The sequence below is a fragment of the Phocoena phocoena genome, chromosome 11 (assembly GCF_963924675.1).
Source record: "Phocoena phocoena chromosome 11, mPhoPho1.1, whole genome shotgun sequence".
In the NCBI taxonomy this organism is placed as follows: Eukaryota; Metazoa; Chordata; class Mammalia; order Artiodactyla; family Phocoenidae; genus Phocoena; species Phocoena phocoena.
In genome coordinates, this window is record NC_089229.1 from 85,107,114 (window position 1) to 85,379,718 (window position 272,605).

The window sequence follows — 272,605 nt, forward strand, 5'->3', positions numbered from 1 at the left end:
GTTTCCCGGGGCACTGGGGCGATTATTCGGCTTGAGCTTGCGTTGCTCAAGCGAGACATTCCCACGCAAGGATTCAGCCTGGCAGCCGTTTCCTCCGTGTGGAATGAGCCCTTCCTTTCCCCGGTCCGCTCAGGGGGAAAATGGTGAAACCCCCAAATCCGCTTCTTTATGTGGTTAATACAAGGGCGCATACAGAGCCTGGGGTAAAAAAAATTACAAGTGCAAGTGACCTTGCGTGTTTTAACGTTGGGAAACTCGACTCTGGGGATAACGGAATCGTAGATTGTGAAGTTTCGGCGTCTAATGAATTGGGGAGACGCACATTACTTGTAAAATCCGTGTCTCGCGCGCCCCAAGTTTGCCGCTCCGCGGCGGAAAGCTGGGCCGAACGGGGGTGGGGAGGGTCTCCAGTCCCAGGCGCGGCGTTCGCTCGGGGCTTCTTCCCAGTTTCCTGCCTCGGAGTCGCCGCGTCTGCCCCAGCCCAGAGCACTTTGTGCTGTTGAGAAACTCGATAGGAGGCAGCAGCTGATCTCCCACTACCCTAAAAATAATCCGCTCGGCGCCCGGCGTGCTTCGGCCCGGGAGGAAACGCTGCCTTCGGAGTAAGTGAGTCCGTGTCTTTTACATAAATAGCGTTTCAGAATTTTACAGAAAACTCTCAGCTGTCGATTTTGATCTAATCTTTCGGCAACCAGAAGGCTCCCGCGCACTCTCGCGGCGCTTCGCCTTCGCCGTCGCTATTTCTAGGATGAAGGGACCGGGCCCCAGCCGGAAAGAGAGGGCGTGGAGATCAGGTTTCCAGCTTTACTTAGAAAACTCTGGTCGGCTCCTGCTTAAACCAACTGGATGTAGTGAAAGAAGTTATTACATTTTTTTTTCCCCTCTCAGACATTTCCGTCTTGTTCATGAGGTAACTTTCCATCTGCTTTAATTTGTGTTCCTCTTTGATTTATAGGAGTTCTGCGTCCTGCTTTTAAATTTACACTTAAGACAGTGTAGGAAGCCGGTGTTCCGAAGGTAGTACAAGTGCGCCAGTAGGGGCTTGAAGCAGCGTCAAGCGATTGCCCAAGGTATTTATTTGTTGCTTTATTTGTCCAGTGTGGGATTTAAAAAAAAAAGAATCACTGGAGTGTCTGTGTAAGAAATCTTATCTGCTGAGTTGTTCCAACGTTTCCTTTGGTATGCAGTAGAACTTCGAGGGGTGCTTCAGCTCAAGCATTAAATCAGAAGTCGGGACTTTTTTGCTTGTGATTTTCTACTTGGATCTGTCATTCATACATAGATAGACAGACAGATGTCTTTCACTTCGTATTTTATGAACCATGGACTGAATAACTTCAAATAACTTAATTACATTTGTTTTTCTAAGTGATCTGATCCTGAGCATACCCTAGATGATGATAAAGCCTTGAGTAAGTTCTTTAAAATGTTGTGTTTGTGTCTCCCATCGTAATTTGGTTAATCTCTGAATAACTGAAGAATGAGTTATTTTGTGTGTGAGAATGCAAGCTTTTTATATTGCATTTAGCATGTTTTCTTCAGGTGTTTCCAGCATGTTAAATTCTCTGGGATTGCTGTTCCATCAGAACTGACACTGTCTGCTGGGTGAACAGAAAAGAGTGCTAGTTTTCACTTATTTACTTTATATTCATCAACTGAATCCAAATGTTATAAATCCTGAGGGTGTGGAACTTCACCCAATATATTTCAAGGCATAAGAATACTGAGGGTAGTATTCTTGCCGTGAAATCATAAGTTTGGTCATCAAGGAATATTTTTGTTTTACGTTTTCTACTCTACAGACCGTCCCTAGAATCGAAGTTTCACTTTTGGTGTTTGTCTTTAAAGTTCATTCAGTCAAATTCTCCAACCCTATCAGCTATCATAAACAGTTGAACATCTTTCTGTGGGTTTATGCTTGTGGGGAGAAAAATGTCATATCTTCCTATCTGGCCTCCTTCCCTCTCCCTCCCCCTGGATGCTGGGGCCTCTGTCAGTGTTGGCTGAACTAGACAGCTCCAGAAGGGGTGGGGCTGTAGGTGTCATGTGACAGCATTTATCCAGCAAGAGCAGCAATTTATACCCTTCCCAAAGCATTCCCAACTTAACTTGGGTTCTGGGAGGGAAACCCTGAATGACAATTGGAGATTTAAGAATTAGTTGAAAAATCCTGATTGAATAAAACGCCTCAGGTGAACACAAACAATGTCAACAGATCTGCAATAAGTTTGCTTTTTCCCTCTTTTTGTCCGTGTTGGGTTGTAGTAAGGGCTGGTTATTAGAATGTGCTGCATACAGGCTGGGTGTTGGGGAGGAGAAGGCTAAGGGGTATGGGGAAAAGGATAGAGGAAGAGGCAGAAGAGAAAGCAAAAGGAGGGATGCAGAGAGAGACAGTGAACAGGCTGGGAGCCAAGGGGAAAAGTGAGGTTAAGATGATGGTAGAAAAACATCATTCTAAAGTTTTTACTTTACCAGTATGAAGTATGCATTTTAGTGCCATTATGTCATTGTATATTTCCCTGTCTTTTGGATCATAACCTTTACATTATATCAAGAATGTTTGGGATACCTTTACATTATACCAAGAATGTTTGGGATTAATCTAGTCTGACTTATATAGCCTAAGACCACAGGGACTGTTTCTGTTATGTTCACTGCTGAACTCCTAGTGCCCAGTGCATGGTCAGCATCAAGAAGTATTTTTACACTTAATTAATTAATGGCCTAAAGTCCCAGACATCAAGTGCATGGCTAAAAATATTCTTTGACTTTTTCAAGTTGTTGTACTTTTCTGATGTTTTCTTTCTACAGTTACATATCCAAAGATTACTTAATTGGTAGGTTTCAGGATTGATTAAATACCAGGCAGGCCGTGCTTATCGTTAATGAAGTATATATATGTTTTGCAAATTCAGATTATATTTTAGCATTTGGCTCAGTGATCATGATGAAATATCAAGGTTTATAAATGTAGCCAATTGGAATACTATAACTTTTGATAAGATTATAAAACTAGCTGAAGTAAAAATTATTTTCCGGTTTGTTCTAGGAAACAGTTTATACATGTCTTTCAATTAAGAGAACTTAAAGTTTCCTTTTATCACTTCTATTAAGTAAAGGATGTAGTCTTAAAAATTCCATTACAAGCTATTATTTTTCAGTTCCTGTTTTCTTCATTTTTACCAGAAATACATCTAACATACAATTATAAACTCAGAGCTTCCTTTTTACTGCTAGTTTAAAAATCTCAAGTCCTTTTAAAAATTCCCTTATCTAGCTTAGAACCTTAACAGTTGGTAAGGATTTGGCAAGTATATAACTTCATCTTGAGTTTTTAAAAAAATATAACATTTTTTTGAAAAGATGAAAAAAGGTCTTGACTAGAGAACATAAGAAAAAAAGTGTTACCAGAAATAATATGAGAGGAATTCCATATGACCACTTACAGACTGTTAATACACAGACTTTCTAACTATTTGTTCTATTCATATGTTTTGTAAAATTTTTGTTTAAAATTTGATTTCTCCAATAGTTTGCCTACTGTTGCCAGTCTTTTCTGTATAACACAGTTTGTTTTTTTCTAGGAAAAAATATGATTCATGACCATTACTAAATCAATTATCAATGAAAGGGAAGAGAGAAAAGGTACTATTTTAGTTATCTAAACCTTTGCCAAGCTTGAATAACCTAACTCAGAATCCAAGGTGACATAATTATGGAAAAGAAACAAAGTCCAGTGAGGTTGAAAGCTTAAACTGCTGCTTATTTTAATATGAATAGATAAGAGATTGCTTTAAAAAAATAGGTTGGAAGCTATGTGATGGAGTGGGATGAACATAGTTTATAGTCAGACACGTGTCTGTGGATTCTGGCTACTCTACTGGTTGGCAAGTTATCGAACCTCTCTGAGCACCAATAGCATCCTCTGTAAAATATGAAGAGCTCCACAAACGTTTCTTCATTGTTCTGAGGGCTTAAATAATGTATGCAAAGTTCCCAGAATTTAGTAGGTGCTAAATAAATAGTAGACATTATAAAAGAAATTTTCCGAATGCTAAAAGTCTTGCTGGCATTTCACATTTCATGAAATAGACCCTCGCTCTTAGACCATGTTTCGGCACAGCAGTAAGAATTCATTGAAAATGTTGTAAGTCAGAGCTTGTCACTCCTCTGATCTCCACCCTCTCAGTGGCTCCATTTCATTCAGAGTAGAAGCCAGAATCCCAACAATGGCTAAGAAAACCGTGTGTCATCTTGACCTCTGCTTCTTCTCTAAGCTTGTCCACTTCTCCTCTAATGGAATAGAGCTTTCCAATAAAAAGGCATCCTTTGTTTCAAAACTTGAGTAGGGTGCATTTCATGTAAGAATAGGCTGTGACCCTTTGACCTGAGTAGTTTCATTAACTTGTCACTTGAATTATATTTAATTAGTCTTAAACACTTGATTTTTCTATTGTTCAGAAAAAGGCTGTGTGCTGGTTGCCTCCCAGTTGGTCTCTTTGTATTACTATTTCCTGCAATGGATGAAATGTTGCAGTAAATTGTGTCCAGCTGAAGTTGTTTGTGAACGCATTTTCAATGAATAACCATGGGAAAGGATTTGATATTACACCATTTTGACTTTTCAGTCAGTTTCATTTTTCCCCCTTTTTCTTGATAAACAACCATTTTTGGTTTTTGATTATTTATTTAGACAAACACTCCTTTGAGCTACCACTATTGGTAGATATCAATTATTATGTATTTTCCAAGTTAAAATGGAATATTTTAATCTGGATAAAAAACCTATTGAAAAGTGGATCTTATGGAAGGTATAAGGCCTTTATAAGTAAATCTTGAATAACTTTGGCATAGAGTTTTCTATTTCCTCAACTGCAAAGATAAAGGGGGTTAATTTTATGATATAACACCTCTTTAAGTCTATAATTTAATGAAGGAGAATTTCATAATAAGAGGCTTTTCCTCCTTTCTCTCCCTTTTAGAGTAAACTATATAAGAAGAAATGAGCCTTTCATTCTGTGGTAACAATATTTCTTCATATAATATCTATGATGGTGTGTTGCAAAATCCCTGTTTTGTGGATGCCCTCAACCTGGTCCCTCACGTCTTCCTGTTGTTTATCACTTTTCCAATATTGTTTATTGGTAAGTAACCTACTGTCCTACAGTTCATCACCTAGCGTTTATAAGAAGAGTCTTGTTAATGGCTGAGATTTGGTATAATGTTGATGTAATTTCTCCAGCACGAGAACTAGCATGTAAGTCTGTGGGAAAAGAACAAGCAAGTATTTCGTTTTCCAATTACTTATGTTTTTGGCATTTGATATTCTATAGATAAAGTAGAAGTCACATGCCTTCTTAGAAATGGACTTCAAGTAGCAGCAGTTTTTTAAAAAGAGGAAAAGAGAATTATATGAGATAGATCAAAAGTATTTGGTGAGTGCTTGCTTTGTGCTAGGTGAAGAGAATGAAAAATGGGTAAAACACAGTACTTGCCTGGAATATTCACAGGAATTTTCCAGTGAAACAAGTGTGTCAGAAAGTGAAGAGAAATGCCAACACCACCTTGTAAGCGCATTTACAGATACGGGAACAAATTATCCTGGGCATTTGCCTGCCAGAGCAACTAACTCTCTTTGGGGCTGGTGGGGACAATGCATAGAGTGACATGTTTGGGGACTTGAAAGATACAGAGCGTGCAAGTAAAAAATAGGGTGTGTTTCAGGTAGAAAGAGTACATGTGCAAACTATTTAGGAAGAAGGTAAAAATATAGTTTTCCCTATTATTTTGCAGTTTACATATATATATATATATATATCCACACAAAATACAATTATTTAGAGCAACTATGTATAATTTGTATAACTTTTCCAAAACAACCAAAATAGACCTTTTAAAATTATAAAATATTTTTCATATGTAAAAATGACAGAGGTTAATGTAATAAACATTTATTGACTTTCCCACACTCACTTTAAGGAATCTAAAAATATGAATACCATGTCCTGATCCTCTTACTCTTCCTGCATCCTATGTTCCTGTCCTTTCAAAAGAGGTAACCACTATTTTGAATTTGGTACTTAACATTCCCATGCATGATTTTGCTCATAAAAATAAATGAGAAAACAATCAAGACTGTTTTGTTAAGAAAGCAAGTATAGGGGCTTCCCTGATGGCACAGTGGTTGAGAGTTCGCCTGCCGATGCAGGGGATGCGGGTTCGTGCCCCGGTCCAGGAAGATCCCACATGCCGCAGAGCGGCTGGGCCCGTGAGCCATGGCCGCTGAGCCTGCGCGTCCAGAGCCTGTGCGCCGCAACGGGAGAAGCCACAACAGTGAGAGGCCCGCATACCGCAAAAAAGAAAAAAAAAAAAAAAAAGCAAGCAAGCGTAATTTAAGGATCCGCTTTAAAGAAATGTTTAAAAATAATTTGTAAGCTTTTATTTCTTCATTGAACAAGTCTTAATTGAGGGATTAGTATGTACCTATCATTCTAAAAGTGACCAAAGGATTTCTGTTATATGACATATATTATGCAGAGGCCAACATAACTCTTGGTACATAGTTATTCATGTCAAACAAATGCATAGACGTTAAATATATTGGGACCAGGACTTCTTGTTGTATGTGTGGTGGCATTTGTAGGACATTTAGAATGCCCTTTGGCCAAAAGTAGAACATTGTTTTTTATTGCAATTTTACAGTTACTAATTCCTTTTTGACATCCAGTTAACTTATTGAGAGCAATTATTATTACAGTCCTGTTTGCATCTCTAGCAGGGAACACAGAGGCTGGCAAAAGGGTATTTGAATCAAGTGGAATTGGAATTAACATTGTCAAAGGGAAATGGTGGAGAAAAATGCAGACTACTGATCCATAACATTGGCTCCTTGAGTTAGTGAGAAATCATAAATAAATCTCAAAGAAGTATCAGGTATAAGGAAAATGGCAATGTTGCAAAAAAAGACAGAGTTTGCCTGCAGGAATTTACAGCATAAATTCGAGTAGAATATGTGAAATGTAACTAATTTTCCAATAATGAACAACTAAGATATGAATCAGTATTCTTTTCAAAGAGTGCTTTAGGGGTCCCTTTTTTCCAGAAGTACAGAAATTTCTTCCTTCAGTACTTTTAGCGCACACCCCCATTCATTCTTGAAGTATGTGGGGTTTCTCTATATTCAAAAAATTGAGAAAATAACGGTGACAAAAGAGACAAGAGTGGGGTCCTTTCTTAGCACCTCATATATGAGTTGACATTACTCTGTGTTTTTGAGGGGAAACCATCAAAATTTTTACTAAAACGTAATCTGGTAACTAGTTCTTTTCTTCAGTGAGGAACTAAGGGTGAACCTATAATGTTCTTGAGCCTCCTTACAAGCTTGTCAATCAACAACACTTTAGCTTTCTTTGAGAAAATACCACTAGCACTGCTGAATAGTTGGGTCATAGGTTATCATTTTTCTTGCATGATATGCATATGATTAAGAGTTGACTCAACCAATGGGTCCTATATTTCATCACCAAGTATGGGTTTTTTTTTTCGGTCAGTCCTCCCACAGATCCCATCTTTTGAAAGATTTGAGACTCCAAATAGCTTTTATTAATATCATCATTAATTTATTTTTCTTTGGAGTGAATCAGAGACCTGTCAGTAAGAGTTTAATGAGCATGAGATAACCAGGTTGTCACCCAGAGTTTGTGTTATTCCTAAGCAAGGCAACAAATGTTAACATGTTAACCTAGGCAGTCTTGGAAAAATTAATTGAAGTTGTTCTTTTTTTTTTTTTACATAATGAAAATAGCCCAGGATTTCTATTGCTATCCTAGAAAGGAATAAGGTTTCAGGACCCCACTGCCACCCAGCATATCACAATGTAAATTATTTCCATGATTCTAATTAATCCTTTGTTTATCTCTTTACCTTTTTCAGGGTGGGGGAGTCAAAGCTCAAAAGTACAAATTCATCACAATACGTGGCTTCATTTTCCTGGACACAACCTGAGATGGATTCTTACGTTTGCCCTCCTATTTGTGCATGTGTGTGAAATAGCAGAAGGCATCGTTTCAGATTCGTAAGTGACTCCACTTAGTTAATGGGATTACGCAATCCTAGTGGGTACGTTGCTATGGATAGCAGTTAAGATTGTAACCTACCAAGTAAGCCTTAACTGTTTGGTTATAACTTATTAGGTGCCACAGCTGTCACCCATTTTATACGATCAACATGCATGTTGTCTGTATTTTTGTGGTGCTGCATCCTTTCTCTGATAATACAAGTTTGGATCTCTGGGGCTTGTGCTCATTGCTGTGCTTTCTGTTTCTTCGCTCCTTTGTCTACAAAGCCCTGGCAGAAAGTTCTCTCTTTTTAAACATTTTGACGTTTACCTTATCTTTCAAAATAGATATAAATAGCAAGAAGGATTGTCTATTTTAACATATAGCTCCAATGGTTATATATTTATGTATAAATATATATACCCAGTTCTCAGATATTTCAATTTACTTTGTAAAATAGCAAAGATAGATGAGGCAGGCATTAAAGGAGTCTGAGAACCAGTGAGGATACAGCTACAAATTGAGGCAAAGCACATAACTATTTCAAAATCAGGATTTGTCATGAAACCCCTATTTTTGAAGGAATTTTGTCACTCTTATAAAAGAAGAAGTTTGTATTAGGCAGTTAGAATGTAATGCATTCTATTGAACTTGAACATAATGTAGGAGAAATATTTTTATCACATAGTAACAGAAAATAAACTCAAGTAATAGGAAAATTTCGATTACAAAATTACACTAAATGGTATATCTTTCATTGAAGAATTGATATGAAAAGATCTTTAAAGTCTAAAACAGAAAGTTTTGAAAATCATTTTCCTCTTATCGAATAAGAACCTCTCCTGAGGTTTACGTTTTTCTGTCGCAGTTAACAAGGAATGAAACTTCAAGAGTTTTGTCATGGAGCCATCTATTTTGTAATGTTTTATGACAGTTCTTTGCATATATGTGCACATGTTAGTTTCTGATCGAAAGGAAAATCAGAGACCCTAAGATATGTCGCCTCTCCAAGCATTTAGAAGCTTATTGGCTGTTATTGAGAATTGCTTACAACTCTTTGGCATTTTTGTATTATATTTTATTAGCATATCCAATTCTAGTCTTCATTTTTTTATTCCCTTAACATATAGGCTAACTCTGCATGTTTTTATGTACTTGTATATAGTGGAAGTCCCATGTGTCCTAAAAGCTTGACATCGTGTGGGCAAGGATGAGACCTCCTTTCCAGCCTCATGGTTGATGTGTAGATTCAGTCAGAGACTTAGGACAGAGGCTGAGCTAACAATGAGGACATGTGCTAATGACGGAAACTTTTTTTATAGCCGTGGTGATATAAGAGACCCATGCTAAAAACAAGCAGAAATACACCTTTGATCTTGTGCTACCCTCTCCCATTCTTTTGCTGCAGACTCTTCTCCTTCCCCTTTTCATCCAGGACTCTCCAAAAGACATCTTCCAGTTACTTCTGAACCCAAAGATTTTGTTTGCTTTCTCTCACGCCTTGTCCTATTCTGGAAACTGCTTCTACAAGTATCCCAGAGAACATTAATGATGCCTTCATGGACATCTTTTCCTCTTTAACATACTTATTATATTTGACACCTCTGATCATGCCTTGTTTCCTTCTTTCTTTTCTTTTTTAACAAAATTTTAAGAACTGTTTTTTACCAAAAACATCACAAATGCCCATTATAATTAGTGAAACAATGCGCAGGCTTTCCTGATTGAATATTTGATTTTCCTTTTTAGTAATACAAATATTAAAGCCATTAATTTTTCTTTTGAAACATCTTGTTTTGCACTGGTTTTCCTAAGAAATATTCTCTTTTTTATTTCTATCTAAATAATTTGTGATTCTGGTGGAGATACTCTCCTAGGTCTGGGAATCATTTTCAGTTTGCTCTTTAATCTGATTTGATTGGTTTATTGTTAGAGCATGTAATTTATTAAATGAATACCTTCTGGGACATTAACATCTTCGTTATAGTCAAATATCCCATCATTTTATAAGTAATTAATGGGTATTAAGAAATAATATATATTCTTTATAGGAGACAACATTTTATTGAGTTTACTCATTGGATTGCTACAGTCCTGTGTGTTCATTATTTTTATATTATTTAATCCATCAAATTCAAAAAGTGTAAATTAAAATCTTCAGTATTATTGTGCTTTCATTTCTATCATTTTCTCTTTTTTTGAAATTGTTCTTTTGTTTTCTGTGCTGTATAGTTTTTGGTTTTCTCTCTAACTTTCTGACTAAAGATTTTCTGCTATAACGGGATATTTATGCTTCTACCAAAACACTTAAGTCTGCAAATTTTTCTCTAAAAATAATAGAGGTTAAAGGAAAGAATAGGGTTTTGGGACACTCAAAAACTATACTACATTGTAAGTAGAGCAGTTACAATGTGATAGAAATCTTAATAAAAATACTAGTATGGTCAAGAAACATATTAAATTCCTAATAAAGTAAATATAACCCTTACTGTAGCTTCTGCTATCTTTATTAATCCTTTATTGTTGCCTCCCTTACTGTTCGTTATTCTTTTTCTAACTTCTTGAATTGACGACTTAATTTATTTATTATAATAATTTCTTATTGAATATGTTTAAGATGATAATTTTCTTCTGGGTATGGTTTTGACCACATTTCATAGGCCTTGATGGGTAGTGTGCTCATTTTTAAATTTTCTAAATATTAAGTGGCCTTTTGATTCTTTCTTTGCTTCAATAATTAAAGAGTATTAGAAGCATTTCTTAATTTCTGTAACAATGAACTATTTATTTCCTACTTTTTCTCTTTGATTATTTGAACTGTTTCTGGGAGGAGGTGGGTGGTTTTTAAGCCAGCTCTTACGCTGTCATAGTACTATCACATTTTCATTACCCTCTTTGTATTAATAACTCCAAATGTCCCTGATTATGTTCCAGATCTCCACATACACTTGCCTTTTAGGCATCTTCTTTTGCGTGTTTATTAGACACCTTCACAATCCACACATTCCTCTCTCCAATGGGCTCTTCCTCTTAAAATCTTATCACCATCTGCCCAAGCACCCTGAGAATTGTTCTCTACATCTCCATCACCGTCACACTCATACCCTAACGCTAAGTCCTGTTCATTTTGACAGTCTTTTCCAAGTGAACATATGACGTTAAACATACATTTAAAGCTATTCATAATTTGCTATTCTACCAACATTAAATTACAGTTACTTTGGAGCATACGTGAAATGGTTTAAAGTAAGCCTGTAACATACCTGCAAAACACCTTCCTAACTCATACATGCAAATTACTTCTCCATGTAAAGGTCTCATCACTCTAACCTCTAAGTTACCCTACTCCAAAAGTGACTCTTCTAAGGCTTACTGTGGTCCAAAGAGAAGGGAGAAAAAGACTGTCAAAAGACTGTATTATCTCCTTCATGTTACTGCCGCCAAAGCTCAACTCAGGCTTTCATCATCTCTCACCTGGCCTCTCCCCATAGTTTACTAACTACTTTCCTTCTTCTGTGTCTCTCTCTTCACCTCAGACACACACAGTACCTACCAACTCCATCATCCACACTACTACCAGATTGATCTGTCTCTAAAACCCTAATCTTATTCTACCACTTTCCTGTTAAAGTATTTCTGTTTTCTGCAAGATTAGATTTTAGCTCCTTACCATGGCATACAATGCCTTTCATAATACATCTGATCTCAAACTTACTATTTAAAGAACATTAAACTACTTGGAATTTTACACATTCTGTTCCCTGTTTGTTAAGTGCTCTTCCACCGCTTTCCTGACTAGTGGCTTCCTTTTTATATTTCAATTCTCATTGTCAACTATACCTTTTCTGAAATGACCTTCCCAAATCTTCCTCTTTCCTTCACTCTTGAACTATTTACTTCCTTCTCTATACCGTTTGTGTACCAATATATTTCAATAATTTGAGAAAATGTAAATGTTTAACTGTATGGTGTTATTAATACAAATGGACTTGAGGGCTGTCTACCATGCACATCTGTCCTGGCATATTTCCAATCCACCTGAAGCTCTTTATTGCCCTCAGAATGAAGTCTTGTGTCCTTGCAGCCACACTGAATTGCTTGTAGTAGTACCCTTGGACGTATCTAGACCCTCTTCCTGGAACAATCTTGCTCTACTTCCTCTAGGGAGCAATTCCTCTTCTTAAGGTCTCAGTTTAGAAGTCACTCCTTTCTCAAGGCTTTCTCTGTCTCAGGCACTAGCTTTGCATGCATTCCCAGTCCCTTCACCTGTGTTATAATTCCCTATTTCCTATTGTGCTTCTCAATAGACTGTAGACTTTGTGACCACAGACACTATATCTTGTCTTGTTCACTGTTGCATCCCACAATCTAATAGTGTCTGGACCAGCAAACACATATGTGTTGAGTGAATTAATGAAAATGGAGAAGCCACTGAAGGCCATAAAGTTTGGGAAAACTATCAAAAGAATAAATGTACTTTAACATACAGTAGAGTTCATATTCAGCTGATTGTTTTTACTTGCTTCAGGTGTTAAATTATTTCAGCAGTTCTGCCCTTCAGTATAGGAATTGTTATACATTTGCTTTTGTTGTAAGCATTGTAACATCTTGTTTAGCTGTATTTACCCAACCCTCCATGTGAGGGTAAGTCTTTTCAGCAGAATTATGTCTCCCAATGTAATCTTCCTTGTATATTCTCGTAGCATTCTGTATATAAAATACCTCATTCTGTATTTTAAATATTGCTGAGAGAACGTTTTAATGAAAAAGTTGGAAACAAAATGTGACGCTGTCTGGAACCATCAGCTGTAGACACTGATACTGTCCCGCTCTCTGTAGACGGCGCGAGTCGCGACATCTCCACCTCTTCATGCCGGCCGTGATGGGATTTGTTGCCACTACAACATCAATAGTATATTATCATAATATTGAAACATCAAATTTTCCTAAATTACTTTTAGGTAAGTATGATCCAAGTGTTGTAATTGTTGTTTTTCCCCCAAGAGCTATTTGTTTTTCTTTTTCCTCATAATAAATGCTCTCAGCAAGGGTAGGGATTGGAAGGCATGAGAATTCTTCTTTAGTCTCCCATTAAATGTGGAGATGAAGTAAGTTGAGTTATTATAGTCTGTGAAAACTCTATCCCCTCAGGACATCTGATGAGCAAGTCACCCCAGCTAGTTCTGCGTGTTTCTGCCTCTGGAGGCCTGAGGCATTTTCCGAAGATCCAAGTCTTTCATGCATGCTGTGGGCATGTCATACTCTTCCTAGAATTGCTCTTGAGACATCGGGGGCCTCTCTGTAGCGGAGTGTGGTTCACTGCATGCTGAAAACTATACTCTCCTGAGAAGCAGCTGCCCCCAAAGCATAGCCCCTCACATCTACATCCTGCCTAACATTACTTTCTATAAGCCTCTCTTGCCTTCTTGTCCTGTGGAAATCAGAGGCTGTCTAAAGTTTTCCTAATTTTATTTTTTGCTTTATGCTGAAACAAAGAACTCATCCCAAATAGTTACATGTAATACTGTGATCCATCCTTGCATTCCTTGGTGTACACTTTCATATAGAAAGCTGAGGTGAAGTTACAGAACGTGGATTATGCATGGGCTGCAGGGGACTGTGTGTCCTCTAAAATGGTAGGCAGAGTTGTATGTTTTTGTGTGAGTAAATGTTTACAGTTTTCTAAGGTTCATGGATTTCGTTTGATTGTTATTTGATGAAAATGACATTGACTACTGAATATAGCAGTTAGGAAAAGGAATGATTAAACCACACAAATATTATTTTATTTGTTTATCCAGAGGACATTAAAATTTGAAATGAATAAGTGATACGTGCTGATTATTTAATTCTGTGTTGCGTCACATTATATGATTCAGCAAAGGTAATCAAATAAAAACAAGTTGTCAGGGTTCAATATTAATTTAAAAGGCTTGTCCAAGTCAGAATTATCTTAATAGAAAGCCGTTTGGTATAAAATTGTAGGCAGATATTATTACGGAAATCTTCTTACGTAGATGCCAAAAAAAGGCAACAGCAAAAATACAAATAACATTGGGAATTCAATACTCTTGACATTAAGTTTCTGAAAAACTGATGTGGATATAAGAGTTATAAGATGTAATTAGAAAGGAAATGTGCAACTTAATAATATTTTGAAGGAAATGCAGTCAGAATCCGGCTCTAAATTTTTATGTAGATACAAGACAGAGGGCACAATTTGATCATATTTCTGGAAGGACTTATAGGGTTAAAAGCTAGTCTCACTTTCTTCTTATTTTAGGAGAGAAATATTTGGACCTAGAAGAATCACACATGTTAAGAACCCAGAACTAGTAATTTTGTCCCAACATTATATTACGAACATCACCAAACATACAGAAAGTTGAAAGCATTAGATGAATACTTATTTTTCTACCACCTAGATTCTTCAGTATACATTTTTTTCTATTTATTTTATCAAATATCTACATCTTTCCACTCCCCTATTCATCCATCAATTAATTTTTTGATGCATTTTAAAGTAAGTCACAGGCATTGCTATTCATCACTCCCTGATTATTTCAGCATGCATATTATTAAAGTTAAATATTTGTTTGCAGTTCTTTTTGTGAGATAAAATTTACAAACCGAAGTACAGAAATCTTAATTTGTTAAATGCATACACCTGTATAACCCTATCATGATCTAGAACACTGTCATCATCCGTGAAAATTTTCTTGTGCCCCTTACTAATCAATCCTCATTTTCATCTCTGTAGAGGCACATCTAACCGATTTTTTTCTCACCGTGGATTAGAGTTGCCTGTTCTAGAACTTCACATAAATTGAATCATACAGTGTAAACTCTTCTGTGTAAGACTTCTTTCTCTCAGCATGATTTTTGGAGGGTCACCCATAATGTAATATCAATCAGTATTTTGTTCTTGTGATTGTTGGGTTGTATTCTACTGTATAAATATACCACAGTTTTTCCATTCTCTTGTCAGTAGACCCCTGGACTGTCTTCAGATTTTGGCTATCATGAAAAAAAGCTGCTATAAACATGCATGTACAAGTTTTTTGTGAATGTATGTTTTTATTTCTCTTGGGTAAATACCTAGGAATGAAATTGCTGGGTCATAGGGTAGGTACATAAATGTTTATATTTGTAAGAAACCACAAGATTTTTTTCTCAAAGTGGTTTATTTTACATGCTTACTAACAGTGTGTGGGAATTCCAGTTGTTTCACATCCGTTTGAAGATCTTGATTTTCTAATTTAGCCATGCTGGTGGGTGTGTACTAATAACACACTGTGGTTTTAATTTGCATTTCCCTGATGACTAATGATGTTGAACACTTTTGATGAGTTTATTGGCCATTTGTTATTTTTGTGAAGTGCATATTCATATCTCCTGCCCACTTTTTATTGGACTGCGTTTTTATTATTGAGTTGTAGGAGTAGTTTGTATATACTAGACACTAGTATGTCATCAGACACATGTTTTGAGAATATTTCCCTCCCAGTCTGTGGCTTGCAAACTCATTTACTTAACAGGGTCTTTTGATGAACAGATTTTAATTTTAATGTAGTATAATTTATTATTTTTTCGTGTATAGTTATTGCTCTCTGTGTCTTAAATCTTTGCCTTCCTTCAAAATATGTTTCCCTCATATTCTCCTGGGTTTTTAAAGAAGCTTTATACTTTCAGTTTTTATTTTTAGGACTGTGATCCATTTAAAATTGGTTGTGTGTATGGTATATGAGGTTGGTGTCAAGGTTCTTTTTTTCCAAATGTATAGCTGTGTTTGAGCACCATTTGTGGAATAGACTTTCCATTTCTCATTGGATTGCTTGGGGAACTTTGAAAAAATTAAAGCAAATGACTTTAAGTATGATCTATTTCTTGGCTCTGTATTTTCCGTTCCTTTGATACAGTCATGTATTTTTATGCCATCACTATTCTGTCTTGATTACTGTAGCTTTGGAGGTCTTGAAGTCATGTATTACGATCATACAGCTTGTTTTCTTTGTTTTTCTCCCAAGACTGTTTTGGATACTTTAGTTCTTTTTTATTACCATATACGGGTTAGAATCAGGTCGTCAGTTCCTACTTTAAAAAAAAATTCCTTGGGGGGCTTATGATAGGGATCGCCCTGAATGTACAGAACAATTTGGGGGAGAACTGACATCTTAAAAATGTTGAGTCTCACAATTCATTCTTTACTATTTTAGGTCTCCTTTCATTTCCTGTAGCAATATTTTATAGAGATGTAGAGATCTTTCATGTCTCGTTAAAATTATTATTAGCTTTTTTGTTTTACCACTGCTGTTATAAATGGAAGTGTATTTAAAATTTTATTTTCCAATTGTTTCTGCCAGTGTGTAAAGTACAACAGGTTTTTTATATTGACCTTATATCTTGCTACCTTGGAAATTCACTCATCACTTTTAATTATTGCTCTGTAAGTTTTTTGGGATTTTCTATATAAACAAACATACCATCTGAAAGTAGAAACAGTTATACTTGTTTCTTTTCACACTTTATGCTTTTTTTTTCTTTTTCTTGCTATATTGCACTACGTAGAACCTCCAGTAAGATGCAGAAGAGACATGGTGAGAGTGAAATCCTTATCTAGCTCCTGATGTTAGGGGAATATAATCTTTCATACTTAATTATAAAATTGATTATAGGCTTTTTCTTTTTTTTTTTTTTTTTTTTTTGCGGTACGCGGGCCTCTCACTGTTGTGGCCTCTCCCACTGCGGAGCACAGGCTCTGGAAGCGCAGGCTCAGCGGCCATGGCTCACAGGCCTAGCCGCTCCGCGGCATGTGGGATCTTCCCGGACCGGGGCACGAACCCATGTCCCCTGCATCGGCAGGTGGACTCTCAACCATTGCGCCACCAGGGAAGCCCTAGGCTTTTTATATAAGACCTTATCAAGTAAGTTTTTTTCTATGCAAAGCTTTGCTTTCTCAACGGTTTCTTTTTTTTAGTCATGATAAATGTTGAATTTTATTGAAAGACTTTTTTTCTGCATCACCTGTAGCGATTATATTTCTCTTGTTTCTGCTGATGTACACTGATTGGTTTTTCAAATGATAAAGTAACCGAGCATACTGGCCTAATCCATACATTGTCATGATTCGTTATCCATGCTACATATTGCTAGCGTTTGTTAGGGTTTTTTACATTTATTGTAAGGGATATTGGTCTGGGTTTTTTTTTTTTTCTCACAATAGCTTTGTCAGGCTTTTATATGCTAGGATACACAGATGAATTGGAAAATGTTCTCTATTTCTCTGTTTTATGAAGGACATTGTGTGAGATTAATTTCATTTCTTCCTTAAATGTTCAGTAGAATTCACCAGTGAAGTCATCTGGACCTGGAGTTTCAACTAAGGAGGGATTTTCAATTATGAATTTATTTCTTTATTATCGACTCTTCAGAGTATCTGTTTCTTCTTATGGCAGTCTTGGCAGTTATAGTTTTTGAGAAATTTTCCTTTGTTTTCTGAAATTACACAAGCTTATTTTTATTTTACTTTTTTTTTTAGATTCAAGGGAAGTTATCTTTATTTTCTTAACTTTTTATTTTATATTGGAGTAGAGTTGATTAACAATGTTGTGATAGTTGATAGTTCAGGTGTACAGCAAAGTGATTCAGTTATACATATACATGTATCTATTCTTTTTCAAGTTCTTTCCCATTTAGGTTGTTAGATAATATTGAGAAGAGTTCCCTGTGCTTTACGGGAGGCCCTTGTTGGTTATCCACCTTAAATATAGCAGTGTGTACATGTCAGTCCCAAACTCCCTAACTATTCCTCCCCCTCATCCTTCCCCCCTGGTGACCATAAGTTCATTCTCTAAGTCTATGAGTCTGTTTCTGTTTTGTAAATAAGTTCATTTTTATCTTTTCCTTTTAGATTCCACATATAGAGAAAATTTCTATTTCATCTAAGTTTTTGGATTTATTGTCATAAAAGTTGTTCAGGGTATTCCCTGATCATACTTTTTAAGTACATAGGATATGTAGGGATAAATTTTCTTTTATTCCTAATATTGGTAAATCTGTGTTGTTTTCCTGATCAGCCTAGCTGGGGACTTATGAGTTTTCTTGATCTTTTAAAAAAAATCAACCTTGTTGGATTTGTTCGTTTTCTCAGTTATTCATTTTCTATTTTATTGCCTTTTACAGTTACCTCTCATCTTTTTATTTTGTTCATTGTTATTTCCTTAGCTTTTAAGGTGGAAGCTTAGGTCATTGATTTTGGACCTAATTTTTTCTAAAATAAATATCTAAAGCCATAAAATTTCCTCTGAGTATTATTTTAGTTGCAATTCTTAATTTTTTAATCTGTAGTATTTTCCTTATAACTTAGTTGAAATGTTTTCTAATTTCCCTAGTGATTTCTTTTTGAACATGTGGTTAATTAGAAATGTATTTTTTTTTACATCTTTATTGGAGTATAATTGCTTTACAATAGTGTGTCAGTTTCTGCTTTATAACAAAGTGAATTGGCTATACATATACATATATCCCCATATCTCCTCCCTCTTGCATATTGTTTAATTTCCAAATATTTGGAGATGTCTAGATATCCTAGTGTGTGGAAAAATCCAAAGGTTACCTCCATTATCTCTGCCTGGTGTTCACACTCTGTATACTTTGAGTGTGAGTGGACCTGTGACTTGAGTGTGAGTGGACCTTGAGTATGAGTGGACCTGTGACTTGCTTCCAGCCAATAAGGTTTGGCAAAGATGTAGATACCAAATCTGTTGAGACTGTAGCCCTAGTCCACACCTGGATTGCAGCCTTGATTCACAGAAACTGTGAGATAATAAATGTGTGTTGTTTTAAATTTCTAAACCTATCATAATTTGCTAAACAGCAATAGAAAAGTCAATATGCTTATTGTTCTTGATTTTTAATTTAACTTCATCGTGATCAGAGAACATTCTTTATATGATTTCCATTATTTTCAATTTATTGCTTCTTGTTTTCTGAGTGAGTATATAGTGTGTACGAGTACCATGTGAATTTAACAATAATGTAGATTTTGAAGAGGTGGTGTATTTTTATAATATTAAATATCAATCTTATACATATAAAGTAGTTCAAGGTGGTTGATAATGTTCAGACTTTCTAAATCTTCATTAGGCATATGTGTATTTTTTATTGTCTTTATGAAAAATGATACAGTTATCATAATTAAAAGTTAAAATTTTTCTGATAATACTCTGTCTTGAAGTCTATTTTATCTGATACTAACATAACCACTCCCGGTTTCTAATGCTTCTTGTTTTCATTGTATAGCTTTTTCCACCCACTTATTTTCAATCTACTGTTTCTTTACATTAAGGTGAATCTCTTTAGATAGCGCATAATTTGGTCCACTTATTTGTTCTAAATCCATTCTGACAATCCCTGTATTTTAAGCTAAAAAAAAAGATATAAGTTTCTATGCCAATGTTCAGTTATTTCTCTCTAAGGAAGTTGTGATCACCCTTAAACTTTCTGGTTTTGATAAGTGTTGTCCAAGTGGGATTGTCTTATGTGTATTTTAGATTTCTTCTTGCTCATCTCATATTCATTTGTACTGAGCTTTATTCAAAGTTCAAAGTATACTGGATCCTCGATGACAGATTTCTAGGAAAGTCTGTGCTTTCATCTCATATTTCTGCAAAATGCTGGCTGTGGTTATGAGATGATATAGATCCCTACTTTTCTGACCTACTTGTGGTCTAGTTTGCTCTGTAGGATCAGTGTTCTTCTCTGTGTACTGTGGATGCCTGTGGTGTTTTAAACCATTTGGGTGAGAAGAGTCACTTACTTACCTGAATTCTGATCAGTAAAGCAGAAACCCTATTACATTGCTACCTAGATTCCATAATAATTCCAGGATAACACCCCTGGCAATTGCAACATACTTACTAATGGATAGGTTACACAGTTTGTTAACTCTTTATATAATCAGGGCTTCTTAAAAAAACAAGACCAAAATATAAAGTCAACTTTAAAGTCTATAGAATTAATTACACGTTGAGTTCTGAAGAGTATAGTCTGTCCTATTTACATGTCTTCTTATATCTGCACATCTATCCCACATAATCAGAGTGGAAGCACTAATATTTTAAAGTCATTATCATACTTGCGATTCAAAACTCCAAAAGTACACCAAAGCATGTCTGTTGTTTTGTTAACAAATAAAATTATCTGGAAATAGAATATCTTAAATTGTCTTTGTCAACACTGTATTTATATTGAAATTTCAGTGAAGCTTTAAAAAATAGCAGTGAAAGATTGTATCTTTTCTTTTTACTTTTTATTTTTTCAGCCTTATTCCTGTATTGGGTAATGGCCTTTATCACGAAAACCATAAAGTTGGTCAAATACTGGCAGTCTGGTTGGGGAGTATCAGACCTGCGTTTCTGCATCACAGGCATAATGGTCATTTTGAATGGACTCCTGATGGCTGTGGAGATCAATGTCATTCGCGTCAGAGTAGGTATCTAGTGATTTTTGTATAGTTACTGGAGTTCAAGACCTGAATATTGAAGATCATTGTCAGTTAAGAATTGGTATTTAAGAGGATAAACAGTGAAATATCATCTATGTGTATAAATATAAAATTGAACTAATTACTAAGTTTCAGACCATTAATGTTCCCAAAATCTCAATGTGACCCTGGAATCTATTTACTGTATTCATTCATAAATATAGATCAAGTGCCTATGATGTGCCAGACATTATGCTTAGTCTATATTATAGATGAAACTGTTTTCATCAGGTAGTTCCATCATCCATGATCGGTCCAAAGCAAACCTGGCTTAATCAAACTAGTGTATTCGTAGAGATTTTGAATGGAAAAGAAGATAACCTAATCCAGTTTGCTCATTTCATTGCTGAAGAAACTTCCGTAGGTATAACTCTAGCTTTATAGCCAAAGTAATATGGTCAAGTCTCATACCTGGTCTGTGATTACAAACCTATTGTACTTCCCGCCACATAACGCTGCCCGTTATATAGTGTGATATACTAGTGACTGAGTTTTCAATGTTCATTTTCCATCAGAGCACTCTGAATTTGCTGTGAATGACAAGATACATATTGCAATGGGCAGTGGAAACAGCGAACATTAGCCAGACCACAAATTAACAGAGTGACTCACAGTGGTGTTGATAACACATTTAAGCAATCTGCATGATGTAAAAATATTCATTTAGTTGAATCTACCACTAAGTATCATGAAATATCATGAAAGGATATCACGAAAAATTGATTTTTAGTGATAACTGTCTTTTAAAGTGGTAATTGATTTTTAGCATTGGCCCAAGTGTATTAAGTGTGAAATTCTGGAATTTAATTAGAATGTAGTCACAACGAAAGGGATTTTTTTTTCCTCAAAAGGATATTTCAGAAAGGGATGGAAAGAAGTATGAAAATACAAATTTTGGCCTCATGAAATGAAAATGTAGAAGAGGTTAAAATTTTATTTTTAATATGTGGTAAAAGAGTTAGGTTGTTATCCTGTGGAATTTTTCTTGCCACAGAGATATGTGTTCTTCATGAATCCTCAGAAAGTAAAGCCTCCTGAAGACCTCCAGGATCTGGGTGTGAGATTTCTTCAACCGTTTGTGAATTTACTGTCAAAAGCAACATACTGGTGGATGAACACGCTCATCATATCTGCTCATAAAAAGCCTATTGATCTGAAGGCAATTGGAAAATTACCAATAGCAATGAGGGCGGTAACAAATTATGTTTGTTTGAAAGATGCATATGAAGAACAAAAGGTAAGTTAGTATCTGTTTTTCATGTCCATGATTGTAGAGAATGGGCCTATTAATATAAAGGCAGTAAGCTTAAATAATACCTACAGTTAAGGAAGAGCAGATTTTCTCAATCTGTCTTTCCCAGTAGTTTTGAGTCATGTTAACTGGGCTGCTGAGAATATACCAGAAGAGCCTATGAAATATGGTGTGTTAGTTGCCCAGTCGCTACATGAGGAGGGACAGAGAGAACACTGTGTTTTCTCTTGGACCAAATAGAAAGTAAGAATTAAGTTCAATAATTGTGTATGTCTAATCCTTGCCACCATATATTAATAATTCATGGAATTTTTATTGTCTTTTTTCAGGTATCTTGTCAATAATTTTGTTATTTAAAGGGAAAGTATCCATGAATAACTTTTGAGAAACTAAAACCCTTAAATTAATTATTAATTAAAATTTGGATTCTGTATTTCAAAATTGGGGAACTAAATTAAATAAAGGGGCATCATCTACCTACTCCATGTGTCATCCTACATATCTGGCAAAATTGGTTTCTTCTTGTACTTTCTTTGGGTATTTATAATTGCTTTTAAAAATTTAAATATCAGAATCTTCGGATATTTTCAATTTGTCTTGTTATCATTCTGAGTAGTTCTGTGTGATAGCCACCGTGGAAGATGTATTTTATATTGCTATCACCTACAGATATTATTGTAATTAAAAATAGGAGTATTTACACCAACATTGGAAGGGAATTGGGTATGATGGATCAATTAAAGAGTTTTTGGCTGTTCTAAATCAAGATCAACAAAGCATTTATGGTAAATGATGAAAATGACCTCTGTTTTGTGTCAAAAATGTGTGTTATGAAATTAATATTGCAGGAAATGGTTACTACAAACGAACCTGAGTCATCTCTCTGGTTTCACCTCTGGGAAAAGTATTGCATAATTTTTTTTTTTTTTTTTTTTTTGCGGTACGCGGGCCTCTCACTGTTGTGGCCTCTCCCATTGCAGAGCACAGGCTCTGGATGCACAGGCTCAGCGGCCACGGCTCACGGGCCCAGCCCCTCTGACTGGGGCACAAACCCGTGTCTCCTGCATCGGCAGGCGGACTCTCAACCACTGTGCCACCAGGGAAGCCCTTCATAATATTTTAAAAACTTAATTTTCTAAAGCAAAGATGAACGCTATAGCCTAAGCATAGCTTAAATTTTCTGACTGCTCTTTATAATACAGAGTCACTTGAACTCATTGTGTTAATGTCTTTTATCAATAAACTTTAAAAAATAACTGAATTATTCATCTCACAGGGAGTTGAATATGAAACACGATTGAACTGTAATGCATTGAGTTAGCGTCTTTGCCACAATGAAGAAACTCTATCTACTTCCTCTCCAAGATGTAATTATAATTGTTTAGGTCTTAAAATCTTTTCAGCACATGATTATAGAAGTGTGAATCCATGAGTTGGCTTAAGCAAATATGCCATTCTTCATTCTGCATTTCTTTGAGGAATAACTAGGAAACACAAGTCTAATGTAACTTTTAAAAAATTATTGACCCCCATTTATGGAGATGGGAAATACCTGGAGAAGAAACAATTTGAAGTTGGATGATCTCTTTTGTTTAGCTTGTAACTTGATAGGTGAATCTCTTGTGATCTGGTGACTTCAGAAATCTTAACTAGACTGTCAATAACCTGGACCTTTGTATTTTACTATTTTCTTTTCCATACAGTGTTACTTGGTAATATTCATGACAAATTTATTCATTTTCTAAATCAAAGGGAATTAAAATTAGTTTGGTCTTAAGAATTTGGGGTCATCCTTTGAGAACTAAAAATAATCCAAAATGTTTGAAAAACTGGCCTGGTTACTCTTCATTCTCTCTATTTCATTAAAACACATTCAGTAGTTATTGTTTACAAAGGATGCAAGGATACCAGACTATATGTACCATATTGAAAGGGATTCAGTAACATTTATTTTTAATCTTTTAAAATATAAGAAATATTGGAAGAGATGTCCGTAGTTCCTAAGATTAATTGCTGCTCTATTATTTTATTATGGTTCATCAAGGTTTTTCTTTTCTTTCAGAAAAAAGTGGCCGATCATCCAAATCGGACTCCATCTATATGGCTAGCAATGTACACAGCTTTTGGGAGACCAATTCTACTTAGTAGCACATTTCGTTATCTTGCTGACTTACTGGGTTTTGCTGGACCTCTCTGTATTTCTGGAATAGTTCAACGTGTGAATGAAACCCAGAATGGGACAAATAACACAACAGGAGTAAGTTTGTGGTGCTTTTGAAAGGAAACATATTATTGGCAAATTTCTTTATAATTGTTACTTTTTTAAAATGCAGTTTTATGAGCCATTCAAACAGGCTTATTTACAGAGAATTGAATGCTTTTTAAAAGAAAGAAAACAATAATTTTCCTTGTAGAGAAAAACATGAGTGTATGTATTCAATGAATGGATGTGGCCAACAAAATTATTTCTCAGATTCAGAGACTATAAACATTTAATAAGCGTTTACTGTGTGCTGGAAACGATGCTCAGAAATTTCATATTGATTATTTTATTAGATCTTTGTAGCAATTCTGTAAAGAATTTTCATGCATGAGTACATGAGGGTGGCTGAGTCACTTGTTTAGAGGCCTATGACCAATGATATCGGCAATGTGATTTGTAGTATGTACTTTTATCTTTTCCTATATAGTAAAAGCCATCATCCTGTTTCACAATTATCAGGGCCAGTCACATTATACTTTTATTAGATATTATGTTACTATTGGGGACTATATAGTATAAATTATTTGCTGTTATAAATTTATATCTTATATTTCCTGTTCTTAAGAAAGTCTGCATCATGAACTTCCTACCTACCTTTCTTTCTAAAATAAGAGTTGATTTCCCTAGTTTCACATATAGAAACTCTAGTCCCGATGAATCAGTTTTCCTTTTCTATTCTCTCAATCTAATTTCCTGTCCTCTTTTCTTTACCTTTTTTTTTTGCGGTACGCGGGCCTCTCACTGTTGTGGCCTCTCCCGTTGCGGAGCACAGGTTCCGGACGCGCAGGCTCAGCGGCCATGGCTCACGGGCCCAGCCGCTCCGCGGCATGTGGGATCTTCCCGGAACGGGGCACGAACCCGTGTCCCCTGCATCGGCAGGCGGACTCTCAACCACTGCGCCACCAGGGAAGCCCTTATTTAACCTATTATAAATTGTACACATTTTCAAAGCCTGCAGTAAATGCTGCATCTTCGGTGAAACTTTTTCTGCTTGTCCTCGTTGGAATTTGACTCTCCTTGGTACCCTTCTAGCACGTTGTTCACTTTGCGTTGGCACTTACCATAAATGCTATTTATAATGAAGCAGGTTATTTATGGATATACTTACCTTTCTAGGTTGTGAGCTCTTTTAAACAGAGCAACTAAGAACAGTTCCCATTTGTGCCCACAATGCTTAGCCCAGTTCCTTGCATATATTAGTGCTCAATTGTAATAGAGGTGAACCAGATATTTTACCATTGAATACATGTTTGTGATGTTTTGTCCCTAGTAGCCTGATTTACATACAGATATCGGAATTCCACATAGAATTCCATCATCCCTCTCCCTTACACATATTAACCATGTATTTTTCTGAGAAGGAAGACACTTACACATTTGTATGTATCCCCAGGAAAGAAGAGGAAGGGGACCAGAAGTAGAATTTAACGGATCTAAACCATAAAAACTGAAGAGTGCCCAAATTGGCATGTGTTGATTTGAGTGTTGCTTTTCCCTTACTTCTAACAAACAAGTCACCATATGCTAGTTACAGACAAAAAGCAATCAATCTGTATATTCTTATGGTGACTTAAGTCATAATCTGACTAAAACAGTTTTTCATAAGTTGTGTTTTGTCACTGAAAGTGTCATGTGGGTGAAATAAATAGCCAAATTATGTATTTTATAATTTATTTCATTATATGAATTCAGATAGATGAAGATCAGAAAAAGTCAACTCTGTAGAATTATTTTAAATTAATAAGGCTATGGAAATTGTATTTTAGTTTCATTGGTCTTGGAAATTTTATTTTTGTCCCATTGGTCTTTCTGACCGACTATCAGCTTTGTAGCAGAACTTCTACTTCTAAATTACAGTCTAAACTAACTTCTATCTTGGTTTACTGTTTTCCAGTTAACTAAGGTAGACTATATCTTTGTAGAAAATGTATTCAACTTAAAAAATTTTTAATGTACCTTTTTTCCTACAAATGCCTTCAGGCATTTCCAGCCATCTTAATCATCAATTTGGGAATTTTTACATTGAACTGGTTTGTATTTGTATCTGTGGATATTATGAGGAAAACCCAAAATTGCCTTGCTGTGGCTCATTCCATTGCTGTACTATAGACATTGAATTTTTATATTTAACAACCATGTATTGTTTAATGCATGCAAGCCAGTATATGAACAGTTTTAATTTATATCTTTTCTTCTTTTGGGGTAAGACTTCAGAAACCCTCTCATCAAAGGAATTTCTTGAAAATGCCTATGTTCTAGCAGTTCTTCTGTTCTTGGCTCTTATTCTGCAAAGGACATTTTTGCAGGCTTCCTACTATGTAACCATAGAGACTGGCATTAATCTCCGTGGAGCCCTGCTGGTACGTACAAGCTTTGAATGATCTTGGCCTCTTGAAAATGCCACATACCATCCAGTGATAGGAATGGTAGAGGCTTCAGTTTAGTTTTTTCCTTCCATTTTCACTGTGATATTATGACATCAACACTTTTAGGATCTAATGAATAAAAAAGAACCACAGAGCTAATTAATAAACCCACTGAGAATTAAAAATAATACTTATAATAATATATTAAAATATTTTGAAATCTTGCATTTATTTATTTCTGTTACTATTTGTTCCAGAGATTATGTTTAAATTGAACATATGTTTAGATTATATCACAAGAAAAAATAAGTTTCTCTTTAGTTGAGGACTGAAAGTAACAATACTGAAATGAAAATAATGGTTGACTTAAGAAGATGGCATTATAGGGTTTTTCTCCTTTTTTTCAAAAATTTTTAAAAAGTTATTTTTTTCAGTGAAAATAAATAAGCATAATGTTGATTATTAAGTTTAGAGCTTCAAGTACATTTCTCTTTTTTTTTTTTTTCAGGCCATGATATACAATAAAATCCTGCGGCTTTCTACATCTAATTTATCCATGGGTGAGATGACCCTGGGTCAGATCAATAACTTGGTTGCCATTGAAACCAATCAACTCATGTGGTTCTTGTTCCTGTGTCCCAATCTATGGGCTATGCCTGTTCAGGTAGATCAATATAAGTAAGATTCTTATTTGCAGAGGAAATAAGAACAAGAAGATATGTTTTAAAATTTATTGCTTGTTTTTTCATTTGTAATGGAAATCCAAATCCAAGTGTATATCATTCACAGTGCTTGGCACAAAGATTTAGAATATGCTTTGTTTTATTTTATCAAAATATGTTTATACACAGATCAACTAGGTAGCTGCCTACATGGTGTAATTTTAAATGCATCAAAAATTCCAGGCTGCCTCTAAATGACTGCATCAGAGGTGACCTGAAGGGAATTTTCATTTTGATTGGAATTCCCAAAAAGCCTAATTGATTAGTCACTAAACTAATGTGCCATTGCCTCCAGAAGGTCACTAATAAGCTGTTATCATTGGCATATAGGCACGGTTAAAGGCTTTAACTGTATGGATACAATTCATTAGTTGACATCTTGAGCTGTGATAAACTGAGCTATGGGGAAATTGAAAAAAAAAAAAAACAACAAGAGAAGATAACAGGGTTAAAACCCGAGTTTTAAAAAGAGAAGAAGAAGGTGACAAACCGGAGAGGCTAGGCCTACATGGTTCAGTCTTCGGTTCGGGAAATAAATTTAAAAAGGGAAGTAAGGTAAGATGGGGCACCAACGTTAGCTCCTCCACGGTTTTAGTTAGACCTACCCTTTTTGTCGTTAAGTGACTTCTGGGGTCATTGAGGAGCTGACGAGCTCAGATCACTTAGTCCACAAACAAGTAACTTGTTCTCTTACATGATGATGCTGGTTCTTACTTTCTATCCCCCTTGCCTTGAAAAGCTAATACGGTTCCAAGAGAATATGGGATGTTAAATTTATGGCGGGTGACAACATTTTCTAGAAAAATTTTGTGTTCTTTTAAAAATTTGAAGCCTGTTTCAGGTTGAAAGCATCCTTGGGACCACTCTGCAACTTCATGCAGTAAGTTGGTTCAGCACCAGGTGCACACATCATGACACTAAAAATAAATGCCAGCTATTTAGCCCTTGCCAGATAAATCATAGTAAAACTCAGCTGTCACAGTTGAGCTGACTTCCAAATACACTTAATATAATAATTAAGGAACACTGTAATTTCACTAAAAAGTCCTTCCTTTCATGCAGCGGTCCCCACACCCCTATTCTTTTCCCCCTTGCCTTGTATTTTCCCTGCTAGATCATAATGGGCGTGATTCTGCTCTACAATTTGCTTGGGTCCAGCGCGTTGGTTGGTGCTGCTGTCATTGTGCTCCTGGCGCCAATTCAGTACTTCATTGCTACAAAGTTGGCAGAGGCTCAGAAGAGCACTCTTGTAAGTAACATCTTTTGGAAACTTTATTAGGAAAATCTAGTCATGCGGTTTTATTTTTAAAATATAGGAAATTACTACATACCACTCAGGATTATTTGGAAATCATTATATTCCATTTCAGTTCTTAGGCAGCAGATGGGACATTTCTGGGATGCTCAACAAGTTTTAAAAGTGGATTTGACATCTAAGACGGAACGATCTTAGACTGGAAATGCAAGAATCCCAATGCCTGATGTTTTCACGAGTCATGATGTGATGAGGCTTTGGATCTTCTTGTAGATCACTTACCTATACTTATGGGTACTAGAGAACCCACTTGTGGGTACTTTAGATTACACGTACATTGGATGTCAATTACTGACATGGGAGAAATGGATCGAGGAACAAATAAAGGGTCAGATTTGGTGCTTCTGAAATTAAATGTCCGTAGGGTTGAATCAGACCATGTGATGAGCTATGGAGTTACACTGAAGTGTTTCAGTGGCAGCTGCTCTGCCTATGTTCGTGGTCAACTTGGCAAGCAAGAAAAAGCTTCATTATTGACCCTTTCTGGCTTCAATTTGCCATGAAATCATTTTATTTGAGCAAGAATTGGCTTCTTTTAAAGAAATATTTGCAAATAATAAAATTGTTGACAGCATGTTTAGAAATAAAGTTTGATTAAATATGAGCAAGGCTGTCTGTAAATCAGGCGTGAAATGTAGGGATGCTGCCACTGGTGGACTGTTTCCCAAGTTGGTGTTTCTACCGTGACAAGCAAGTCTCATGTCACACAAGTGGTTTTTATCACTTGTTTTTCTGCCGCTTCTGATGAGGTTCCTTATTATTTCTGTCTGAGCCATCTACCCTCTTTACTCCAGGACACGAATACAGAAAGGTGTGGAAGAGGGACACAAAGAGGGGATATGACAAACCAACATCTGACTTTCATTTAGCCATTCATACTGATTCGTTCACTCACCAAAGCAGTCATTGATAGGCCCTTAAGACCCTCAAGAGACAAAAGGGTGAATAAAATCAGATCATTTGCTAATGCCATTTGCGGCAACATGGATACAACTAGAGATTATCATACTAAGTGAAGTAAGTCAGCGAGAGAAAGACAGATATCATATGATGTCACTTATATGTGGAATCTAAAAGATGACACAAATGAACCTATCTATGAAACAGAATCAGGGACATAGAGAACAGACTGACGGTTGCCACGGGGGAGGGGTTGGGGGAGGGATGGAGTGGGAGTTTGGGGTTAGCAGATGTAGCATTTATACATAGAATGGATAAACAACAAGGTCCTACTGTAGAGCACAGGGAGCTATATTCAATATCCTATGAGAAACCATAATGGAAAAGAATATAAGAAAAGAATGTGTATATGTATAGCTGAACCACTTTTCTGTACAGCAGTAATTAACACAACATTGTAAATCAACTATACTTCAAAAAAAGTCAGATCATTTGCTGCTTTTGCTTCCTTCTATCTGCCTTTTGCCACTCTGCAGATCCTTTAGAGAGTTCACAGGTGATATTGCACTTTCCTAGTAATTCTAATGTAATATTTGGGGGAAACTGAAACAGTTGACTAAAGAGAGGCTTTTGGATCTGCTACACATCTCTTTACAGTTAATCCAAGTGGTTAGCAATCAGTGCCTCTAATTTAGGCCTTACACAAGAGCTTATGAAGAAGGAGGTGGAGATTTCTTGAAGTTAAAAATAATAGGCTTGGTTTCAATAAGTGTCTTATGAAGACTCAATGTGAGCACACACAATACTGTACCCTCACATTCCCAAATCAGAAGCAAACTGACTTTTCTTATATTCATTGTTTCTCTTTTTCTAAGTATGAGTGATAGTTCTGAGGGGAGAGAGAAATGATTTGGATATCAGGAGGAGCCATTGGAAGCCTCTTTATCATTTCCCTACATGTCTGTGTGTGTTATCTGCCGATATTATTCAAGGAAATCATGTGAAACTTAAGAAACTGCTTTTATTTAAACCAAAGCAACAGAGGCATAAACAGTTTTTAGGTGGAAAGAAATTTGAGGCCGTCTCATTCAACTCTTCATTTTCACACTGGAGGCAGCAGTACAGAGAGTTTCATTGCTTCTCCCGGGAATCTCACAGCCATCATTAGACTCAGAGCCAGGCAGAAATCACGCTCTCCTCAATCCCTATCTAGCATGTGGCATTGCCTCTCTGATTCACTTGGATGCAGCTTGCATTGTTTTTTATTCCTTTCTTTTATAGGATTATTCCACTGAGAGACTGAAGAAAACAAATGAAATACTGAAAGGCATCAAACTTCTAAAGTTGTACGCCTGGGAGCACATCTTTTGCAAGAGTGTGGAAGAAACGAGAATGAAAGAACTATCCAGTCTCAAAACCTTTGCTCTTTATACATCACTCTCCAGTAAGTTGCTGTTGCTCTGAGGACCACCCAAAAACATGTGGTCTGTTCACGTTAACTTGCGATCATTGAGGCATTCTAGGCATCAGAGGAAGCCCATTTATTTTCTCCATTTGTGTGGTCCAATAGCCGCTAGCCACGCGAGGTTATTTAAATTTAAAGAGCAGAGTTAGGACAAGCTAAGAGTCAAGTAGACCTGAATTCAGTTCTTTACAAATGTGTGTCTTTGCCATGTTACTTGACATCCCAAATCCTTGGTTTCTTCATCTGTAAAATGGGGATGGTGATGATTCGTAGTACTGATCGTGGAAACCCTCTTATCAGTTACAGTTGGGATGCATCATGGGTTTTCAGTAAAAATTTATTTAAATTGATTTGACTGTAATACTGTTGATCTTCTCGTCCCCAGACATCCTTAAAAAATTATGTGAGGTTGTCTTCCCTGTCTCTTTGGGAGTTTATGTTGTTACGTTTCCTCGAAGATTGCATGTGAAATGCCAGTTTTGAAAATTGAGGAGAAAACAGTGTCAGCATTTCCAGTTGAAAGAAGCCAAACTGCATTCACATAAAATCCTCTTTTCCAATGCACTTTCAAGACTTTTTAAATACAAAGCATTTTCTCCACAACTCTAATTTTTAAAAAGCAATTACTACAAAAATATTGTTTTTTTCTCAAAGAGTGACACTGAATACTCTCAAGAATGAGTTCGTGTTAGTACAATTCTTCTGAACTTAGCCAAACTACTCTCACTAATATTTGATTTAGTTTGTGTGTCAGTTTTGCTCATTTCTATTGTTCCCCAGACCTTCAACAACTTAAAGTTTTGGAGGTTTATAGATTGTTTCCTTTGAATTCTAAAATACTTGAGTCCTTAGAGATTATAAACATTACATTTGTGAAATGGATTTAAGGAAAATATTTGGTTTATATAGCTCATTTATTCTAGCCCTAATGCTGGATACATTAGAAATGAAATGGGGAGATTTATCTTCCAGCTCCGCCCCACTAATATGGTGTCAAAACGCTAGAAGATGGAATGATCGATATTCACTTGCTTATATGATAGTACTCTAAGCTGCTGGCTCCTGCTATATATTTCTCTCTGCAGTGGACTGAAGTTCTCATGGCGAGGATGGATACAGCCAGAAATAGTGATGACAATAATGATAATAACAAAAATATATTGAGATACTCAGCCAATTATTGCCATAAGTAGCTTTACATATATCGTCCTATTTAATCCTCACAACAGCCCAATGATTTTGATTCTTTTTTTTTTGGCCACGCCACATGACTTGCAGGATCTTAGTTCCCTGGCCAGGACCAGGATCGAACTCAGGCCCCAGCATTGAAAGTGCAGCGTCCTAACCACTGCACCGTCAGGGAATTCCCCAAAGATTTTGATTCTGTTATTACCTTCACTTTGCAAATTAAAAGATGAAGGTGGAGAGAGCTTAAGTAACTTGAATTTCCCCCAAATCATCCAGCTACTAAATGGCAGAGGTGGGTTGTTAACTCACCTCAACCCAGTTATGTAAGATTTGGGTTGGTTTTTGAAAGTCAGAGACAAAAGAGAAGAGGACAGAGGCCATACTGAAAAGAAATCATGTTGGTGAAAATGCATCATCATGTTTTTCTGATTATAGGCAGCAGGAATTCTTGTATCAGTGGTGTGAGGTTTCGCTTACACCACTTCCAAGTTTTCCGATTTGGTTACGTATGGTGTTGGTGGTGGTGAAGAGCTTCCATTATCTGAGTTGAGTGGACCTGGCTCTAAATCTCAATTCTACCACTTCATAGCAGTATGGCTTTGACCAAGTTACTATTTCTATCCTCCAAGGCTCAATTTTTTCATGTGTGACAGTGGAAAATAACAATCTCTACCATGTAGGATTGTAGTAAGGATTAGAATAGATGAAGGAATGCTGCAAATGTTGATTGACTCGTTGATTGACTCTATTCCAGGCACTACATCAAGGGCTTCCTACTCATTCTTTTGTATAACGCACCTGGCAAGTGGGCTAGTGTTCAATAACCTCCCTCAGTTTCCTCCTCTAAAAATTGGTGTAATAAGAATAATACCTTTCTCACAGGTATATTGTGAGGGTCAAATGAGGCACTGGACGTGGCACTCTTCTGTCACTGTTAAAAATATTTTGTAAATAGTATTTGCAGAGTACCATAAGTTCAGACCAAAAAAAACGAAAGAAAGAAAGAAAGAAAGGCAAATGTCAACTGTATAACATAGTGGTTACTGTTGGGTCTTAGAGTGCGGGCTGACCTGAAATGAAATCCTGCCTCAGCAACTTGTCTGCTATACATCCTTGGTCGGCATTTGGTGGCGTCTTGGTTTCCTCATCAGGAAGTTGGGCAGTATTAAGCATACCTGGGGGAATTAAATAAGATAATGTATGTAATGTGTTTAGAAAAGCACCTGAAACATAAAAGCGCTCAATCTGTGGTATCGGAAAATATTGAAAAGCAAAGTTAAACAGGTTAAATACTAATAAAACTGAAGATCCAGCTCTATGATCAGTGTTCTTGCCACTGGAGATCATATCTGAGGGCAAAAGAGATTCTGTTAAATCATTTCCTAATCTCCACTGCCAAATGGTTATGTGCTGTTCATGGATTTCATTTTTTGGCGAAAGACAAGGATACGATTTTATTTTTTCTCTCTTCACTTTGATAGAGTTTTATATGGAGAAGTGGGAAGAACATGAAGCTTTTGACTAGAAAGGTCTGGGTTTTATCCAAGCTCTGTCATCTCCTAGTTCGGAATCTTGCCTGTTACTCATCTTTCCTAAGTTGTTTCCTCATTATTGCGCAGGGTAGTTGTAATCATTAAATAGGAGAAGGTACTCCCATCATACCTCAGTAATTGTGAGTTGTTGAGTAGTGGCAGAGTGAAGTGGTGGTGAGTACGATCTGAGGAGCCCAGCTGTGTGACCTCGGGCGTCTCATCCTCATCTTTATGATGAGGTAGGAAGGGTCCCTGATAACCTGCACTGGGTGCAGAGTGCCAAATAAATAGGTTTTAGTAAAATAGCAACTGCTCTCACTCTTCCTCATCAGGGGGAGATTACTTATTTAAAGATATTTAGAATGAGTTATAAATAATGGTGTGGAGGAAAAGAATGAAATACACTTAGAAAAAAAAGGTAATAATAGCCAGAGAAAGGTGAAGACAGAAACACGATTCTTCATCTGTACTGTTATGAGTCTCAGAGCCGTGTTTGGATTGCTGGTACCATACAAGAATTCAGATTTGGTAGCTAAGCCACCTCTGGACCTTCAGAAGCACAGGCTGAGTCTGTACACGGTGGTAAGGACAGTTCATGAGAGCGGATCATGAGAGCTGGTGATAGTTTTTAGATGGACTGTCTTCTGAGCATCAAGAAAACTAGATTATAGTTCTTGCTCTGCCATTGCCTGGCCCTGTTACCAACAATGCAGTTACCTTTTGGTCCTCCGTTCCTAAAACTCTATGGTTTATGACAAAATAACTACAAATCATCAACTTGGCTTTTTATTTTTCCTATTACTTCCAAATGCTAGTATTTTAGCCTAAATGTGAGTTTTTCTCATTTCAGTTCTGCGTATTATGTTTATCAAGTGATAGTGCAATATATTCCTGGAGAGATATTTAAACTAGCAGAGGGCCCAGGATATGGAGCTATTTTATTAAACAAAAGGTCTATAAGTGAAAATTAATATCACTGCTGGAAGGAGATTTTTCACGTGATGTCAAATTCTTTTTATCTGTGTAATATCCCAATTTTTATGTTTTTAAGTTAGTTTAGTGGACCAAACAAAATACAGACCGTGAATACTTTGAAGAATGCATATGTGTTAAATTCTAATAACTTTATCTAAATTTTGCTCTTTGTAACATTTCATAAAAAAAACATAATTTTTCACATTTTCTGGTTAAGTCTCGCCTATGGGAGTTCACAACTGTGAACCAGGAAATACCAACCGGGAAATGTTTGTGGACTCAAGACAAAAATGTTACTTAACGTACTTGGTCTTTCCTGTCTTCAAGGAAAGTTAGAGTAATAATTGATGATTAATTAAAGTTACTGAAATGTCTCACAGTTCACTGAAATTAATGTATTTGGTTTCTTTCCACAGTCTTCATGAACGCGGCAATCCCCATAGCAGCTGTTCTTGCTGTAAGCCACTTTTTCTTACCTTAAGAAATGGACTTAAGTCAGTGTTCAGAAATGACTTAGGAACAAGAATGGGTGGGTGGTAACATATATTACCTCACCTTCAGTTTTCTCTTTGCTGTCTCCATCGTGATAGTTCTAATCTGGGGTTTCTCATCCGTGGCACTGTGGACCTTTTTGGGCCCAATAATTAATTCTTTGTTGTGAGAACCTGTCCTCTGCATTAGGATGTCTAGCAGCATCCCTGGCTTCTTATTAGATGCCATTAGTACCATCAAAAATATCCCCAGACACTGCCAAATGTGTCCTGGGGAGCAAAATTAGCAGAGGTTGAAAACTTACGGTCCTAATCTCCATGACCTGGTTCCTGGACACTCTTACAAGATAGTGCTAGATCAACAACTGGAAAATCTTAAATGATTACATTATATTTCAAACAAAAAGGACAAACCCAGGAACTAGTATTATACTTAGAAATATTTGTAAATAAGTCTGCCTTGGACGCCATTGTTGGCGATTTTAGGAAAGATCTACAATAGGGACCCTAAAACGATGGAATGTTTCCTTTTTTCTCTCAGAAACTTTAGTATTGGTTGGAAAGAGCCTGAGTAGGTGTTAAGAACTCTGGATTCTCTCATGGTTATTCCCCCATCTCAGTAATCTGACAGAAGTTAATTTTCTAATCTGTCAATAGAATCTGTTTTGCCCTTTTCACAAGTTTACTGCTAGAATGAATGTAAACCATAAGTACTCTACCAATAGCAAGTGTTATTTTTCTTAGGGAGTGATCCGGATGAAGTAATTGTATTATATTTTTCAGAGTTGCAACGGACATATTGGCATAGTAGAATTTGTTAGGCTTGTAAAATTGAGCGCAAGTATTTGTGAACCTTTCTCTAGCTTTCTCTAAAATCCTTTCTTTGCACAGACATTTGTGACGCATGCGTATGCCAGCGGGAACAATCTCAAACCTGCGGAGGCCTTTGCTTCACTGTCTCTCTTCCATATCCTGGTCACCCCTCTCTTCCTGCTCTCCACTGTGGTCAGGTTTGCCGTCAAAGCCATCATCAGGTATGTGCTGGAGTGTCTGGAGTTCTTTGCTTGATTATAGAAATGCTATCTGTTCATGGTAGTGAGTTAGGAAAAGTATAAAAAGAACATCCAAATCACTGCCCAGAGATAACTTGTTAAAATTTTGGTATGCTACCTTTCAGTCTTTTATCTATTTCATATAAAAATAATTATTCTAAAATAAAAATTTTGAACTTTGGGGGGTTACTTTTCCCCTCATTAAGACCATAATACATTACGTTTATTGGCTACATGATATTCCATTGTTGGGAAGTATTCTAATTTACTTAATGGTTACCTCTTTCTTAGACATTCAGAATGTTTCTGTTTTCACCCATGTAACATAAATAATGGAAATTACATTTGAGAGAAGCATCTTTTATCTTTAAACTTTTCTCTGATTATTTTCTAAAGTCAGATTTCTAGAAGTGGTGATACTTGTTCTAATAGATGCATCTTCTTAATGCCCTTTATGAGTATGGCCATGTTGTTTTCCATTGAAGGAGGCGTAGGTCAAAATGTATACAGATTTTAAAGTTTTTTTTTTAATGAATATGGCCATAATATTTTCCAGCAAAGCTGGGCCAGTTTATGTTTTTACCGGCAGTGATGGAGAATGTTCATATCAATACATATTTTCTGTTTTAATTTTAGTTTAATTTGGCCAAAAAAAAAAAAAAATCCAGGCTCACAGTCTCTGAAAATGGAAAAAACTTTGCAAAACTGAGTGCAGTGTTTTGTTAACTTTAAGTATACTTCTATAGGTTACTAAGCAGTGTAGACTTTATCTCAGACTCACAATTTCCCATAAAAATAGACGTGGTCTGATAATGACCATTTCCTCACCATTTTTACTTGCATTATATAATAAATATGTTACCATGCTATATTATACTACCCTGTATATGCCATAGTGCCATAGCTATGTTTCAGTCTATATTATAAACAAGGTAGCCCTAAAGTGGTATTTTGCCTTTTGCTATAAGGTCTTATAAACCTCATAAAACCTCAGCATGTTTCATAAACGGTCATTATCATATTTATATCTGGCCTTTGAAAGAAATGCCAAGATGTTTCAATACAGAAGGAAAATTGGAAAGTCGAGGCCTTAAATATACTAAGCATAGTGTTGTCTTTAACAGCAATGTAGAGCATCTATTGTAAGGTCCTTGAAAATGAAATACTTTCCCAATGTCTATGTATTGTTAAGCAAACTTTTTTAATATTCAAGATACCAGAACCTCTAGTTTTGGGCAATAGTTTATATGGGCTTAACAAAGACTTAATACCAAATATCATTAAAATTCATATACCTTATCTAACTATAAACAAAGCTCTGATTTTTTACACTAATACCTTAACAAGATTTCCATCCTATTCTGTAAGATATGCTGTTAGTCACAGATTCTGGAGCTGTTAAGAGTTTAAAGCTCAGGCCCTCTGACCTCATCTGCCCGCACTGTCTTATTGTTCTGACTTCTGAAACACTTGTACGGATCACTGACTGATTTCTGTAGCACCACTTCCAAATTAGGCAGTGCTCTGGAAGGGAAGCGACTTCAAACAATAAAACTGATAAATGGCCAGAGTCTGCTATTTTGGTTCTTATTTTCATTTTCTCCACTTAATAGCTGTCCCTCTCACGGTTGCCTTTTTAATTGAATTTGACTTTGTGCTACAAGTCAAATAGAAAACAGTTGATAACTAATAATAGATCAGTCCTCTGAAATCAGGAGGTTACCAAGCACCGAAAAGACTTTTAAGAGTTGCTGTGAAAAAAAATTAATAAATCTAGGAGTGTGGGTTTTTCCCCAAGTCCATAGTATACAATCCTGCTGTAGTAAATCCTGGTAAAGCTGAGGGTGGATCGTAATCACTGTATATTTCTGCGTAGAACTCTCTCTTCTGTACATTCCAGGGAAAAGGCATTTGCCAGTTTGATAAAGACCAGTCTGTTTTCAGGGCTCAGCTCCAGATTTTCCCAAGCCATAGGCCAAATAGAATCAGCTTATAAAAACTTGCTTCTCTAAAATGAATTTCAGTGGTTGATTTGTGGGTCCTAGGGAGATGACCAGTCAACAGAGGAGGCCAGTCCTTTTTCCCACTGTGTGCCGGTTCTCGGAACCCAAATGAGCGTCTTTCCCAGTGTGGACTGGGCTTGGCATTTCCTTCTCTGCCTGGGAACCCGTGACCAGGCTTTAATGCCAGTTGGCCCACAGCGAGTTGAGCAGCCTGTTTATAATCGGAGACTTCGGTTAGCTGATTTTGAAACCTCCTCTTCAGGACTGTGGAAGTCATAAGTTCTTTGCTACGCTCTGAGGTGCATTCAGAAATTTGGTGGGTTAGAATAGGGTGCAGCAATACTCCACAACTCGTGTTACGTGTGCCTGTAAGAGATGCGTGAACTTCTCTGCTGGAGGAAGATTCCATGCCATGTAAAATTCGTTGCTTCGAGAAAATTCTATGCTTTCTTTTAAAAATGTTTAGCTTGTTAGACAGAATTGTCTTTTGTGGTGCTCACTGGGTGGGATCTTATGTATACGTAATAAAATGCAAGAAAGAGGCAGTTAAGATTCAGGTTATCTCCTAGTAACCCCAGCACCCCACATCATTTGAGTTTTCTGGACCTTTTATGGCGATGTGTTCGTCTACATTTGCAAAACGGAGGGAAGAAATGAAGAAAAGTAGGAAAGTCACTAGTTTCTAAAATATTCAAATATTTGAATTAGTGATTTTTTTCATGATGCTTGCTTTACTTGTCCTCTTTGCTTTATTTGTAAGAAAATAGTTTATGTGTTTTGCTTTTCTGGAGGAAAAGGTTAAGTCGCTATATTGTATCCTTTATAAATAATTTGAGTTTAGGTTTCTGGTACTTGATGTACAATGCAGTATCTATATCTAGAGATGTTATTTACCAAGGAAAAAAATGTGTAAAACTAATCCCTTGCTTTGGTGGAAGATAACTCTGTGTCCTTTCTCTCATTTACCTCCCAAAGGAAAGTACCCTTGGCTAGTCTACTGTGATTACCTTCAATCAAATAAATTGTTACTATATTTATCGTAGAACATGCTCGCAGGTTGACCTGGTCCACATTTACAAAACTTTCATGGTTTCCACAAGAAAACACATAACTGCCAGCAACAAAATCAGTTGTTTCCCCCAAACATAGCACCTGTCCAAGGTACTCAAGCTGTATATAAACACCCAAACTTGAAAAGTGAAAAAATATCATCGGTAACAAAACCTTAAATACTTTGATGAATTACCTAAACAAATGAGAAATTAGTAAAACACTAAACTTAAAGGTGATGGAGGCAGGATAGGGAATTGTTTGGTATCAAGTTTACCTGCTTTCAATACCTGCACAGCCATGGAATACTCACTGTTCAACCACAAGCATATTATTTGGTGCCTCTATGGCTCAGCTTCCTTACTTATCAGATGAGCATCATAATGGTTCCTGCTTATGGTGGTCGGGAGAATTAAATGAGATAATACATGAAAAATGCCCAGCACATTGCCTATATATTTTAGATATTTAACAAATCTCCATTTTACTAATTTAACACCATTTTATTGAACTCCGTTTCGTGCTTCAGGGATATATCTTTCTGTGGATCCACATTCATTTATTAAGCAGTTCAGGTACCTTGCTAGGCATTGGGGATGGCAAAGATGAAAGATGGAGTGAGGGCTTCCCGGTGGCGCAGTGGTTGAGAGTCCGCCTGCCGATGCAGGGGACACGGGTTCGTGTCCCGGTCCGGGAAGATCCCACGTGCTACGGAGCAACTAAGCCTGTGAGCCATGGCTGCTGAGCCTGCGCATCCGGAGCCTGTGCTCCGCAACGGGAGAGGCCACAACAGTGAGAGGCCCGCGTATCGCAAAAAAAAAAAAAAAAAAAAAAAAAAAGATGGAGTGAAATCCACAGGAGTCCACAGTCTAGTTGGAGAGACTGGGAAGGGAAGGTAATTACAACACGCATGTTATGCCGTGATAGAGCACTACACAGAATACCATGGGCCACATATGAGGCTCATTGAAGCTTATCAAGGGAGAAGGGAGACAGTCCGGTCAGTAAAGGTTTAAAGGCAGTGATAGCTCCTTCATGGGATCTTAAAGAACAGGTAGGACTTGGCCAGTTGAATAAAAAGGGAAAACACATTCTGTGTGAGGGAGTAATGTATGCAAGGGGAAGGGGTGAGCAGAGAGGTGAGAGATCTTGGTACCTTCTGGGGGCTAAAGGTAATTGCATGTAGTTGGAGAAAGGTCCTGATGAGGAAAGCACTGGGAGATGAAGCTGGAGAGTAAAATCCCAATCAGCCTGTAGATGATGCCAAGGATGCTGAAAGACGCAGGGTGGCCATTTGTTATTTTAAGGAGAGGACTGTTGTATAAGCGTATTTGCATTTTAAAAATATAACCCTGGCAGCATGGTAGAAATTACTTCACCCTTGGTCAGGATTCATGCATTTTCCATAGTTGTTTTGCCTCTGTGAGTTCTGAAAGGCCCTCATATGAAAAGGAAATGTTTTTTGTATTACCTATTCATTCACCAGACATTTCTTGAGGAATTGCTATGTTATATTTTTGGCGCTGGGCTAGATTCTGAAGATGAAAATTTTCACTTTTAAAGAGTTCAGAGTCTAGTGGGAGGGATACACAGTAACAAAACAAAAAAAAATAGTGCAAGGGACCCTAAGCCAGAGAGCCTGGAATAATGGGGATGGGGAGGGGAAATGGAGGGTGAGATTCAGAAAAGTGCTAGTGTTGGGTCCTCCGATGTTTATTGTAATTGGAGTTGCATGGTGGGATCTTATGAAGAGGAAAGAAGTTCTCCCCATGCTCCAGTCATGCTCAGGGACAATTGCTCCCTGATATTCAGCAAGAATGGGTCTCATTAATTTCAAAAAAGCTTCAGTAAGATTTGTGTGTGCTAGAAGGTGAAATGGAGAATTGAATCAACTGACCTTACTTGTTAAATGTCTGAATCATTGGTTTATTCCTTCTTTGATTGATTCAGCAAACATTCATTGAGTAACGTGTACCAGGAGCTGCTGGACTTAGTTACAAAGGCACACGAACTTGGCCCCATACTTGCCTTTGTGTGCAGAGACACAGTGTGAGGTTGTCTGAAAGGTATTCCTTTGATGGACAAAGTTGTGCTCCTTAAAGTCTAATCTCTTCTAAACCTTGGAACAGAATAACAACGTCTGTAGAAGTAAAGAAAGGATACTGCCATTTAAGATGAATAAAATGCCATTCCTAAGGCATTTCTAACACCGTCTTTCAGATCTATGTGATCAGGCTTTGCTGTCAAAGACTCAAAGACAGTACAAAACCCAGAGCTCTTCTTTCTTTTTTTGGTTCTGAAATTCTTTTAAAAATTGCAGTAAAATATACATAACATAAAACTTATCATTTAAATCACTTTAAGTGTACAGTTTAGTGGCATTAAGTCCATTCACAGTGTTGTGCAAACATCACCACAGTCCATCTCCAGAACTTTTTCAATTTCTCAAATTAAATTCTATACTCACTAAATGATAACTCCCCTTGTACCTACCTCTCCTCCCAGACCCTGGTGACCACCATTGACTTTCTGTCTGTATGAGTTTGACTATTCTATCTACCTCATATACGTGGAACTATGCAATTTTTGTTTTTTGTGTGCCTAGCTTATCTTATTTAGCATAATGTTTTCAAGGTTCAGCCATGTTGTCATAACTTGAATATATTTAAGTAAGTCAGGAATTCCAGAACCATGAAAAAAAGTATGGCAGATGCTCAAAAAATTAAACATAGAATTACCATATGATTCAGCAATTCTACTTTTGGGTGTATACCCAAAAGAATTGAAAGCAGGGACTTGAATAGATATTTGTACATTCAACTTCATAGCAGCATTACTCACAATAGCCAAAAAGTGAAACAACCCAAATGTCCCTCAATTGATGAATAAACAAAATGCAGCATATACATAAAATGGAGTATTATTCAGCCAAAGCTTTCCTTAAACAATCATTTTTTTTAGTGGAATCTAAAAAATACAACAAACTCATGAATATAATAAAAAAGAAACAGGCTCACAGATATAGAGAACAAGTGGTTCGCTTTAGTAGTTACCAGTGGGGAGAGGGAAGGGGGAAGGGGCAACATGGGGGTAGGGCATTAAGAGGTACAAATTATTATGTATAAAATAAGCTACAAAGATGTATTGTACAACATAGGGAATGTAGCCAGTGTTTTATAACTATTAATATAAAAGGGGTATAACCTTTAAAAACTGTGACTCACTATATTTACACCTGTAACATATAATATTGTATCAATTATACTTCAATTAAAAAATTACTTTTATGGATTAAGATATAAACACTACTATATATAAAATCGATAACCAACAAGGACCTACTGTATAGCACAGGGAACTATACTCAATATTTTTTAATAACCTATAAGGGAAAAGAATCTGTAAAGGAATATATATCTGTAGATAGATATATCTGAATCGCTGTGCTGTACACCTGAAACTAACATGATATTGTAAGTCAACTATACTTCAATTAAAAAAAAGAATGAAAAAATTATTTCTTTTAGTTTCCTGTAAATGAAATTTAGAAGTTAATAGTTAGACTGCCCTAGTGGATTTTATCTACCTTTATGTTTCCAAAGGAAGGAAGCGGTTTCTATGCCACGCAAGGCTAAAGAGCTTAAAGTTCATGGGCAACAGACGGAATTGAATTTACTTTTCTTCATTTTTTAGTCTGTCACAAAAACAAACTATGCAGACTTGTCTGGAGGCAATTAACTTGACCACAAGCTGAAATGAAAAATAAAAAAATCTTTTGTTTCAGATGTGTATTTTCTAGTTTCCTACTAACGGCAGTCTTTCCCCTGTATGTGATGCCGCAGGTGCCAGGCCAGTTTGCCCACTGTTAGCATCTGAGCATGCTAGAAGGAGCATTTCTTGTCTTTTCAACTTCACAGACTTTTCTGTAGTGTATCATTTTATTTATGGGAGGATGTTTTCAAATTGTGTTCTTCGATTCGTTTTACTCTTGATCCTATGACACTGGTTTGAGAAAATTAGAATGGGTGGGGTAAGGGGGCCAAGGGGTCTTGTGTCCAGCCTCTGGAGACCACAGTAAAGAATGTTTGTAAATTACTCTTCTAGAACAGGGCTTCTCCAACTGTACTGTGCTCATGAAGCATCTCTGGATCTTCTTAAAATGTAGATTTTGACTCAGGAGGTCTTGGGTGTGGCCTGAGATTCTAAGTTTCAAGTAAGCTCCCAGGTGATGTTGATGCCACTGATCTTGGCCAACGTTTTGCGTAGTAATATTCTAGAGGGCCCTCTCCTTGCCAGGTTGTGAAAATATGTCCAATATATAGAGTAGTGCTTTAGCAAAGTAGCATAGTATGCAGGGACCCATGATCCGTGTGTTATATGCTGTATGTTTTTACTTAACTGCCCTGTACCTTATTTCCCTTCATTTGTAAAATGAGAATAATGATACTTCCTTCGTTGGTGTTATTTTTTTTTAACCACCCTGTTTCAAGTCCCTCTCCGATTCTATTGTCTTTGACAAGAAATATAATTGCAAAAAAAAAAAAAAGTGCAAAGGAGAGTTGGTTGAATTTAGGGTGACCAGTTGGTTGTGGTTTTCCTGAGATTTTTCATTTTAAGGACTGAAAACCCCAGGTCCTGGGAGCCCATCAGTCCGCAGCATCCTAGCTGGATTCCCAGTTGGTCCTGAGAAATGACTCTCAGAGCTGGCTTGCTTACCATGGTAACAGTGGGGGAAAAGTTTGTTTATTTAGGTAGAACTTCATTGGTGGTGGTTTTATTTTTATCCCTTATTGTGTGCTTGCTTGTTTGCCTTTTGCAGTGTTCAAAAGCTGAATGAGTTTCTCTTGAGTGATGAGATTGGTGAGGACAGCTGGCTGACTGGGGAAGGTTCTCTTCCATTTGAATCCTGTAAGAAACACACTGGAGCCGTAAGTGCTTTTCTTTGTTACGGGAGCTGTGAATAAGGGACAGTCCTGAGGATGGATGATTGAAAGTGGGTGCAATTAGAAGAAATCGCACGCTTTGCTTTTAACCTATATGGAGAAAAAATTGCCATCTGCTTCTGCAAAAAACCTTACAAGTCTAAAATCAATTAAAAGAATGTAGAAGGCTCGTCTTTATAAGTCATCAAAGGATTATCCCAAGAGGGACACCTCATGTTCAATTCAAAAGGAAATAGAGAGGTTGTCTACCCCAAGCTTTATATAAAAATCATACAAAATAAGCTTCCAACTCTTGTACCATATGCTTATAATACCTTTAACTATGTTATACTTTTTGGTTTCAAAAGTGCTTTTTGGATACATTATGTCTTTTGACTCATTTAATATAGTACACTACATTACCTATTTTGTTTTCTAGATGCATATATTCATTTGCATGTTGTATGGTTTGAATAGAGTCACAAGATTTTAGTGGGAGAGCCAGAATTAAAACCTGAGTCTTTTAACTCCTGAACCAGTTTATTCATCCATTGCACAAATATTTACTCATATCTACATAAAGCCTGGAAACACAATGTTATTTTGTCATGTTTTACCTGGACTATAACGTGTGTTATATATTTGCCTGTATTTCCAGACTTACCAGCTACCCTGTGCTTTGTGCCAAGACCTGGCGATGTAGCTCTGAACAAGGCAGGCAAGATCTTTCTTGTCACAGAGTTTGCTTTCTTGAGGCAGGAGTCAGATGATAAACAAGTAAACAAGTGAGATCAATTCCCTGTGGGAAGAAAATTATAAAAAGAAGATATTAGAGAGTGACTGGGATCCTCTAAGCAGGGTGGTCATTTCCCAGGAGGCCCCTCTGAAGAGCTGGCATTTGAGCTGAGACCTGAATGAAGAGTAGGTACTTCTTCTGCAAAGACCTAGAAAAGGGGCCAGATCATTTCAGGCAGAGAACTGGCAGATGCAAAGACCCTGAGGTGGGAATTAATTTGGTGTGTTCAAGGAACAGAGGCTGAAGCCTAGTAAAGAAGGGAGTATAAGACGAGGTAAGAACAAGGATTGAGAGTCCCGTAAACCAGGGAAAGAGTTTGGAGGGTTTTAAAGAAGGGACTCATATAATTTCACGTATATTTTTAAAGGATCACTCTGGCTCCTGGGTAAAGAGTTGTCATTGGGGACAAGAGTAGAACAGATAGATCAGTGAAGAGGTCATTATAATAACATAGACAAATGATGATGGTTAGAGTTTGTTGTTGTTGCAGTTGCAGTGGACCTTGAGAAGAAGCTATCAGGTTCAGTGCACACTTTTTAGGCTGAGCTGATAAACACTGGATGATAGGTTGAATGGAGGGGATGAGGGAGAAAGAAGACTCAAGGATGAATCCTAGGTTATTGGTTCGACTACTGGGTAGACGGTGGAGCCAATAACTGAAATAGGGAAGCTGAGAAATGAGTAGGTTGCTGTTGAGGTGGAATCAAGAGGTATATTTTGCACATGATAATTTTGAGATATTTATTGGCATCTAAGAAGAGAAATCCCCCTTGGAGATGTAAATTTAAGAGCCACTGGCCATTAGATGATATTTAATGGGACTGGATTAAACCACTTTCTTGAAAGCCGTGTCTGAAAAATTCTGAAGAAAGTCTTTAAAATTAATATGTCTATTTCATAACAGTAAAGTAGAAAGAAGTTCTTCTAAAATAAGTTATAAGTTAATAATTAGTTATTCGTTTACTATTAGAGAAAAATGTTAATATATTTACCATTTATGTAACCAAACAAAAATGCATGTGCAGTCTCCTGACAGGAATTGGCTGAGGCTTGGAAAACCTTCACCAGGAAGTCAGTCTGCATTAAATTTTTATTCACATCGTGCTAAAAATAGTTAAGACAGGCACTTGGCTGTCTTTAGACTTGCTGATTTCTTCTGCTTTTCTGGAGTTATTTTTTTACTCTCTGTCGAGTTATTTTGTTGAGCAGGTGTGATTTTGTCTGAGTAGGAACCACCACCCATGCTTGTAGACGCTGCAGTAACAAAGCCTGAAAATGCTTGTGTGCTCTTGTGTGGACACAGACACCAAGACAGGAACACGTCATAGACTGTGTACACTTTGAGGCAGCAGGAAAGTCGAGCATTTGATTAGAACCTGCCTTGTCTCACTTTGGATGATAGGAGATTCCCAAAGAACTTGTTAGGTCATCTTTCAGAGATGTAGGGATGAACAGAGTGAGATGACCTCAGGAAAGGGAACAGAGGAGGTCAAGTTTGAGGGAGTGGAGTGCGGGAAATCTGAAGAGTGGTTTGTATGAGATGAGGGATAGGAGAAATATTGAACTGAGCAAAGGTTGGAAGGAAAAAAGAATCCCCTTCAGTTGCCTCCAGTATCTTCAGAGTTATTGAAACCAGACTGGACTTCTGATGTCTTTCGGGGCCATTCATCACTGCTGATGGGCCAAACCACAAATGACAAACTTTTAAAAATGAAGAGAAAAAAGCTGTGTGTTTGAAAAGAACACTAATGGAAACTCCTACTTGAGAGCGCTTAAGATGCTATGTATTCTGTAAAAGCTTAGAGTTAAGTGGTTTTGGCTGCAGAATCTCCACGGAGAATTAGTGACAGTCTAGAGCCAGAGTTTCTTCAAATTACATCTGTGAGACTCCGACTCAAATCTCTGTCAACACGTCTCCTCCTCCCAACCTCTCCTTAGTTTTGTGAAGAACATGAAGTCATTCCTTTTGGAACTCTGTGGGCGATACTACTATAGAAGTTATGACTCTAGAAGACAGAGAATATAGGTATAGATATAGACCTGTCTTGTTTGGGAAATATACTCAGCTTAAAGGATAGTGACTTTCTACATCTCTCATGTAAGGTTATCTGTGAGGACTGTGGGAAGAAAAACAAAACTGAAAACATCATGAGCACTCTTTCTCTCTCTCTTTTTAAAATTTAAAATGCATTCAGTAGTTTCTGTGCAACAGAACACTGATAGTCCTTCTCAGTGACTTTTTAATCTCCGTATTGAATGGTGTGTAGCTTAGCGATGCGCTATTTGGTAGTTTGATATTCTGTTGATACGCTGATGGATATAAATTGGAGGACGATATCTCATTCAGATTAAATTACTGATTATTCGAGGACATTCCTGATTCCCATAATAGAACTCAACAGATTTATCAAAAAGCTAAACCTGCCGTTCCAAGCCAAAGGGGAAAAAACAAAGTTTCACAATTCTAGAATCCTTTGCTTTTTATAGGTAATATAACAGTTTTAAAGTGTTTTACTATTTAGCTTTCATAATCTCTATAAGGTATTTAAGTAAGACAGATAATCATTTATGTCGAAATACTTGCTTACTAGATCTCTGGGACAAATTTTGAGCTTATATATTTTTCTAAATTAGAGGTTTACAGAACTGAATTTTCTACCTTCTCTTCAGTCATTTGTCTCTATGTGAAATTAAACTCAAAATTAGAGAATGACAAGTTTCTAGTTATGACCTAATTGGAGCTCATTTTAAGTATGTGAAGATTGCCTAGCTTTAGCTGGCATCCTCCGTTTTATGGAGACTTTCTTTAGTCCTTTGGCTCAGAGCAATGCTATAACATTTGAGAAAAACTAGATCATTCTACAGTGCTTATGGATCTCCTTATGAAATAATATACATATTATAGGCAAAAAAGTCCTAGATCTTTATGCTTTTTCTCATTCCACCATGGATCTTCGGGCGACATATAGCCCAGTCTGATTTATTTGAGTGTATCGGATTCAAAATCCTCATGATTCAGAGGGTGACCAAAAATGAACTGTTGGAACATTTACAAGCCCGACGGCCTAAGAATTAGATTCCAGTTTACCCTGAGTTAGCCTGCTTGCCTTTGGCCATGACACACAGCTTTTTACCGCCTGGGCCTGTTCATCCAGAAAGCTGGAGAAAGAATATCCAAAGGCTAGTTTGGTGCCCAGCACTTTAACTTCTATCGTTTGCAAGTATCACATCTTCATATTTTTATCTTTCTTAAAAAGTTTGTGAATTAGGTTTAAAATTATTGCGTAACGCTTTTTCATTATCATTTGCTTTTTTTGGCGGCAGGGGGACACCATAGAAATAATTAAAATATGACATTCACTTTACTCATTTCTTTTTCTTAGAGCTTAAGTGGAGAATTAGCAATGTGAGTTAATGTTCAGTAAAAACTCAGTTTTCTCCATAGACCTTCAACTTGTGTTCTTTTCCATGTGGAATGCAGCAGCCAAAAACTATAAACAGGAAGCAGCCTGGAAGGTATCACCTGGACAGCTACGAGCAGTCAACACGACGTCTGCGTCCCGTGGAGACCGAGGATATTGCAATAAAGGTTATTTTATTTCCTGAATTCTTACATGAATAGAAACACTGATGTTACTATTTTATGATGAAGTTCTGCAAAAGTGTCCTACATTGTGTCTTTAAAGTCTCTTTAGCATGGTCACTCATTCTCATAACATTTTCAAACATATTCTGATAAGTGTATAATTCTCAGTGCTGCCTTGCCTCCCAGCCACAGCTTTGCTCCAGCAGTTGTTTAAATAACTGGAGGATGAATCTTTCTTCTGAATCTGCATCAGAAGCTAGTATCCAACCTATTCCCACTTGTACTCTCATGTTTATCTACCAAGTAGATTAATTTCTAGAGAACGCCCATATTACAGGTCCAATTTTTAAGGAAGTAGATTAGATTGCAATTATCTACAACCAGGAAAGGCTTAGACCTGGGTTGTGTGCTTCCACCCAGCTTCCCAATACTGCCTTTGACTCATCTCAAACAGCCTTTTTTTTTTTCTTAACATCTTTATTGGAGTATAATTGCTTTACAATGCTGTGTTAGTTTCTGCTGTATAACAATCAGCTATATGTATACACATATAGCCATATCCCCTCCCTTTTGAATCTCCCTCCCCTGCTCCCTATCCCATACCTCTAGGTGATCAGAAAGCACTGAGCTGATCTTCCTGTGTCATGCAGCTGCTTCCCACTGGCTATCTATTTTATACCATTTGGTAGTGTATATATGTCAATGTTACTTTCTCACTTCGTCCCAGTTTACCCTTCACCCTCCCCGTGTCTTGAAGTCCATTCTCTACATCTGTGTCTTTATTCCTGTCCTGTCCATAGGTTCATCAGAACCATTTTTTTTTAGATTCCATATATATGTGTTAGCATACTTTTTAAAAATTTTATACAGCAGGTTCTTATTACTTATACATTTTATACATATTAGTGAACATATGTCAATCCCAATCTCCCCATTTATCACACCACCACCCCCTGCCATTTTCCCCCCTTGGTTTCCATACTTTTGTTCTCTACATCTGTGTCTCTATTTCTGCCCTGCGAACCGGTTCATCTGTACCATGTTTCTAGGTTCCACATATATGCGTTAATATATGATATTTGTTTTTTTGACTTACTTCACTCCATATGACAGTCTCTAGATCCATCCACGTCTCTACAAATGACCCAATTTCATTCCCTTGTATGGCTGAGTAATATTCCTTTGTATATATGTACCACAACTTCTTTATCCATTTGTCTGTCGATGGGCATTTAGGTTGCTTCCATGACCTGGCTATTGTAAATAGTGCTGCAATGAACACTGGAGTGCATGTGTCTTTTTGAATTATGGTTTTCTCTGGGTATACGCCCAGTATTGGGATGGCTGGGTCATATGCTAATTCTATTTTAGGTTTTTAAGGAACCTCCATACTGTTCTCCATAGTGGCTGTATCAATTTACATTCCCACCAACAGTGCAAGAGGGTTCCCTTATCTCCACAACCACTCCAGCATTTGTTGTTTGTAGATTTTCTGATGATGCCCATTCTAACTGGTGTGAGGTGATACCTCATTGTAGTTTTGATTTGCATTTCTCTAATAATTAGTGATGTTGAGCAGCTTTTCATGTGCTTCTTGGCCCTTTGTACGTCTTCTTTGAAGAAACGTTTATTTAGGTCTTCTACCCACTTTTTGATTGGGTTGTTTGTTTTTTTAATATTGAGCTGCATGAGCTGTTTATATATTTTGGAGATTAATCCTTTGTCTGTTTATGCGTTTGCAAATATTTTCTCCCATTCTGAGGGTTGTCTTTCCGTCTTGTTTTTAGTCTCCTTTGCTTTGCAAAAGCTTTGAAGTTTCGTTAGGTCCCATTTGTTTATTTTTGTTTTTATTTCCATTACTCTAGGAGGTGTATCTTGCTGTGATTTATAGCAAAGAGTGTTCTTCCTATGTTTTCCTCTAAGAGTTTTATAGTGTGTGGTCTTACATTTAGGTCTCTAACCCATTTTGTGTTTATTTTTGTGTATGGTGTTAGGGAGTGCTCTAATTTCATTCTTTTACATGTAGCTGTCCGGTTTTCCAGCACCACTTATTGAAGAGGCTGTCTTTTCTCCATTGTATATCCTTGCCTCCTTTCTCATAGATCAGTTGACCATAGGTGTGTGGGTTTATCTCTGAGCTTTCTATCCTGTTCCATTGATCCATATTTCTGTTTTTGTGCCAGTGCCATATTGTTTTCATTACTGTAGCTTTGTAGTATAGTCTGAAGTCAGGGAGTCTGATTCCTCCAGCTCCGATTTTTTCCCTCAAAACTGCTTTGGCTATTCAGGGTCTTTGGTGTCTCCATACAAATTTTAAAATATTTTGTTCTAGTTCGGTAAAAAATGCCGTTGGTAGTTTGATAGGGATTGCATTGAATTTGTAGATTGCTTTGGGTAGTATAGTCATTTTCACAATATTGATTCTTCCAATCCAAGAACATGGTATATCTCTCCATCTGTTGGTATCATCTTTAATTTCTTTCATCAGTATCTTATAGTTTTCTGCATACAGGTCTTTTGTCTCTCTAGGTAGGTTTATTCCTAGGTATTTTATTCTTTTTGTTGCAATGGTAAATGGGAGTGTTTCCTTAATTTCTCTTTCAGATTTTTCATCGTTAGTGTATAGGAATGCAAGAGATTTCTGTGCATTAATTTTGTATCCTGCAACTATACCAGATTCATTGATTAGCCCTAGTAGTTTTCTGGTGGCATCTTTAGGATTCTCTATGTATAGTATCATGTCATCTGCAAACAGTGATAGTTTTATTTCTTCTTTTCCAATTTGTATTCCTTTTATTTCTTTTTCTTCTCTGATTGCCGTGGCTAGGACTTCCAAAACTATGTTGAATAATAGTGGCGAGAGAGAGTGGACATCTTTGTCTTGTTCCTCATTGTAGAGGAAATGCTTTCAGTTTTTCACCATTGAAAATGATGTTTGCTGTGGGTTTGTCATATATGGCCTTTATTATGTTGAGGTAGGTTCCCTCTATGCCCACTTTCTGGAGAGTTTTTATCATAAATGGGTGTTGAATTTTGTCAAAAGCTTTTTCTGCATCTATTGAGATGCTCATATGGTTTTTCTTCTTCAATTTGTTAATGTGGTGTATCACATTGATTGATTTGCGTATATTGAAGAAACCTTGCATCCCTGGGATAAATCCCACTTGATCATGGTGTATGATCCTTTTAATGTGTTTTTGGACTCTGTTAGTATTTTGTTGAGGATATTTGCATCTATATTAATCAGTGATATTGGTCTTTAATTTTCTTTTTTTGTAGTACCTTTGTCTGCTTTTGGTATTAGGGTGTTGGTGGCCTCATAGAATGAGTTTGGGAGTGTTCCCCCTTCCTCAAGTTTTTGGAAGAGTTTGAGACGGATGGGTATTAGCTCTTCTCTAAATGTTTGATAGAACTCACCTGTGAAGCCATCTGCTCCTGGGCTTTTGTTTGTTGGAAGATTTTTAATCAGATTCAATCTCATTACTTGTGATTGGTCTGTTCATATTTTCTGTTTCTTCCTGGTTCAGTCTTTGAAGGTTATACCTTTCTAAGAATTTGTCCATTTCTTCCAGGTTGTCCATTTTATTGGCATAGGAGTATTGGCTTGTAGTAGTCTCTTAGGATGCTTTGTATTTCTGTGGTATCTGTTGTAACTTTTCCTTTTCTATTTCTAATTTTATTGATTTGAGTTCTCTTCCTCTTTTTCTTGATGAGTGTGGCTAATTGTTTATCAATTCTGTTTATCTCTCAAAGAACCACCTTTTTGTTTTATTGATCATTGCTATTGTTTTCTTTGTTTCTATTTCATTTATTTCTGCCCTGATCTTTATGATTTCTTTACTTCTACTAACTTTGGGTTTTGTTTGTTCTTCTTTCTCTAGTTCCTTAAGGTGTAAGGTTAGATTGTTTATTTGAGATTTTTCTTGTTTCTTGAGGTAGGCTTGTATTGCTATAAACTTCCCTCATAGAACTGCTTTTGCTGTATCCCATAGGTTTTGGATGGTTGTGTTTTCATTGTCATTTGTCTCTAGGTATTTTTTGATTTCCTCTTTGATTTCTTCAATGATCTCTTGGTTATTTAATAACGTATTGTTTAGCCTACATGTGTTTCTGTTTCTAACGTTTTTTTACCTGTAATTGATTTCTAATCTCATAGGGTTGTGGTCAGAAACGATGCTTGATATGATTTCAATTTTCTTTTCTTTCTTTTTTTTAATTTTTTTTTTTCATCAGGGAAATATAAATTTTATTTTTTATTTTTTTAACATCTTTATTGGGGTATAATTGCTTTACAATGGTGTGTTAGTTTCTGCTTTATAACAAAGTGAATCAGTTATACATATACGTATGTTCCCATATCTCTTCCCTCTTGCATCTCCCTCCCTCCCACCCTCCCTATCCCACCCCTCCAGGCGGTCACAAAGCACTGAGCTGATATCCCTGTGCTATGCGGCTGCTTCCCACTAGCTATCTACCTTACGTTTGGTAGTGTATATATGTCCATGCCTCTCTCTCACTTTGTCACAGATCACCCTTCCCCCTCCCCATATCCTCAAGTCCGTTCTCCAGTAAGTCTGTGTCTTTATTCCTGTCTTACCTCTAGGTTCTTCATGACATTTCTTTTTCTTAAATCCATATATATGTGTTAGCATACGGTATTTGTCTTTCTCTTTCTGACTTACTTCACTCTGTATGACAGACTCTAGGTCTATCCACCTCATTACAAATAGCTCAATTTCGTTTCTTTTTATGGCTGAGTAATATTTCATTGTGTATATGTGCCACATCTTCTTTATCCATTCATCCGATGATGGGCACTTAGGTTGTTTCCATCTCTGGGCTATTGTAAATAGAGCTGCAATGAACATTTTGGTACATGACTCTTTTTGAATTATGGTTTTCTCAGGGTATATGCCCAGTAGTGGGATTGCTGGGTCATATGGTAGTTCTATTTGTAGTTTTTTAAGGAACCTCCATACTGTTCTCCATAGTGGCTGTATCAATTTACACTCCCACCAACAGTGCGAGAGGGTTCCCTTTTCTCCACACCCTCTCCAGCATTTATTGTTTGTAGATTTTTTGATGATGGCCCTTCTGACTGGTGTGAGGTGATACCTCATTGTAGTTTTGATTTGCATTTCTCTAATGATTAGTGATGTTGAGCATCCTTTCATGTGTCTGTTGGCATTCTGTATATCTTCTTTGGAGAAATTTCTATTTAGATCTTCTGCCCTTTTTTGGCTTGCGTTGTCAAATAGCCTATTTTTTTAAAAAAGTTATATTATTGAAGTATAGTTGATTTAAAATGCTGTGTTAATTTCTGCTGTATAGCAAAGTGACTCAGTTATACACACACACATATATATATATATATATATATATATATATATATATACACATTCTTTTTCATATTCTTTTCCATTATGGTTTATCAGCAGATGTTGAATATAGTTCCCTGTTCTATACAGTAGGACCTTGTTTATCCATTCTATATATAATAGCTTGCATCTGCTAATCTGAAACTCCCAATCGATCCCTCCCCCACCCCTCTCCCCCTTGGCAATTACAAGTCTGTTCTCTATGTGTGTCAGTCTGTTTCTGTCTCATAGATAACTTCATTTGTGTCATATTTTAGATTCCGCATATGAGTGATATCATATGGTATTTGTCTTTCTCTTTCTGACTTACTTTACTTAGTATGATAATCTCTAGGTCCATCCATGTTCCTGCAAATGGTATTATTTCATTCTTCGTTTTATGGCTGAGTAGTATTTCATTGTATATATGTGCTATATCTTCTTTATCCATTCATCTGTCGATGGACATTTAGGTTGTTTCCATGTCTTGGCTGTTGTGAATCGTGCCACAGTGAACAGTGAGTGAAGGTATCTTTTCAGATTATAGTTCTGTCTGGATATATTCTGAGGAATGGGATTGCAGGATCATATGGCAACTCTAGTTTTAGCTTTTAGAGGAACCTCCCTACTGTTTTCCACAGTGACTGCACCAGTTAACATTCCCACCAATACTGTAGGAAGGTTCACTTTTCTCCACACCCTCTCCAACATTTGTTATTTGTAGACTTTTTAATGATGGCTATTCTGACTGGTGTGTGGTGATACCTCATAGCTTTGATTTGTATTTCTCTAATAATTAGTGATGTTGAGCATTGTTTCATGTGCCTGTTGGCCATTTGTATGTCTTTGGAGAAATGTCTATTTAGGTATTCCTGAGGAAATCAACAAAAAATACCTAGAAACAAATGACAATGAAAACACGATGACACCAAACCTATGGGATGCAGAAAAGCAGTTCTAAGAGGGAAGTTTATAGCAATACAATCCTAGCTCAAGAAACAAGAAAAACTCAAATAAACAACCTAACCTTACACCTAAAGCAATTAGGGAAAGGAGAACAAAAAGACCCCAAAGTTAGCAGAAGGAAAGAAATCATAAAGATCAGAGCAGAAATAAATGAAAAAGAAATGGAAGAAACAATAGCAAAGGTCAATAAAACTAAAAGCTTGTTCTTTGAGAAGGTAAACAAAATTGATAAACCATTAGACTCATCAAGAAAAAAAGGGAGAAGACTCAGATCAACAGAATTAGAAATGAAAAAGAAGTAACAACTGACACTGAAGAAATACACAGTATTGTGAGAGATTACTACAAGCAACTCTATGCCATTACAATGGACAACCTGGAAGAAATGGACAAATTCTTAGAAAAGCACAACCTTCTGAGACTGAACCAGGAAGAAATAGAAAATATAAACAGACCAATCACAAGCACTGAAATTGAAACTGTGATTAAAAATCTTCCAACAAACAAAAGCCCAGGACCAGATGGCTTCACAGGCAAATTCTATCAAACATTTAGAGAATAGCTAACACCTGTCCTTCTCAAACTCTTCCAAAATGTAGCAGAGGGAGGAACACTCCCAAATTCATTCTACGAGGCCACCATCACCTTGATACCAAAACCAGACAAAGATGTCACGAAAAAAAGAAAACTACAGAGCAATATCACTGATGAACATAGATGCAAAAATCCCCAGCAAAATACTAGCAAACAGAATCCAACAGCGCATTAAAAGGATCATGCACCATGATCAAGTGGGGTTTATTCCAGGAATGCAAGGATTCTTCAATATACGCAAATCAATCAGTGTGATAAACCACATTAACAAATTGAAGGATGAAAACCATATGATAATCTCAATAGATGCAGGAAAAGCTTTTGACAAAATTCAACACCCATTTATGACAAAAACTCTCCAGAAAGGCATAGAGGGAACTTTCCTCAACATAATAAAGGCCATATATGACAAACCCATAGCCAACATGGTTCTCATGGTGAAAAACTGAAACCATTTCCACTAAGATCAGGAAAAAGACTATGTTGCCCACTCTCACCACTATTATTCAACATAGTTTTGGAAGTTTTAGCCAAAAAAAAGAAATAAAAAAATCCAAATCGGAAAAGAAGTAAAACTGTCACTGTTTGCAGATGGCATGATACTATACATAGAGAATCCTAAAGATGCTACCAGAAAACTACTAGAGCTAATCAACAAATTTGGTAGAGTAGCAGGATACAAAATAAATGCACAGAAATCTCTTGCATTCCTATACACTAATGATGAACAATCTGAAAGAGAAATTAAGGAAACACTCCCATTTACCATTGCAACAAAAAGAATTAAATACTAGGAATAAACCTACCTAAGGAGACAAAAGACGTGTATGCAGAAAACTATATGACACTGATGAAAGAAGTTAAAGATCATATAAACAGATGGAGAGATATACTATGTTCTTGGATTGGAAGAATCAACATTGTGAAAATAACTATACCTACCCAAAGCAATCTACAGATTCAGTGCAATCCCTATCAAACTACCAATGGCATTTTTCACAGAACCAGAACAAAATTTTTCACAATTTGTATGGAAACACAAAAGACCCCGAATAGTCCAAGCAATCTTGAGAAAGAAAAACAAAGCTGGAGGAATCAGACTCTCTGACTTCAGACTATACTACAAAGTGACAGTAATCAAGACAGTATGGTACTGGCACAAAAACAGAAATAATAGATCAATGGAACAGGATAGAAAGCCCAGAGATAAACCCACGCACATTTGGTCACCTTATCTTTGACAGAGGAAGCAAGAGGATACGATGGAGAAAACATAGCCTCTTCAATAAGTGGTGCTGGGAAAACTGGGCAGCTACATGCAAAAGGATTGTTTGTTTTTTGTTACTGAAACTCAGCCGTTTGTACTGTTCCCAAGCATGAGTGCTTCATAGAACAGGCCACCACAGGAACACAGGCTGGGGACTGAGAGTTGGGATCAGCCCCAGGAAGGGATCAGGGTTATGCAGGAACCAGAACAGATGTCTGCAGCAGTCAAGGGCCTCTGGACATCAGAGCCAACGGAGTCCTGGAAATTAGCTGTTTAGAAGACTAGCCACATTGGCTGCTGGGGCTGTCCCACTCCCTGCCCTGTCCAGTCAGAGTGAGGGATGCTCAGTGAGTGGTACAGTAAAGCCAAGAACCACATTTAATTCTCCTGTCTCTCTCCTTATTGCCTGACACCATACCTGTCCCACAATAAACTTTTAGCAACTGGAGCAAATGCGTTACTGGATGGAATAAGCTAATGCTAGCCTTCCCTTTGCCATTAATTTGATGTGTGATTTGGGCAAATTTCTTCTCTGAGCCATGGTCTGCTCCTCTTGAGGTGGGGATGCCATTTTAGTATGGTTGTTTTGAGGATAAGGTATAACACCTGTGAATTTCAAAGAGCTGTAGTGACTCATTTTTAAATATTTAGTTAGTTATTTTTGGCTGCGTTGGGTCTTCGTTGCTGCGCACGGGCTTTCTCTAGTTGCAGTGAGCAGGGGCTACTTTCTGTTGCGGTGCACGGACTTCTCATTACGGTGGCTTTTCTTGTGGCGGAGCACAGGCTGTAGGCACGCAGCCTTCAGTAGTTGCAGCATGTGGGTTCAGTAATTATGGCTCTTGGGCTCTAGAGCCCAGGCTCAGTAGTTGTGGCTCGTGTGCTTATTAGTTGTTCTGCGGCATGTGGGATCTTCCCGGATCAGAGATCAAACCCATGCCCCCTGCATTGGCAGGTGGATTCTTAACCACTGTGCCTCCAGGCAAGTCCTGTAGTGATTCTTAATCTTGGCTGTACATTAGAATCACATATATATATATATATGTATATGTGTATGTGTGTGTGTATGTGTGTGCTATTTGTCTGGTTTTGTGTGTGTGTGTATATATATATATATATATATATATATATATATGTATATATATATATAAACCTGGGCATCATTTTTAAAAACATCTCTAGTAGTTCCCTAGACAATTATAATGTACAAGTAGGGTGTGAACTAAGCTATGAAAAAGTAAGTAATGAGAGACTAGAAAGGGTCCTCTATGCTGCCAATTCTCAAATATGCCCAGAAAATAACAATATATTAGTGACTAAAAAAATAGTGTTTTTTAATTGACATTTTCTATTCAGTGTAGTGGGAACCTAAAAATACATCTTTTCCGTGTGCTGTATTCAATTTATTTTCATTTTTCATGGAAAAAAGGGAGGTTATCATGATTTTTTTCCCCAGAATTGACCCTTCATGCACCAAAAAACCCACAAAAAAACAACAAACCCCTGCTCATCAATGGCCTGGAGTCTGCTATTCCACTGAATGGCCACTGCAGTTTCAAGTACCCCTTCAAGCTTGAATTCACTGTTTATTCATAGTGGAAATTCCCAAATTGGTTATTACTCGTTTGTATTTTTGAAATCTTTTTTATTGTGAAATACAACGTATCTACAGAAAAGTACATACAACATGTATGCACTGTTAAATGAAAAAGTAAATACCTGTGCAACCACTACCAAGCGAAGAACATCATCAGCTTCCTCTGAAGGTCCCCCCCGCACACACTTTAGCTGCACTCTCTCTCTCTCCCCCGAGATATAATCGCCACCGTGACTTTTGTGGTCTGGTCATCATTTCCTTGATCATCCTTCTATGTATGCCTCCCTAAAAATCTGCTTTAGTTTTTTTAAGTTTTGAATATGTGCATGTACGTGTATGTGTGTTACTTCTGCTCAACATTATGTGGCTATAATTCATCCATGTTGCTATGTGAAGCTCTAATTCATTCATTCTCATCACTGTGTATCATTTCATTGTATGAATATACCAGAATTTATTGATCTGTTTTACTTTTGATGGACTTTTGGTTATTTTTTTTTGAGGCTGTTGTGAACAATTGCTGAGTCATAGGGCTGTACATCCTCAACTTTTCTTCACAATGGCCAACTTTTCTCTAAAGTGGTTGTGCCATTTTACACTTCCATTAACAGTGATTGAGGGACTTCCCTAGTGGCGCAGTGGTTGAGAATCTGCCTGCCAGTGCAGGGGACGCGGGGTTCGATCCCTGGTCCCGGAAGATCCCACATGCCATGGAGCAGCTAAGCCTGCAAGCCACAACTACTGAGCCCACGTGCCAAAACTACTGAAGCCCGCTCGCCTAGAACCTGTGCTCCGCAACAAGAGAAGCCACCGCAATGAGAAGCCCATGCACCGCAATGAAGAGTAGCCCCCGCCCGCTGCAACTAGAGAAAGCCTGCGTGCAGCAACGAAGATCCCATGCAGCCAAAAATTTAAAAATAAATAAAATACATAAATGTATAAAAAAGAAAAATAGTGATTGAGAATTCCAGTTGGTCTCCCTCTTCACCAGGGCTTCCAATATTTTGCCAAAATGTGTGTTGTGTGTTGGGAGGAGGTGCAGTTGTATCTTGCTGTGGTTTTTATTTGTAATTTTCTGATTTCTAATGAGGTTGAGCACCTTTTTCTATATATATTGACCATTTGGGTTTGGAGCTCCTCTTGTGAATTGCCAGGTTATTTGTTCCCCGTGTTTAAAAAAATTCTGGGTACTACTTTGGCAGTTATGTATGTTACGGAATTCTTTTCCCACTTCATAGCTTGGCTTTTCACTCTCTTTATGGTATCAGAAATTCTTAATTTTAATGTAATCTAGCTTATAGAACTTTTCCTTTATGGCTAATGCTTTGCTTTTTGCCTCCTTTATGAAAACGTTTTTGGGGACTTTCCTGGTGATCCATTGGTTAAGACCTCACTTCCAATGTCGGGGGCATGCGTTTGATCCCTGGTTGGGGAGCTAAGACCCCACTTGCCACGTGGCATGGCCAAAAATTTAAAAAAAAAAAAAAGAAAGAAATCTTCTTTTACCAAAAGGTACAAAGATAATATTAGTTCTTAAAATCCCTGGAGCTACACCTTTCGCTTTTAGTACTTTAATTGACCTAAAATCTATTTTTTTTGGTTGGTATGAAGTAAGGTTGTGATTTGTAGGGAAATCAGTAATAAATAATTTTAGCTGTAAGTTTAGCAGTAGTAAATTTAGTGATAGTCATTTTACTGCATTTAGTAGTAAGTCGGTAAGGTCGGATTTAATTTTTTATATGATGTCGGGTTATCCAGGCACTGTGTATCAGTCACCGTACCTACTGACTTTTAGTGCCGTCTTGTCACATAGATTTCTTTCTTTATTTTTCTCTGATTTGTCTGTCCAGCATTCCACTGTTGTGATTATTATAGCTTTCTAATAAACACTGACATTTTTTAGGACAAGTTCTTACACCTTATTTTTTTTCTTCTAAAATAGCTATTCTTGGCCCTTTTGGAAGGAAAGAAGCTTAGGTGCTCTAGAGTGTGTATATCTTTTTGTACTTTTCCTTATACTTTCACTAGACATTTCCTTACTCCTTGCTTTAATGAGGTTTTTTTACAAACTATGTTTTACTCAGCATTTTTATTTATTTTTGGCAGGAGAGAATGGACAATGGTGTGTGGAAGGTCCTGCCTTTAGATTTTCAAAAAATTATTTCAATTGAGGTGAAATTCACACAGCATAAAATTAACCATTTTCAGGTCAACAATTCAGTGGCCTTTAGATTCCCAAAGTTTTACAACCATCCCATCTACTAGTCGCAAAATATTTTTATCACCCCAAAAGGAAACCCCGTACCCATTAAGCTGTCACTCCCCATTTCCCCCTTTCTCTTGCCCCTGCCAACACCAATCTGATTTCTGTCTCTACGGATTTACCTATGCTGGATATTTCATATGAATGGAATCATACAGTAGGTGGCTTTTTGCGTTGTCTCTTTCCTGCCTTTACATTTTAATTCATCCTTTCCCTTTATCCCTGATCCTTATACCTATATCCCCTCATCCTCCCAACATGACGGTGCCAGCAATAATATTCTCAATATATGCACTTAAATACGCTCATATACCTATGAAATATGTAGTATTGTCATGAACATTTATATTTTCAATTTCCTGAAATTGTTTGCTCCTTCTAGCTGCACCACTGCATTCTATAGTATGCATCCCTGCCTTTTACTTGTCCCCTAGTGATGGCTGCTGGGTTGGCCTCCATCCTTCCTCCATCACAAACCATGCTGTGATAACCATCTTTGTACCTATCCTTTTATGTACCTTTGTGGAGATTTATATATTAGCTGATTTTCCAAGGTCAAACAGCTAGTTTGGGAAGCCAGGATTTTAACCCTTATGGTGGAGAAGTGAGACGATTTTGTAAAAGGGAGGAAGGAATGGAAGGGCAAATAATCACAGCGGGAGGAATTCACTTTGACTCTCCTCCGTCCCTCTCAAGTGAGCTCTGTTCACTCTTACACTTCTGTGTAGGACCAAATCAGGAGGTGACACTGTATTCTTCTGGCTCTTCCCTGCTGGTTTCCAACCACATCTTTCCTCTCTCACACTTGTGAAGCTGTGGCGTGTTGTACCTTTCTCACGTCTGTGATCAGAGGACCTCATAATCACTCACCCACCTTCACTGAAGATTTAGGTGCCTGTTTCCAAGTCCAGCTTTCTACCTTAGTAAGTGCCACACCTGGATGTGATTTAAACTCCCAGGTTCACAGCCCATCTAGTATCCCAGCCCCCAAGCCCCTTAATCGACCACCCGTCCATTTCCACAAACTCACCTGCATTCACACTTGGCCACCTCTTAGACACACAGCCCCTCTGAGATCTTAGCCTCTGTTATACCAGCCAGTCACCGACATCACAGCCCTACCCTTCAGCTCCCTCAGGGCTTCACCTTCACTGGCATTGGCTTTTTTTCCCCCTGCATTATTTTTTATTTTATTTATTTTTTTATACAGCAGGTTCTTATTAGTTATCCATTTTATACATATTAGTGTATATATGTCAATCCCAATCTCCCAATTCATCACACCACCATTGGCTTTTAACCTCATTGCAACCTGCGGTAACTTGAGCCCCTTCTTTCTCCCAGCCCTTTCACATCCTTCTGTAGCCATTCAACCCCGTGCCTTCTGCGCTCCTGTACCCAGGGTGCTAAGTTCTGTGGAGAAAACAACTTAACGGTACAAGTTGGCATGGCCAGAGCTTCATTACCTCCACCCTCGGCTGACTCTCTGTGGTCCTTGGCAATCCTTTCCCATGCCTCCCTTCAGCATGATTCTCCATCACCTGCAGTAGCTCTTCATCTGTCACCAATCTCCTCCCACCTCGTTCTCTCTCTCCTTTGGCCACCTCCTGTTTCTACAGGTAACCTTCCCTTTCAATTCATTGAAAACGTAGAGGTTGTTGTGGAGGGCCTCTCAGTTCCCTGCTGACCCTCTCCCCAGCCCATCTGTATTTGCACCTCGTTTAGCCTGCTCTCCACTTTCTCTGAGAAAGAGGGATTCTCAGCCTTGAAGACTAGATTTTCTTTGAGCATCCTTTGTCACTTAGCCACTGTATCTTAAACCTCTGCCCCAGCCAGCTTTATTCTTTATTTCTCATAACATGCTGCATGGTTTTCTGATCCTGAACCTGTTCTCACTGTAACTCTTTACTCAGAAATACCTTTGCTGAAATTCAGCATATTTTCCAAAACTAGCTCAAAGGCCCTCCTTTTCCAAAATATTTTCTTTTTTTGACTCATCTCAGATGTAAATGATTTTCCTTATGAACTACTGTTGCACTTTCGTCTGTCTGCCCCTCTATTTGTTACTTACCTCATACTCTCTTGCCTTGGTTTACTACTCAATTGACTGTAAGCTTCTTTGTAGCCCACATCAGTCCTAACGCAGGACTTCACATTGACTGGGTGCTCAGCAGGTACTTTTAAAGTGATTAGTTATTAAGCCCTTCCAGGCCACCCTCCTTCCAGGACTAATTTCATGCATATCTATGTGATAGATATTATTAAATGCCATACATTTTCCACGCTAGAGAAAACTTACATGGAAAAACATAATCTAGCCTTTTCAGGTAAATTTTGCACTCTTTAGTTGTTCATTTTAAGGATATTTTTAGTTATAATTTAGATATTACCAATCTATTCTGCAAAATTCCTGAACAAAAATGTGCTTAGAAATTTCATCACTTGGGGTTTGGAAACAAAATATTAATTTATGAGCAAAGTGCAGCCTTACTTTAGTTTCCTCTAATTTTTCAGGCACTTTCTCTCCCCTCATCTGTCTCTGTTCACCCTTCCAACCCTTGGGTTCTGTTATACCTCTTTCATTTCCCATTTTTGTAACTGTTAAAACTATCAAGTTTTCTTGACACATCTTAAAACAATAGATTGCTTTGGATGACTCTAAGGTCTTTTTGTTTGTTTGCTGGTTGTTGAGGTTTATACCACCAAGCAATGTTGCCTCATTTTTGTGCTGTTTCTTCCTCCCCTTTACTTTTTCTTTTAAGATCAATGAAGAGTGATAAATCCACATAGTTCAGGAAACTTATTCATTACAAAACCTTCCTTCTTAGCTAGTGGAGTCATTTTGTTGGAACAATTTGTAGTTATTTCTGTTCTTTACTTTGCATCACAGGAGTCTGGGAATTGCAGCAGTGTGAAAATCATCAGTGTAGCAGTTACACTGGAAAATATTTGGGTGATTGAGTTTTAAGAATGTTCACATATAAATGATCCCAAATTTTCAGGGAAAATTGTTGGAATTTTTAGCGTTCTTCATAATACCGTTAATTCAAAGGCCCTCCTCTCACTTCCATTCTTTTTGTGTTTCATTGATACCTCTAAGCAGTTGTAACTCTAAGTTAGAATTTCAGCACTGTGTGTTCTACTGTGTTGAAAGTCTTACAGTGTTTTATAAAGAGATCTATTTTAATTGGAATAATTCTCTAACACCACATATTTACATAATTTAATTTCTGTATTCTTATTTTCTAGGTCACAAATGGGTACTTTTCATGGGGCAGTGGTTTAGCTACCTTATCTAATATAAATATTCGAATTCCAACAGGTAAGAATCATTTGTTACTCGGGTTTGTAATTGTTAACTATCACGACCATGGTTTTCCAACGTAACCGAGCCTAACAAAAGGAGAGAAAGACTTTTTCAAGACAAACATAACTAATATTTATTTGCACCATGAAGCTCATGAACCCCTGTATCACTGTGAGGATGACTGGGAATTATAAGACCTGCCTGCCTTACACTACAAAGTGTGGACCTTTGGACAAGTTATTTACCATCCAAATGAATTGCTTTCAGTTTATTTGCTGATTTGTGGCATTTAAATAATGGAGTAGTTCATTTCTCATTTTTTTGAAGAAAGAATTTAAAGAAAGGATGTATGAGAAAATAGTTTTCTATCCCTGAGGAAACCTGATGAAGTTTTCAAGATATTTAAGACATAAATACCCAATATTTTTATTTAAAATGTCTAGATAATTGAATAGAATTAGTTTTTTGACTTGACCTCATGGTCAGTAGTTGGGATTTTTCTGTTATACATGCACATCAAAGTATTTTAAGAACAGCCCCCAAATCATTTTAAGCCCAATTACCTATTTTAGTCAAAATTGCCTTTTTCTCCTGAATGAATTGAATAATAAAGGTAACAATAATCTAGATGATTTAGGCAAGTATTTCACAGCTTTTTTTTACTAGTGTCAGTTATTCTGAGAGTTTTAAAAATAATACATCAAGACCTATGGATTTTAATTTTTCTTCTATTTTCCAAAAAACTTAGTATCAGGGAAGGGAGCTGTTTAGAATACTTTATTGCTGGAGACCAAAACTGGCCCATTGATTGTGAAACATCAGCCTTTTCTAAATGCGTTTTGATTTTATTTTACTAAGTGAATTCCATCTCATCCTGTTATTATCCTTTGTTTCTTTTCTGTAGGTCAGTTAACCATGATTGTGGGCCAGGTGGGATGTGGGAAGTCCTCTCTTCTCCTTGCCATCCTCGGTGAGATGCAGACAGTGGAAGGAAAAGTTCACTGGAGCAAGTATGTGTATTTTTAATTAGTTTCTGTTGCTCTGTCATACATCTGATGATCTCCCAAGGGAAGAAATTAGAGCAATAGATTTCCGTGTTAGGAGTCTGAGGACCCCTCAGAAACAAGCCTAGCTTAAAAAAAGATCAAATTAGTGGAGACCTTAAATGTTGTAAATTAAAAATTATAAAGCAATTTATTACAGAGGTTTGTCAGAGAGAAACTTGTATGTTGCTTTTAAGTAAGATTGGGATTGTAAAGATAGATTTTGAAAGTTATATGGGTAACACTCAAAGAAATACAATGTAAAAATTCATCCCATAATCAAAGAAGTTATGGAAAACTTGCATTATTTATAAAGCATATGCGCATATGAGCTTTAGTGGTCCAGTGTTCAAAGAAGAAATATCGAATAATCTTTTCCAAACTCATCATAAGGGGCTGAGAAATCAGCCTTTTCTCTTCACATCCAACTTAAACTAGACACTAGAAGTGTCTAGTTAGGGACATGACTGGGTCAGACTAGCGTGTTGTGCAACCCCAAAGACACGGTGCTTCTTCTGTATATTTGAATGGCTGTTTTGGGTTCTTCAGAGCACATTGTAGTAATAGAGTGACTCAGAACCATAATATTATGTAATTGTGTAATAAAGAATGAATCATATTTCTTTAGTTTGATCTACCTGGTAGACCCCCCTCCCCCATTAGCAGTTTATGGAGAAATTGTTTCCAGTTTATCTAAGATATTGGATTATAGACTAGTGGTTCCCAACCAGGTGTGACTTTGTCCCTAGTGGACATTGGGCAATGTCTAGAGACATTTTGGATTGTCATTCTAGGGGAATTGGGCTGCTACCGATCTAGTTAGTGGAGGCCAGAAATGCTACTAGACATCCTACAACGCACAGGACCGCCTCCCCACAGCAAAGAATTATCTGGCTCCAAATGTCAGTTGTGCTGAGGAAACCTTGCCCTAGACCTACACATGTCCTTTAATAGCATTTAGTTCTTATCATTGTAAGTTCCATTGTGGCTTAACCTACTGTTTACATACACAGGCATCTCTTAAGAGTGAGTAAAAACTATTTACAGGCATTTTTAGAATAGACTCTATTTTAAACTCCAATTAAGAGACGGAGATGCTTGGATGTGAAATTTGAGCTGGAAACAGCAGAACTATAAATCCTATTTTTGGTATCCTTGGTGAAAGAAGGAGGCTGAGAAATGTTGAGGGTATAGTTTATTGCTGTTGGAGTGGTAGACATGAAACTGTTTAGTGCTTACCCAGTAGAGAGCTCAGTAATAGCTGTTCCCTGCAGTTTGCTTCATGATGGGTCCCTGTTGATCCCTAAAGTCAGATGCTAGGTGGTGTGTACCCTGCCACCATCACCTGCCATCTTGGATGGATGCAGGCCTTGAGAAGCAGGTTTTACTGGATTAATTTATATTATATGACATGTACGGCTATAATGAAGTTATTTGGGTTTTGTTTTTACCTTGTTTCACTAGCATTAAAACAGAGAGAAAGAATGAGAGAATGTGACAGAAAAAGCATGAGATTTTATTTTCCTATCTCTAGAATGTTCTTAAAATCTAGTCTTCTCTAGTATTACTTACGATTAGCTCCACTTGGGCCAAATTGACTCCCAATATTATCACTATTAATCATTATCATTTTGTTAGTGGATAAATAAATGATATGGGAATTAGGAAAGTATTTTACACAATCTACTTATTTATTGAGTTTCTAAGCAAGATACATATGTATATATGGGTACATATATATATATATCTTAAGCAAATTTATACCATTTATATCCTATCTAATTTCATAAAAGTTGTGAATTATTTTATATAACATACTATAATAAAGCCTGAAAAATAAAGATATCAAGAAGGAAAATAAGGTTTAAATAATAATCTGAGCAATTAATAGGTAGAAATCCATGCAATGGAGTCTTGCGTGTTTATAACACATGGGTCCCAAATTCCACTCTGAGCTTCATGAAAGCTAGTCAAAGAGGGAAACAAGAGATAAAAAACACACATATACTTAATAAAGTTTAAGGTTTTTTTTTAAAGAAATAAGAAAGAAATACCTCCCATGGATCCTAATATTAAAAAAGCTAAGAAAAGGTTATATCTTAAAGTCAGAGCCAATAGAATGAAGATGTGAGAAAGGATTTAAGAAAATTCTAAGTATTTATAGAATCACTATAATTTAAAAATCATCTCTTTATGAATACTTGCCTTAATAGACAATAATCCCATCTCTTCATGGCAGAAAGGACTGAAATTTTCTTCAAAAAATATTTGGGTGTGTCTGACACGCACACAAATTAAAAACTAACACCCTAAGAGATTAGATAAGCTAACAGAAGTTTTATTTTTCTTTATTTATGAGAACTACTTAATTTTTTTCCATGGTATCCTTAATATCTGATAAAACGTATTTTCAAATCAGGAATGTTCAGAGAATACTGACCCTTTTAAAAGAGTTATTTGCAATGACTTTTCATCCTGGAAAAAAAAATTGTGCCTAGTCCAATAAGGAAAGGCATATAAACGTTATTAGAGTAAAGCTAATTTAGAAATTACCAATATTGATAGGTTGATGGTGTGTAAATGCGAAGAAGTACTTTACCGCAGCAGACTGAATTGTTTGCCGAATTTTTAAAGCTCAACACAAAATAAAGCAAAGCAATAAACTAAATGTTATGGTAAAGCACCAAGTGCCTTGCTGTCGTTCTTTCATCACTGCACGTATCTCTGGTTACGTGAATTTTATTTTTAAATGTGTCCGCATAGATGGCAGGACCAAAGTCCTATAAAGTACTCTGTCCTGTTGCAGCAAGAAATATTTACTTTGGGCGGGAGAGAAGGCACTGTTGCTCATCCAGGATAGACCTACATGGGTAGAACTTGGTACACAAAGACATTTATACATAGATGCCTCCTTGGCAATTGCTACGTTTGACCTAGTCTGACATGCAGTAGCCCCAGAAGAGAAAGGAGAGAGAGATGAGGGAGGGACTGAAAAATTCTCCAAACTTGTCAGAATGCCAGGGTTCTTGCCCCTGCATCTGGGTGTGCTCTGTATTTGTTGAAAAGCAAATGTCCTGCCTGACTGAAGTTGTCCTTTCCTAATTGTCATGATAAATAATAATTCCTACTGACATCTTAGGAACTAGGACTAAATAAAACTCTTTACCTGATGGACCATTCCAATGAAGGAGTCCAGAATGTGTAATAATTGTAGTAATCATGTGAGACATAGCCATCATTTATCTTTGGTTTCCCTTTCTTTTTCTTCCACCTTGCCCATGCCATCAGCCATTCTGTCAGACCCCATCTGTCATGATGTTCTATTTGCTAATGTCTTGGTGCTAATTTGCTAATTGGCTTTATAACAGTGGCTGAGTTACTCTAGGACTGGCGAATTGAGGAGTTACTCCTTTTCATGTGATGTTGCCTGGCATGAAGGGGTGATAACATGAGTCAGCTTACCTGGATCAGACATGATATAGCATATTTGCGCCCACATCTAGCTCCCCTTCTTCCAAATATTGTTCCTGATTTAAGCTTGCAAAAGTCACTCTTTCCCATTCCGTAAGGTACCAACCATGAACTTGGAAGTTGCTAGAATACCAAGTTTAACTTTTACCCTTGAAGGAAAATACACACAAAACCCTGCATGTGGAAGTGAAATTGGATGCCATTGTCCAGAAGGGGATTTTCCATTTGACCTCCTCGCTTTCTCGCTTGCCTTCATCACTGTTCACTGCCACATCGAATGGTGGACGATGAGTCTACAGACGTGGAACTGGTGATTTTCATGTAATCAGATAAGATCTGATGTTAGAATTTGGAGCTAACTCTATTTATTTATTTAGGAAGAGAGAAAATAACCTTCCTCAGTTGAATTTGATTAAACATATCGTTAAGTGAAAAGTTTGGAGAGGTGGTCTCTAGAAGTTAAGGGCTACATTACTCATGGAAAATGAAAGAGAATGATTTTTTAATTTGTTCATGGGAAATGACTACCTACAAATGGATCTATATCTACCTTTTCTTTCTTCCTCTGAAACTAGTATATGTGATTTAACTTTTACTCTTAAAGGAAAATATATCTAAATCCTGCAAGGGGAGGACTTCAGAAGTGAAGATCCTCCATACGCTGTTTTGCCTTTTGCATGACGCTACTACATGAATTAACCCTTCTTTCTGATAGAAGTCTTTAATTTCTTGCCCTCCTCATTCCATGATCCTCCATTTTATTTTATTTTATTTTTAAAGATATTTTTGATGTGGACCATTTTTAAAGTCTTTATTGAATTTGTTACAGTATTGCTTCTGTTTTATGTTTTGGTGTTTTGGCCACAAGGCATGTGGGATCTTAGCTCCCCGACCAGGGATCGAACCCTCACCCACTGCATTGGAAGGTGAAGTCTTAACTACAGGACCACCAGGGAATTCCCATGATCCTCCATTTTTAAAAAAGGTCTTTCCTATCTCATAAACAACGGGAACATTTCTCCTTTTAAAAGAAGAATCTACCCACACTTAACCTCCTTGTTCCTGTCATGACTGCCTAAATGCTCAATTGTCATAATTTGTTCTCAATCATGCTTAACTTCTCCATAGCTTTTGAAACTGTTCACCACGGATGACTCCTTGAAACCAACTCCTTTCTTGGTTTCCATGATCCTTATTCATTTGTTTAAAATGTGTATTGGACACCTGTAGCCTGCATATCATTGTATTCATTGTTGGGGGTAGATAACTGAACAAGGGAAACCAGCCCCCTGTTCTCATGAAGCGTAGTATTCAGCAGGAAAGGCCATGAGGAAGTAGGAAAGTAGTTTCAAAATTATTTGGTTAAATTTTTTAAATATCAGGAAGAAAAAGTACAGGGTTTTATAAGAACAAATCATAGGTGACCTGAGTTGAGTTTGTGGGATCAACAAGGTTTTCTTAGGGGGGAGGCATACATGAATGATCCTTGAACTTACATTTTAAGAATAAGCCAAAATTAATGAGTTAAACCATAAGGAGCTGGAGATGGAAGGTGAGGAAGAATATACAGTCTACTGTAGGATCCCCTTCCTTTATTTATATCTTTGACTTCAGTTTTCTCTCTAAGTACTAATGACACACCAGTGTACATTTCTGGCCAAGAACCTTCTTCTGAAAACCTAATAGCTCCTCCAAAAAGTCTTACACAAGCTCCAAATTGAACACATCCAAACTGAGCTCATGTTTCTAAAACCTGCTTCTCCGCCTGTATCCTGGAAGGGTTGTGTTCTCACCCCCTGAAATCAGTTGGTAGGAGCCCAAGTCAGAGGTCAAGGATTCAACCTAGATTCTTATTTCTCTATCGCCTGCAAAATCCAACCAATCACTTTTCTTATGTCTGTTCTTCCATTTTTGTATCTATTTTAATTTTCCTGGTTCAGGTACTTAATCGCATTTGTGAACTACTCACTGTGAACTACTCACTCCCTCACCTTTCTTTACACTGTTGTGAGATTTACCTTTTGACACGAAAATCTAATTACTTTCTTCTTGCTTATAATTCTTTTCTTGACTGGCCAAAGCGTAGAAGAAATATTCTAGACACCTTTGCATAAAAGGGCCTTTCCCAATGTGGTCCCTATCTAACTTCTTAAATTCTTATCCTGCCATTCCACCCACCCTTTCCATTGTGTTCCAGTAACACTGGACTGCGGGTAGTTTTCAAATACACATACCTCCTCTGTAATGCCCTCTCCCAGGTTGGTGGCCTCACTCTTTTTTCCGGTGTCACCTCTGATGTTGTGTCTTTGACAAAATCTTCTCTAATTTCCCAGGTGGACTGAAATGTACCTTCTCTTCTGGTCCCTCTGCAGTTTGTTCAAATAAATAATGTGGGCTGGTCTCCTTCCTAGACTGAGACACCCTCAAGCCAAGCATGTTGTCTTTTGCTTTTCATCTACTTCACATCTAACCCAGACCTGGGCTCTTTCCATTTCTCTTTGTAGACACACAGGACTCGTCTCTCTCTCTCTCTCTCTCTCTCTCTCTCTTTCCATCTCCATCCCTATTATCTTTCTAATCTCAGCCCACAGCCCCTTTCAACTACCACTCTCTCACCTTCTTTTTGTAGATAAAAAGGCCTTTCCTGGGAATTCCCTGGTGGTCCAGTGGGTAAGACTCCATGCTCCCAATGCAGTGGGCCCAGGTTCGATCCCTGGTTGGGGAACTAATTCCCGCACGCATGCAGCAACTAAGGACCTGCATGCCCCAACTAAGACCTGGTGCAGCCAAAATAAATAAATACTTTAAATAAATTAATAAAAGTCTTTCGCCTTTCCCTCCAGTTCCTTTTATTCTCCTCTTGCCTCAGTCTACTGCAGTCTCATGTCTACCTCTGCCACTCCACTGAAACTATTCTTATCCAGTCCATCAGTGCCATCCTAGTTATTAAATTCACTGTGCACTTTAAAAAAATTATTTATTTTTTATTGGAGTATAATTGCTTTACAATGTTGTGTTAGTTTCTGCTGTACAACAAAGTGAATCAGCTATATGTACACCTATATCCCCTCCCTCTTGGACCTCCTTCCCAGCCCCCCCATCCCACCCATCTAGGTCGTCACAGAGCACCGAGCTGAGCTCCCTGTGCTATACAGCAGGTTCCCGCTAGCTATCTGTTTTACGCACGGTAGTGTATGTGTGTCATTCCTAGTCTCCCAATTCGTCCCACCCTCCCCTTCCCCCTTTGACCTCCTGTCCATTTGACGTTGTTGCCCATACCTTTCTTCTTCAAAAGGTTTCCTTGCTTAGTTTCCAGTGAAACTCACAGTCAAGTTTTCCTCTTAGAACTTTTGCCTGCTCCTCTCAATCCCTTCTGCAGATGTCTCTTCCTTGGCCATTTGTTAAATAGTGATGTTTTTCAAGGTTCTGTCTTCATCCCCTTCTTTTTTGCCTCTATATATACTTGCTGGGCCATCACATAGCTTCCCATGATTTTAGTTTCCTCTATCTGCTCCTGCTTCTTTGTCCACTTCGTTGTGATAAGCTAGCATTGTTGAAGTCATTTATTGGCTTTTCACTAGTAAAGGAAGGAATCCAAGGTCCTTGGGGTCTAAGGCATATATTATGAGGGAAAATCATCCCAAAGGCTTCATTTGTTTACCAGATCTCTCTCCTGAGCTTCAAATTCTGCTTTCTGGCCATGGTCATTCTGCCATCCCTTAGGTATCTCAAACTGAATGTGTCTGATTCTGAATTTTATATCTTCCCCCACCATATGCATTTCCTCGTCTGTGTCCCCTGTCTGTCGCTCCTTCCTCCCCTCCATCCCTTCCCATCTTGTCAATCACACGATCCTAGGTATCTTTGAACGTGTCCACTTCTCTTCATTCATACACCATCACCCAAAGTCAGGGCACTGCGTTCTCATCTCCAGTATCCGACAGCCTTCAAGGCTGTCTGTATTACCTCCCATCTTGCTCCCTCCAATTTATTTGTTACTTTCTGCAACTGGAGTGATATTTCTAAACTGAACGTGTTATCTCTTTCTTGTTTAAATCCTTTTAGTGTTTTCTATGGCCCTGTGGAAAAGTTCAAACTCTGTAAAACGGTTTATGAGCCCCTTCGCTATGGCTGTTCACCACTTGTTTTTAAAATTCATACTTTTCTTCTCTCACCATTGACACCCACATTTCAGAAATGGTAAATTTATATCAGCTCCTTGTATGACCAGGATACTTTAAGGTCATCCAATATGTATTTTATTTGGTCTGAAATATTCTTCACCTTTTCTCCATCTAGCCCACTCCTATCCCTCTGGTATCAACTCCTCTATTTACCCTGGTTTGCCAAAGGTGGATTGGGTGTCCTTCATCTGTGCTCTAATATCACCTTTTGCTTCACCTATCATGGTGTTTATTCCCTTGTCACACTCCCACCAAACAGAAAGCAACATGAAAGAAGGAATGACTTTTCTTTGTTTACTGTATCTCTAGTATTTTGGCACTAGGGGGTGATCAATAAATATTTTTCAATTGATATTAAATACATGTAGTTGGAGTTAATCAATAGTAATTGAAAAAAATTGGTGACTTCCAAATTCATATCTCCAGTTCGGGCTGACATTTTCAAGTGTCTGATGGGCATTTCCACCTGGATGGCCAATAGGAAAATTAATTCATTAATTTCTGCCATACACCTGCTCTTCCTCATCTGTTTTCTCTCTTCCTCAGATTAAATAAAACCATTGAGTTCATTTATTGGTTTTTTTACCACTAAAAAAAATAAAATAAAATCCAAACTTTTTGGCATCTAAAGCATATTGTGTGGAAAATATCACTTGGGAAATTGTGCATTTCATTATTTTTATGAGCAACTTAAATCAGAGAATAATCATTATTGAGAGGGAAGTTTCAGTCTAAGATTTTTCCATACCTCTATTTTTTCCATACCTCTATTTTTTTTTTTTTTTTTTTTTTGCGGTACGTGGGCCTCTCACTGTTGTGGCCTCTCCCGTTGCGGAGCACAGGCTCCGGACCGCGCAGGCTCAGCGGCCATGGCTCACGGGCCTAGTCACTCCGCGGCATGTGGGATCTTCCCGGACCGGGGCATGAACCCGTGTCCCCTGCATCGGCAGGCGGACTCTCAACCACTGCGCCACCAGGGAAGCCCTCCATAACCTCTATTAACCACCCCATGATGTCATCAGAAATGTGCAGTTGTGAAAATCTTATCATTAGAAACACTAAGCCAAAAATCACCAAGTAATGTACTTAGGTACATTTTCTCCACAAAAGCATATGATGCTTTCCAAAGTGAAATAGGACCTATTCTTGGAGTTCCTGTAGACTTTAATTATGTGTGTGGTTTTTGAATTCAGATTGATGGAGTTCAACTAAACTATTAAAATTTAGAATAATAAAGAAATAGGTCCTCGGGTGTTTTTTTCCCCAATGAAATAGATATAACTAAATTTAATTAGCCAAACACCTTGTTTTACATAAATAATATCAATCAGTAATTAATTATACCAAAATGTTACAGTGTGACCATGCATTGTGCATGTCTGTCTTTCCTACCAGTTCCTTAAGGGCCAGGCTGTGTCTAAACCCTTCAAGTTTAGAGAGCAAAAAGTATTTCTTGTTATGCCTTAGGGTAACTGATTAGGAATTTAGATAGATTAAATTCAAATATTAAAGGTAGGGAGCGCTTGGAAACGTCAAATTCTTGTATAAACTAGGAGACTGTTCTGCAAAGTTTACCTAAATCTACACAGGTAGTTGGAGCAGAGTTGGGGCTAGAACATGTCCATTGTATGAACCCAAATTATATATGAAAGAGAACAGCGCTGTCCTTCTTTTGGAAGCTTACTAAGTAATTATTTCCTCACTGATGAAGATGTAAAAGAAGACGGTCATTTTTCTGGTTTGTCTTTGGGACTAATATCAAAAACTATTTGGGAAATGTAGCTATTTTATATGTTCAATGTTTATCTTTTACCTGATATGTACACTCATTCATTCTATATTTCTATTTCATCATTAATGAACATTGTTTGCCACACGTGCAGTGTAAATGAATCTGAACCTTCTTTTGAAGCAACCAGAAGGTATTATTTCTGTTTTAATCTGCATAACTTCCTTCCTCAGACTTTACCTGATATTCCATCTCTTAGTCCTCGTCATTTTACTCATTCTGATAATGTACAAAGTCATTTATTAAAATGCGCTAGCCATATTTCCAGTAGCAGTAGTTCCCAACATTTGGAGGCTGCTAAAAGAATTAATTTGCCAAACAAAATGGCCCATTGTGTCAACTGTTACCTTCTCCGTGAGTCACATGGGTCTCAACTTTGGCTGAAACTCAAATGTTCTTAGCAAATTGGATTTGGGATTTCACAAGATAAAATTGCATAAGAATTAATATGTATATTGTTTATGAGTTAAAATGTGATGGGATCTGCTTCTAAGCTGGTGCTGGAGAGCCAAGTGCTTCATCCATTAAAAACAAAAAACAAAAAAAAACCTTAAAGGACCCGGGGCAGGGAGGGGGAAACAGACATGCCAGAGGTTGGGAACCACTGTTTTACCACACAGATGGTTTTCTAAGTGACTGCTAGCGTACTATATATTATCATGCCTTCTAAGCTCCTAAGACATAATGTTTCAGGATGATCACTGAGCATTTCTAACTACTTTTTTTCTTAACTTTATTCTCTTTTAACCTTAATTCCTTAATTAGTACTCACAGACCATAAACTAACTGTTGAAGTGTGAATTTTAAGCTGACCCCTTCCCTACCCCAATCTCATCATCTTCTGTATCTTCAACTCACATGCATTTTCCTAATTATTGCAAATTAAAATCTGATGTATAGACATCTGGTAGAATTTGCAAGCCAAAAAAATGGGGGACTGGGAGGAGGCTATCATTTTTTAAAAATAAACTATTTCAATATGTATTGAAATATGTAGTTTCGTTATTGAAATGGACTCCTCAAGATCACTCTTTGTTTTGAAATATTTCTATTATCTATTAATATTATCTATTATTTTAAAATATGTTCATGCAATTAAGCCACAAACACATACTATAATTATTACAGTATTAATTCACATCTTTTTAAAGATATTCATATAAAATTCAGAGTTATGTAAAATGCTTTTAATATAAAGTGAAATATCCGTGACTATTAGAGTTAATTGCTATTTATCTTTAAATTATTTTTAAAATTATAGTCATTTTAAAAAATAACATTTTAATTAATAGTTCATACCATAAAATACTTCTTTAGCATACCAAAATAAAATTTGCACCTTGTGTGTTGTTTTAATTAAGTTCTCATCCCTTTAATTTAGTGGAATATTTAACCATTAATTAATAAGGTTGATGGTGGTTAAAATGTTCTCTTTTAGAAGTTCCCCATTTCTGTCTTTGAGATATTTTATCAACTTTCATTTTTCTTTGTTATACTAAAATAAAGATTCAGCACAGCACCCTTGCTGTGTTTTGTTTTTCTTTTCCATTTTCCAGTAGGAACAGGTATTCTGTGGCTTACGCAGCTCAAAAGCCTTGGCTATTAAATGCTACAGTGGAAGAAAATATTACCTTTGGAAGTCCTTTCAACAAACAGAGGTAATTTTGAATGTATAAAATTTAGAACTCAAATGAGCAGCTATTTCTAATCCCTATCTTTGGTTCACGGTTTCTGGAGCCTTTTTGTTTTAAATTTTTATGGGATTATAGTTGATTTACAATGTTGTGTTAGTTTCAGGTGTACAGCAAAGTGAACCAGTTATACATATACATATATCCACTGTTTTTTAGATTCTTTTCCCACATAGGCCATTACAGAGTATTGAGTAGAGTTGCCTGTGCTATAGAGCAGGTTCTTATTGGTTATCTATTTTACATATAGTAGAGTGTATATGTCAATCCCAGTCTCCCAATTTATCCCCCCACCCTTATCCCCTGGTTCTGGAGTCTTTGTATCGGGACTTCCTTTCTTCTCTGTTTGCCCCTGCATCCGTCTTCATCACTTGGTCTATTAAGTCAACTCCTGTAAGAGAAGCCTCGTTGGAAGTTTCAGCCCATCCTATACAATTATTGAGAAGGATTTGTACACCAAAAATAAACAGCCAAAACCGAAGTGTGTGTGTATGTGTGGGGAGGAGGTGGGCATGGTGCTGAGGTTGTTGGTAAACAGAAGAAAAATCTCAGTAAGGAGCAGAAGAGTTAACCGTGGACAGAAGAAAAGGAATACGGGATCTGAGGGGTCTGGTTACTCGGAGCAGCCAGAATATGTCCTCTTTCAATCATCTTTTAAACACCTGCTCGAGTGTACAAAGGCAAGATCCTTTCCTTAAGCCACCTGCATGAGGGGCAGGGAGTGTCCTAAGACCCTGAGCTGGGTTCTGAAAGGTAAGGAAAATTAGGTCTGGGGAGAGGCATGAGGAAGGGGGAAGGGAGAGGAAAGTGTGGGAGGAAAAACTCAAATTACATGGGATTGTTTGGGGCCTGGGAACAAACCAAACAGAAAGGGATCTGTGTGTATTGATGGCAGCAAACTAGATTGTAAAGGAAGGCTGAGATGAGACAGTCAAATGCCTTAAAAGCCAGCCGGATATAAATCTGACATTCTCGGGAGGCACAGCAAGTGGTAGAAAGGGGACTAACAAAGTTAATGTGCTCTGGCAGCGTCATAAGAGATTTATGTGGGATGAATCTGTATTAGGAGCAAAAACGCATTTAGAAGTTTGATGGGATAATGACCCAGGCATGCTGTGTTTGTTGCCTGCACTTGGCAGTGACTGTAGAAATGGAAGAAGAAGAGATGGTTGACAGAAAAGCTTTCTAGAATAAGAATGGACAAAATAAGAGCAGGGGGAAGAAAAGGGAAGAATCAAGGATGACTTGAATATTTTAAGACCAGGTGATTGAGAAAATGAAACCATTGATATTTTCCCTAGCACTCCCAGTGCCCATGCTTCCCTGTATTTCCAGTCCGTCCAATTTCCAGATCCAGCCTTAGGTCAACTTGAGTACATCAGTCCTCATCTTCTTCCATTTTCTCCTCCCTTCAGCATCATGATTGTGGACACAGATTCCCCACCTGTAACCCATGCTTTAGCCCCAGTGAGCCTCCTCTTATCCCTCACATGCACTTGAACTTGTTCACTTTCGTGCAGTTCCTTAAGCCTCCCTTCCCTCATTTTCATTCCTAGCAAATTATAGCTCATCCTTCTGGATACACCTTACAACTCGCCCCCTCTCAAAGACGTCACTAATTTCTCAGAGCAGTCGGTCATGTCTTCCTGTGTATTCTAGGAGCACTTTACCCATCTATAATATTCAGCACCTACCCATCTATAATATTCAGTACCTAACAAGGTACATTTTTATTATATGTTTCTATGTCAATATTCTGCTCCATTTAATAGTTTTTTAAAAAAAATTTTAACCACTTTTTTCACTGAAGTATAATTTACAATGTTTTGTTAGTTTCAGGTATACAGCAAAGTGATTTAGTTGTACTTATTTATATCTATTCTTTTTCAGACTCTTTTCCATTATACGTCATTACAAGACATTGAATATAGTTCCCTCTGCTATACAGTAGATCCTTGTTAATAGTTTTATAAAAGTGGGAAAAAAATATCTATTTATCTTTGTATCTACAAGCCTAGTGTAGAGGCTAGTATATACTAAATTGTTCAATAAGTGTTTTATTTCAGCTTCCAAGACATTGGACCTGGGACTTAGTTTCTGGGCAGTATGTTAATAGTGATCTAAAAACTCAAAATATTTTCTCCCAAAGGTACAAAGCTGTCACAGATGCCTGTTCTCTTCAGCCGGATATTGACTTACTACCATTCGGAGACCAAACTGAAATTGGAGAGAGGGTAAGCTATGTGTAGTTTAATTAGACAATGGACACAAATCTAGAAAAGTCTTCGGGTTGTCTTTAACTTTTCATGGAGCATGAGAAAATCTGAGAGCTCTGGAATTATGTGTTTTCCTAGTGACAAGTTCTGGAAACAGGAGCACAGGAGTTCTTGATGCCACGTCTCTTAGGTATTTGTTGACTAACCAGCATACATGTCACATTTTGCTAGCTGCTTGAGAGTTCTCAAGGGAAGGGAAGCAGTCCCTGACTTTGATCAAATGTATTTTTACTTACTTGGAGTTTACTTTAAATTGGTTTGGAAACTGAGATTGCTTCCGACCACTTCTTCCACTCTTGCCAGCATCCATTTATTCCTGTTAAAGGGTTCTTTTTTCTTTGTGTAAACAGGTTTTACATTGGCATCATACTGTTCTATGACTAGCTGAAAAATATTTATACCTGTATGTAATCATTTATAACAACGTTGGCTAAAATTTTTGAGTCTTATAGGTGGCAAGTACTGGGCAAAAGGCTTTATGTGCATTATTTACTTTTACAGCAAATCTGTTATATGGGTGTTTTGTTATCAGTGTATTGCAGCCAAGAGGACCAAGGCTGACAAAGGTTAAGGAACTTGCCCAGAGTCATTGGTGCAGGTGGGATTGGTCCAACTCTGTAGTCTGTGTTATTCATGGCTGTTCTTTATTGTAACCTAGTGGAGTGCTTAAGACATGACCTGGACTTTTCTGAGTCTTCATTTCCACGTGGGGAATAATACCTACATGTTGAAATTGCTCTGACGAATAATAGAAATAAGGAATGGAAAGCCATTCACATCAGCCTGGTGCATACTAAATGCTCAATAAATACTAGTTTTTCAAATTTTTATAATCAGTACTTGATTATAAAAGCATATTGCTGTGTAGTTCTGTTGAAAAAACTTGTAATATCGAATTTAAGAGGCATATGTTAGTATACTACAGACACAATGCATGAAACTAGAAACAATTTGGGGATTACTTCATCTTCAGCACTCACCTTGGTTTATGGTTATTAATGCTTTGGTACAGCAGAGTTCTCTATCAGAGTGAAAAGAGGATTAATGTTATCAGTCAGAAGTTACCATAATATAATTCAAGTGTTGACCACTAGACAGCTTGCATTTTATCTTACTAATGTTATCACAGTTTAATTAATAAATTACCATTAATTTAAGATTCTTTTAGAGAAGTTTGTATTTTAAAGGGAATTTTTTTATCAACAGATCATCTACTAATTTAAAAGGTGGATGTTTATGGATATTTCTTCTCTAGGGCATCAACTTGAGTGGGGGTCAGAGGCAAAGAATCTGTGTGGCCCGAGCTCTCTATCAAAATACCAACATTGTCTTCTTGGTAAGAATATGGGCTTTTTGTTTCTTTCTATTTCACTTTTCCCTCTGGACAAATGAGTCCTTAAAGAGACAAGTAACTCAAGGAAAGATGGTTTAACTTGTGAAATTACAGAGAATTAAAGGGAGACAAATCCTCCGAGTACAAATCAAATCAACATCAAGATGAGAGTTGGGGGATCCAGAGGGACTGAGGTGCCCAAATCGTTACTTATATGAGTTTTTAAATCATGAGGATCATTAATGAAAGAGAATGGATGGTGCTGGATGAACTGGACAGGATCATAGGTCTTCTCATTTATATTTGCTAGCAAAAAAAGAGGGGCTGGAAAATACACTCTTGGTGGACATAGGGGTTAGTAAGTATGCAACTCAGGCTGTGGATAAGATATATCTGTGAAGCTTCCTGAGATTATTCTTAGAAATCTTGATACTAGCCTAGACCTACTGAATCATAATCTATAAAGGCAGAGTTTAGAATCTGTATCTTAAAAAAGTGCCATAGATGATTGTCTTGTATTTATATCCTGGGTTGATAACTTGCTTCTCCTATGGATCCACAAATAAAATTTGATGATTATGTTGATTATGAATTTGCTCTAGTTTGGTTTCTCCAGAAGGATGTAACCAAAATAACTTAGCTTACAAATAGTGTATATTAGAGACCAACAGCCTATGTAAATACATCCTTCCCCTGCTTTCTCTTTCTGTGCAGTTATTAACCATTTATAAACTTGGTTCTCCAACCTCCTTTAGAGTTTTCACTCCATCTAAAATCGAATATCTTCAAATTTTGTGGAGTTTTCCACTAAATTTGGATCCATTACTGGGGAGGGGAGTAGAATTTGGACATAGTGGTGGAAGTGCACTTCAGGTTAATGTCCCTAAGAATACCTGTCCCCCAAATGTTCCATAAAACACCACCATAAAAGCTATACCAGTATCTAGCAGTACCCTACATAATTATAAATCCTTTTCATAATGGGTGGACCCGCAACTAGAAATGACTTCTTGAACTTTGGGATGAAGTAATGATTGAACCACCTAAGGACCAAGTGACTTGGAAATCTGAAAGAGACAGAGGTTCTCTGAATGTAGTATTCTACTCCATTTCATTCCACTGCCTTCAATTTAATGACCCTTACTTCAGTTGTAGAATCATGAGATTCAAAGAAGTCATAGTGCTAACACTGTGGATTCCCGGCCATTCATTATGGAATTGCTTTTCGTATCATCTCTAACAGCTTCTCGATGACTCTCTCTGAAGACAGATTGCTTATCTTTGAGGCAGCCTTTCCTTGTTGGTCCGTGTATGGACCAATTTGCTATAACAAATCGCCATAATTGGTGGTTTACACAATACAAATTTATTATCCTGTAGTTCTGTAGGTTGGATATCCAACATGGGTCTCACACAGCTGAGATCAGAGTGTCTGCAGGGCTGTGTTCCCTTCTGGAGGCTACCGGGTAGAAAAGGCTTCCTTGCCCTTTCCAGCTTCTAGAAGTTGCCCACATTTCTTGGCTCCCAGCTGCCTCCCTTCATCTTCAAAGCCGGCATCTCTGACCATTTTTACTACTCACTTCTCCCTCTCTTCACATCTGGGGAAGTTCTCAGCTTTCAAGGATTCATGTAATTAGCTTAGACCCATCAGGATAATCTTCCCATCTCAAGGTCTTTAATCTAAATCATATAGACATACCTTGGAGATATTGCAGGTTTGGTTCCAGATCATCATAGTAAAGCGAGCATCGCAGTAAAGTGCGAGTCATGTGATTTTTTGGGTTTCCCAGTGCATACAAAAGTTATGTTTACTATACTGTAATCTCTTAAGCGTGCAATAGCATTATGTCTAAAAAAACAATGTACATACCTTAATTAAAAAATACATCATTGATAAAACATGCTACCCATCATCTGAGCCTTCAGTAAGTGATAATCTTCTTGCACTAGTAACATCAAAGATCCTTGATCATAGATCACTGTAATATAATAATAATGAAAAAGTTTGAAAGTATTGTGAGAATTACCGAAATGTGACACAAAGACATGAGGCAAGCAAATGCTGTTGGAGAAATAGCGCCGATAGACTTGCTAGACGCAGGGTTGCCACAACTCTTCAATTTGTAAAAATACGCAACTCTGTAAAGCACAATAAAGTGAAATGCAATCAAACGAGGTATGTGTGTATCTGCAAAGTCCCATTTGCTATTAAGGTAACATAGTCACAAGTTCTGGGAATTAGAACATGGACATCTTTGGGGACCATTATTCTGCCTGCTGCGGATAGCTTTCATTATTGGAAAGTTATTATGTGATTGAAATCTGTGTATTTTCCATTAATTGATTCCCATTCTGCTTCTGCAGCAGCAAATATATTTCTTTTATATAGCCATAGTTCAATATTTTAATATTATTGTCATTACTTGCCTTAATTTACTTTTTTCTAGGCTAAGCAAGCTTAATATTTTTAATTCTTTGACAATAATATAATTTTTATAACTTTTTTTTACCTTTTCTTTTTTTTTTTTTTTTTTTTTTTTTTTTTTTTTTTTTTATGCGTTACGCGGGCCTCTCACTGTTGTGGCCTCTCCCGTTGCGGAGGACAGGCTCCGGACGCGCAGGCTCAGCGGCCATGGCTCACGGGCCCAGCCGCTCCGCGGCATGTGGGATCTTCCCAGACCGGGGCACGAACCCGTGTCCCCTGCATCGGCAGGCGGACTCTCAACCACTGCGCCACCAGGGAAGCCCTACCTTTTCTTAATTCTGGATGTAATAGTGTTTGTCAGGGTCCCTCTGAAAAAGCGTGTTCTAGATGCACTCTGATCAACTCAGATAATCTTAAAACTAATAGATCTGGGCTTCCCTGGTGGCGCAGTGGTTGAGAGTCCGCCTGCCGATGCAGGGGACACGGGTTCGTGCCCCGGTCCGGGAAGATCCCACATGCCGCGAAGCTGCTGGGCCCGTGAGCCACGGCTGCTGAGCCTGCGCGTCCGGAGCCTGTGCTCCGCAACGGGAGAGGCCACAACAGTGAGAGGCCTGTGTACTGCAAAAAAAAAAAAAAAAAAAAAAACAACAAAACTTATAGATCTTATGATCTAAATATTATAGTTTCTTAATTGTAGCCTAAAATTGAATAACGTTTTAGCAGCAACAGAATACTGTTGATGTGTTTTAACAGTTTCCCCCAAATGAAAATATCTTACACTTCCATGGACAAAGCACTTTGAATCGCAGTATCACCTCATTTGATTCTTATGACTGTGCTGCTAGGGTAGATGGTGTCCTCATGAGAAGTGAGGAAACTTATACAGAGAAAGGTCAAGTGCCTTACTCAAGGACTAATGACTGGTGAGTGATACAGTCTGGGCTAGAACTCCATGTCTTTTGAGTACTGTTTTTCTGATCAGCTAAGATTTTCTGGTATTTTTAAAAAGTATTACTCTCAAGTTACTACTTGTGTTGTCTTTTTCTTTCCTTTCCCTCTCTCGCCCCCTCCCTCTCTCCTTCCTTCCATCCTTCTTCCTTTCCATCCATCAATGTTTAGTGAATGTCATCAATACCATCTTACGTGCTGGGTAAAGGAAACAAAGTTTTCTCCTTTGTTATTCCTATCTTTAAGGATCTTACTTGTACAAATAATTAGTTAAGGTTTTACATTTTGCTCTGATCTCTAGTTAACTTTTATCAAATTAGCCTTTACACTGTATCAAAGCCATGTGAAACATCTTGATTATATATCAAACATATTAGTTATTTTTAAAGCTTTGTAGCATCTATAAATGTTCTGTATCAGTGAATATATTTTTAAGAGGTTATTTCCAAAAATGTGTCCATAAAGAGTATACTACTAAAACATTCATTGAATACAGGAAAGACTATATTAGTGAGAACTGTATATATGTATATAAAAATAAATAATATATTACTGAAAATGAAGAATTGACCATTCACTGATTTGGCCATTTGTCAAATTGTCTTGCACTCTTTAAAGAAAGTATCTCCCCAGAATGTTAATACACAAACTGAATCGTGAGAAATGATCAGCAATCCATCAAATCTAGATTATTATTAAGTTATATAAAAGGTTACATTTTACTGCAACACCAAGATGCCACATAATGAAGCCATGGTGACACATAATGAAGCCATATACATGATAGCAATCATTAAGGGCTTTTTATGACCTAGTCATGATTCTAAATACTTTAGGTACATGAACTCACTTCATCCTCACAATAACCGTATTAGGTTTGACATTGTTATTATTAATGTTACCTTTACTTATGCAATGATAATGTTGAGGCTTTGGGGGATAGTTTACCCAAGGTCACACAGATAGTATAGTGAAGCAAAGATACAGACCCAGGTGATCTAATTCCATAGCCTGTGTCCTTAACCACTGCACTCTTCCTCGTTAAGAGATTCCTGGAAGTCACTAAATTCTCACTGTGGTGCTTTAAAGGGTTTAGCACAGCTAATCACCACAGCTTTATTTATAAGAAAATAATAATAAAATAACGCTTTAAAAATATTTTACAGAGACTTTTACAACATTATTTGATCTTTGCAGCAAACCTATGTGCTCTCTGACAGGTCTTTTTATTATCCCCATTTTACAGATGAAGTGACTGAGTTTGAAAAATTGCCCAGTGTCAGAGATCTACTCTGTTAACTACTTTCAAATATGCAATACAGTATTATTAACTATAGTCGAAGTGCTGTACATTCTATCCCGAGGACATGTTTATCTTACAACTGGAAGTTTGTACCTTTTGACCACTTTCACCCATTTTCCCCAACCCCGCACCCACCACCTCTGGCAAACACCAATTTGTTTTCTGAATTTATGAGTTCACTTTTTTTTTTTTGAATTCCACATATAAGTGAAAGAATATAGTATCTGTTTTTCTCTGTTTGACTTATTTTACTTGGCATAATGCCATCACAAATGGCAGAATTTCCTACCTTTTTATGGATCTGTAATATTTCATATTGTCTTTACCCATTCATCCACTGATGGACATTTAGGTTGTTTCCATATCTTGGCTATTGTACATAATGCTATAATGAACATGGAAGTTCTTAATGAACATTGAGATAATGATTTCATTTCCTTTAAATAAATACCCAGAAGTGGAATTGCTGGATCATATGGTAGTTCTATTTTTAAAAATTTGAGTAACCTCCATACTTTTATTCCATGGTGGCTACACCAATTTACATTTCCAACAGTGCACAAGAGTTCCCTTTTCTCCACATTCTCACCAACATTGGTTATTTCTTGTCTTTTTGATAATAGCCTATCTAACAGATGAGAGGTGATATCTCATAGTTTGATTTGTATTTCCCAGATAATTAATGATATTGAGCATCTTTTCATGTACTTGTCGGCCATTTGTATGTCTTCTTTGGAAAAATACCTACTCAGATCCTCTGACCATTTTTAAATTGGATTGTTGGGGTCTTTTTGCTATTGAGTTGTATGAGTTCTGTATATATTTTGGATATTAACCACTTATCATATATATGATTTGCAAATATTTTATCCCATTTCATAAGTTGCCTTTTCATTTCGTTGATGGTTTCCTTTACTGTACAAAAACTTTTTAGTTTGATGTAGTCTCACTTGTTTATTTTTGCATTTGTTCCTTTTGTTTTTGGTATCAGAATCTTACAAAAGCATTGCCAAGACCAATGTCAGGGAGCTTATCCACTATGTTTTCTCCTAGGAGTTTTATCGTTTCAGGTCTTATGTTCGTGTCTTTGATTCATTTTGAGCTGATTTTTATGTGTGGTGTAAGACAGTAGTCCAAGTTCATTTTTCTTACATGTGGCTGTCCAGTTTTCCCAGCACCATTTATCAAAGAGACTATCCTTCCCCCATTGTATATTCTTGGCCCCTTTGTTGTAAATTAATTGACCATATGTGCATGAGTTTATTTCTGGGCTCTCTGTGCTGTTCCATTGATCTATGTGTCTGTTTTTATGCCAATAAGATAATGTTTTGTTTATGATAGCTTTGTAATACAGTTTGAAATCACAAAGTATGACACCTCCAGCTTTGTTATTCTTTCTCAAGATTGCTTTGAATATTAGGAGTCTTTTGTGGTTCTATACAAAGTTTGGAATTGTTTGATTCATTTCTGTGAAAAATGTCATTGGAATTTTGATAGGGATTGCATTGAACCTCTAGATCATTTTCGGTAGTATGGACAGTTTAACAATATTAATTTTTCCAATCCATGAGCACAAGATATCTTTCCATTTATTTGTGTTTTCTTCAGTTTCTTTCATCAGTGTCTTAGAGTTTTCAGTGCACAGGTCTTTTACCTCCTTGGTTAAACTTATTCCTTAGACATTTTATTCTTAAGTTTATTAAGTTTATTCCTTAGACATTTTATTCTTTTTGATGCAATTACAAATGGGGTTGTTTTCCTAATTTCTCTTTCTGATAGTTTGTTATTAGTGTATAGAAATGCAACTGATTTTTCTATATTGATTTTGTATCCTGCAACTTTATTGACCTCGTTCATTAGTTCTGTTAGTTTTTTGGTGAAATCTTTAGGATCTTCTATAGAAAAATGTCATCTGCAAATAGAGATAGTTTTACTTCTTCCTTTCCCATTTGGATGTCTTTTATTTCTTTTTCTTGACTAATTGCTCTGGCTAGGACTTCCAGTACTATGTTGAATAAAAGTAGTGAGAGTTGGCATTGTTCTTGATCTTAGAGGGACAGTTTTCAGCATTTTACCATTAAGTATGATGTTAGCTGTGGGCTTGTCATATATGACCTTTATTATGTTGAGGTATGTTCCCTCAATACCTACTTCATTCAGAATTTTTATCATGATTGAATGTTGAACTTTGACAAATGCTTTTTCTGCATCTATTGAGTTTATCATATGATTTTTATCCTTCATTTTATTATTGTGGTGTATCACATTGATTTGCAAATGTTGAACCATCCTTGCATCCCTGGAATAAATCCAACTTGATCATGGTGTTTGAATATTTTACTGACTGTTGAATTCAGTTTGTTAATATTTTGTTGAGAATTTTTGCATCTATGTTCATCAGAGACATTGATCTGTAATTTTCTTTTCTTGTGATGTCTTTATGCTAGCTTTGTAAAATGAGTTTGGAAGTGTTCTTTCCTCTTCTGTTTTCTGGAAAAGTTTGAGAAGGATTGGTATTAATTCTTCTTTAAATGTTTGGTTGAATTCACCACTGAAGCCATCTGTTCCTGGACTTTTGTTTGTTGGGCAGTGTTTTTTGATTACTGATTCAATTCCCTTACCAGTAATTGGTCTGTTCAGATTTTCTAATTCTTCACGATTCAGTTTCTGTAGGTGTTTGTTTCTAGGAATTTATCCATGTCATTTAGGTGTCCAGTCTGTAGGTATATCATTTTTCATAGTAGTCTTATGATCCCTTGTATTTGTGTGATATGAATTATAACATTGCCTTTTTCATTTATAATTTTATTTGAATCCTCTCATTTTTTTCTTGGTGAACCTAGCTAAAGGTTTATCCATTTTGTTTATCTTTGCAAAAAATCAGCTCCTAGTTTCATTGATCTTTTCTGTTGTCTTGTTAGTCTGGATTTTATATATTTCCACTCTGATCTCTGTTATTTCCTTCCTTCTACTAACTTTGGGCTTAGTTTGTTCTTTTTTTCTAGTTTTTTGAGGTGTAAAGTTAAGTTGTTTGTTTGAGGTCTTTCTTTTTTCTTAATATAGGCATTTATTGCTATAAAATTCTTTTAGAACTGCTTTTGCTGCATCCCATAAGTTTTGATATGTTGTGTTTCATTCATCTCAAGATAGTTTTTGATTCCCTCTTTTGATTTCCTCTTTGGCCCATTAGTTGTTCAGGAGCATGTTGTTTCATCTCCACATATTTGTGAATTTTTCAGGGGTGGAGTTTATGGCGAGAGTGTGTCTCAGACTTTCCTACTTATTTTGACGTTTTTTCTCAGTTGCTTAATGTGTCAGAATCATTCAACTAGTTTCTGGATTTCTTTCAGAGGGAATTGCTCCATATGTAGCTGTATATTCGGTGTGTCCATGGTAGGAGAGAAATTCAGGAGCCTCCTATGTTGCCATCTTGGTCTAGAGTCTACACCTATTTTTATTATTTAAACTTTATTGATAAAGTTTATTGATAAACTCCAGTTATCATTTCATTCAATTGATAAACTCCAATTATGATTTCATTCTTTGTTTTGGTGTTTTGTTATATGTTGTCGAGTAATGTTGGTTTTTGAACTTGGCTATTCTATACGTAAGAATTCAAACTACTTCGAATACTGTTATTTACTTTTTAAATTAGTTTTTAAGTGAAAGAGAAAATAAAAACTTCATTTTTAATTTAGTACCTTTTTTTGTAATTTAAAGTTATTCAGAGTCTGTTTATTATAAATAGGATTTGTGAGATAATTTGTCTTTAGTTATTTGTATTTCTGCTTTCTGGAGGATTTAGTTACAAAGAGAATATAAAAATTTTTCATCATCTCTCCATTTTACTTGTTGTAGGATGATCCATTTTCTGCCTTGGACATTCACTTGAGTGATCACTTAATGCAGGAAGGGATTTTGAAATTTCTCCAAGATGACAAGAGGACACTTGTTCTTGTCACTCACAAATTACAATATCTAACACATGCTGACTGGGTAAGAGTTTAAAAGAAGTTTCATTAATTTTTATTTTACAGTTATATAAATGCTTTCTGAGATAAAGATAATTCTCTTGGCCAATTAAGGATTTTTGTCACAATTCGTCTAATATGTGCTTTCCTTAGATCATAGCCATGAAAGATGGAAGTGTTCTAAGAGAAGGAACTTTGAAAGACATTCAAACCAAAGATGTTGAGCTTTATGAACACTGGAAAACACTTATGAATCGGCAAGATCAAGAACTAGAAAAGGTAATTGCTCAGAGTTCAGAGAAGTTCAGAGTTGAGTTCAGAAGAGTCAGAAATACAGTGCATAATTACTAAAAAAACTTTTAGAGAAATATTACCATTTAATGTTTGATGATATAATAGTCCTCACCTGAAATCTGAAATAATTGTATATTTATATATCATTAATTGATAGACTACTTTGAAACTAAAAAATTCTAGTGATATCTTTCGGATGACGTGTTGTCAGCCTTTTAGAGGAATTTTATTTGAATTGGAGGCATATTACAATCATATGTGTGTTTAAAACTTAAACTACTTGCTCAAGCATGCTATTTCCTCCTTTTATCTTATATTTCCTTAGGTATGTCTTATTTTCCTCACCTGTAATATGAGAGTATTTTCATTCACCATTTACAAATGGAAGGTTGTGGGCAAAACAAAATCTGAGATGGTTTTGAAAGAAGGAAGAGCTATGAGCTGTGGGTATAGTGGTAAAGCATGTCTGGGATAGAGTTGGGGGGTGAAGGAAGGTAATCAGAAGGAAATAACAATAAAGCTTTATATTTGGATAGTTTTTAAAGTCCACAAAGCCTTTTTACATGATCTCTGTTAATTCTCACAAAATAAGCAAAAAATATCAGAAATTAGTAAAGAAAATATGATCTCACTCTTACAAATGAGAAAACTGAGGCTCAGAGAGGCTAAGTAATTTGCCTAAAGTTGTACAGTACATATAATAAGTGGTACCAGTTGAATTTGAACCCAGGTCTCTACCCAATGTAATTCCAGTATAATGTAAGTATAACATTGAATGAAATGATAACAGAGTTGGAAACCAGATTGAGTATGATAAAAGAAGAATTCATGGTTGAGAGGTGAATTATAAATTGAATTAGTAAATTTTCAAAATGTTTTCTCTTGAGTTGGGACTAGGAAGTGTCTAGAATTCAGTAGTCCTGGCTAGGAATGAGCATTATAAAATGAAAATGCTTATATCAGCAAATTTCTGAAAAAATCAAGAAATTAAAATGTATTATTTCATAAAGGAAAAAGTGATCTATGTTTCAATAGCAAAAGGAAGATTAAAAGTCAGACAAACCATGGGATTGCTCTGTCTTCTGGAGCTTTGCCAAAGATCTCAAAAGTAAACTACAAACTTCTCAAAATATGGAAGAAAAGATATATGTAAAAGTCTTTAAGTAGACTAGGAAAAATCACAGAACCTTCGAAATGAGGATATTCATCAAAATATGACAATGTACAATTGGCAAGAGCTCACTTAAGAATTATGTGGTGGAGTGCTTGATTGTAAACTTACTGGGATGGTTCCAAATGACATTTTTTCAGTGGTCTAGATGCCAGGGACAAAAGAAAATGATGTAAGCTTAAGGAGTGGACCATTTATGGTTTACTTTGGAAAGAAGATCTGGAAAAACACAGAGAGAGAGAGAGAGTACGCTCTTGGCTTGATTTTATAGTAATACTGATTATTGAGCAAGCCAGGAAGAAAGTCCATTACATTGTGTTTAGAAATGAAGTGATCACTCAAGGTAGCCTAACTCTGTAATTAAAGACACATCACAGGGTTATAAATCAGCTGAGGGAAATATGGAGCAAGTTAAGGTGTGGAAAGGGCAAATCCAGTTGGGGGTTAACCAGTGGCCAGTAGAAGCCAGCACGAACCATGCACCTGCCCAGAATCCTCACCTGGGACTGGAGGGAGGTTACTGCCACCCAGAGAAGGGCAGGCTCCTGAAATTCATCTGAAGCCAGGGAGAGTCACACGGTGAGGAATAAGACCGCAACACCTTGGGGAAGTTTTCATAGAAACAGCTTCTGAATATGTTCTGTGGCAGGATGGGGTGTTTGCCTAGGACACTGGTTCTCAACCAGGGTCACTTTTGTCTTCCTGGGGACATTTGGCAACATCTAGAGACATGTTTAGTTGTCACAGTTGTGGAGCAGGTGCTACTGGAATCTAGTGGGTAGAGGACAGGGATGCTGTTAAACGTTCTACAGTGCACAGGGCAGTCCCCATGACAAGGAATTTTCTGACCCAAAATGTCAGTAGGTTGAGAAAGGCTGGCTTAGAGCCAGAGCAGATCAAGCAAGTGGACAAGGGAGTGAAACTAAAGAGCTCACAAAACATCCCATCTCAGGGCTTTAGACAGATCTGTCAGTTTAAGGGTTAAGGGATAAGGGAGAAAAAATATGTTAAAAGGATAGAAATGGCAGCTATGAAAAGGAGAAGTTTATAACACTTTTAGCTGATTTAAACATTATTAAAAAGTCTATCTTGGATGGCATCACCCATTGTCTTCATAATGTTATTAAACAAAATAAAGTAGCATCTTTGGACATTTCTTCCCCCAGCCTCCAACCCCCACCTTGACCTGACCCTTCACAGGCATCCAGTAAATATTTATTGGATGAATGAAACTAAATTTGTATTTACTTAATCCAGATATCAACACAATTTAAAATATTTAACCTCAAATGAGCTTAATATGAGCATTTACTCATAAGAAAAATGACTAAAGATTAAAGTCCCCAAGATGTTAAATCTTTTGTTCACACAGATTGGCGAGTTGAACAAGAACCAGATCTTCTGTTTTTCCATGAACAGGTTTATTTCATTTCGTTACACTATACACAAAGGATTAGGTCCTTTTTACTTTGGGGTTTTATTTACTCTCATGTACAAGCGTTGGTTTTCATATCGTTAGGCACAATTAAAAGCTAATGTAAATGTGATGAATTGGGAGATTGGGATTGACATATGTACACTAATATGTATAAAATAGATAACTAATAAGAACCTGATGTATAATAAAATAAAATTCAGAAAGAAAGCTAATGTAAAATTGTCTCTGAAAAAATACTATTCAAGAGACACTTTCGCTTTTACTTTTTTTTTAATTCGAGAACTTGGAAGCGACAGAGCCTTCTAGAATAGCAAGTCTCTTAAATCACACATGTTATATGAGGCCAAACAAACAAAAACAAAACAGGACCACTCTCTAGAGACTGATCACCAAAGAATTATTGGTTTATCAGTGTCACAACTGTGATTTTTTTTTTTATGTCAGCATGTACAGGAAGCTCTCAAATTACCATAGATTCGAAAAGTCTGTGGCTCAGTTATTTGGAGCTCAGAATGCATTTCCCCACAGAAACAGGGAGATGGTTAGTTTCCCAGACTGTCCTGCAGAAGCTGATTTAACCCACAGTGTAACTGAACTGATGCTACTAGTCCAGTTACGAAGCCAAGGGGGCGGAGTGTTGGAAGCAGAGAACTGGAGAAAACAAAATGCTTTTCCCTTTCTCAGCACAAGACAAGTCAGGAGCAACGCTTAAAAATTTGCAAAGTTTGTTTTTGCCATTTTTCTCTTCTTTCTGCTTATCTTCCCTTCCCGGGGCTTTCTCCTAAACTGCTAGGCAGCTGAATACCCTCCTTTCCCATTTGCTTAAAAATTACCCACCTTCCGGGCTTCCCTGGTGGCGCAGTGGTTGAGAGTCCGCCTGCCGATGCAGGGGACGCGGGTTCGTGCCCCGGTCAGGGAAGATCCCACATGCCGCGGAGCGGCTGGGCCCGTGAGCCATGGCCGCTGAGCCTACGCTTCTGGAGCCTGTGCTCCGCAACAGGAGAGGCCCGTGTACCGCAAAATTACCCACCTTCCTTCAATCTCTATTGAAGTCCCTTTCTTTTGTGCCGTTCCCTTAGTGAGATGCTCAGTCAGAAATTCATCTCGATTTAATAATTCATAATATTAGTGAATGACTGATAGTGCTTTAACCAATCCAGAAACACATGCATTTTTCAAAGAAGATATTTGTTAACATAGATGACTTTAGTTAGAAAAATTACAGGAGTACGTGAAAGTGACATAAAAGAGCAATGGTGGATCCAGGCTTTAAGGCTAGGGGAGGTGTCCCCCTGCCCCTGGGGTCAGCTCCATCACGTTTTTACTACTTTTCCTGGCTTCTTACCGCCCTACACCTCTGAGCTCTGAGACATTTTCCACAAACCTCAGGCATTACTCCTATGACAGGAGTTGCCCATCCATCTGTAGCGTGAACAGAGCCCAAGACCCAGAAAGGTAACTAAGGATTGGTTCTTCGTACGTGTGGATCACTGATTGATAAGTAGAACTTGACTGTGGCTGTGAGTTCCCTGAATGATAGCACAGTGTTTTCTGTAGGATATGGAAGCTGACCAAACAACTTTAGAGAGGAAAACGCTCCGAAGAGCCATGTATTCAAGAGAGGCAAAAGCACAACTGGAGGATGAAGACGAAGGTAGACCTTTTTTTATGTCTGACACATTCAAACGGGTAATAGGATGTGAGGGTCGTGCTTTAGCAAATGATGTGTGAATATGTCAGTGAGGAATGACTAGCCACTTTGCAGCAGGTGGAAAGACCAAATCAAATACATAAAACTGAAATGGAAAGAGTAGGAGTGAAGGAAAGGTGTATGCAATCAACCAACAAGCATCTTGAGCGACTTCCCACAGTGTGTCTTAGTATTTCTGTGTTGTGCGTGAGAGAGAGCTGACAGGACAGCAGGTCTAGACCACTGTTCAGATAAATTGGAAAGGTGTAGTATAATAAAATGTCCTTTGGAAATAAACAATAAATGGGGAATATGGAGAAAATACTGCTTTGAAAGACTTATACCTGAGTCAGTAAGTTCTTACGGGGTTTTCACGATAACACAGCAATGAAGACTAAGAGGATGAGAAAGCTGTTTGTTATGTTTCAGTTTTCTGGATCTAGTAAGGTATAGCAGGGAGAAAAGGTTTATGGGAAATTTGAGGAATAAGCTGAAATAGTTACATGACTTCGACATTTGTTGCCAAGAAGTTTGTAAGATAAACCACACTTAGGTCCATAGAGTAAATGCACTATACTTCATTTTTCCAACATGGTTTTTGCTGAAGACCACATTTCTACAAGCCAATTAAGAAAGAGAAAATTATAATTTCAAACTGAAGGACACCAAAATATGTTATCTTTACTCATCATATGATAATTATTGTGTTTCAATAAATACTCATTGGGCTTCCCTGGTGGCGCAGTGGTTGAGAGTCCGCCTGCCAATGCAGGGGACACGGGTTCGTGCCCCGGTCCAGGAGGATCCCACATGCCACGGAGCGGCTGGGCCCGTGAGCCACGGCCGCTGAGCCTGCGCGTCCGGAGCCTGTGCTCCACAACGGGAGAGGCCACAACAGTGAGAGGCCCGTGTACCGAAAAAAAAAAAAAATAAATACTCATTAAGTAAATAAATAAATGAATGAATAAATGAATTTTGTACTCCAGTTTCTTAGATTTAAGAATTTTTTTAAACATGTTTATTGGAGTATAATTGCTTTACAATGTTGTGTTAGTTTCTGCTGTATAACAAAGTGAATCAGCTATATGTGTACATATATCCCCATATCCCCTCCCTCTTGCATCTCCCTCCCAACCTCCCTATCCATCTAGGTGGTCACAAAGCACTGAGCTGGTGGTCATAAAGCACTGAGCTGATCTCCCCATACGATGCAGCTGCTTCCCACTAGCTATCTATTTTATATTTGGTAGTGTATATATATTTCAGTGATACTCTGCCAATTCATCCCAGCTTACCATTCCCCCTCCCTGTGTCCTCAAGTCCATTCTCTAAGTCTGCCTAAAGAATGGTTCATCAGAACCATTTTTTCTTTCTTTTTTTTTAGATTCCATATATATGTGTTAGCATATGGTATTTGTTTTTCTCTTTCTGACTTAATTCACTCTGTATGACAGACTCTAGGTCCATCCACCTCACCACAAATAACCCAATTTCTTTTCCTTTTATGGCTGAGTAATATTCCATTGTATATTTGTGCCACATCTTCTTAATCTATTCATCTATCGATGGACACTTAGGTTGGTTCCATGTCCTGGCTATTGTAAATAGTGCTGTAATGAGTATTGTGGTACATGACTCTTTTTGAATTATGGTTTTCTCAGGGTATATGCCCAGTAGTGGGATTGCTGGGTCATATGGTAGTTCTATTTTTAGTTTTCTAAGCCCCTCCATACTGTTCTCCATAGTGGTTGTATTAATTTACATTCCCACCAACAGTGCAAGAGGGTTCCCTTTTCTCCACACCCTCTCCAGCATTTATTGTTTGTAGATTTTTTGATGATGGCCATTCTGACTGGTGTGAGGTGATACCTCATTGTAGTTTTGATTTGCATTTCTCTAATGATTAGTGATGTTGAGCATCCTTTCATGTGTTTGTTGGCAATCTGTATATCTTCTTTGGAGAAATGTCTATTTAGGTCTTCTGCCCATTTTTGGGTTGAGTTGTTTGTTTTTTTGATATTGAGCTGAGTGAGCTGCTTGTATATTTTGGAGATTAATCCTTTGTCAGTTGCTTCATTTACAAATACTTTCTCCCATTCTGACGGTTGTCTTTTCATCTTGTTTATGGTTTCCTTTGCTGTGCAAAAGGTTTTAAGTTTCCTTAGGTCCCATTTGTTTATTTTTGATTTTATTTGCATTTCTCTAGGAGCTGGGTCAAAAAGGATCTTGCTGTTTTATGTCAAAGAGTGTTCTGCCTATGTTTTCCTCTAAGAGTTTTATAGTGTCTGGCCTTACATTTAGGTCTTTAATCCATTTTGAGTTTATTTTTGTGTATGGTGTTAGGGAGTGTTCTAATTTCATTCTTTCACATGTAGCTGTCCAGTTTTCCCAGCACAACTTATTGAAGAGGCTGTCTCTTCTCCATTGTATATTCTTGCCTCCTTTATCAAAGATAAGGTGACCATATGTGTGTGGGTTTATCTCTGGGCATTCTGTCCTGTTCCACTGATCTATATTTCTGGTTTTTGGCAGTACCATACTGTCTTGATTACTGTAGCTTTGTAGTATAGTCTGAAGTCCAGGAGCATGATTCCTCCAGCTCCATTTTTCTTTCTCAAGATTGCTTTGGCTGCTCGGGGTCTTTTGTGTTTCCCTACAAGTTGTGAAGTTTTTTGTTCTAGTTCTCTGAAAAATTACATTGGTAGTTTGATAGAGATTGCATTGAATCTGTAGATTGCTTTAGGAAGTATAGTCATTTTCACAATGTTCATTCTTCCAATCGAAGAACATGGTATGTCTCTCTATCTGTTTGTATCATCTTTGATTTCTTTCATCAGTGTCATTGTTTTCTGCATACAGGTCTTTTGTCTCCCTAGGTAGTTTATTCCTAGGTATTTTATTCTTTCTGTTGCAGTCATAAATGGGAGTGTTTCCTTAATTTCTCTTTCAGATTTTTCATCATTAGTGTATAGAAATGCAAGAGATTTCTGTGCATTAATTTTGTATCCTGCCACTTTACCAAATTCATTGATTAGCTCTAGTAGTTTTATGGTAGCATCTTTAGGATTCTCTATGTATAGTATCATGTCATCTGCAAACAATGACAATTTTACTTCTTTTCCAATTTGGATTCCTTTTATTTCTTTTTCTTCTCTGATTGCTGTAGCTAAAACTTCCAACACTATGTTGAATAATAGTGGTGAGAGTGGACAACCTTGTCTTCTTCCTGATCTTAGTGTAAATGGTTTCAGTTTTTCACCATTGAGAACGATGTTGGCTGTGGGTTTGTCATATATGGCCTTTATTATGTTGACGTAAGTTTCCTCGATGTGTACTTTCTGGAGAGCTTTTACCATAGTTGGGTGTTGAATTTTGTCGAAAGCTTTTTCTGCATCTATTGAGATTATCATATGGTTTTTATCCTTCAGTTTGTTAATATGGTGTATCACATTGATTGATTTGCGTATATTGAAGAATCCTCGCTTTCCTGGGATAAACCACACTTGATCATGGTGTATGATCCTTTTAATATGCTATTGGATTCTGTTTGCTAGCATTTTGTTGAGGATTTTTGCATCTATGTTCACCAGTGATATTGGTCTGTAGTTTTCTTTATTTTGACATCTTTGTCTGGTTTTGGTATCAGGGTGATGGTGACCAGGTAGAATGAGTTTGGGAGTGTTCCTCCTTCTGCTATATTTTGGGAGAGTTTGAGAAGGATAGGTGTTAGCTCTTCTCTAAATGTTTGATAGAATTCGCCTGTGAAGCCATCTGGTCCTGAGCTTTTGTTTCTTGGAAGATTTTTAATCATAGTTTCAATTTCAGTGCTTGTGATTTGTCTGCTTATATTTTCTATTTCTTCCTGGTTCAGTCTCAGAAGGTTGTGCTTTTCTAAGAATTTGTCCATTTCTTCCAGGTTGTCCATTTTATTGGCATAGAGTTGCTTGTAGTAATCTCTCATGATTCTTTGTATTTCTGCAGTGTCAGTTGTTACTTCTCCTTTTTCATTTCTAATTCAGTTGATTTGAGTCTTCTCCCTTTTTTTCTTGATGAGTCTGGCTAGTGGTTTATCAAATTTGTTCATCTTCTCAAAGAACCTGCTTTTAGTTTTATTGATCTTTGCTATTGTTTCCTTCATTTCTTTTTCCTTTATTTCTGCTCTGATCTTTATGATTTCTTTCCTTCTGCTAACTTTGGGGATTTTTTGTTCTTCTTTCTCTGATTGCTTTAGGTGTAAGGTTAGGTTGTTCATTTGAGATATTTCTTGTTTCTTGAGGTAGGATGGTATTGCTATAAACTTCCCGTTTAGAACTGCTTTTGCTGCATTCCGAATGTTTGGGGTCGTAGTGTTTTGATTTCCTCTTTGACTTCTTCAGTGATCTCTTGGTTATTTAGTAGTGTATTGTTTAGCCTCCATTTGTTTGTATTTTTTACAGTTTTTTTCCTGTAATTGATATCTAGTCTCATAGCACTGTGGTCAGAAAAGATACTTGATACAATTTCGATTTTCTTAAGTTTACCAAGGCTTGATTTGTGACCCAAGGTATGATCTATCCTGGATAATGTTCCATGAGCACTTGAGAAGAAAGTGTATTCTGTTGTTGTTGGATGGAATATCCTATAAATATGTTATGTCCATCTTGTTTAATATCATTTAAAGCTTGTGTTTCCTTATTTACTTTCATTTTGGTTGATCTGTCCATTGGTGAAAGTGGGGTGTTAAAGTCCCCTACTATCATTGTGTTACTGTCGATTTCCCCTTTTATGGCTGTTAGCACTTGCCTTATGTATTGAGGTGCTCCTATCTTGGGTGCATAAATATTTACAATTGTTATATCTTCTTCTTGGATTGATCCCTTGATCATTATGTAGTGTCCTTCTTTGTCTCTTGTAATAGTCTTTATTTTAAAGTCTATTTTGTCTGATATGAGAATTGCTACTTCAGCCTTCTTTTGATTTCCATTTGCAGGGAATATCTTTTTCCATCCCCTCACTTTCAGTCTGTTGTGTCCCTAGGTCTGAAGTGGTTCTCTTGTAGGCAGCATATATATGGGTCTTGTTTTTGTATCCATTCAGCCAGTCTATGTCTTCTGGTTGGAGCATTTAATCCATTTACATTTAAGGTAGTTATCGATATGTATGTTCCTATTCACATTTTCTTAATTGTTTGGTGTTTGTTATTGTAGGTCTTTTCCTTCTCTCATGTTTCCTGCCTAGAGAAGTTCCTTTAGCATTTGTGGTAAAGCTGGTTTGATGGTGCTGAATTCTCTTAGCCTTTGCTTGTCTGTAAAGGTTTTAATTTTTCTGTCAAATCTGAATGAGATCCTTGCTGGGTAGAGTAATCTTGGTTGTAGGTTTTTCCCTTTCAACACTTTAAATATGTCCTGCCACTCCCTTCTGGCTTTCAGAGTTTCTGCTGAATGATCAGCTGTTAACCTTATGGGGATTCCCTTGTATGTTATTTTTCCCTTGCTGCTTTTTATATTTTTTCTTTGTGTTTAATTTTTGGTAGTTTGATTAATAGTTGTTGCCATGTTTCTCCTTAGATTTATCCTGTATGGGACTCTCTGCACTACCTGGACTTGACTGACTATTTCCTTTCCCATGTTAGGGAAGTTTTCAACTATAATCTCTTCAAATATTTTCTCAGACCCTTTCTTTTTCTCTTCTTCTTTTGGGACCCCTATAATTCGAATGTTGGTACATTTAATGTTGTCCCAGAGGTCTCTGAGACTGTCCTCAATTCTTTTCATCCTTTTTTCTTTATTCTGCTCTGTGATAGTTATTTCCACTATTTTATCTTCCAGGTCACTTATCAGTTATTCTGCTATTGATCCCTTCTAGAGAATTTCTAATTTCATTTATTGTGTTGTTCATCATTGTTTGTTTGCTCTTTAGTTCTTCTAGGTCCTTGTTAAATATTTCTTGTATTTTCTTCATTCTTTTTCCAAGATTTTGGATCATCTTTACTGTCATTACTCTGAATTTTTTGGGGGGTAGAGTACCTATTTCCTCTTCGTTTGTTTGGTCTGGTGGGTTTTAACCTTGTTCCTTCATCTGCTGCATATTTCTGGCTTCCCATTTTGCTTAACTTACTGTGTTTAGGGTTAACACAGGCTGCAGGTTTGTAGTTCCTGTTGTTTTTGGTGTCTGCCCCCAGTGGGTAATGTTGGTTCAGTGGTTTGTGTAGGCTTCCCGGTGGAGGGGACTGGTGCCTGTGTTCCGGTGGGTGGGTCTGGATCTTGTCTTTCTGGTGGTCAGGTCCACGTCTGGTGGTGTGTTTTGGGGTGTCTGTGGACTTGTTATGATTTTAGGCAGCCTCTCTGCTAATGGGTGGGGTTGTGTTCCTGTCTTGCTTAGTTGTTTGGCATGGGATGTCCAGCACTGGAGCTTGCTGGCCATTGGGTGGAGCTGGGTCTCAGCATTGAGACAGAGACCTCTTAGAGAGCTCTCGCTGATTGATATTACGTGGGGCCTAGAGGTCTCTGGTAGTCCAATGTTCTGATTTCGGCTCTCCTACCTCAGAGACTCAGGCCTGACATCAGGCCAGATCACAAAGACCCTGTCAACCACACAGCTCAGAAGAAAAGGGAGAAAAAAAGAAAGAAAAATATAAAACAATTAAAGTTTTAAAAAATTATTAAAATAAAAAAGTAATTTAAAAAAAGAAGACGGCAACCAAACCAATAAACAAATCCACCAATGATAATAAGCGCTAAAAACTATACTAAGATAAGCATAAAGATCAGTAACTAGTCAGTTGCAGACAGCAAACCCCAAGTCTACAGTTGCTGCAACATCCACCACCTCAATTTTGGGATGATTCGTTGTCTATTCAGGTGTTCCACAGATGCAGGTACATCAAGTTGATTGTGGAGATTTAATCCGCTGCTCCTGAGGCTGCTGGGAGAGATTTCCCTTTCTCTTCTTTGTTTGCACAGCTCCCAGGGTTCAGCTTTGGTTTTGGCCCCACCTCTGCATGTAGGTCACCCTCAGGCATCTGTTCCCCACCCAGACAGGACAGGGTTAAGCCGGTGGCTGATTAGGGAGCTCTGGCTCACTCAGGCCGGAGGGAGGGAAGGGTACAGTAGTTATAATTGGAATGCGGGGCCGAGCCAGCAGCGGCAGAGGCCAGCGTGACTTTGTAACAGCCTGAGGCGCACTGTGTGTTCTCCCAGGGAAGTTGTCCCTGGATCAAGGGACCCTGGCAGTGGCAGGCTGCACAGGCTTCCGGTGGGAGGGGTGTGTGGATAGTGACCTGTGCTTGCACACAGTATTCTTGGTGGCTGCAGCAGCAGCATTAGCATTTCATGCCCACCTCTGGTGTCCGAGCTGATAGCCGTGGCTCACGCCTGTCTCTGGAGCTCGTTTAGGCGGTGCTCTGAATCCCCTCTCCTTGTGCACCCCGAAACAATGGTCTCTTGACTCTTAGGCAGGTCCAGGCTTTTCCTAGGACTCCCTCCCGGCTAGCCGTGGTGCACTCGCCCCCTTCAGGCTGTGTTCATGCAGCCACCCCCAGTCCTCTCCCTGAGATCTGACCTCCACAGCCAGAGCCTCAGCTCCCAGCCCCCACCCGCCCTGGTGGGTGAGCAGACCAGCCTCTTGGGCTGGTGAGTGCCGGTCGGCACCGATCCTCTGTGTGGGAATCTCTCCGCTTTGCCCTCCGCACCCCTGTTGCTGCGCTCTCCTCCGTGGCTCCGAAGTTTCTACTCCCCACACCCTGTCTCCGCCAGTGAAAGGGTTCCTAGTATGTGGAAACCTTTCCTCCTTCTCAGTTCCCTCCCAGAGGTGCAGGTCCCATCCCTATTCTCTTGTCTCTGTTTTTTCTTTTGCCCTACCCAGGTACGTGGGGATTTTCTTGCCTTTCGGGAAGTCTGAGGTCTTCTGCCAGCGTTCAGTGGGTGTTCTGCAGGAGCTGTTCCACATGTAGATGTATTTCTGATGTATTTGTGAGGAGGAAGGTGATCTCCATGTCTTACTCCTCCGCCATCTTGAAGGTCTCCCCTAAGAAAGTTTTAGAAGAATGTTTGGGGACTTCTCTGGCGGTCAGGTGGTTAGGACTCAGCGCTTTCACTGCCATGGCCCTGGAATTCAATCCCTGGTCAGGGAGCTAAGATCCAGCAAGCCACATGCCATGGCCACAAAACCAAAAGCAAAAACAAACAAACAAACAAAAAGAATGTCTGGTGCTGTAAACAGACAGCCTCTAGAATTGCATTTACTCTCTCCAGTATTTCAGTAGTAAATATAGCATTTGAGAGGCTGACTCTGCCCTGGGCTTGCTGTGTTAATCCATTTCGTCAGGTATAAAATAAGATAATAATACTTTTCTTACAGAGTAGAAGGAAATAATTTATATCCAAGAGTCCAGTATGGTGCATATTACCTAGTAGATTGCTCCTCCTGGTGCTGTCAGTATGTCTGTTCAAGCCACCAGGAAGGGAAAAAAGAAAGTAGCTGCCCATATTTTTTTCTACTGCTAAACATTGGCCAGTTCATCATCTGGACAGATTAGGTTCTGGGGAAGTGAAGAAATGCTGTCTTAACTGGGCAGCTATAGGCAAGCTGAAATTTCAGTTAATATGGAAACAGAGAATAGATATTGAGGAAACACAGTCTGCAAGTGTCTACCCCTTTAATCATGCAAATTTTGAATCCTGTTCTCACACATTGGACCCATCCTTACCAAAGGGTAGACTATCTGAGACCTGTTCATTTTTTGTATCCAGCTTAAATATTAGGATCCTTGGTGATGCTCAGTCTTCCCATCATATCCACACTTAGATCTCTGTTGTCTGATAACCTATAAACCAAATTATCTATCGTTCCTACCCACAGCCTGATCACTATACGGTAGTGGAGTACATACAGGATGACTGCAGTGAAAACTGCCTTTGGGAAAAGAAAGAATGGGAAATCCACAACAGTCACTAGACCATACGAATGATCAAATTTTGCTGCTCAGGAAATACCAAAATTCCCTGTCCTTGTAATGGAGTATGTTCTTAAGATAACCATCTAGAAGTTTCCAGGTGGCTTAAAGAGCTGAGAGGACATCCCTGCACATTGTCCTCTGTCCCCTGGCTTTGCCTTCTGGAAGGTTTCTTTTTGCCCATGCTCCTCCATGACCACATTTAAAACTAGCCATAGAGATAATGGATTATTCCCTCTTGAGCTTTGCACAAATTTCAGAGACTGTCTCCTCCTGGTGCAGTTTTACAAATTCAGAAATGCAGAGTTCAAAAAATTATAAATATTTGCAGGCCTGTCATGTAGTGTTCTTGGCAACACCGTTCCTTCAATAACTTAGTGAACTTCTAGTCTATATTTCTAGTTAGTTTGATGTGTAATAAATCAGCAAATTAACTCATCCAGACATAGATTTTATGTTTATTTTTTCATTCACTCATTCTTTCATTTATTTATTCATTTTCACATATTTTTTAACTTATTTTTTATTGAGGTGACATTGGTTTATAACATTATGTAAGTTTCATGTGTACAACATTATATTTCTACTTCTGTAGACCCTACAGCATGCTCACCACCAAAACAGTTGATCCCCTTTACCCATTCCATCCCCCTCCCCCGCCCCTTTCTCTTCTGGTAACCACTACTCTGTTCTCTGTATCCATGTGTGTTTTTGTGTGGTTTGAGTTGTTCATTTATTTTGGTTTTTTTGGTTCTTTTTAAAATTATACATATGAGTGAAATTATACAGTATTTGTCTTTATCTGTCTGACTTGTTTCACTTAGCATAATACCCTCATCAAGATCCATCCATGTTGTCACATATGGCAACATTTCATCTTTTTCATGGCTGAGAATTATTGCATTGTATATATACACCACATCTTCTTTATCCATTCATCTGTTGATAGGCACTCATCTACTTTTTAAATGAAGTTTTTCCCTGCTAAAAGCATTTTCAATTTCTAAGACTAATATTTGTATTTCTATAAATTTGATGGAAGTTTGTGTGTAGAGGGTGGATAATACAAATTCTATCTTCCCATTGCCTGTCAGAAGATTTAAAAAGTGTTTTGTATGCAGAGGAAGAGGAGGAGGAAGATGAGGATGATAACATGTCCACTGTAATGAGGCTGAGGACTAAAATGCCATGGAAGACCTGTTGGCGGTACCTCACCTCTGGAGGATTCTTCTTGCTCTTCCTGATGATTTTCTCTAAGCTTTTGAAGCATTCCGTCATTGTAGCTATAGACTACTGGCTGGCCACATGGACCTCAGAGTACAGTATAAACAATACTGGAAAAGCTGATCAGGTACAGTGAAATGTTGAGATTAACGGTGATAGCCTTTTATCTAGTTAGATACAAATACTCTATACGTCACAGGAATTTTGTGGTGTTTTTTTGTTTTGTTTTTAACTTATTTTATTGAAGTGTAGTTGATTTACAATGTGTTCATTTCTGCTGTACAGCAAAGTGATTCCGTTGTATATATATATGTATATTCTTTTTCATTTTCTTTTCCATTATGGTTTATCACAGGATAATAAATATAGTTCCCTGTGCTATACAGTAGGACCTTGTTGTTTATCTATTCTCTATATAATAGTTTGCATCTGCTAATCCCCAAATCCCAATCCATACCTACCCCACCCTCCTCCTCCTTGGCAACCACAGGTCTGTTGTCTATGTCTGTCACAGGACTTTTGTAATGATTCAATAAGTTAATTAGAGCAGGACCTGAAATATATCATAAGAAGCATTTAAAGATAATGCTTGGATTTGGATTCAAGGGAGTTATACACATGGTATATGTGTTTATGCATAATATACACACTGGGCTTCTGTTGTTGTTCTGATGGTATTTGATTTTAACCAGTGAATTAGCTGGTCATTCTGAGATTAGGGATAGCAAGAATGAGCTTTGTGATGTAAAACGTCACGAATATTTCAAACCAGAAAACAGACTCTAAGCCTTCATCTGCCCTTAGGCAAACCTTAAAGGAAGGTGAAGGAGTCTCCAAGAACTACACTCCTTCCACTGTCTAAATTGATGCAAGATAATGAAGTTGATATTGCCAGACTTTGATGTTGGGTGTCAGTTGATAATTTCTTATGTGCTTTCTTGTGTTGGCTGCTTTTTAGACCTACTATGTGGCTGGATTTAGCATACTCTGTGGAGCAGGTATTTTCCTCTGCCTTGTTACATCTCTCACTGTGGAATGGATGGGTGTCACAGCTGCCAAAAATCTTCACCACAATCTCCTCAATAAGATCATTCTTGGACCAATAAGGTAAAAAAAGTAGTTATTTACTTTACTCCCACACAGAAAATCATAAAAACATGCATTTTTCAGTGGAAGTGAAATGTGAAATTTTAAAGAATTTATTCAGTCTTTCAACAGATCAGTAGGGATCTTCTCACGTTTATGACCCCAAAATGACTGTTAGCAGTGTTTAGGTTCCAGATAATTTAGTATTATACATTCCAATCTGTTCATTCCCTAGATTCTTTGATACCACACCACTGGGACTGATTCTCAATCGCTTTTCAGCTGATACAAATATCATTGATCAGGTGAGTGCCCGAGTTACTTCCAAGTTCAAAAATAAATTTCTCAGTGTAAGCTAAATAACATTTTAAGATAAATCATGATTCCTGTTAACAACAGAGGATTTCTAAAACTTCAGTGAAAGCCTGTTTGCATTCATATCGATATTACATATATGCATAAATGATTTCTGGAATAAAATCTTAAAGGAAAACCTTAATTCAAAGAAATTTATGCATGTGGAAGAGGATACTTAGAGAATCAGCATGAAATAAAGAGAAATAGCAAAGAATGAACATTAAAATTTTTTATGTAAAAAGAAGTGATTTTGATCAGTGTTGTATCTCCATTCGCGATGGAGGTGTTGTAAAGTTCTTAAAGCTTAGTATTAACACAGAGTGTCTCCCAGAAGTAAAGAATGGAATACCAAGCTGTCTTAGATGTCCTTTACTTTTGTTAGATTGGCTCTTGAATGAGAGAAACTTTAGATGGTGTGATATCTTAAGGAATATTTCAAGGTTGCCCAGTTTAGCCTTAGGTCCTTCGGCTCTAGAAGTTTGTCCTGAAGTTAAAGACCTCAAACTCCGAAATTGGATCACCTCATGAACCGACTCCTTAGGGTGACTGAACATAGACTTGGCAAATCCAGCCCTTTCCTTTTCTGATTTTCTAGAGTGGCCTTAAGAACACCTAAATTGCCATCAATTTAGTAAAAGAAGGGTGCATGCAGCTGACTAAAATGTATGCTGAAAAATTTTGATGTTTTCACAATATTGGTGTCAGGTCATGCTACACCTAAAACACTTCCTAAGAAACACATATTGGAAAAGAGACAGAACACTCCTTATTTGGAAGATGATGTTATTGCTACCTAGAGAGTCCAAAACAGTCAATACAATAGAGAACCAACTAGAAAGTTAAGCAGAATATCTACATAACACATACGATGTAAAAGTCAGTAACTTTCTCTACACCAATTAAAAATTATGTGAAAAATAAATTTCACTTATAATAACAACAAAAACTATGAAAAGAAAAATAAACATAATATGAAGAAAAGTGATCCAACAATCTGAAAATCATAAAAATCATATATATATATATATAAAATTTCCCTATCAGATACCTAAAAAATACTATAAAATCAAAACACTCTGATGGTCACAGAAAACAAGCAGATCAAAAGAACAAAGTGGAAAACTCAAAGACACCAGTATATCTTGAATCAGTAAGAAAAAGAATATTTTTTCAGTAAAGGGTGTTGGGACAATTAACTACCTATAAAATACAAAGCAAATTCCCATGTAATAAAGAGGGCCATCTAAAAACACAAAACTATAAAATAAAATGTAAGAGAGTAGTTTTAGAATTTTGGGTGGGAAAGGTCTTTATAAGTAAGACACAAAACTCAGAAAAAATAAGAGAAAAGGCCAACAGAAATGACTCTAAAATTTTAAACTTCTATTGAGCCAAAAGCATCAGAGACGTACTTAAAATGTAGTAGATTCATTGGGAGAAGAACTGGCGACCTATGTAAAGAAAGAGGATAAACATCCATGATACATAAAGGGCATCTAAAAATCGATAAGGAAGATAAACAATCCAATGAAAAATGTGCAAAGAATATGAGCAAGCAATTAAATTAATAGAGGAATAGCTAAATACGTTTTTTAATGCTATGCAGCTGTTAAAAAGAAATAGATTTGTGTATAGTGGCATGGAAAGGTTTACAATCCATCTTGTTCAGTGCAAATGGACAAATAAGGTTTAGAGTATAGTGCTATTTGTATAAAATCCCACAAGATAAATAGGTAGATAGGTAAATAACTGACCAAAGATAAGTAGATAGGTTGATGGATAAACAATGGGAAGTGAGTGAAGTTGAAGGAGAGATGAATTGCTTATAATGAAAATGTTTGTATACTACTTTTGGAACTAATTATATAACTATGTTAATATAAAATTCATGATTTGAGGGCTTCCCTGGTGGCACAGTGGTTAGGAATCCGCCTGCCAATGCAGGGGACACGGGTTTGAGCCCTGGTCCGGGTGGATCCCACATGCCGCGGAGCAACTAGGCCCGTGTGCCAAACTGCTGAGCCTGCGCCCTAGAGCCCGTGAGCCACAGCTACTGAGCCCGCGTGCCTGGAGCCTGTGCTCCGCAGCAAGAGAAGCCACTGCAAGCCCGCGCACCGCAACAAAGAGTGGCCCCCGCTCGCCGCAACAAGAGAGGGCCCGAGTGCGGCAGCGAAGACCCAATGCAGCCAAAAATAAATAAATAAAATAAATAAATTTATAAAAAATAAAAATAAATTAATGATTTGTTGCCTTATAACCAATGTTTTATTTTAGCTAAAACATTTTCCTTTCAAACCACCTTTTTAACAGCATATCCCTCCAACTTTGGAATCTCTAACTCGCTCAACACTGCTCTGCGTGTCTGCCATTGGCATGATTTCTTATGCTACCCCTGTGTTCCTGGTTGCACTTGTGCCTCTTGGGGTCGCCTTTTATTTTATCCAGAAATACTTCCGAGTGGCGTCTAAGTAAGTAAAATAATACACTATTCATCTTCAAAAGCCCATGTATTTGATTGTGATCCAGATTGGCTGTAACATTTTTCAAGATAAGGTATGGAATTTGGAAATGAAATCTAATTTAACTAGATGAAACCTATCCTGATACTATGTTTCATTTGAAGAGATATTTTGTTTCTGTAATTGGTTATCTAAGCCTTACATAGTTCTGGAATTATATTAACAAGTGGATTGAGCCCAATTTTTCATTCCATGGTCCTTTTTCTGAACATGGCATTGACAGAAAACTTATGAAATCAAATATAGTCCCAAAGGATAAGTGATTTAATATTGTTATATTCCACAAGGGGGGAGGAAAAAAAGTAAAATATTTTCAAATGAGTAAAATGCACTCCATAAAAGATTAGTAGAAGTAAAAAGAGGTTAAAGAGATAAATCAGAGTGATAACTATAAAAGTGGAGAATCTTGAATGTCTGGTAGGAGTGCTGTAACTTTAAGAGGTTGGAAATTTTTAGATTGGATCATTTAACACGCCCTTGAATATCCAGCCAAATAAATAAAAGATAGCCATGGATTGTAAATTCTTCTGTTAATATAAGATTTGTCATTTGCTGAGATGTTAAAAAATTAAGTGAAATATAGTACCAGTTGTTTTGAAATTTCCAATTTAACTTTGAAGTCCATGCTTTAAATAATACAGTACATTTTATATTATCGCAGTAATCACTTTATTTCAGCAAACACTTATCAAGCATTGTGTGTTGTAAATAACTGTGTAAGCCATGTGGCAGAGGAAGAGATCAACATGGCAAGGAACGATTCTCAAGAAACTTACAGTCTCTTGGGAAGATAAAAAATAAATAAGGTAACCCTTATATGTGGATCAAGTGCTGGAATAGGAAGGCAGGTATTGAGTTTATTCAGTAAAATGAAAAGATTTAATAGGACTTGAGTGCAGGGAAAATGAAAAAAATCAGGTAACAAGAAAAGGCAAGATTATTGTTGGGAACCTCTGGATATATCTGCAACATTTCTTAATTTAAAAATATATATATAGTTGTTTCTCCCTCAGGGCTATGAATTAGGATCCTTCAAATGTTATGTTAAATCAAATGCTATGTTAAATCTAGGGATGCGTTTTCATCCCTAGCTTCTTCCCTTTGCTTGTAGCAAGTTCAGACCAAAAGGAAGAGGCTAGCCATCAAATTCGCTCTTTCATTTCTTCTGGTATTATTGTTTCGTTTTGTTTTCTGGTATTATTGTTGATGCTGCTTGCTGGAGGGGCAGAAAAGTTCAGATACTTCATTTCTGCTGGCTGTTTCCAAATCTCACTTTGCTTTCTCACCACTGATATTCAACCATCATGGTTTACTTCAATCTCATACTCATTTGGGCCTGTTTTCACTCCTGGGCAATAAAAATTGAGTGCCAAAGCCAGGCACATATTCTTAGTTCATTACAAATTTGAATTGTGAATTCTGTTCATTATAAGTAAGCATAATCCGTTAACATTGATAGTTAAAATATGCAGGGGATGAATTATTTTTAAAGGAACATTGATAATGGATTATAAGCCATTCTTATTTGAAATTCTCTGAAAGTTCGCAAATAGGACCGCATGATACTAAATCTCACAGACAAAAAGACCCTTCTAGATATTGAGGTTCTGCAGGACTCACCCATGCTGGAAAGCTCAGGCAGTTTAACAGACTTTTTTTTTTTTTTTTTTTTTTTCCGGTACGCGGGCCTCTCACTGTTGTGGCCTCTCCTGTTGCGGAGCACAGGCTCCGGACGCGCAGGCCCAGCGGCTATGGCTCACAGGCCCAGCTGCTCCGCGGCATGTGGGATCTTCCCGGACCGGGGCACGAACCCGTGTCCCCTGCCTCAGCAGGCCAGGCGGACTCTCAACCACTGCGCCACCAGGGAAGCCCTAACAGACTATTTTGTAAACACCAAAGGGAATGAAGGTGGGGCACTAGCTACAGGACATGCCATGAAATTTTGAATATCTAAAATCAAAGACCTCATGTGTGGTTAGCTCTGTAAGTAAGCGTTTCCTGCTTACAAGAAAACATGATCAAGCTGTACCCTCACCTTTTTGGTTCCATAAAATACAGTCCTATAAGCAGAGTTTCCTCCTTCCTCATTTTTTCCCTTTCATGACAAACCTCAATGTAGTGACCACCTGTTACTTGTGTCAAATTTACAAATAGCCACTTTTCTGTTTAAAAATAGCAGACTCTTTACATTCCTTCATATTCATCCTCCTCCCCCCCTCTCTCTTTCCCTCCCCTCATTGCAGTTTCTGAAGTGAGTAAATCCATTTTAGAAACTTAAAAAAAAAAGACTTTGCGTTTGGTTGTGGGATGACCCAGGCAACCCAGAATGGCCTAAGATTATGTAACTAACAGTTGAAGATTACGTTAACAGTGTACTCAGTTCCCTTGACTCTGGAAGGTGAATGTTAGCACTGCTACTCTCATTCCCTCGACCCCAAAGACCCCGAGAAAGACAGAAAAAAGGCTGAAAAGAAAAAAACAGGCATGTTTTGAAATGTGTGATATAAATCTTAGCCTATTTTCTAGAAACGCTAGCTTATGTGATTTAAAAAGTTATCATGAGTGTGCATCTTTATGGAAAGCGTCCTACTCAGACATTTGTCCACCAGACATTCATTGAGTGCTTTATATACCTGTAAATATATATTTACACTCGGAGGACCAGTGAATACAAGTTCCATTTAGGCAGGGATTCAGTTTCATTGTGGCAGAAGCCAAACTCGTTACCTGTTTCTTCAAATATCTTTATTCTCTGTCCCCCATCCTGGTAAATAGTACTGTCGTTTTCCAAGGCTGCTGAGTAATTACCAAGTCATATTTGACTCTCCTCTCATGTTTCATTTTAGTTTATTTTTTAATTGAAGGATAGTTAATTTACAATGTTGTATTAGTTTTAGGTGTACAGCAAAGTGATTCAGTTATACACACACACATATATTTATATTCTTTTTCAGATTATTTTCCATTATAGATTATTACCAGATATTAAGTATAGTTCCCTGTGCTATACAGTAGGTTCTTGTTGTTTACCTACTTTATATATGGTAGTGTGTATATGTTAATCCCAAACTCCTAATTTATGTCTCCCCCCATCCCCTTTGGAAACCGTAAGTTTGTTTTCTATATCTGTGTGGCCCTCCTCTCTTATTCACTCTGCTACGAGTTGACTGTAGCAGTTTAGAAAGCTACTTCTAGTAGGCTATCTCACAATCTCCCCTTATTTTAAATTTCACCCACATCACAATAATTAAGAACTTAAAAAAAAATTTCTTACATAGACTATCTTTACTCACTGATTCTCTTCCATCCTTTACACTGTCTCCCAAGTTATGTTGCTTCAACCCAGCTCTGATCATTTTATTTCTAGTCCTCAGTGTTTTTTCCCAGACCATCCAGGATCTTCTACAGTCTAGCCCTGCCCATTGTTTTTCCAGCCTTTTCCCACTACAACACAAAGGATTCTGGCACCAGCCAGATTGAACTTGCCAGTTATTTAGTCTTCTGTGCTTGCTCTTGTTTGTTCCCTCAGCTGGAATGCATTTCTTCTTGTCTGTTTGGTTGAAGCCCTCCGCATGCTTACGATTTGGCCTAAATCTCCACCTGCTCAAAGAAAATATTCCCCATCTCCTACATATAAATTAATTGCTCATTCCTCTGTGTCCCCATAACAGTTTACTTTAGCTGTGATACAAAGCTGATATCTTTGTACAACACATAATATTCAGCCTGGACCCGTATTTATTATACATACTTATCTTTCCCTTCCTCTTTAGATTGTAAGCTGTTGAAGTTCTTGTTAATTGAGTGCTAGAGGAAAATAGTTGCGATGACAAATAATAACCTTAATTTAGAATGAATGCAGTAGTCTTCGAGTCTGAAGAAGTGTGAGGTTTATTTTTGCACTTGTCTCTGTCCTAGGGATCTCCAGGAACTTGATGATACTACCCAGCTCCCTCTGCTTTGCCACTTCTCAGAAACTGCTGAAGGCCTCACCACTATTCGGGCATTTAGGTGAGTAAACATGTTTTCCTTTTGTTGTTTAGGCAGTTACATCATCAACAAGTATTTACCTACATATAACTGATCATTGCTCCCATTTTTGAATGCCCACTGTGTGCGTGGCCATGTTCTAAACTAGTAGTAAGAAAAATGTGGCAGTAAATGATCACAGAGTTTAATCTTTTGAAATTTTAATAAGGATAAAGAAAGAATTAAGCATCATGTTGGAAGGATACTAGCTGTGGGATTTAGACCAGGCTTTTAAATTCCCTAGCCTCATCTCTGAAATGGGGAAATCAGTTTCGCTTCTTAGGCTTGTTGGACTAATTGATATAATGCATGTAAGGTACTAACCACAGTGGTTAGCAGAAAAACACCCAACATAGAAGTTAAAATAAATGTATTAATAATAAAAGAATTATTACACCAAAGTTATTTTAGGATTTAATCAGTTTTCTTGAATGTTGGTAAATAGAGTAATATCCCAAGCTTTTCACCAAGAGTGTCTGCTTAATACACAAAGAATTACCTGACCCTGTTTTCCCTGTTCAGGTAAAATCAGAAAAGAAGGTGGCATCATTGAATGTTTCATTTACTCTAGAAAATCAACATCTTGAAGTATTATATATTTCTGCAGTGCTAAATGCAAACATGTATTGATTTCTGTTTTTAAATTAATTAAATTTTTTATACAGCAGGTTATTAGTTATCCATTTTATACATATTAGTGTATGTATGTCAACCCCAATCTCCCAGTTCATCCCACCACCACCCCCCACCCTGCTTTCCCCCCTTGGTGTCCATACATTTGTTCTCTACATCTGTGTCTCTATTTCTGCCTTGCAAACCAGTTCATCTGTATCATTTTTCTAGATTCCACATATATGCGTTAATATACGATGTTTGTTTTTCTCTTTCTGACTTACTTCACTCTGTATGACGGTCTCTAGATCCATCCACATATCTACAAATGACCCAATTTCATTCTTTTTTATGTCTGAGTAGTATTCTATCGTATATATGTACCTCATCCCCTTTACCCATTCGTCTGTCGGTGGGCATTTAGGTTACTTCCATGACCTGGCCATTGTAAAAAGTGCTGCAGTGAACATTGGGGTGCGTGTGTCTTTTTGAATTATGGTTTTCTCTGGGTATATGCCCAGTAGTGGGATTGCTGGGTCGTATGGTAGTTCTATTTTTAGTTTTTTAAGGAAGCTCCATACTGTTCTCCATAGTGGCTGTATCAATTTACATTCCCACCAACAGTGCAAGAGGGTTCCCTTTTCTCCACACCCTCTCCAGCATTTGTTGTTTGTAGATTCCCTGATGATGCCCATTCTAACCGGTGTGAGAGGATACCTCATTGTAGTTTTGATTTGCATTTCTCTAATGATAAGTGATGTTGAGCATCTTTTCATGTGCCTCTTGGCCATCTGTATGTCTTCTTTAGAGAAATGTCTATATAGGTCTTCTGCCCATTTTTTGATTGGGTTGTTTGTTTTTTTAATATTGAGCTACATGAGTTGTTTATATATTTGCAGATTAATCCTTTGTCCATTGATTCATTCGCAAATATTTTCTCCTATTCTGAGGATTGTCTTTTTGTCTTGTTTATGGTTTCCTTTCCTGTGCAAAAGCTTTTAAGTTCCATTAGGTCCCATTTGTTTATTTTTGTTTTTTATTTCCATTACCCTAAGAGATGGGTCAAAAAAGATATTACTGTGATTTATGTCAGAGTGTTCTTCCTATGTTTTCCTCTAACGATTTTATAGTGTCTGGTCTTACATTTAGGTCCATAATCCATTTTGAGTTTATTTTTGTGTATAGTGTTAGGGAGAGTTCTAATTTCATTCTTCTACATGTAGCTGTCCAGTTTTCTCAGCACCACTTATTGAAGAGACTGTCTTTTCTCCATTGTATATCCTTGCCTCCTTCATCATAGATTAGTTGACCATAGGTGCATGGGTTTATCTCTGGGTTTTCTATCCTGTTCCATTGATCCATATTTCTGTTTTTGTGCCAGCACCATATTGTCTTGATTACTGTAGCTTTGTAGTATAGTCTGAAATCAGGCAGTCTGATTCCTCCAGCTCCATTTTTTTCCCTCAAGATAGCTTTGGCTCTTTAGGGTCTTTTGTGCCTCCATACAAATTTTAAGATTTTTTGTTCTAGTTCTGTAAAAAATGCCATTGGTAATTTGATAGGAATTGCATTGAATCTGTAGATTGCTTTGGGTAGTATAGTCATTTTCATCAAGAACATGGTGTATCTCTCCATCTGTTTGTGTCATCTTTGATTTCTTTCATCAGTGTCTTATAGTTTTCTGAGTACAGGTCTTTTACCTCCTTGGGTAGGTTTATTCCTAGGTATCTTATTCTTTTTATTGCAATGGCGAATGGGAATGCTTCCTTAATTTCTCTTTCTGATGTTTCGTTGATGGTGTATAAGAATGAAAGAGATTTCTGTGCATTAATATTGTATCCTGCAACTTTACCAATTTCATTGATTAGCTCTAGTAGTTTTATGGTAGCATCTTTAGGATTCTGTATGTACAGTATCATGTCATCTGCAAACAATGACAGCTTTACTTCTTCTTTTCCAATTTGGATTCCTTTTATTTCTTTTTCTTCTCTGATTGCCGTGGCTAGGACTTCCAAAACTATGTTGAATAATAGTGGCAAGAGTGGACATCTTTGTCTTATTCCTGATCTTAGAGGAAATGCTTTCAGTTTTTCACCATTGAGGATGATGTTTGCTGTGCGTTTGTGGTATATGGCCTTTATTATGTTGAGATAGTTTCCCTCTATGCCCACTTTCTGGAGAGTTTTTGTCATAAATGGGTGTTGAATTTTGTCGAAAGCTTTTTCTGCATCTATTGAAATGATCATATAGTTTTTCTTCTTCAGTTGTTAATATGGTGTATCACATTGACTGATTTGCATATATTGAAGAAACCTTGCATCCCTGGGATAGATCCCACTTGATCATGGTGTATGATCCTTTTAATGTGTTGTTGGATTCTGTTTGCTAGTATTTTGTTGAGGATTTTTGCATCTATATTCATCAGTGATATTGGTCTATAATTTTGTTTTTTTGTAGTATCTTTGTCTGGTTTTGGTATCTGGGTGATGGTGGCCTCATAGAAAGAGTTTGGGAGTGTTCATTCCTCTGCAATTTTTGGGAAGAGTTTGAGAAGGATGGGTGTTAGCTCTTCTCTAAATGTTTGATAGAATTCACCTGTGAAGCCATCTGGTCCTGGACTTGTTTGTTGGAAGATTTTTAATCACAGTTTCAATTTCATTTCATTACTTGTGATCGGTCTGTTCATATTTTCTATTTCTTCCTGGTTCAGTCTTGGAAGGTTATACCTTTCTAAGAATTTGTCCATTTCTTCCAGATTGTTCATTTTATTGGCATAGATAGAGTTACTTGTAGTAGTCTCTTATGATGCTTTGTATTTCTGCAGTGTCCATTGTAACTTCTCCTTTTTCTTTTGTAATTTTTTTTTTTTTTTTTTTTTGTGGTACGTGGGCTTCTCACTGTTGTGGTCTCTCCCATTGCGGAGCACAGGCTCCGGACACACAGGCTCAGTGGCCATGGCTCCCGGGCCTAGCTGCTCTGTGGCATGTGGGATCTTCCCAGGCTGCGGCACGAACCCGTGTCCCCTGCATCGGCAGGTGGACTCTCAACCACTGCGCCACCAGCGAAGCCCTTTTGTAATTTTTTTGATTTGAGTCCTCTCACTGTTTTTCTTGATTAGTCTGGCTAAAGGTTTATCAATTTTGTTTACCTTCTCAAAGAACCAGCTTTTTGTTTTATTGATCTTTGTTATTGTTTCCTTCATTTGTTTTTCATTTGTTTCTGGTCTCATCTTTATGATTTCTTTCCTTCTGATAAATTTGGGTTTTGTTTGTTCTTCTTTCTTTAATTCCTTTAGGTGTAAGCTTAGATTGTTTATTTGAGATTTTTCTTATTTCCTAAGGTAGGATTGTATTGCTATAAACTTCCCGCTTAGAACTGCTTTTGTTGCATCGCATAGGTTTTGGATCATCGTGTTTTCATTGTCATTTGTCTCTAGGTGTTTTTTGATTTTCTCTTTGATTTCTTCAGTGATCTCTTGGTCATTTAGTAGCACATTGTTTAGCCTCCATGTGTTTGTGTTTTTTACAGTTTTTTCCCCTGTAATTTATTTCTAATCTCATAGCGTTGTGGTTGGAAAAGATGCTTGATATGTTTTCAATTTTCTTAAATTTACCAAGGCTTAATTTGTGATCTACCCTGGAGTATGTTCCATGTGCACTTGAGAAGGAAGTGTAGTGTAATCTGCTGTTTTCGGATGGAATGTCCTGTAAATATCAGTTAAATCTATCTGGTCTGTTGTGTCATTTAAAGTTTGTGTTTCCTGATTAGTTTTCTGTCTGGATGATCTGTCCATTGGTGTAAATGAGGTGTTAAAGTCCCCCACTATTATTGTGTTACTCTCGATTTCCTCTTTTATAGCTGTTAACATTTACCTTATGTATTGAGGTGCTCCTCTGTTAGGTGCATATATATTTACAATTGTTATATCTTCTTCTTGGCTTGATCCCTTGATCATTATGTAGTGTCCTTTCTTGTCTCTTGTAACATTCTTTATTTTAAAGTTAATTTTATCTGATATGATTATTGCTATTCCAGCTTTCTTTTGATTTCCATTTGCATGGAATATCTTTTTCCATCCCCTCACTTTCAGTCTGTATGTGTCCCTAGGTCTAAAGTGGGTCTCTCGTAGACAGCATATAGATGGGTCTTGTTTTTGTATCCATTCAGCGAGCCTGTGTCTTTTGGTTGGAGCATTTAATCCATTCACATTTAAGGTAATTATCGATATGTATGCTCCTAGTACCATTTCCTTAATCGTTTTGTGTTTGTTTTTGTAGGTCCTTTTCTTCTCTTGTGTTTCCCACTTAGAGAATTTCCTTTAGCATTTGTGGTAGAGCTGGTTTGGTGGTGCTGAATTCTCTTAGCTTTTGCTTGTCTGTAAAGCTTTTGATTTCTCTGTTGAATCTGAATGAGATCCTTGCCAGAAAGAGTAATCTTGGTTGTAGGTTCTTCCCTTTCATCACTTTAAATATATCGTGCCACTCCCTTCTGGCTTGTAGAGTTTCTGCTGAGAAATCAGCTGTTAACCTTATGGGAGTTCCCTTGTATGTTATTTGTCATTTTTCCTTTGTTGCTTTTAATAATTTTTCTTTGTCTTTAATTTTTGTCAGTTTGATTACTGTGTGTCTCAGCGTGTTTCCCCTTGGCAGGAGTTTATCCTGCCTGGGACTCTCTGTGCTTCCTGAGCTTGAGTGGCTATTTCCTTTCCCATGTTATGGGAGTTTTCGACTATAATCTCTTCAAATATTTTCTTGGGTCCTTTCTCTCTCTCTTCTCCTTCTGGGACCTGTATAATGCAAATGTTGGTGCATTTAATGTTGTCCCAGAGGTCTCTTAGGCTCTCTTCATTTCTTTTCATTGTTTGTTCCACAGCAGTGAATTCCACCATTCTGTCTTCCGGGTCACTTATCCGTTCTTCTGCCTCAGTTATTCTGCTATTGATTCCTTCTAGTGTATTTTTCATTTCAGTTATTGTATTGTTCATCTCTGTTTGTTTCTTCTTTAATTCTTCTAGGTGTTTGTTCTTTAATTCTTCTAGGTGTTTGTTAAACATTTCTTGCATCTTCTCGATCTTTGCCTCCATTCTTTTCCGAGGTCCTGGATCACCTTCACTGTCATTATGCTGAATTCTTTTTCTGGAAGGTTGCCTATCTCCACTTCATTTAGTTGTTTCTCTGGGTTTTTATCTTGTTCCTTCATCTGGTACATAGTCCTCTGCCTTCTCATTTTGTCTATCTTTCTGTGAATGTGGTTTTCATTCCACAGGCTGCAGGATTGTAGTTCTTCTTGCTTCTACTGTCTGCCCTCTGGTGGATGAGACTATCTGAGAGGCTTGTGCAAGCTTCCTGATGGAAGGGACTGGTGGTGGGTAGAGCTGGGTGTTGCTCTGGTGGGCAGAGCTCAGTAAAACTTTAATCTGCTTGTCTGCTGATGGGTGGGGCTGAGTTTCCGCCCCTGTTCATTGTTTGGCCTGAGGCAACCCAGCAATGGAGGCTACAGGCTCTTTGGTGGGACTAATGGCGGACTCCGGGAGGGCTCATTCCAAGGAGTACTTCCCAGAGCTTCTGCTGCCGGTGTCCTTGTCCACATGGTGAGCCACAGCCTCCCCCGCATCTGCAGGAGACCCTCCAACACTAACTGGTAGGTCTGGTTCAGTCTTCTATGGGATCATCGCTCCTTCCTCTGGGTTCTGATGCACACCCTACTTTGTGTGTGCCCTCCAAGATTGGAGTCGCTGTTTCCCCCAGTCCTGTCAAAGTCCTGCAATCAAATCCTGCTAGCCTTCAAAGTCTGATTCTCTGGGAATTCTTCCTCCCGCTGGACCCCCAAGTTGGGAGGCCTGATGTGGGTCTAGAACCTTCACTCCAGTGGGTGGACTTCTGTGGTATAAGTGTTCTCCAGTTTGTGAGTCACCCACCCAGCAGTTACGGCACTTGATTTTATTGTGATTGCACCCCTCCTACTGTCTCATTGCAGCTTCTCCTTTGTCTTTGGATATGAGGTATCTCTTTCAGTGAGTTCCAGTGTCTTCCTGTCGATGGTTGTTGAGCAGTTAGTGGTGATCTGTATTGATTTCAATTAGAGATTTTTCTAACCTAAGAAATATTTGTATTACACATATGTATATATATATACATATAACTGAGTCAAAAAGTAGAATATAAAGATACAGCCACCATCTACAAGATGCATCACAGAATTTCTACATAAATCTACCTAGGTTTCATTGTGAAGCATTTATACTTTCCACAGTGGTGTGTTTTCCCATCAGAGTGTGCAGTGCCTCTTATTGGAGATGGTAAAACCATTTATTGACTTTGAATGTAGGTATTAAGATAAGATTTATGTTCTAATAGTAGCCAGCAATGCCCAGTGGTACTCATAAGTACACCATATTAAAAATTACATTTTTCACCAAACAAGTCCTTTCAAGTTAATTTATTTGAGTTTTGAACACATGCTAGCTGCTACTCTTGCTGTGGATATAGAAAGACTCCAAAGACATGGCCTTTTGTTTCTAACCGAGATAAATACCACAGAGAAAATGGATGGGATAACATGGCAGGTGGGGGATAATCATTGACTGGATTCAGGCAAGCTGGTAGGTGGAAGAGTTGATGGGTTCAACTGAAAACAGCCTCTATTTTCTTGGTGAAGAACAAGGTCAGGTCATTTTCCGAGAGTGCTGAGGACTGGAATCACATAAAGCATTTTGAAGGAAATGATGATTTAGCATGAAAGAGAAACTTGATCAAAAGTCAACCTTTAGGGCTTCCCTGGTGGCGCAGTGGTTGAGAGTCCGCCTGCCGATGCAGGGGACACGGGTTCGTGACCCGGCCCGGGAAGATCCCACATGCCGTGGAGCGGCTGGGCCCGTGAGCCATGGCCGCTGAGCCTGCGCGTCCGGAGCCTGTGCTCCGCAACGGGAGAGGCCCGCGTACCGCAAAAAAAAAAAAAAAAGTCAACGTTTAGTTTTTTCACTTACCTTCTTCACCAGACACATGAGCAGAATTTGGCTTGACTATTTCTAATTTTACATCAGGAAAATTCTAGAGAGCTGTAAGAAAGACAAACTGTTACATGACATCTAAGACGTGAATGATGATTGGAAGACACGAAAGACAACCCAACTTTTATGTAGCAGTACATGCATCAGAGTCATCCAGATTTAGATCTTCCACGGTTCATTTTTAAAGTAAACGTAACGTACCACCAACATCAGCGCTTTTAAACGAAAGGAAGTTTTACAATGTGGGGATAGTTTTGCTACCATGAAAAAAATTCTAGAATCTTCACATTTGGTAACCTGTGGTTAAGAATCAAACACATTCTCTTCCATCTATTTCTTCCTTTCTTTCAGGCTAGTCAGAGTCCCCAGAGTCCTCAACGCTTTGGAAAGTTCATATTTACTGATTAGGCTGCTTTCCTCCCCTGCGTTCAGGGTTCGCCGTGTGCTCACAGGCAGTCGTGAACTCCCTCAAGTAGTTTACCACCAAAGGATCACAGTTAAATTAGACTGAGATTTCAGTGACCTTTCCTGCTTTTTTTTTTGTGGTCTGACAGAATAAAGGTCTAAGAATGTTCAAAAGATGAGCTGGATGTGGATGAAAATATACAGACTGAGTGTGTCAAAGTTTCCATTAGGAAAACAGAAGGGTTCTTGCCAAATAGAAACACACAGAAAGAATGTTCGCTGCATTTCCACCCCTCCCCTTTCACTGCTGCTTCAGATTGTTGCCAGCTCCATTTACAAACTCTTTAAGAGTATATCTGCAACAATATCCCCAAACTAAAGGAAGAGTAAGGAGAGCCCCAGACAAAGCACTTTGTCACAGTGAAGTGTTTGATGTTCATCTCAAGTGGAGTCCGCAGGCTTTGGTCCAAACGCCCCCCACCCCCACCCCCAATCTCTCCATCACCACAGCCCTCTAGGGAGAAGGCCCTGTCTCCTCCAGCCCCTGAACATGTTGAGTTTTCTCACTTCTGTTCCTTTGCTCATGTTGTTTCTGATACCTCCAGTGCTTTGTCCCCCTTGTTCACCTGAAAAATTCAGCCCATTTCTTAAAACCTCACTCAGACCATCTTCCTAGTCCTTTGTGAAACTTACTTAATCCATCTTTCCCCACCCTCCACCCCATTCCCTACCATTCTGATCCTCTGATCAGTCCAAATCATCGCCTTCCTTTATGTTCACGTAGCATTTTGCGCATAGGGCCATTATGATTGGCTTCTGTGTTGTGCCTTCCTTACTTGTTCATACCATGCTTCCTTCCTTCACTAAACAATGGGCTCCTCTAGGGCAGAGGTCGTGTCTTATTCGGACATATATATTCTAATGTCTCACCTAGTGCTCGTGCTTGATGAATGTTTCTGACATTCTAACATGCAAATACAGAATTGGCTATATCTGTTTACAGTTGAAATCCACTATCTCCGTAAATCCTGTAACCCTATGAGTCATCCTACCTTAATTATTCACTCTGTCCATCTCTAAAAGGGTCATCACCAGGGTAGTCCTCTTTCTCCGTCTGCTCAGTCCCGCCCCAGTGCGTTGCTATTCAGCACAGGTCCTCCTGTGCATGGCATTTGGGTCAAGGCTACATAACTCAAAGTGAGGTCATTATTTGGCTCTGGTGGCTGTATCCTTTGATTAGTGTAGCTCAGATGTTGCTGTCTGACTCAATTATCTGATTTTTCTGGTTTGGCATATTGGAATGATCAGATTGATTGGATAAACATCAAGTATCTGCTTTATATTGGCCTGTATGGACGGCTTCACGGTCCAAGTGAACACCCCACCCTGGACTTCTTCATTTTTGACATAGTGATTGCTTATTATAAACTTTTGAAAATTGATTTGAAGATCTGGGGGGACTTGGAGCAGTCTCTTATCAAATAGGAATTACCACCGGGCTGTCAGATGAAATTTGGCTGCTTCTTGCAAACATAATACATAGACAGGAGGTCTGTGTAAGATAAGCCATGGCCACAGAAAATTGAACAAACCTTTGGCATTTCCTCCAGCCTTCAAACTAGTTATTTTGGTTCTCTGATCCAGCTTTCCATTGTTTCTGTTACCGAGGGAAAATAATTGAAAAATAAAAAGAGGCTATTTTTGCGATGTAGAAAAGATTTATCACCATGTAACGTGAGTTTCTTGGGGAAGTAGCTCACACGTTCGAATGGATGAGGTTTTTATTAGAAGTTTCCTTTATAACACAGGTTACACAGAATTTGATCTGATTATGTTAATTCCCTAGAATGAACTTAATTTGGCCAAGAATCAGTATCTAAACTGTGTGTGTCATAGACCCTTGTAAGCACCACACACCAAGAGTTTCTTTCATGTAATGACCATTCTTACAAATAGTTTGAAACTTTGGGATTATATGATATCTTGCTTAACAAGGACATCTGTCATTTGCAAGGACCCCCATCCTCCACTTCTTGCCACTTCATTTTCCTTCTTTGAGTCCCAGAAACACTGAGCAAAAAGAAAAATTTTTAAGTATATATTTGCCTGTTACAAATGCATATTTTCCTGTCTTCCCTGAGTCTCTTCTAGTACCTAACACCCAACTCCAACCATGCCATGTGGAAAAGTAAAACACATGCAATAAAAAGTAGGTGGAGTATGTTGCATCTCTGTACAACTTCTTCTGGTTTTTGTAGGGCACTTGCGACATAGACCATGCCTTGTTTTCACGGCTACCATCATTATGTGGAAATTTATGAAACAGTCTTTAATAGGACTTTGTCATTGGAAAGATTCCTTTCCATAGCAGGGGTTGAGAAAGGAAGGAAACACTGCACCACACCATCTCTCAGTAAGGGTGCAGGAGAGCAGTAGCAGCTGGCCTTTATTTGCAAGTAGGAGTCCATTTACTAGTCATTCCACCCCATCAGTTTGTCACCGTGTTGAGTAAATAGTGTAGTAGGAAGTGTGACTGTTTTTTATTATTTCTCCTGTTGTGTAGCTAACATCATAATATTTTTGTTTTCGGCAGGCATGAAACCAGATTTAAGCAGCGAATGCTGGAACTGACAGACACGAACAACATTGCCTACTTATTCCTCTCAGCTGCCAACAGATGGCTAGAGGTCAGAACGGTATGTTCATTGCATGATTTTGGAATGGAAACCACACAGAAAAGAGGCCTGATGCAAAGAGGAAGACAGTTGTAAAAATTAGGCTTCCACTGAGATTCAGCACTCGCTTTGCATTTTCTGAACTTTAAAATAGCTCAGGATTGTTTATGTTACGGGTGAAATTTGTCATAATGTTTTTAGCTAATGGCAAGACAAATAGCCCCAAATGCAAAAATTCATTTTGTGTTCATTAGTCGCTAGATTATATAAGTTAATGGAATAGCAAATATTTGTATAACTTCAGGTTTTTTTTTCAAAAGAGCACATCTGACAAGTGAACAGATGTACTCATTTACTCAACTGAGCTGGACCGACCTGGAAGAGGTGGCGACTTTCTCTCTTTTAAGCCCGTGGAAGATCATGTTAGCCCAAAATGTAAAACATTGTGATGAATCATCTGTTGCCTTCTCCTGCCCTCTATAAAGTAGAAGAATGGGCACAAGCTTTGACATCGTACAGACCTGGTCTAGCAAGTTAATGAATTTATCCAAGTCCCAGTTTGTCATTTGTAAAATAGGAGCAAGAATGTTCCCTCATGGGGGTGTTAGGATTAAAAATAATAATATAAATCCCCTGGCTCACTGATTGGCAAGTGCACTCAACAAATGTCTTTTGAATGGTTGGATGGATGGATGAAAAAATGAATTGAAACAGTACCTGCCCTGGTAAGTGGTTAATAAGCCAACCAGTTGGGGTATGAATGAAGTAGGAGACAGGTGAGACCCAAGCCCCACAGGGAAGAGGATGTTGTTTGCAGACTGGTCTGCATAATGAATAAGACACTTTGGTAGTAATGATGAGTTGACCGTCATCTTTTTTAAAAAAATAATTATCTCTCAGTTTGTGAAAAGGAAAAGGAGGTTTACTCATGCAGTTGTAAGAACCTCACTTCTGCTGATTCATCACCCCTACTACCATATGCACGCTTTCTTTCAAAACTCAATGGACCAGAGAGGGCAGATGGTAATGGGAATTTGACAAAGTTGAAATGAAGGAGCCCAGATTAAAATCTGAGTTGTTGACGGATGGATACAGATTGGTAGGGAATCTTGGATCCCCCTGTGAGCTGTAGTTGCCATGATTTCTCATGGTTTACAGAGATTCTCTACTACTATATTAGTTATTGTGTAGAAATTATCCAGCAACATAACACAATTATATGTCACAAATTTTAGGTAGGAAATTTCTTACGGGTTGCTGTGGGGATTGGGAGGGGGCAGGGCAGATTCTCCTGAATAATCTATAACTAGCATAAAGGCAGCTGAAGTGTTTAGGACTTAGAACCAAAATATTATTCCTAGATCTTACCCAGACCCTAATTCCTTGCTTTAAGCTTCTGTTTGTTTAAATCTGTTTTCTCCAAGGAAAAGAAATCATATCTGATAACAGAACTAATGATGAAATAGCTTCATCAAAGAATGTCCTAATATCACAGGGAGAAAATATCAGTAGTTACCTTTGTATTTGATTTTCCTGAAGTTGAAGATCAAGTATGATTTTTAGGGGCAAGTGTGTTTGCTTTGGACTTGAGGTGAGTGTCTGACCTGACTCCTGCTTCTACTCTTTAGCACTTCCTACTGTCAGGTTAATGGACAAATGTTTAACAAGAATCTTCAAGCAAACCATATGTTCTGCTCTCATAGCCAGAAGACAAGATATTAGAGCCTTCAGACTGCCAAGAAAGGGAAGGTCAGGAAAAATTCAGAGAGGAACAGCAGCCAGATTCAGAATGGGTTAGTTTAGCTTGACTCACACTCCGCTACTTAAACACGCCCCCCCCCATTAAAGGCAGCTGGACCTACTTGAATATAAAAGAATTCTAGTTCTACCTGCAGAAGTCTAAAAAAAAAATACTTATATGTGAAAAAGGAAGGGTGGAATCTGCCATTCATTCTGTTACCTTATAACACATTTGTCTTTGTGTCTTTTCTTTGTTTTCTGTGTATCATACTCTTTCCATGATTTGCTGTCTAGCCTTACCAGATCTCTCCCTTAAAAACCAACACAAAAACATTAAAGAATCCTTTGCTTCTATTTCTGATTAGTAAATATAAAATTTGGTAAGAAACTTGCTGATTTACTGCAACATTCCAGGCGTATCTGCTGATAGAAGTCAAGGTCCAAAGTCCTTTGTGGATGATTTGTCTCTTTCATCTATTGAATTTATGTATCGGTAAGTTTATGTGGGTATACACACAACACACACACACACAGACACACACACACACACACACATGCTTCTAGACAATCCCAGAGATCCAACGTAAAACAGATTTATTCTCTTTCTGTTCTTTGGGTATACCGAAAGTTTTTATTAGAATCAGAATGTTTAGAATATTAGAATATTTATTTGGATATAAATGCTATAATCTAAGAACATATGCCACAGTAGGGGTGTTGAATGAATAAAGTAAAATAAAATGAATAAAAATAATGAATAAAGAATTTAAAAATGAGTAATCTCCAATAAGGAAATAACCTTTCTCCCGATCATATACATGTAAATGACCTCATTACTACTATGCTTCTATGGATGTGTCTGCATCACTGGAGATACAATTTCCATTTGAAAGAAATGGATCTTGTGTCAAAAATATGAGAAATATGAACATTGAGAAACAGGACCTTGGAGACTGGGGTGTGAAATGTTCTCCGAACCCCACAGCTGGACATACTCTGCCTTGTAAGTCATTTACAAAAAATAAGTAATGAAAATTTCTATTTGGCCCAGTGACTCTGTCTGCATGGACCTTATCTACAGTATCAACACAGCCCCCTCCATTCCCTGTTCTCTGATATCTTACTCAGCAAATTAACAAAAATATCTGCTGTAGCAACTATTCTTGGAGCTCCCATAGCAGAAGCACAGTTAAACCGTACCAGGAGGGGGGCAGCATTGGGCATAACTCAGAAGACGCCAACAGAGTTCCTGATGCAGATCTGGGTATTTCACCAACCCTAATTCATGGACTCATGACCCAAGTGGAGAGAAAGAGGAGAAAACTTACCATAGTTTTCTGTGGCTGTTTTTCTCTTCCCTTTCTCTTCATTCTCAATTTTAGCTTTCCAGAACAATGCCACTGAATTCTGTGGACAATCTCCAGGAGAAGGAAGGGAAACTAGAGTAAAAGCACCATTTTTAAATTCAGGGAAATCCCTGAGCCCCATCCATTTTTTTTTTAATTATCTATTTATATATATATATATATATATATATATATATATATATATATATATATTTACATATGGCTCTTCTTTCTTTTCCTGGTCATGTTAGGTAAGTGTTAAGACAATTACAAGTTATTCCCTTTCTCTGGCTGAACAGTGTTCCCTATGGAAGATGTAGCCCTACCTACCATGTTCATTTCATAGTTATTCTGAATTGGGAAAAAAATAAAGTTCACAACACACTCCAATTAAAAAGGACAAGAATCTAAAAGAATAAAATAGTTTGGCTGGTAGAAAGTAGCCAGACTGTGACCACCCAGGTTACTTTGGCAGTGGAGGGCAGTGTTTCGCCTCTGGGTGCCAAGTGAAGTGGGCCACAGTCATGTGCAGTGTGTCACGACAGCCTAACCTTTGAATGCTGCTTACGTTCTTTTGTTCAGCACAGGGTTTTCTCTTCATCCCTCCGAACTAAACAATTCCAGTTCTTTGGCATCGGTGTTTCCATTTACGAAAATTGTGTAACTCTATCTAAAGGGTGTCTTTCCAAGGCTTTGTCTTGCTGTGTATGGTGAAAGGATAAAAGAAAAATCACATCAAGAAGCCAAAAAAAAGTCTTTAGAATCAACAGGCTAAAGTGAAAATAGTCTTCAGGGTGAGCTTGCATGAGAGTGTATTGTGTGAAACAGCACAGAGCTTTTTTGTATGTTCATAACTCCATTATAGACAGGTGTGCGTTGATCTTGTAATGTGAAGACCCAGGCACTCAGTGGAACCATAGACGTGGACTTCTGAGGGCTATGTGAAGGAGAAAGGTAGTGTTGTTGATAACTATTTACAAGGGTGTGGTATGGAAAATTAACAGTTTTTACTATAATCCCACATATAGATAGAGAAATTATTGAATCACTAGAAATCTGATAAGAGGCTTCTCTTTTGACATAGGAATCAAAGGCTTCCCTTCTGGAGGGGAGTGTTGAACTCACAAAGTCAATGGAAATTATAATTTATCACTATACTTATAAAAATGTCCTGCTGTTGGGCCCTCTCTGAGAGTGGTCATTCACGTATGTAGTAGCTTCTATTTCCTAAGTAGAATCTCTCATTCCATTGTATCGTTTTGACTGAAGGCGTTTTTCATTGAATTGGTTGGGTAGGATGTAGAAAGCCTTAGCAGAAGAATTTGTGCTTCTAGTAATCCCTCCTGTGTGTGAGTTATTCAGACTATCTGCTTCTCCTTTCTTAACTTACTGCCTTTAAGCCATTTTGTTATTCACATGTTTGCGATGGAAAGGAAAGAAGGTGTGGAAAGGTAGAGTCACTTTATCATTCATTAAACTTACTGTTTAATGGTAAAGGAAGTGGAAAACTGGAAGCTAACATAAGCTCTATCAATTTCTCACGTCTGTTACTCTTGTTGTATTTGAAAGAAAGTGATTGGAATTTAGTGGTTTTGCTATGAGATTTCTTGATAAACGTTATGCACAAAGGAGCTTCCTCTCTTATGCAGATTGAGGTAAAATTCTGATCAAATGCTTCCAAAAAATCTCCAGTTACTTTAAAAAAAAACGTTATTGAGCAGAAGTAGTAATCCTGAAGTGAGCTGAAAAGTATCTCATCGATATAACTAGAAGACAGCACGAATAGCACTTTTTTAAAAAAGAAAATGATGAAGAATATTTTTATGAGAAATAACCGTTTTAGATGCTAAACTGCAGACATTTTGGCTTTTAAGCTCTTGTATCTATTTGAACTTACTAGACTGTGGAATTGGGAAGTGGGTTCATCTCCTGAAAAACTTGCTCTAAAGGTGCTTCAAAAAGTTATGCATTGGACATATATACACTACCAAATGTAAAATAGATAGCAGTGGGAAGCAGCCGCATGGCACAGGGAGATCAGCTCGGGGCTTTGTGACCACCTAGGGGGTTGGGATAGGGAGGGTGGGAGGGAGATGCAAGAGGGAGGAGATATGGAGATATATGTATATGTATAGCTGATCCACTTTGTTATACAGCAGAAACTCGCACACCATTGTAAAGCAATTGTACTCCAATAAAGGTGCTACAAAACAAAAGAAAAAATAAGAAAAAAAATGAGACAAGGCAGGGAAAGCTGTTGGCACACTGCCTGCCATGTGACAAATGACCAATAAATGTTAGTTATTATTTTATTATTAACTAAAAAAAAAAAGAGAGAGAGAGAGGAATAAAGCAGGTGACTTTTATAACTTCTAGCCTTTTCATATTGTATCTTATTTACAGAGAGGAAAAGTGGCCCCAAAAGTCTGTCAATATAATATAAATGTAGCAGAACAAGGTGTAACAATCGTTAGGTCATGTGCATTCCAGGGATAGGAATAGGGTTTGGGGAGGCTGCCTGGCACGTTTATGTTGCACAAAGCTCTTCCTCCCACAGAGCCTTCTCTTAGCCCTATGCTGTTAAAGCCCTATGAGATTTGTATCATTAAGTACATGTTACACAAGTGGCTATTTAAGGTTACACAACCAGAAGAGAGAGTAGAGGGTATGTGGAATACTTATTGACCTCTTATGAATAAAAGCTCCTATGAATTAAAAAAAAAAAAAAGCTATGCCTTTTTGCTGAGGTGTCAAAAACATCTCTTTACATTATCTTTACATGTAAATGTTGGTATGTTCTATCTACTGGACTAAGAATTAAAATAATGTCTAATGATCATACTGAAAACCTTACAAGTAACAACCTAAGCGCCCATCATCGGATGAATGGATAAAGAAGATGTGGCACATATACACAATGGAATATTACTCAGCCTTAAAAAGAAATGAAATTGAGCTATTTGTAATGAGATGGATAGACCTAGAGTCTGTCATACAGAGTGAAGTAAGTCAGAAAGAAAAAGACAAATACCGTATGCTAACACATATATATGGAATTTAAGGAAAAAAAATGTCATGAAGAACCTAGGGGTAAGACAGGAATAAAGACGCAGACCTACTGGAGAACGGACTTGAGGATATGGGGAGGGGGAAGGGTGAGTTTTGACAGGGCGAGAGAGTCATGGACATATACACACTAACAAACGTAGTAAGGTAGATAGCTGGCGGGAAGCAGCCGCAAGGCACAGGGATATTAGCTCGGTGCTTTGTGACAGCCTGGAAGGGTGGGATGGGGAGAGTGGGAGGGAGGGAGACGCAAGAGGGAAGACATATGGGAACATATGTATATGTATAGCTGATTCACTTTGTTATAAAGCAGAAACTAACACACCATTGTAAAGCAATTATACCCCAATAAAGATGTTTAAAAAAAAAAAAAAAACCTTACAAGTAGTTTTGAAAACATTAGCTCAATGAGAGAGACACGGAAAATATATACTGGCTTTAACTTATCGATCTCTTCCCTCCCTTTTCTCTCTTCATTTGTTTTCACTTCTTTTGCTGGTTTCATTGCCAGGATGAGGCTAACCCACCTATTATCAGAATTACCATTTCAATTCAATAGAAAATAGTTTAAAGTATTATCTGATTCAATCTAACATTGAGTTCTATACAATGGTGGAATCCAGGGCCCAATATAGAATATAAAGATCCATAATAAATTAACTTAACAGGGAATGAGGTGGGAGGAAGAGAGATTGAGTGGGTAATGTTTTCCATTTCCTTTATAATATTTATATTAGGCCTACGTCTAATGTCCATTTATTGAGACTCTGATTAATCTGTTGTTTCGGTATGTCAGTTGCAGCGTTGTTCTATTCCAGTCCTATTCAGATTGCTCTTTGTAACACAGAACACAGCATTTTATAAGCTTTTCCTGTACAATTGAAATAGCAAAACAATTAATAATTATTGGGAACTGAATGATGAAGTTCTTGACTTAAGAGTACTTTTCACTTTAGAAAGGCAAAGAACTCCTAACACACATAGCACAGCTTTCTAAGATAGTCATATCACAGTTCTAAGCGGGGGATAAAAAAATCATAAAACTTTGTGCTGGGCTTCCCGCCTTGTCAAATATGCATCCTTGTAATATTTGTACATGTTCAACTCTTAAGTCTGGAAAAGGGATTGGTGGAGACTTAAATGGCTCATAGGAGTCCTTTAGAAAAAAACATCAGAAGCCTGGATTTAGAAGATATTTGGCTCATAGAAGAACTCAGTGAATGTTTTATGAAGGGGGTCAATGTATCCAGTCATGAATTCCATAAGGAATCTTTGGGCCTTTACAATGTACTTAGCATTACTGTATTCCTGTTGCTGGAAAATTTAGACAGACTCTTTTTTCACGGACTTAGATTCTAGTGAGAGTAAATGGGCTATGAACATGAGAACAAATAAGCAAATAAGATCATTTCAGATAGAGCGAAGTGTGAGGAGGAAAACAAAGCAAGACAATGCGCTAGAGAACAGCTCCAGGGCTGAGGGTGGGATCAGGAAGGGAAGGTCTCCAAAGAGGTGTATTTAAGAATTGACTCCTAAATGACGAGCAGTAGCCTGGTGTCTGAGACCTCTGGGAAACATTTCAGGCAGAGTCAGTGGCAGAAACAAAGTTGGTATGTTCCCAATGTTACTGACCCAGGTCCTTGGAATCTTTAATTAATAGAAATTGAGGGCTTCCCTGGTGGCGCAGTGGTTGAGAGTCCGCCTGCCGATGCAGGGGACACGGGTTCGTGCCCCGGTCCGGGAAGATCCCACATGCCACGGAGCTGCTGGGCCCGTGAGCCATGGCCACTGAGCCTGCGCGTCTGGAACCTGTGCTCCGCAACGGGAGAGGCCGCAACAGTGAGAGGCCCGCGTACCACAAAAAAAAAAAAAAAGAAAAAAAGAAATTAATAAGAAGCCAGAGGAGAAATTTAGGCAAGGTTTTACTGGGACTTGTGCTACAGCACAAGGGAGTGAAAATACAGGTGCGCTTCCTCACTTCCCGAGGAAGTGACAAGCCGATTCCTTAAATGGGATGAGGGTGAGGGAGGATCAGTGGGCTGGGGAGAAGGCGTGGCTTATGTGGTCTGCCCACCCCCTTGGTAGTGCTGTGCGCAGGGGTCATGCGCAGTATCCTGCTTTTGCTCCCGGCACCTCAGACATGGCAGTTGGTTTGTGGCCTTTTTGTATCTTATTATAATCACCCGAGCTGCGCATGCGCGCAGTTATTTTTAGTCCCTTGTAGTTTCTTTGTACTCTCTTGCTTGGGGGATTCATTGGTTCAGGTGCAAGCACTGCAGTAAAGGTCCTAGGTCCCAGGTCCCAGCTTATCTCACCAAGGACAGGAAGACCAATATAGTTGCAGCAGGGTGAAGGAGCAGGAAAGGAATCTCAAATAAGGTCAGAGGAGGCAGGATCTAGACTCCAGACTTTACATCATATAAGGCTTTGTAATTCATCAGAGTCTGAATTTATTAGAAGTGCAATAGGAAGGCATTGATAATTCTAAACAGGGAAGTTATATATACTTTTTAAAGAATATATGAATGAATGAATGGATAGATGGATGAATGAATGAGGCTCTTCTTTCCAATGAGGTAGGCTGAGAGGAAGCGGAGAACAAAAATTAGTAAAAACATACCCTGCTTCAAACCCTTAAAGTGTATGTTGCCCACAGAAATTTCTCAGACGCCGACTGGCATATTTCTTTATATCAAGCTGGGAGCATCCTGCTGGAAATATCTCCTGGTGCTAACTTACTTTCTGAAACTTATCACACAAGCGCTTTATGAGTCTTTTTAGAAAAGATAATATGGAAATAACAAATTTATAACATAGCATTAAAAGTATTACCTTTCACAAGAGAGTGGGAAGGAAAAATTCATATTGCTGTAAATATTTTGGAAGTATTTTGGGAACACGTTGGCATTTATAAAATATAAAAGAGCAGCCCGGGCTGGTTAGATTCTGCATTCATGTAGTTGTTGCTTCAAATAAAGGGGGAAAAGGAAGAACTGTCTGATTGGGATGTGACAAGTTGTTAACAAATGGATACATCGGAAGAAGCGATCAAAGGAGCATTTACTACCTCTGTGGAATTTACTCCCTCAAGGAATTAACTCTCAAGATAATGTAAAGATAATGGGAGTCATTACAGAATTAAATTTTAGTGCCTGTTTTAACCTTTGATGTTTATGATGCACGCAAACTTTTAAGCTTGCTTCAAACCTTTGAAAATCATCCAGGGGGAGAAAAAGACATCCTGTTACATGGAGGGGGTTAAATATAACTGATATTTAATCTTATTTATTCCTTTCAAAATCCCTGTAAATTAGGTATCATTTCTATTTTCCGAAGAAGAAACTGAGTCTCAAAGGGGTTTAAATGACTCATCTAAGCTTACTAGCTGGTAATTGACAAAAGCATCATTTGAACCCAGATCTCTGATTCCAAGGCTGGGATCATTGATTGCTCCCCAACAATTTGATCTTTCGTGCTATTTAAAAAGAGGCAAGGATGTGCACATGCTAGCTGATTTGAGAAACTGCATTCTTTTATATATATATATGAAGTTTTATAGTTTTGTTTTATTTATTTATTTTTGGCTGCGTTGGGTCTTAGTTGCTGCGCGCTGGCTCTCTTGCGTCGAGCGGGTCTACTCTTCGTTGCGGTGCGCGAGCTTCTCATTGCGGTGGCTTCTCCCGTTGCAGAGCACGGGCTCTAGGCACGCGGACTTCAGTAGCTGTGGCACACGGGCTCAGTAGTCGTGGCTTACGGGCTCAGCAGCCGTGGCACATGGGCTTAGTTGCTCAGCAGCATGTGGGATCTTCCCGGACCAGGGCTCAAACCCATGTCCCCTGCCTTGGCAGGTGGATTCTCAGCCACTGCGCCAGTGGTTGAGAAGGGTTGACCAGTGGCTTCTCAGGGTTGAGAAGCCCTGAGAAACTGCATTCTTGACTTCAGCATGTTAAACACTCTATTACTGTCATTATGGTCTCATCACCTAGTTACTCGTTATTCTTTTGAGGTAGCAGAGGTTATCTTTCTAGAGATGGTCATCACCAGTGAGATGAGACTTGAGATAATTCTAGAAAGTGTTCATGCCTGAACTTCTCTCTGCTTCTGGCATGTGTGACACATCAGCATGACAAGTTTTAAAGATTTCTTTTTCAGAAGATAAGACGTAATAGTGCCTAGAATGCTGGGAAATGGGGAAGAGTGTGTTAGAAAATGGACAGATGTCCCTTATCTCTCCTTTGAGTTTAAGGCTGGCCTTAATGAATTTTTTAAATTTCTCGGAAGAGTTTATCATTGAGTCATAGACAATTCAGATACTCTAAGACATGCCATATTTCTAATTTAGGAAGAAAAATTACACTTATTCCTATTTCCATGAAATCTATAGATTTAATATCCCAGACTCTGAGACCAGATAGTCGACAATAGTTCAGATACAAATCCCAGTAAGCTAACTAGAGGCAAACTTCTGCAAAGGCCTTGACTTAGCATACAAGAGAGCTAATCTCAACCCTGGTATAAGCACACATGAAATTTAAGGTAGAAAGTTAAGTTCAAAAATAATTGCTTGTCTGGCAACACAATGCAGTAGATAAGAAAAAGAAAGGAAGAAAGAAAACCCTGTGTCTGATCCTGGTCGTGCCAGAAATTGCAGCTTAATTTCTGACCAGGTGTTTAACGTCTCTGAAAGCATATCTGCACGAATATAATCAGAGCCTTGCATCGTTTCCCTTTCCGTCCTAATAGTGTGCGTTGTTATACCTTCTGTAACATTCTTCCGAAACTTAACAGGATACACAAGGAGTAGTGTTTATTCTCTTAGTGATCACCTGGGTTGATTGAGATCTTTGGTTTAAGAACCTGGGGAAAATCTTTTAATATTTTTTTCTCACTCCTTTTTAGGATTATCTGGGAGCTTGCATTGTTCTCACTGCATCAATTGCATCCATTAGTGGGTCTTCCAATTCTGGATTGGTGGGCTTAGGTCTTCTGTATGCACTTACGGTACGTATGGATGAAAATCTCTTTTTGCGCAGTGCTGGAGGTACTTTCTGTATGTGGTTATTATCAACTCTTATTCATGGATGTTAGAGAGGAGTTAGAAATTCATAACAAGATGACAGCCTGCAAATAATAGTAGATTTGGGCCCAAACCCAGCATTTTAGGATGGCATGGATTCATTTCTGATATTGCGAGCCAATTTTTAGAAAGTCCTCAAACCCTCTGGTCAGAGTTCTCCCAAGGCTGTTTGGAATTCTTGTCCTGAGTTGCTCACCACACATTTAGGGACACTAACTTGCATATGACTATAAATGAGGTAAATGGAAACAGAGATACAACTATCCACTGTGCAGGGAAGTCAGGACAGTTCACAGAACAGTGACATTTGAGGACCCTCGAAGAAGAGCAGACACTTTCTTTGCCAACTTTATCCCATGACATTCTCTCTGGTCTCTGATACCCTGCAGCATTTATGAATTGTACCTGTATGAACTGTCCAAGTCATCCTATCCCCTAATATCCAGTGCTTACAAAAATTATGACTTCATTTTATATGTGTTCATTGTTTGTGTCGCCTAACACAGATAACCAATTATTTGAATTGGGTTGTGAGGAACTTGGCCGATGTGGAGGTCCAGATGGGGGCAGTGAAGAAAGTGAACAGTTTCTTAACTATGGAGTCTGAGAACTATGAAGGCACCATCGGTATTGTTCTGAATATCATTTTATTTCACTTAAATAGTTATTTTTAAAAAAAGACTAGTTGAGTGTCAGGCACACTGTCATTTTTGCTCTTGTTTTCCACTTCAATAGCCAGAGAATCCCCTCTCATCTTGACTTTGCTTGATAAGGTACACCTGAATCTGAAAAAGATGTGATTATTTAGGCCTGAAAAGTCTTGGATACAACGAGAGTCCAAATTGATATTATTTACTAATACTTAAAGAGAATGATATATATGGACTTTATTAATTACCAACCTAAATTATGAACTATTCTATTCTCTTTCTCCAGACCGTATTAACTTAGATGGCAAGAGACTTGGATTTTAAATTCTAACTGAGATTCTTAGCCTTGCTAGAATAAAACTGGCAGAAAATTCAATACTGAGGACAGACTAATCTTCCTTAAATGTAAATCTCATGCTTCAAATGCACTCTTTTGCCTAAATCCTTCAATAGCTCTCGAGGTCTTCAAGGACAAACTCCAGGTAACTTAGCTCAGTCTGCTAGACCCTTTGTTAGTCAACCCTTACCCACCTACCTACTCTCATTTCTCTTCATCCACCTATACACCTTTTACTCGGGCCATACCAACATGCTATGCTTTCTTTATATCTTTGTTTTTTTCCCTCTATATATTTGAAACAACTTTCCCTACCTCTTATCCTTTAAGATTCATCTCAGGCACCGTCTCCACTTGAAACCCTCCTGGAACTCTTGGGTTACCACCATCTCTGCTCCCAGAACACCTCGGATTGGCCTCCATCACGTGACTCTCCATGCAGTCCTGTAGGGTCTAACTCACTTGCATGCGTCCCCCGGGCACAATGAGCACCTTGAGGCATGTCTTCCATCTCCATATTCCCAGCATCCTGCACAACACCTTTCACATTTGAAGCATTCAAATATTTGATGACCAACTGAGTGAACAAATGAATCCATTCACAGATGAACCACTATGAATAGAATTGAGTGATGGAATGCTGGGTGATATGATGCCCATTAATGCTCCAAAACAGACACACAAAAGCTATTTTTAAAGTTCTTAATCAAGAGGCTTTTACTCTAAATGAAATTTTGATTTAAAAAACTCAGAACTTGGTTCAGTACCACTTTCAATTTAGAAAAAAATTATGTGTGTATGTATAAATGTATATAAGTATGTGTGTGTTTCTTTCTACCTCTCTCTCTCTCTTGTCTCTCTCTCTCTTCCCTTACCCCATCTCCACCCCCCAGATCCTTCTCAAGTTCCAGAACACTGGCCTCAGGAAGGGGAGATCAAGATTCATGATCTGTGTGTCAGATATGAAAATAATCTGAAGCCTGTTCTTAAACACGTCAAGGCTTACATCAAACCTGGGCAAAAGGTATGGAATTCACTGCCATTTGATTTATTTCATACAAACCCTCAGATGGAACCACTCCATTACCACCTGAGCTCTTTAGACATCCCAGCCAACCACAGCCTCACTGGGTTCCCATTACATTCCCTACACTTTATAGGTCAGATCATTTGCACAAAAGAGAAAAGGGAGAGAGTGGATCCAGATAAAATACACATCCTCTAAGTTGTATTGCCATTCATTCGTCTCCCATGAAGATCAAGAATGTGAACAATAGGCATGTTTTTCAAAATTTCTAGCTTTTGGCTCATGACCATTCCAGATATCCCCTTGAGAACCTTTGTGTTTGTACTAGCTCTAGTCACAAAATGATTTATTTTAGTTATTGTAAAAAGAGCAAGTGTGCAGAGAAATGGACTCATTTTACATTTTGTTATAAAATCATCACTTCGAAGATAAAGTGGAACACTTGTTTGCTAGGTCAACAGTATACTAAATGCAAACATGAAGCGGCAAAGGTAAAACAACACACCCACATAGAAATCAAAAGAGAGTGGAATCGTTGAAGATTTGTTGAAGACCCCATGTTTTTAGCTTAATAATGATAATTCCTAAGGGACATCTGAGAAGAAAATGATTATTTTAATGTAACTGTTTACATAGAGTTGCAGTTTCATCATGGTGTCATACCTAAGGTAAAAATACTTCTGCCCATTTTCTATCTTTTGTCTGAGTCCTCTTCTCTCTGAGTGACAGTTGATTTCTTAGGTGGGCATATGTGGTCGCACTGGCAGTGGAAAGTCATCGTTATCTCTGGCTTTCTTCAGAATGGTTGATATATTTGATGGTGAGTTACTAACTAAACCTTTTCATTAGCTGTGTGATGCTCTTCCTTAAAAAAAAAATGCAACATCGACTTACCTAATCCTGCAGAAATAAAAAGTAAATATTTATAAGTACTCTGTGTCCTGAAACCCATGATTTGAGACAGGTATGCCAGATAAACAGTCTAGGAGTAAAGAAAAAACATAGAATTGGGGAAATAAAATTATTAGCCCTAAACTCAGCTCTAGATATTATTATTAGACCATTCTATTAAATTGGTAAAATGAAAACAAGGCCATCCATTTTGAATAGCAACAGATAGAGGTGGCATTTCAAGAGGAAGGAAGAGAGAAAAAGACTGTCTCGCTTCCTGCAAACTAAATATATATATATATATCTTTCCATCAAAGGAATAAAAAGAAGATAAGTAATCTGCATTTTAATTTTGGTGCATGACTCTTACCATCATCTTCTTAATAACATGGTTTAATGATGTTGAGCATTTTGTTAGGAGGCAACCATTGCTGTAAAGTGCCAAGCACACGTTGACAATATACAAAAATATTTATTCATCCACAAAATTATTAATAATATCGAACATGGAAGTAATCTAATCTTTGCTTTAGAAAAAATATGTCATTATTTAGTCTGTCAAGTGGCCTGTAAATAGGCCAACACATATGCCATCTTGAATGAAAGGAGATCCATCAGCTCAAGAAGTACTTAACTATTATTATCTGTAATGATTGTGATAATGGTGATAGTACCTCACATTTTTATCGTCTTTGACAGTTTATATTATTTAATTTAATCTACACAACAGCTCTGTGAGATAAAGAGGTCAGTTTATGAACAACAAAGTTGCACTGTGGTCACTGCAGGTTCTTTGGGGTTTAGATTCAGTGGCAGGGTAAGTGTCTGCCTCTAGGTGAGCAGCTTGCTCTTTCCATGGCTGGTAATAAGACATAGATACTTTAAGGATTTTCTGTGGGATTTGCATTATAAGCCAATTACATGATCCAAAGACAACTGATTGAAACCTTTCATTAAAAAACTGTGGTTATAATGAAACAGATTAGCCATATTCTCATGAGTCCAGAAACATCATTTCAGGCCCCATGAGGACTATGATGACTGTTTTTAATACCATTATAGGTGACTGAGATTTTAATAGATAATATATTATTCTTGAAAGAAAGTTTAAGCTAACATCTTGCCTGCTTTTGGGTCTAAATCCAGCTGGAAAAGGGACTCCAGTTGCCATTCTTCTCTGGGCATTCTCATCTCATAGAGCAACATTGTCTTTGCACAAAGCGATATGATAAAATAAATCTATCAGGGAAAGGCAAGGACGTCAAGATTGTGCAAGTCTATGTACAGTGGAAAAATTCACCAAAATGTGATACCTATGTCATAGAATCTACTTTCTTACTTGTAATGCACTGTGCTGTTCAATCAATAAACGAGTGAATAAGACAGACAAAAATGCCCATCTTCAACGATCTTGTATTCTAGTTGGGGGAGAGAGACTCTAAAAAAGATCAGTAAATGTATATAGAATGTCCTGTGAAGGAAAATAAAGCCAAGAATAGGATCAAGGAATATTGGAAGGAAGAGGACCACTGAGGAAAAAAAGTACTTTTGGTTTGTATGAACCACATAAACTGCATAAAAAGTGGAAGTCCCTTTAGGAGAAAATACATAAGAGCAGATAGCACCGAAATGTGTATTTTTCATAGAGACATATCATGATGTTTTTAATACTTAAATGGAAAGCTTCCTCTTCTGAATTTCAGTTCTGAACTAGGAAAGTACTTCCAATTTGTAAACAGATATTACTTTACTCGTGATTTTACTACATGCCGCCATTTTTGTTTTTCTTTAACAGGGAAGATTGTCATTGATGGGATAGACATTTCAAAACTGCCACTGCACACACTGCGTTCTAGACTTTCAATCATTCTGCAGGATCCAATACTATTCAGCGGTTCTATTCGGTAGGTGACGTATTCAGCAGAAACCCATGTGCCTCAGGACTTACCCTTTGGCTCACAGGAGGGTTTTACTCAGAATTGCTTTTCAGGTAGGCGTGAAAGTTTGTCACCAAGATGATGAGGTCAAATGTTCTGTCCCACAGTTTGGATTGGGGCACCTAGAGTGGCTAAATCAACCTATAGAAGCCCATCCTTTGTGCCTCCAGAAGTTCATCTCTTCTATCTGACCCTACAAACGTCACTTTTTCCTCTGTACTTGGGGACAGTGATTCTTGGCAGACATTTCTGAGGTGTCCACCCTACAGACACCCTGCCTATCTCTTGTGTGTCTGGTCTGGCCTCAGCAGATACTGAGTTTGGTTAATACCTTGAGTCCCTCCCGTCACCCACAACTTCTCCTTCTGCCAAAATTGCTCTGAAGAAGCTGCTACAGCCTTCTCCATGCATGGTTTGTGGTTTCTCATGAAAAAAAAAAAAAGAATGGAGGTATCTACTCTTTGCTAGGTCCTTTAAATATTGATATATCATCTCATCAAATCCTCAGAGCACTGCTCTAGTGTTCATATTATTGTCCCCATTTTACAGATGAGGATTTTGAACCTCAGAGAAGCTGTAGCTTGGCCAAGTTCATATACTTAGTAAGTGGTAGCACTGCCATTCCAAATAAAGTTAGTCCAACTCCAAAGTCCACTGTGTCATCATCCACCAGATCATGGCCCTCATTCCATCCACCCTCTCTTCTCTCTTGCTCCCCTCCTCTATCTACTTAACTGCAAAGTATTTGCCACCTTTTACTAAATATTCCTTGTCTTGAAGAGAAGATGTATGTAAGATTGCTCCATATTCAATTGTAAAATTACTTTAATTAAAAGTTCTGGGGCTTCCCTGGTGGCGCAGTGGTTGAGAGTCCGCCTGCCGATGCAGGGGACGCAGGTTCGTGCCCCGGTCCGGGAAGATCCCACATGCCGCCGAGCGGCTGGGCCCGTGAGCCATGACCGCTGAGCCTGCATGTCCAGAGCCTGTGCTCTGCAATGGGAGAGGCCACAACAGTGAGTGGCCTGTGTACCGCAAAAACAAAACAAACAAAAAAAAAAAGTTCTGGGCATATCAGATTATTTAGCAATATTATAGTAAATCTATATCTCTGAATATATTTATTATGAATATTGTTATCGTGGTTGGTACAGCATAGCTCATCTGAAATAGCATTGCACGTTCCCATATAGATTTATGTATTTAATGTCAGTTCTGTAGGAATACTTTGCTAGACACTATTCAAGTTATATTATACATAATATGAAAGTAGATGTATCCAATTTAATGAATTGTATCAAATCTTATCATGGATTTAAACTTACTAATGATATCATCGAAAACCATTGCCCATAACATTCAGGTCATTCATTCACCCATCAAGCATGAATTGAATGCCTGTTCTATCCTAAGCACTGTTGTAGATCCTGGGCGTACAGCAGTAACCAAAATGAATAGGATTTACATTTTAAGGAAAGAACAGCAGTAAGCAAATGTACATTAAAAATCATTTTTAAAATTTATTCACTAATTAACTGATTTTTTTCCTACAGGTTTAATTTAGATCCGGAGTGCAAATGCACGGATGACAGACTTTGGGAAGCTCTAGAAATTGCTCAGTTGAAGAATATGGTCAAATCCCTACCAGGAGGTCTAGGTATATTTTCTAAATGATACATTTATTTTTTACATATGCAATGAATTCTACACATCTACATTTTTTGCTGGAATCACATAATTCTAGTGTTAAATCTCGTTATATTTAAAATCATCTCCTAAAGGTCATTAGGACAACTTCAAAATCTAGTGTTTTTGCAGCAGGTGCAAGAGGATGAAACCTTATAACCTTCTGTTCTAGGCGAGCAGGCCAAAATATTCCAATTAATACATTTATCTCTTTAGTCTTTCCACCATTGATGGATATAGATCAGTTTAATTAGAATGTTTCCTTGTGGTCATTCTGCTCACATGATTTACATGAGTGCTTAACCCTCAGTAGGTAGATAAGAGGACTGAAAAGGCTGTTAGGTCCAAAGAGTACTTGGTGCCATTTAGAAGCAGGTATTTTCTCCACAGTAGCAGCCGTTTTCTTTGCTGCCAGGAGGGCATATTCCTTTTACTTACATAACATAATTTTTTGGAAGACATTATTTTCTATTACCTAGCTGCAGGATCAGTTTGGGTACTTGTGTAAGATATGAAACATGTACTCAAACGATCCCTGAGTTAAATTCAGTCCCAGATGTAGTATAATTTCTGGCAAATAACCGATGATAAAAACAAAAGAGCAATGTGAATAACAAAAGAACAACATGATTAATGAAACAAGAGAGAGTTCATGATATAGTCTTTATTCATAAAAGCGAGCATCTGTAGTTTTGGACTTCTGTTTCCTTAAAACCCGAACACATTTAAGAAAGCGTCGGAAAGATAATAGTTGGTTGGTATTCTAATTTTAGTACATAATATGTAGTTGCCAAATTGATTGTGTTGTTCGGCATCTAGTTTTTTTTTTTTTTTTAATTAACCCACAAAATAAAATGATGTTTATTTGTTAGTTTATTTGGGAAAGGAGACTCAAAAACAATACCTTTTATGATGATAATTTAGTCCCAAGGAAAAGGCATCCCACAAACGAAATTGGGGCAGCGTGTCTTTAAGGATAGTTTTACTGACTTTGCCTGTGTCACCGTGGAAGTAATTGCAGAGGTCTGGGTGAACTTTCCCATAATAATTTTTGATGTCTGCTCTGGAAAGCCCAGCAAATGTACTTGAAAAATTGAAAAGTCTACTTGCGATAATGCTTACAGACCTTTTTTCCTTGGTATTTAGAGACTCTGCCCTCCCCCTATTAATAATTGGAAAGGCAGACAATTACATCTTTATAGTTCTCTTCACTAACATGAGACCTGCGTGTACCTGTTTTGAATCATGGGCATAGTATTTGGGGGTATGGTACAGTGTAAGCGACAGGGAATTGCATTTACACTATGTAATTGAATACTGTTTATGCTCATTGTCTTAATAAAGATTACATCAGTGGTTTGATAATGATCTGGTTCATGCCAACTCTAGTGAAGAACATTCATCATGCCCCGCTTCCTTTTTATTTATTATATACATTAAAATTTGGAGAATAGATGCATAGCCTCCAAGCGTGAGAAATTATAAGAATTTGATGCAGTGAGGCAATAATCAATAGAAATTTCCTCTCAGAGCCCTACTAAAAAGTGTTTGAATCCTAATAATATAGATTATTTTGGAAATAGAACTTAAGCTAAACTCACAGTAGTACTTTATAAAATGTGGTTGAAACCAAAAAAAGAAACTATAATGAGGACATAACTCATTTATCCACGCAGTAAAGTTTCATTCAGCTGCTATGTCAGATGCAAAGTGGTAAGTACTGGGGATACATTGCTAAACAAAAACAAACACAGTCCTTACCCACTAGGAGCTTAAAGTCCAGGGGGATGATATAATGGAAGGAGAACAGGTATTGGAGTTGAGAATATTCTGTTTCTTATCAAGCTCTACTACCAGTTAACTAGGTGATCTTGGACAAGCCACATCATCTCCCTGGGCCTTGGATAATTATATTAAATAATTAAATAATCTCCAAGGTCTTCCAGTCTTTAAAATGTTTAACAGTATTTTATATCCTGCTATCAGGAGGGAATTTACCATCTGTTTTCAAACACAGGGTGACCCAGGGTCATCTTAATTTTCCCCAGTTAAAGTTCCTCTTTGCTTTTCCAGTGTGAAATCCTTGCACCAGTACAAAGTGCTATGCAGCGTGTTCTTGTAGGACATAATGTGTTTTCCACTACTTTGCCCAAGGAAAATGTTCGTATCATTTCTTTAATGAAGTCCTTGCCTCTTTTTTTGATTTAGATGCAGTTGTCACTGAAGGTGGGGAGAATTTTAGCGTTGGACAGAGACAGCTGTTCTGCCTTGCCAGGGCCTTTGTCCGCAAGAGCAGTATTCTCATCATGGACGAAGCGACAGCTTCCATCGACATGGCCACAGTGAGTGCCTTATCTAAGCTTCTTTAAATTGATGAGATGAAGAAATGCATATGAAAATTATAATTTATTTTTCCTGATTGGATTCTGAATGCTCAGTACTATTGTTTTGAGTATCTTCTCAGCCACCTCCTTGATCAACCAATGATACAGCACAACAGAATTTCAGTAAAGGAGACTTGACTCTTCTTTTAAAGGACCTCCTATTGCCAATAAACATCATATAAATTTGTCATCACTTTTTTTTCTAGTTTTATTTTATTTTACTTTATTTTTCTCCATTCTACCTCTTTTTATTGAATTATAGTTGATTTACAGTGTGTGTTAGTTTCAAGTGTACATTAAAGTGACTCAGTTATACATACACATATATCTATTTTTTTCAGTACCATCACTTTTTGATAAATCCTCAAAACAGTAAAATTCCAGGGCTCAGTTGATGAGAGTACTGTTCTGTATTCAAGTATTCAAGTGTTGTGTCATGGAAGTTCTAAGATGAAGTATGCAAATCTCTATTAGAATCTATTGATAATCGAAACCAATCATTTTCTAATGCAATTTGAAGATGGAGTCATTATAATTAATGTTGGCTAGAATTAATAATGGCCTTCTCAATGTATTCATGGTAACGAGGCAGAAACTTTGCCTTTTGAAAGAAATCATTTAAAAGTGTCAAATAGGGGGAGGGATAAATTAGGAGTTTGGGATTAACATATACACGCTACTGTATATAAAATAGATAATCAACAAGGACCTACTGTAGAGCACAGGAAACTCTATTCAATATTCTGTAATAACCTATATGGGAAAAGAATCTGAAAAGGAATGGATATGTGTATATGTATAACTGAATCACTTAGCTGTACACCCGAAACTAATACAACATTATAAATCAACAATACTCCAATATAAAAGAAAAATTAAATTTAAAAAAAGTGTCAACTATGTCCAAGAAGGATCTGTCTGGAAGGCTGTGACTGAGTGGGGAAAATATCACATTGAACTGCTATCAATTACTGTTGTTCTTATAAAAGTTAACTTGATATTAAAAGTTTGGTATCAGAAAGGACAAAAATAAAAATCTTATTTCTTTTCTTACTGTACACTTTAGATTGAATAAAACTACCCAAAAAGGTGAAACAGTTTCAAGATTATTAAGAGCCATATATATGGAGGTGCTAATTTGACATCATTTATTTGTATTAAGACTAACCAGTTAAAGTACCTATTCAAAGTTTATATATCCTTCTCGGAGTTAAGCTAATTTAAAGCAATGAAGTAGTTTCTAATGAAGCCATTTCACTAAGTAAACATAACTACATCAAAATTAGTATTAATTACTAAGTTCTTACAATATTGTGGCTTATTGTAAGGATAGTACTGCCTCAGGAAAGATGAGAGAGAGAGAAAGAGGGAGAATAAGAATGAATTAATTGGTAATAAACCATGTGATTGGAAGAAATAGCTCCTTCACTTTAAGACTTAGGTAATCGAGCTTTTTTTCTAGGAGAGAGGTAGAATCCTTACCCAGGACGTCTTTTAAAATATAATGATAACAATGGTTTGTGGTGGGAATTAAAATAGTTCCTGCCTGGAATGTACTTTTATGGGTCAAAATCCAAATTTTTAGCATGTACTTTATTTTTTCCTTTTCTGACACAAAACTTAACACTATTTTAGGGTTTTATTTGTTTTGAATACATCCTTTTTATGGCATAACTCAAGTGAGCATTTCCACACCCATTTGGTTTCATTTTCCTCATTCAGTTTCCTGGCAATAAATCTATCAGTCATTCCTAGTTGATAAACTGAGTTTTATTTGCATTTTGAAGATACTACAGAAGCCAGCCGGAGCTTGCTGCTGGGCACTGCTCCCTGTTAGGCCTTCTGCAGAAGACTTAGCAGTGAGAGTTCTCGGAAGAGATTGGGCATGTTGAAGCATTGTTCTTGGGGACACAATATCAATATTATGGCAAGAGAAAGTAGTCCAGAGAAAATTCAGACTCTATTTATTTTTTGGCAGGAAAACATTTTGCAGAAAGTGGTAATGACAGCTTTTGCAGACCGCACCGTTGTTACAATAGCTGTAAGTATGGGCGACAGAGTTGATTTACTGCTCTTTGGTTTTTCTTCCAAGATTCAATATTCTTTATTTTTGAGCAATTAAAATATGTTGAATCATGTATTTCTCTGCTAATATTTCTGTATCTGTACAAAAAAAAGAAACAAACAAAAAAAAGAACAGCTATGCTTTGAAAGCCTTTACACTGTTTTTTTCTAAGCTGTCTGCCCTACCTTCCTCTGCTAGGTTACAATGAAAGAACATTCTCAGTCTCGGGATTCCAGCAGGTCGTGCGTGGCCTGTACTTTTTCACCAGATGCAGATGGCAGTTCATGTGGGATTATTCTTTTTTTTTAATAATCGAATTGTCTGATGATCAGTTTCAGAAGCAAAATTCATTGGTTTGACTCCCTAGTCTGCTACTATTTGCACTTAATTTCTATGTTCCTATTTACTTAGCTGTTTGCAGAGAGACAATGAGACAGCTGTTCTGCCTTGCCAGGGCCTCCGTCCTCAAGAGAAGACAATCAAATTGAAAAAAATGCTTAAATCTTTGTAATGCCCAGTATAGCTTACTTCACAGAGGCCATGGTTTCGTCTCTTCCTCTTTGCAGGTGGATGGATTCTTACTGACATTTAGGTTTACATTTAACAGAACTACTTTTTAAATGAATTGTTTAGCCATTCTTCCCTCTTGCTGATTCTTTTCTCTTCTTTCCCTTTTTCTTTTCTCTCCAGCACCGTGTCTCTTCAATCTTGGATGCAGGCCTTGTTTTAGTCTTATCTGAGGGTATATTAGTGGAGTGTGATACTGTTCCCAGCTTGCTCGCTGTCAAGAATGGCCTCTTTACCACTTTGGTGATGACCAACAAGTAGACATCGTGAGCTACTCTGCCACGTAGCCCATCCTCTGGTAGTTATCTTAGCAACCTCCCCCCCAGTAAGGCCGAGCGAAGGCAGAGATTAGAGGGGAGGGAGGTGTTGAGGGAACCAACTACAGGGTATTATTATACAAATCAGGGGTGCCATCGTGCTCAATACAAATGAGGCACTTGAATATGTTTTCGAATGTACACGTGCACGAGAGAGTCGGAAAACCTGGACCCAGATTTGCCTCTATCTTAAGGAACAATTTCGCTCTTCCTTGAGGATGTTCTGTAAGCGTCCTTCAAGTACCGTACACGTGATGTTCCTTACCTGTCCTGAAGAATGCATTGTTTAACTTAATAATTACTTAAGCTTAACAGTTGGGTCATAGGAGTTATATATGGAGTGCTTGCTTGCGCTTCCAGTTTTGTGAATGATGCATGGGAGAAAGGGTACCCTTTGCAGTGCAACTTTTTCAAGGTGGCTGGGAATGATTCCCCATCAGGGCCCACCTTCTGTAAACTGGGCCTAAGTAAAAAGAAATCCACTGTCTCTCACTTTCCCAGTGAACTCTGTGATTCTTTCTGCCCTGGAGTCGCTTGATTAACTCATTCACACTAAAGTGTGAATGACTTAATGGGTGAGAGAATTCGCTAACTTGAAAAATGTTTCTATAATATTTTCCAGAATTTTCTCACTGAAGAGATGGGGAGGAAGACCTTCCTGCTCCCCTGAAAAAGGCAGGTTAAAAGGGGAAAAACAGACCTTTGTTTACTCAAAGAACTAGTTTTCCTTACTCTGCATGAAGCATGGTATTGTTGGGTGCTCCCATTTAGTCAACACCTGAAAGATACTTGAGCATAATTTGTATTTTTTCATCAAAAAATTATGTTCTCTTACCTGATTTCTGTTCTCCTACATTCACTGTTACTTTTCTGTGTACTTGAATATCTTTTACCCATTCTTCATTTCAAGACCACCAGTGTGGAGGTGGCCACCAGAATACCTAGAGTTCTCTCCCCTGGACACACAGAAAGCTGTAGAGGAGAACAGATTACTGTGGGATCAACTCTTTTTACCAGGCTTACAGGAAGGAGAACTCCACCGATTTGTGGTAGACCCCTTGTACAACAATCCTCAGCTCTGTTAAGAGTAACTATTTTTCCTTCCCTGATAAAAGTTGTTCTGTTACTTTTGGTAACTGCCGCTGAAAATTGTGGAATAACTTTTAAGATAACTTTCTCAGGCTTCAAAAAAGCAGCGCTCATACCCCAAAATAGCACATGGCATTTTTTTAAGGAAGGTGATCTATTCTTCGCTCTTGATGAAATTAATTTCTCTGGAGCATTTTGAAAATTTCATCATTGCTATGACAATTGATACCGTACTTCGTCAAGTGAAAAATACTTTGGAGTAATAGAATAAACACTTGATATATTTATTTCTATAGGCCAAGTGTTTCAATATTTTTAAAAGTAAACATTATTTTAGAATATCAAGGTAATGTTTATAATATTCTGTTTATGGATTTAGAAGCCAGGTTTCTTTTAATATCTATGATATGGTTATTGAAGAACTAATTTTTTTGAAGGGAATGCATAGCAGCTATTAAATAGCTCATTATGTTGTTTTTTTTTCTAAATGCATGGGGATGCAAGTGGCTCTGGCCCATTCTCAAAGATAGGTAAACATTATCCTTCGAAGTGTGATAATTCCTAAATATATACCATTCATTACCTGTATTTAATGAATGATGTAGGTTTGTCTGTGGATGTTGAAAATAGTGGTGAATGTTCTAAGCTGTCATCTTTATCACATTCCATATTCCTGTTGATTTTCCCCTCTAGTTGTGAGTGCCAGCCAGGATTGCTTGCTTTTCTGAAAGCATGAGCATTGAGACTACCCCATCTGCATGGCTCAGGGCAAGTGATAAGCCTTTGCTTCTGGGGATGGCTTTAGGCTGGACTTTGGTTTGTTAGAAGAAGACGCTTTGGAAGACTGTGTATCAGCTAGAGAAATGATATTTCTAGGTTCGGCGGTCCCATCTTCATACTGATGTTTTGACCTGTTCAGTCCGGGTCCAATATGATGGGCCCTGGCCACATGTGGCTCTGAGCACTTGAAATGTGGCTGGTCCTATTGAGAGGTGTTGTAAGTGTGAAATACATACTGGATTTCAAAGACTTAATACTAACAAAAGAAAGTAAAAGATCTCATTAATAATTTTTATACTGGTTACATGTTGAAATAACATTTGGGGTATATTGGTAAAATACATTACTAAAATAAATTCCACCTGTTTATTTGTGCTTGTAAAATGTGGCTCCTAAGAGATTTAAAATTACATGTGCCTCACATTAATGACTCACATTATATTTCTATGGGACAGCACTTACCTTAGCAAGAGTAGTGAAAAGGTCCACGGCAAAGACTTTTCCCTTGTAAATCCTAACGATAAAAAAATTATAGTAGCTGACATTTATTATTTGCTTATATGTATCAGACAAAGTCCTGAATTTTTTTCTACATGGATTATCTCATTTGATCCTCACCACCGTTCTCCAAGGCAGGTACTATGACGACCACCATTTCACTGATGTGAAAGGTGAAGCATACAAAAGTTGTTTGTTGCTCGAGGTTGCACAACCAAAACATGAGTCCATTCTTAATTCGGAGCCTTCATTCTTTTTTTTTTTTTTTTTTTTTTTTGTGGTGCGCGGGCCTCTCACTGTTGTGGCCTCTCCCGTTGCGGAGCACAGGCTCCGGACGCGCAGGCTCAGCGGCCATGGCTCACGGGCCCAGCCGCTCCGCGGCATGTGGGATCTTCCCGGGCCAGGGCACGAACCCGTGTCCCCTGCATCGGCAGGCGGACTCTCAACCACTGCGCCACCAGGGAAGCCCCAGAGCCTGCCTTCTTAACCATGATGCTAAGAATGACAGGTGAACAATCCTCTAAGTACCAGATCCTCCCAACAAAATGGTGGAAATAGCTCACACTTTGAAGTTAATAAGTCTGGTGTGGTTACTGGTTCTGCTACTTATTATCTGTGTGATACGCTTTTGCTTTACCTCTATGAACCCCAGCGTTCTCCCCTATAAAGTGGAGGGAGATAACACCCACATTTGAGGAATGTTCTGATGATTAGCAAGTATTTGTGTGGAGTACCTAATGTATAATATATGCTCAGTAGATGGTAGCTTTTATAATGATGAATTACTAACACCAAAGCTTCTCTCCAGATGGTACCATGAGGGAAGAGAGAATGAATGAGTGGCAGTGATCTCTAAAGGCAAAGAGACAGCATGCCTACCTAAAGTCCTGGATAATTCATTTTAATACTGCATGCCGGAATGAACTTCCCCTCATGGTCTTACTAGAATTGAACCACCTTCCAGAGTTCTTCAAATTGTGTGTCAGCCCACGGAATTATTGACTCTACTCAGGAGATAATTTTAGTCTAGATTAAACTATAACCCAACTGGTTCACGATGACTCTTCTTATATAATTACTTAACAAACATTTGTCAGCCTACTCACGTTTCCATGAAAATGATGAAACTACTATATTAGCTACACCCAATTTAATATAGCCTATATAAGACCACACTGGCTGGTGTTTAAAAGTATGTAAATCAATCGTACTTTAAATAAGAAAGAAAAAGAGGGACTTTGCTTCTTGCACCTCCTGGCTTCCCAAGATAAAGAAATGTCCTTGAATAATCAGTGAAATATGCATTTTCCCTTGCTTTGGCTGGTGTCCTGACATTTATAACGAATACATTTGTTCTTTTTTCGCTCACAGCATCGGGTTCACACTATTCTGACGGCAGACCTAGTTATTGTGATGAAACGAGGAAATATTTTGGAATATGACACTCCAGAAAGCCTCTTGGCCCAGGAAGATGGAGTATTTGCTTCTTTTGTTCGCGCAGACATGTGAAGGGATGTCTTAAAACCATACATGTATTTAAAATAATGCTGTCATAACAGACTTAAAGGATCATCAGCTTGGCCTTTGGAAAGTGGCATCTTAAACTTTTATATGCTTTTGTGAAGCTTACTTGTTACGTTGTGGAATTTTGTAGTTAGTAACAATATCACTTTACCAGTGAATATTGTGTTTTTTCTACGTTGACATTTATTCTTCCTGGTTTTTTGTTTTGTTTTGCTTTCCAAGCTATTACTGCTTAATATGTTTATTACTGATGCTTTTTTCTAAAGATTCAGCCACATCACCTTTAAGAATAACAGGTTGTATTAAAACATGTACTTTAAGTGGTAAATCAACTGCTATGTTTAAGTCTGGTAAATATCTCTCAGGCATAGAAGTTATAATGAGTGTTCAATATTATTGTACTCTGATTTATAAGAATATATTTTCCTTTTTGTTGGTGTCTCCAGATGTTATTGGAAGAAAATAAGAGGTAGACAGCTTTTCTACTCAGTTAGAAAGTGAAACACTCAAATGCATTACCTGGGGTCTGAGAATATTTTCCGTATTCATTACATTAGTAATACTGATGCTTCTTTTAGCAGTCTCTTTTTTTTCATCTAAATTGTTTCCTGTCACCAAGAAGTCATCACAGTTATAATAATGCTGTAAAGCCAAAACCTGCACCAGAAAGATCATGAAAAGAGTTTGAAAATTTGACAAATGATACCCAAGGTTCCATTTTTCCCTGTCTAGTAAGAGGAGAGTTCTTAAGATATCAGGCATATTGGGCCCTTTCCAGACTGAAGTTCGAAGAGTAATTAGGCTCAACCTTTTCAGTGGTAGGTCAGCTACAGCTTTTTATGGTAGATGTGATTATGATCCTCAAGCCCTAAAATTCCACATTATTCAAGATTAGGGAGCATAGGCAAGTGGCCTTATTTCCACAGGATATGTGTATACATCCATACGTACATATACATCTGTAGGTGTACATATATATGTAAAACAAGTATCTATTTCTAGGTGGAAGACTGTACTTCTTTTAGACATTTATGCCCAATGGTGTCACACATGTATACATTTGCTCCTGCTCTAATTTTAATGTACGTGTGAAAAGTGTATCAAAAGTGTTATTCTAATTTTAATGTGCATGTTCACGGTGCATTAAAATGTATGACATATTAGTATTATGCTTGCTTAAATGTAAATTAATAGATTCAGAAAATATTAAAAGTTACCTTCACTGTCATGCTAGCAGCCAAAGCTTTCTACTGCAATTCTGTACCTGTTTGTATAAATATCATTGATTTTCATGTGAGGATCCATGGGCATTGTAAGATTGTGAAGAATTATGATTGACGAAAAAAGAGAATATATGCTCCGTCCCTATAGTTCTGTGTTCAATTTATTGTATTGTGTATTCATGCTTGCCTGATGTTTACCTAAAATAAGTTTCACGAGGATGGACAAAAATGTTCTATGTTATTTAGCTCAAATTGTCACCTTTTGTTGTATATATAAAACTTCATTGGGAGAAAAATCCTCTTATTGTTTCCTAAAAGCTAAACAGAACAGAATCAGTAGCTATTGATTTGATCTTGAAAATATTTTCTAAACATTCCACCAATCTCCTCTAAGTATTTCTGGCATTCAGATACTTTGTAAGGCTGAATTTACATGATGCTTGTTACCAAGTTACACCTCAATCTCACAGAGAAACTGGGATTTATCCACTGACGTAATCCCTCACAATATTTGTAAATTCTACTGCTATCCAGGCAACGTCAGCAGAAGCATATCTAATTACACTAAACAGAAAGTCACGTTTACCATTTTTACACCGAAGTGGTCACTGGTTTCCTCATAACTTTTAGTCACTTGAATGTTTAATTGTTTACAAAACTAAATTGAAAAGTCAAGGATGATTTTTTTTAATTGTTTAATCATTTATTGTGTTATATGTATGATCTATTGAATATAGAAATGACTCATCCTGAAATAATATTTTACTAAGTATGTACATATATATAGAAGAAGACCAGCCTTTACCTAATCAAATTTCACATTCACAAATGTTACACCTAACCAAATCGATTTTACCCATTTTAATTCCTTAATATTTGTTAAAAGCAGTAAATACATAAATCTTTGTGTGAAAATAGATTATTGATATTGTTGAGAGAGAAAAAATACTCCTCTTAAAGGATTGTGCATCCTCTATTTTATGCTACTCCCCACAATCAACATAAAAGTCAGCTTCGCTCTAGACTAGAGAAGAGAAGACCCTCCTAAGTAACTGATACTTGAGGTCTGGGACCAAGTCTTGCTTGTCTTTGTACCCTTGCCATATAATACAAGTGCCTGGAGCACAGCAGGCCCTAATAAGTATAGTTGATTGATCCACTGATTAATTTCACCATGTGCCTATAACTCTTCACCTTCTGTGTTGTGTTTACTGTGAAAATATATTGCTTTGGTATTATATAATAAATGACTCTTTTTGTTTGCTTAATTAAAAAGGATGATTATTCTTTCACTTATAATACCATTGGGGATCAATCACGACTGATCAATAGATGTAAATTAACACAAGTTGACGAGACAGTACCTGATCATGCTTTGACAATTTTGTTTCACATCTGCCACAGTCATGCGCTTTATTAGCTTTATATATAGGCTCTAGGGAAGTTTCCATCAAGTGGAACAACTACATCAATAAGTTTTGTTACATCTCTAATTAAATAGCTGGATGTCTGGACTTTTCCCCAAGGTTTATTGATTAGTTCTTATGATTGCTTTCCAATACATCTTTTATGACATTTTGTACTACGTTCTTTGGAGTTATGTGATTTATACTACTATAATAATTCCCTTATTAATCCATTATCCAAAGTTAAATGCAATCTTCTAATCTTAGCCTTTTAGAACAAGAAACAGTAGCCAAGAGGCTGTATCCTGTAACTTGTTTAATTTTTTCTTTAGTAACTATACATCATTTACAAGATTTGCTCAAGCATAAGTAAGATCCACCTAGCCCAAACTCTCCAGTGAAAGGGCTTATATCTGTATTTCTAGCAAATGCTTTCAGATGAGATTCATAATTAGCGAAGTTTGGGGATCGCTGATCTACCTCAGTCACCACGCTCATTTCTTTTTATTGTGCATAACATGGAGCCATAACATGCTGGAGGTGATTTCCACACGCTTCCTGTCTTTGCTGACATTAACCTATCCTGGATTGCCAAAACAAGTGTCTCAGTGTCATTGAATGAACTGCCTTAGTTCCGTCATAAAGGAAACATAGTGAAATGAACTGAATCTTAGCTGAGAATATACAAACAAGGACTCTGAACGTGATTTTCTTTTGTGGTTTAATCAGCAATATGTGACCTAAGGGGTTTTAAAAAGATGTAAAGCTTTTTTTACCCACATCTGAATTCCCTGTTGAATCATTTGCACGTTATTCTGCTGAGTTTGAAGTCATATTTCCAAAATGTTTATAGTGTGTAAATGTGGTCATTGTGGGTAGGTTTCACTAATGATATTTCACAATATGGAAGGGAGACAAATTACTTGTGATGATTACTCCCCTTGCCACCTTCACATTTTCCCCATAGGTATCATCATCGCTGACATATGAAAGTTGATATAGTCATTCTACATATCTACTACATGGTATTTAAATTATTTCTTTTTCTAGGGACTATAGCTAATTTCCCTTGTCATTCACACGGTGGTCACCAGTGCCCTAATTCTACATTGACAAAGATCAAGGGAGCCATACCTGGCTAAATAAGTTAATTGGCTCAAAGAAGAAAGCCTTCTGTGATTTTAGTGCCACCAACCATCAGAGACCATCTCCAAATGTATACTGCATATTAATGGCAAAGAGCTTTGTTTTCAGACAATTATTTTTTTATCACTTAATCTGCCCTTCACGTAAGTAACTTGTTCATATAACAGCAACAGTGTAACACTGGCTAATGCTGCTTCATTTCCATTTTTCTCTTAGGGCTACGGTATGTGCTATTTATACACGTTATCAGTTTTTATGAAGTCAAAGACTGTTGACCTTTAATATTATCAGGGCTAAGTGGATTTAGGCCAATTCTTCCATATCTAAGTATTTGCACTTTGACTCATAGTAGTTGGAACTTTGTTCCAACGCTAGTTAAGTAAAGAGCAATTTAAAAAATTCCTAATCTCTTTCTTTCAGAGACCCAAAATGTTCATCAGTCCTTTGAAAGTAGGCATAAACAGAATCCTCCAGTGAAGTTGACTCTTAACCCTCTTTCACAGGTTACAGTCTATCTCCCAACCTCTCAATATGCTTGGGCCCCCCCACCACCACATACATATCATAGATAGATTCACTTCTATCTTAACTTGCTGCCCTAAGGAAGTGCATAGATGCTATGAATTTTTATGACACACATTAACACAACGCATAGATAAGTCAAATACAAGTGCTTAGAAAGGATGGCAGAAAGAGATGCTTACAATCATAATATTCTTAGGGTTTCTTCCAGACAGAAAAAATCACCTTAGGAAGAAATTTCACTTCTTGATAAATCATCAAATGTATTTCCACACTTGGTCTTAGCCAGAAGGCTGAGAAGCGCTAATAAAATGTATTTCCAGTGATAGGAAGTTCAACCCACCTTTTCTACCAGTTTTTAAGATAACAGTAGCAACACATTGCTGGGTTATGGTGGGCAGGTTCTTTTTAGTTCAACAAAGGGATGATAATAATTGTTATGGGGACTTCCCTGGGGGTCCAGTGGTTAAGACTCTGGGCTTCCACTGCAGGGGGCATGAGTTCGATCCCTGGTCAGGGAACTAAGATCCTGCATGCCACGCAGTACAGTCAAAAAAATTTTTTAAATAAATTAATTAATTAATAATAATTGTCATGAAAGCTAGTAAACCAGGCATTTTTGAAAGATGGTTGTTTCCCTTCTAAGGAAGTTTGCATGAAAATAAACTTTGGTTACTTCGTCTTGATTGATAATTTGTTGAGTATCTGCTAAGTGTCACCTTTGAGTAACAGAGTGTGATTCAGGGAGGTTATTTGCCAGGGTAGTACAAAGCTTTCTAGTATATTAAAATTAGTATAAAATCTTCTGAAATAACTATCTTTATTGTATTTATTTTACAGATGAGAAAACAGAGGCTAGGATTTAAATGAATTACCCCAAAAGCATTGATTTAATCATTGATCTCTGTCTGACTCCAGAGATGGCACTGTTTTTTTGTTTGTTTGTTTTTGTTTTTGTTTTTTGGGGGTTTTTTTGCGATACACGGGCCTCTCACTGTTGTGGCCTCTCCCGTTGCGGAGCACAGACTCCGGACGCGCAGGCTCAGCGGCCATGGCTCACAGGCCCAGCCGCTCCCACGGCATGTGGGATCTTCCCGGACCGGGGCACGAACCCGTGTCCCCTGCATCGGCAGGCGGACTCTCAACCACTGCGCCACCAGGGAAGCCCCAGAGATGACACTTTTAAACACCAGAGAATGGAGGTAGAAAGATGGGGGTGGTATCGAAGGGAGATTTGTGCATTGGAATCTAGGAAATGCAGAATTATTGGGTGTCAGGAAGAGTGAGGACTGGGCCAGTTCTAAAGACCGTCCACTCTCTGATACTGTCTCTCTGTCTCAAGCTTCTCAGCTTCCTCTTCCCTTCTGAGCTGCCATTTCCATCCCTCTGTCCGCTCCTTCCTCATCTTGTGTGTGGCCTTTCTGACCATTCCTATCTTAGATGAAATCTTGGAGCCCCTGGGCCCACAACTCACTATCTTCAACTTCTCAGATTGTCTATTTCCAAGTACCAAGCAAGGAATCTACTTTGTCCAGCTGATCTTTTGATCTTATGTGTGACTGGACAGATTTGCATCACTTCACTTTGGGTCAAGAATCAATCTCTGGCCTAAAAAGCTGTGGCCAGAAGGTCTGAGCCAACTGGAAGTAATGTCTTCTGCTGAGGTGAATTTCACACAGTCTGGAGAGTGACCTGAAAGCAAGAGTACAAACCCCACTCACAACCAGTAGTTCCAGGAAAAGAGCGATGAAACTGGGCTGGCTACTGATTATTTTCAGAAGAAAAAGGAAAATTGGAAGGAGGGAGAACCATTCTTCAATCACATGAGCACTCAAGTGAGGTAGTTGAGAAAACTCTTGTGCATCCTTCACATGTTCGCATACCCTACCTTTGCTCCAGAGAGAAGCAAAGTCCGAAGAAGGATATAATTTTCTTTTAAAATAAGAAAACAAGACAAAATCTCCTGCCATAAGTAACTTCCAAATATTGACTTTTTAAGCCCAAGTTTTATTTCCCTGTGGCAATGACTGCATATAACACACAGGCTGTGAGACATTTCCTCACAGCCACCCAATCAAAATGAGCAGTGACACACACCTAGAACTGCACCATCCTTCTCATTTCAGGATCCCCAGCACATATGACAATCACAAGCATACTTTAGATAGAAGCACCCATTTCTCCCAGTGATCTATCACTTCCATTTCTAAGTGCCAAGCACTCGGCCCAGACACTGAATTCACTGTGTCCTTGGCAAACAGGAAAGAGAAAGTGGCAGAAGGCAGATTTGGGGGTGACACAATTTCACCTGAAAATAGGAGCTTCTTTTCTTTGTTCCCACCTGACAACTTCCAGCATATATTAAATGCAGTAAAATATTATATTGGAAATGCAAGGCATCTAGGCTTTTGGCCAAAAACGTAGGGAAAAAATTAGCAAGCCTAGTATTTCATGGGAAATTCTTGGCTTAAATAATATTTTAATAAAGCTTAGCTACATGTGCCAATAAAACATAGAGATGACAGAATGATTTATGATTTAAATAGCATATAATGGCTGAAGTGTCTAGTACCATCTTATATCAAACAACGTAAGAGAAGCAAATTCCCGGGGGCACAGAAGAAAGGAGCAATGTGAAATCAATGCAGATATCAGTAGAGTGCATATTGCATAAACCATCTCATTAAAAATTTGATGAAAGGATAATAATAGCTAACATATCTTGAGAAGATATGATATGAGCCTTAGAAGTGTACTCTCATTTAATCTTGACAAAAGCTTTATAAGAAGCATTATTATCCCCATTTTAGAATTGAGGTACAGATTGGCTAATTTGCCAAAGGTTTAGTGGAAATGAGATGCAAACTCAGGCAACCTGATTTCCAGGCTCATACTCATAGCCATGTGCTATACCAGACTAATGATTAAATTAGTTAATCATTTAACTTTTCTTGGGAATAAATTATCTATAATTATATATATATATAATTATAGATCATATATATTATATATGATCTATAATAACAAAGAATTATGTCAGTCTACATAGAATATATTGAAAAAGAAACCGGACCAGGAATTAGAAGACCTGAATTCTAGTTTCGATTCTATCACATATCGAATGTATGGCCTTGGACTTATCATTGAAAGCCTGAGTTTCCATCTCCTCATCTGCAAAAAGGAAAACAAGATGGCATGATAACAACCGCCTGCTGGCCTCATCGAGTTTTTGTGAATCTTTTAAATTAAATGATGGTGAAAGAATTTTATGATTTGAAAAGCACATTCTGATATGAAATATCAGCACTGAGAACCCACTACATATACCACATCTTAATAGTACTATAGGGGTTTTTTAAGTCAGAAAATAAGCTTTTCTCTTTTTAAAAAACTTGATAGGATTCTAACTTTACAATGGTGAGATGATATATTCAAGCTGAAATATTATATAAAAATGGCTCCAGAATATTGATATCCTTGGGGTTCTGGAAAGGGCAAATGCAAAATCAGTCTTCTGGGGTACAACCTAGATGTCCTGGGGAGGACATAAAAAATTAAGTGAACTCACACTCAAAATTAAAACCACCAGGATGGGAATCAAGAGACACAACAAATAGGGATATTAGCAAAAGAATGAGAAATAATAAAACAATCTATAAGAGATTTAAAAATATGTATGTTTGCCAAAAAGGATGTGAAAACGTGCTCAATATCATTCTCCATCAGAAATGCAAATTTAAAATTAAAAAAAAACAGCTACCTACCCACTGAAATGACTAAAACCACAAAGACTAACAATACCAAGTGTTGGTGAAGGTGGGACTCTCACACATTGTTGGAGAGAGTGTAAATGGCACAACCAGTGTCAAAAACTGGCTGTTTTTACTAAGGCTAAATATGTGCCTTTACCAGGACTCAACATTTCCACTCCTGGGCACCTATCCAAGAGAAATGAGTGCTCATGTCCACAAAAAGACTTGTACAGAAATGTTAAGAGCAGCTTAATTCATAAGACTGAAAAAACCAAAAAAAAACCCAGCCCAAATGCCCAACAATGGGAAGATGGATAAATAATGGTGGCTTATCCACACAAGGAAATACTATTCCTGGTATATGAAACAACATAGCCAAAGCTCACAAATATTGTATTGAGTGAAAGAGGGCAGATACCAAAGAATATCTTCATACATGATTCCATGTATACCAAGCTGAGCAACAAGCAAAACATGCCAATGATAAAATAAGCCATAACAGATTGAGCTCTGGTGGGGAGCAATTACAGTCTGGAAAGAGGCAGAAGGAAATCTTCTAGGGTGATAGACATGTTTTATGTCTTGATCTGTAATCTGTATGGCAGTTACGTAGTTGTTTACATGGGTTTTTTAAAAGGTAGGAAAAAGAAATTAATGTAAAATAACCAAATAGAATGTCTAGAAAAGAAAAAAGCCATTAAAATTAAAAATTCAATGAACAGATTAAACAGCAATTAAGCTTAAAGGATGAGAGACTTCTTCCATTGGATACAGATCTAGAACGCACCTGGAATGCAACACAGAACAAGCTGATAGAAAATAAGAAGGGCACTGAAATGTAGAAAACAAACAAGTTACCAGTGGGAAGAGGGAAAGGGGGAGGGGAAACATAGGGGTAGGGGATGAAGAGGTACAAATTATTATGTATAAAATAAGCTACAAGGATATATTGTACAACACAGGGAATATTGCAAATATTTTTATAATAACTATAAATGAAGTATAACCTTTAAAAATTGTGAATCACTATATTATACACCTGTAACATATAATGTACAGCGAGTATGTTTCAAAAAAAAAAAGAACACTGAAAAGATATGGAGGATAGGGACTTCCTTGGTGGCACAGTGATTAAGAATCCATCTGCCCAACCCTCAAAATGGGAGAAAATATTTGCAAATGAATCAACAAAGGATTAATCTCCAAAATATATAAACAGCTCATGCAGCTCAATATTAAAAAAAACAACCCAATCCAAAAATGGGCAGAAGACCTAAATAGACATTTCTCCAAAGAAGACATACAGATGGCCAAGAAGCACATGAAAAGCTGCTCAACATCACTAATTATTAGAGAAATGCAAATCAAAGCTGCAATGAGGTATCACCTCACACCAGTTAGAATGGGCATCATCAGGAAATCTACAAACAACAAATGCTGGAGAGGGTGTGGAGAAAAGGGAATCCTCTTGCACTGTTGGTGGGAATGTAAATTGATACAGCCACTATGGAGAACAGTATGGAGGTTCCTTAAAAAATTAAAAATAGAACTACCATATGATCCAGCAATCCCACTACTGTGCATATACCCAGAGAAAACCATAATTCAAAAAGAGTCATGTACCACAATACTCATTGCAGCACTATTTAAAATAGCCAGGAAATGGAACAAACCTAGATGTCCATCGACAGATGAATGTATGAACAAGATGTGGCACATATATATAATGGAATATTACTCAGCCATAAAAAGGAACAAAACTGTGTCATTTGTTGAGACATGGATGGATCTAGAGACTGTCATACAGAGTGAAATAAATCAGAAAGAGAAAAACAAATATCATATATTAACGCATATATGTGGAACCTAGAAAAATGGTACAGATGAACCGGTTTGCAGGGCAGAAATTGAGACACAGATGTAGAGAACAAACGTATGGACCCTAAGCGGGGAAAGCGGCGGGGGAATGGGGGTGGTGGTGTGATGAATTGGGAGATTGGGACTGACATGTATACACTGATGTGTATAAAATTGATGACTAATAAAAACCTGCTGTATAAAAAAATAAATAAAAATTTTTTTAAAAAAAGAAAGCACGGATCAAAATCTAAAATCGTAGATGCATGAAGAAACCCTCAAAGGATACGCAGACACTCACAATAGTGGTTGCCAGAAATAGGTGACAGTGGGAACTGGACAGATCAGCATCATGGAAGAGAGGTAGACCTCTCACTGAATAATTTTTTATATGTTCTAATATTTGATCAGTGTGAATATATGCTGTTTTTCATATAAGAGAGTATATGAAAAACAGCATATTTTGTTTATTAATAAGACAAAAATGCAACCTGGAAAAAAAAAAAAGAATCCGTCTGCCAATACAGGGGACATGAGTTCGAGCCCTGGTCCAGGAAGATCCCACTGCCGCAGAGCAAATAAGCCCGTGCACAACAACTACTGAGCCTTCACTCTAGAGCCTGTGAGCCACAACTACTAAGCCTGCGTGCCACAAGTACTGAAGCCCATGCGCCTAGAGCCCGTACTCTGCAACAAGAAAAGCCACCACAATGAGAAGCCCACGCATCGCAACAACAAGTAGCCCCCGCTCACTGCAACTAGACAAAGCCTGTGTGCAGCAACGAAGACCTAATGCAGCCAAAAATAAATAAATAAATTTATTCTAAAAAAAATGTTATGGAGGATAGATTTAGAAGGTCTGAAAGAGGGATCCCAGGGGGAAAAAAAGAGAACAAAGAGGATTCAAAGAGCCAGGAACTATTCCTAAAAAATTTGGACTCAGATGATTTCAAAAAGTGGCTAATCCCTATTCTGTTTAAACTATTCCAGTCCATAGAGAAGGAATATGCATCAATTTTTTTACAAAGACTCATAACATTTACCCTAAATCAGGCAGAAATAAGACAGAAAGAATAATACAAACTCACATACATATCTATGCAAAAATCCTAAATAAATAGTAGGAAAGACAATCCAGCGTTATATTAAAATAATAATTTATCACGACCAAGTGGAGTTTATCACAGGAATGTAAAAACAATTTGACTTTCTTTTTTAACCTAGTAACATAATTCACCCTATTAACTGGCCAAGGAAGGAAAAAAAAGTCACTTTGGTATATGCTAAAAAGGTCTTTTATGTAATTCATCATCCATTATTGATTTTGAAAAGTAGAAAAAGCACACTACCTCAAAATGATAGCCATGTAAGCTATATATTCTGGAAGCATTTTCTCAAAATCACTAAAAAGAAAACATGTCTGATATCACCATTATTATTTACTATTGATCTGAATATACCAACAAATGCAGGCTAAGAAAAATATACACAAATTATAAATTAATTAAATACAAATTAAAGAAGTTACATTGAAGTTATAATTATTTTAGAAAATGTTATGTTCTAAGTTTCATTGGCCTATGCTAAATCCTTTACACACTTACCTCATTTAATCTATACAACTCGAAGAGGTAGATGTCAGCGTCTCCATTGTACAGAAAAGGCGATTGAGGCTCAGAACGATTTAGTGTGTTGCTCAAAGCCACCAACCAAGGAAATGGCAGAACTGGTAATTGATCTCACATCCTTCTGACTCTAAAACTATGTGAACTTAAACAAAAGGTATATTTCATGCATCTTCCACAATTCCTCAATTTAAAAAAAAAAGACTCAATTGCATAATAAATTTCTGTAGATTTACAGAGAGGAGATCATTTTATTACCCCATTTATTCTGACAATAAATGAGGTAATCTGACATTTTAGATTAGCAACAAATATCAAATATTTAATTCTAATTTGAACCTGTTTAGAAAAATGATCTTGTAAAAACTTTTCTGGCACAGGTAATTTTTACTTAAAGGAAAATTCAGGTCATTTAACAGCAGAAAAAAAAATCCTGGCAAATGATCATTGGCGCCAATAGTCTAAATATCACTTTAAAATTTTCAACCTCTATAATCCCTCTGCAGCAGGCATTTTTGAAAGGTGGCAATAAGGAGTCACCTTACCGAGAAAGTTCTGGAAAATGTCAGGTTTCTCCTTCCAAGCACTGCATGAGTCACTGATTTTTCAAAACATAGTGATATGAAAGCTTAGCAATGGATCAAGACATTGTTGGGAATTGCTGTTTCCCCAAGAGCTTCAGAAAAGCCTATAGCAAAATAGATCCCAGGATCCTGCAAACTTGCCTTTCTTTTGCACAGAATATCAAGGCATAATTTCAAGGCCTGGAAAAACAAAGAGTGACAGCCACTATTATTCATCTCCTCTTGGAAGAGACCCTACCAGCTTTATTTAGTACTAGCATTTTGTACACTAACAGCAGAAAATAATTACCACGGGTACTCTCTACTTGATTGAAGGAACCACTTTTCTCTTGGAGACACTATTACAGTAAACCAGACATGTTGATTTCCTGGGTCTCTATTTTATTACCAGTATCTTGGCTGGCTCCCTTTCAGTCCCCTGTCTTGATTAAATTCAGGAGTTGAGGAGATGCCAGTACAAGTACTGGACAGTTAGGATTCTGAAGGTTGGTGAGGTCTCAAAAATAATACTTAAGTCTATAAAATGATATTATCATGTATTTTCTTTTCTTAGTCTTAGATTAAGAAAGATAGTTAAATAATAGTTAAAGGAATCTGGGGGTCTATCCTTCCCCCCATCCCACTGCCATACAGCTCTGAGGTCTTTTTGACCATCACTAAACCAAAACAAGCCTAATTTATTAATAAGAACTGATGAGCTTCCCTGGTGGTGCAGTGGTTGAGAGTCCACCTGCCGATGCAGGGGACACGGGTTCGTGCCCCGGTCCGGGAAGATCCCACATGACTTGGAGCAGCTATGCCCGTGAGCCATGGTCGCTGAGCCTGCGCGTCCGGAGCCTGTGCTCCGCAACGGGAGAGGCCACAACAGTGAGAGGCCCACGTACCTTAAAAAAAATAATAAATAAAAATAAGAACTGACATTTTTAAGTACTTAGACCAGTCGCTATCCTCATCACTTTATATGGATTGTGTCCTCTTGTTCTCATAATAATTCTATGAGTTTCTTAAACCTAAGTGAACAGCAGAATCTCCAGGGGAACTCTTAAATGTGCTTTATTAGAAGTGTTTATACCTTCTCATGAAAGATATTTTAATTTGGGGGCCAAAGATATTATATCTTATTCTATCCTTCCTCCATAAAAGCCTGGAGGACCCATAAAATAATGTAACCAAGTGTTTCCCACATAGCTGGATGATGGATTAACAATCATCCCTTTGAGATATTATTCAGTGAAAAGAGTTTAGGATTAGGGGTCAGATGTTTTGAATCTGTTGTAGCTTGCCACCTGCTAGGTATTTGGTTTTACACATCATCGTGCTATACTCAAATCGACTGTTGTGTAAGATAAGGAAAATAACCTAATTCTCACATAGCTGTCCCCAAATTAGTTCAATATTTTTCATCACCTAGAATATGCAGACTCTGAATCTTTATTCATTGGGTGAATGGAGAGATGGATAGATCAGTGAATGCACTTCCCAGTTTTCCCATCTCATCTCCTGCTTTTCCTCATTTCCATCTGATACATGGATCTTGTTACTATTCTTCAAACACACCAAGCTTCTTCCCACTTCAGAACCTTTGCTCTCAGGCTGCCTGAGCCCCTGGCTGATTCTTTTTTCAAATTTTACCTACTTAAAGAGGCCTTTTCTGAACCCTATGTAAAATTGCCAATCGCTGGCCCCAGTTACTCTCAATCCTTATCCTGCTTTACCCTCTTTATAAGTTTCAAAACCATTGATAATTATAGAATATATTATTTGTCTACTTGTTCACTAACATCTTCCTCCCTAAGAATGCATTGGAGCAGGGACTTGGTTTTGTTCACCTGGTTGTCTATTAAAAGGTAGTGACTGTTATGAATCCCCCTTCCTGACTCGCAGATTCACACCTGTGAGCTGGCAAAAGTTTGAGGCCTTAAGCATGCAAGCTGGATGGAGATCTTTTTCATTGAAGGTTCTAATGGATATCCTTAAAGAAAGGGGGTACCTAATTTAAAGGAGACAGAGGCTCTTTTGCACATAAATAGATACATATCCCAAAAAGAAATGTTCTCTGAACTCACTGGAACAGATAAGTAAGAAGAGTTATATTGTCACTCCCATTTCATGATAACTCCAAAAAAGTGAGTTTACAACATGCTGTTTTGATTACTAGTTTATGTAACAGTTTTATTAAGCTGATTCCAAAGCAGTATGTTCCAAGGTGGTTTATATGAGGACACTAATAAAGCAGCATACCAAGCAAATAGACCAACTGTTATTTGGGCTGCTAACATGAATCGTTTCCATTGTCATTTTGAAGACTCTCCAAATTCTTAAGTCTAATACAGCTCAGGAAAACCAAGAGTTCTAACTTCACAAGTCACATCAAAGGCAAGGTCATCAAATGCTAGGACTTCACCCTTTGGTGGCAAGAGTACTTTCAAGGATTTCACTGATTTGTATTTGGTAATCAAAGCAGCAGACAAACAGGAAAATCATCAGTCTTTCTCCACTTGTCTAAAGGCACCTGACAAATTTCTTTTCTTAGGAAAGTGAGAAATGCAGAAACTTCTTTATCTGCAAATGAAATGCGCATAGGGTCTAAAAGGAATCTAACAGATATTTACTTATAAGTGAATAGATATCCTTGAATTGCTTCCCGATTACTGCATAAATTTCTCCGGGATGTAACATGAGCAGACAGATTCTTACAGGATTCCTGAAGAGTCAAGAAAATCATAAAATTTAAGGTTAGCTCTGTTCTAAACTCATTATAGGTATATGCACAAATTAGTCTTCACTCTTGAAAGAGCAATTAGGAGATTATAGAACAGTTAAGAAAACCTTAAGTGGATGACCGCAAAAAATAGTGACTAAATAAGTAGACCAATAAAATAAGCCTGAAGCAGTAAATGTGTTCTTGAAAAATTGATTTCCTTCACAAATTTCTCAGAGGTAAATTTAAATGTTCATTATTTGGCCCATAATATGAAAAGAGGATGATCAAAGGGGGAAGAACTAGAGATCAATTAATAATATATATTGAGCAGCCACTGTGTGTCCAGAAAGAGGTCTGGGGATACAGATATGTCTCCATTAGGCTCAAAAGTTGTCAAGAGAAACATAACTAGCAAATGCCAAGTTTAGACAAGTTTAATATTTAAACAAGTTTAGTACTGGGGACCTGGAGTGGTTAGGAGAGTTGCTGAGGAAGGAAGGAGTGGATAGTTTGAAGGGAGGAGGAAGAAAAGGTCAAGAGAGAAGGGAGAGGTGATGAGTAATGAAATCTTTGCAGACAGATATGGCCCTAGACTTCAAGGAGATCTCCAAGCTTCAGATTACCTGCGTGGGCTGTGAGAAATGGCTGCAAACACATAAAGGAAGGAAAGACAAGAGGTAGAGTAAGTGCAAGAAAGAGAGAAACACCATGTTGAGAGCACTATTCCTTCTTTCCTTCGTTTGACAAGTATTCGTTGAGTACCCACTTCTAGGAGCTAGGAACAATTCCAGACACTGGCTCTGTAGTATTAACAACAAGCTATGTGCCCTCATGCAGCTTCCATTCAGTGCAGAAAAACTAGTTAAAGGAAAAAGACATAAAGAGTTGGCTTTTAAAAATGTCAGGAAGGGAATGGAAAGAGAAAAGAAAAAGAAAAGTCTGTAGTATTTCCACAGTACACATTCTCCATGTTTTTTCCAAATGGCTGCTATTTGTTTTCTAGGCATATTACTGCCAAAAATTTACCTATTAACTTCTTAAAATTAACTTTCGTTATGTGCATCCTTAGTGCCCTTACTCTGAATTAATCAGTTTAAAGCATTAACTATTAAAAAGTAGGGTATAGAGTTTGTCACTTCAAAACTTGACTTGAAACTGCATATGTGGAAGGATGTATGTCACTAGAAAAAAACTGAATCCCAAATATGTGTTATAGCAGAAGACCAGAATTTTCATAGGATTCCTACATGGATTTATTTGTTGCCAATCTTCTCATAATTCTCCTCAACACTTCACCTCTTCTTATTCAATTTTCCTACTATTTCTCTGTCATCACAGTAAATGTCACAGTCGCCGATGGCTTTACCCTCTCCCAATACCGACTTTGTAGCATTCCTTTTGCATACATCTGTATACTGTCCACTAACATTGCTTATTAGCCCCAGACCTCATTCCTTCTCTGATTAACACAATAGTTTCCAGGGTCCCCTTCTGCCAATCACAGAAGTTTGGAGCCTGAAGGGACTCGGCTTAGCAATGCACCTTCAAAGCCATCTTGGCCTCTTTTTCCTGGTCAATCCTCTTAAAGCAGGCACTTGCGGTGTTCTCTAATCAAAATCCTTCCATGGCTTACCACTACCTCCTAAAAACAGTCCAGACTCCCTTTTTTGAGCATTTAAGGCTGTCTACGTTTTGTTTTGTTTTTTTTTTCCGAGGCACCAACATGGTTGTCAACCTTACCCTTCCGATTCATTGACTCAAAAGTATTCTTTGAGCCCCTCTGTAATTGAAGCTGTGCTAGAGGCTTAAGATACAGTCACAGTTCTGCCCTCTAGAGCCCTCAGTTTCATGGGTTGTGGGGAAGGAGGAAGGGGATGGGACAAGTACATGAATAACCCATTATGTGTTCAGAGAGGTGGTGACAAAGGCTGCTCAGAGAGCACTGGACTCAAGCATCCAATCCTGCTCTTTTGCTGACTTTGTTTCATCAGTGCTGATTAAATTAGTTTGTTATTAAAACATGGCCCACTCTTGTCAATCCTGCCTCACGATCTTCCATCTCAGTAGGAAGAAGGTCTTTCCTCTGCTTTTCTCTAAACCCAAATACATCTGGTCTTTCAAAGACTAGATCAGATGCCAGATAATCCATGTAGATTTCTTTCCTTAGTCTTCTAGTCTTAATATGTCTTGTTTAGTTCTATTTCCATTCTCATTCTAATCACATCCTTGCTTCTATTAGAGTTTATTATCAAATCCATGTCTTTTACTGCAACTGTCTACCTCTTAAGTACAGCAACTGTGATTATATATATATATATATCCCTTCCCCAAATAGGTGTTCGATGAATATTCCCCCAGCTAAAATAATAGGGAATAGATCGTACACCAAACAATTCTAAAATGGAACGATGAGGGGATTAACTGTACAATGCGATCCACACACACTTGTAGTAAAACTGCCACATAAATTACTGTAAAAATTCACAACAGTAGAGGAGAGAGCTACCACTAACAGACGAGGATCCCCAGGCTCAAATTGAAGGGGTTAAGCAGGTCTATCTGCAAGGGGGAAAATGATTCTTCATTTGCCTTCATCAAAGACTAATTTTAGGGCTTCCCTGGTGGCGCAGTGGTTGAGAGTCCGCCTGCCGATGCAGGGGACACGGGTTCGTGCCCCGGTCCGGGAAGATCCCACATGCCGCGGAGCGGCTGGGCCCGTGAGCCATGGCCGCTGAGCCTGCGCGTCCGGAGCCTGTGCTCCGCAACGGGAGAGGCCACAGCAGTGAGAGGCCCGCATACAGCAAAAAAAAACAAACAAAAAAAAAAAAAAAAAAAAAAGACTAATTTTAGGTCTCTTGGTAATTAAATGAACACATTGTTTATGCTCCATACACTTTCTGTCCTGAGTCTTGGAAAATACATGAAATTTCCAAGAATTAAAGTTTCCATTAACACAAGTGCCAAATCAGGAGGCCTGACCTGTGGGAGAAAGCACATTTGTCTTTGCTGGCTCCTTTTCAAAAAGCTACAGAAAGATATTTACTGTATAACTTTCTTGTGCGTAATGGCTCTGTTTTATCATTGAGGCCATCTAGACAAGACCGAGACGCTGCCACATTTCAGAAAGCCACCAATTACTGAAGAATGACGGTTTGAGTTCTGAAGTGTTGACTGCAGTCCCTCTTCGGGGTAAAATTTTTGTATTGGAAGAGACTTCGAGCGGTTTTCTTCTTCCACTTTTTTTTTTTTTTTTTTTTTTTGTCGTAGTTGTGTGTTTGTGTGTGTATTTAATTCCCTGAGAACCAGCTTCGGCTGGCGAAGAAATATGTCAATACGAAGTGGGTTTCAGAACACTACTTCCACTTATCATCCTTACTAGACGGAAATTTAATGTAAATCAGTATGTGTGCACGCAGCCTGGATGCGTCAGAAGACTATTTTCTGATCTCTATATCTGGTTTTATGTAACCTGAAGTAGCACAGTTATCTACCCAGGTTTAAAAAAAAAAAAAATCTCTTTACGTCAGTGAACTCGAACTCAGAAAGTTCTCTCCCCGGAGCTGGGAGCCTTTTAAAGACATGCGTGTCACGCTGGCTGCGGGGGGTCGTAGCTACTGGGAAAAAGGCTGGTTCTACAGGCCCCGCCCTCCACCCCCCGTCGCCCCTCCCTCCGGCGGGCTCCCTACCTCCCCGGGTCTCGCCTCTCCCCCACCCCCTCCCTCCCTCATCTCAGCAATTTCGGCCTCAGAGGTCTGGCGCGCGTCAAAGCCCGAAGTGGGAGGCTGATTTGTGGAGCATCACGCCCCAGCTCCTCTCCCCAAGCCTCTCCTCCGTCGTCGGCAGCGGCCAAGGGATAGAGCCGAGCAGGGGGAGGGGAAGAGCGACACCCATCCCCCTGCCTCCAGCCCTCCCCGCGTTCAGATTCAACTGCACCTTTTATTATTTTAACTCTTCTCCCTAGGACGCGCGGCCCCGGGATCTGTCCCTCCGGCAGTCGCGGTCCCCGCTCCCGCGCCCGGAGATGGGACAGCGAGGGACCCGCTCGCGGTCTGCCGGCGTGTGCGGGGAGGTGCGGCCGCTGCGCCCGCTCGCCAGAGTCTGTAAGTTTCAACGCTCCTCTAAGCGGAGGGGAGGGGGAGGCTGAACGCGTCCCCGCAAACGATTGAAAATGCAGAACACGGGCGAGGTTGACAGCGTCGGATGGAATTTCGGGGCACACTCTTAATTGACTCTATCCGCAGCCCGCAGGCTATTGTCCGGGGTTTTTCCTGCAGCTTGTATGTTTGATCCCTTCGTCGTCAAGAAGTTTTCAAGCTATTACATTATGAGTTCCAGTGGGATTTTTAAAAGAAAAAAAAATGCAACTCACACTTCTTTCAAATTTAAAATACATCTACGTAATTTTCAGGTTACATAGCACATTGCTTATTATTATTTTGTCGAATTACAAGAAACATTTATACTACGCAGGAGCTCACGGCCTTTGCCTATTTCTAAAAATAACAGAAAAAGAATTTCCCCTCTTTACTTTTAATATTGCTGCATCATGTGAATAGTTTAGTAAATAGAGCCTTAATTTTCCTCATAGACGTCGCGTGCTGGTATCCTTGCACTAATCTACAGACGCGGGTAATTTCAGAATTATCACTGAGCCTGCTGTTTACAGGAAGGCTCTTGGTTTTGTTTAACTAAGGCTGTGCTCTTATGTGTTCAAAACGATAAGGAATATTAAAACAGCTCTGATTCAGACCAAGTAATTTTTCCGGGATCCAAGAACTCAAGCACTAACTAGGCTCGTGTTTAGATTAATAAGATCATACCTTTAGCTTTGCACGTCACCTGGAATGTATAGACACACCCCTACATGCAAGGACTGAAGAGGTGAGGAAAATAGGGGGAAAAGTTTTTAATCTTCGTTTCCCTCCTGCAGGACGGGTCTCGAGGGAAGGAGAGGCAGGTCGGAGACAGGTGCATAGGCTGGCTATGGTGACGGGACGATGTTGGCCAGAAAGAGCATCATCCCCGAGGAGTATGTGCTGGCGCGCATAGCCGCGGAGAACCTGCGCAAACCGCGCATCAGGGACCGCCTGCCCAAGGCCCGCTTCATCGCCAAGAGCGGGGCCTGCAACCTGGCGCACAAGAACATCCGGGAGCAAGGACGGTTCCTCCAGGACATCTTCACTACCTTGGTGGACCTGAAATGGCGCCACACCCTGGTCATCTTTACCATGTCGTTCCTCTGCAGCTGGCTGCTCTTCGCCATCATGTGGTGGCTGGTGGCCTTTGCCCACGGGGACATCTATGCTTACATGGAGAAAAGTGGGATGGAGAAAAGTGGCTTGGAGTCCACCGTGTGTGTGACTAACGTCAGGTAAGAATGCAGCGGGATGAGGCAGGGGTGGAAAACAGTACAGAAAAAGAGATGAAACTGTCCTTTCTCTCTTCACTGTTATTTTGTTGCAAGTGAACTAAAGAGTTTGTTTCAGTACCTTCAGAAGCAAAAAAGTAAAAACATAACAACAACAACAAAACCAATCCAATGTATTAAAAATCTTCTCAGATGCAGCTTTATGGATGACGAGTCTTTGAAAATGTAGTGCTTCAATCCTTTGAGCTGGCCTTGAAAATATTATACCAGTTATTTTAAAATGGTTGTGGTTCAAAGGATTCCACAGAGCGCCTTCCTCAGAAAAACCACATACTGAGTTTTCAGTCTGAAAAAGCTGCTGTCCATAGTTCCAGCATCCACAAGGCAATATCTCTGATCAACAAAAAATACTGTGCAAATGCTAGTAATGTTTTTCCACAACTTCTCGTACCAGTGACATTTTCAGAAATAATGAGAAAAATGGGAAAACACTGGTGGAGAGGTGTTCTAGATAAAAAAAAAATTTTTTTAATCCACCAGAAATGAAATAAACATAAGCCCTTCTTTATCAAGATGATCTTAAATAGCTGATTGCTTGCATTGAATTCCAAAATCAGAAGTTACGCTGAGATTCAGAACTAGAAAAAAATTATTTTTTAATGGAGATTGGTCCAAATCTTTAATGGAAGAGATTATGTAGAAGTGACTTAGTGTTGTGGTTTTCTCTAAAAGTTTTAGTAGGATAGGAAGACAGTTCCTAGATTGCCCTAATTTTGCTTTTTTCTCTTATATTGTAAATATTTCAAAGATAAGTAAAGTGAATTTGATTTCAGTGATTCTCCTCTCATAGTTTCACATGGCCTTAGAACATTTACTTGGAGTGATTTGTCTCGTATTTTGTTGGCAGATGGAAAAAGGTAAAATATCAATTGCAAAAATATGCACTCTGCAGTGAAACATTAGTAGTTATGCTAGCAACTTTTCCAGGACCTTTTCTCAATAATATTCCAAATTCACATAATTCATAAAGCAAAGCAACTGAGCAAGCACGATTCTTCCAGGAAACTGTAAAGAATAAGACCTTTGATGACCCTGAAATCTTATGAAATTAGCGTACCACTGCAAGAAGCAGAAACTCAGACTGTAAACTTGTCCATCCTTCCATTCCCTGAATAGTTGCAATGCCAGCTTATCAAGGGAGCTTGCGGTATTTGTCGTAGAGATCACATGCCACAGATTTCAGCTCAGATTCTGAGGAGGAAAACAAATTGAATCGATCCACTGCCTTTACCGTCGAGTTAGATATTGTTTTCTTGTCTTAAACTTGCCACAGACTTTTGTCTCAAAGAAAATATAGATGAAGAATGTAGGTGATCATCAGTACACCAAATATAAAGGAACAAAATACTGTGTTTAACGGGTATATGTAGGTCAGATATCATTATCTATAATATTTCTCTTTAAGAAATTTATTGGCACTGATGTTGGTGAATCATTTTCCTATCAAGGTACATTTTTAATAAACATGAAGTAGATACACATAAAAAGAGATAAAAGAAACAGAAATGATAGACCTCGGAAAAATAAAGGACAGATTTTATTCACAAGACAAATATATTGGCTTTTCCTGTGGGAAAAAGGTCATCAAGCGATTTGTTAAAGATATGTCATCAAAAGTGAGATATTTTCAATGATTTTGTAAAAGAACTTGACGGAGTGCACTGGTTATTAAAAGCTGTTTTACTGCTAGCTTTTATTATTCAACAAGAGGTGTTCTGAGGCATGTTTATCCCCCTGATGGATTCCTGCTGGTTTGAACATTCAATTCACTATGAGAAATGGCATCACAGATACAAGGAGACACACTTGATTTTATCAGTATGAGAGTTTTAGCATTTTATTTATTTATTTTTCATTAGATGATTCTCTAAAGCATATTTCTTTTTTAAAAATTTTTATTAAAATATAGTTGATTTAATCTTAGCATTTTAAATTGCACTTCTTACCTAAAAAAATATTATTGGACATCCTGTAAGGTTAAAATCTTACTGGTTTTATTTTAACATTGTGGTACTATTTATACTTCGATGCAACATACAATTTAATCTTAACCAACCGTACATAATACTTTTTCACCAAAAAAATAGAAACAGAAAAATCTCTATTCTCTCCCAAAAGGGATTTAAAAGATGACTAATAATATGTTTACTTCTTTGCATTTCCTTTCCTTTCATAAGTTCAGTGTCTCACCTTGTCATCAGAACCGAAAACAACTGATTGTAATGAATATTCTCCAGTGTATCCAAATAACATTTAACATTCTCCTTCCAGGCTGGCTCACTTTCCCTTTCATGTGGATGACTTTCTAACATGAGTCAGAAAATAAACCAATATATTTCCTCTTCTAATTCAGCCTCACTCCCTCTGTAGAAGAACAAATGATCGGTTAAACACTTTCATCTCTTGAGGTTGTTTAGCATGACAGGTGTTCATAAAAGGCTGGGTCTTGCACAATATAATGTTTGGAAGTAAGTTCTTTCATAAAATAAACAGCATACACAATATGGCACATGAATGATATCGTAAGCCGTTAAAATGAAACATCTGAGCATATTCATCATACCCTGCTCCCTGAAGCATGTATAATTAGAAATCAATGTTGTATCTGTACCCCTTCACTGGGGTCTTTTCTTATTCTTTGCCATGTTTTTGGATCATTCAGTATTAGCTCATGTGTAGCTAGTGCAAAAAGCAATCATTGCTTTTCATGAATCGTTTTAGCAACAAGGGGGTAAGAAAGGCAATTTTCACACTCCATTTAAAAGTTAATTAGAAGAATCAACTATCTTTCAATTAAAAAAATAAAAATCCCTGATTATGAACCTGAATAGAAAAAGATCACCTGCGTGTGCTTGCCTACCATCCACGGTGTCCCGCCAAAGTGCAGTACTTAACTTAGTATTCAAATATTTAATATTTGGTCTCTCGTTGTGTGTGGCATTAATACACAGCTAATACTTTGACAGATGGTCTCTCGTCTATAAAATTAGAAAAGTTTGAAATTGGGGTGTAGGGCAAACACAAGACTAAGACTGTTTCTATTAAGAAGCCACAGCGGTGTAGGAGCTGTAGTTAAATGAATAAATTAGTGATAAGAATAACCAAATGTGGTGCTTTCAACCAGGGGAGATAAAACAGAATTATCTGCAAGCTTTTCAAAAGTTTGATCCAGGTCCACCCTAAACTACCAAATCAGGGTTTACACTGAACTAAGCAAGAGAGTGCGGTTTGAAAGGGCTTCCCAAGAAAACCCTGACACTTGTTGGCCCCTTCCCTGTGATTCTTTCGGAGACTAGGCCAGAATTAAGAGAATTCATGTTCTTATTAATTATGTAATCTTGACACAGTCACTTATCTACCTCTACCTCAAATCCTTCCTTTAATAACTTCAGTATTCTCTAGATCACTTAGAGAACAAAATGAGACAATCAGTAAGAAAACATGTTTCGTTCCAAATGGCACATGTTTTTTTTTAATTAAAAATACTAGTATCTTTGGATGATGTGCTTTGTACCACTCTTTAGCACTGTGCTTTCTCTATATAAGGTACACAAGCAGTGTTTGTTAGGGAGTACGACTTTTAAAGGTTGTAAATAATAAAAAGTTCACTTATTACTCAGTACTTCCCATATGACTCAAGTCACTTAAACACAGACAGGCAGTAAATAATAGACATCAACCTGGAAGAAAATTTCACAAAGTAAAATAAGCCTATAAATCTAAATATGTCTAGGTATTATTTTAATGTTTTCACATAAACAGGCCCATCATTACATGATTTGAAAGCATTAATAGAAGTGTATCCCGGAAGCCTGGAGGTAGATGCATGCGGAGAGAGAGAGAGAGAGACGGAGAGAATGAACAAGTGCTTGTGTTTAGAACTGGACATTTGATACATTAAGGTGGATGGTCTTTCTAAAAGCCTTTAACAGCCTTTGGACATGGGACTTCCCTGGTGGCGCAGTGGTTAAGAATCTGCCTGCCAATGCAGGGGACATGGGTTTGACCCCTGGTGCGGGAAGATGCCACATGCCACGGAGCAACTGAGCCCATGTACCACAACTACTGAGCCTGCGCTCTAGAGCCCGTGCTCTGCAACAAGAGAAGCCACCACGATGAGAAGCCCACGCACTGCAACAAAGAGTAGCCCCCGCTCGCCGCAACTAGAGAAAGCCCACGCGCAGCAATGAAGACCCAACGCAGCCAAAGATAATAAATAAATAAATAATTTTTTAAAAATAGCCTTTGGACATCGACAAATGAATGGCTAAAGAAGATGTGGTGTGTATATATCTATATCTATATATAGACATATACACACAATGGAATATTACTCGGCCATAAAAAGAATGAAATAATGCCATTTGCAGCAACATGGATGGACCTAGAGATTATCACACTAAGTGAAGTAAATCAGACAGAGAAAGACAAATATCATGTGATATCGCTTATATGCGGAATCTTAAAAAATGATAGAAATGAACTTATTTACAAAACGGAAATAGAGTCACAGACATAGAAAACAAACTTATGGTTACCAAAGGGGAAAGGGTGAGGGAGGGATAAATAAGGAGTTTGGGATTAACATGTACACACTACTATATATAAAATGGATAACCAACAAGGACCTACTGTATAGCACAGGGAACTATACTCAATATCTTGTAAGAACCTGTAATGAAAAGAACCTGAAAAAGAATATGAATGTGTGTGTGTGTGCACACGTATATATATCTCACTTTGCTGCATACCTGAAACAACTAACACAACATTGTAAAGCAACTATACGTTCATAAATTTTTTTTTAAAAAGTAGCCTTTAGAGGAAGAAAACGCAAAATTCAACTTAGCCTGTTATTTCGTGATTCAAAATCTGATCCAATGGCATTGTTTTCTGGTCTCATTTCTTACAGGTCTTTCACCTCTGCTTTCCTCTTCTCCATTGAAGTTCAAGTGACAATTGGGTTTGGCGGGAGAATGATGACAGAGGAATGCCCTCTGGCCATCACAGTCCTGATTCTCCAGAACATTGTGGGTTTGATCATCAATGCAGTCATGTTGGGCTGCATATTCATGAAAACAGCCCAGGCTCACAGAAGGGCGGAAACCTTGATTTTCAGCCGCCATGCGGTGATCGCGGTCCGAAATGGCAAACTGTGTTTCATGTTCCGTGTGGGCGACCTAAGGAAAAGCATGATCATTAGTGCATCGGTGCGCATCCAGGTGGTCAAGAAAACCACGACACCCGAAGGGGAGGTGGTGCCTATTCACCAACTAGACATTCCCGTTGATAACCCCCTTGAGAGTAATAACATTTTTCTGGTGGCCCCTTTGATCATCTGCCACGTGATTGACAAGCGCAGCCCCTTGTATGATATCTCCGCCACTGACCTTGCCAACCAAGACCTGGAGGTCATCGTGATTCTGGAAGGAGTGGTCGAAACTACTGGCATTACCACCCAAGCGAGAACCTCCTACATCGCTGAGGAGATCCAATGGGGCCATCGCTTCGTGTCCATCGTAACCGAGGAGGAAGGCGTGTATTCCGTGGATTACTCCAAATTTGGCAACACCGTGAAAGTAGCGGCTCCGAGATGCAGCGCCCGAGAGCTGGACGAAAAGCCTTCCATTCTCATCCAAACCCTCCAGAAGAGTGAACTGTCCCACCAGAATTCTCTGAGGAAGCGCAATTCCATGAGAAGAAACAATTCCATGAGGAGGAATAATTCCATCCGCCGGAACAATTCATCCCTCATGGTGCCCAAGGTGCAATTTATGACTCCAGAAGGAAATCAGAACACGTCGGAATCCTGACAACAACACAACCCCCAGAAAGTCTTTGATAAGATGTTGAAGAGTTTCTACAGGGCACAGACTGAAACAGAGCTGGAACACAATAATTTGTCCTTCTTTATCTTAATGCACTAAATGATATGCATATTCCAACAGCAGCACTTTCTGTGTCAATAAACAGTAACACACAAGGAGGAGGGTTCTTGACTCACTTGTTTCATCCATGCAGTATTCGCAGAGATAGGCTTAAGTTATGTAGGGGAAATGCTCTCATTTCTCTCAATTTGAAACCCAAGAATTACATTAATAGTAATAGACCTTGAATATGAAAGTGGACCAAGGGATGATGCTTTATGAAATACTTAGCGGGTGACACCACAGTTGTCTCTGTTTCTATTGTTCACTCTTGAAATGTGATAGAATGGGCAGGGGGCCCCAAAACTGTGTTTTTCCGTTCTCTCTCTCTCTCTCTCTCTCTCTCTCTTTTTTTTTTTTAACTGCACCAGGTAAGAAGACTGAGACAAAAACTGCTTGGTTTTGTTCTGTTGTTTATTTTTTATTTTTTAAATATGGAATTTTATTTTTTCTCAAATTGTATAGTATAAGCATAACTAGTATTAGGAAAATTACACTAAAATTTTAAGCAGGGACATCTGTGAAATTGGAAAACAACAACAACTGAGTTCAATTCTAGCATGTTTCCACATGAGAGTAATTGAATCTAACTAGAAATCAAAATTCCTATTCCATTAAATCAACTATTGTAGTATAAGACTCAAAGTTTCAAAGCTATAAATCACCCCACAATGTGATTGATGAAGCAAAGTTCCTGTTAACTTCTCATTCAGAGCCTTGAAAACATGAATAGAAACTTGCAAATCTATTTTTGGATTTCCCACAGAAAAACTGCTTAGTTCTGCATTTTCCCCGATGCTCAGCCAGGTGTCTGCAGTCCGGCTGGGGCTCCCAGCTGCTTAAAGACAAGCCATAGGAGGTACCAACTGACTAAGAACAACTCACAGAAGAAACATTTAAGCTGAAAAGTTTTATCCATTTCCCTGTGAGTTGGAAAAATATTTTTATTAAAAACAAACTTAAAAAGTTGCTTAGCTCTCATCTACTTCTAAGTGGATTCTCTTAATTCACTTGGTTCTTCACAGTGACCTCCAGAGGTTTCTTTGTCCCTCTCATGGCCACCTGTTGGCAGAACTAGGCAAGGAGTTTTTGGAGAAAAGCTGAGAACATTCCTGTGTCATTTAGGACTGGATTCCCAAAGGGGACAGCTACTTCTTTTGCCTTCTCAGTTCTTGTTGAGAGCCTCCACTATAGTGAATATTTTAGTAAAATAATTTCTTTGTATTCACCGTAGTTTTGCAATTTCTCTTTCACAAAATTATCCCTAGTGAAAGCTCAAGGAAAAACAACACATTTTTAGAGGCATGTGAAACAGCGATCACACAGTGATGACATTCACCTCTGAGATCTCTCTCTCTGAGGGTCCCTCTCTTTGAGATCTGTTGTTCCAAGGGAACTACGTTTTTAAAATTTCATGTTGATTTCATTTCATTCAAAGTTTTAGAATGTTCTCTTGGTTTTTCTATTTGAGCTTGATGTATCATGGTAGTCCTGTAACCTTTTTTCTTTGCGTCTCCCACCTCCCGTCTTAAAACTACATCTCCTTCTCAGGAATATCTGAATGCAGGCCTGGCATATAAAGATTTAGCATTATCTCAATTGCTAAAGTGAGATTTTCTATCAACCCTTGATTTAATCATCCTTAGCTCTTGCCTCTTCAAGGAAGGGATGAGGGCACAGGGAGAGAAGTACAAAGCTAGTAAGCTATAGGCTTATTCTCATGTTTCACATAGCTAAACATCAGAAAGTTGAGCTCTTGTGTAGCCTTTTACACAGATTTTTGGGGTCTCTATTTATTTTACTTCATCTATGGACATTGGTATATTGAAACATTTCTGTACAGTTTGCCAAAGAAAAATCTACCTTAATCAGATTTAGCCCACCAGTAATTACAGAGTTGGATATCAGACCTCCTAGCAGTCCTGGCATAGATGTGGATCCCCCTCTCCCATCCCAGGGAAACCAGACAGATGCAGAAGGCAACTGCCACACCAGCAAAAAGAACATGCACAGTGCTTACCTGTTGTTCTGTGCAGGGGCAGCTCAACATCTGTGAAGGTGACACAGGCTGTGGGGCAGGTAATGTCTGGGCATAGTGGGGCTGAGATGCAGGATTTCTGAGTCCAGGTGATACAGAGATCCTTGGCAGCCAGGGGCAAATCTAGCAATGGAGTTAGAGCAGTTCCACCAGCCAACTTCCAGCTGCAACCAAAGGCTGGGTGCCAAGGATCTGATGGCCACTGATCTCATGGGGAAGTCGGTGGAAGAGTTTGATGGGACCCCTATGTCAAGTCATGGCTCAGATAAGGACATCATTTAGCTAGTGACAGCCATACCAAACAAAAGGTCACATCAATTTCTAAAAATCTGCAAGTGTTTTAGAACATTACAATGATTTCAGAACCTATTTTTACCAAAATATATTTAACTGGCTAAGCAGTTTTGGAACTATTTAGTTTAGTTTTAGAAAATAAGATTCTTTATATGTGTGTGTATATAATTTTGACTTATGTATTGAATTTAAATATTATTTTATATTACATACTTAGATTCTTCACTTCCGTCCTAGTCATCATACAGCAGCTACAGCATTCTTTTACATCATATTACATCACACCTCTGCTTTAACACCCTCCTGTGTCTTTCCATTTTTCTAAAAATGAAAATCAAAACCTTTTCCAGGGCCCACAAGCCACTACGTCGTATCACTACCTTTTCCCCTGAATCATTTCCACTCTACAAGTCTGGCCTTGCTGTTCTCTGAAACAGAGCCATACATACTTTCAGATCATGGGTTTGCTTCTACCAGGAACATTTCCCCAGAAGGCCTCCTGTGATTATTTAGGATTTCTGCTCCAGTGCCATCTCATGAGACAGTGCAATATAGTGGTTAAGAAAATAGACTCCTCAGTCAGACTCTCTTGCTTTAAATTTCAGTTTTAACACTTAGCATCTGTGAGGGCTTGACAAAATTAATATTTGTGCCTCATTTTCCTCATACATAAAATCAAAATGATTATAGTACCTACCTCATAAGTTGCTGTAAGAACTAAGGTAGCTAATGTATATAAAGGGCTTAAAATTAATATTTGTGCCTCATTTTCCTCATACATAAAATCAAAATGATTATAGTACCTACCTCATAAGTTGCTGTAAGAACTAAGGTAGCTAATGTATATAAAGGGCTTAAAATAGTTTGATTCATTCACAAAGGACAAAAGCTAGAAATGAAAGACTGCCTTGAAATTGATTGGATTCTTAGTAAATGACATTCAGTGCATTATATTTGCTCTCTAGAACAGAGAAAAAAAGATCTTTGCAACATGAATCTGATCTCTTAAAAATTCTGCAGCAGAGAACTTATGCCCATACCCAGTTGCTTTTCCTGCTTATCTGATACATGCCACCTGCCTGTTGTCAGATAGTATAACGTGTAGAATACTACAAAGTGTAAAGGGAAACATTTTACCTACAGAGGATATTTCTGGTTTCATGTATCTGTCATTAATTTATTTATCCAGTAATATATATTGAACTTCTACCATGTCTGACATTCACCATCTGGCAAAAAAAAAAAACCAGGTGTGTTTCTTCTCTTTATGGAGGAGCGGAAATTTATAAGCAGGTTAGGTGCTGATTCGGCAGCCAAATACTTTGAGATGGAAAGTATCAGGAGAGGAAAACTGGCTTAGGTGCCAGAATTGCATGATCAAAATCGAGACCTACCCTTCGTTACTGGGCAGGCGTGGGAAGGCAACGGAAGATCCAGAGTTGTGCCACAAGAGTTTTGCGGAGAACTGGGTGAGAAAATAGAACACTGCTCATCTTTAGAGCTATCTTTTTTTCCTGCTTTACATTATCCCAGTCCCACGGTTTTATTCTACAATTCCTCATCATTTGCCACTTGGCTCAAGACTTTCTCTGAGTAAAAATCCTGGTCCCCTGGACTCAGATGTTTCTAACTATCTGATCAAGTGTTTTAACACTCAGGTGTCTCAGAACCAGCAGAGACTTAAAGAGATGACCTCAGTTCCCAAAGAAAGTCTAACTCCCAGAGAATTTATTAGCCGCTTAGTAAACATGGGGCGGCACTTTTTCCCCTCCATTGGTTGGAGTCATTTATTTTTTACTGTTGTTTACAGATTTGGCATTTTTGGAAAAGAAATTTCCTCACAGATAATCAAATAATTATAAAGAAGAAAGAATGAAAAGATATCTGCATCTCTTGGGGTTCCTACCCACAATTTTTGTCATTTTCACCATGTCCAAAGTAGAGGCAGAACTGAAATTAGTGTCTCCAAGGACCAGTGCATTAAAATAACCATAACAAATCCTACAGGCTGTTTAAGAGGAAACCCAAGGGCCATGCTCTTCCCATGATCTTTATGCACAATTCTCATCAATGGTGATGGGAATTCCCCAGAGATCTAGGAAGGAAGTGACCCTAATTACAGCCCCCTTGATAATTTACTGCACAGATTCAAGTTTAAGTTCATGAAAATCTTAATCAGCCTTTAACTTCAGAGCCCAATTTCATTTTAGAGTATTTCTATCTTCATTGGTACTCATTTTCAATCGTTGTTCCGGTTCTCATGGAGATTTTCTTGGCAGTACTGTATGACACCCCTCCCCCAACTCCAACACCCTCTGGCATAATTCAAATGAAACTCTTATTTTTCACGGTGTTTATTTTAATCACTTGAGAAAACAAAAATATTAAGGCTGGATTTCCACATACTATTGGACTACTTCAGCTTGTATTGAATAAACAGTGAAAAAGTGGAGAATAAAACAGCTACCTGTAAAACTGAAGTTAAAATATACTTTTCACTTATTAATAGATATATTAACAGATTTTTCAGGAGTCTTCACTTACTCACCGTTGACCGGTGAAAAAAGTCTACACTCTTTAAGCATGCTAGTCGAGGCTCTTTGCGGTTTGATTCCAACGCACCGTTTACAGCTTTGCCTCCTAACCCCTTCGAATAGTGCAACGTGTAAAATACTACAATGTATAACATAATGCTTCAAGTTCACTGACTGCTTCACTCCTATTCACTCTCCCACACAAGTCTGCAAGTCTCTGAGCTTGAAATTCTGTGCCTAACAAAATTACTACTTTTACAAAGCCTTCTCAAATCCTCCGTCTAAATTACTTCTTTATCTCCACAGTGTGGACTGTGTTTATTGGTTATTTCATAATATCTGGCACTATATAACTTTCGGATATCATATGCATCTCTCCTCAGACTGTCTTTCCCCCAGACGGCTTATCACAGTGTTTGCCTAAAATAGATGGTGAAGCAGCCTGACAGTTACCTCCCCCAAATCCATTCATCCTTTCTTTCATAGCAACAGAGTTGTTCAGCTAGAGCCAACACATTCCTCTGCCTCTGTTAGCTGTGGCCATGTGCCTGATTTGGGGCCAATGGCCCATGAACAGAAGTCAATGGACCACTTCCCATTCTTGATTTTAAAAACTCTGAGCTTATGTTTCTGTACCTTCTTTCCCCTCCCATGGACCGGACACATAGGTGGTGGAGACCAGCTCTGACCGGGCTGATGACGTAAGAAGATGTGGTACGTGTGTGTGTTTGTGTGTGTGTGTAAATTGGAATATTACTCAGCCATAAAAAGAATGAAAAGAATGAGCAAAGTGGATGGACCTAGAGAATATTATGCTGTTTAGTGAAATAAATTAGATAAAGACAAATACTGTATGATATCACTTATATGTGGATCTAAAAAAAAACAATACAAATGAATGTGTATGCAAAACAGAAACAGGCTCGCAGATATAGAAAATAAGCTAGTGATTACCAGTGTGGAGAGGAAGAGGGGAGGGTAAGTTAGGGGTATGGGATTAAGAAATACAGACTAAAAAAAAAAAAAAAAAAAAGAAAGAAATACAGACAAATACAGACTACACTGGAATTCCCTGGTGGTCCAGTGGTTAGAATTTGGTGCTTTCACTGCCAGGGCCTGGGTTCAATCCGTGGTCAGGGAACTAAGATGCCGCATGCCATGCATCTTGGCCAAAAAGAAAAGAAATACAAACTACTAAGTAACAGATAAGCAACAAGGATTATAGCCATTATCTTGTAATAACTTTTAATGGAGTATGATCTATAAAAACACCGAATCACTATGCTGTACACATGAAACTAATATAACACTGTAAATCAAATTATTAGAATCATTAGAAAACTGAATGAGTGTGAGTAGGATTTTTAACTCAAAATGATAAGCTTTGCCTTTAGCTCATCCCTTTATCACTAAAATAACAAAACACAAAAAGTTTAAATCAAAATTAATCTAGTGCAGTCCCATTAATAAGATAGCTTTTCATCAATGGGAAAGAAACCCTGAGGAATTTCTGGAAAATATAAAGAAGATGGAATGGATTTGCTGGGAAAACTAACCAGAGCTGAGACGTATGATCCAGATTCACTCAAAAGAAGGAACAGAGTGGCTGGACAAGAGGTTCTGCAGCAGAGGTCAGAAAATATCCAAAGTTCAGAGACAGTACGATCTGGAAAGAGAAGCAGGAGCAGACAGTGATATGGGGATAGTGCAGGGCTATAGAGACGTGGGCTGCTCTGCGGACGATGCTTGGCACTGTGAGGACCTGGGGATCTACTACCTCGGGTCTCTCATGAGACCAAGGGGGCTCTGGGCCTGCAGATGACTTGGGCCACCAAAGTGATAGAGAGAAAAAGAAGAGGATCTCAGTTGAGGGTAGCATTTGAATTAAAGTTTTATTCAATGCACTTTGAAGTTTCCTAACATTGGGTCACAATTTATGTTTAAAGATTATGCATGTTGATACACTTTTTAACAGATCCCAATTTTGGCATTCTCTAAAGGGCCTAACTTTGACATTGGCATTAAATCTTCACCAAAAAAAAAGTCACCCAGGAACAGAATTCAACTTATGATACTCCCATTTTAGGTGGAACTACCATTAGGCAGAAAGGATTCCTGGCACAACTTTAGTCTTTGCACTTGAATGGTATCATCCTGGATTTGAGAGGAAGAGCAAGCTGGTTGTCCAGGATGTGCAGTGGCTGTGGAAATGTGCGTCATCATGGAGGCCACATCCAGAAGAAGACGTACAGAGAGCTTAATCTGGAATGCTCGGAGTGGCAGCTATGGCAAATATAACAAAGAAGAAGTGTTCAGCAAACATGCAGAATTTATCAAATTTAAATAACATGTCTGGCCTTTGAATAAAAGATTTTCTGTGTGTTTATTCAAAATAAAATGATTCTGTCCCTGACTTCCTTTTGCAAACCACCATCAAAACCAATTGTATTTTATTGGGGGAAACTGTGACTCTTTTCTCTTTTTAATCTTTTATTAGAGAAAATTTCTAACATGCAGAAGTGGAGAGAATAATATAATAAACTCCATATATTTATCACCTACCTCAACAATGACCAACTCATGACCAATCTTTTTTCCTCTTTTGCCCCCCTAGAATTCCCTTTCTCTTTCTCTGATTGTTTTGAATTACTCCCAGCATTATATGCTTTTACCTGTAAATATTTTATTACATATCTAAATGATAAGGAACCTTTAAAATAAATTATCACACCTAGAACAAAACCACCAACAACCTCTTAATGTCATCAGTATGCTCCAAAAATTATTATTGCCACAGCCATGGTAATGCTCATCCTTAGTGGTAATCAGAAATACTTATAGAATAGAAAATTTTATATATATTTGCTAAAACTATAATGTAACAACAAGGAGATTAGAATAAAAACAGTGTGAAGAATGTCCAGACCACCAAGAGGTAAGACTAGTCAGTGAATCCAGTTAAAGTCAAGAGTACAAAAAATAAAACAGAGTGAAAAATGGCAGAAATAGAATGAATTATATCAGCGTAAGAGAGGCACTGCTACAAACAGGCACTAATGGAATTCTAACAAATTATACTTGAAAATAGTTTTGATATTTTAATTTTTGGTAGGGTAGTCAAATCCTATTTACCTACTCCTACTTTTTAAATTCAAGTCAACTTCCCATTATGGCTCCTTTAGACCTATTAGATGTCCATATCCATGGAACCAATTATTTTACTACAAAAACAAAAAGGGAAAAAATGTTATACTTGATTTTTCCTTAAAATGATGTGGCTAACATTATCTGCCTTTACAACTATTAATTGGTACCACTGATGAGTATAAAAAAAAAAAAATCCTCTATGAATAATTAGCTCCAGAGACACAGACGTCCTCTAAGCCCTAAAACCAACAGAATTAGGAAATCATTTGTGAAACTTCAGCGTTATTTTTTGCCTTTTAATTCAACATGTCAACTATGTATATAACTACAATTGTTTTGGCACAGTAATCAGATGTAAGCATGAACATAACAAAACCTCATTGCTAAAGAAAATTGTAATCCAATGAAGAGATGGTAGAAGGTTTAAAATAACAAGGCAGAACCTGGCAGGGCCATAAGAGGTGTGCAAACAAAAGACTATGTAAAAACTTGAGGGTGGGAATAACATTCAGATATCAAGACAAAAGAGAGGGAAGACTTCGAGATGGGCTTAAATGATGGGCATTATTTCAACAGGCAGAGATGGCAAGGAGTACAACCAATGCAGAATAAGTGGCATTAACTCATTCAACATATATTTATTAAGCAAGATGGTATGATTCTGCTAAATGCTGGGAACACAGCTGTGAGCGAGATAGACAAGGTCCCTGGCTTCGTGGCTTTTACAGTGTTGTGAAGAAGAACAAGCAACAAAAAAGTAACCAAAAAAGTTTTTTTAACCACAGATAATTTCAGCTAGAGGTAAAAAGTAGTGCAGAAAATAAACAAAGTGATATGAATGACTGGGTAGGCCACGGGCAATTCTTTAGGTGGGATGAGGTAGGAAACCCTCTCTGAAAACGTGAAATCTTTATTTTTACTTATTTATTTTATTTTCAAAAATTTTATTGGAGCATAGTTGATTTACAGTGTTGTGTTAGGAGATTCTTTACCCTTATAGGTTATTACTCAGTCTTACAGAACACTGAGTATAGTTCCTTGTGCTATATAGTAGGTCCTTGTTGGTTATCTATTTTATATACAGTAGCGTGTATATGTCAATCCCAAACTCCAATTTCAATTGAAACCTGTAGGACAAGAAGTTGCCAGAGGAAAGGCAATGAGAAGGACAAAAGCTTGAGACAGGGCATGTTCCGAGTAATAAGAAAAAGGCCATATGCCTGGGGGGAGGAGGGATTGAAGAGTCAGAGCACAAAAGGCCTCCACTTTTACTCTAGAAGGAATGGGGAGACACTGAAAGGACATGGGCAGGGATCGTCACCATCTAATTTATATATATTTAGAGTTTATTCTGGTAGCTGTTAGCAAAGTGGAAAAGAATGGGGCTTGCGGACTTCCCTGGCGGCGCAATGGTTAAGAATCCGCCTGCCAAAGCAGGGGACACAGGTTCGAGCCCTGGTCTGGAAAGATCCCACATGCCGCGAAGCAACTAAGCCCCTGTGCCACAACTACTGAGCCTGCACTCTAGAGCCCAAGCGCCGCAACTACTGAGTCCACGTGCCACAACCACTGAAGCCCGCACTCCTAGAGCCCGTGCTCTGCAACAAGAGAAGCCACCGCAATGAGAAGCCCGCGCACTGCAACGAAGAGTAGGCCCCGCTTGCCGCAACTAGAGAAAGCCCGCGTGCAACAACGAAGACCCAATGCAGCCAAAACAAAATTTAAAAAAAAAAAAAAGAAAGTGGCTTGCTAGAGAACAGCAAGAAGGGATAAGTTGAAGTCTTTATGGAGGAAATAAATGAGAAAGAGGACAGAGATGAATTCAGAAAGTAGATTAGGATCATATTATGACCCTAATATGACCCTATTGGGTCATATTAGGCTTTGAGTTTTGGGGTGAGGAGTATGGATTTAATTTAGAAGGAAAGAGAAAGTTTAAACAAGGGATGTGATCATGGTTTCACTTTATGAAAACAGTTTTATTAACAATATGTTGGACTGTTTTGAGAACAGAGAGGCATAAAGGTCAGATTGGAGGTAATTGTACCAGCCTAGGCAACAGGTAATGAGGGCTTCTACTAGGATTAGAGTAAGAAGAGTGTAAAAAAAGACAGACGCACAGGACATTGTGAGAGGGAAAATCTCTGATATTTTGAAATTTACTGAGAAGAAAGCCAGGGGCAGTAGGGGATCAAAGAAAAGTAACTATCATTTGTGTTGGGTTTTTTCATCATTCAAAAAATGGAAGATGAGGAATAAATGTGTGTGTGTATGTTTGGGTGGCATCTGCATTGACAACTCAAATTTGACCAGTCCTGCTAGAGAAGAGAGAATACTAAGTAGAGCCAGGAAGAAAATTTGCTAAACTTTAGAGAGACAAAAAGAGGGAAAAGTCTGTTAAAGAAAAGAAGTGTAAGAAAGGCAAGGGAAAAACCTGGAAAATTTATCACAGAAACCCTAAAATAGGAGAACTCTTCAAAGGATAAGAAAGATCAATAGTATTGAAGTGACAGAGAAAGAAAAACAAGTCTCTTTGAGTCATTATGGTCCTTTTCAAATCATATTTTAAGACGATTTAACATCCTGACTTGATTCAGGTATATATGACTCAAGAAATATCCCAGTCAGGTTTCATGAGAGGTTACATGCAGGTATTGACAAACTGCTGTGAAACATTTAGGATTTTCCATGTTATATCAGTTGGTTTTATATCAGTGGACAAAGATAGTTCTTGGTGCTTCTCAGGCATTGATGCATTTTGTTACAGTTCAGAGACTAAAACTCCTTTCCCAAGGCATCCTCCAATTTCCAGAGCCTCAGACTCCTTGGCTGTGGTCATGCATTACCCATTTAATGAAGAGTCTAAACTTGGTGGAGGTATATAGTATATATATGAAACAGATTAATTATCTTCCAAGCACTGTCCTATGTAGATTCTGTCAAATTTCCCTTTCTGGTTGTGTAGAAAATCTCTTAATGAATGCTTGAGCAGCTTCCGAAAACTATGTTCATTTAAAATTTTAATAACGTATCAGAGGAAAAACTTCTACTCTCCTACCACTGGCAAGGCTGTGGCTCAGGGGATTTGAAGTGAATGGGGGGATGTGGCCCCTTCTTTTCATTCTCCTCCCCCTCCCTCACCTTCAAGGAATGACCTATCTTTGGGACTTCTCCTCCCTCTTCATTTTTGACATCATGGGTATCAGGGAGACAAGTGGGAGTAAGAGAGATGGTAGAAAATACCTTATGTAACTGGTACCCAGTATGTTTCCATGTGTTGCTAGTAGCCTCTCCCAATGTTATGGTCTCCATGAATATGTGTATGTATTTTTCTTGGGGTGATTTTAGCTTCGCTCAGTGAGGGTCTTCCCACCCTCCATTCATCCTTTGCCAGTGGCCGTGCTTTCACTGTCTCTGTATTGGATATCTATTGCTGTGTAACAATTACCACAAACTTAATGGCTTAAAACACAACATACATTTATTATCTCACAGTGTCTAAGCTAGGGCCTCCGCTTCAAGGTCTCTCATGAGGCTCAAAGAAATCTCATCTAAACACGTAACTGGGAAAGAATCTGCTTCCGAGCTCACGTGGCTGTGGGCAGCATTCGGATGCTTGTGACCTGTTGGATTGAGGGCCTCGGTTCCTAGCTGATGTTCGGCCCATGGCCGCCCTCAGTTCCTTGCCACATGGGTCTCCCAACATGGTTGCATGCTTCATCAAAGCATGCAGGCCAAGAAGGCAATAAAGAGAGTCAGCTAGCAAGATGTAAATTACAATCTTAATAACAAAATCCTGGAAGTGACATTCCATCACCTTTGCCTTATTCTGTTGGTTAAAAGAGAGTCAAGGTTGTGAATACTAGGATGCTGAGATCATTGGATGCCGTCTTAAAGTTGACCTGCCCTAGTTCCCCTTGGGTAAGACTGGAACACCCCCTTCTTCCTGCCCTACCCTTTATCCCTGCTCCTTCACTTGGAGGTTCAGAAAGAACTGAGATCCTCTTCTGTATCTTGTCTGGGGTGAGGTGTTTCCCTCATTTTCCCAGGGATATTATAACACAATCTCTTCACTCTGTCGTCACCATCAATTCTAGCAAGGCTCATACTTTCAGAATTGTCCAAATGACAAACAGACACTAGTCGTCATATTCATATAGGGCTTGCAAACTCCAGGGAACACAAGTAAAGCTTTATCAAAAAGTTGGCTACCCTCTCTATACTGAGAGGACCTGTAAGAACTACAGTTTAGTAAACATCCATCCAGAGAGTGAAAGAGCCGTCCTTATATTTTTCAGGCATCCGTTAACTTTATGAGTGAATCTCTTAGAGCCTTGTCTCATAGGGAATGAGAGGAAAAGCCACAGAACTCCCCATTCAAATGATGACACATGACTTTAACCATTACCCTTCTTCCCAGAGTCTTCTTATACAGGCACAGAAAATGCAGGAAGATTTGAGGCTGTAGCTAACCGTGAGAGGCAAGTTCTGTCATCCCTTATAAATGCTAGGGACAGGTTGGGTGAAGAGGCTATAGGTTTCCCGTCAATCAACAGGATACATGGGGTAAGTTGCACTCTTTGACCCCAGGGTTAGCCCCAGTTGCCAATTCTGGGTGAGGAGAAAGTCCCTCTATGCATCCTCTTACACATCTAAGACTGAGAAGAGTGTTAGATGGGTGTTTTTCTAAAGCCTTCCCCTCACCATCAACTTAGGTTGATAATTCAGGACTCCTGTAGTTGATCCAGTACTGGTTCCACTTCATCTGCATCCTACCATATTCCATCTTGAGCTCACATTTTTTTTAAAAGTGGTCACTTTGCCATGGTCCTAGTGAGATATAGGCTTGCACTCTTGGTCATTCCCTCTCTATTCTGTGTCTGTTCATTTCTCTAAAGCAAGCCAATATTCCTCCACTTCCAAATCCTCAATTATTTTATGGCTGGAAATTGAGCCTGGATCACATCATTTTCACATCCTTATATTTAAATATTTCTAGCAGGGCAGGCATAAGAGAGCTGAGCCTCCTTAAAAATGCTGAGCTATTTTTCATCTGCCATAGAAGAATGAAGAGTTATAGATTCTTAGAATGTTAACATTAAAAAAGCAACTCTCTTCATTTTGTAGGTGAACATCCTAAAGGTGAAGTTGTTTAAAAGAGGGTCAAGTTAACTCACCTGGCTCCCAGTATCCTTCCACTGTACAATATAGTTGTTGGGGGGGAAAAGGGCAGAAATATTAAAATCACACCATATTTATCACAATTAAATACATCATATATATTACACGATTTAAATCATGTCATATATATGAAGTGACTTTAACTGTGAGTTGCTATATTTTTAAACTGGCTTGAAAGGCTGTCCCAATTTTTCCCATTATAAATGAATTGTGCTACTTTGTTTTATGAGTTTTGAAATCAGACCACTTATACAACGCTTACAGAAAGTACTTGCTTCTCCTGTTACGATGCTTAGTGACCCATCTTGGGGGTGAGAGGGCAATTGAATCTCCCAGAATCTGGGAAAAGGAGCTTTTCTATTGCATCTGCCAAAAGGCAGACTCCATTTTAGTTAATAAGAAGTCTGTCTTAATTCAACATTTGTATGAGGTCCAAAGTCAGTTGCAGTAAATCTCAATAACTACTGCTCATTTCAAGTCAGAATCAGGCAGTTTGTTTATTTAAAACGCTTGCTCCATGGGTTACTCCCCTGGGAAAATGACCTTATTTCCATCTCAGGCTCAAGGGAAGCTTCTTACACTGTGGAATCTTATTCTAGAACGTGTCTGGAAAGATGAAAGTTACAACTTACACTCAGCTAACATCAAATGATTCACATCATTAAAGCTTTTTTTATTTTTTAAAATAAAAGTAGGAAGACTGATACATTGTAACCCTTCTTACCTCCTGCCCACCCCCCCACTAGTCAAAATCCGAGTTGAGAACTGCTCAATGCCACCTACACTACTGCATCCTCTTTACTTTCAGGGCCCCAGAGGGACTTGGATCAGCTCTAAGAGTCCTCTTATGGGTAAAGTTAAAGGAAACCTTTACTTTCAGTACCCCGGAGGTGACAGAGGTAACAACACCCGTAAAGTGAAAAGAAACTCAGGTGGTTCTATGGACTGTGGGTGGGTGTGAAGCAGTGTGATAGGTAAACTTACTGCAAACAACAAGGCAACTGGAAAGGGCAGAACATGAGTCTGGAGTTACCTTATGTAAATGTGGGACCTGTTGTCACCCTAGAACTCCTCCTCCTCTTCTCCCTCTCCCTCCCCCCTCCCCCTCTTCTCCTTCTCCTCCTTCTCCTTCTCTTTCTTCTTCTTCTTCATCTCCTTCTTCAAAACACTAAAAACTCAGCAGGAATTTGCCGTGCTTGCCTTTGGTTAGGAACCAGGTCTCTCTTACACCGACAACTAAGGTGTAAATACCCCTTGAGTGATAACACCTTATGTTATCTCAGTCACTAACACAATTCTCTGCATTAGTTAGTTTTTTGACTTTTCTTAGCCACCCAGCTAAGGAAATAAAACTGCAGAAAAGGAGCTTTGTAACTGGAAGGGAAACACCATAAGCACAACTTTGAAGCATCTGGCTTCACCTTCTTAAAAGGCCAAAGAGGAAGGCTATAAAAACATGGATGTAAGCCATAATCTCACCATCCTCAGAAATCCTTGCATCTGGAGAGTGGGGGAGGGGAAGGGAAAGACAAGGTGCGAAAAGAAAAAAGGAACAGAGTGAATAAGAAAATAGTGGAGAAAATTAGACTAGGCCACTATCTCACTTAGGACACACTCACCAGACCATTGAGTTTACACCTCGTAAATAATCACTCCATTTCTGGAGCCAGACTTCCACTAGTCTCTACAAATACAGTCTTGTTCTCCATCTGAGGTCATGAAAAAATCATTTTGACCAGGATGCTTACCAAATATATTTACATTGAGATTGGACACCTTGTCTGGAAACATGGTGAGAACAGGCTCCTTAGTGACAATTTCAAGGTGACTCAACGTGTCAGATGAAGCAGCCTAGGCTGGAGAATGGCAACCTGTGCAAGACAGAATCTGTCGGGAACGCCAGGCCAGCCCTGCTGCTTCTGCTGGTGTCAGTTACAGGGCAGAAGCAGAAGAGGAGAATGGAGAATGAGAGCGGACCCCATAAAGTTCTGTGTCCAGATTCATAGACTAACTTTCCTAATCACTCTCCAGACACCCTAGACACAAACTCTAAACAAATAAACAGACCCCCAGATCTATATAGGAAAAAATCCTCTAGTGCTCCATCTTCTTGGAAAATTTACTCAAGGCATCTTGGTTGGAATAATAATCAAAAGGAAGAACAAGTATAAATCCGTTCTTCTCATGAGCAAAAAGAAAAATAAAGTAGTTCCCATATAAAAATTGCAGCACCCCTTCAACTACACTGGGACAGGCTGAAAGGAAGGTGGTGTTTTCTTGACAGAAAAGATTTTCAGAAGCAAGGGTTGTCTTACTTTATGCTCTATATTCACAGAATTCAGGGTTTATTCATTTCAAGGCATTAAGAAAAAACAGTATGTTGTCAAAATAGCTTCTTCTGTAAGCTACCCACATTTTTTCAGGGTCTGGGCAAACCACTTAATGATCTACGATTTGCCAACTGGTAGCTGAGATACCAGATAAGTTTTGGCAAGTACTTAACAAGGAATCTATCACCTCACCCATAACTGTATCTATTTATAAAGTAATGAGACAAACTGTAATAATGCTTGAAAAATAGCTCAATAAAAATGTTTGCATGTTTTTAAGCAATTGTTTAAAAACATATTTAAGCAATTGTTTAACAATTGTTTAAAAACAAACATATTTTGCATTTAAGCAATTGTTTAAAAACATATTTTGCAGTTGTAAATTTAATGCAAGAGAGGTTTTCCCAAATGGGTGGAAAGTATAGCTTGACATAGAGGTTACTGGCTAGTTACTTCACTTGTAGCTTCCAATATGTAAAGCAAACAGATAAATGTGCTGGGAAGGCACTATGCTAAGACACTAATATTAATACAGGTTTAGGTTCCTCAGAGAGACACAAAGAGCAGGAGTCAATGGAACTTCCATGAAAACGTATTCAGTGTTAAGAAAAATAAACTTATAACAACAGGGATTTAAAAAAACAAATCAATTTGGGGTGGTCATTCACTATACAAAAGGCAATCCCATACAATGACATAAGCAAGATGGGAAACAAAGAAGCCCCAGGCCCTCCTTCCTTCACAGAGACACTGAGTTAACAGTGATATACAGACCAGAATACTTCTGTGAGAAGTCTAGAGACCAGGTGAGAAGCTACATCATCCAGGCCAATGTAAAGCCAAGAAGAGATTCAGGAAAACGGGTAGGTAGGAAATCTTGTGAGTTTTGCATGCCAGTCCACGCCCCTCCCCCAATGTAGCATGATGCTGGTGTGGTGCAACAGAGAGGAAGTCTCCCATAATGGTACTTCTCTCTCTGGACAGAAACAGAAGAGTGGACCATGCAGCCAAGGTTCTAGCTTGTCTGGGGGCTGCCTGAGAGACTGGTTTCTGTCTCTCCTGACTACAAGTACTGACTGGACTGATGGCATAATTTGGAAGCTGCTGAAAATAGGCTAGCAACCAGGCACATTAGAGCTACAGTTCCACATGCAAATGCCAAGGAGAGTAAGATCAGAAAATGTTTGAAAGGTCCTGGAACCTCTAGCTAGGTTGATTGCTGAAGGTCTTCTCCTGTAAGAAGCCAGTATGCAAAAACTAGGAGAGGTAGCTGTTTTCTTCAAATGCCCAAATCTCAGCAAACGATTGAGGAGCACAAAGGAAACAGGGAAACATGGCTCCATCAATGGAACAAAATAAAACTCCAGAAACCAACGCTAAAAAAATGCAGATCTTTGAGCTGACAGTGAATTTAAAATAATTGTCAAAATGATGTTCAATGAGCTAAAAGAGAATATAGGTAGACAATGAAAAGAAATCAGGAAAATTATGTATGAACAAAATGAGAATATCAACAAAGAGACGGAAACTATTAAAAAGTATCCAATGGAAATATTAAAAACAAACAAACAAAAAATCTCCAGTGAGGATAAACCCAAAGAGAACTACAATGAGGCACATAATCAAACTGCCTAACATCAAAAACAAAGAAAGGATCTTGAAAGCAGCAGACATAAGCAACTTGTCACAGAAAAGAGAATGTCCATATAATTATCAGAGGATTTGTTAAAAGAAACCTTGCAGGCCAGAGGTAGTAGGATGATATATTCAAAGTGTTGAATAACAACAACAAAAATCTGTCAACCAAGAATACTATGACTGGAAAAACTATACTTCAAAAATAAAGGAGAAGCTAAGAGTTTCCCAGGTAAACAAAAGCTGAAGGAGTTCCTTACTACTAGACCTGCTCTACAATAAAAGCTACAGGGAGTCCTTCAAGTTGAAACAAAATATTGGTAGACAGCAACTTAAAGCCACATTAAAATATGAAGTTCTCTAGTAAAAGCAAATACATGAATCTGTATTTCAGTAATTTTGGTGCATAGAATTTAAATGACAAAAGCACAAAAAGTTACTATAACTACAAAAAATTAACTGTGTTAACTGGTATACAATATATAAAAATGTTATTTGTGACACCAATAACATCAAGTTAGGGGGTGGAGCTCTAAAGGAGAAGAGTTTTTGTATGCAATGGAAGTTAATTTCTTATTAATTTAAAATAGAATTCTAAAACTTTAAGACATTTTATGTAATTGCAATGGTAACAAAGAAAGTATCTATAGAATATACAAAACAGAATATGAGAGGAAAACACAAAGGAAGACAGTAAGAGAAGAAAGAAAGGACAAAAAAGCTACAAGGCATACAGACAACAAAATGGCAATAGTAAGTTCTTCCTTATCCATAATTAATTTAAATATAAAGTAAATATATTTTAATGTTATAAAGTAATATATTTAAATATAAATCAGAAGACATAAATTGGCTGAATAGATAACAAAACATGATCCAATTACATGCTGTCTACAAGAGACCCACTTTAGATCTAAGAACGCACGTAGGCTGAAAGTAAAAAGATGTAAAAAGATATTGCATACTAATGGTAAACAAGAAAGAAAAAGGGCGGCCATATTAATATCAGAGAAAATAGACTTCATGTAAAACTGTTCCAGAGACAAAGAAGGACATTATATAATAACAAAGAGTCAATTCACCAAAAAGATATAATAATTATAAATATTTATGCCCAAACCTCAGAGCTCCTAAGTATGTGAAGCAAACTATGACAGAACTAAAGGGAGAAATAGACAACAACATAAGAATTGCAGGAGATGTAAATGTCTCACTTTCAATAATGGATAAAAAAAACAGGCAGAAGATCAATAAGAAAATGAAGGACTTGAACAACATTATAGATCAATTGGACCTAACAGATATATACAAAAGACTCCCTCCAACAGCAGCAGAATATATATTTTTCTCAAGTGAACATGGAACATTCTCCAGGATAGACATGCAAGACCAAATAATAAGTCTTAACAAATTCAAGATTTAAATCATACAAAGTATTTTTTTCTGGTCACAATGGAATGAAACCCAACTGCAGAAGGAAAACTGGAAATTGAACAACACAATCTTAAACAACAAAAAAGAAGAGAAATTAGAAATACCTTGAGACAAATAAAAATTAAAAAAAAAAAGTATACCAAAACTTATGATATGCAGGAAAAGAAGTACTAAGAGGGAAGTCTATAGCTATAAATGGGTACATTAAAAAACAAGAAAGATCTAAAATCAGACCCTAACTTTAAACCTCAAGAAGCAAGAGAAATAAAAACATACTAAACCCCAAACTAGAAGATGGATAGAAATAATAAATTAGAGCAGAGATAAATGAAGTAGAGAATAGAAAAACAATAGAATAAAATCAATGAAGCTAATTAAATTTTCTGTCTATTAAATTGACAAACCCTCAGATTAATGAGAGAGAGAGAGAGAGAGAGAGAGAGAAAAAAAAGGCTAAACAATTAAAAAAAATAAAGACTAAACAATTAAAATCAGGAACAAAAGAGGGGACATTACAACCAATGCCATAGAAATAAAAAGGATTATAAGAGAATACTATGAACAATTCTATGCCAATTAATTAGATTGCCTAGAAGAAATGGATAGATCCCTAGAAGCACACATCTTACCAAGACTGAATCATGAAGAAATAGAAAATCTAAACAGACCAACAACTGGTAAGGTTGAATCAATAATCAAAAACCTTCCAACAGAGAAAAGTCTCTGGACAAGGTGGCTTCACTGGAAAATTCTACCAAATATTTAAAGAATTAACACCAATCCTTTTCAAACTCTTTCCAAAAACTGAAGAAGAGGGAACACTTTCAAATTCATCTATGAGGCCAGCATTACCTTGATAACAAAGAAAAGAGAAAACTACAGAATACAAAATCAACAACACAAAGCTCAGTTGCATTTCCATACATGAACAATCCAAAAAGGAAATTAATAAAATAATTTCATTTACAATAACATCAAAAGAATAAAATACTTAGTAATAAACCTAACTAACCAAGGAGTTGAAAAACTTGTACACTGAAAACTATAAAACATTGCTGAAAGAAATTAAAGCAGACAAAAATAGAGATACATCTTGTATTCATGGGCTGGAAGAATTAATTTTGTTAAAATGCGCATACTATCCACAGCAATGATTCAATGCAACCCCTATAAAAATCCCAATGGCGTACTTTTTTACTGAAATAGGAAAAAATAATCCTAAAATTCATATGAAACTACAAAAGACCCTGAGTAGCCAAAGCAATCTTGAGCAAGGAGAACGAAGCTGGAGGCATTACACTTCCTGATGTCAAACTATATTACAAAGCTTCCATAACCAAAATAGTATGGTACTGGCATAAAGACAAACATATAGACAAATAGAATAGAATAGCAAGCCCAGAAATAAACCTTCATGTATATAGTCAAATGATCTTCAACAAGGGTGCCAAGTCCACTCAATGGAGGAAAAGACAGTCTTTTCAACAAATGGTGCTGGGAAACTGGATATCCACATGCAAAAAAAAAAAAAAAAAAAAATGAAGCTAGACACTTATCTTGCACCATATACACAAATTAACTCAAAATGGTTGAAAAATCTAGATGGAAGACCCAAGACTATAAAGCTCCTAGTAGAAAACATGGGGGAAAATCTTCATGGTCTTGGATTTTGTAATGTTTTCCTGGGTATGATACCAAAAGTATAGCAACAAAAGCAAAAACAGATTAATGAGATTACATCAAACCTGAAACATTTGTACATCAAAGGACACAATCAACAGAGTGAAAAGGCAACCTAAGGAATGGTAGAAAATGTTTGCAAATCATGTCTGGATATGGGGTGACTATCCAGAATATATAAGGAACTGTTACAAGTCATCAACAATAAAATAAAATAACCTGATTAAAAAATGGACAGGGCTGGGCTTTCTTGGTGGCGCAGTGGTTGAGAGTCCACCTGCTGATGCAGGGGACACAGGTTCATGCCCCGGTCCAGGAAGATCCCACATGCCACGGAGCGGCTGGGCCTGTGAGCCATGGCTGCTGAGCCTGCGCGTCCGGAGCCTGTGCTCCGCAACGGGAGAGGCCACAACAGTGAGAGGCCTGCATACCACAAAAAAAAAAAAAAAAAATGGACAAAGGACTTGAATAGAAATTTCTCCAAAGATGATATACAAATGGCCAATAAATACATTAAAAGTTTCTCAATGTCTCTAATCACTAAAGAAATGCAAATCCAAACCATAATTAGATGCCACCTGACACCCATTAGGATGGCTACTATATAGAAAAAGTAAAAAGTGCTGGTAAGACTATGGAGGAATTGGAACCATTGTGCACTGTTGCTGCAATTGTAAAATTGTGCAACTCCTATGTAAAACAGTATGGAAGTTCCTAAGAAAGTTAAAAATAAAACTACCATATGATCCAGCAATCCCACTCTGGCTATATATCTAAAAGAACTGAAAAAACTGAAGAGATATTTCCACATGCATGTTTATAGCAGCACGATTCACAATAGCCAAGAGGTGGAAGTAATACAAATGTCCATCGACAGATAGATGGATAAAGAAAATGTGGTATATACATACAATGGAATATTGTTCAGCCTTAAAAAGAAAGGAAATCTTGTCACATGCTACAACATGGATGAACACTGAGGACATTATGCTAAGTGAAACAAGCCAGTCACAGAAAGACAAATACCATATGATTCCTTTTATACGAGGTAGCTAAAGTAGTCAAATTCATAAGAAACAGAAAGTACAATGGTGGTTACCAGCATTAGGGGGAGGGGAAAAAAAAGAGTTGTCGTTCAATTGGTACAGACTTTCGGCTTTGCAAGAAAATGTTCTGGGGATCTGTTTCACAAAAATGTCTATATACATAACTCTACTGAACTGTACAATTAAAAATGTTTAAGATGGTAAACTTTATGTTATGTGTTTTTTACCATAGTAAAAGACAAAACCATAAAATTAACTAAGTGGGATTAAAAAAATATTTGATTTTTATATTTCTCTTTGTAGCCCCTCCCAGAACTTTATCCCTGTATCTATGTACTGTAATAATAATAGTTCTAATCACTATTTGTGATACAATCAACAATTAATACAGCCAAGATAGATTAGAACCTAGATTTGCATAACTTCAAATTTTTGTACACTTTACTATGTGAAAATAATTTTTTCTTTGCTTTTAGTTCGTTTTGATTTCTTAATACACAGTCCAAATGAAAAACAGGAGCTTAGTTAGGAGAATGTAAGTCTGAGACAACCCTCAAAAGGTTTGTATATTTACTTAAGGAAAAGGAAAAGGAAGAAAGTATGTCACTCTTCTGTTCCATAGAAAACCACGGAGAAGTCCTGTGAGGAGGCAACAGATGGTTAGAAAAGCAGGAAAGACAAGCAAAGAGGGGAAAAATAACAGAAGAATAACCAGGGAATCAGAAAGTCATTCTCTAGCTCCTCACTAGCACCCGAAAGTCACTATTATCTGGCTCCCCAAAGATTTTCACCTTTCTGCTATCTTCCTTCTCGGACATTCTGTGCCAAGATACTGGAGCTACCATCATGACTTGTAGCTTAAAGAGTCCCTATTTCTCCCTCTAGCAGTTGGGAAGTGTGGAGAAAGTTGCTCCAGCCTCAGGAGAGAGATAGCTGTGGCAGGTATTCAAAGTATGAAGTCTAAACGCATATTCTTGAATAAACACTATTATTCTTAGAAATTAAATTTCATAGTATTGAAAATACCTCTTGCACTTCAGGGAGCTTATGGGATATAGAAAGTTGTTGCCGATACCCTGCCCAGATCCATGTGAGAGGGCACCCATCCCGCAAGTGCTGTGAACTGACTGGTAAGAGCTCACAACTACACCTTTCTCTCAGAATTGCCAAACAGGAACTACCTTGTATGGAAATGCCTGGAAAGTTATAACCTCCCTCTTTAGGGATAGCCTGTGGCCACAGGTTGACTAATTCATGGGTTGAAAAGCCCATCCCCCTTACCTAAATTTGGGACAATAGTGTGGCACATTTTTAACTCTAGAGTTCTCCAAGGGATAGGTGGATCCAGACTTTAGCTGAAGCCCATTTTCGCTTGGCTTTTTCTCTTGTCCTCTCCTGCTTCCCTCAGTTTTTCACAGGTTTTTCTTCTGAGAGCACACCCTTAATAAACAACCTTCAAAAGAATTCCAGGATCTGGCTCTGCTTCTAGGGAACAAAACCCAAGACATAGGGAAAATAGATTTTTTATAAATAGACCTGAGAACCTAATTAGAATATAGGTTTTTATAGAAAATGCATTTCAAATTCAAATAAAGTCACTCGTGCATATTTTTTGAAATAAGCCCATTATGCACCTAAGACTAAATATATATTAAAATACAGGGTTTTTTTTCAGATTGTTTTATAAACAAAACCAGATAAACATATATGCAGAGAAATAACTACTCTTCTGCTTCTGGGTAGTCACAGAGTAAATAATTCAGAACTACCTTCTTGCTGAGAAGAAAAGAAAATTTGGAAACTATTTTTAAAATTTTGTTTGAAAGCAACATAGAGTTAATAAGGTAATAAAGAATGATGAGAAAAAATCCATAGAAAGATAAAGGCTTAAGAAGATGATCTAGAATTTAGGACCACTTTTCGCCTGCAGGAATTTGCAAATTCTATGCAGGTGAAGATAAAGTGATGACACACCAGGAGATAAGATAACATGAATAAACCAGCAGAAACAGCATACAGTAGAAATAGACCCACAACAACTCCAGATATTAGAGTTATCTCAGAGGTGTTTTAAACCAACAATACTCATTAGGTTCAAGGAAAGGACGAGATTAAAAATTTTAGCAGGGAATTGGAAATGAATATATATATATATATATATATATATATATATATATAATAGATTAGAACTCAAAGAGTATAGCAGCAGGTGAAAAACAGTGAGGAGATAATTACTGAACTGAAAGATAAAAATCCATAATGAAGCATGAAGAGACAAATGGGTGGAAAACCTAAAAGAGAAAGTAAAACAATTAACAACACTTGTGTTGGGAGTCCCAGAGAGAGAGAGCGAGAGAGAAAAGAAAATGGTCAAAAGCGATGTTTGAAGAGATAATGGCCGAGAACATCTCAAAATTAATAAAACCACAGATTCTAGAATCCCTTACCTATTCAACAAGAGAAGTAATATATCAACTTTCCAAGGATAAATTTGTGAAATGTAAACATATTTTTGGAAAATATTATCTATAGAACTGAAGTAATCACTTCACAGGATTATTGTAGGATCAAATGTGGTAACATATATAGTTATTTCAACGATTTTATCTTAATGATAATTCTAAGTTCTTTCATTTACTGAGCTAAGATTCTCTAAAAACTTTTATTTTATACAAGTCATGAAAACATTAGGTTAAAAACCCACATAATTTATAGATTTAACTCATGTAACAACACTTGTTACAATATGTGAGTTATAACATTAACTACAGTAAGTCCCCTACATACGAACCTTAAAGTTGTGAACTTTCAAAGGTGCAAACGTGTGTTCCATCAACATCAGGTGTGAGTGAAATTGCAGCTTGCCCTCTGTCTCCTATTGCTGACGATCCTTCAGCTCTACCATCTCCCACCTCCTCTCCCCTCTCCAGTCAGTAACTCTTCTTGCCTCTTCACTCGATACCAACCCCTGTATGCCAGCTGTTGTACTGCACTGTTGTACTTTCCACACCATAAGATTAAAGGTGTTTTATTTTTTGTATTTGTTTGTTTTTTATGTATTATTTGGGTGAAAAGTATTATGACCCTGTTACAGTACAGTACTATATAGCCGATTGTGTTAGTTGGGTACCTAGGCTAACTTTGTTGGACTTACAAACAAATTGGACTTACGAAAGCACTCTCAGAAAGGAACTCATTCGTATGTAGACTTACTATATTCTCCCTCTTAGCCTTTATAATTCTTAAGTGTAATATTTATCAGTCTTAAAAAGTTGCTGGAATGATTTGGAAGTACTAGAGCCAAGTGGGGTTTTTCTGGCATTAAGGAAGGAATGTGGAAGAAAACCAGCAAAGTAAACCAACAACTGAAATTAAATAGTCCTCCAATGACTGTGGTATGGGATCAATATTTATTTATATGCTTGTGAAGATAAAGATCATGAAAATTCCAGGGTTTATATGATGCCCAAGTACATTTTTTTTTTAAATCCTTATCCAATTCTTAAAAGCCACTATTAGATAATTACTGAACATTGATAATGCCAGGAAGTTAGGAAAACAGAAAACTTGAAACTAGCTCATAAACATTTTAATGACCTAATAAGAGTTATTTTCACCTACAGATATTGATCAAACTCCAGAAGAATAGAGATCATTCAGCCAAGTTTACTATCCTCACATGACCTATCTTGGCTGTTTATCTTTTTTGTCCTCTCTTGAGGTTCAAATCAAGACTTTCATGTTATAACAGAAGGATAATTTACTGAGTGAATTAAAGGAACTGACTTCCAGAACCAAATGAACAAGGAAGCTTCACAAACATTTGTTTTTTTCTGGGATGTTTATTTTCAAAATCATAAATGTATGTACTTGAATAAGAAATTATTTAACCAGTAGAAAATAGTCTGCCAAGAGTTTCACTGTCATAACAGCTTCTATTCAATACAGTAAGATACACTTTTCTTTCCACATCAGATTTCATGACAATGTTTTCAGTTGGGGATAGATTTTCAAAGATGAAGTACAACAACCAGGAAAGCATACAACCATAACTACAGAGAATTAATAAACTTTAATTGGAGTCAAATAAATTTTGAATTAATTTGTTTACTAAATATGTATTCAGTGATCAATGATAGAGAGACAAGGACCATAGGCAAAAAGATGAGAAGATATAGAGCTAACTTGAAGGAGGTTGTACTCTAGAGGAGGGCACCCATGCGATCCACAATTGCAGAGTTGTTCAATAACTTAGATGCCAAAAATGTTTGAGTGAGATATTATGGAACCATAGATACAGGTATTTCTAAGTATTCTTGGGGAAATCCAAAGAGGCTTCAGAGAAGTCTGCCAAAAAGTTGAGAGAGAGGAAAAGGGGGCAGCATTCTAGTCTGTAAGAATAGTCTGTGCAAGTGAAGCATAAAACAACAACAAGGGAGAAGTAGGGAATGAGATTATTTAGACAGACAGGGACTAGGTAATGAAGGAGTTGCGACTTCCACCAACAGGCCAGTTGTTTTTAAAAGAAACCAGTGGATCCCCAAACTCCCCTGATGGGGTCCAAGGGGAGACCGAGTAGATGGGGCTGCAGGCCAGGCCTCTCAGAGTAAAATGGTACCATTTGATATAGAGTGGATTCAAGCAACATTTTGATTGAAAATCACTGCTGAAAGTAATGGGCTCTACAAAGGAATGTTATTCAGGTTTTCTCAAGAGCTGAATTAATCAGAATATATTTCACAAAATTAGTTTTAATATATTCCTATTTTGAAAGCCACATCATCCATTTTAAAAAGACAAGGAATAATGACAAGAAACAGAGACAGGGACCCAGAAGATGACTGAGGGCAGCAGTTGAAGTCTAATAACTGTATTTTGCTGTGTTAGATCATCTTTAAGTGATTGGCAGCATACTTGATATGGCACGCATCATCTGTTCCATTGAAAGTTGCCATGTCTTGTTTGACAATCACAGATATAAATGATAGTTCTGTTTAATGATGATATCTTTACATCTCACAGTTCTTCAATATCCTTCAACATATAGGAAGAATAAAGAAGTTATTATTAGCAGAGTGTCCTACCTTTGGGAATAGGATACAATAATTCTGAATTCCAAAGATCGTGTAAAACTGATCGGCGTGACCTTTAACGACACTGGATTCTCATTTAAACAACAGAAGCTCCATTACTTGGGCATTAATCATTAAACAGAATCAATAGGGAGAGATAGCAAATGCTTATCCCCAGATAAGCAGTAGTTGGTAAAATGTAGCTGGTATGAAATTGACTCTTGAAACCCTTCAAACCAAATAGAGTATTTCCAAAATGCTCTCTTATAAAATATGGTTCCCAGAATGGTTCTCACTTGGTTATTTTGAGAAGCTGTGATTTGTTTAAAAATCTGCATATAGGGGCTTCCCTGGTGGCACAGTGGTTGAGAGTCCGCCTGCCGATGCAGGGGACACGGGTTCGTGCCCCGGTCCGGGAAGATCCCACATGCCGCGGAGCAGCTGGGCCCGTGAGCCATGGCTGCTGGGCCTGCGCGTCCAGAGCCTGTGCTCCGCAACGGGAGAGGCCACAACAGTGAGAGGCCCGCGTACCACAAAAAAAAAAAAAAAAAGTCTGCATATAAATCTCAAAATTCATTCTGCTATTATTGATGAAAATATGGAAACAAGAACAACTACACCACATGGAAGACTGTCTAGACAAGAATGTTGGAGGTTATGACTGAAATAAATTATTATTTGCTGAGAGCCAACAGTGTGCTTGGCATTAAGCAAGACAGCCAGAGAGCAGGACCCCAGCCTTTGGACTCACAGTTTAAGCCAGACACACAAACAACCAAATCATAAATCACAACAGCTAAAATAATATGGTGTAAATTTCACAGGCATGAATTTTGGTGTTGATTTACTTTCTTGGCAATAATAAATTAAGAGATACCAGAAATAATCATCATAAAGATTGTCAATGAATGTTATTAATCCAGTCCCCTAATTAGCTACCTGACTGAATTTTAAAAGCAGATTTTTGACATTTAGCAAACATGGGAATGCATTTTTTTTTTTTTTTCTGGTACGCGGGCCTCTCACTGTTGTGGCCTCTCCCGTTGCCGAGCACAGGCTCCGGACGCGCAAGCCCAGCGGCCATGGCTCACGGGCCCAGCCGCTCCGCAGCACGTGGGATCTTCCCGGACCGGGGCACGAACCTGCGTCCCCTGCATTGGCAGGCGGACTCTCAACCACTGCGCCACCAGGGAAGCCCAAGGGAATGCATATTTTTAACAGTAGCACTTATAAAACATTTTATTGCATGATGTTATGAAAAGCAAGTTATACTTCATGTCCTTAACTTCTTCTTGTGTGTACATTTGCTAATTTCCACCTTGCAATCTTTCATGCGTTTGTGATCCCTGTTCTTATTTGATGATGAATAGGAATAGTAAGCCAATAAGAGTAATTTTTCCCTGCTTTTTTTCCTCTTAGGGTATATTTTTATATGCAGTCATATGTATATAAACGTCACTAGCTCAGGACATCAGAAAAGCAAGAACCTCAAATATTTTTCCTGTTGTCACCTTTCCAAAGAGTACCAAAGGTCTTGATAAATAGTCAGCTTTGAGGTTAGAAACCTATACTCGGTACAATTCACAAATTTTCTGTCTTTACCCTGTTGTAGAAATTAGGTGGTATTTAGGTTTTGACTAACATAGAACATCTATGGACCTCTGTTTCCTCACCTGTAAAATGGGGGTCACATGCAAAAAACCGAAGCCCTTAGTAACACTCAGTAACAGTGAGTATTATTATTATGTAACACCATATTTATTTAAATAATTATTGTTTCTACATCGTCCAAGTTTATCATGGTAGAAAAATATAATTTAAAACAGAGCTAACAGATGACATATTTTAGAATTATCTACACTGAAACCCCAAGGAAAGGAACGTATTTGCTTTTTTATGTTTTTGGAGAGATAAAGCATGAGAATTGGGGGAACTCCATGACAAGTAATTCTTCCATTTAGGAGCCATTCAAAAAGAAGGGCCTAGCTGTTGTGTAGGGGTGGATGCAGGTTTTGTGAGTCTTGAAGTTTATACAATTTGAGATCCTTTTTAAGGTCATATACATATTTAATACAAAATTAAGTATTGTGGTTTTGATGGGATCCATGTACATAAGGATCACAGAAACTTAAATTTTATTAACTTCCTGGTGGATCTGCCCCTCAGGGTGAGATAAGGTGAACTTCAGATCCTTCCAATAGCAGAGGGTAGAAATGAGAAATAGGATTAAGGTTAGTTCTTTGAAATTTGTAGAAACCAATAAACATGAAATCTTATTTACCGAGGTCAGTGCAGGAACCAAGAAGACCCATCTTTATATCCAGAAAGTGTAACGTGGATACACTCACATGGTTAGAATAAGGTCTTGCTAAGCTCACATTCTGTAAAAAGTGCTATTCACCTGGTTCCACCCACCAAAGGACCCAGTGTCAGAACTACGGTCAAAATAGGAGGTACATAGTCCAGATACACAGAATAATCCCTACGCAGGCTGTTACACATTGAAGTTGGTGTGGATGACCAAGGGATTTGTTTGGAGTACATTCTTTCATTCAGCAATCCTTTTGGGGGATTTACTATGTGCTAGGCGCTCTCCTAGGCAGCAGGGATGCAACAGTAAGAAAACCGATTTTTTAAAAATAGGGCAAAAAAATCCATTTCCATGCCTACCTTCTATTCAGAGAGTACAGAAGATAAACAACACAAAAAAGTCAATCTCATAGGGTATTTGAAGGCGGTGTGTGCTGTGGAATATGAAGTAGAGAAGGGGGACGAGGGCTGGGGAGGGAAGAGGTACGATTGAAGAGATCTAGGCCAGGAAAGGCTCCCTGTGAAAGTGATATTTGAGTAAAAGACTTGAAGGAGGAAAGTCTAAAAGCAGCAAGCCATGTGGTTATCTGAGGAACAGGCCTTCCAGGACAAGGGAACAGCAAGCCCACATTGCCTAGAACAGTGCCTGGCACACAGCAGGGGTTCAATAACATGTATTCCATAAAAAGGAAAAGTGGGTTGGGCTCATCAAGATGAGTTTGGGGCAGTGATGCAGGAAGGAGAGCCATTTTTTTTCCTTTTGGCAACAGGGACCCTCAACAAAAGACAGAAGAGCAGATGCCTCTGCTGTGGAGGTTACGTGGTTCCGTGGCACCTGGTGTCACCATGGCCACTCAAGACCACTGTAGCATTTACTTGGGACGGCTCCCCTTAGTCTTGTCCTGCCCACTTAGCATGGCTTTGATTTTGTCCTCTTTGGTACCAAACTCTGGGCCTCAGCAATGCACTCCATTACTTCCCTGACTCTTAGCATCTCTCCTGCCAGCCACTTTGTTTCGATCTGTTGCAGGTACCTCAACTTACATGACTTCACATGACTAGTTGGAGAGTCCATAGTAATGGCACTGCTATCTAATTGTGACTATTGGCACAGATCAATCTACGTTACCAGTCTACTACCAGGACAAACACTGCATTTATTTTTTCATAATGCCAAGCAAAATCATAATGTAGACTCTACCGTCAGTTACGTGAATTGAATCAGGAGGAGAAAGTTGTTTATAAGCATCTAAAAATCACCTTCTGTGTTTCACAAGCAATAAAACAGAATTCAGAGAAAAATCCAACGCACATTATAATAATGCACTAAATCTCTTCTACTTACATTTCCCAACTTATACAGTTCATTTTCATTAGCTCATATAAACACTCAAGTCTGTAAAAGTTAGCAGTGTGACCAGTGCCAGGCTAAAAGTAGAGTGGAAAGAATTTGCTTATATACCCAACTATAATAATTTGAGAAACTGTAGTGAGCTGTGTCTTAGCCTCTCATTTATTCCTGCATCCCACCATAACCCTTTCCTGCAGCCATTCTGGAGAAATTCATTCTTTTGCTTCCCTGGGACAGATCTCAGCAACTAAAACTCCAAGTATCTGATTTACTGAGCACTCACACTGGGACAGGCCCTGACAGAAGGGGGCCACATACAGTGCTCCTTTTAAAATCACCAGTACCCTGGGGAAGAAGGTATAAAAAATTTAAGCTCAGATCAGGCAAGTAACTTGATCAAGGTCACACAGTTTATGAGAGCCTAAACCTGGATTAAACCAGAGAGCTAGAGGATGCTAGAGCTTGAGATTTTAACTATATTCTCCACACTCCCAAGTGTTAATCCTGATAGGAGAGCAGGGTCAGGCAGAGAGAAGATAGTATCTTCCTGACAGTAATAAACGGCTTCCCAAGATACCTCCCTGAGGCCGACATTGTTACTTGTCTCTTTTTCCCCTTGGTCATGGAAGCCTGATTTTGTCTGGGGTGGGAAATGGTAAGCAAAAAAGTAGCTAAATACTTTTTCATCTTTCCTTGCAACTAGAGCTGGCCCCATGACACACGGCCAATAATATGTAAATTAAATTCTGCTAGGCAGTTCTGGGAAAGATTGTGTTTCCAACCTTTCCCAGAAGGAAACAAAGAACAAGCTTTACCAGAATCTTCCCTCCTCCTTTCTTCCGGCAGTTGCCATCTCAAAACTATAAGGGAAAATCTAAAACAAGACAAAACAAAGACAAAAAAACCCATGGAGATCTTAGCAATGAAATTGGAAGATTGGAACCTACATCAGACTACCTCCTCCCAGACAACTTGTTATAAAAGGAAAAGATATTCTTCATTTCCTCTCTCATTGGCTGGGTGTTCTGTTACTTGTAGGTAGACACTGGTAGCCGACACAGGCCGTTAGAGACCAGAGTAACCCTGGGTCAGTGATTCTCCGTGTTACTCTTCCATCCCAAACACATACCACCAACCAAAGATTTAAATGTTGTACAAGCTACAGAATCAAGTGGAGCTATGTACTTTGAGGTCAGCTATTTCCTTATTCCACATAGATGTAAAGTTTTTCCTTCCTATCATCTTTTTTGGTTCACTCTCTTTTGTTCTCTGTCCAAAAATGTACACGTAAGAGTTATGTGAAATACTAGTCAGTGTTATCAAGTGGCAGACTAATAGTAAAAAGGATGTAATGATCTCTAGTCTCTGTGTCTTCCTTTGATTTTTGTGTAATGAACTGAACTGAGGAATATGTTGTGATTTGGCTTTATTTGAATTTATTTGGTTTAACTCAGAGAAGGACCAGGCCCTGATGCAATATTTTCAGGATGGCCAGGGTAGAGGACAAATCCAATCTAGTGAAAGAGACATTCTTTCCCAAAGTTACTAGAGCTGTCTTTCTGAAATTCATCTACATCTGCTCTGTGACATCAATAGAGAAATAAAATCTCCTGAAAGTGAAAATGGTCTTCAGAGGTGGGTTGTGTTATAACTTAAAACTGTGCTACTCAAAGTGGGGTCCCCAGACCCGCAACATCGGCATGATCTAGGAACTCGTTAGAAATTAAAATTCTCAAGCTCCAGAAATCTGCGTTTTAACAAGCCCTCTAGGTGATTGTGTTAATGCTAGAGTTTGAAAACCACTACTTTTTTTTTCTAGATTAATAACAAGAGAAGGAAATAATTGAAGTGCCTGGGAAGAATTTGGAAGGAGAAAAAGAAGCGAGGAAGAAGAAGAGAGAAAAAGGTTAGCATGATGGCTGATTGCTGTGGGACACGTTTTCATAATTATCCCCCATACTACCTTAACAAATATTTTTGGTAAAATCTATAAAACATATGACAGTGGCTTTCTTGGGAAATTGATGTCATTGAATTTGTTCGTACATGTAGAAACTGATTAGGGTGGAGGCTGAGTTCTGGGTATAGGTTGACATGGGGGGAAAAAGAGAAATTGCACCTCAAACAGAAGGGACAGGGAAGGCCCCGCTGGCATCTGAATTACACATGCAATTTCCCTAAAGAAGTTCTCCTGACGACGTTTGACACAGAATCTATATTTGTTGCAAAGCCTTCCCTTCCTGTCCTTCTTGCATCCTGGCACCCCTGCATACGTGCTCCACCACCCTACACACATAAACACACAGACTCTCCTAGATCTAGGAAAATACCCATATTGCTTCAGCATTTTTTTAATTGGACACTTTTATCAACTTTTATTAACTCCTTGCTGTCAGATCTTGATGTAACATCCTGATATTGTTTTTCCTCCCTGCTCACTCATTGGATTCAAGGCTCTTCCTGGAAGTGGATTTCCTGTTATCTTTAGGCAATCTTTGGAGGAAAATATCCTCTTAAAAACAGCTGCAGAAATCTTTTCTTTGAAAGTTTTGTCATTTATCTGGAATTTTAACCTTCCACTTATATAAAATTTTCACTCTTCCACTGATCTGTGATCCCCTGCATCCAGCCTGTGAACTCCTTTATTTCTGGGACTTGGTGTTATTCATCTTTGTGTTCCCACTGACTAGGAACAGTGCCTGACACATAGTGAATACTCAGTAAATGTCTGATGAATAAATGAATGATGTTATCAATAGATGCTAAACTTTCCAAGGCCTCAGCTTATCCCACTGGACTCCTGTGCTAGATACCTGCCCTCTACGCCCCCGCCACTCTCTTGTACCCTGATGCCTTGATGGTTTTGGCCAGTGGAGAGCCATGACAGGAGATTGGAGGGAGAGAGGAGAGTGAGGTCGTAGTATACATTCCCCTGCTGTCTCCTTCCCTGTGGAGCCACCTTGAATTGGTTCTGTCCCTTGACCTAAGGTCACTGCTCCTTTCAAGGTAGGCTTCTCCATGCTCTTTTTCCCCATTCTAGTAACTTCTTCCTGTCTCTCCTTTGGGATAAAGAATGGTAATAGCTCTCCTGACCCTAACCAGGTTGACTAGCTTTTGTGGTTCCTCTATGCCCTGCCCACATCTCTGTAAATAGACCCATTATTAAACCATCCTCAAATTATCCTGTTCTGAATGAGCCATCTGTGTACTACTGGAACACTGACTCATATAACTGTCAAATATAAAAATATTGGAAAACCTTCCATATCTTTAAATATTCACCAACAATTGGGTTGTTCTCAATACATGTTGTTTCTGCATAAATATGCTATTTTAGATATTTCATAAGTATAGAATTTTACACTGGGGGAGTTAGAAAACTTATGCCCCCTCTAGTCTCCTGTAGAGGCAGGCAGAGGGCCCTGAGCCAAGCTGGGTCTGTCTGTAAAATACTCTAGCAGAGCCAGGATTCCTGCAAATAACTTCACGCAAGCAAAGGATTTCAGAGAATGCATAAATATACATGCAAAATATATTCCATTTGGTTTTCACATGCATAATACAAGTTTTCCTGTGGGTATAATATCTTTGATTTATTACTTTTGCTTTTTGATTTGTTAGGATATTTACATCTTAAACCTTCTTTGCAGCAACAAAATCACTTACGAAACTTGAAAGAATGTACTTTGAAATCTATATTTCAAAAATTTTAAAACTTCTAAAAGCTCATCAGCTGGTTCTGATTGGAACCCAACGTGGAACCCCAGTATATATTATAGTGGTACAGGGTTGGTATTAAACCTCTGATTTTTTAATATCCTTTTGTAAAGGTAGTGTCACAGTATGGGATTGTAGATGACCCACATTCTTGTGTTTGCATCCAAGAGAAATGAAGGAGGAAATATCTGGGGAATCAGAGGTCCTCACTTGTACTACTACATGGCTGTTAGGAGCACGTCATTAATTTCTCTGCACTTTGCTCCTCTCACTTATAAAATAGAAGAGTTGCAGTAAATGATCTCTAGCGTCATTTCCAAATCTGTAGATTTTTATCCTGATGTCTTTAGAAAAAAAGGGAATATGTTGCTTTTCAAAACTCAGTCTCCATAGCTGTGTCCTAGCTGGATAGAACCCCAAATGACTTGAAGCCTTATATCCATTATTTTCCAATTAAGAAAAATTCAAATATGCTGCTCAACAAATTCTTGAAATTCTTCCTGCCCATAACTTCTGCTTCATTCACTGTTATTACCACAGCTAATTTAATCGTTTCATGTAACTATTGAAACAACACCTTCCTCAAATCTCACCCTCCAGCACTCCCGAGTCTTTTTGGAGAATGGACAGAACGGCCCATACACAGGCATACTCTGTGTGCCTTACTTGGTCTATGATACCCAGACATGTTCCTTAAAATCTTGTGATCAAAGTACTCCACCAGGTCTCTCCCCACAGCTCCCCTTCTTTTGTGATTTAAATTTACAGACCTTCCTTGATCTATTCAATCTAGTCCTCCTGAAAACCTTTATGTTTCTTATTTTGAACTTCTGTATCCGAAAACATACCCAAGGTTAGCACATGTTCCTGTGATTGCTGCTTCCTCCATGAAGCCTCCCTGGGCTGGAAGACCAATTCACTCCTCAGTGTCACCTTCAATGACAGCAGGACCTCAGCAACTCCGCCCTTTTCCTCATCCAACAATCCTGTCGAGCACCTATTCAGTGGGAGTACTCTGTACATCACCCACAAATGCTTGATGTCCTTTCACACATGAATATGAAATCTTGTCTATTTCACCACCATTCATTGCTCAAATGGATGAGTATCTGCTTGTGCTAGCTTGCGTCAGCATAAAGCTGTGTGAATAAGGAAACACATCTGCTCACTGCAGTACAGTCATGGCACCAGTGGTCAGGGTCACACTGCTGAAGGCATTCCAAGCTTTGGGAACCCTCCGGGCCCAGGCACTAGTGAACACCCAGGTATGTTGCTCAGATCCTCTAGCTGCAATGAAGAACTTACTACCCCAGGAATGCTGCCTGCAGACAGCCCCTAGGGTCAGCCCCCTTCCAATATTGCCTCAACTGTCCAATTTTTGTCCAAGTCAGTTTCTCTTTGAAGATGGCCTGTATCTAAAAACTGTTTGGCCTGGGACTAGAAAAGTCCATCTCCCTCCTCTCAACTCAGGGTGGCTGTGAAGTGTCCTTTAGAACTTCCCATAGGGCTGGCTTGAGGCTTCTGCTGAAACTGCCTTGAAGTTTGACTTTTTCCTCCACCCCGTTCTGCTTCCTTACCTTCTCTTTCACAAGCATTGATCCTAAGAGCCCTCTGTAAAGTCCCTCCTGCATCCTGATCTCCATCTTAGAGTTTGTTTCTCAGGGACCTCAACCTGCAACACACATAATAGATGAGAAAAATCTCCCACCCCTAGAGGAGTAGGAATTTAAAGGGAGAGCCCACCTACAGCAGATAAGGTCTCATTTTCCCACCTTCATTTGAGCTTTTTTAAAAAAGAATGAGATGTGGAGACCATATGTTAAATAAACTGATTCAGCAAAATGCCTGTACTTTTCAAGTCATGATAAGTCCTAAATTTAGTGAGTAGAAATAAACATTTGGTGAGTAGAAATAAACATTTAGTGAGAAACTATTTTGTTCCTTATAAAGTATCTTATATGCATTTAAGTAGTAGTAAGACTTAAAAATATATAACCACCTGAGCATTGTTATGCCCCCAAAATAACAATAATATCTTAAATATTCTAATACCCAATCTATATTCAAATGTCCTCAGTTGTCTCAAATTTTTCTTTTGCAGCTGATCTGTTCAGATAATAAGAACCAATAAAGTTCATTAACTGCATGGTTGCAATAACTCTTAACTACTTTATTTATTTATTTATTGCACTTTTTTAAAAAAAATATCTTTATTGGAGTAGAATTGCTTTACAATGGTGTGTTAGTTTCTGCTGTATAACAAAGTAAATCAGCTATACATATACATATATACCCATATCTCCTCCCTCTTGCGTCTTCCTCCCACACTCCCTATCCCACCCCCCTACGCGGTCACAAAGCACGGAGCTGATCTCCCTGTGCTATGTAGCTGCTTCCCACTAGCTATCTATTTTACATTTGGTAGTGTATATATGTCCATGCTACTCTCTCACTTCGTCCTAGCTTCCCCTTCCACCTCCCCGTGTCCTCAAGTCCATTCTCTAGTAGGTCTGTGTCTTTATTCCCGTCTTGCCCCTAGGTTCTTCAGAACGTTTTAAAAATTATTATTCCATATATGTGTGTTAGCATATGGTATTTGTTTTTCTCTTTCTGACTTACTTCACTCTGTATGACAGACTGTAGGTCCATTCACCTCACTACAGATAACTCAATTTCATTTCCTTTTATGGCTGAGTAATATTCCATTGTATATATGTGCCACATCTTCTTTATCCATTCATCTGTTGATGGACACTTAGGTTGCTTCCATGTCCTGGCTATTGTAAATAGAGCTGCAGTGAACATTGTGGTACATGACTCTTTTTGAGTAATGGTTTCTCAGGGTATATGCCCAGTAGTGGGATTGCTGAGTCTTATGGTAATTCTATTTTTAGTTTTTTAAGGAACCTCCATACTGTTCTCCATAGTGGCTGTATCAATTTACATTGCCACCAACAGTGCAAGAGAGTTCCCTTCTCTCCACACCTTCTCCAGCATTTATTGTTTGTAGATTTTTTGATGATGGCCATTCTGACCAGTGTGAGATGATCTCTCATTTTGATTTGCATTTCTCTAATGATTAATGATGTTGAGCATTCTTTCATGTGTTTACTGGCAATCTGTATATCTTCTTTGGAGAAATGTCTACTAGAGCTAAACAATGAATTTGGTAAAGTAGCAGGATACAAAATTAATGCACAGAAATCTCTTGTATTCCTATACACTAATGATGAAAAATCTGAAAGAGAAATTAAGAAAACACTCCCATTTACCATTGCAATGAAAAGAATAAAATATCTAGGAATAAACCTACCTAAGGAGACAAAAGACCTGTATGAAGAAAATTATAAGACACTGATGAAAGAAATTAAAGGTGATACAAATAGATGGAGAGATATACCATATTCCTGGACTGGAAGAATCAACATTGTGAAAATGACTATACTACCCAAAGCAATCTACAGATTCAATGCAATCCCTATCAAACTACCACTGGCATTTTTCATAGAACTAGAACCAAAAATTTCACAATTTGTATGGAAAAACAAAAGACCCTGAATAGCCAAAGCAATCTTGAGAAAGAAAAACAGAGCTGGAGGAATCAGGCTCCCTGACTTCAGACTATACTACAAAACGACAGTAATCAAGACAGTATGGTACTGGCACAAAAACAGAAATATAGATCAATGGAACAGGATAGAAAGCCCAAAGGTAAACCCACGCATATATGGTCACCTTATCTTTGATAAAGGAGGCAAGAATATACAGTGGAGAAAAGACAGCCTCTTCAATAAGTGGTGCTGGGAAAACTGGACAGCTACATGTAAAAGAATGAAATTAGAACACTCCCTTACACTATACACAAAAATAAACTCAAAATGGATTAAAGACCTAAATATAAGGCCAGACACTATCAAACTCTTAGAGGAAAACATAGTCAGAACACTCTATGACATAAATCACAGCAAGATCCTTTTTGACCCACCTCCCAGAGAAATGGAAATAAAAACAAAAATAAACAAATGAGACCTAGTGAAACTTAAAAGCTTTTGCACAGCAAAGGAAACCATAAACAAGATGAAAGACAACCCTCAGAATGGGAGAAAATATTTGCAAATGAAGCAACTGACAAAGGATTAATCTCCAAAATTTACAAGCAGCTCATGTAGCTCAATGTCAAGAAAACAAATAACCCAATCCAAAAATGGGCAGAAGATCTCTTAACTACTTTAGTCTATGTAGTTCCCCTCCCTTCTCATGCTATTGAATTTGCTGGAGAAATCAAATTATTCATCCTTTATAGAATTGTACCCATATTCTAGAATTGTATGATTGTTTTTCTGTGATGTTTTTAATCAATATTTTTAATTGAAGTTTAGTTGATTTACACTGTCGTGTTAATTTCTGCTGTACAACAAAGTGATTCAGTTATACCTATGCATACAATTTTTTATATTCTATTCCATTATGGTTTATCATAGGATATTGAATATAGTCTGTGTGCTATACAGTAGGACCTTGTTGTTTATCCATTCTATATATAAAAGCTACATCTGCTAACCCCAACCTCCCACTCCATCCCTCCCCTAACATCCTCCCCCTTGGCAACCACAAGTCTGTTCTCTATGTCTGTGATCCTGTTTCTGTTTCATACATAGGTTCATTTATGTCATATTTTAGATTCCACATATAAGTGATATCATATGGTATTTGTCTTTCTCTTTCTGACTTACTTCACTTAGTATGATAATCTCTAGTTGCATCCATGTTGCTGCAAGTGGCATTATTTCATTCTTTATTATGGCTGAGTAGTATTCCATTGTGTATATACACCTCATCTTCTTTATCCATTCATCTGTCAATGGACTTCTAGGTTGTTTCCATGTCTTGGCTATTGTAAATAGTGCTACTATGAACACAGGGGTGCATGTATATTTTTGAATTATAGTTTTGTCTGGATATATGCCCATGATATATGATTGCTGGATCATACAGTAATCCTATTTTTAGTTTTCTGAGGAACCTCCACACTGTTTTCCACAGTGGCTGCACCAACTTACATTCCCACAAACAGTTTAAGAAGGTTCCCTTTTCTCCACACCCTCTCCAGCATTTGTTATTTGTAGACTTTTTAATGATGGCCATTCTGACCAATGTGAAGTGGTACCTCACTGTAGCTGTGATTTGCATTTCAGTAAGAAACTATTAAGTTCTAGGCAGTTTACCTACATTAGTTCATTCAGTCTTTATGGTTACTCCATAAAGACTAACATGCTCAAAGAGTTAAGGTAATTTGCCAGATATCACACCATTAATAAGTTAGTTAAAAACAATAGGACTTTGAACACTGCAAAAGATAAATGGACATAAGTTTTCAGCTCTTAGAAAAAGAGGCACTAACTTAGATGTCTCCTTTCTGCCTGGCTCTTTAATATACGGTTTTAAAAAGATTTATACTCTGATAAAAGTGGAGACCACTGTTGCTGAGTTTGCCTTTCAAAGCCACGTTGGAAACTTCCGCCAACTCTTGGTTAGATGTAGAGGAAAAGGAACCCTTCTTGTTCTTTGTCATCTACATACTCAACAAAGCAAGAGCTTTACAATCAAGCATTATCACTTTCTGATGATGGCAATACATTGTCTACCAAGAATACGCTAGCATTGGTACATATTAAGTACTTTTGTGAAATACAAGGTTTGGGGAATTTAAGAAGAAAATAAAAGGCATTAAATTATACTTTCCCCCAGATCAACATCTCCCTCCTCTGTTTTTTTTGTCAAAGACCATCCCCCAAATGAGCTATTTAAACTCCTGGGAGCGCCTGTTTATTTTACGGCCCAGAGAAACGTGTTAAGTATTAGAGAATTGTGCCGAGAGACTGCTTAAGGGGGGTTTTTGTTAACTGACCTGAAATTTTCTGGGCCTTTTACAAGACTTGAAAATTTCAAAGTGAATTTATGCATGTTTAGAATAGCCAGAAAAATCAAAGTGAAAGGGACCAAAGAGACCTCTGGAGTGTAGGTCTCTTTCTCATGTAGACAGTTTAATAGCTGCGTGTGAAATAGCAGCATGCTGTTAAAGATACTTTGGGAGGGCCAGTCTCACCCATAAAGCAGTGGATTTCCTGCGAGCATTGCAGAATGTTGCCATTGGCTCCTCACTGCTGGAAGGCTGCTCTTGGAATCCTCCAAAACTGGCTCTCTGTGATTCTTCTTGAGCAAAGATCACATTCAGCAAATCGTAAGAAGGGACAATAGGTCACTGGCTCTTGAAAAAAAAAACCACTACCATTTCCCTAGATAGGTCTCTAACCTAGTGGTGTTCATGTCTTAAATAACTTTGAGCCCTTAAGGAAAAATCCATCTTGTCAGTTTTCTTCAACTCCTTGCCAGGCTCTTTATCAGAAGAAATTAAATACCTGTCCTTGCAATCTTTATGTCCTGAGTAAACAGTGTCAAGAAAATTGTCTGAAATACCAATTTTTCTAATATTAGGAATTTTTATATTTTTTCACACATGACTATTTTTGCATTTCAGCATTTTTTTAATTGAAGTATTGTTGTTTTACAACGTTGTGTTAATTTCTGCTATACAGCAAAGTGACTCAGTTTTATATATATATATATATATATATATATATACTCTTATTTATTTATTTTTGTCTGTGTTGGGTCTTCATTGTTGTGCTCAGGCTTTCTCTAGTTGCGGTGAGCTGGGGCTACTCTTCGTTGCAGTGTGTAGGCTTCTCATTGCGGTGGCTTCTCTTGTTGTGGAGCACGGGCTCTAGGCACATGGGCTTCAGTAGTTGCAACACGTGGGCTCAGTAGTTGTGGCTTACGGGCTCTAGAGAGCAGGCTCAGTAGCTGTGGTGCACAGGCTTTGTTGTTCTGCAGAATGTGGGGTCTTCCCGGACTAGGGCTTGAACCCGTGTCTCCTTCATTGGCAGGCAGATTCTTAACCACTGCACCACCATGGAAGCCCTATACTCTTTTTCATATTCTTTTCCATTATGGTTTGTCACAGGATATTGAATATAGTTCCCTGTGCTATACAATAGGACCTTGTTGTTTATCCAGTCTATATGTAATAGTTTGCCTCTGCTAACCCCAAACTCCCACTCCATCCCTCTTCCACCCTCCCTCCCCCTTGGCAACCACAAGTCTATTCTCTATGTCACACATTACTTCTAATTCTTCTAACAGTAATATTGACTTGTAAAACAGTAAAGGGTCCTGGTTAAAGTGGCTATAAATGATGAATATTGATAGTGACCATTTATTAAACACATACTAATCCTCACTATGGGCCAGGTACTAATTATGCAATTGGCACTCGCATAATCTCAACAGCCCTCAAAGAAGAGTTAAAGAGGTTAGATAAAAAGCAATACAATAAAACTCAGTCCCGTATATGACTCACTCCAGATTGTGATTCTAAACCACTGAACTGTACAGTGTCTCCAAAGTGAAGCTAGAAAAGAAAGGGTGACCTCTTTCCTCCTTCCCTTCTCCAGAAATACTATTTACAAGGCAAGAGAAGATAGGAGCTTGATACAGTCATATTTTATCCTACAGTGACTTTGAGTGAAGAGTAATGAAACTTACTGCAGCCCCTGGCAAAATGCTTGCACATACCAAGCATATTGCTTGTTGTCTTTGATCTTATTTGATAGATAGTTAGATGGATAGATAAATAAATACACACATATATTACAAATTATGTATAACATATAAAGTATATATGAAAAAGTATACAAAAAATTTCTATAATGAACATTACATAAACATTTATGGAGAAGATACAAAACTGTTTTCAATGGAGGAAATTATATTTATTAAGGGAACCCTGCCAAGGACATTCATGTTCTATCAATAGTTGAAAGGTCTATGTTTTGATATCATTTTATAAATGAGTCACCTGAGGATAAAGTTTGTGGCACAAGGTCACATGGATACTAAAGCTAATCATCTAAACTAAAGCACCCTCTCAAATTCTCAAATTGTCAACTTTCTTATCGTAATACCCTCACCATTTCCGGCTGATTTCCAACAGCTGTTTTTGTTATTGTTCTCGATGTTGCTTTCATTTCCTGCTCCCCTTTTTCATAGAGATATTTTCAGAATAAATCCGCCTTTCAGCCAAGATCAATTTGTCCTACTTTAATTCTCACCAAATGATATAATATAAGGTTGACTCTATTGTAGTAGTTGCCAAATTTTGCTTACATTGAAATCATCTAGGAATCTGGAAAGACACACTCATATTGTATGCCTATCCGCAGACATTCTGATTTAACTAGTATGGTTTGTCGTTGGGGAATCTGGGCATTTTAAAGCAGTGGTCCCCAACATTTTTGTCACCAGGGACAGGTTTCGTGGAAGACAATTTTTCCACGGACAGGGGTGTGGGTGAGGGGATGGTTCAGGCAGTAATGCGAGTGATGGGGAGCGATGGGGAGTGACGGGGAGCGATGGGGAGTGACGGGGAGCGGCAGATGAAGCTTCGTTTGCGCGCCCGCCTCTCACTTCCTGCTCTGTGGCCCGGTTCCTAACAGGCTGTGGACTGGTACCAGTCCATGGCCCGGTGGTTGGGGACCCCTGTTTTAAAGCTCCCCAATGTAATTGGTGCAGCCGCTATGGAAAACAGTATGGAGCTTCCTCAAATAACTAAAAATAGAGTTACCATATGATCCAGCAATCCCACTCTTGGGCATATATTCAGACAAAACTATAATTCGAAAAGGTACATGCACCCCAATGCTCATAGCAGCACTATTTACGATAGTTTAAGACATGGAAGCAACCTAAATCTCTATCAAAAGATGAATGGATAAAGAAGCTATGTTACATATATACAATGGGATATTACTCAGCCATAAAAAAGAATGAAATGAAATAATGCCATTTGCAGCAGCATGAATGGACCTAGAGATTATCATACTAAGTGAAGTAAGTCAAAAAGAGAAAGACAAATATCATACGGTATCTAAAATACGACACAAATGAACATATCTATGAAACAGAAGCAGACTCACGACATAGAGAACAGATTCGTGGTTGCCAAGAGCGAGGAGGGTGGAGGAGGGATGGGTTGGGAGTTTGGGATTAGCAGGTGCAAACTATTATATTTAGAATGGGTAAACAACAAGGTCCTCCTGTATAGCACAGGGAATTACATTCAATATCCTGTAGTAAACCGTAACAGAAAAGAAAAAAAAAACGGTGTAGGGAATTTTCACTATATATTGTAAAGCAAACAAAGTTTACAAAATAATATATTAAAAATATTCAGCTTACTGATAAAAAATAAAGCTCCCCAGGTGATTATAATGTGCACCAAAATCTGAGAACCTTGTTCTTTATTTTAGTCTTCTCGGGCTGAATCGCCAAAACTCCCAGCTAATGCCATTGAGCTACATTACTCGCTCTCCCTGTGTATTCCAGTCATCTGTGGACCTCCAGGACCCTGCCCTTATTCCTTGAAGATATTAGTAGTGGTCACTCCAAAACAATTACTGCCATAATTTTTGGTGGTTTCCAGACCCAGGTAGACCATTCTTCCACTATCTTGTCCTTTCAGATTCTTGCCTCCTTCCTTGAACTGTGGTTGTCCTTAACACTGCCTAAGTCACCTCTGGCACAATCATACCCTCCTTATGCTTTACTGATGATTGCATCATTCACCAAGCTCAATTTCAAACCACCACACTCTACCTTTCAGCGTTTGAGGCAATACATCACTCCTTCCATCTTCAACCATATTCTCCACTCGGCTTCCAGAACTCCCCATTCTTTTGGTTCCCTTCCTACCTTTCCAGTTGCACCTTCTCGGTATCATTATTGCTTCCTCATCACCATCTTACACATGAAATTTTGGAATCCTTGGATTTCGACACTATTTTTCTTTCTCTTCATACACATTCCCAGGTCATCTCAATCAGTCTCATGGTTTATAATCTCTGTGGCAAAATGATTTGCAAAGATTTTGTCTCCAGCTTGGGCTGCTTCCCCGAACTCATCTCAGATATCTCACTGCTGATTCAACACAATCACTTGGATGCTCACAGTTGGATGCTAATAGCCATCTCAGAATTTGTGTTTTCAAAAACAAACTCTTGGGGCTTCCCTGGTGGCGCAGTGGTTGAGAGTCCGCCTGCCGATGCATGGGACATGGATTCGTGCCCCGGTCCGGGAGGATCCCACATGCCGCGGAGCGGCTGGGGCCGTGAGCCATGGCCACTGAGCCTGCGCGTCCCAAGCCTGTGCTCCGCAACGGGAGAGGCCACAACAGTGAGAGGCCCGCATACCACAAAAAACAAAACAAAACAAAAAAAACTCTTGGCAGCTGTGGGTGTATGTCCATGAGGCCCACCTTGCTGCACCTGGACTCAGAACGGGAAGGGACAGAAGTGGATGCATTGGGCTAAAATAAAAGAGAAGAAGGATGAGCTAGAGATGCAAGTAAAGTGTCTCAATACTGACTAGAAACCATGCAGTGAGATATGAGTTAATTGTCAGCCTCTGCTCTAGGAATTGCTTCTGATATCTTCACCTATTCAAAGGGTTTTTTCCCTCTTTTTTTTTTCTGGTAAATCTCTATTCTTGATTTACCGAACTAAAAATAAAAGCTATGAAAAGATAATCAACCAATCAATCAATCTTGATTCCTTCCAACACCACCTACTCTTCCTCTAGTCCCATCTCAGTAACTTGCATCTTATTTCTTTTGGTTGCTTGGAACCAAAACCTTAGAGTCATTCTTGGCTATCTTTTTCTCCCACGCATCACATACAGTCCATCAGCAAGTTCTGTTGGCTACTCTTTTAATATGTATTTTAAATCCAAATGCTTATTACTTTCCTCTATCACCCCCAGCCTGGTCTAAGCTGCCATGGAGTGCTGCCATTAGTCTCCTAACTGAGCTTACTGCTCCCACCACTTTTCCCTTCCAGTTTAGTCTCCTCCTGTGTATGGAGGTCTCCTTTAAAAACAGAAGACACATCATGTCACTCCTCAGCGCTGCATCACCTAGTGATTCAGTCTCACTTAGAATCATGCTGGGTGAGCTAAGATATGGCACAAATGAACTTATCTGTGAAACAGAGGCAGACTTGCAGATATGGAGAGCGGACTTGTGGTTACCAGGGGGGAGTAGGGGTTGGAGGACGGATGGATTGGGAGTTTGGGATTAGCAGATGCAAGCGTGATATATAAGATGGATGGACAACAATGTCCTGCTGTATAGCACAGGGAACTATATTCTTTATCCTGTGATGGGCCATGGTGGAAAAGAATATGAAGAAGAATATATATATATATACGTCTGTGTATGGCTGACTCACTTTGCTGTACAGCAGAAATTGATACAATGTTGTGAATCAACTATACTTCAATAAAATTTTTAAAAATGAAAAAATAAAAAAGCAAGGTCACTCTAGGGATGGACAGGCCCTCTATTATCTGCCCCTTTGTGATCTCTGACACCCCTCTTATCACTCTCCCCCTCCCCCAATACACTCCAGCCTCCCTGGCCTCCTTGCTGTTCCTCAGATGTGACAAGTACTCTCCCACTTTGCTTCACTTCCTCTTCTGTTTGTCTGGATTCTTTTCTCTCAAACCTGCAGGGCTTTCTTCCTCACTGTCTTCAGGTCTACTCAGATGTTACCTCCTCAGAAAACACTTCCATGATTATTCTACATGAAAATTTACCCTGCCTTTTTAAAATCACTTATGGCCACCAACACATTACACCAGAAGTCAACCAATTCTTCTGTAAGAGCCAGCTTGTAAATATTTTAGGCTTTGGGGACCAAAGCTCTCATGTCTGCCATAACTACTTAACTTTGCTATTGTAGTTCAAAAGCAGCCATAGATAATATGCAAAGGAATGGGCATTGCTGTATTGTAATGAAACGATAATTACACAAATAGGTGGTGGGCCAAATTTGGTCTATGAGCCATAACTTGTCAACACCTGCCTTATATAGTACCTGTTTCTTACCTACACTCACCTTTTAGAATGTAAACTCTTTGTTGGCAAGACTTCTCCATTTAATATTTTAAAATAAATATTGAACGTTGCATAAATCTACTTTTTTTTTTGTAATTGTTGCATCTCTTTCTGTGATATTTTGCCATAGGTTGATCAATACCAAAGGACAATATTTTCATCATTCAAGAAGTAACTGTGTATGTTTGGGCAGAAATTTTGACAGTTTCTACCATGGAAATGTACTGTTAAAAAAAGAAAAATCCAGTTAGTGTTCATTGGTAGATTTTTTTTTTAACATCTTCATTGGAGTATAATTGCTTTACAATGGTGTGTTAGTTTCTGCTGTGTAACAAAGTGAATCGGCTGTATGTATACATACATTCCCATAGCTCCTCCCTCTTGCGCCTCCCTCCCTCCCACCCTCCCTATCCCACCCCTCTAGGTGGTCGCAAAGCAATTGGTAGATTTTTTAATGAAAATAAAAAATCAATTCTTTGCATGTTCTGTGGTTAAGCACACTATTATTGTTTGGCATCTTTGAACTGCATTTTCTTAAAAAACAAAAATTGAATTGAATCTGAATCAAATTGGATAAAGACCTAATCTATGTTTAATGTTTTAAAATAACGTAAAATTTTAATTAAATATTTTCAATAGAACCTTTTCTTCTGAGAAAAGTTTTCCCTCTAAGGAAAATGGTCATTATTTTCAGTTTCACAAACCACAGAAGACATACAACCTCAGACTGTCAAATATACATTGTGCCTGGAAACCCACGTCAATCCTTATATAGATGTTTCCAATGGAAGCTTGCTCTAAATACCATCAGAATCCCATTGCCATGAAATACCAAGCTGTTAATTCAAAAACAGTAAAAGCTTATGATTCTCAGCAATCCGTCTTACTGGCTTGTTTCTGTGATAACTCTTTGATGGTCAGGATTGCTTCCAAAGATGTGTTCAGACTAAAGTATCAGTGTCTATAATTTACTCAAGTTGAATTTTTCACTAACATAAAAATTTTCTGTTTTGCACCTTGTCCTGAAACTAAAGCAAAATGTTTTCTTCCTCAAGTTATTTAATCTTATCTCCTATGTGTTCCTAAACTATGTCTTAAAAGCATCCTCCTGGTGTTCCTGACAGAAGCCGTTATGAGAAAATGTCAAGATTTCTTATTTTCCTAATTGTCGTAGAAAATGCGAGAAATTTTCAGGCTATGAGTTCCCGAAACACAAAATGTTTCTGCACTTAATACTTTCCCAGTATCCGCAGCTATCAGTTAGATATTTTTGACTTGCTACTAGATCATTATTCTGATAAGAACATAAAATAAGAATTAAGAAAAAGTATCCTTTTTGACAATAAGCTGTCTTTGCTTCAAAATTGTTGCTCAAAAGTGAAATAAATAAATACATAGAAGTATCCAAACTAATTGAATTGCTTTCTCATCTCAAGATGTTGTCCCCTACAGTCAGTTTTGGAAGGTAAGGCAACTCCTCCGGCACTGACTCTGAGCATTAAAATTTTCTATCTAGGCCTTGAATTATCACCTTATACTTTTCTAAAAACAGAAGTCCACTCACTCAGCTTATAATACATATTTCTAAAGGAAAATAAACACATTTCATTCAGATGTTTGTGAAAGCAAACACAGACACTGTCATCCAAAGAGCAGAATTTATGGGAAAAAAAAAAGAGAAAAGATGGTCCTGGGATCATTCAAATCCCAAAGGAAGAGAAAGACACATATCACTTAGCAAAAATTCCCACCAGAAACAAGTACACATGTATTTGAGACAACGAAAAGCTGAAAGGAGCCCAAAAACAATAGACAGATAAGGAGGTTTAGATGAGTGAAAACTACTCTTTGTTGTTTATATTACAGTATTACAACTAGATCCTGGGGTAATATTCCAGCGATAAATTTTTAAACCTTATTCAAATATGAAAGTTGTTTAAGATATTTACTTTAATATTTTAGTAAATGTTGGCTTAATGGGGGCCACCAATGTGTTAAAAAGTCTCAGGATTAAAATATTTGCTTGAGGTTTTCTTGTTGTTTGGGGGGGGTTTACTTGAGATTTATTGATGAGAAAAAACTCATGTAAGTATTCTAAGGAAAGATAGCAGATGAATTAAATAGGGGCTGGGAGAGCTACTTTGGAAAGACTCTTGTTAAAATGTTCTTTGTAAATGTAAGTCACCACCAGTTGGACAACCAACTTCTTGCACCCTTGGACTAGGATACAGCCTGGCAGTCCAGCAGGCGAGGAGTGTTAGTCTAGCTGGAAAGAAAGAACATACCGAATGCTATAAACATTTTGTTGGTGCATCTCAAATAAACTTAAAGCTTAGTGCAATTCTATGCAAAATTCTAAACAAATATTTTTAACTTGGCAAATAATTCTAAACTTCTGTAAAGCTGAAATGGGCCAAAAAAAAAAAAAAAACAATGACTTTTTGTAAAGAACAAAATAGTAACATGAGGAATTTATCTTAGCAAGTGTTAAAATTTACTATAAAGCTATACAATCAAAACTGTGGAGCTAGAACAAGGATGGACAGATCAGTGAAATACAATAGAGAGCCCAAGAATACACATAATTATATAAAAAATTGGTGTATGATATATGTGTGATGAGTAAGAAAATATATGATCAGTAAAACAAAAATGCAATAAATAAGAAAATGTAGGACATGTAGGAAAAAAGATTATTCAATAAATGATTCTGGAAAATTGATCAATGATTTGAGAGAGAATAACAAATAATTCTAAGTGCATTATAAAGTTAAATAATAAAAATCCAAAGCATAAAAATAAAAGTTAGGAGAAAATGTAAATAAATATTTTTAATGCTTTATATGGAAAAGCTCACAAAGAAAAAATTATTAAATTCAGTTATTTACAAGTATCAATACTATCAAAAATTTACAAGTATGGATTCAGGCAATGACCTTAATATAAAATGAGTTCTTATGAAACTGACAGCAACACATCACACAGCAAATTAAATTGGAGAAGAATCACAAATGGGCAGTTTACAAAAGAAAGAATTTAAATGTCTATTAAATATAGGAAATCGATATTCTCTCTAATAAGCAAATAATGTGATTAAAAATAATAAGAAAACCTTTGCCTATAAAAATTTTTAAATATGTGTGTATACTCAGTGACAATACCCAGAGCTGCAAAAATGGAGTGAAAGAGCACTGGTAAGTTGTTGGAATTATAAGTTGGTAAATATTTTCTGAAAGAAGGATACACAGAAAAAATATTTTTTAAAATAAAATCAAAACTGAAATAAATGTCCAGCAAAAGGTAAATGGTTAAATAAACAATGGTTAGCAAGATTGTGCATTTGAATAATATTTCATAACAGAATATTCATGACGGGTTATTAAAAAACAAGTATCAAAATCATATAATGATCCCAATTTGTTAACACACATTTTCACAGAAAAATAGATAAATATATTACTTACAATTTTTTGATCATTTCAGATTTGCCTTATTATCTTGATATTTCCTAGAATACCCCAAAGGGGTATGTATTGTTATTTTTAGAAATTATTATGTAAAGTAACATGTGTTTGCAGCCACTGGGTATCTGTCTGAAATTTAGGTGAATTAGATGAGATGGTCCCTGTCCTTAAGGTGCTCACAGTTTCACTCCACACAAGCTCATTCATAAAAGAAAATTCAAGTATATATGACAGGGTATGTTCAAATATCAAAATAGGAGAAATTCAGAGGCTTTTTGGATTTCAGTGGGCATGGAAGGGTGTCAGGGCTGGGTCTTGAAGGAAGATAATAATTTGTCGAATGAGAAAAGATAGGTGATAAAGACTTCAGAAGGGACGGTCAGTACAGGATGTGACTTTTCTAAGGGACGATGTTAGGACATGCCTGACAATACACTGTACTTTGTATTCTCTATCTTTTCCACAGTCATTTAAAAGTTGTAAGGTATCTGGAAAACTAACGTAAATATACTACTAACATATCAAATACAGCATTTGAAAACTTTCATTTTTTAACAGAGATTCTAGAGTAGCCTGTCTTTTTTGAGAAAGAGAAAAAACTCACGTTAAAAATTGACAATAACAGAAAGAGGAAGACATATACCGTATGATATCATTTATATGTGGAATCTAAAATATGGTACAAATGAACTTATCTACAGAGACGGAAGACAGACTCACAGACATAGAGAACAGACTTGTGGTTATCAGTAGGGGAGTGGGAAGGGATGGATTAGGAGTTTGGGGTTAGCAGATGCAAACTGGTGTATATAAAATGGATAAACAGCAAAGTCTTACTGTATAGCACAGGGAACTATATTCAACATCCTGTGACAAACCATCATGGAAAAGAATATAAAAAAGAATTAAAAAAACAACAAATGAAATATTTAAATGTACGAGCGTTCTTAAATTTTTTTCACAATTACAGATGGGCAACAAGTTAGGCATTGTGACTCCATCTAAATTCCTTAGAGACACATGGAACTATCCATTACTAACAAGTGGCTGTGGTGAGCAAGACTCGTATATGTGCCGTGTAGGAAAGAGAGAACTTTCCCATGACCTAAAGAGACTCTGCAAAGTGACCACAGATGGTTTATACCAGAAAAGTTGGAAAAATTATATGAAGTCCTGTGAAAAATCTTAGCTTGGAAAAAAAATAAGAGGGAACAAATAAATAAGAGATCACCAGCAACCTCCAAATTAAAGGAGGTCTCTCTGAATCCACCTCTCTGAGATTTTAACATATGGACTTTCTAAATCACAAAGGTCTGGAGAGATGAGAACCAAATTGAGTTCCAAATCCCTGAGTTTTATTATCCCATTGTTACACACTAGGGAGATGTATGGAAACTCTTCTATACATGTTTTGACTGTGGTAAAGAAATGATTCGTTCTGACTAGACCTTTTTATAAAGAAGAGATGCATTATGTCAGGAAGAGTGCTGAGTAAATGTTGGGTGACCAGAACTCTATCTGTCCTGATATTTATCACAGGGAAATGCCGTCGAATACTTGACCTCACAGGGTTTTCACTTTCAGAACCTGCAGTTTGAAGACAGTGTTTGAAACTAGAATAACACAACCAGTCCTAAGCAGGCTGTGAAGATCTTGTTCAGTAGTATAGGTCAGAATGTTCAAAAATAGGAGATTCCAGTTGAATTCATAAAAATCTGGATAGTGGGAAATACCCGAAAGACCACCAGGAAAAGCCTAATGGTCTCTGGGGTCATAGAAACCTCCTGGCCTGCCCCCTTTATTTTATAATAACAATACCAGCCTTGGATCGAATGCAATCTAAGGTCATGCTTGAGGTAAAGAGTAGTTTATTTATAAGGTAAATAATAATTTGAGGTAAATGATATCTCTATGAGATATATAATATTTTACAGATGAAAAAACTTGAGGCATAAGAGAAACTAAAAGTCGCTCGTCAGAGATGAGACATCTATGTGTCAGAGCTGGGAGCCTTGTCCCGAGCCGGAGCCTTGCTCTTAGGAGACTGTGCCCCACCTCTTCCTATCAGGAAGAGCTGGGACCCAGTTGGGGCAAAGAACAGGTAAGCACTTTCCAAATAAGTGCTGGAAAAATCTATCCAATGTCATAAAAATAAAGAATAAGTACATTGAATTGCCCCTCAGAAAGTATGGAAACTGAGACATAACCAAGTAACAACTTATTAGAAAAATCCACATTTTGAAATTACTTTAGAATTCCATGGAGATGTTTTGTGTAATTGAAGATACAACCTCAAGATATCAATGTTTGTTCCTTTTATGCTAAATGTTGGTGTGGAAACAATGCCACAATTTTCATCACTCCCTGTTGATGAAAAAACAATTTAAAAAATGTTTTGCATACAGGAAGATTTTAAGAGGTTGTGATTGAGAGCATACTCTGCAGTGAGCTGGGCTGAGTTGAATCTTGGTCTCAAGACTTACTGTCTGTTACAAGTTATCTTAGTCATTGCTGTATCCTGAATGCCTAGAAAAGGGACTGACACCTAATAAACTGGTAATAAAGATTTATTGAATTTTTAGCATTTAATTCATTTTTTTCCAGAAAATGGTAACTTGGTCTCTCTCTCTCTCTCTCTCTGTCTCTCTCTCTCTCTCTGTCTCTCTCTCTCTGTCTCTCTCTCACAGACACACACACACACACACACACAATCAAGACTTTCTTTTAAGTATAGTGCAGCATACAATTTCTGTACTTTTCTTTCTCTTTCTTGGTCATTTTTGAGAATAACCGCTTCTCCTGGAACGGTGGTATTTGTAGAACAGCATTAAAACTATGTTGTGAATATTTTAACCATAGATTCAATGGGCACAAATGAGAAATTCATATTTTGAAGTCTAAAGTAGCTGCTTTGTCTACTTTGATCACATTAAATGAAACACATATTTCACTCCTGTCTGATTAAAAGGTCTTTAACTAACATTTATTTTTCTGAATAAAAGCAAAAGAAGTTGAGGGACTACTTGGATGACATCTCAGACTACCTAAGAAGCTCACAGTCCCTTAGCCAAGCTCTGATGATGCTCCTCTAAGAACTTGCAGCAATCGATGAAAATTTTAAAATCATACAAAGAAACTAAATATTTCAAAGTATCCATAACCACCAAAATGAATAACTAATATAATGCCCGAGTGGTATGGAAGACAGGAAATGTAGAACAAAGTGGAAAGTTCTATTTAGTGGAACATACATTACCCTTAAGTCGTTTGACTGCTTATTTAAATTTGCATTTTCTTTTGATTGTAATTCCGACTGTAATTAGACTCGTCAATTCCCCTTAGACAATAACACTGAGACTTTGCTTCTATCCTCACTTTCTTACTAACGAGCTGAACAATTTAGCACAAATAATTTGACCTTTCTCAACCTTACTTTCTTCATATTTAACTAAGACAGTTGGGATAGAAAATTCTTAAGGGCCTTCTTAGTTCTAAAACACTGAGTTTTCAGGCTAATGACAAAAATGAGATCTAGAAGATGAACTGTGTTATAAATACTCATTCAATGTTTTAATTTGTTTATTCAATAATGACGGTCAATATGTATACTGAGCCAAGCACTTTTCTACACTTCATATGTATAAACACTTTTAATCCTTCCAGCACTCCCATGAGATAAGCACTGTTATTATCCCAATTTTATAAACGAAGAAAGAAAACACAGTGATCACAATGCTAGTTAGTGGTCAGGCAATGTAGCTGGGATTCAAACCCAGGCCATCTGGCTCAGACCCCATGTGTTGAAGCACTCTGCAATTCTGCTAGAGCAAATTTCAAAACACTCATCCTGACCCGGCGGGGGGGAAAGGCCCCAACCCTGGCCATCCCAGCAGTTGGTAAGGATTCCATTAATGCGGAATATCATGTCTTCTGAGAAAAGTTCTTCTCGGTAGAGAAAAGTAGTTTGAAGGTTGAAGTTGATTTTTCCCCAGAGAGTATGTACATATCTCTAGCCCCTCCTACCTTTTAAATAGTTTTCTCTAGTTTTTAAATTACATAGTCTGATTGCTGGGATTGAAAAGTAATGCTGAGATAACAATAATTTGTTGTGTCAAGACGTGTAGAAATGAGCGTCACATAATTACCTCAATACTATAAAGACACCTTTAGGAGATGCATTTGAAAATATGAGTATTGCGTTTCTCAGAATGTAATTGCTATTTGTTCTGGCCAAGGCTATTATAAAATATGGAATAGATGAAGGAGAAAAACTGTGCAAACAGTAACTTGTGTATGCCTGTAAGTGTTGTATGATTGTGTACATGTGCATGTTTATAAATATGAATCACTAAAGATAGCAGAAGTCAGCTAAAGTTACAGCCTATTATTAGTAAGTCCTAAAGAAAAAATAGATAAGTAAGATTTTAGGTATATATGTATGTTGGCAAACTTGTATGTACTTACTAAGGTAGGTTCATAAGGTCTAATTAAGACTAAGTCAAAAATATATGTTGAACATACAAGGTTAATAAACTCATTCTATTTGGGAATAAAACTTAATATAAAGATATGGTAACTCATATTGAATATTGGTGCAGTCCTAAATAAATAGGCCAGTAGAACAGTACAGTAAGATCTCACATATACAAACGAATTACAAGACAATGTGAGTGCATATCAGAGGAGAAAGTGTAGACTTTCAACAAATGATGTAAGGACAATAAATTTGTATCATTACTAGTCAGATAACCAAAGGATAGACAAAACTACTTTGTAAAAGAAGAACAAAGTTAGAGGACTAAACCACCTGACTTCAAGACTTACTTAAAGCTACAATAATCAAGAGCCTGTTGTATTGGTGTCGAGATAGACAAATAAATCAATGGAACAAAATGGAGTTCAGAAATAGATGCACACACACCTATGGTCAATTGATTTATAACAAAGCTGCAAAGGCATTTAATGGAGAAAGGACAAAGGGTCTTTTCAACAAAGGGTGCAGGAACAATAGGATTTCCATATGTAAAAAAAGGATGAACTTCCATCCATAATTTTGCATCAGAAACAAAAATTAACTCAAAATGGATAATAGACCTAAATTTAAAACCTACTTAAAACTATAAATCTTCTAGAAAAAAAATTGTAGCAGAGAACATTTGTGACCTTGGGTTAGGCTATAATTTATTAGCTATGACACCAAATGCACAGTACATAGGACAAAATGACACACTGGACTTCATCAAAATTAAAAATGCCTATACTTTGAAAGAGTCTCTTAACAGAATGAAAAGACAAGCCATGGACTAAGAGAAAATAGTTGCAAATCACATAAAATACTTGTATCCAGACATTTACAATTCTCAAAACTCGATAATAAGAATATAAATATCCCAATTAAAAATGTGAACAGAGATTTGAACAGACACTTTATGAAATAAGATATACAGATGACACATTAAAGGATGCTCAACATTACTGTCCATTAGGGATGTGGAGATTAGAGACATGTAGCGATACCAATACACATCTATTAAAATATTTTAAAAATCTTAAAACTATGTCAAGTGTTGGCAAAGTTGTGGAGCAACTGGAACGCTCATATACTACTGCTGTGAATGTAAAGTGACATAATCACTTAGGAAAAGAGTTTAGCATTTTTTTAAGTTAAATACATATCTATCATATGATCAAGGCATTCCACTCCTAGGTATTTATCCAAGAGAAATAAAAGCATATATCCAAACAAAAATGTATACACAAATGTTCATAGCATCTTTGTATGTAATAGCTAAAAACAGAAACAACTCAAAAGTGCATCAACCGTTGAATGAATGAATAAATTGTAGTAAATACATACAATTGAATATTACTCTGCCAAAGAAAGGAATGAACTTGTTATACACCATAACATAGATAAATCTCAAAATAATTATGCTAGGGGCTTCCCTGGTGGCGCAGTGATTGAGAGTCCACCTGCCGATGCAGGGGACGCGGGCTCGTGCCCCAGTCCAGGAAGACCCCACATGCCGCGGAGCGGCTGGGCCCATGAGCCATGGCCACTGAGCCTGCCTGTCCGGAGCCTGTGCTCCACAACGGGAGAGGACACAACAGTGAGAAGTTCACATACCGCAAAAAATAATAATAATTATTATTATTATGCTAAATGACACAAGCTAAACATGAAAGAGTATATGGTGTGTGGTTCCATCTTTATAAAAACCTAGAAAATATGGGCTTCCCTGGTGGCGCAGTGGTTGGGAGTCCGCCTGCCAATGCAGGAGACACGGGTTCAAGCCCTGGTCCGGGAGGATCCCACATGCCGCGGAGCATCTGGGCCCGTGCGCCACGGCTACTGAGCCTGCGCTCTGGAGCCCGCGAGCCGCGACTACTGAGGCCCGCACGCCTAGAGCCCGTGCTCTGCAACAAGAGAAGCCACCGCAGCGAGGAGCCCGCGCACCGCAACAAAGAGTAGCCCCCGCTCGCCACAACTAGAGAAAGCCCATGTGCAGCAACGAAGACCCAACACAGCCAAAGATAAAAATAATAAATTAAAAAAAAAAAGACATTACAAAAAAAAAAAAAAAAAAAAAAAAAAAAACCTAGAAAATACAAATTGATCTACACGGACAGAAAGCAGTTTGGTGTTTGCCTAGGAATAGGGGAGGTTGGGATGGGATGGGAGGGGTAGAATAAAAAAGGGCATAAGGGAATTTAAGGGGGTTCTAAGTATGTTTATTATCTTGATCTTGTTTATGATTTCCCACTTGTGCATATGTTAAAACTTATCAAATTGTATTCTGTGTTAGTTTTCTATTGCTGCATAACAAATTATCACAAACTTAGTGGCTTAAAACAACATAAATTTATTATACCACTATTTCCATGGGTCAGGAGTCCTAGTCAAATTATGGGTTACCTGGGTCAGGATCTCACCAGGTTGAAATCAAGTTGTCAGCCATGGCTGTTATTTCATTGGAAAATCGAGGTCTCAGAATTCAGTGCTTTGTGGTTGCAGGATTAAGATCCCTGTTTTCTTACTAGATGTCAACCAGGGATTCTCTTAACTCCTAGAAGCTGAGGGCTCTAGTCATATGGCCCTTTCACAACATAGAAGCTTACTTCTTCAAAGAAATCAGGAGAATCTCCCTCCAGTCTGTCCTGATGTTTTCTTCCATAACATAACCTAATCACAGAGTTATGATCTCATGGTTTTCACAGGTCCAACCCAAACTCGAGGGAGGGTATCCTAGTCAGCTGGGCTGCCATAACTAAATGTCATGGATGGGATGGCTTAAACCACAGAAATTTATCTTCTCATAGTTCCAGAGGCTGGAAAGTCCAAGATCAAGGCTGATTTGGTTCCTGGTGAGCTTTCTTCCTGGCTTGCTGATAGCTTTTTCACTACGTCCTCACTTAGCCTTCCTTCTCTCTCTCTCTCTCTCTCTCTCTCTGTCTGTCTCTCTGTCTCTCTTCCTTTTCTTATAAGGCCACTAATCCCATCATGAGTGGCCCATCCTTATGACCTAATTGAATCTTAATTACTCCCAAAGGCCCCATCTCCAATTTAGGGGTTAGAACTTCAACATATGAATTTTGGGGGACATGTTCAGGCCATAATGGAGGCGATTATATAGGGTGTGTACAACAAGAGGTGGAAATCTTGAAGCCATCAGAGAGGGCTGCCTACCACCTTTACTTTAAACATGTGCAGTTTATTTTATGTTAACAGAAAACATCAACATAAAAAAAAGAGGAAATGATAAAAGGGAAAGAAATTAGATTGTTGTCAGACTTTTTGAAGTAATTTTTTATGTTAAAAAAATAGAGTAATATTTTCGATACTGAAAGAAAGATTATGTGAGCCATTGATTTTATATCCAATAAAACTCATTTTTAAATATAAAGGGCACAGGAAAATTCAGGAAATGTTGTTTCTATTTTCTTAATTAGGAATCTACTACAGAATGTACTTTAGACAACCAAAATGAGTAGAGAATTATCAGCATGAGAACAGATGATGAATATTAAACATATAGTTACTTGTAGAACTGACACTAAATGAGGAATAAAGGAAGACAGTAAAATATATAATGTCTTTATTTTTAAGCAAAGTAGTGAAGTTATAAAAGTTGGGTTTAATGTACAGAACATATTCAAAAAATAGTTTTAAAGTCCTCAGAAATTTTTAATTGTGGTGGTTTTAGCACAATTATTTTAAGACTATCCTGTTTGTAACATGGGATAAAGTAATAGAGCGATTATGGGAAATTCTAATTATACTCTCTCCTGTATTCATGAGAACTGGGATTCTTGATGTGGAAGAAAGTGGTTACAGTTAAGTGAAAACAAACATAACCCGCACTTATACGGTCAATCAATTTATGACAAAGGGGCCAAGAATATGCAATGGGGAAAAATACTCTCTTCAATAAACGGTGTTGGGAAAACTGGACATCCACATGCAAAACAATGAAAGTAGATCACTATCTTACACCATACACAAAAATCAACTAAAATGGATTAAAGACTTGAACATAAGACCTGTTATCATAAGACTCCTAGAAGAAAATGTAGTGGGTAAGCTCTTCGACATAGGTCTTGGCAATAATTTTTTCAATCTGATTTTGATACCAAAAACAAAGGTAACAAAAGAACAAATAGACAAATGGGACTACATCAAGCTAAAAAGCTTCTGCACAGCAAAAAAACGCATCAACATGAAAGTGAACCTACAGAATGGGAGAAAATATTTGCAAATCACATATCTGACAAGGGGTTAATATCTAAAACATCAAAAGAACTCATACAACTCTATAGAAAAATTTAAAAACTAATTCAAAAATGAGCAGAGGATCTGAATAGACATTTTCCCAAAGAAGACATACAGATGGACAAATGTACATGAAAGTATGCTCAAAATCACTACTTGTCAGGGAAATGCAAAAAAGCAATGATAAATCACCTCACAACTGTTATTAAAAAAGACAAGAAATAACCAGTGTTGGTGAAGATGTGGAGAAAAGGGAAAAAATCCTTGCACACTGTTGGTGGGAATGTAAGGTACAGCCACTATGGAAAACAGTATGGAGCTTCCTCAAAAAATTAAAAATAAAAGCTACATATGACCCAGCAATTACACTTTTGGGTATGTATTGGAAGGAAATGGAAACACTAACTTGAAAAGATATCTGCATTCCCATGTTCACTGCAGCATAATTTACAATAGCCAAGACATGGAGACAACCTAAGTGTCTATCTTTGAATGAATGGGTATTTTTTTTAAGTGTGGTGTATACATACAATGGAATGTTACTCAGCCATATGAAAAGAAGGAAATCCTTCCATTTGCAACAATATGATTTGAACTTGAGGACATTATGCTAAGTGAAATAAATCAGAGAAAGACAAACACTGCATGATGTCACTTGCATTGGAATTTAAAAAACAAAACCAAATAAACAGAGGAAAAAAAAAAAACTCAACTCAGATACTGAAAACAGATTGGTGGTTGCCAGAGAAGGGGTGTGGTGGGTGTGTGAAATGTGTGAAGATGGTCACAAGGTACAAACTTCCAGTTATAAAATAAATAAGTCCTGGGGATGTAATATACAGAATGGTATTATTAACTAGTTAATAATACTATAGTGTATATTTGAAAGTTGATAAGAGAGTAAATCTTAAAAGTCTTCATCACAAGAAAAAAAATTTTTGGTAACTATTTACGAAAAAAGATGCTCCCTAGACTTATTACAGCAATCATTTCACGGTATATACAAATACTGAATCATTACATTTTATACCTGAAACTCATATAATATTATGTCAATTATATCTCCATAAAAATACATTTAAAAGGTAAATATAAATAAATCCATTGTGTCAGTTAGTGTATGGGCTAAGCTGCTATAACAAGAAGATCCCCAAATGCTAAACAAGAGAGAAGGTTATTTCTTTTTCATGGTAATAGTGGAGGTAGGGAGTCAAAGGCTATTGCAGTGGTTCTTCCACCCCCAAGCATCTGGTTTCTGTTTCTAGGTCTAAGGACATTGCTCCAATTTTCCTAACCTCCTAGCCTGGAGGAAAGGAAAGGACCAGAGGAGGGCATGTACATTTTTTTAAAGGCATGGTCTGCAATAGAATTTCTCAACCTTGACACTGTTGACATTTGGGACCAGATAATTCTTTGTTGGGGGCAAGGGGCTGTTTCATGCATTGTAGTATATTTAGCAGCATCCTTGGCCTCTACCCACTAGATGCCAGTAGTACCCCCAAGTTCTGACAACCAGAAATTTCTAAAGGGAGGGGAGAGGCAAAAATCACTCCCATTGAAGAGTCACTGATCTAGAAAAAGCACACATTACTTCTTATGTTTTCCTATTGCCTAGAACTTAGCTATATGGTCATAACGAGCTGGGCAGCCATACCTATCTAAAACTTGGGAGTTCTATTATTTAAAAAAGAGAGAGAGAGAGAAAATGAATGTTTGGGTATGACTAGTAGTCTTTGCATCCATTTCAGCCATGTGGACTGCCAAATTTCTGAAGTTCCACCTCAAGTCTGAGATACCTGCCCAGAATACACAATGAGGCTGGCTGTGATGGGGAGGGAACAAAGGTGGTCAACAGGAGGAACTTCTAGGGTTCTTGACAAGAACTCAAAATATATATATAATGTATGGTTTAAAACAGAGGAAAGAAAAAAGAGAAAGCTGTTTACAGATCTGAGGGAATCTAGGAAGAGGGGAAAATCCCAATTTCCCACCAATAGCCCAACCCTTGGAGTGAAGAATTAGATCAGTTTCGTACAAGAATTTGTAAAAAAAATCAAACTGCAGCAAAGCTGGCCTGGCTTCTCTTTGAGCCTCCAGGAACAAAAAAGAAACAAAAACAGAAACAGCATACCCTCACACCCCCTAACACTAGAATTTTAATTGGAAATATATTGATATAATCTTACAAGCTATTATATGTGTGTATGCATGCACACCTGTGTATATGCATATATCTGTGTATATGCATATGTGTATATACACTCATATACAAAGATTTCCTCCCTTTTCCACTCCTTTCCACAAGGGGTCTTCTGGCTACATGGTCCTGTCAAGACAATCACAAGAGTCAATTGTACATAATTCCTTGTGAAGGACAGTTATTCAGGTCCCTTTCCGCTAAGCTCAGTTATCTCCTCATATGAAGTGACAATTAGGCTCTACATCCCTCAGTGATCACACAGTCTTGGCTTCACATCTCCTGTAAGGAAATTCTTGGGGGCAAAAGCATCTATATATCTCCTTAAAACAGTATTTCTCAAGCTTGCGGCAGTCTAAATCTAAATTTAGACAGAATAGAATTCTAACTTTGCAAAGACAGAATTCAGCCAATACATACAATTTCTATTACTAAAGAAAATGCTTAACGCCTCAGTCTGAAAGGTACTGCATTTTGGCTTCCTCACTGGATTTCAGAGCTTCTCTAAGAGTAAAGGTAGGTGATCGATCATCCTTTACCTGCATGGAGAAGAGCTGCCACAAAGGCAAATTCCTGCGTCATCACTGGGAGATGAACAAGAATCACTACTCCCCAAATAGAAAGTTTTCCCACCACCACGTTGAGGTCCAGAAGCTATCGAGCACTCAACATTTTAGAATAAGGCAACAAAGTCTTCTATCGAACAAATACAGTTTGGTCTCATAGGTTTGCCAAAATGCCATGTGGTTTATTTCCTAATACCTCAAATGTCCCCAAGCAAATTTTTAAACACACAAGTTATTCCTTCAAAATGCCAAGATTCCATGGGAACATTATACTCTGTTTTAAAAATAAAGTTTAAGGCTATTTGAAAATAAAGTATTAATCAGTCAATGCTGAGTAGCCAGAATCACAGCACACAGAAATATGTGATATGGTTTGAAGCTCTTCAGTGGAGACAAATATTAGAGACCCCTTGAAGACATAGGCTTTTAGAAAACCTTCTATATTAAAGCATGCTCTTAAGTCTCTTTGTCCTTTTAACAGAACAGAACATTTCAAAGCACTGAATTACCTTATTTAATCATCACTAAATTGTTCCAATTGTAACCAAGCAGGATACTATGGGGCATTCATGGACAGACCCCTCCCCCCATGTCCTCTGCCTGCCTCTTGTTTGTAGAAAAGCTGTAGTCTTTCAGCCCTCCCCTGAGTCACAAAAACCTGGCTCAAGAATTAATGATTAAAAGGAGGTGAACATGTAATGACAAAAAAAGGAGTTGGGCCAGGAGAACTAGTAACAATTTAAACAGTAAATCAGCCATATGGCAGTCACAGAATCTTTAGTTCCTCCCTGAAATACATAGATAACAGTATCTGGTGCACATTTCTGAGTTGTTTTACAGATACTAAAGCCTCCACCAAGTGGAAGAAGTTGACTACATGATGACCATGGACACATAGCCCCAGACCTACTGGAGTCTGAGAATTAATAATGTTAACCCTTGTGACACTGTCCAGTTACCTCACCATCAACCAGTCAAAGAATTGTGCATGAGCTGATCATATACCCTGCAACTCCCCTCCCTCACCTTGCCTTTAAAAATGCTACCTTGACAAAAACAAAAAACAACAACAACAACAACAAAAAAAATGCTACCTTGAAACCTATCAGAGAGAGTTCAGGCTTTATGAGCATTAGCTGCCCCTTACTCCTTGTATGGCACCTGCAATAAATGCTGCACTTTCTTTCACCACAACCTGGTGTCAGTAGATTGGCTTTACTGCTTCCAGCCCGTGGACCCAAGTTTGGTTGGGTAATGACGAAATTATTCCATTGAGTAGCATTGTTTTTTGTTCAAGGGAAAAAAATATAATTTCTTTAGTCCTGTCTGATTCTCCTTTTCCCTCCTCCTGCTTCACAAATTCAGGCCATTTCTGGCACTCATGGAGGTATTTCAAAATGCTGCGATAAGCATAAGGACTACATGCAGCTGTCCAATTTTCCCAGCACCACTTATTGAAGAGGCTGTCTTTTCTCCATTGTATATTCTTGCCTCCTTTGTCAAAGATAAGGAGACCATATGTGCATGGGTTTATTTCTGGGCTTTCTATCTTGTTCCATTGATCTATATTTCTGTTTTTGTGCCAGTACCATACTGTCTTGATTACTGTAGTTTTGTAGTATAGTCTGAAGTCAGGGAGCCTGATTCCTCCAGCTACATGTAAAAGAATGAAATTAAAACACTTCCTAGCATGATACACAAAAATAAACTCAAAATGGATTAAAGACCCAAATGTAAGGCCAGACACTGTAAAACTCTTAGAGGAAAACATAGGCAGAACACTCTATGACATAAATCACAGCAAGATCCTTTTTGACCCACCTCCTAGATTAATGAAGAAAACCAAAAATGAACAAATGAGACCTACTGAAACATAAAATCTTTTGCACAGCAAAGGAAACCATAAACAGGAAGAAAAGACAACCCTCAGAATGAGAGAAAATATTTGCAAATGAAGCAACTGACAAAGGATTAATCTCCAAAATATACAAGCAGCTCACGAGCTTAACATCAAAAAAAAAAAAAAAACCCAATCCAAAAATGGACAGAAGACTTAAATAGACATTTCTCCAAAGAAAACATACAGATGGCCAACAAACACATGAAAAGATGCTCAACATTGCTAATCATTAGAGAACTGAAAATCAAAACCACAATAAGGTATCACCTCACACTGGTCAGAATGGCCATCATTAAAAAATCTAGAAAAAATAAATGCTGGAGAGAGTGTGGAGAAAAGGGAACCTTCCTGCACTGTTGGCGGGAATGTAAATTGATAGAGCCAGTATGGAGAGTCCTTAAAAAACTAAAAATAAAACTACCATATGACCCAGCAATCTCACTACTGGGCATATACCCAGAAAAAAACATAATTCAAAAAGAGTCATGGGGGCTTCCCTGGTGGCGCAGTGGTTGAGAATACGCCTGCTGATGCAGGGGACACGGGTTCGTGCCCCTGTCTGGGAAGATCCCACATGCCGCAGAGTGGATAGGCCCGTGAGCCATGGCCGCTGAGTCTGTGCATCCAGAGCCTGTGCTCCGCAACGGGAGAGGCCACAACAGTGAGAGGCCCACGTACCGCAAAAAAAAAAAAAAAAAAAAAAAAAAAAGTCATGGGGGCTGAGTTCTGAGGAGAGCTGCTATTTCACTTCCACTCTGAAGTCATGTGGCACTTCCACTCTGAAGTCATGTGGCTGACAGTGTTTTGGTGCTCTACCTAGGTGTCAGGTCTGTGCCTCTGAGGTGGGAGAGCTGAGTTCAGGACACTGGTCCACCAGAGATCTCCTGGCTCCACGTAATATCAAATGGCGAAACCTCTCCCAGAGATCTCCATCTCAATGCTGAGACCCAGCTCCACTAAACGACCAGCAAGCTACAGTGCTGGACACCCTATGCCAAACAACTAGCAAGACAAGAACACAAACCTACCCATTAGCAGAGAAGCTGCCTAAAATCATAATAATGTCACAGACAACCCAGAACACACCACCAGACACAGTCTTGCCCCCCAGAAAGACAAGATCCAGGCTCATCCACCAGAACACAGGCACTAGTCCCATGCACCAGGAAGCCTACACAACCCACTGAGCCTACCTTAGCCACTGGGGGCAGACACCAAAAAAAACAGGAACTGCGAACCTGCAGCCTACAAAAAGGAGACCCCAAACACAGTAAGTTAAGCAAAATAAGAAGACAGAAAAACACATAGCAGATGGAGGAGCAAGGTAAAAACCCACCAGACCAAACAAATGAAGAGGAAATAGGCAGTCTACCTGAAAAAGAATTCAGAGTAATGATAGTAAAGATGATCCAAAATCTTGGAAATTGAATGGAGAAAATACAAGAAACGTTTAACAAGGACCTAGGAGAACTAAAGAGCAAAGAAACAATGATGAACAACACAATAAATGAAATTTAAAATTCCCTAGAAGGAATCAATAGCAGAATAACTGAGGCAGAAGAATGGATAAGTGACCTGGAAGATAAAATAGTGGAATTAACTACTACAGAGCAGAATAAAGAAAAAAGAATGAAAAGAATTGAGGGCAGTCATAGAGAACTCTGGGACAACATTAAATGCACGAACATTCTAATTATAAGGGTCCCAGAAGAAAAAGAGAAAGAGACTGAGAATATATTTGAAGAGACTATAGATGAAAACTTCCCTAACGTGGGAAAGGAAATAGTCAGGCAAGTCCAGGAAGCTCAGAGAGTCCCATAAGGATAAATCCAAGGAGAAACATGCCAAGACACATATTAATCAAACTACCAAAAATTAAACACAGGGCTTCCCTGGTGGCGCAGTAGTTAAGAAACTGCCTGCCCGTGCAAGGGACACTTCCTTGGCCCGGGAAGATCCCACATGCTGAGGAGCAACTAAGCCTGTGTGCCACAACTACTGAGCCTGTGGTCTAGAGGCCACAAGCCACAACTACTGAGCCCACGTGCCACAACAACTGAAGCCTGTGTGCCTAGAGCCCATGCTCCACAACAAGAGAAGCCACAAAAATGAGAAGCCCGCATGCCAAAACAAAGAGTAGCCCCCACTCACCGCAACTAGAGAAAGCCCATATGCAGCAAAAAAGACCCAACAAGCCAAAAATAAATAAATTTTAAAAATTAAATACAAAGAAAAAATATTCAAAGCAGCAAGGGAAAAACAACAAATAACATACAAGGGAATCCCCATAAGGTTAACAGCTGATCTTTCAGCAGAAACTCTGCAAGCCAGAAGGGACTGGCAGGACATATTTAAAGTGATGAAAGGGAAAAACCTACAACCAAGATTACTCTACCCAGCAAGGGTCTCATTCAGATTAAATGGAGAAATTAAAAACTTTACAGACAAGCAAAAGCTAAGGCAAATCAGCTCCACCAAACCAGCTTTACAACAAATGCTAAAGGAACTTGTCTAGGCAGGAAAAAGAAGAGGAGGAAAAGACCTACAATAACAAACCCAAAACAATTAAGAAAATGGTAATAGGAACATACATATAGATAACTACCTTAGCTCCCACCAAAAGACATAGATTGGCTGAATGGATGCAAAAACAAGACCCGCATATATGCTGTCTATGAGAGACCCATTTCAGACCTAGGGACACATACAGACTGAAAGTAAGAGGATGGAAAAAGATATTCCATGAAAATGGAATTCAAAAGAAAGCTGGAATAGCACTTCTCATATCAGACAAAATAGACTTCAAAATAAAGACTATTACAAGAGACAAAGAAGGACATTACATAATGATCAAGGGATCAATCCAAGAAGAAGATATAACAATTGTAATTATTTATGCACCCAACATAGGAGCACTTCAGTACATAAGGCAAGTGCTAACAGCCATAAAAGGGGAAATTGACAGTAACACAATCATAGTAGGGGACTTTAACACCCCACTTTCACCAATGGATGGATCATCCAAAATGAAAATAAACACAAGCTTTAAATGATACATTATACAAGATGGACTTAATTGATATTTATGGGACATTCCATCCAAAAACAACAGAATACACATTCTTCTCAAGTGCTCGTGGACCATTCTCCAGGATAGATCATATTTGTGTCACAAATCAAGCCTTAGTAAATTTAAGAAAATGGAAATCATATCAAGTATCTTTTCCGAACACAATGCTATGAGACTAGATATCAATTACACGAAAAAAACCTGTAAAAAATACAAACACATGGAGGCTAAACAATACACTACTTAATAACCAGGAGATCACTGAAGAAATCAAAGAGGAAATCAAAAATTACCTAGAAATAAATGACAATGAAAACACGATGACCCAAACCCTATGGGATGCAGCAAAAGCAGTTCTAAGAGGGAAGTTTATAGCATACAATCCTACCTCAACAAACAAGAAATATCTCAAGTAAACAACCTAACCTTACACCTAAAGCAATTAGAGAAAGAAGAACAAAAAAACCCCCAAAGTTAGCAGAAGGAAAGAAATCATAAACATCAGATCAGAAATAAATGAAAAAGAAATGAAAGAAATAGTAGTAAAGATTAATAAAACTAAAAGCTGGTTCTTGGAGAAGATAAACAAAATTGATAAACGATTAGCCAGACTCATCAAGAAAAAAAGAGAGAAGACTCAAATTAATAGGATTCGAAATGAAAAAGGAGAGGTAACAACTGACACTGCAGAAATACAAAGGATCATGAGAAATTATTACAAGCCAATAAAATGGACAACGTGGAAGAAATGGACAAATGCTTAGAAAAGCATAACCTTCCGAGACTAAACCAGGAAGAAATAGAAAATATAAACAGACAAATCACAAGTACTGAAATTGAGACTATGATTAAAAATCTTCCAACAAACAAAAGCCCAGGACCAGATGGCTTCACAGCGAATTCTATCAAACATTTAGAGAAGAGTTAACACCTATCCTTCTCAAACTCTTCCAAAACATAGCAGAGGGAGGAACACTCTCAAAGTCATTCTACGAGGCCACCATCACCCTGATATCAAAACCAGGCAAAGATGTCACAAAGAAAGAAAACTACAGGCCAATATCATGGATGAATATAGATGCAAAAATCCTCAACAAAATACCAGCAAACAGAACCAAACAGCACATTAAAAGGATCATACACCATGATCAGTGGGGTTTATCCCAGGAATGCAAGGATTCTTCAATATATGCAAATCCATCAATGTGATACACCATATTAACAAACTGAAGGATAAAAACCATATTATAATCTCAATAGATGCAGAAAAAGCTTTCAACAATATTCAACACCAATTTATAATAAAAACTCTCCAGAAAAGAGGCATAGAAGGAACTTACCTCAACATAATAAAGGCCATATATGGCAAACCCACAGCAAACATTGTTCTCAACGGTGAAAAATTGAAACCATTTTCTCTAAGATCAGGAACAAGACAAGGTTGTCCACTCTCACCACTATTATTCAACATAGTTTTGGAAGTTTTAACCACAGCAATCAAAGAAGAAAAAGAAATAAAAGGAATCCAAATTGGAAAAGAAGAAGTAAAGCTGTCACTCTTTGTGAATGACATTATACTATACATAGAGAATCCTAAAGATGCTACTGGAAAACTACTAGAGCTAATCAATGAATTAGGTAAAGTAGCTAGATACAAAACTAATGCACAGAAATCTCTTGCATTCCTATACACTAATGATGAAAAATCTGAAAGAGAAATTAAGGAAACACTCCCATTTACCATTGCAACAAAAAGAATACAATACCTAGGAATAAACCTACCTAAGGAGACAAAAGACCTGTATGCAGAAAATTATAAGACACTGATGAAAGAAATTAAAGATGATACAAACAGATGGAGAGATATACCATGTTCTTGGATTGGAAGAATCAACATTGTGAAAATGACTATACTACCCAAAGCAATCTACAGATTCAGTGGAGTCCCTATCAAACTACTGATGGCATTCTTCACAGAACTAGAACAAAAAAATTCACAATTTGTATGGAAACACAAAAGACCCTGAATAGCCAAAGCAATCTTGAGAAAGAAAAACAAAGCTGGAGGAATCAGGCTCCCTGACTTCAGACTATACTACAAAGCTATAGTAATCAAGACACTATGGTATTGGCACAAAAACAGAAATATAGATCAATGGAACAGGATAGAAAGCCCAGAAATAAACCCACACATATATGGTCACCTTATTTTTGATAAAGGAGGCAAAACTATACAATGGAGAAAACATAGCCTCTTCAATAAGTGGTGCTGGGATAACTGGACAGCTACATGTAAAAGGATGAAAGTAGAACACTCCCAACACCATATACAAAAATAAACTCAAAATAGATTAAAGACCTAAATGTAAGGCCAGACACTGTAGAACTCTTAGGAAAACATAGGCAGAACACTCTATGACATAAATCACAGCAAGATCCTTTTTAACCCACCTCTTAGAGAAATAGAAATAAAAACAAAAATAAACAAATGAGACCTAATGAAACTTAAAAGCGTTTGCACAGCAAAGGAAACCATAAACAAGATGAAAAGATAGCCCTCAGGATGAGAGAAAATATTTGCAAGTGAAGCAACTGGCAAAGAATTAATCTCCAAAATTTACAAGCAGCTCATGCAGCTCAATATCAAAAAAACAAACAACCCAATCCAAAAACGGGCGGAAGACCTAAATAGACACTTATCCAAATAAGATATACAGATTGCCAATAAACACATGAAAGGATGCTCAACATCATTAATCATTAGAGAAATGCAAATCAAAACTACAATGAGGTATCACCTCACACAGGTCAGAATGGCCATCATAAAAAAATCTACAAACAATAAGTGCTGGAGAGGGTATGGAGAAAAGTGAACCCTCTTGCACTGTTGGTGGGAATGTAACTTGATACAGCTACTATGGAGAACAATATGGAGATTCCTTAAAAAACTAAAAATAGAACTACCATATGACCCAGCAATCCCACTCCTGGGCATATACCCTGAGAAAACCATAATTCAAAAAGAGTCATGTTCCACAGTGTTCACTGCATCTCTATTTACAATAGCCAGGACATGGAAGCAACCTAAGTGTCCATCGACAGATGAATGGATAAAGAAGATGTGGCACATATATACAATGGAATATTACTCAGCCATAAAAAGAAATGAAATTGAGTTATTTGTAGTGACGTGGATGGACCTAGAGTCTGTCATACAGAGCGAAGTAAGTCAAAAAGAGAAAAACAGATACCGTATGCTAACACATATATATGGAATCTAGGAAATTGGTACTGATGAACCTAGTGGTAGGGTAGAGAACGGACTTGAGGACACAGGGGGTGAGGATGGGGAGATGGGAAGTTGGGACGAAGTGAGAGAGTGGCACGGACATATATACACTGCCAAATGTGAAATAGATAGCTAGTGGGAAGCAGCCGCATAGCACAGGGAGATCAGATGGGTGCTTTGTGACCATCTACAGGGGTGGGATAGGGAGGGTGGGAGGGAGACGCAAGAGGGAGGGGATATGGGGATATATGTATATGTATAGCTGATTCATTTTGTTATACAGCAGAAACTAACACAACATTGTACAGCAATTATACTCCAATGAAGATGTATATTAAAAAAAATAACTAAAAATTCTTTTCACCAGTAGATGCCATTAGGAAAATTCCAAACCAAAGGGAGACAGGGAAGTGAATGTTTATAGAGTGCAACCAGTGTGGAAGATAGAGCTTTGCTCCTTTGTAAATTAAGTTAGAATCAGCCTACTTTTCTCCTGGGCGTGGGTTGAGAAAGAGAGAAAGTGAACTCCCCTTTGTTTGAATATCGCTTGCATGGCCGCACTTCCTAGGCTGTGTCTCAGTGAATCCCCATGTGGGCATCATTATCCCGATTTTATATACGAGGATAGAAACATGCTCACATCTGTGTATCTGGCATGCAAAAGTGCACAAATCACACCCAGACCTATGGATTGTAATTGTAGAGATAATTGTATCTGACTGATAAAACTTGTGTTCCCTGGTCTGTAGCCACATCCTCGGTAGCAGAAGAAGCCCTGAAAATTACCCTTCTCTGCTGCAGCTAAAATCAGATCAACTCATCACTCCAAGCTATTGAAAATGGTCCAGGTAAACCTCATAATCTAAAAATACAATGGACTAAAAACCCCACCGATTTCTAGCTCTTTTTCCATATCTCTTGAATTTTAGTGTGAATGTTTGGTTTAAAAATACCTCATCAAGCCAAGTTTAAAGAAGAATGTCCAAGCAGCCTTTTGGTTCAACACAATTATAGGGTGTTTTTGTTCAATCTTTAGAAGGTTTTCATAGATATCTTTAAGAAATGGGAAAAAAACCAAGTTACACACAAAAAGTTTGCTTCCCAAGCTGAAACATTGACTTGTGAATCCAGGATAGTTGAACAAGAAAATTATTCTTGGAGGAAATATCTGGGAAAGAAAATATGCCATATTAAGGCAAACTGAGTAAGGAAGGTGATGATTAACTGCAATAGAGACCAGGGTCATGGCAGGTCCCACTTCACCTTTGGATAACTTCACTCCCTCATCCTTAAGGGAGTCGCGCCAAGATGACAAGGATTGCTTATGACAGGTAATTTTTTTTTTTCTTCACATCTTTATTGGAGTATAATTGCTTTACAATATTGTGTTAGTTTCTGCTGTATAACAAAGTGAATCAGCTATACATATCCATATATCCCCATATCCCCTCCCTCTTGCATCTCCCTCCCACCCTCCCTATCCCACCCCTCTAGGTCATCACAAAGCATCGAGGTGATCTCCCTGTGCTAAGTAGCCGCTTCCCGCTAGCTATTTTACATTTGGTAGCGTATATATGTCCGTGTCACTCTCTCACTACATCCCAGCTTACCCTTCTCCCGCTGTGTCCTCAAGTCCGTTCTTTACATCTGCGTCTTTATTTCTGCCCTGCCACTAGGTTCATCAGTACCGTTTTTTTTTAGATTCCATTTATATGAATTAGCATGCGGTATTTGTTTTTCTCTTTCTGACTTACTTCACTCGACAGGTGATTCTTGAAGTCACATATATGCAACCACAAACCCAAAAGAGACTTCCCCCACGCCCAATACGTGGTTTTACATACACTTTCATGCATAGAATCCAAGATAATCTTTTATTGTTTATTAAAGGCATTTCTTACTTAAGGGCATTCCAGCTCCCGCATAAGGTCACCTTATTCCCTGCGCTTGCCTCAATGCACATTTTTCCACACTTTTTTTTTTTTTTGCACCGGGAAACTGACTCTAGCACGCTGACTTGTCATAGGAAACCCAGTGGGAATTTTTAGCCATCAGTTTTAACTGAGAGCTATTGATTCCTTCGTAGAATAATATCAAGCAGGAGAACAGTAACAAAGTTCCCCGGGGGGGCGGGGGGAGGGAGTGGGTCGAAATGGATGGATGGGTTATTACTTCCATCTGGTGGCAAGGATGCAAAACTACAGGCAATACATTGGCGAGTTCAGAATGACTCGTTCATTTGGGAAATGCATTGTTTTACAAACTGATAAGAAAATGTTTAATGCCAAGATGATTACCAGATGTTTTGTTTCACTTACTTGATCCAGACCAGTTGGAATTTCAACTGTTCTAACTCACTTTTTTTCTCAATATCCAGGAACATAAAGGTGTTTTGAGTTTTCTGGCCTAAAGACCACAGAAAAGATTTAATGATCGTTGCATCCATTTCACCTTCCTGTGGAACTCAGCCTCCAAAGCTTTTAATCTAAAACCGAAAGTTGATAGACATTCTATTAAGGGGGTGCAGCTTTCAAAGGGGGACACCTCATCATTTGTTTGCATCTATCAGGTTCTTATGGTATGTTTCCTAGGCAGTTGTCAACATGATAAAATCAGGTAAAATTCAGGATACCATTGCTTCAACAGGGCACACTTGTAAAGTGTCTGATTATGACTGCAGAGGAATTCCACTCCTATGATATCTAGATGTCCTTTTATGCCAAAGTCTCTATCATACACTAAGCAGTATCATCCCCAGCTACACATCATGTAATTTCTGTACAGGAAACCAAGCCTTCTTTCACTGCACACTTGCACAACTTGTTTGTTTCTGCCTTCAAGTCTTCACACTTTCTTTTTCTTTCCACCTCTATTTCCTTCCACACTCTCCTAGACAACTACCTGGGTCTTGGCCAAACTTCAAAATGGACCAAAGATCAAAAATGCTTCAAGGATTATGTGCACGTAATTCTGATCACTACAATTATCATTGGGGAGGCTGCTTGCTATGGGTTAGGCACTCTTTTAGACACGTTATAAATATATTATTTAAAAACTGTCAGAAAAACTTGAGGAATTATTATCCCTATTTAAGAGTTGACAAATCTTGGCTCAGAGCAGTCAAGAACTGACCCACACCTACGTAGGGAGTGGGTTAGAGAAAGAGTAGAGAAACCAGGTTTGGAAGCAAAGCTCAGTCTAGTTTAGAGATTAAACCCATTCCTTCCCTCATAATCACACTATCAGCTCTTCAGCATGCATACACGTGTACACACACACACACAAATGTGCCTACACACACGGTTTGGTATAACTGCTACACTATACATTTGCATATGATACTAACAGTACATATATATTCTCCTTTTCACTTGCCTGTGCAATTGCATCCATTTCGCTCAACGGAGTGGGAATGATTTGAAATCAGAAATAACACCTGACATTTCCTTTTAGCAGCTCCAGAGAGGCCACATCAGCAAGTCATATGGTCTTTTGATTCAGAGTGTGGATTCTGAAGTCAGACTGCATTCTACCACCATCTGCACCATCTGGATGGGATTGAAAACGTGCTTTCAGGGAACTCTACTCAATACTCTGTAATGGCCTATATGGGGAAAGAATCTTAAAAAGAGTGGATATATGTATATGTGTAACTGATTCACTTCACTGTACACCAGAAACTAACACAACATTGTAAATCAACTATACTCCAATAAAATTTTTTTTTTAAAAAAAAGAAAAAGGTGCTTGACATCACTCGGTTTGGTAACTTTGAAATGTTCATAAGGCTTTCTGAAAATTAGATGAGATAATCCAGGAAAAGAGTTTAACTAACATCATGCTTGTTACATATCTCTCATGTATGAAGGGTGAGTTTTTATTTTTGCCCCTTCTACGCACTGGGTATTCCATTCATATGGTTGATTAACTGTTTTTAGTGATACAGCCAGGCTTTCACAACAGAAAATGAAAAGAGCTCTTATACTATATTGGATGACTCGAATGGTAACGCTAGAATAACAAGACAAGGCTCCTTGTACGGGCTGTAAATACTGTAAGGTCTGGATAGAGCATCTTTAGGTATTGGAAAAAGCAGAGGGTACCAGACTCCTGAATTATCTAGCCTGGCAATGGCCTTATGGAAAGTTCTAAATGTGAAAATGGTAGCTTTGTCAGTTTTCTCCTAGAGGCATTCCAAAGACTGTCATCCTCCCTGTTCATCTCCAGTAAAACATAGTAACTAATACAGCTCCTCTAAGTTTTGCCTTTTTCTAGGACTTTTCCCTAACATACAAACGCAAAATGGAATTGCAGCACAAAAACGGTTAAACTACATAAATCCCAGAAATTATATTTGAAATAAACTTTATACTTTCTGCTTCTTAGTTTTGTAAGGGAAGTAAAATAGTAATCACTGGGAGAGAATTTTTATATTCCTGGGAAAATAATTTAAAGTGTTATTTTTAAGGAGAAGAGCAATCATCTCTCATCCTAGAAAATGAGAAGAATTTTTTCAAATTACTGTTTAAAGGGTGGTAGTTTTATAAAAGTTGTATGTAGTGGCATGTGTGTGTGAACATGTATATATCATGTATTTATATTCTAAGTTGATATCATTTCTTAAACCACTGTCCCACTGCCATGGACACTAATGCCTTAAGAATCCCCATTTCTGCCATGATCATGGCAAGTTTTACACACCTCACGGACTATCCATTAAGATTAGAAAAGAAGTACAAAATCCTTTAGCCTTTATCCAGCAAACCTACTTCTAAGAATCAATCCCAACCATACACTAGCAAGATCAAAAAATACATTTGCTCAAGATTATTCATTGCAAAAACAAAGAGAACAAGCAAAAAAAGAAAGAAAGGGACTTCCTTGGTTGCCCAGTGGTTAAGAATCTGCCTTCCAACGCAGGGGACTCGGGTTCAATCCCTGGTGGGGGAACTAAGATCCCACGTGCCGTGGGGCAACTAAGTCCTCATGCCGCAACTACTGAGCTTGCCAGCCACAACTAGAGAGAAAAGCTGGTGCGCTGCAAGGAAGAGCCCTCGTGCTGCAACTAAGACCGGACACAGACAAAAATATAAATATAAAAATAAATAAATAAATAGAAAGAAAGAAAGAAGAAAGATTATTCATTGCAGCATTATTTACCATATCAAAAGACTAAAAACAACTCAGATGCCCATCAAAATGGGACTAGTTAGTTAAATAATACATCTATGCAATCAAGTACTCTGCAGAGTTTAAAAAGGGATGAGAACTCTCTCCATGCTCCATGCATTTCTGTGGATTATGAGGGATATTTTATTAAGTAAGAACAATCAAAGTAGAGAAAAACTTTTATAGTATGCTGTTATTTATCAAAAAACAGGAGCTATTGTGTTTACTTACACACATACATATTTTAAAATGTTTTTTATTGACGTATAGTTGATTTACAATGTTGTGTTAGTTTCAGGTGTATAGTAAAGTGATTCAGTTATACATATATATGTATGTATTCTTCTTCAGATTCTTTTCCTTATAGGTTATTACAAAATATTGAGTAGAGTTCCCTGTGCTGTAGAGTAGGCCCTTGTTGGTTAGCTATTTTATATATAATAGTGCATATATATTACACACTTCTATATATACACATATAAAATATCAATAGGGCAAATCAAAGAAATTTTTAAATACTTACCAATAGGTTAAGAGGGAATATAGAGTGGAAGAAAAGAGATAGAAGCTAGTCTTCTTTAAATATAGCTTGTTTTATAAATTTGAGTTGGAAACCATGTGAATTTTTAAATTTGAATATGTTATCATACGTAAAAAGTTTCTATATTAGTTATGTACAAGTAACTCTCAAACAGTCATCTTTCTGCACATCCTTAACGGCATATAGTCTAAGGACAAAAAAAAAAAAAAAACCTTTAAAAAAAACACTTTGTGGGGGCTTCCCTGGTGGCGCAGTGGTTGAGAGTCCGCCTGACGATGCAGAGGACGCGGGTTCATGCCCCGGTCCGGGAAGATCCCACATGCCGCGGAGCGGCTGGGCCCGTGAGCCATGGCCGCTGAACCTGCGCGTCCGGAGCCTGTGCTCCGCAACGGGAGAGGCCACAACAGTGAGAGGCCCGCGTACCGCAAAAACAAACAAACAAAAAAACACTTTGTTTCAGTAATTTGTATTTTTGGTGATAGTGATGCTATTGTCATTCTGGTACTGTTGGGTGAGTCACGTAGGATAAAGTAAATGAATAAGTATGTCTGTATCACTGACAAACAGTAATTTTAGCGTGAAAGAGGGAAAATACAATGGTAAGGTTAAAGAAATGAAATTGAAGTCTGTATTCTTGAGTATTAATTGAAAATATCAGTGTGAACTCACGAGGAATTTTATCTTTAAAAAAAAAAAAAAGGATTTGAAGGATTGCCTAACTCTGCCCTCTGAAAAGATCTAGAAATAATGACTAGCCCAGTAGTAAGAGTACCCTGAGTGCCAAAATTGTGGTCTCTAAATATTTTTTATTTTCCACTTAGATGGAACCCGGGCTTCTTGAAGAAATGGCTGATTCCAGATCTGGAGCAAGAAATTTACAGGATAAACTTGAACTTTCTTGTTGGGTCAAAAAATAAGAAACACTGCCCAGATCATTTCCAAAGGACTCATGGTTCAACCCGAAAAGATTCCCACCATCCCAAGGTTAGACAATTAGAACACCAATAAGAGTAATAAATGCAATCACATAAAATATGTATAGCCCATGGTTTGTAATAATTTCAAGCAAGCAAAGAAACAAACTCATTGGCCATCCTTGGAAAATGATAGGGAACATAGTCATTTTGAAAACTAGTAAATAAAAGGAAAGAATCCAACTTTATCCTGCTTTTTCTATATAAATTATCTTCAGAGTAATTCAGTGGTTAATGAGGCTAGAGTTCTCTATATAGAAATACTCCAGCTAATAAAAAAGGGAATTGTAGAATAGTGATATTCTAATGCATATTGCTCTTTTGCAAACTCTAATGAGTTAATAGATTTAGACAATGATCGTTAACAACTTCAAAAATCATAAAAAGAGAATCAACTAGGCAATAGGTCCCTCTTGATAAAAGTTCACTATCACCTATTCTTGCCCAGAAAATTAAACCTAACTTTCATCAAGACTAAATCTAACTACCATTTTACTGAAATTACAGAAACATATAAAATAATACCACAGATGCAGTCGACAGAATCCAGTTTCTTCAACAAATAAATGACAAGTGGGAAAAATAAAATGATGGAGAGAGGCCCTCTGGACTAAAAAAGATTTGAGAGACAGATTAGCCAATTGCAGTTCATGAGTCTTATTTAGAACCTGATTTAAACAAAAACGAACTTGGAATAAATTGAGACAATGGGGAAAATTTGAACACTGACAGGATACTTCATGATATTAAGGAATAATTGTTAATATTTTTGTTGTGACAACGGTACTGTGGTTATGCTCAAAAGAGTTCCTATCTTTCAGTGATACAGAAATATTTATAAATAAAACTGTGTCTGGATGTTGCTATAAAATGATCTGGTGTATCAGGGGAGGTAAGTAGGGGCATAAAGAGAAAGCATTTGAGCTTGAGTTGGTAACTGTTTGAAACTAGCAATGAGTATATGGGAGATAGTTACACAGTTCTCTCTAGTTTTGTATATACTTGAAATTGTCCATAATAGAAAGTAAAAATAAAAGCTGGATTCTTACCATTAGCCAACAAGGACTTGCATAAACTGATCCATGCCCACCTCTCCAATCCCCTCTCGCTCATTTTGTGTCAGCGACTCCGACTTTATTTCATTTCTGTGACTACATCCAGCTCTTTGTCTAGAGAGAATGGAGAAGTATTTGAAGAGATAACAACAGCAAATTTCCCCCAAATTACGAAAGCCATTAAACATACACACAAGAAACTAAAGGAAGCAATAAGTTTATATCTACTTGTCCTTTTTCTACTAATTCTAGTATTCTTAGCCGGTTAACAGACTTTCTATTCTATGGATATCTTGCACCCCAAGGCCATCCTAAATCCACCATTGACCACCTAGGTGGGTTTCAACTGAGAAGATCTCCTCGGTTCCATCCTTATTGATATCTGCATCCTCTGAATGACCCAGATACCAATATAAACAAGCCTCGGGGTTGAGGTTTACAGTGATTATAGATTCCATACGATGCCTTTAAAGCCAAGGTGTACCAGGAGGGAGGAAGAATAAATAGCTCTTTCTCATTTAATTTGATGCAGGAATGAAAAGGGAATAGAGTGCTATCAACACAGTTTTTGAGGTCTTCTGAAAGCACTGTCTTCCCGGACAGTTTTTAGGGCAAGGAAACTGATCTAAGGTAGATTGAAGGAGGAGGCTGGCTTCAGAAACAGGGACTAAACAGTGGGAGATCTGAGATAAATCAGGGCAAAGGACTAGAAAATGGGGTTGGAGAAGAAAGCAACTGCAAATGTGGGATGTTGTTTGTCCCCGAGGATGTCTTTAGAATGACACAGAACAAATTCTGCTTTCGTGTTTAGGGCCAGTTGTAGAAATCTGGTCAACAAATAAACAGGAGAAGACAAAGGGCATATTGCAGCAGGAAGATGGATGAATGCAGATGGTTATGTAATTTTGCAGCAGCTCCACACCCCTTGGCAAGAGGTGATGGTTCCAAACCCCAAGAATAGCTCCCCATGTGACCTCAGACTAACTGGGAACGAGGATGTACCTGGCATGGCAAGGGGAGAGCTCGCCCAGAAAAGTGATGAGTGAGAAAATCATTTTCCCTGATAGACTTAGGTCAGCAACCTCAGAGAGAAGAGATTCGACGATTCAGAAGCCAACGATGGCCACCACTGTGCTGTTTTTAAAGAGGCAGGAGGCTGTTAACACCATATGCCATTCATCTCATTTATCCCCCAAATGGCATTCTTTGAACATACGCTGTTTGCCAAGCCCTGAGCTAGACCTGGGGAATGCAACGCTGAGCAAAGCAGGCCTGGTGTCTGAAGATAGATTGAGTATCACGTCCTTGTGTATCAGGAAGTCAGTTGTCCAGGGACATTCAGTGAGAAGCCAGGCAAAGGGCTTTCCTAGGCTCACCTCTCTTGGCTTCTTTTGCCAATAATCCTTCCCGTCAAACCCCTGTGAGCCCCATTTTAAAGTTGACAGAGTCCGTAAGAGATTAGTACACGGAACAAAGGATAGGAGATAAAGACCTCCAGGGGCCAGAACTCTTTGCAGAATTTTTGATGTACAGCAATGAAAACAACAAAATCCTCAAAAATTTAGTTGTCTACAAAGGACAAAATAGCTCAATAAAACTACACCCACTTCACCATCACTACTGTAGGCACTTTGTATAGACAAGTCAAGGTTGGCCTTGTCTGTTTCTATTTTGTCTGGTGTAGAAGATAATTCATATTATGACAAATGGCAGCATCAAAGAAGAATTGAATGAAGTCTGCTTTATTCCATACATAGAAATTAATGCATCTAAAGTAAGTTGGCTGGGCTTCCCTGGTGGCGCAATGGTTGAGAGTCTGCCTGCCGATGCAGGGGACACGGGTTCGTGCCCCGGTCTGGGAAGATCCCACATGCCGTGGAGCGGCTAGGCCTGTGAGCCATGACCACTGAGCCTGCGCGTCCAGACCCTGTGCTCCGCAACGGGAGAGGCCACAACCGTGAGAGGCCCGCGTACCGCAAAAAAAAATAAAAATAAAAAAATAAAGTAAGTTGGCTTACAGAAACTGAAAAGTTTTGGTCTGTGCAAAACTGGCATCAAAATTAAAGGAACTTAGGGGCTTCTCTGGTGGTGCAGTGGATAAGAATCCCTGCTCGCAATGCAGGGGGCCCGGGTTCGATCCCTGGTCAGGGAAGTGTATCCCACATGTATGCTGCAACTAACAGTTCACATGCCACAACTAAGGAGCCCACATGCCGCAACTAAGGAGCCTGCAAGCTGCAACTAAGGTGTCCATGAGCCGCAACTAAGGAGCCCGCCTGCCGCAACTAAGACCTGGTGTAACCAAATGAATAAATAAATATTTTAAAAGATGAAAGGAACTTAGACAAAATGGCCCCACTTAACAGAAAAGGAACATATACAGGTGCCATAAAATGATTATATCAGAACAGTTATAAAACTCTTCATCTTTTCAAAATTCATGAGTAATTAAAATACTAAAATAAATAGAAAAGAGACTTAAAATGTCATTTTAATTCTTCTGTTATAAAACCACTTTCTTGTATAAGGTAACAATTTTAATTCCTTTTTGAATAGGTAACAAATGTGTTTGGTTAAAAAACAGTAAACAGTAAGAAAGTGGGTCTCCTTTCCGCTCCTTGTCACCTAGGTCTCACTCCCAGAGGAAACCACTGGAACGAGCTGCTTGAGTGTCCTTGGGAAATAAGCAGTGCATGGACATGTATTGGACAGGTAGCGCTGGTATCAGCGTATGTATTCATATTCCTGCTCTATTGGCTGTTTAAGGTCAACCCCTGTTCTGATTGGTCAGTCAGCATCCCCCTGAGTACAAACATGTGCAGTACGTGTATAACCTTGTTCTACAAATGTAACACATTGTTGTATCAATTGCTCTGTTTATTTAATTTATGTGTGATTAAATGCACATATATGCATTTATGTGCACATATATGTATATAATGCGTTCATATACAGAGTTATTGATACCTTGTCCTTTCAATGTATTAGCTCTAATCTTCAGAATGTTCTGATTTATAGATGAGTAAACCGAAGTTTAGAAAGATTAAGCAATTTACCTAAAACCACAAAATTGGCAAGTGGTAGAGTCCTGGTTGAACCAGATCTCTCTCAGTCCAAAAACTCTTACAATTTTAAATTCACTAAGAACAATAATAAAGAAAACATAAGTTAACAGAAAAATACAAATTGTCAGCAGTACTGCTGCATTTTCCTGTTCCCTTAGCTTCTAGTCATGATTGACTTGATGAGAATGACAGAAAGAGATGACTGAGGTCAGACTGCAATATACAAAATGCTGTGAATTCACGCAGCAGTTCTAGCAATCTTCCACTAGGTGGCAGTATTTTTAAAATATTACTGAAAGCCACAATGACTGCAGCTAATTGCTGCAATGAGATTGGATGTCAAACAAAACTCTTTAAACTTTGGCCCACACTTGGATTTCCAGTTTTGTTTCGGTTTTTTGTTTTTTGTTTTTTTCGTTGTCCTTGGAAAAGTTCAGGAGCTAAAGAGTTACCATTTCCAGTAAAACTGTCTAATTTGGGGTTCACCCTTCAACTTGCTAATATAGAACTTCAGCTTTAACAAATTACAGTAAATTTGTTTAACCTTATTTTGGAAATTCTGTGTAAGGTCCTTGAAATTGTTCCAAATACCAATTCCACCTCTGGAATTTTGTGGGCTATGCTACAGAGTGGTATTTAAATGGCTGTTAATCTTTATCGCGTCTCAAATGTCTGGGCCATGTGTGAAGTACAAGGTCAGGAACTGCTGACGTGGCATAGGAATCGGTAAGAACTCTGCCTGGAAATAAGAGTAATATTTCCCTAACAGTTAATGTCTTTTACAAACCACTCCACATTTGCCATTTCTCATCACTCTGCAACACTGGACCTTCAATCCAGTCTAACAAACCACCTTCCTGTGTACATCTCTCTTGCTCCCACTTCCATACTTTACACACACTCTCCCTGTTAAAAAAATTCCTTGCTGGGACTTCCCTGGCAGTCCACTGGTTAAGACTCCACGCTTCCATTGCCGGGGGCGCGGGTTTGATCCCTGGTGAGGGAACTAAGATCCTGCAAGCCACATGGCACAGCCAAAAAAAAAAAAAAATTCTTGCTTCATTCTTTTTCAATCCAGGTACCCACCGAGGGGGAAAAAAAAATGTTGTCTGCCATCAAGCCATCAGGCTCTGTAGCCCCCGCCCCCACTCTGTGCACCCTGAGGGGAATTCAGGTTGGAGAAAAGAAGGATACTGGCCCTAGGTAGTTAAGATGCATATCTAAGGAGTCATTTCAATGAGCCCAGACTTTTGTCTCTTCCCATACACAGTAAAGCACTAAGATCATTAATTTGAGATTTCTGGGTTTTGCAATTAGCAGTAATCTTTTGAGGTTCAACTACATGTTTTTGTTTTGTTTTGATTTGTTTTTTCAGCAAAAACTCCTACCTATCGTGGCTCTTCTTTTACCTCTTCAGAACAGTTCCTCAGAGCTATCGGAGAGGCTGTCAACCAGGTTATAGCCCTCAGGAAGGTCCCCAAATAAAGCATAACTCACAACTTTGAGGTTGTGCATTTTTCTTCAGTCAACACTACCTTGCTTCAAAAAGTCTCTTCAAACAACATACTCTAGGGCTTCCCTGGTGGCTCAGTGGTTGAGAGTCCGCCTGCCACTGCAGGGGACACGGGTTCGTGCCCCGGTCTGGGAAGATCCCACATGTGGCAGAGCCGCTGGGCCCATGAGCCACGGCCGCTGAGCCTGCGCGTCCGGAGCCTGTGCTCCGCAACGGGAGAGGCCACAATAGTGAGAGGTCCGCGTACCGAAAAAAGAAAAAAAAAAAAACAAATACATACTCTAGGCATTTTCTTGACTAATTTTATGTTCCTCTTTTGCATCTTCGCTCAGAACTTATGAAACCAATTTTCCATACTAACTTACATTTTCATATATGTTTGTCCTACAATTTTTCAAGTCAACATTTATTCCATGTACGTTAAAAACTGTTCTGAGGTTTTTATACTTCCAGAGAGTCATCTGTGGCCAATTTGATTTCTCATATTAAGTATTTTTAGAATACATATTCCTTCAGAGTTGGGGTTTCTTCCAAAGAGAGGAATTTATGTTTGCAAGGCACTTTGAATCAAATGTGCATAATATTCACATTTTCCTTTGTTCTTCCTTTGCTATTTTTTGTGCAAATTATTACTGCCGTATAATATACATACAGAAACGTGTGTAAATCACAGGCATACAGATGATAAGTTCTCAAAGTAAACATACCTGCATAGCTAAATCTAAATCTAGAGACTGAACATACTCAGAACCAGAAGCTCCATCAAGGCCTGGTGGACAAAAAATGTCACCTGCCCCATCAGTACACGGAGAATGTTGCAGCCATCAAGCTATCAGCCACTGCAGCCATTCCGACCGTGCGCCTTGAGGGGACTCAGGAAGGAGAAAAGCAGGATACTGGCCCTAGATAGTTAAGGTGCACGTCAAAGGAATGACTTCAAGGAGGCCAGACTCTTGCATCTTCCTGTACATAGAAAAGAGCTAAATTCATTAACTTGACGTGTCTGATTTTCTTTAATTAACAGTAATCTTTTGATGTTTGAGTACCTGGGCTTTTTTGCAAAAACACTTGTATGTCCTGGCTCCTCTCTTACCTCTTTGAAACAGTCCCTCAGAGGTGTCTGAGAGGCTGTCTCCTGGGTTTAAGTCCTTAGTATGTCCACCAAATAAAGCATAATTTTCAACTTTTAAGTTGTGCATTTTTTTTCAGTCGACAGCATCTTACAGTCACAATTCTCTCTAACCATTATCCTGACTTCTAACACCATAAATTCACATCTAACTTTAAGAAGCATAAATAATCTGGCACACTTGTAATAGGTGGAAACATAAATATATGTAGAATAAATATAACTAACTAGTGGTTGTACTTCATCTCCATTTATTTATGTCATCCTCACAATAACCCTATGAGTTATGTCCTCCCTTTTTTATAATTTTCAGATAAAGAAACTAAATATTAGAGCAAAAACAGCATTTTCTTAAGGTTTCCCAGCCAGTTAATGGCAAAATTGTGATTCAAAATGTGCTTTTTCCTACTCCAGAGATCCCATTCTTAATCACTGTGCTCTACTTTCCACGTATAAGAAAATACAGTTCAAAAACAAATATAATCAACGAAATGATCATTTACTCTTGGAGTGTTTCAGAAGAGGAAAGAAAAATATATTGATAATAAGGTACCTGTCATAAATACAGGCAAGCAGGGAGGGAAAGAAGTTTCTACCAAAGAGAAAGTGTTGATTCATTAAGATAAAGTCCATTATATTCTCCCTTACTCATGGTATCTTTTAAAATTAAACCCATCTGTTATATTATTTTCTTTCTGTCAGTTTCATTGCAGGATAAGTAGAGTCATGGTAAACCTGAAGTGCTCAGACATGATTAATTAGCTGAGTAAAGAGGAAAAAAAGTAAGAATTAATTAATTTAGGAAATGACCATGCTTACTATTTCTCTCCCATAATGCATTTGTATCTCATACACATTCTTCTTTGTCCTTCCCTCTAGGTGCACCATCACCACGTCAGGCAGAAAAATCCAATCTTCTGTCAGAAAGGGTCAGTAACTATTTTCAAACAAACAAAAAGACCTTTTAAAAAAATATCATTGAAAGAAACTGAGTGTGGTCTAGGCAGGAAAAAATACATTTCTGACCTAATTCATATAGTACAGTTTTCCCCAAGATCATCTATTTACTCTTAAATACATGCTAACAGGCTGAGTGTGTACAGCGCACATATAAGGAGGCATGAAATAGTTACATAGGAAACTCCCAGGCAGCTGGGAAGACTTGTGACCCAGTAAAAATGAAAGAGGTGCTCCATGGAACTGTATAGTTCTACACCCTAAACACCTTTAGATTTAAGAGTTTACATGGATTTGTGTAGTGGCTGCTAGGTACAAAAATAGTATAGTCTGTGCACCCTGGAAGCCCTAATCACCCAATATGGAGCCACCGGAAATTTACTTGGCTGGAGACTTCAGATGAGTGAAGTGGTTTTCACTCATTGACAGTGGGTTTCCCAACGTTTGGGAATTGCTGGAATAAATGTCCCAGAGATCCTTTAACCCTTTCACAGTTATCTACATTTTAAAAGTTTATAGCTAAAGAAATATCCATCCACATTTTAAGTACTGAGAGAGAGAGAACTTTTTGGAAACTGATGATAAGATATCTGGATTGTCTCCCTTAGAAAAATGCACATGTGCTTATATAGACAATTTTATATAAAAATTCAAAGCCCTGATGCTTTTACTGAAAGGTTAGGAAGAATTCCATCTATAGATATGATTTTAGGCAGTGTAAAAAGGTAAACTAAAACTTTTCAGGAAATATGGAACTTTAGGAACAGATGACATTCCCTGGTTTAAACACACGTGCAGCCTGGGTTTCTGGATTAAAGAAGATGTGTCTTGAGTTTTCATTGGCTCCCTTGCACTTCATGCTCCAGCAACTCAAAATCTCCGGTCACCCCCCAGCTTACAGTCCTCTGTCCTCTGCTCACGTCTCAGTGTCTCTGCTCTTGCTTTCCCCTCCTTCTCTCTTCTCTTCTTCTCCTCTCCTAAGGTTGAGCTGAAGTTTACTCAGCTCCATCTTAGGAGTGAGTACGAACCTCCATTTTCCAGGAAGGCTTCCCTGACTTGCCTAAGCCCTCTGTGCTCACAGGCTAAGCCAGATGCCCCAAGGATCCCCTGCTCGTGAATGCATCATTTCATACCATCCCTAGAATCTAAGCAGTTTGAGTGCAGGAACTGTAAGCGATTTAACTTTGTGTCCTCAGTTCTTAACACAGTGCCTGGAACTTAGAAATATTTCTGAATGAACGAATAAGTGCATATATACAGGTGATACATACACTCAGTGTTTGAATCCAGGTGGCTTAAAGTTCAGACTCCTTTGAACCTATTTTCAGAACTTGAAACAATATCACTGCCTTTGAATGGGCTTGATTAAAAGGAGCATGTACTCATTAATAAATAATCCCATCTTCTCTCTCGAGGTCAGCAAAGCAGCTCCTTCTGACGAGCTCCTGAGTGATCAGTGTTTGTTAAATAAATTCTTACAGCAAACATTTCCCATTTCCTTTTCTTACACTTTTCATTATTATTGTTTAAATCGATATACATGTGTATGGTATAAAATGTAAAAAGCTACCAAAAGATATACAGTGAAATGTGAATTTCTTCCCAACACAGTCCCAGCTCCTCAATTCCCTCCCCCAAAGCAACCACCATTAGCAGTATTCATAGTCTAGGCATGTAACAATATTTTCCATTACATTATTGGACGTACATTCAAGAGAAAGAATTTGCTGATGGCCCAAATATTCTCAATCTTGGACAGCTGCTGAAAGGACCAGCATGCTCTGGTCCTTTATCCTTCCTCATGGACAGGCTGTAAGGGTTCCAGGCAAATATATCCAGGTGATAGCTAGAAATATAGGTCTGGGGCTTAGAGAGAGTTCTGAGCAGGAGGTGGAAATCATTAGTAAGAAATTGTTGATACCATTGGGATGATGCAGTATCCCAGGAAGCATAGCGGAAGGTGAGAGCCGGGCATCACACCAGAATCAGGGACACGTCCAATACTGAGGACAGATGCAAGAAGAGCTGATAGTCAAACCCAGGCAGGACCAGATAAGGTCCTGTCTTAGTTTGAGCTGCTACACCAGAATGCCATAGACTGGGTGGCTGAAGTTTTTTTCTCACAGTTCTGGAGTCTGGGAAGTCCAAGGTCAGAGTGCCAGCGGATCCAATGCCTGGCGAGAGCCCACTTCCTGGTTAATACATGGCTGCCATCTTCTCTCTGAGTCCCCACAGAGCAGAAGGGGCAGGGAGCTCTCTGGGGTGTCTTTTATGAGACGCAAATCCCATCCATGAGGGGCTCCACACTCAGGCTTATCATTTTTCAATGGCCCTCCTTCCAAATACCATCACCCTGGGGATTAAGTTTCAACATGAATTTTGGAGGGACGCAAACATTCAGTCTATAACAGGGATGAATTAATAATGATAGCTTTTGAGACATTAAGAGCAAATTTTGTACTCTGGACACTTTAAATTACACTGGGAGGCACTGTTGGATACTGAAAGGTCAGCACTGTAGGATACTGAAAACAGAGGGAGTCAAGAAAGTGGTAATAGCACAGGGAGAGATGCGAACAAATTTTATCCATCAAATATTTATTGAATGGTTACCATGCACCAGGAATGTGGGAATGCAACAACGAACAATACAGGTTTTTGTTCTGTCCTCTTACAGGTTCATATCTTGGTGCAACTGTAACTCTAAGAGAATGCCCTAAGATAACCTTCCCTCCTCACGATGGTGGAATATTCAAAGTAGAGACACTAGTCTCAGGTTGCCCTGATACACATAAATCATCCACTTGAGTTTAAGAGGATTTTGAAAGCCTTGTAAACATTCATCACCCAACCTGCTCAGAACCTGTGCCTAGAAAGAGAAGTTAGGACTACGATAGGGGAGGTGTGTTAAAGCACATCAAAGAAAAAGACAAAGACAAAGATGAAAATGGGGGCTTCCCTGGTGGCGCAGTGGTTGAGAGTCCGCCTGCCGATGCAGGGGACACGGGTTCATGCCCTGGTCCGGGAAGATCCCACGGATTTGTGCCCCGGTCCTGGAAGATCCCACATGCGGCTGGGCCCGTGAGCCATGGCTGCTGAGCCTGCGCGTCTGGAGCCTGTGCTCCGCAACGGGAGAGGCCACAACAGTGAGAGGCCCGCGTACAGAAAAAAAAAAAAAAAAAAAAGATGAAAATGAAGGAGGACAAGGTAGAGGAGAAAAAAAGTAGTAGCAAGAACAGCAAAAGGGTCTGAGGCTTCCATATTTTCATATAATCTTCATTCATCCAACTATTTAAAAGTAAAAATAAACCATTAAATGATTTTTTACCATATGCCTTACATTGTTTTAGCACTGAAAATGCAGAGATGGAAGATAGGCTTCTAGAGGTTTGCGTTCACAGATAAATTAACAGACTCCGAATGTTGGTGAGTCACTATAGAACATCACACCTTTTCAGAAAGACTTTCCACAGGCTCAGGTACACCAGTGTTGCAGCCATATGGATATATGTACAAGGTGCAAAGGAAGCAGTAAGAGAGATGCTTCCCCCACTGTTGGGGTTAAGAAAAGATTCCAGGAATTTCAGACCAGGAATTATTAGTTCTCTCTCGGTTGCAGTTTTAGGGCATATCCTGCACATATTTGATCTAATTTGAGCGTCACCAACAAGCCAATGCCATTCTTGTGCCCATTTTACAGATGAGAAGTGTTCAGAAAGACTACCTTGCCCATGCACTTTGACATAGCTAACAGTGGGAGAGCCTGGATTCAAGCCCAGAGTGTCTAGCTGAGAATGTACATATGTGATCACCACGCTCAGTGCCTCCTTTATTTGCCTATCACCATGATCCAAACATTTGGCATGGAACTATAAATGCCTTCTTTCAGGAGTGGGGTAAAGGAGATGAGATTAGGGAGTCAAAGGTAAGTGTTCAGACTCTTTGGAGGTTTAGAACAGTTTTCCACAAAATGTGTGCTTTGGAAACTTGTATCAGAGTCACATGGATATTTATGAAATACACAGACTCTTGAACTCTACCCCTTACACACTGAAATGGAATTTTTCTGTATGCGATGTTTGAAAAACATTGGCTTCAAGTGTGACACTGGAATGCTTTAAAAAATCCCACTACTATAATTCCAAAATGATGAATGTGATACAGTTTTAAAGGAAAATTCAAAATCCTCCAAAATCCTTCTAAATATATGATGCCAGGAATGTCAGCCTGGATCTTAACCATTTAAAGCACCTACTTTATTCTGACGTAGTAGACAATTGAGAATTTTCCTCAATGCTTGCTTATGAAAAAAGGATCTCAAGCCTCAGTAGAGTAAATGATACTGGCAGGACTTGCAAATGTAAACAACTGGAAACTAACCAAAATAGGAGAAACAACAGTTTTTAGACATTGGAAAGCAGGCATGAGAAGACCGTGATCCTTGAAAAAAAAAAAGAAAAAAAAAAAGAAAAGAAGGTGAGCCTTATAGTTGACGTTACTTTCTTCCTGGAAGCATTTTTTGGATCACAGCGTTAGTAGAAGGAGTCCAAGCAGAGCACTAACATCTCACTGGGTTGAAGAGACAGGGATTGGTATTCCAGGAAGTCAAGGCAGCTGGAATAGGTAGGACACATATAAGATACGAAGTCAGCAAAGAACAACTGCCAAGAAATGTAACTGGGGGACTCCCAGAACCCAAATGAGATTTGGTGATGTTCAAATTCTGATCGGCCATTGTGTTGAAATCTTGTTGAAGACCCAGGGTCTCAGTACCTACCCTAGAAGTCTAACACCTTGTTAAGACATGTAAACCAGACATAGAGTAAAACTACTCTAGAACTGCTCTAACAGAGCTTAAAACAAGCCTCAGTGAGATCAAGCTGATCCACAAGTAACTTAAATGCCCTCTAAACAGACTTCAACACCCTTTGTAGAATGCAGCAAAATCTAGAGACTTTAACATGGTAGCATTCACAATGACAACATCCAGCATCCAACAAAAAATTGCTTGATATGGGAAGAAGCAGGGAAAAAGTCAGTCAGTACAAACAGAAAACATAAATGACAAAATGGTTGAACTTTACCCACACATACACACACATGCACACACTCAAAGACTAAAGGAAAATATGAATATAAATAAAAGAGCAATTGAAACTATGAAAAGAACCAAATGGAATTTCCAAAGATGAATTTATAATTTCTAAAATTTAAAATATACTGGATGGACTTGAAGCAGATTAGAAACTACAGAAGAAAATTTCAGTGAACTGGAAAAAGTAACTATACAAACTGAGGCATAAAGAGAACAAAAAAGCTGACTTGTGGGACTGTATCAAGCAGACTAACACAGATGATTTCATGCCCTCCTGGGCTTAATTCTTACCATCACCATATGTACATTTGGGGCCAATTGATTTGACCTCTCTGTGCCCCAAATTCCCCAACTTTCAAACAGGGAGAGTAATAGCACCTGGATTAAAGGGTTTTCATGAGGATTAAACATGCTTATATATGTTAATATAGGTAAGGTAATCACACAGTAATCGATGAATTTTAACAATTTTTATTAAATTCCAAAATAAGAAGAGAAAAAAATTGATCATGAGAAGTTATTCTTAAATGGTGATCTAAGATTTTCAAAATTTGAAACTAGAAGATATAATTTGCCAAAAATAAAACAATTATTATGAAAGAAAAATAATTTACTTCTGAAAAGGAATAGGATTTATTGGAATCTGATTGTATTTTAACAAAGTTTTAACTATTGTTTAATTTTAAGATGTGGAGGGCTTCCCTGGTGGCGCAGTGGTTGGGGGTCCGCCTGCCGGTGCAGGGGACACGGGTTCGTGCCACGGTCTGGGAGGATCCCACGTGCCGCGGAGCGGCTGGGCCCGTGGGCCACGGCCGCTGGGCCTGCGCGTCCGGAGCCTGTGCTCCGCAGCGGGAGAGGCCGCAGCAGTGAGAGGCCCGCGTACCGCAAAAAAAAAAAAAAAAAAAAAAAAAAAAAAAGATGTGGAGACAGAGAGGATGCACAATAAATGGTTAACAGTGATTACTTCTAAGGAGAAGAATTGGGAGATGGGGAAACTGAGGACTTTTGCTTTCTACTTTGTATATTTTTACAAATTTTCAAATCTCTTTAAAATCATGAAGTATTTATAGAATAAAGTTAGGAGAATTGAAATGAGATGACCTGATCGTATGTTATCAATTAGCCAGAAATTGGCTAATGTTTTCTTCCACCTCTGGCTTTACTATGATTCCGTTGCCTAAGATTGTCGCCCTTCTTCATTAAATACTATTAGACAATTGTCTCAAGGTCAATAGCATCAGTACCCTATTGACTATATTGCCAAGATTATATTGGGCCATTCAGAGCACTCAGTATTGCCTCTAACACATAGCAAGTCTCAATAAATACTAGTTCTCTTATGTCGCATTCCCAAATCACACCCATTTTTTCATTTAATGAACAGCATCAAGATTCTGGATTTTAGAGATTGCTTTTGGTGCACCTGTTTTTCTGGAATCTTTTTTATTTCAGTTGAGTTTTGTTTGTTGTTGTTTTCCTTCTTTTCTTTCTTTTTTTCCCTATCCACTAAGGTCAGAGAAAACAAAATGAGACAACTTTTTTAAAGACTTTTTAATTTAAAGGCAGATGAGAAAAGTATTTCTTATCCTACTTTTGCTAAAGAAGTACCGGTGAGCAGTTGGAGTGGAGGGTAAACACAGCTGCAGGGAAATTGCTTTCAGAAACCCATTAAGCTAAACGATTTCAGCCACTAGGGATGGATGAGTGGTAGAAATAAATTCCTTTGTGGTACACAAGAGCACTGCAGGAAGTTGCATTTTAACCTGCCTTAAATAATCAGCAAGACATAATACCTAACTTAAATACACAGTCTACAGCCAAAATGCCTGAGGCATATGTTCTTTGCAACATTTCTGCTTGCAAAGTGAAAGAATATTCATTGAGTCTATGGATGCTGCCTAAAAACCTGGGTAATGCTTGATATATTTTAAAGTATTTGTGTTTATTTTCTAGTTAAATTATCTGTGGACATTGCACAAATTGTTCAATATAAATAAATGTATATTTTATAAAAGCACTCAGATGCATATAAAAACCGGAGAAACCTGAATGAGGTCCATAGTTTAATTTATAGTAGTGTACCAATCTCAATGTCTTGGTTTAAATAATATACAAAGGTTAAATAAGATGTTACATTGGAGGAAGCTGACTGCTGGATACATGGGAACTTTCCAAATGATTTTGCAACTTTCTGTGAGTCTAAAATAATTTCAAAATAAAGTTTTAAAAATCACCTATAGGGCTTCCCTGGTGGCGCAGTGGTTGAGAGTCTGCCTGCCAATGCACGGGATCCAGGTTCGAGCCCTGGTCTGGGAGGATCCCACATGCTGCGGAGCAACTGGGCCCGTCAGCCACGACTGCTGAGCCTGCGCGTCTGGAGCCTGTGCTCCGCAACAGGAGAGGCCGCGCGACAGTGAGAGGCCCGCGCACCGTGATGAAGAGTGGCTCCCGCTTGCCACAACTAGAGAAAGCCCTCGCACAGAAACGAAGACCCAACACAGCCAAAAATAAATAAATAAAATTAAAGAAAAAAAAAAAAATCACCTATACTTCTAATATTTTGGTGTTGAAACAAATAAGGTCAGCATGATTTTAAAATGGACAAAAGAATGTGTCAGTGAGAACCCTGCCTTTGGTCAGTGATTTGTTTACCTGAAAAATTCCAGGGAAGGGGTTCAAATGCCATCACCTGGTTTTTCTCTTGTCTGCTGTCCCCCAATTCTTATTTCTCTTAGTTGGTTCCAGTTTCAGACAGGCTCTTCTCTTAAGAAGCTCCAGTGCATCGTAGGGGAGGAAGGGATGAGAACAGGACAGAAAACTCTGGGCTGGTTTCACAAAGTGAATAGTTGCTAAGTGGAAAAAAACAAAACAAATCTCCACTGCAGCAGATGAGCGGAGATATGGAAAGTTTCAAAACAAAATAAAACAAACAAAACCCTAAAGAAACCATGTGTTCCGTAAATATTCAAAAGATATATATCTTTACCAATAATCAAAATTACATAAATTTAGAACGAAATTCCATTTTCATCTGACAAACCGGAAAAACTAAAACATTAAGTAAGACATACAGAGGCTGGGAAGCGTAAAATGGTACAAGCCTTCTAGAAAACAATTTATTCATATCCTTTGGCCCAGTAATTTCACTTTCAGTGATTCTAAGGAAGGAATTAAAAATACAGATAATGACTATGTACAGGGATATTTATGCAATGTTTTTTTTATCATAGTGAAAAGCATAATGTCTCAAAATTTGGGGATAATTGAATAAACATAGTGTTTCTGAATGACTGAATATTTGTAAACTTCCAGATTTCTTGTAATATTTAAAGTAATATTTTAAAAAAGGAAACAAATATGTATAAATCTATATTTTAAGAATTACCCTCAAATTTTAAAAGTTTTCTTACTAGCTGTGTGACCTTGGGCAGAATATTAACCTTCTGTGTCTCAGTTTCCTCATCTGTAGAATGCAGATAATTAGAGTGACTTATAGGCTTGAGATGAGGATTAAATGAGTTACTACAAGAAAAATAAATATTGCATGTTGTTAATTCATGTAATTGCATATATTACATGCTTTTCGATGTATTATATGCCTGGCACATAGTATTACTTTTTACAATAAATGAAAGCTTTTTTATTATATAAAACAAATTCTTTGGTGTGTATTGCCTTATAGAACTCTTAGAAAACTTTAGTGAAGTAGACCCCAGGATTTTCCAGTTAAAAATCTCAGTGATAACTCTTTCCACATTACAAATAGACATGCTTTAAAGGACTACGTACTCATTCATAGTTTAAATGAGTACAAGGAAAGAAGGGAAAGAGCAGGTAGACTTCAGAAGAATTCAAGAATTGAGGAAGAAGACGCAATTGCATCCAGACAGTGTGTGAGAGGGAAGGGGCAGGGGGCCATCTATTTTATTATAAGCCTTTTCATTCCATTTAATTCTTTTTTTTTATTTGTTAAAAATAAAAAAATAATATTTTGAAATGTGTAGGGCCAGAACACAGAAAAACTACTCATCTTCTTCAGGGTCTCTAAAATAAGAAAAGAAGTATTAAAATAAGAAAAGAAGCTATAGAAGAAAACCCTTGGCAGCACAAAGAGTAAGAGGCCATGATTCCAGGAATGGGAAATGTCGACAGAGGACTTCACACAATGAAGACCTTGGCAATGCCCTGAGGGGCTGTAGGATGAACTCTTCCCAGAAAGCATCACCCAGGGAACTCAAGGGCACCTCTTTGTAAGCAGTAGGAAAGTTCTGCTTTCTGACTGGCTCTGCTGGAGCTGGCCAGCCTGAAAGATCACCTTCAGGCAAAAATTGTGAGCTCTAATCTGGTGTATAATTCACTCTGTGTAAATATTTTCTTCTCAATATCACCTTAACTGGAGCAAACTCTTACCAAGGCAAGAGTTACCAGAGGTACTTTTCAAAGATTTATCCCCTCTCCCAGCAAAGGAGCATTTTTCCATGAGTGGGACATGGTTAGTCAAAGAGTTATCCACTGATATTTTTCAGACACCCAGAGAAAACAACCTCCAAGGACAAGAGAAGTAAAAATGCATGCATGCTCTCTGGTTGGAACCCAGGAGTCTGTTACCAACAACATCACTTCTAAACATCTGTCATTCAGGGACTTCCCTGGTGGCATAGTGGTTAACAATCTGCTTGCCAATGCAGGGGACACAGGTTCGATCCCTGGCCCCGGAAGATCCCACATGCCGTGGAGCCACTAAGCCCGTGCGCCACAACCCCTGAAGCCTGTGCACCCTAGAGCCTGCACTCCACAACTACTGAGCCCACGCACCGCAACTACTGAAGCCCGTGTGCTCTAGGGCCTGTGTATCACAATTACTGAGCCTGCATGCCACAACTACTGAAGCCCGCACACCTAGAGTCCGTGCTCCGCAACAAGAGAAGCCACCGCAATGAGAAGCCCGCGCACCACAATGAAAAGTAACCCCTGCTCACCGCAAATAGAGAAAGCCTGCGTGCAGCAATGAAGACCCAACGCAGGCAAAAATAAATAATAAAAATAAAATTAAACATCTATCATTCAGGTACACTAAGGGGCCCCATGCTTCTTAGGACAAACTACTCTATACCCAACTAGATTCCAACATAGGTCATTTCAAAACTACTTGTATAACTCAGAATACCATTACCTCCCTTTGAAAACAAACAGCTAATATGTACACAGAAAAGGCACTCCGAGTTACAACTATCCAGTGAATGGCTGGACAATTAAACCTTCAATTTTCTTCTTTCCCCAGTGTCATGATGTCTCTCCCTGGCCACATTTGTTTCTTGTAGTTAGACACCCACCAACATTGGTTCTTCATTTTATAAGCAAATATAGCTATTATATAACAACTTGAGTGACAACCCCCCAAGCAGAAACTCAGCTTCAAGGAGCCTAACTATCTGAAACCTGCCTAAGAATTGGGAAATAAAGAAAAATGGCAAAAATAATATATATATATATATATATATATATATATATATATATATATATATATGCCTGTGTGTGTGTGTAAAAGAGTCTGAATCCAGGGATGCTTCTTAAATCCTTGCTCATATTGTGCCCCAAGGTTAATAAATATCTAGCTGGGAGAAACACAAGTATCTTGTCAGATACTATGTTACTTGGAGATAAAAAGATGAATAAAATACTCTAAAGGAATTTATAGTTCTAATAAGATTAATCTGGTTCCATGAACACAGAAGAACAAAAGCAGAACAATAGAATTAAAAGAATTCCTGCAGGCAGACGCACAGATAGCGGCAAGACCGAAGCTGTTTCTGGTTCTATTCTTAACTCACAGGGTAACTTGAGGCCAGTCACTCAAACTCTGGGTGTTCATTTGGGTTAGATTATGTCAAAACTCCAATTCCATTCTAAAAGTCTATGCATTTGGTTTTTAAAATAGTTGATAGTCTGACAACAGGAGTTTTTTTTTTTTTTTTAAGGTACAAGGTGTGAACAAAACAGAACAGCAGTTTGGGGTGATTTACTATAGAAGCAAAGCACTCTACCCTCAGAAGTAGGCTTTATCATGGCACATAAATCATTCACAAAGGCCCACAGGCAGGAAAAGTCCAGATAAAGCAATTGTGTATTAATGGGCTTTTATATTCTCTATCCTATTATTTTTTATTAACTTGTTTATTATCTATGATCTTGTCCATACCTGTCATATATTTATGTTTCAATAAATATTTTTTGAAAGAAATAATCATATTTTTTGAATCATATGTTTCAATAAATATTTTTTGAAAGAAATAATCTCTTTTGATGATTTTTGACTCACAGTCAGTTTTGTAACCAGATTTCTGGCAATTTTTAAGCTGTATCTCTAAATGACTGGTTTAGCATTCACTACCTGTAAGGCTTTTTCCATGACACCAAGCAGTTCTTCAATTTTCAGGCCGCAGTGACCGGGTGTCCCACAAATTTGACACAGTTCTCAGACTGTCTACCTAGAGATAGCATCAGAGCCCATGGGTTAAGGGCTCAGTCCCACAAGACTAATGCACTTCAGACACCAAACCACAAGTCCAGGTTACTACTGTGCTTCTGACTTAGTGGCTATAGATCAGAGGTTTCTACAACCCCCTTCTTGGGTGGGATTCATTTGCTAGAGCAGCTCACAGAACTCAGAGAAAACACACATTTTCCAGTTTATTATAAAGGATATTCTGAACAATACAGATGAATGGGGGAGGTTTGGAAGGGTCCTGAGCACAGGAGCTTCTGTTCTAGTGGAACTAGGGCGTCCCACCCTCCAAGGCATATTTACCAACCCAGAATGATTTCTTAAAGAATGGAATGCTATAGGGTGTAAGGGAGAAAGAACTTTTTCTTCATCCTTTAAGGGTCCCTGGCTGGGTCTGAAAAGCAAACTGACAAAGACAGATTAACAAAAGAAAAGTGTACAAATTTTATTAAACTTTTATATGTACATGCGAGCCCTCACAAAAGAATGAAGCCCTAAAGAAGTGACCAGTGGAGGGAACTTTTATATCTTTTAGACAAAGAAACAATAAATTTGTGAAGAATTTGACAAGACAGGGGGGTTTGGGCTAGGGGTGGTAAATGGTAAAGAAGTAGCTGCAAAGATAAAGGTTAGTTTTAACAAAGTTTGTTTATACAGACTTCCCTTCCTCCTGGTACAGGGAGGGTACATTTCACATGGGAAATTTACCTCCTGCTCTCAGGGAAGACGGGTGAAGTAGGGGGAGGGGAGATCAGAATAAGCGTCCTGCTTCTGCTGTTTCCTCAAACCCCCTTCAGCTTAGGCTATTCAATATGCCAAGGTACCATATTTTGGGGTAGCGTGTCATGAACCCCGTCAGGGGAGTATATTGTATGAATCGTATACAAAATTGTCTTTCACACTTCATACTGAAAAAAATAACTCCCCTGGTTATACAATTCTCAAAAATCTTTGAGGCAGGTAGTACGTGCTGTCCTGGCATTCAGAGCTGCAGATGGAGGACTCAGTTCGATCAATCAGATTAGTAACCGATTGTGGAGGGGATGGAAATGAGGGTGGAGGAAAGAAATACTTTTTCTTCTTTTTTTTTCCTGTCCCCTCTCCCAGCCAAAGATACACAGTAGCAGGGGTGGTGTGGGGCCTTTAGGGACTTTCCACCCCCTCACTTGTTCCCGTAAACCAATTCTTCTCCCTATCGTGCGCCACTCCTTCTCCCTATCGAAACCAATTCTTCTCCCTATCGTGCGCCACTCCTTCTCCCTATCGAAACCAATTCTTCTCCCTATCGAAACCAATTCTTGGAGTTTTTCAGTTGACGGGGACTTTCCAGCCAGCGGGTAATTTTCCAGTTGCCCGTAACAGGCATACGCCCTAACCGCCACAATGAACAAACAACTGTAACGGCCAGAAGGTGGGGCAAAAGTTCCTAAGCCAATGAATTCAAAAGTCACCACATTTACCCAATCATTGTGAGAATATACCCGCCCTATGAGTAAATAAACCTATAAAAAGTATGTGATTCCGCTTTTAGGGGTTCCCCGTCGGCCTCCTGCGTGAGGTTCAGGGAACCCCGGTGCAACGGCTCCTAATAAACCTCTTGCGTGTTGCAACGGCTCTCGACTCTTGACGGTTTTTGGGCGAGTTGGAATCCCTCGTAGACCGTTTGGGTCTAACAGTGGCAAGAAGGAAAAACTGCAGAGATATTTAGAAGTCTACAGGAGATGTAGAGTGACTGTTTTGGAAAACAGGTGAGAAAGATCTAGGGTGGCTTCTACATTTCTTGCTAGAATGACTTGCTCATCTTGCTTCAAACTCAGATTCAAGATGAATGTAATAATACATTCGAGGTTATCCACCAAGCCCTTCCTCTCCCTGATCATCACGTTTCAGTTTGTAACTAGACGGTGCCTTTGGGGGCATTGAAGTCCCCACTAACTGGCCTCTAATTCTGGAGTTTGAGGTTTATCAATTCCTCTAGACACCCCTTTTCTCAGTGGCTGTCCCCCCCGCTTTTTTTTTTGGCTGTGTTGGGTCTTCTTTGCTCCACGTGGGCTTTCTCTTGTTGTGGTGAGCAGGGGCTACTCTTTGTTGCAGTGCGCTGGCTTCTCATTGCAGTGGCTTCTCTTGTTGCAGAGTACAGGCTGTAGGCGTGCGGGCTTCAGGGATCAAATCATATCCCCTGCATTGGCAGGCGGATTCTTAACCATTGCACCACCAGGGAAGTCCAGTGGCTGTTCTCTTTGAATTTTTATTGTATTTTAGCCAAATCTCTGTTACCACATCACATCGTATTGTAATTGAAAGAGTTTGCCTGCTTGTCTATCTCCTAGGGACCGGGAGCATCTCAATAGGCATCGTGATATATACATTTGTGTACCTTCCATGCTTGACACTGAGATGAAATTAAGGCATAGGATTGATGGCCATTTACCAAAAATAAATACACTAGCGAAAAAAGCCCTTTCAAATACAGGGCGTTTTAATAAAATAAAAGCATTTTAATAAAGACACACACAACTGAAGCCGAATCTTTAAGATACCTTCACCCGCTTAGTCATTCATTCATCATTCGTTTATTCATTCACTCATTCACCGACACCGTATTGAGGCACTGGGCTGGGTACTGGAGACACAGAGACGAATGGCAACATGCAGCTTCAGAGTCGCTCAGGGACTGAAAGAGAAACTGCATTTTACTGGTGGCCCCATTATC

General features: G+C 38.0%; 2 protein-coding genes across 4 annotated transcripts; both read left to right on the forward strand.

The window, feature by feature from the left end:
* Window positions 1-5,002: 5,002 nt before the first annotated feature.
* On the forward strand, window positions 5,003-148,665 carry ABCC9 (ATP binding cassette subfamily C member 9). 3 transcript variants are annotated; one of them, XM_065887483.1, is made up of 38 exons: window positions 5,003-5,144; window positions 7,933-8,074; window positions 12,897-13,018; window positions 20,380-20,546; window positions 21,596-21,838; window positions 23,916-24,110; window positions 26,324-26,476; window positions 26,991-27,146; window positions 28,319-28,453; window positions 30,701-30,863; window positions 34,996-35,036; window positions 35,962-36,104; window positions 43,995-44,103; window positions 48,375-48,482; window positions 63,770-63,842; window positions 64,732-64,837; window positions 74,409-74,447; window positions 75,871-75,972; window positions 78,155-78,239; window positions 79,537-79,617; window positions 88,149-88,286; window positions 88,415-88,540; window positions 92,722-92,818; window positions 102,908-103,137; window positions 103,969-104,117; window positions 104,332-104,401; window positions 106,764-106,921; window positions 110,891-110,983; window positions 121,621-121,723; window positions 132,754-132,855; window positions 133,438-133,558; window positions 134,812-134,942; window positions 135,687-135,765; window positions 137,632-137,740; window positions 139,324-139,427; window positions 141,665-141,798; window positions 143,819-143,881; window positions 148,528-148,665. In XM_065887483.1, exons 1-38 carry the CDS (start codon window positions 5,003-5,005, stop codon window positions 148,663-148,665), a joined length of 4,650 nt encoding a protein of 1,549 aa, XP_065743555.1. The 3 variants fall into 3 exon arrangements, with proteins under 3 accessions (XP_065743555.1, XP_065743554.1, XP_065743556.1); XM_065887482.1 differs by lacking the exon at window positions 148,528-148,665 and adding an exon at window positions 144,596-144,733; XM_065887484.1 differs by lacking the exons at window positions 5,003-5,144; window positions 7,933-8,074; window positions 12,897-13,018; window positions 20,380-20,546; window positions 21,596-21,838 and having other exon boundaries at window positions 23,964-24,110; window positions 75,874-75,972.
* An 18,799-nt stretch (window positions 148,666-167,464) lies between these two features.
* KCNJ8 (potassium inwardly rectifying channel subfamily J member 8) lies at window positions 167,465-174,910 on the forward strand. Its single transcript, XM_065887466.1, has 3 exons — window positions 167,465-167,599; window positions 168,430-168,870; window positions 173,840-174,910. Exons 2-3 carry the CDS (start codon window positions 168,497-168,499, stop codon window positions 174,738-174,740), a joined length of 1,275 nt encoding a protein of 424 aa, XP_065743538.1. The 5' UTR covers window positions 167,465-167,599; window positions 168,430-168,496; the 3' UTR covers window positions 174,741-174,910.
* Window positions 174,911-272,605: the final 97,695 nt, after the last annotated feature.

Bases quoted from the DNA above. Each gene is read 5' to 3' on its own strand.
- ABCC9 (XM_065887483.1), top strand. From the start codon at position 5,003: ATGAGCCTTTCATTCTGTGGTAACAATATTTCTTCATATAATATCTAT. The intron at 75,973-78,154 runs GTAATTTTGAAT...TTTCTCCCAAAG, and splicing joins AGTCCTTTCAACAAACAGAG to GTACAAAGCTGTCACAGATG. The intron at 88,287-88,414 runs GTAAGAGTTTAA...TGCTTTCCTTAG, and splicing joins ATCTAACACATGCTGACTGG to ATCATAGCCATGAAAGATGG.
- KCNJ8 (XM_065887466.1), top strand. From the start codon at position 168,497: ATGTTGGCCAGAAAGAGCATCATCCCCGAGGAGTATGTGCTGGCGCGC. The intron at 168,871-173,839 runs GTAAGAATGCAG...CATTTCTTACAG, and splicing joins GTGTGTGTGACTAACGTCAG to GTCTTTCACCTCTGCTTTCC.